The 222,500-nt window shown below is 39.8% G+C and overlaps 9 protein-coding genes and 7 non-coding genes across 23 annotated transcripts; 11 read left to right on the top strand and 5 right to left on the bottom strand.

The window, feature by feature from the left end:
• Positions 1 to 10,154: 10,154 nt before the first annotated feature.
• LOC143295856 (uncharacterized) lies at positions 10,155 to 22,746 on the bottom strand. 2 transcript variants are annotated; one of them, XM_076607510.1, is made up of 8 exons: positions 21,954 to 22,746; positions 20,826 to 21,123; positions 19,965 to 20,123; positions 17,597 to 17,767; positions 16,774 to 16,926; positions 13,661 to 13,766; positions 12,302 to 12,423; positions 10,155 to 11,077 (listed from the first exon to the last, which is right to left on the bottom strand). In XM_076607510.1, the coding sequence occupies exons 1-8, from the start codon at positions 22,595 to 22,597 to the stop codon at positions 10,763 to 10,765; spliced, it is 1,968 nt and encodes a 655-aa protein (XP_076463625.1). In that variant the 5' UTR covers positions 22,598 to 22,746; the 3' UTR covers positions 10,155 to 10,762. The 2 variants fall into 2 exon arrangements, with proteins under 2 accessions (XP_076463625.1, XP_076463623.1); XM_076607508.1 differs by having other exon boundaries at positions 10,157 to 11,077; positions 19,956 to 20,123.
• A 23-nt stretch (positions 22,747 to 22,769) lies between these two features.
• Positions 22,770 to 34,220, top strand: LOC143295858 (RNA-binding protein 34-like). 4 transcript variants are annotated; one of them, XM_076607514.1, is made up of 12 exons: positions 22,770 to 22,894; positions 24,859 to 25,011; positions 25,556 to 25,737; positions 26,802 to 26,982; positions 27,425 to 27,484; positions 28,124 to 28,167; positions 28,629 to 28,712; positions 29,920 to 29,980; positions 30,965 to 31,007; positions 31,463 to 31,581; positions 32,555 to 32,677; positions 33,554 to 34,220. In XM_076607514.1, the coding sequence occupies exons 2-12, from the start codon at positions 24,862 to 24,864 to the stop codon at positions 33,887 to 33,889; spliced, it is 1,383 nt and encodes a 460-aa protein (XP_076463629.1). In that variant the 5' UTR covers positions 22,770 to 22,894; positions 24,859 to 24,861; the 3' UTR covers positions 33,890 to 34,220. The 4 variants fall into 4 exon arrangements, with proteins under 4 accessions (XP_076463629.1, XP_076463627.1, XP_076463628.1 ...); XM_076607512.1 differs by having other exon boundaries at positions 22,821 to 23,037; XM_076607513.1 differs by lacking the exon at positions 22,770 to 22,894 and adding an exon at positions 23,122 to 23,697.
• A 4,565-nt stretch (positions 34,221 to 38,785) lies between these two features.
• On the top strand, positions 38,786 to 42,976 carry LOC143295917 (B9 domain-containing protein 2-like). Its single transcript, XM_076607602.1, has 4 exons — positions 38,786 to 38,929; positions 39,950 to 40,038; positions 40,793 to 40,918; positions 41,267 to 42,976. Exons 2-4 carry the CDS (start codon positions 39,951 to 39,953, stop codon positions 41,578 to 41,580), a joined length of 528 nt encoding a protein of 175 aa, XP_076463717.1. The 5' UTR covers positions 38,786 to 38,929; position 39,950; the 3' UTR covers positions 41,581 to 42,976.
• Positions 42,977 to 43,100: 124 nt separating this feature from the next.
• On the bottom strand, positions 43,101 to 50,445 carry LOC143296581 (protein arginine methyltransferase NDUFAF7, mitochondrial-like). The gene is made up of 10 exons (XM_076608605.1): positions 50,385 to 50,445; positions 49,556 to 49,716; positions 48,978 to 49,058; positions 48,577 to 48,687; positions 47,640 to 47,930; positions 46,891 to 47,010; positions 46,090 to 46,239; positions 45,577 to 45,679; positions 44,534 to 44,601; positions 43,101 to 43,579 (listed from the first exon to the last, which is right to left on the bottom strand). The coding sequence occupies exons 1-10, from the start codon at positions 50,443 to 50,445 to the stop codon at positions 43,400 to 43,402; spliced, it is 1,326 nt and encodes a 441-aa protein (XP_076464720.1). The 3' UTR covers positions 43,101 to 43,399.
• A 334-nt stretch (positions 50,446 to 50,779) lies between these two features.
• On the top strand, positions 50,780 to 92,736 carry LOC143295915 (ero1-like protein). The gene is made up of 15 exons (XM_076607601.1): positions 50,780 to 50,933; positions 54,817 to 54,936; positions 56,073 to 56,156; positions 60,687 to 60,740; positions 63,605 to 63,678; positions 66,988 to 67,061; positions 67,741 to 67,861; positions 75,494 to 75,540; positions 81,735 to 81,827; positions 82,588 to 82,757; positions 83,427 to 83,503; positions 87,185 to 87,254; positions 88,553 to 88,639; positions 90,314 to 90,453; positions 92,134 to 92,736. Exons 1-15 carry the CDS (start codon positions 50,835 to 50,837, stop codon positions 92,183 to 92,185), a joined length of 1,362 nt encoding a protein of 453 aa, XP_076463716.1. The 5' UTR covers positions 50,780 to 50,834; the 3' UTR covers positions 92,186 to 92,736.
• A 10,863-nt stretch (positions 92,737 to 103,599) lies between these two features.
• Positions 103,600 to 113,421, bottom strand: LOC143296701 (mediator of RNA polymerase II transcription subunit 29-like). Of its 2 annotated transcripts, XM_076608747.1 has the most exons (5): positions 113,280 to 113,421; positions 111,317 to 111,454; positions 106,236 to 106,294; positions 105,851 to 105,944; positions 103,600 to 104,535 (listed from the first exon to the last, which is right to left on the bottom strand). In XM_076608747.1, the coding sequence occupies exons 2-5, from the start codon at positions 111,452 to 111,454 to the stop codon at positions 104,230 to 104,232; spliced, it is 597 nt and encodes a 198-aa protein (XP_076464862.1). In that variant the 5' UTR covers positions 113,280 to 113,421; the 3' UTR covers positions 103,600 to 104,229. The 2 variants fall into 2 exon arrangements, with proteins under 2 accessions (XP_076464862.1, XP_076464861.1); XM_076608746.1 differs by lacking the exon at positions 113,280 to 113,421 and having other exon boundaries at positions 111,317 to 111,521.
• A 42-nt stretch (positions 113,422 to 113,463) lies between these two features.
• LOC143296698 (RNA polymerase II-associated factor 1 homolog) lies at positions 113,464 to 127,351 on the top strand. The gene is made up of 13 exons (XM_076608740.1): positions 113,464 to 113,649; positions 114,908 to 115,000; positions 115,777 to 115,898; positions 116,595 to 116,661; positions 117,964 to 118,065; positions 118,561 to 118,666; positions 119,070 to 119,138; positions 120,961 to 121,067; positions 121,564 to 121,680; positions 123,513 to 123,638; positions 123,904 to 124,006; positions 124,602 to 124,689; positions 125,218 to 127,351. The coding sequence occupies exons 1-13, from the start codon at positions 113,579 to 113,581 to the stop codon at positions 125,643 to 125,645; spliced, it is 1,599 nt and encodes a 532-aa protein (XP_076464855.1). The 5' UTR covers positions 113,464 to 113,578; the 3' UTR covers positions 125,646 to 127,351.
• A 1,571-nt stretch (positions 127,352 to 128,922) lies between these two features.
• Positions 128,923 to 152,017, bottom strand: LOC143296699 (transcription factor YY2-like). 3 transcript variants are annotated; one of them, XM_076608741.1, is made up of 9 exons: positions 151,538 to 152,017; positions 141,958 to 142,105; positions 140,927 to 140,993; positions 139,248 to 139,406; positions 137,840 to 138,009; positions 136,842 to 136,907; positions 135,577 to 135,606; positions 133,176 to 133,226; positions 128,923 to 130,935 (listed from the first exon to the last, which is right to left on the bottom strand). In XM_076608741.1, exons 1-9 carry the CDS (start codon positions 151,983 to 151,985, stop codon positions 130,890 to 130,892), a joined length of 1,185 nt encoding a protein of 394 aa, XP_076464856.1. In that variant the 5' UTR covers positions 151,986 to 152,017; the 3' UTR covers positions 128,923 to 130,889. The 3 variants fall into 3 exon arrangements, with proteins under 3 accessions (XP_076464856.1, XP_076464857.1, XP_076464858.1); XM_076608742.1 differs by having other exon boundaries at positions 140,927 to 140,984; positions 151,538 to 152,016; XM_076608743.1 differs by lacking the exon at positions 133,176 to 133,226 and having other exon boundaries at positions 151,538 to 152,016.
• A 74-nt stretch (positions 152,018 to 152,091) lies between these two features.
• LOC143296700 (sphingolipid delta(4)-desaturase DES1-like) lies at positions 152,092 to 162,821 on the top strand. The gene is made up of 3 exons (XM_076608745.1): positions 152,092 to 152,299; positions 154,923 to 155,665; positions 157,132 to 162,821. The coding sequence occupies exons 1-3, from the start codon at positions 152,218 to 152,220 to the stop codon at positions 157,294 to 157,296; spliced, it is 990 nt and encodes a 329-aa protein (XP_076464860.1). The 5' UTR covers positions 152,092 to 152,217; the 3' UTR covers positions 157,297 to 162,821.
• A 27,275-nt stretch (positions 162,822 to 190,096) lies between these two features.
• On the bottom strand, positions 190,097 to 190,169 carry Trnaa-agc (transfer RNA alanine (anticodon AGC)). The gene has a single exon. It is a non-coding gene; the product is annotated as a tRNA-Ala (tRNA).
• A 261-nt stretch (positions 190,170 to 190,430) lies between these two features.
• Positions 190,431 to 190,503, top strand: Trnaa-agc (transfer RNA alanine (anticodon AGC)). The gene has a single exon. It is a non-coding gene; the product is annotated as a tRNA-Ala (tRNA).
• A 611-nt stretch (positions 190,504 to 191,114) lies between these two features.
• On the top strand, positions 191,115 to 191,187 carry Trnaa-agc (transfer RNA alanine (anticodon AGC)). The gene has a single exon. It is a non-coding gene; the product is annotated as a tRNA-Ala (tRNA).
• A 553-nt stretch (positions 191,188 to 191,740) lies between these two features.
• Positions 191,741 to 191,813, top strand: Trnaa-agc (transfer RNA alanine (anticodon AGC)). The gene has a single exon. It is a non-coding gene; the product is annotated as a tRNA-Ala (tRNA).
• A 6,683-nt stretch (positions 191,814 to 198,496) lies between these two features.
• Trnaa-agc (transfer RNA alanine (anticodon AGC)) lies at positions 198,497 to 198,569 on the top strand. The gene has a single exon. It is a non-coding gene; the product is annotated as a tRNA-Ala (tRNA).
• Positions 198,570 to 200,550: 1,981 nt separating this feature from the next.
• Positions 200,551 to 200,623, top strand: Trnaa-agc (transfer RNA alanine (anticodon AGC)). The gene has a single exon. It is a non-coding gene; the product is annotated as a tRNA-Ala (tRNA).
• A 636-nt stretch (positions 200,624 to 201,259) lies between these two features.
• Positions 201,260 to 201,332, top strand: Trnaa-agc (transfer RNA alanine (anticodon AGC)). The gene has a single exon. It is a non-coding gene; the product is annotated as a tRNA-Ala (tRNA).
• Positions 201,333 to 222,500: the final 21,168 nt, after the last annotated feature.

The following is a 222,500-nucleotide window of genomic DNA, read 5'->3' on the forward strand; positions in this document are numbered from 1 at the left end:
ATTCGCTACATCACATCTGCTAGGCAGATGTATGACAGCAGCATTACCCTACGCGCTTAGTCAAGCCTTGAGTGCATGCATATATAATTGTGCACCTATCAGAGTGGATTTCTTTTTACATCATTTTGCCAGAGGACAACACTTCTGTTGCCTTGGGTTCTTTTTGAGTGCGCTAAGTGCATGCTGCACACGGGACCTCGGTTTTTCGTCTCATCCGAATGACTAAACGCTGAGTTTGATTCCCATTCAAACTTGGTAGAAAGGGCGAGAGCGGGGGATTCTTCTTCTTCTTCTGCGTTCGATGTTTTGGCTGCGTCAGACGGTCACCCCTGTCGCCACGATGTAACCCACGGTCTTCTCCAGGTCGTGGCGGTCTCCCCAAAGCTGCGCCTGTAGCTCTGTGCCCCCTGGCCAGGTTTGACGCCGTAGAGCTTCATGGGTTGGGCAGTGTTGGAGGATGTGTTCAGGGGTCTGGGGTCCAGTTACCACATGGACACTCATCAGTGTGGGCGATCTTCATACGGTGAAGGTGACTCAGTAGTCGGCAGTGGCCAGTTCTCAGTCTGAAGAGGACTGTCTGCTGGTGTCTCTGGAGCTGGTGGATTGGATCGACACCACTGTTTGCACCCAGCCTTCTCTTCCACTGGTTCTGGTATCGGTTGTGGATGATGGTCCTGGCCTCTCTGTAGCGGGGGATTCGAACCCGCAGACCTTGGTGGACACTGAATCGGCAGATAAGCGTCGTAACCATTCAGCCACCTTGCTGCGGTTCAGTTAACAGAGGAGGTAGAGTGGCAGACGGTGACTGACAGAATGATGAAGGTGGTGAGTTCCAGGTTTGTAGACAGCTGCCGAGGAAGTGAAAGCTCTCTCTCTGTTGCTGTGCTGATTTCTTCAGTCTGCCCTGGGACACGGAATGTTTTTGTCATCACGCAGAAGGTTCGTTTGTAGATTTGTTGTAACAGAGGACAAGAGTGACGGACAGTGACTGATAGAAAGATATAGCGAGTTTCCTGTTTGTACAGTGACTGATAGAAAGATATAGCGAGTTTCCTGTTTGTACAGTGACTGATAGAAAGATGTAGCGAGTTTCCTGTTTGTACAGTGACTGATAGAAAGATGTAGCGAGTTTCCTGTTTGTACAGCGACTGATAGAAAGATATAGCGAGTTCTGTTTGTACAGTGACTGATAGAAAGATGTAGCGAGTTTCATGTTTGTACAGTGACTGATAGAAAGATATAGCGAGTTTCCTGTTTGTACAGCGACTGATAGAAAGATATAGCGAGTTTCCTGTTTGTACAGCGACTGATAGAAAGATATAGCGAGTTTCCTGTTTGTACAGTGACTGATAGAAAGACATAGCGAGTTTCATGTTCGTACAGTGACTGATAGGAAGATATAGCGAGTTTCATGTTGTACAGTGACTGATAGAAAGATGTAGCGAGTTTCATGTTTGTACAGTGACTGATAGAAAGATATAGCGAGTTTCATGTTTGTACAGTGACTGATAGAAAGATGTAGCGAGTTTCATGTTTGTACAGTGACTGATAGAAAGATGTAGCGAGTTTCATGTTTGTACAGTGACTGACAGAAAAATATAGCGAGTTTCATGTTTGTACAGTGACTGACAGAAAAATATAGCGAGTTTCATGTTTGTACAGTGACTGACATGAAAAATGTTGTGTGAATTTCATGTTTATAGTGACTCAGTAACAAAAAACAACAACTGTGTTTCATGTTTGTACAATGACTGACAGAAAAACATAGTGAGCTGCATGTTTGTACGGTCACTGACAGAATGGTGTTGTGAGTTTCATGTTAATGTAGTGACCAACAGAAAAAAAGGTAGTGAGTTCTATGTCTGTGCATATCGACAGCAAAAAGGTTGTGAGCTTCATGTTTGTACAGTGACTAACCGAAAAAAAAAGGTACTAGTGGTAGTGGCGGTGGTAGTGTTACAGTCATCTTTTCAGAAACAAAATTGGAATAATAAACAGGTTACAGTTGTTCATGTAAACACTGTTTCTCTCTCCCTCCCTCCATCCTCCCTCTCTCTCTCTCTCTCTCTCTCTCTCTCTCTCTCCCTCCCATTCTGTCTCCCTGCAGTTGATTTATTTCCGAGTCACTGCGTTTGTTTCACTCATCAGAGTGAAGTGTCTGGTCAAATTCTCGGATCTGTTACGTCTTATTTAAACAGCCACTATCTCTCCCGCTGGTACAAACAGGAAATAGAAAAGGCGCAAAAGAGAATCCCTGTCTGATTCCTATGTCCGTGACACGTCACTTTCCTGTCACAAGTTGCTGCCACGTGGTTATCTTCCAGGTAATTATAAAATTTCTTTTAATCGTTTCGATTCTTTATTATACATGTATGCAGCGCATGCACACTCCAACTTTCAAAACTGGTCGCAGGGGTGTGTTCGGTATTGTGAATTTTCACAAACCCGAGGCCAGTTTCGAATCAAGTGAGTCATAAGCTTACAGCAGCGTTCATAGCTTGACTATTGAATACCGAAGATCCACCAAAGAGCCGATGACTTTGAACACCACTCCCGTCTTCTGCACTGCGGTTTTAAAAGTAGTTTTTTTTGTTTGTTTTTGTGTGTTCACACAGCAAGGCCTGTTGTGATTCACCCACAGTTTAGTCATGGGTTTCTCTTCCCTCCGGTCTCTGGTCTCCGGTGGTGAAGGGATCCTTGTCTTGGAGGGACACACACGCAGCCCTGAACATGACTCCCTCCAAGAGCAGTTTGTCCATACTTTCTTGGTTTCGTGGATAAACCCGCACCAGCCCACGGGTGCAGCGTGCACCACAGATTGTTCCCCGTAAACACACAGCCTTCTTCCTGACTTTCTGCCCATTGCACACTCTGGCATGAAAGGCAGCAACGAACAACCGCTACTCTTGTCTGCTTTGGACCAGTCTTCGAATGGTACCTCTGGTGTAGTTTCAGGGTCTTGCGTTCTCCTTCGACTGTTCTAGGCCAGGTGGTCTTTGGCTTTCCTCTCCTGCGTCTACCTTCTGATGTCCAGTGAAGGGCTGCCCGCATGATGGTACCTAGCTGTCTTGATTGGAGATGGTACAGGGCCAGAAGATTCGCATGATTACCCGGGAGGTTTTTCGTGTGGAAGGTTGACACCTTCGTTAGATCACTCACTCCCAGTCATCATCAGTCTGAGCCATAGAGCGGTGTCCACAGCCTCCATCGCAACACAGTTATGGTACACAGTAAGCAGGGGCTCATAGGGCGTATGAGGTGGGGTGGCAGGTGATGCCTGTGCAAAATCCTGAAATGTTACTCACACGCCACCCTTATGGTACCTGACATAAACTAATGCTATCATCGTATCACAAACACAAACGTTTTGCAAATTAGGATGACGGTTATCTCTGTCATGTCAATATCAGGGACCGAACTGAAAGTCCAATAAATCCTCATTCTCCTCTTCCTTCTTCTTGCACAGATGAGAATGATGATTATGACATGTATATATATATATATGTGTGTGTGTGTGTGTGTGAGGAATATATATATATATATAGAGAGAGTAAAGTCACAACCCATTATTTATCTGTTCTCATGCACACGTATAGATCGCCCAGTGGAGAAACTATAGGAATAGTTGGCATGCGTTGAGAAGCAGGCAGAAATCCATAAACTGTGTAGGAAAAAAACAAACCCCTATAGAACAACTCTGTGGTCGTGCGTGCTTGTGTGTGTTTGGATTTCCAAACGTTTGGATAGACGTGGGGGTTGGGGGGGGGGGGGGTGCAGTAAACGAAGCCACTTACCATCCTTCAACAACAACAACAACAAAATATATATATGACAGAGAATTTTTAGAAAGTAAGGAAAACAAACATACAAAGGACTGAACGTTTTCAAGTGTCACCATATTTTCAACACAAACCATGAGGCAGAAAATAACAATTTATCATCTTTCAGCAACACCAGCTACAAAATATGAGGGAAATTTTCTTTTTTTAGGAAGAATGGGAAAGAATAATACAAAGCAGTGAACGTTTTCAAATGTCAAACGTCTTTTCAACGACACAACCCGTGTGGCAGAACATTACATCAATGTTATTATGATCAAAAGTTCATTGCCTGGCTTTGCGAGCGAAGATTTAGGAAAAAAGACCAGCACTGCGTGCGTTCTGGAAGGAAGAGACAGTGTGGTGAATGGTGTGTCCTCGGGCCTTGCTATCGGGATACAGTGCAGACCACTGGTGACAGTCAATGTGACAGGCACCACAGGGTTTCTTCATGGAGTTCTTGTACCTCTTCTGTGCTGTCTGTCACAATGTCCAGTGGAAATTTCGCCATAACCTTTAGAAATGCATTCATTCGACAAAGACTTGATATTAACGAATAAAGATTTTATTCAGCTGATAAATAATACACCTTTGAACCGAAACATGCATGAAAAGGAACTGCGTTCCCTCCTTGAATGCCCTGTGCTCCGACCTCGGGCACACGTATGTAAGTGCAGTTCTAAAACAACAACAATGTGAATACTTTGTACAGAGTGGTACACAACACCACTCGTCTTAGAGTCCAGGAAACTTGTTCAGTTCCAGTTTCAGTTTCAAGGGGGGCGTCAAATCATGAGGACTGATCTATATGCGGTGCACTATTTCTCCTTGAAACAGGGTGGAAGGGAGCACTTGCCTGATCCACGCATAAACCCTACGCGCTGACCAGGCCCGGAAAGCCTACCAAATGCTGATAAACATGAAACTATAACGGAATCTGTAGTGAAATGAATAATCCAAATAAGCACATCAGTACATCGATTAAAACAGATTTAAAGTGCAAGTTACACATAAAGCAAATAATGCCCCCCCCCTCCCGCTCCCCCCCCCCCCCAAAAAAAAAAAAAAATCAACGTTCAACGAACTTGTAAACACGTACACATACGCGACGCGCGCACTTACACACACACACACACACACACACACACACACACACACACACCAGTTACCAGGGCATATTGCCACAAAGTAAACGGACAGGTAATCACAGATATAATGCTTGATCTAAATTATTGAACAACAAACTCCCTGCTTGTCTGAGTGTTGTTGAGCTGGTCGAAGGCTGTAAAGATTTTGGTTATTCCACAGTTCATCTCATTGTCCACATCACACCAACAGAAAATGGAAAAAAAAAACCCACAAAATAATGATGAACCTTTATATTATTTATTACGTAAACAAGTAAATAAGAGCTACTTGACTGATCACAAAAAATGGTTTGGTTGTGGAACACTTATATTTACTGGTCCCGAAATCTGGTTTAATTAATCATGGGGTCGCTGCTCTAATGAACACATCGCCAACATTCCCCATTTGTGGCATTCGTGGATAAGAACCTGTGTTTCGGCATAGCTCCTCGCTGTCGGCTCAGTGTTGTCTGCCCACTTCTGTAGCTGTCTGCCTCGTTTCCTTTTCCCCTGCACTGTTCCCTTCAGTTCCCTTAACCATGGTCTTGAAGAGCCCGCCAAATCTTTCACATGGCTATCCCATCACAGTTTCCTTTTCTTCACTGTGTTCAGTAGGTCTTCATTCCGACCAACGATGTATTATTCAGTATTTTTTTTCTGGTTATAACGTTTTTCTTGGTTGACATCTCATTTTCTGTAATGTTTGGTTGTTGTTGTTTTTCTAGGTGTAGCGTTCGACCGAACAACGCCCAGAACGTTGCTCTATACCTGGACCCCATGATGTAATATAGAAAGATGTTGAAGGTAGCGTTTGTGAAAAACAATATATCCATGATCCACAAAGTGGTCAGATACAGCTTTTGGTGACGCCTGCCAAAGTTCATTTCAGATAGGAAGAGCCAGGTGACGCGATTTACGGCGTCAGGAAACACACAGATGATGAAGAAGATGGAGTTAGCCACGAGCATCTTTGTCAAGGCCACTTCCGGGGGTGAGAGCGATGAGCTGGCTTCAGTTCGCCATGTCACAATCTGGCGCAGTTTCACAATTGTTATCGTTGTCGTCATCACAACTATTATTACCGCCCCAAGCAAGCCGGTACTGAGCACAAAACCGTCCAGAATGTTGATTAACTCTTTGTGAGCTCGGTAGAACTCACCTTCAATGACCATCATTTCAGTTACATCAGACACTGGATCGTAAACACAACCAATGCGGTACCGGAACAGAACGATAAAATACAGACTGAATACCAAGACATGCACAACAGCGATAACAGCTGCTGTTGTTCTTGTGCGTAGCAGACTTTGAAATTTGATTGGACTGAGAACACAGAGGCATCTCTCCGTAGCGATTAATGCAGACAGGATAGGAGAGACATAAGAAAATCCAAAAAATACCAATAAATTGTTATTGGTAAGAAAGGTTAGGATCGTACCAAAACTTTCTTTTCTGGTGAGCTGTATGTGAAGCTGCTCGCCATAACTGAACATTGCCGATATCAAAAACATTTCATCAGCGAAAGACAACGCAAAGAGACACAGGTTGACCCGATCTTGTAGACCCTGTTTGTAAAACACTACCATGTTGACAACGTTGGCTGGTCCGCCGATCAGAAACAGCAACACCAACATGTTATTTTTGATTCGACGAGCAATAGTTTCCACTTCTGCACTGGCAATGTTATCGGAATTGTCCAAAGGCAAGTAGCCTGTTTCACTGAAAACGACTGTGATGCAATCATTTGGTGATGAAGCGTTTTGTACTGCAGTCTGTGAATGTTCAGACAAGTTGCTGTGGATGGTCACATTGTCATTCACACCCACAGAGTGAAGCACACCGTTTGGCGGAGTACTGTCAAAGTTCGCCGTCATTTTGTTGTGGGCTGGTAATATGCGATGACCCAGCTTATTTGAGAAAAAGTAGAATTCTCCTCGTTTTTTGTCTCCTTGCAATATCACTTTAACGAAATTAATCAACGTTTGCTTGTTTATCACTTACATAAGCATGTCACAATACAAGTTTAACGTGAGTCTTCTTCTTGTGACTGTTTTATAAGGTGCCGAAAATTTCTTCTTTAACCGATCCCTTCTAATCTAAGAGGATATGTCACAATGAGAGCAACACAAAAGTTCACAATGTTTGGAGCACTTTTTTTTTCTTTTCTTTCTTTTTCAATATCTCGCGATGGATTTTGATGCGAATGACGATGATGCTGCGATGCTCATTAAGGGTTGGAACCATATGACAAGGCTATACTCCCTTCCATATGATTATCCCATCGTCAGCCTGACTTGAGAGATACAGTTACTTGCAATGTTAGCAGGAAAATTTGAGCAGCTCCCAAAGATGCATTTATGAAGTGCATGACCCTCGACTGTGTGGTCCCTGTGTTCCCATTTGATCTTACAGCGCATTCAACTCTGGGTATGAATCGGCCAGTGGCCGGAAAAAACCCTACTTCTGATGAGCCTGTCCTCGTAGTCGGCAGTCTTTCCCACAACTTCCCCGCCGTGGTTAATACACATGTAAGGTTAACGTCAGAGACGTTGTGTAACGTCAGAGACGTTGTGTGACTGTTCCATGTAGTGCCCAGAATTTCTTGTTTTTAGCAGATCACTTTTAAAGCTTGGGGTGCTTGCCCATTTCACCAATGACTGTTATGAAACAAATGGTGATAAAAAAAAAAGTATAAGTACCTTACCCAAAGACAGTTCTGCAAAACTCTCAGAGTAAACATGACTGTGTGGTGCCTTCTTGAGATTCCAGCAATTGAAGGACTGATAGGATCTGAACACAGGATGGAACCGACATCTGAGTGGTCAGAGTGTCAGTCTTTCAATCGTGGGGTTCCTTGCTTTGCGTTCCGGAAACAACACCTGGGGAGATATGATGGACATTTTTTTTTCCGAACCCACATGTCAGTATACATGTAGACCTGGTGGTACCTTAATCCCCTTGTGTGTATGCTTTAACCCCCTACGTGTGTATTTTGCGCATTACCGGTAATGCACAACAGTTTTTACCCATTACCGATAATCCCAGTTCAGCATTTGGCACGTATGACCCGTCACCACGAAAAAGAACAGAAAAGAAGCATTTGTTTGAAGAAGTATAAAAATGAGAATGACTGTGATATCCCACTCATTTCGGGGTGCGTCACAAATCTCTTTGAACACGAAATCAGCTGATAAGACTTTCATTTGCAGTAACCAAAGAGAAGTTTAAAAGACACTATAGCCTAACAATTTAATAACGGTTATCACCGGCTTTGGTTTATGAAAGAGAAGCTACGGGCGTTAATAAACTAAGTGAAAATTTCAAAAGAGAAGACCTGGGAAGTCTTGGCCAAAGAAGGAGAAAGAAAGACGAAAGAAAAGTACGAAACAAGAACAACAACAACAAATAAGAAAAAGAACAAAGATTTACAATAATAACAATGATAATAATGATAACAATAATGATAATAATGGTAATACTACTACTACTAATAATAATAATAAAAAGAAGAAAGGAAGAAAAAGAATGTTCTTGAACCCTGTTTCCAGTCCATGTCACGAAAGGAAAGGCCGTGGCAGATGACTTATTTACTTCAACAAATGTTTATAACAATTTTCTTACGAATATATTTGCCAAGCGAGTTCAAATACTGATTCTGACTTCACCATGCGACTAGTGTTTAGATGGATGTGTTGTTGTTTTTTTCTATATTATTTTGCTTGGTTTCATTTCATTTCATTTTGTTTTGTCTTCTTTCATCTTATTTCAATTTGTCTGTTATCTCTTCATTTCACTGCATAAAATCCCATGTCGTCGGACGATGTCAGCACCTCACTACCAGTTCAACAGTGACGGAGGAAATATAAAGGAAGGCGTAGTAAAACAAGTCATCCGTCAGTCTGAGAAAGAAACAATTTTCCAAAAATACAGACCACAGAAAACATGTATTTCCATGGTGTCGCTTGGAATGCTACGATTACTGCCCCCCCCCCCCACCCCCCCCCCCCCCACACACACACACACACAGAGAACCACACATCCACACATAGATAAATAAAATAAAACGACACAACAACAATAACACTACTGCTGCTATCAATGATGATGAAAAAATGATGTTAAGAAGAAGAAGAAATAATCACGCTTCGAGGAAATGTTGTCATGCCCAAACATAACTTAAATGTTAAGTGAAGGATCTCGCCACTCGAGCATTAAGTTTGCTTTCGGCTTCTTTCAAGATGCCAAGTACAGTGGCTACCTTACTGGTTCAGTCTTAGTGTAGTCCTCGATGTCTGCCTTTGTCGAGTGACATGCTGATTGTGACTGCAGTGAGAGCAGCGGAAATCCTTTTGTTTGTTTCTCATTAGTAACGTCGCTGCTGCCACATGTGCGCAAAAAGATGAAGAATGCATGGATCCAGATCGTTAAGTTGTGTGTATGTGTCTGGTTGTTGTTCATCGATTTTACGTCGTTCCATCACGAGTGTTAGTAGACAACAACAACAAGAACAACGAAAAAGTGGGGGTGAAGATGTGGAGGTGAACTGGGATAGTTGGAAGTTGGAAGGGTGGTGGTATAATGAAGTGGATATTGGAAAAGTGGTCTGAATGAATATGCTGTGTATTTTCGAGTCGGTGTAAGTGTTAGTGTGTGTATGTGTGTGCGTTTGTGCGTGCGTGTGTGTGGGTATATACGCGCGCGCGCGTGTGTGTGTGTGTGAGGGGAGGCGGATGGAAAGGGGAAGGTGAAGAGGGGAAGGTGAGCTTGTATCTGATCTGCTTCCAGTCCACTAGCCCTGCTTTAATTAGGGCTGGGTTGTTGTGTACGTGTGATTTTTTTATATTTATTTTTATTATCTTTTTTTTTTTTAATCTATCCATCGTCAAGTTAATCAGAAGCTGTTTTTGTTTTCCCGTTTGTTTTTTTATGTTCATATATACGACTGATTTAATACAAACACACACACAGCCACACAGATAAACACACACACATACGGGCGCACACACACCATACAAACGCACGCACTCATGCACTCACTCATACACGCACGTTCGCGCGTAAACACACACACGCGCACGCGCATGCGCGTTCTCATCCCATTAAACAAATTTCACCATGTTAATTTGCATTTCTTTACTTTATCAAGCAGAGAGTGTGTGCGTGCGTGCGTGCGTGTGTGTGTGTGTGTGCGTGCGTGCGTGCGTGTGTGTGTGTGTGTGCGTGTGTGTGTGTGTGTGTGTGTTTAAAACCGGGTGAAAGAAAGAGACTGAAACGACCGACATACAGAAAGTCTTGATGGCAAAAAATGAATCTAAATGATTCCAAAACAACTTGTCTCCAAAAGACACACACACACACACACACACACACACACACGTGTATTCATGAATATGTCTCCATGCGTTCATTCATTGACACTCCATAGGAATTATATACGAATAAGATGTATAAAATCATCAGGTCACTCCCGAAGCCACAGACAGGAAAAGACGACTACCGCAAAATATCCAGAGAGCAGAAAGTGATGCTCTCTGACTGTCACACTCTGAACGGATTTCTGGGCATGGCAACATGACTGCACATCGGTATACTGACCAGATCTTTATGAAAATGAGCACAATAATAACCGAGTCAAAAACCTCATAAAATGGGTCACAATATTCTCTGATGTCGCTTCAACTATGAAGGAAAGTTGCCGTTAAAATATATCCTAAGGTTACATAATGGCACTAAAACAGCAAGTTATCCGGATCAGATCGTATCATCCCATTCTCGTACCCTGCACACCCACCCACCCCACCCAACCCCACCCTGACCTTATCCCGACGCTCGGGTCAAACCCCCAGTGACAATGTTATCGAAACGAGACAGAGCCAACATGGCCGTGGCGTGCGTGTAGGCAGAAGAGGTCCAAAAGGGGAAGTAATTCCCGGGCTGGTTGAAGGAGGTGAAATGGGTCGGGGTGCTTTCGCCGAAGTGCTTCTGGCGGACGAGGTCCAGGTACTGAGGCTCTGGAAGGACTCCCTGCATCCCGAGAAGGAAGGGGCCGCCCTGGGGGAAGTGCTGGTGGTCGTGGATGGCTGTCCCGTTGAGGTATTCCAGGCGGTTGGTCGGGTAGCTGAACGGCGACGTCTGTAGGAAACGTGTGAACCGATGATGGTGTCAGGTCGGCAGTTGTTGTTGTTGCTGTTGCTGTTTGTGTCGATGTTGCTGTTGATGTTTCTGCTGTTGTTGTTGCTGATGTCGTTGTTTTTGGTTTGTTTTTGTTGTTGTTGTTATTGGCTGTGGTGTTGATCATGTTGTTGGTGTTCTTCCTATTGTTGTTTTTGATATTGTTGTTGTAATGTTGATGTTGTTCAGATTGTTGATGGCGGTGCTGCTGTTGTTGTTATTGATGCTGTTGTTGTTTTTGTTGTTCATGTTGTTGTTTTTTGTTGTTGATACTGTTGTTGAAGTGTTTTGTTGGACAGTATTGTATTCTTAAACATATCACAACTCATCTATAGACATGACAACAAGAAAGTATTGTGGAGGGGGTGTTTGTGTTGGGGGACTAAAGGTGAAGGTGATTGTGCGGGGGACGGGAGGGGGAGTAAGGGAATGATTGTGTGTGTGTGTGTGTGTGTGTGTGTGTGTGTGTGTGTGACTGTGTCTTGTGTGCAGGGACTAGGGGTGACTGTGTGTGTCTGTGTATATTGGTGTTTGCTGGGAGGGTGGTGGGTTCAGAGTAGCTGAAGAGCTTTTTTTCACTTAAATTTTTTTTTTTTTTTTTTACTTTACTTTCTTCTGCTTTGTTTCGTCCTTTTCTCTGTTTTAGCTCTTGTTTCTTTTAATTTCTTGTTTTGACAGAGTGTGTGGACAGACAGAGACGTAGGAAGCTAACGGATCCTCCTTTCTTTGTTTTAACAGGGGAGTTGAGGGGGTAATAGGGAAGGTATGGTAATTCTGTTTTCCATTTAACCCCACAACGGGTACTGGAAAGATATATTCGCACTTTCAAAACACTTTAATACCGCAAATTATGCACACACACACACACACACACACACACACACACACACACGGGCACAGGCAGACACACACACACACACACACACACACACACACACACACAGAATACTTTATTATCTCAACAAGAGAAATTCACGCGTCGTGCACGCTATACAAACAATGCACGGTATGAACACACACACACACACACACACACACACACACACACACACACACACACACACACACACACACACAACACAACACCACACAACACAACACCACACAACACAACACCACACAACACAACACAACACCACACAACACAAGAAGAAGCAGAAACAGTGGAAGTGGTAACAGACTCACCGAGGAGCCCTTCATGGACCCGGAGAAGAAAACGTTCCAGGGCCTGTACGTGTCCTTCAGGATGTACGTGTCCAGGAACCTCACCGACTGCTCCACAGTGGTGAGCACCTCCGCGGGCGTGTCTGCAAGTCAGTAAGGGGAGACCATCATAACGATTCAGAGCCTGGCCCCAAAACAGATCAGAGTGGCGGTTCTTCGTTACTGCCCTACATGCCAGAGAGCGTAATGGCAGTTAGTGAGGAAGTAATCACAATGATTGATTAGAAACAACATATAAAAACACGTTCTTAACAGTGTGAGGTACTAAGGTTTTATAGTCTAAATCTTGAGACTCTTAGAAGTTTTGTGTGTAATATAGGTACGAATTTGAACAGACTCAAAACTATTACATATTAAAATTCTTTATTGTCCATAGTACAGAAATTCAGTATTCGACTTGAGCAAAGATAAATTACATCTAGAACAGAGTAAGAAATGAAATTATGCAAATATGGTTAATTGATACTGTTTGGAGTGGAATGGGTATTTTCTTTTATATTTGATGACTTACTCAAATGATTTATTCATTTATTCTCAGTAGTTTTTCGTAGAATGTATATTTTTTGTCAGTGCGCATTTCTCATTTTCTAGTTTGTTTATGTCTCATCTATTTTGTCCGTTTTCCTTTCGCGTGCAAACGGTCTATGTGTTGTCAAAAATGGAAAATGAAAAAATAGTCAGTCCATCACAATGTATACCGAGGAAACCTAGCCTTGAAACACTGTGTTGCAAGAACGATCGTACCAGCGCTGAGTTTGTTTAGCGTAAAACATTTTCCTCAGTCTATGGAAGCTATGGAAAAGTCTTAATGCAAAGCAAATCGTGGATTAAAAAAAACAACAAAACAAAGTCTGAACATTAGTAAAAGCAAACTCAGCGCCACAAAGATCTGTTACATGCAACTGAGCCTTATCAAGAAAATCTCTTTGCATGCATTTCGCCATTTGTTCTTCATTAAGTTTAGTATCTTCCAAAGAATCCTATGTTCCTCCACTTCCAAAGTTAGTTTACTCCTTTAAAGACAATCATTACTGACTCATTTATTTATTCATCTATCTATTTAGTTAGGTATTACCACTTTGTTTTCACAAACAGGAAGAAAACTAAAAGTCGAATATAGATAACTACAAAAAATCTGAAGCCAAATTTTCCAAAAATGATTTTGTACATTATCTGAAAATGAATATGTATTAATTAATGTGGTACAAAATCGGTAAAGTGATGATTTCTGATGATACTATAACAAAAATTGCAACGAAGAGATGGAAGTAAAAAAAAATTTAAAACACACACAAAAGAAAGATAAAAAGGAAGGCTCACTGTCTTTCCAGCGGAGGGTGTGACTGACGTCATCAAACAAGGTCCATGTTGACAGTAGAGCGTTGACTGCCATGGATGTTGTGAAGAGGCGGTCCTCTCCACGAATCTGTGTAGAACAAACTTCAGCGTGTGCAAGAACGTTACACACACACACACACACACACACACACACACACACAATGTGTGTGTGTGTGTGTGTGTGTGTGTGTGTGTGTGTGTGTGTGTGTGTGTGTGTGTGTGTGTGTGTGTGAACATTTGATAGAAGCAGTTCTGAACATTTCACAGCTGAGGTGTATTGAAAGGAATTTCAAATGTGTATTTTAGCGTGTATGACCATCTTAACCTGACATCAGGACCGTCTTTGCCCATCGCACCAGCACTCTTGCTAAAGAAGAAGCAAGTAATGAGTTCAGGGGCGAGACATCAACTTGGTGGTGAAGTAATTCAATGTGTGTTTACTCAGGGCTGCCGTGAAACCAAGAGGTGTCAGGAGGAACTTTAAATCCTACTGGAGTGACGAGCTACACGAACTGCAAGTTGCCATGTCAGAAGCTATGAGGAGGCTGAAGTCAATCCGTCACAGCTAAACAACATCAATTCCCGGCAAGCCAAAGCTGTATTTCTCAAATCGAAGCTACCGGCAAGCAGAAAAAGCTGAAGAGAGAAAACGGCTTCACTAAGTTTGAGAAGGATGTCAGAAAGCTCTGGAAACTAACCAAACAACTCAGTGATAAAGACAGCTCCAGACTTAAAGTCACCCTGGACGAAAATAGATTCGCACTGACTGGAAAAAAGGCGGCGGACAAGTTTGGAGATAGCTATGCAAAAGTGAGCGCCATACCAGTCAGCCCACCGCAACAACGTGAAGCAACCAGAGAGCGAAGAGAGAGGGGTACATCAGCAGAACAAACGTGGAACCCATAAAGCTAGCAGAGCTCCACTCTACACTCAAGAAACTGAGGCCTAGGAGGTAGCCTGGACCAGACGGTACCCGCAGTGAGATGCTGACTCACCTCGGCAGTGCAGCCATTGATATCCTCCCGGAAATCTTCAACTTCACCTGGATAGACGGAAGACTACCACAGATCTGGCGAGAGGCCACCACAACTCCTTCCTTCAAGAAGGGGAAAGACCCAAAGAAGGCCTCCACCTACCGCCTGATCAGTCTGACCAGCTGTGTGGTGAAGACTATGGAAAAAAATATTAATGAGCGCCTCCAATGGTACACGGAATCTGCAGACTTCCTCGCCTCAGAACAAGCTGGTTTCCGACAGTTCCGCAGCACCGAAGACCAAGTCACCAACCTGTCCCAAGAAACTGAGGATGCTTTCCAGGAGCAGAAGCTGGTCTTCATTGCCTGAATCGATCTTCAGAAGGCTTTTGATAAATTCTGGATCGAGGAGCTGCTTGTCAAACCGCTGGGAATGGAGTTTCCATTAGCATATTCCAGTGGATCAAAGCTTATCTCTATAACCGCAGGGCGAGAGTCTCTTTCGATAGAGTCAACAGTTGAAAGTTCCTGCTGCAACATGGTGCTCCGCAAGACGGAGTTCTCTCACCGACACCGGCTATTCCTGCTTTTCATCAAACTCTGAACCAGCGGAGAGAAGCCAAATTCATGGTACAGGCGGACAAATACAGGTCTTTGCCAGACCACCCCATGAAACAGAAACTGAATGGCCTCACCATGGACAGACTGAAAAGGAGCAGCTTTGTCAATGAAAGCAAACGCTGTCCCAACAATACCAGGAACAGCTGCCACAGGACATACTCTTCATGCACCCATCAGAAGTGCCAGTACCTTGGACGGCCAAACAGACTGACATCCGGATCTTCACCACGGTTTCCTACCTCACCTCAGGTGACACACAGAGCGACTCAGCGAAGCAGTCCCTGACGCTGGCCATGACTGCTGAGAAGTTCCCTCAGGAAGCATGGATCCATGCACATACTAAGGGATCAACAACTAACGCTGAGGCCAATGGGAGCGCAAACATGGTAAGCTTCTCAGAATGAGAGACAGCTGTTGTCAGTGTTGCCACTGGCAAACACTGCACCAACTATCGTGCAGAGACTAAAGCATTCATGCAGGTTGCCTCCATGATTCAGGACTCGGAAAATGATTACAGCCGAGTTGTCTTCCTGATAGACGCTCTGTCACTGCTGCAAGCCCTTCTGAACAACAAGCTCCCACTCTTGACAGCCGCTACAGAAAGTGGCAAGAAGCAGATGGGTGGTCCTCTGGTAGATTCCGGTCCGTGCAGAGTCCCTGGGAATGAGCAATCTGATGGCTGGCTAAGAAGGGCGCCTTAGGGGAGCAACCCAACAACAGCCTCGGCTTCAGTAATATGAAGTCCCTCATCAGAGCACTCACGGCGCCTACAACAACCAGGGACGACCGCCAGTCGTCACCCAGAGATCAGCAACGTGTCCTGGTGAGACTTCGCACTGGTCACAACAGACTGAACAACCATATGTACCAAAAACTGAAGCTGGTGTCATCTCCCACCTGTCCCTGTGGACAGGAAGCGGAGCACATTCTCCGAAACTGCACCCTGCTCAAACAAGCAAGACAAGAAATGTGACCTGTCGACATTCCACTCATTATCAAACTAAATGACAGCCACGAAAACCTGGAGAAAACGACGTCATCCATCGCCAGAGCTGGACAAATGGTGTAGCTGTGAACGCAAAGAAGAAGAGGAAGAACACTCGCTCGCTCTTTCTCACTTTCTCACTCCCCCGTCATCTCTCATCTGTCTCAATCTTAATATCATGTTGAGAGATTTTTTGCACAAGAATCAATTTCATCAAACGGATGAGGACGCCAGAATCCACAATGACGTAGAGGACGAAGAAAGTAGTAGTAGTAGTAATAGCAACAGAAACAGAAACAATAGTAGTACTGAATAGTAGTAGCGGTTTCAGAAGCAGCAACAGCAGCATAAGCAGTAGCAGCAGTGGTAGTAGTAATAATAGAAACAGCAGCAGCGGCAGCGGCAGCAGCCATAGTAGTGGTAGTAGTAGCAGCTCCTGCAGTAGCAATCAGACTGAAGCTAACCTGTTGTCTTTTCACAAGCAAGCAACAGACAGAGAGACAAACTGCTGCACACCACTGTTTTGTTGTGACGATCAACATCCCCGTCTCCCAGGAAGTCATCGAAGTACAGCATGTCCTGCGACAAACGTCGTGCCTTCCTCACCACGTCAGTGCTCATGCTGCTCTCCAGCGCTGGTTTAAGCAACTGGTACACCTCCTGCATGGCCTGCGCACGTTACAGATACCACATACAGGTAAGAGACAAGTTCGACGTTCGTGCGCGTAAAAAAAATGTATCGTCAAAGTCTGTTGGCTATGTAAACATATGGCTAACGTAACATATACGAAAAGTATTACTTTAATTAATGCACATACATGCTGCTGACTGGATTTTGTCTTCATCAGGACGTGTGACAAAACTGAGCACATGCATGCACCACACACACATAAACCTACGCACGCGTACTCTCTCTCTCTCTCACACACACACACACACAATCTTTCTCTTCTTCTCTCTCTCTTTCTTTCGGAAACACAAACATACGTACACCAACACCAATCAAAATAAGAGAACTTTATGAATGTAAAGGAAAAAAAGAATCTAAGGTAGAAAGTAACTAAATGTTACAAAAGGGGTCTGAGGGCGGGTGGCAGGGTGTAACTCTTCTTAAAAGTGTGTGTGTGGCGGGGGTGGGGGTGTGCGTGCGTGCGTGCGTGTGTGTGTGTGTGCATGTGTGTGTGTGTGTGTGTGCGTGTGTATGTGTGTGTGTGTGTATGTGTGCGGGACATGCGCTCGCATAATTTCGAAATTACCATCAGCTGTGTAATTCCTTATGTCACCGATGGAATGGCATCAATCATTTTTGGGGGGAGAGAGAGGAGGTGGTGTAACTAACCGGAGGGAGAGGGGCCATCAGAGCGGCAGACTCCATGCGGAAGAGGGTCCTGGCCACGAACCAGTAGAACTCCATCACAGAGGGGTAGTAGGTCAGCTCGATGTCCGGCCGCTCGTACAGCCCGTGGTTGATCTGAGAGGCCACCATGGCCGACGTGTTCACGTACACTTGCTGCATGCCCCAGAAAATGTGTGTATATATATATATGTGTGTGTGTGTGTGTGTGTGTGTGTGTGTGTGTGTGTGTATAGCATTCCATATAATATTACGTCATATCATATAGAAATTTGTATCATAGGCTTGTTCAGGTTCTAGTATGTTCTGTGTGTGTGTGTGTGTGTGTGTGTGTGTGTGTGTGTGTGTGTGTGTACGTGCGTGTGTGTGTACGTGCGTGCAAGTGTGTGTGTGTACGTGCGTGTGTGTGTGAGTGTCTGTGTGTCTGTGTGTGTGTGTCTGTATCTGTGTCTGTGTGTGCTGGTTCGTTGGTCATTAATCTAACGTCTGTTCACTATAGTGATTTTAGTCGGAAGAAAATGTGTGTGTGCGTGCGCGCGCGCGCGCGCGCGCGTGTGTGTACGTATGTGTGTGTGTGCAGTGCATGTGTGTATGCGTGTGTGAATTTTCTCGATTTGTAAACAATTACAAATGTGACAACAAAAAATAGAAATTTAGAATGGACAAGGAAATTGGAGGGGGCGGGGTTGTTCAGAAACAAAATAAGGAATCGAATGAATCAAAATAATGAAATCTACTGACCAATAAAACCGACAAGAGTCAAATGCCAAAATATTTACAGGTAATTAGCCATTGAACACTCGGAGAAACTAACCAAAAACTCGTAACTTAAAGATGAAGTTAAATAATTTTGTAGCTGAGTAACTAGTTAGAAAGTATAGGAATGAACGTGTGTGTGTGTGTGTGTGTGTGTTTGTGTGTGTGTGTGCGTGCGTGCGTGCGTGCGTGCGTGCGCGCGCGCGTGTGTGTGTGTGGAAAGTGTGAAATATTCTGCTCTGTGTGTGTGTGTGTGTGTGTGTGAGTGTGTGTGTGTGCGTGCATGTGCCGTAAGTGGTGTATGTGTGTGCTGTCACGAAGCTCATACCACTGATGACAGAAACATGTAGCGCTGTGTCTAACCTGTTGATATGTTGCCCACAATGATAACAAACTACATCCTGTCTATACCCAACTGAAGCGGAAAAAAACAACAAAACAAACAACGATGAGAAGGATTTAATAAAAAAAAATAATAATAAATGATACACTATTGCTGACATGTTTGATGGAAAAGGGAGCAGACAGAAGATGAACGTAACAAAGACGTAGAATACAGTCTTGTCACGCAGTCCCAAACCAAAATGGACCTCCATAGCAACATCGTCATCGTCCTCCTCCTCCATCACCATCAATACACACACACACACACACACACACACACACACACACACACACACACACACAAAGAGTTCCCGCGCCCCTTGCTTTTCTTTGTCTTTCTTTCTATCTTTTATATCTGTCTGTGATTCTCTCTCTCTCTCTCTCTCTCACTTAGAGGACAGAAGAGGCCAGAAGTAAACACAGACAAAGACACAGACACCGAGAGAGAAATGATAATCCCACCAAGACCTCCATAGTGACCAAACCCCGCCACCCCACCTCGAAAGAGAGGCACAGACACGGACACATAAAGAAAGGAAGAAAATCTAGTTTTCCACCCCACCACCACCTAAAAAATGATAATTAAAAACAAAGACCTTTACTAAACACCTATATACTAAACACACACACACACACACACACACGCACGCACACAGAGCACACACACTCACACTCCACAACACACACATTCTATCTCTCTCACAGCCGGTTTGCAACAGAGTAAAGCCAGAGACCTTTGTTAAGCACCATACACTAACTGAACCCAAAGACCTTTGTAAAGCGGTGTCATACAGTATACACACGCACACACATATATACACATACACACAATCTCTCTCTCTCTCACACACACATAATCTCTCTCTCTCTCTCCACTCAAACCCTTTGATAAGCACTGTAATAGAGTAACTAAACCCAAATGCCTTTATTAAGCACTGTACACTAACTAAACCCAAAGACCTTTGTTAAGCGGTGTAATACAGTGACTAAAACGAAAGACCTTTGTTAAGCACTGTACACTAACTAAACCCAGAGACCTTTGTTAAGCGGTGTAATACAGTAACTAAAACGAAAAGATCTTTGTTAAGCACTGTACACTAACTAAACCCAGAGACCTTTGTTAAGCGGTGTAATACAGTAACTAAAACGAAAGACCTTTGTTAAGCACTGTACACTAACTAAACCCAAAGCCCCTCCGCTAAACCTTGATGACCGGGTCGGTGAGCACTGAGGAGGGGAGGGTACCACTGAGCACAGAGGCCGTCAGACCGTAGATGGCGTTGGCAGACACTGTGACGTCCACGTTGTTCATCTGGAAAGGCATGGCCACGCCCCGATAGTAGTTTCTCCGTACTTCGTCCAGATTCTGAACCTGGTGGGATGCGAGGAAAGAATGAAGGAATCAATGTATGAATCAATTAATCAATCAATCGATCAACCCATCACTTTTGTTCAATGAAGGTAGCGGAGTAAGCATACAATTTTGTTTTGTGTTGTTTTTGTTATTTGCTAGTTGTTGCGTTGTGGTTTTTTGCGTGTGTGTGTGTGTGTGTGTGTGTGTGTGTGTGTGTGTGTGTGTGTGTGTGTGTGTGTGTGTGTGTGTGTGTGTGTGTTTTATCAAGCCCTCGAAAGATTAGATTAAGTTTTAAAACACACACATAAAAAAACCGAACAAGAACAAGAAATAAAAATCATTGTATCAAGGCGGCATAAATTTTGATACACGAATAAACGTTTACTGCAGGTAAAGTGAATGAGAGACAGAGGGACACACAAACAAACGGAGGGACGGGGGGGTGGGGTGGGTGGCGTGTCTGGAGAAGGAGGAATCAGTGGTGGGTATGGGAGTGGAGAGGCAGGAAAGCTCTCTCTCTCTCTCTCTCTCTCTCTCTCTCAAACACACACACACACACACATAAACAAACACGCATGCACGCACGCACACACACACACACACACACACACCACTCACACACACACATCCACAAACGCACAGACGACAAAACAACAGTCTCTGGCAAATATCTCTACCACCAAAGCCTAGCAATAGAGACCAACATCAAGATCCCCTTACCCACGTGGGCACCAAGGCAATGTCCTCGTTCCGTGCCTGGGCCTCCTCCAGGAAGTGACGGATGTAGTAGTATGTCCTGGTGTCGATGGTGTTGACGTTCTGGTCCTGTGAGAACGGCCTGTACGCGTAGCGCTTGAGGGCGTCAAGGGCCGAGGTGAGGTTGGAGTTCTGGGAGGTCCACAGGTCCAGAGCTTCGGGGAATTCCTGGTCAAGGTCCTTCAGCAGAGCGCCCAGTCCCAGGTTGACGAACGTGTCGTCAAAGTCTGGCGGGATGTGAAAGGCTCGTTCGAAGATGGATCTGTAGACGTAAAAAGATGGGGGTGGGGGGATAATTTATCTCCACCGTTTAATTGATTTTTTTTTTTTTTTCATTTTTGATATGGATACTTATTTTGCGCCTGTCCTCGGTCGGAGACCAAGCTCTCGGCACTTAACAAGTTCGGGGTCATTTGCACAACAGGCTGCCTACCAAGGTAGAGCCGACTGACGGCTGCCATTGAGCGCTCATCATTCGTTTCCTGCGTCATTCAATCAGATTTCAGGCACGCACACATACACACTCAGACATGCAACATTTACCTGTATGACCGTTTTTGTTTGCTTATCCCGCCATGTGTGTGTATGGAGTGATAAACGTATTTTTGGTATCATAAGGTGGGGGTACTTAAGCTGCTTATCCATTTCTTTTGTCTGCAATCATTAGTATGTGTGACATGACATTAACCAAAATTCCTCCTCCATTTCTTCATAGTGGTGATGTTTGTATGTGAAGATCTGTGTGCGTATGTGTGTGTTTATTTTGTTTTGTTGTTGTTTTGGTGTGTGTGTGTGTGTGTGTGTGTGTGTGTGTGTGTGTGTGTGTGTGTGTGTGTGTGTGTGTGCGTGCGCGCGCGCGCGCGCGCGTGTGTCTGTCCTATATCTGTGAACTTGCGCATACAAGAAAAAAAAAACCCATTATATTCAATGAATATAGGCCTCCAACAGTTTCTGAACAGTGTGAATGATAAATCTTATTTACATGTAAAAAGTAAACGACTGAACAAATAACAAAATAAGTAAATGAAGTAGAAACGAACCATTCCCAAGAAATGCCCGTGACAAACAGGCCTACATACAAGTGTTAGTTACCTCATGGAGAGAACGGACTCCAAGAAATGTTCCAGGTCGCCCATTCCCAGCACTTTGAGGACCTCCTCCAGGACCCTGACGGGCACAACGTCAAAGACGTGAAACGCCTTCAGCAGGTTGGTGGGTGTGCTCTCCCACATCCCCGTGGTCTGGTTGTACACCTGTGGCCAGAAGTTCATGATGGAGTTGTTGTAGCCCAGGTTCTTGTCGTGGTACTGCCCCACAGCCTCCAGAGCCATTGTCAGCTGGGAGTCCGAGGGCCTGGGGCCTCTGCCGTACAAGTGTGTCTCCAGCAGGCAGATGGTAATCCAGGTGGTGGCGAACATGTTGTTGTCGAAAACAGACATGTAGTCTCTGACCAAGGCCAGTTGGGGTTCCCCAGCCAGGTTCAGCTTGACGTCACTGGGATACACGCCTTTGTCCTGCTGCCACGTCATTGGGAACCTGTAAGGTCTGTCCGTCTGGACCTGAGACTCCTGGATCCGTTTTGACAGTTCCTTGACTACGTCTTCTCTGGAGAGGGGCGTTACACGAAAGTTGTGCCGAGATGTCTCCATCTTCGGTTGCTGAATAGAGAACATTTCTGAACCTGAGATCATGAGGAACAGTATCAGTAACACGAAACTAAAACTCCGCAGTATCATTTTTGGAATTTTTACAGCAATGGGTGCGAGATCCTTTCTCCACTTTGTTCAGACCAGCAACAGTGTTGACACAGTTTTCCTGTCCTGTCGTGTCGGCTGCTACTTTTATAGTCACTGCAACCGGATGTGTGTCAAAGCGAAATGGATCACGTCTCCAGCCTAAAAAAAAAAAAAAAAAAAAAAAAAAAACTAACTTTCCTTCTGCACCTGCATACAAAGGCCAAGCTCAGCGCGAGCACGTTCGACCTTTGAAACGAACGGTCATGTGTCAATATAATTATCTCCAGCAGAGAGCAGGTAAACAGTATACTACGACTGACGAATGATTGTATGGTCGGATTGTCCAGAGTCCAAGGACTTGTAAACAAAATTATTTCAGTGAAAGTATGTGTCCCCAGTCACGCAACGGTTTATCCGTCTGCACCACACCACTGAACTGGGTACGTGTACACTTTACCATGGCCTGGAACCCGTCTCTGGGTTGACCATCAAAATCACGTGAACTCTTCGTAGGGCGCACAAGTTGAAGGCACATAACTTCATAGTGTAGTTTGATTCAGGTCATTTGCATTCAGTAACTGCACCACTGGAAAAAAAAGGGGGGGGGGGAATAGATTAAACTGACTTGAATAACAAATGACAAATAACCAGCCTGACTATAACTGACGTCAGTCCGCGGCCGCTCATTCTTGGCCATTCAGTCCCGGCATCGAACATGTGTGTGTGTGTGTGTGCCGTATTGTGTGTGTGTGTGTGTGTCAGTGCGCGCGCGCCCGTCTGGCGAGTCTCAGTGTGCCGCGCGCGCACGTGTAGTCACATTTTGATTGTGTATCCGTGCCTGTGTATGTGATCGAGGACCACGCTTATTACGCAGTGGCACAGACCCATCTGAAATACTGCTGCACTGTTTGGATGGAATAGCAATACTGAAGACCAAATGCAGCTTTCCCTGAAGACCTGATCAAGTCCGAAAGTCAACGCAGAATAGACCGGAACCAGCCAGAACCTACTGTCTCATGGCTGGAAGGAATTACCGCAGCATTTAAGACAGCCAGCAAAAGTTCCCTGCCACTGCTGTTTTCCATTACAAACAGTTACAGGTTGCTGTTTTTTGTTTTTGTTTTTACGGCAAGCGCACTTTCAGGTTCTTTGCGATGAAGGCCAGATTGGCCCTGAGTAGTTTCCCTTGCAGAGTAAGCTTCCGGTCCATGTGGGAACACAAGCAACAGAGTGGTCGCACGATTTTAGTAAGAACTTAGAATATAAGACTATTTTGGGGTTTCTGTTCACCTGCTTTCTTTTTCATGTTTTATTGTTTCTATTTCTATGTAAGTGTTTCACTTCACCTTACTGTGTTTCACAACTGGGAGCGGTTCGAGTAGGCATTGTGACACGTGCTAACGATAAAATCTCTTTCCCCCCCACTCTCTCTCTGTTCGTCCTTTCTCTTGTCTTCCCCCACTAATGAGTGTTTTGAGCCGTAAAACTTACAGTTATATTGAATGATGACAACAGGTATGCTCAATGATTCAGTTACTCAAAAACTGAAAAGGGATTCACCTGTGAGCAAATGTGTCATTTGTGGTAATTTGTGTGTGTGTGTGTGTGCATATAAGTTATAACTTCGTTTTATCGATTAGTCATCTCATTATGTAATATGTCCAGTTATTCTTATCCACGAGTCAGAGGTTGCAAAAGTAAAAATGAAATTGCCTCCCCATCCCAACCAGCCACATAGCAATTAGCAGCCTCACTTTCTCAGTTAGGCCCTCTGTTTAAGTGTTTCTCTTTCAAGTTTGAAAGTATAAGTCTTTTGTTGTTGTTTTTGCTTGTAGGTTATGATTTTACGCAAGCACACTGTTTACTTCTTTGGTTCTATACAAATGGTAGTTGATCTCTCTCTCTCTCTCTCTCTCTCTCTCTCTCTCGTCTCTCTCGTCTCTCTCGTCTCTCTCGTCTCTCTCTCTCTCTGTCTCTCTGTTGTATTACTGCCATATAGTATTTGAAGCATAATTATAATCTATTTTGTTCTCTGGTAGTTAAGAACACTTACTTTAAAATTCAGAACATTCTTGAAATTTGTTACATGCTTCTGCATATACTGTTTTGTTTTGTTTTTAATGAGTGTGACTGTTTTAACTTGTTTTGCACTAAATTATGATAGTTTACACCAAAATCTTTGCTATTACTTTAGACATGGTTGACAATAACAATAATTGATTTGATGTGATCCATTGTTGAAATGTTCTCCATCAACCCAGGCCATGGGGGAGGCGTACACACAAGGCATGGTGTCCCAGCTCCTTGGAGGGGGACAGGAACCCTCTGCAGGAAAACTGGCTTCATTCTTTGCTGTTCCTGCACATGCTCAAGTCACAGAGCCTAAGAAAAAGACTAAGCCTAAGAAGGAGAAGGTACAGTTTGTACGCATGCACACTGACATGCACTCACACACATATGCAATGATAGTTGATAGACATGCACACACATTGTTACACACACAGGGATCATATGTGTACATGCACATGTATACACTTCCACACACATGTTCACTCTCCTTCTCTCGTATTCTGTCTGTCTGTCTCTTTCTCTCCCTCTCTCTCTTGCACTCACATGCACATGCATACACACACTCTCTCTCTTTCTCTCTCTCTCTCTCTCTCTCACACACAAACACAAACACACACACATATACATTCAGACAATCCTGACATAAAATTCTAAAGACTGGATTAATATATATGATGTCGATTTATGTCATCTTGGATGTGTTTGTGTGTGCATGACATCAAGAGAGTCTTAGATCTATATTAAAAAAAATAATGATAATATTTTTTTTTAAGTTCAAACAAAAGAAAACAATTAACTTAAAAGACATGGAAACAGTTAATAACTTGCCACTTCATTTAATAATGTTATTCCCATTCATTTTGTATTAATCCCGTCTGTTGGCTGCAGGCTGCAGCACCACCAGCGAAGAAAGCTGGGAGTTCACCAGCCAAGAAGAAAGTCAGAGTTAAGGCCCATGAGAAAAATCAGTCAGGACAGACAGGATTCTGTGCACAACCTGCAGCATCAAGTGAAGGCTTCAACCCCCCACCTGGTGTTGTGCATGTCGCACTGACCGAACCCAGTGAAAAGTAAGAGTGAAATTCATCATCATCACGTACCTTTGGTTTAGAATTCTGTTGTTAATTCAGTCATGTACTGCTAGTGTGCAGTCTTAACCCCTTTACTGCTGAACAATGGTGAAATGAAATCAGTGACACTGACAGGGTTTGGCATGTATTTAAGTGCAAGAATTACTTTAATTATTTTTTGTGGTGTGGTTAATTGTACTGAACGATAGTAGTGCAGTCCCAAAAGGAAGGAGTACAAATAAAGAAGGGTGACTGACACTCTGAATCTGACCACTAACCTCAATTTTATCACAATTAGACAACAGCCCTTCACTGACAAGCATACACACCAGCAACATTGAAGGGGTTTATTGAGTTTTTGTTTTTTAATCTCCTCATCACTGCACAGTTATTGATGAGTGAGTTAAACCCTAGGCCCTCTCTCCACTCTGTGTGGGGATGCAGGGAGGGTGGGGTGACATGGGGGTAGGGCTCTCAGTATAAATAGTATCCCCACCTGGAAATTCTGTGCTATAAATTTTCTCTTTTCTGTAGCTCTCTTTGTTTTTAGCTTTTTCCTTTTCCGTCTGCCCTCTTTTCCTTTCTTATCCTCTGACTTCTGCCTTGCTGGTCCATTCACCCATAGATATTTTTTCAAGAGATTCTTCAGTATTTTTGTCTATTTTTTTTTTAGGTTCCATCTGTGTATATATCAATATTTATAGCGTTTTCAGCCTGATATTCATTTGGCCCTTTGTGGTCGGCTGTGCTATAAGTAACAACAATGGTAAATAAACAGTGAGTTGCAAAAAAAGTTACAAGTGATGCAGACACACACTCCATACACACAACCGACAAAGCCACATTAGCTGAAGAATAAATCTTACAGGAAGCTGTTGTTTAGGTTGAGAGCACACAGACATTTGTCATTGATATTTCAAAACCCTATAAAACAATTTAACAGGATCATGAGTACATTTGGAATGAAGTATGAATGAAGGATAATTCATGAAGATGATTTAAGTGTGACTGGAATGAATAAAGGTGATTAACATATTTCTCTTATGTTTCTATTAACTGAACAGAGCAGGAAGAAAGAGAAAAAAATCTGAAATAGATGATGAGGATGGAGAAGATGGTGATGATGACAGTCAAAACAAAAAGGGGATAAAAGAGGACAAACGGCCAAGGCGTGACCGACTGAAGAAAGCCAGTGAAAAACGTACCATCTTCATTGGAAATGTACCTCTGAGGACAAACAAGAAGGTATAATGAAAACATGTTCTTGCCTTATCTTTGACTTTTTCTTTTTCATTATCTCTTTATCAAAGTTTAAATGTGACAAACACTAAAGCAGGAAGCGACATTGATGTTGATCTGGTAGTTTACAAGAGTTGAATAAATCACAGTCCATATGGCCCAGTGGTTTGGTGTTTTTCTAATGTCTGTTAGTGATCATTAGACAGAAGAAACCTGTCTTATGCAGTGTGTAGGTGGAGTAAATATTTGAGTCTACAAAGTACAAGTCGGGTTCTAAGTTTCAAGCATTTATTATAGCTGTTGACAGAATTGATAAGATAAATTTCTTTTGGAGAACCTGAAGCCATCACTTATTCCCTAACTAATGCATGCTGATGTGTTTTAACCAGGTCTGTAAAGTGTATGATTGGTTTGGTTATTCTTTGATTGTGCTGGTATCATGTTTCAGAAGTTGACAAGGCTCTTCAAGCAGTTTGGAGAGATTGAGAGTGTGCGATTTCGTTGTGCGGTAAGGACATTTATGTTTGGTGTGGTTTATTTTTTTTCTTTTCTGTTCGTTTTATTTAGCATCTTTTTAGAATCTAATATGGAGCGAGTGTGTGTGCTTGTATATGTGCACATGTGTGTGTTTACTTGCCCTCTTAAATTTCTAATTGCCATCCCTTAGTAAAGAGATGGTTAGTCATCTTTGAATTTTGTTGAAGTTCCCCGGAATGATAAGATAATTTGCATGAGAATAGAATGTATTCAAATTTTCTGCCTTTCTGTCTGCCTTCCTCTTCTCCACCCCCACCCCCCCTCACCCCCTCCCTCTCTCTCTCTCTCAACACTTTTTTGTCACAAACAAGGGCAGTTTGGGGTTTGGATGAAAACTTATATATTCAAATGTTTACTGTCTCATTCCAGTTTGTCAGTTTTTCCCTCTTGTTTCTTAGAAGTTAACCTCCCCCCCGCCTTTGTTTCCTCTTCTAACTCATACTCGTGTCTGTGGTAGAGTGATGTGAGGAAACTGTGAAGATCATCATCACAGCACAGTGCTTGTTTTATATTTGTGTGTTACTTCAAATCTCAGTTCTTATTTTCATTTTCACAGTGTGAGGATTCATTGAAATATGTAAATTGTTTATATTTTCTGATGATTTTTCAGCCTGTTGGGGACCCAACAATGAAGAAAAGAGTTGCTGTGATCACGTAAGTTTTCACTGTCACAGGTGACAGGTTTACAATAATAATGATGATAGTAATAGATGTATCTACTATGGCCCTTCAATAAGTCTTGCATTACAGCAATTCTAGGAAAGTTACAAATCTTCTGCTTGCTCCACTTTTTCGAAGAACTCTCGTTCAGCTTGTATGCACTTCATTATCCTTTGAATTCAAACCAAGTTGTCATGACACCAGCTCACATGACCTTGGGTATGTCCATAATGAGACCCTCAAAGACGGCTCGAGCATCTTCTGCACACTTAAATTTTTTCCCTTTCAATTGCTGCTTCATCTCAGGGGAACAAAAACCAATCACAATATGTTATGGCTGTGGCTTGTGAACATGATTAGAAAAAAAAAAGTAAATGCAATTGATATTTGTTGTAATTGTTGCTATAGCATTATAATTTATGACATGCATACTATTCTTTTTTTTTTTTTTTCAGAAAAGAGTTCCATGAAAAGCGGCACAACATCTCTGCATACATCTGTTTCAAGGAAGAAGAAGCAGCAAAAGAGGCTGTCACCCTGTAAGTTTTATTCTCATGCATTTTCTTCTGATTGTGGTTATGTTTCATAGTGGTTATGTTTCAGACTTTAGTTCACATACAACAAGTTCAGAACATTTGTTTTCACAGTGAACAGAACGTATAGAAAGTGAAGTATGAAGTTGTTAAACAGTCTGGGTTGCCTTATCCTCTTTTCAATAAAAGTGCATTGGGAAATAGCATCTTAAGTTGACAGGTTAGTGATTTGAAAGGATACAAACATCCCCCTGCATTTCACATTGCGTCTGTGTACTTGTGCTGCTGCTGACAGTAAAGATATTGATGTATACTGTTTCTGCTGACCTAAAAGCACTGAAACTCTTTTTTTTTTAAAAGACTTTTGCGTGTCCACCCATCCCATTTCCATCCTGTCACACAGCACACACTCTTAACGTGCATGCAGGCATAGACGCACACACGCATGCCAACGTACATACACCAGTCATGACCAGAGATTTTCCCATTGCAGTGCAGTTAGTTGTTGCAGCATGACAGAAAGATCTGTATTTAGATCGTAAAATTTTCAGCACCTCATCAAGAAACTAGAAAGGATTTTGATCAGGGATGAGTATTATCAAACTTGAGATTCAAATGTTTATTCTAAAAAAAAAAAAAAAAAAAAAAAAAGGGGGGGGGGGGGGCAGCATGACAGACAGATGGAAGTTCACTGCACAAGAGAATAAGGACAGAAACCAGGATGTGAAGTCCAGAAGTGGTGTGTTCTCACCTGACTTGGGGACTTTAGAAGTGAAGTGAGCAGCACAATTTGGCAAATAAAATTAATTGTCCACTCAAGAAAGAACTGGAGATGCCATTAGAGTTCTTGGAAGATCTGATGAAAGTAAAACGTCTGCTGAAGTGAATCCCTCTGATTTCAAAGTAGCCTGGCTTATTTTGCTGACTTGGTTAGTTACTGAAAGTTTCATCAAATACATGACAGATTTATGATTGACTGAAAAAAATAGGTGTTTGTTGTTTGTTTGTTTACTTGTTTGTTTGAAATGTTTCAGAATATCACTTCAGTATGTCTTGTTTTATCTTCATGTGTCAGAATATATTGTTTTATCTTCACGAAGTTGAAGTTTATGCGTTGGCCGGAGTTTGTCCTCTTCCAAACAGTTTGGATTTTCTGTAACATAGTCCAATGTTACAATGTTACACATGCTTTTTGTTTCTTTTTACTCAACAGAAATGGACATTTGATAGATGACTTTCATCTTCGAGTTGATTTGGCTAAACCTGAGTTGAAGGTATGCATCTTAACACTCTGTAGAAAAGTTTTTTGTGTATTGTTTTTTATTTGTTTAATTTGCTTAGTATTTTTTTATGTTTTGAAAAGAAAATAAGGCTGTTGCTATCAGGTTTGGGCATAAAATTATATCAGCACTGATTGATTTTTTTTCTTTTCTTTTACTCCTTCTTTCAAGATTTTTGTGAACGTAATTAAACAAATATGTAAGTTTATACACATATATTACGTAGACGCTGACTGATACACACTCATTATTTATCACTCGTCTGCTTTTTTCTTCTTCTTTTTTTTCTTCTTTTTTACTTTCCCAACCTTTTGTTTCATTGTGCCAGTACAGTGGAAGTACTTAACTGATAGAAATCTCAGTTGTGACTGGTACATTAAGGGTGTAGATTTTTTCTGATCTCCCAGGTCAACAGATGTGCAGCCCTGCTGGTGCCTAAATCTTGTTGCATGTGTGTGTGGTTCGTCCGTCGGGATCGACGAGGACCATCTAGTCATCCTGGGGGTGGGTGGGTTGGGCTCTGTGGGTGCGCAGATGACTGGTCAGGCCAATCCGTGCCCGGAAGGTTCTGACACAGTGTGGACAGGGGATGGTGGCAGCTGTCAGGGACTTGCTGGCACTGCTTTTCCAGGCCTGTCTGTGTTGACCAGCTGGTGCCTAAATCTTGTTTCATGTGTAATACATACATGGAACTTCAAAAACCCATATTAACGATTGTGTAATCGATGTCAGTGTTCAATGTATTATTGAAACACAAACAAACACGGCATGCACACATCCATAAATCGATCACAGTTGCCTGTTTGATGTAGAAATGAACATACATTGAAAAGCCCACTTGTGTATGTGAGTGACCCATGAATGTAAAAAAACAACTAACGATGGTAATAGAACAGGCATCAAAACAAAAATAGCTACTGTTATCTGACAATGATTTTAGTGATAAACTGTACACATGTGCGTTTGTGTGGTTTGCAGAATCTCAATAAAAGATCAGTTTTTGTTGGAAATCTACCTTTTGGTGAGTACCTGTGTTCCTTAAGTATACTGATGTGTTTTGTTTGTGGCTTTGTACATTCAGGCTGGTGGTGGTTTTTTGATTGTTTGGGTAGGTGTTTTGTTGTTTTATTTTTTGTGTCTTCTGTGGCTGTGTATCTGTTTAGCTGGTGTTTTGTTGTTTTATTTTTGTATGTTTTCAGTGGCCTCGTACATTAAAAGTTATTCATTTCTTGATCTGTTTTGCTGGCGTTTTGTTGTTTGGTTGACTTTTTGGTATGTCATATGTGACTTTGTACATTGAAAGTTATTTGATTTTGATCAGTTTTGTTGGTGTTTTTGATTTGTTTTTTTAAATTTGAATTTTTTTTTTCTGTTTCAAAAATACAGGATTAAAAAAAAGATTTATTGTTTTATGTGAATGGTAGAATGGTATCTGATATAAGTTCTAACAGCAGTTTTTTTTCTTTTTGTCTCCAGCCATAGAAGAAGAAAGCATACGGGAACACTTTCAAGACTGCGGTGAAATTGAAAATGTGCGTGTGGTGCGTGACCGCAAAACAAACCTGGGAAAAGGATTTTGCTACATCTTGTTCAAGGTGAGTGCATAAAATTAAAAACAGAAAGTAATTTCCTTCTTTACTTGCGCATACAACACTGTAGTATTATGGGTGATCTGTAGATAAACAACATCCAGTCCTTGTAATGTCCTTTCGTTGTTTACTTCAAAGGATGAAGGACGAATCCTGAATATCATCCATAACCTGACAATTTTATGAGATAAAAGTGGACACAATGTATGGCCTGAACAGAAAGCTACAAAAGGCAAGGGATTTTTTTTTTTTTTTTTTTCTAGTTTTACTGGCAGAAACCTTAACCACCCCACCGGGAGTGTCTAACATGGTAGATAATCTCTACAGAAAAAATGTGGTTTAGTGGGGATTTACTGAATAGAAAGTCTGTATAATTTCTCCACTTGATCTCTCAATCGGTTGTCTGCTGAACTTATCTTTTCCTAACTTAGTTTGATTTATGTAACTATTTATTTTCCTTGTATATTTGTTTTGATTTTCATTCTGAAAAAGAAAGGTAAAAGTGTGCTTTCAATGTGATCTTTACTGTGCCGTTTTGGCAGCTGAATGCTGTTTTTGGGCGTGTGCATGCTGAGAATGTTTATGCTTCAATATATTTGTTTTTATTCTGAAAAAGAAAGGAAGAAGTTTCCGTTCAATATGATAACTAAATGTCAGCAACATACATGATCATTGTGAGTAAAATAACATTTTGATGAGAATAATTATACATTTATTTAGTGTTTTCAAAACTATCAGAGTGCTGTACAATAACATGTCAGTCAGACAAAATGCACATGCACACATACACACACACACGCATGCACGCACGCACGCACGCACGCACACGCACACACACGCATGCACGCATGCAAAACATGCATGGAAGAAACATGTGGATCCATAATATACAGATACAGAATGGAGTGCCTATAGAGACTACTTGAAAGGGAAGATCCATTTTACAAGCATGTAGACTTTTTTTCCTGTGATGTGTCAGTCGGCGGACAGTGTGTCACTGGCTCTACAACTGAAGAACTCTGAGCTGCAGAAGAGACAGCTGAGGGTGCAGCGCTGTGTGGACCCAGCACAGAAAGACGCCCAAGGGAAAAAGATGAAGAAAATATCCTTGACTGTCATAGTGGGGGTGCTTGCTTGAATGTGTTTATGTGTGTGTGTGTGTGTGTGTGAGTGAGAGAGAGAGAGAGAAGGAGGAAGTGTGTGTATGAGAGTGTGTGTATGTGACAGTCTGGAGGTACAGAGGGGGTTGAGGGTGTTTGTGAGAATGGGTGCACGCATGTGAGTGTGTATAAGCATGTATGGACACTTTTTTGTGTGTGTGAATTTGTATGTGTCGACGTGAGTTTGTATATGTGTTTGAGGGAGAGGTATGTGTGAGAAAGTGTGCAAATGTGAGACTGTATGTCAGCCAGTGTATACACATGCATGGATACATGTTTATTTGGGGGGAATTTTTTTTTTTTTTTTCTCTGTGTTTCTCGGTCTCTTTTTATTATTTGTTGTCTTTTTACTTTTTTTTAAAAACACTGATATCATTTGTTTGTTCAATGAATCATGCTTGTGTTGATGCATGTACTTAATTTTACACATTCACACACATACACAGATGAAAATGTCCAAAGCATAGGCATGCACTCCTCTTGTCTTTGATTCTTTTTTGCTGCTGTCATCATCATCATCATCATCATCATGACATCTGTGATGGTAGTTATAATGATTAGTAAAATGACAATGTCTGCAGCAGTTGTGAGCAGTTGTAATAAATGGAGGGGAAAAAAAAGATAATTGACCATAGACATAATTGACAATCAAAAACAAACATCAGACACAAAATCATAGATCACACTTGGGTGGCAGTGGCACATTAAGCAATGATGATGATGATAATGAAAATATTTTTTAAATCTCAATAATGATGTTGTTGACAATGATAATGTACAATGTCCCATTTTATCATAGCATTCCTTGACTCTTGAACGCGGCCGACAGGAAACAAACGAACACAGACCAGAAAGCGAAGACCAGACAGACCAACAAGGACCAGAAGATAAAGCGGAAGAAGAAGACAATGTGGCAGCCCACTAACGCCTCAGCCACACAGGTCTACCAGTCCCACAAGACGGCCCTGAAGAAGAAACAACGCAAAGTGGAGAAGAAGAAAAAGAAGAAGAGCAAGGCAGATGAAGTCAGTCGTGTTCTCGGACCGTTGCAGCAGCCTCCGGAAAACTTTGTCAGATCCAGAGGCGCTGGAAAACCTAAGCCGAAGAGGAAAGACTTGAAAGGCGGAAAGAAGGGAAAAAGGGGCGGGAGATGATTCATTGCTTTGGTGTAATGTGGTAAACTGTTTGTCAGCCAGAAGTAAGAGGATGATGAATAGAAAGTTTTGGTGTGCATGAACTGTTTCAATATTGCACTGAAAAGGATAAAGGATGGCTTGGCAGTATTTGGATGTTTCAAAGTGTGTGTGTGTATATGTGTGTGTTTGGTTGGAATGTTGTGAGTGAATTGAAAGGTTTGATAGTGTATTTGTGTGTACATTGTTGTGTGCGTGAAAACTGAATTGTGTATGTTTGAGACTGATATAGTCAAAAACAAACATGTGCAATATCAGAATGCTGGTGGTGTTGTTATTAAAATTTCAATAAACTGTTTGTTTGTGTTGTGTATTTTGAATGCTTGGTTCTGAATATGTGTTAAGACATGAATTTTGAACCTTGAGCATATAACCAACAAAAACAAAAGAACAACAGCATTTTCGGATTCATGTTTATTGATATAAAAAAAAACAATATTACAGAACAAAAATTGGAGAAAGAAAGTTGGGCACAAAAACAGCACATTGTCCACATTTATCTCCGGATCTGGAATTTTTTGTTCCCCCAAGACTAAACAGGAATGCAAATCTAAAAAATAAAATACACTTTAACATGTGGAGTGATGGCCTTGATGTAACGCGTCTGCCTAGGAAACGAGAGAATCTGAGCGCACTGGTTCAAATCATGGCTCAGCCGCCGATATTTTCCCTCTCTCCACTAGACCTTGAGTGGTGGCATGGATGCTAGTCATTCGGATGAGATGATAAACTGAGGTCCCATGTGTAGCATGCACTTAGCACACATAAAAGAACCCACGGCAACAAAAGGGTTGTTCCTGGCAAAATTCTGTTGCAAAATCCACTTTGATTGGAAAAACTAATTTTAAAAAAAACTGCCTGCAGGAAAAAATATTTTTAAAATGGGTGGTGCTGTAGTAAAGGGATGTTCCTGGCAAAGTTCTGTAGAAAAATCCACTTTAATAGGAAAAACTAATAAAATAAAAAAAAAATTAAAAAAACTGCATGCAGGAAAAAATATTTTTAAAATGGGTGGCGCTGTAGTATAGCGACGCGCTCTCCCTGGGGAGAGCAGCCTGAATTTCACACAGAGAAATCTGTTGTGAAAAAAAGAAATATAAAGACATACTGCACACATACATTTGTACAGTCATATGCACACACATTCTTTTCTGTTATTTTCCCCTGTATGAAATCTGTGTGTTTCTCATGACTAACTTCACTAAGTCATAAAGGTCAACAGTTATTAAAAAAATAACCTGAACTGTATTATTCTACATGAATACAGACAACATGAAGTCACTATATTTCAATCTATGATCACCAGCCGCTGTAGTCTTGGACTGTTGAGCCAGTTGCATTCTCATCATTGAGACCACAGACCATGTCATGTTTGGACTGATTGACTGCCAAGAAAAGATAACTTAGCTGAGCTCCAAAAACCATATAATTTTCAAGATTCAAAGACACAATTCAAATAATATTACTGCCAGAGCTGGGAAAGTCTCTGGGTTTTTTTTCTCTGTACACCTTGTTTATCTGTATACCAGTTGACAGGTAGTTGAAGCAGCGTTTGTTTGATTTATGTGCCTTTGTCTTAATTAAGTGACTGGTTGTTGTTGTTTTTTAATATGTAATTTCTGTCTTCCCTTTGCCTCACTCATTTTCCATATAATTCATTAAGTCTAGATACGCCATCTTCGTAGTAATTCACTGCTCATCTTGGTCCCACATTTGACATTCTATATGAAACTGTCAAGGATACTGTGCACCACGTGCCTGTTCTGATTTCAGTACAATTGTTGGATTTCTACAGTTAACATCAAAATAACACTCATCTTCACCCATCCATCTTCCTCGCCTTCTTCAAATTTTGCATCTCCGAACCTAAACGGCCCACCTCTCCCTCTGTGTATGGGTACGCTTCCAATGCTTGTCGCTTGAGGGCAGTATGTCTTCAAATCATGTATATTTCAGTTGTTTCCCTTTGACCATTCGCCTTCTCGTGCACGGTGATGATCCCTTTTGTGTTTGGTCTTCATTTATTGCTCACAAAGGCACAGCACTCAGAAGCTGCCAGAACTGTAATGTGAACCGTAGTGTGAAAACCTAAAGTGGAAAATATCTATAACCATATCATCAGTCTTCATTGTGTGTGCGTGTGTGAATAGAATAGAATAGATTTTATTGTCATGAAACCGTAAGGTTTATAAGACACAAGTGCAATGGTAAATGAATGAACGAATGAAAAACACACAATTAATCAATCAGTTAATGCAGTAAATTGCAGCAGCATTCATAAACAAATTTTCCCAATCTTGTTTGTATATATTCATCATCTGTTAGCATCACCTGACTGGGAATATGTCCTGTGTTAGTCGATTTTTGAATATCCTTTAAAAATTGTTGCCTTAAGGCTTTATATTTAATACAATGATCAAGAAGATGGATTTCGTCTTCCAGGATGTTACACTTGTTGCACAATCTGCCTTCTTGCGGAATATTTAAATATCTACCTTTCTCAATCTTTAGGTCATGCGCGCTTATTCTGAGTTTCGTTAAAGCTTGTTTGTGTTTTGTATCTGATATATTTAAAAGATAGGTTTCAGTTTTGTACTCTGCTACAAACGTATTGTAAAATTTTAGCTTTAATGTTTTTTCTCTTTTATCTTTCCAGTATTTGATATATTCATTTTCTAATTTTTTATATACTATGTATTTCAGTCTATGTACGCTGAATGTGAATTGGTTTTTCCAAATGTGATCAAGGCCTATAATTTCGAGTATCTTTTTAACAAATATCAACCATGGGGAAGTTGTATTTTCTTGTTGGTACATGGACTTATATATTTTGTTGATGAGGGAAGTTTCTGGTAATTGAATAATGTGAATCCAATAATTTGGCACATTATCTTTAAACTTATTGGGAATCTGCCCAGTTAACCTAACACAGGAAGCATCATAGCTTTTTGTGTACTTCAAGTATTTTCTTACAGAATTTAATGTGTAATTTTTCATGTAGAAACTTATTCGATAAGCAGTCGTCAAAAAGATGTGCTAAATCGAAAGAATCATCCGGTTTGACTTGGTAAGGTAACCATACCTCCGCCCCATAAATCGATATTGGCGTTATCAAAGTATCATATAGCTTAGATATGGTACCTGGATTGATGTTGATATTTTTTAATGTTCTTCGTAAAGTATGCAATGCTTTGTTTGCTTGTTTAGTTAGGTGTTCCTGTGCTCTTATCAGACTTCCACTTTTGTGGAATATAACTCCTAAATGTTTATATTCTTCTGCTGTTTGTATTATATCTTCCCCACAGTAGAAATATATTGGTACTTTTGGGTCAGATCTTGTAAAGATTACCACTTTCGTTTTTTCTCTATTAATTTTTAATCCTCAACTATGGCAATATGTGTTCAAATTATGTAATTTTTGTTGCAATCCTTTTCTTGTTAAAGACAGAATAACCAGATCATCAGCATAAAGTAAACATGGTACATTGCTGGGTGAAACAGCATTGAATTTTGGAGAATCGTTACTTTCCATAGATTTTACAATATCATCTATGAAAATATTAAATTAAGTTGGGCTTAGTGTATTGCCCTGTTGTACACCCTTCTGTACAGTTATTTCTGTGCTGAGACCTTCGTGTGAATTTATTTGAATTTTGGAATTATACATGTCTTTAATTATATCAAAGCATTTTCCAGTTATGCCCATTCTTTTCAACTTTAGGAACAGGGCATCGTGCCAAACATTATCAAAGGCTTTTTCAAAATCTACAAAACAACCGTATAATCTACATTTTTTAAAAACTTTTATTACTTCATTAATGATCGTTTTTAGATTGAAGATTTGATCAGTTGTTCTGTAGTGTTTCCGAAATCCAATGTGTTCCTTTGTTAGGCGTTCACCTTGTTCTAGGTACTCAGTTATTCGATTATTTAATATTGTGCAGAATACTTTTCCCAAGGTATTTGTTAAGGTTATTCCCCTATAATTATTTGGATCTCCCGGGTTCCCATTTTTATACAATGGAATGTTTAAACCATTTTTCCAACATTCTGGATATATACCTTGAGTGAAAATAATGTTAAACATTTTTTGAATGATATTGATAGTTATTGGAAGACTTGTTTTGACCATTTCGTTTGTAATGCCGTCCAATCGTGGTGATTTATTTTTTTTTTTATGCTTGCACGCTTTCTTGATTTCTTTGTTTGATATTGTTAAGTTGATATTTGAAAGCAGACTCTCATCTGTTTGACTCTTTTTACTGAGTTCGTTTCTGATTTTTTTGCCTTTGTTTTTTCTTCTGTATTCACCTCTTTGCCAATGAGCTTTTCCAGATGTGAAATCCATATGGATGTATTTAACTGATATTTGCGTGTGGCATTCTCGCCTGCAGTTTGTAAACTTTTTAATGTTTTCTAGGCGGTATTCGGATCTTTATAAAGGACGTCGCTGATTTTATTCGCAAGATCATTTGTGTACATTCTTTTCTTTCGTCTTAACAGTCTATTATAGATTTTACGTTTGGAAAAATATTTTTTGCATAGGGATTTATTATATGGATGCCTATTTATGGCATTCAATGTTAGAAAACAAGGCAGTTGAATTGAAAACAACAGAGACGTTTTCTCTAAAAGAGTTGAATTTGTTGAAACTTCACTCGTGAAAGGTAAAAAGCATTCATATTTATAAGTGTTTTGCCGTCAGTTACTTTACAAAAGCGAAAATGTATGTGCATCCTTGAAAATGTGTTTCAACTTGTTTATAAACATTGTGTGTGTGTGTGTGTGTGTGTGTGTATGCTATTTTTAACCTCGATTGGTTTGCATCCTCAAAAGGCAAATCTTGAAACGGCATTGGTTGACTTCGATGGCGAACCGTATTTCCCGGCGGTCAGCGTTCTTGGCAACTCCATTTCATGCCTGCCGTCGACAGTTGAATTGAAAACAACAGAGACGTTTTCTCTAAAAGAGTTGAATTTGTTGAAACTTCACTCGTGAAAGGTAAAAAGCATTCATATTTATGAGTGTTTTGCCGTCAGTTACTTTACAAAAGCGAAAATGTATGTGCATCCTTGAGAATGTGTTTCAACTTGTTTATAAACATTGTTCGTGGCACGAGCAGTAGTCTAATTAATAGCACCTCGGAACCTGTTTTTCTCTCCTGCGACCATTTTCCACACTGTGGTAATTTCAAGTTCCTTAAAAGATTTTTTAAAAGATATCCTTGGTATCCACAGTGATTTGAATCTGAAAATGCCTCAGTGTAGATTCATTTTGCATGAATCGTCTTCACTGTAAATTATATGTCGATTGATTATCAATTTGAGCAGTTGTGTATGGGAAAGAACGAAAAAACACCATGTGAAGTGAAATATTTACATGTATACTCGTAAGGTGACTTGAAAGAACTGAGAACCCACCAATCAGCCCTTCTGATAAAAGTTCCCCACTGTTGCTGGTTTGGATGTGTATTCATCGATTTGTATACATCTTCAGTTTTACATATTTTGCTACAAGTGATATGTTGTACGAGAAGGGGGGAAAGTGGAATATCAAGCTCATAGTTGTATATGTGCATGCTTTGGGTAGAACGGAACGTCTGTTTGAAATAACTATGGTGAACAGACATTAAATTACATACCCACACACACACACACACAAACACAGAATAATGAATCAATTTCTTCAGCTGTTGTTTTGACTTGAAACACACTCACCAATGTTTTCTCACCCTCCACTAGACCTTGTGTGGTGATCTGAATGCTAATCATTCAGATGAGACAATAAACCGAGATGCCATGTGTAGCATGCATTTAACACACATAAAAGAAAACAAGGCAAAATTAGGTAGAAAAATCTACTTTCCCAAGAAAATGCACTTGCAAGCAGTTAAAAAAAATGGTGGTGTCACTGGCCTGTAGTGATGTGCCCTCCTCTGGGAGAGGAGCCCGAATTTCAGACAGATAAATATGTTGTGAAAAAGAATAATACAATACAACAGTTGTGAATTCTTCCCCACAGAATGGCAGAAGTCCATGTGATTGGTCAGATAGTTGGTGCCTCTGGGTTCCCTGACCACAGTCTCTTCTGCAAATGGGGCATCAATACCGGTAAGGCCTCTCTCACTCCCACAGAATAATTTAGCTTTCACTTTTATTTTTATCTTTTTTTTTATCAGCTGTATTTCTTTTGTTTGCTCAGAGGATTGGGTGAAAGAAAACAACTATGTATTGTGCTAGTTCTGTGTGTGTGTGTGTGTGTGTGTGTGTGTGTAATATTTGTGTTTGTGTCTTAGTTATGGATAAGTCAGATGACTGATTGATAGGCAGACTGATCAGTGATATGATCATTCTTATTGTGCATTACAAGAATTAGGTTTGTAAAATATGTTAGAAAAAGTTGACTACAACAAAGAGACCAGCAGGAATTCCGTTCTTAAAAAAAGAAAAGAAAAAAAAAGTGATTGATAGTTTATTCAAATATGTAATGTCAAGAATTGAAAAAAAAAAAAGGGGGGGGGGTGGGGGAAGCGTTTATGTGGATTTTTAACACTTCTGTTGACCTTCAAATAAGTAAACATAATGTAAGCCATGCCCATGACAGTTTTCAGTTTCTACTCCGCAGAGCAGACAGTTCAGTCTGATACTTCATCATTCAGTTTATGTATAATTATAATGACTTAAGTCACATCCTGATCTGTTGATTTTCCGTAATCCCATATATAACACCGTTTACTCTCTCTTTCTTACGTTGGGTGCATGTGTTAGTGTATGATAATGTACAGTGCTTTGTGTTTGTGCATGCATTTCAAACCTGCTTGTTTGTCAACACATATTTCAAGGACATAACTGTACATGTATTCAGGTGGAGCCTGGAAGATTCTGGCCGGTCTGAGGGAAGGACAGACACAGGTAGACAATCCACAGAACCATGAAGCTGCTTTCTTCGGCCATCCCATCGACATTCACTTTGCCACCAAAGGAATTCAAGGTATGAGATAAGAGAGAAGACACGCAGAGACTGAGGGAGATTTGTTTTATTTTTTGTTGTTGCTTTCTTGTGTGTGTGGTCATCCCCCAGGTCCAAAACTCTTTCTTTACATCAAAATAAGTTGTCCATTTTGTACTTCATGAAGTGCTGTCTGTCTCTTTCTTTTTTTTAATATTAGATTCGTTGCTTTATTGGGCTCTTCAGAAGAAAAAATCAGTTGACATATAGTATCAACAGCATCAACAACAACAGCAAGTCAACTTCCATGCAAATGTGATACCGATTGCAGCATAACTTTACTAGAAAAGAGCATGAGTCAGAACACCACAATGTATCTGTTCTCTTCAGGATGGCCAAGAATCCACTTCCAAGTTTGGCACCAAGACCAGTTTGGACGCAACGAGCTGTACGGTTACGGTTTCTGCCACATCCCAACCTCCCCCGGCACGCATGAAATAGACTGTCCGACCTGGAGACCCACAGGATCCTTCATGGAAACAGTCTCTCAGCATTTCCTGGGAGGGGCAGCTCAGCTGAAGAACCCTGACCTGATTTACAGTGGGGCTGACCGGTACCGCCTCCACACTATCGCCATGGGCAAAGTGCACTTACGTCTGGGCGTCATCTTGAGAAACTTTGACAAGTTTGGCATTGAATGCTGATAGGAGGAGTGTCTGACCCCCCCCCCCCCCCTTTTTTTTTTTTTATTATCTTCTTCTTCTTTAGGTACAGAATATGTGATCTGTGATAAAAAAAAACAAAAAACATCATGTGTATGAACTATCAAAACATTTGAGAGAAATCACTGCCTAAATAGCTGGACAACCACAGTAATTTTATAGAACACTTAGAAGAAGGTTGGGAATTTGTGGATGGGAGAGGAAAAGAGAAACAGCTTACCAACAGCTCTCTGAAAATGAACAAGTTGGGTCACGGTTAAGTATGTGTAATTAAACAGAGATTTGTTATCCTCTGCAAGAGTAAGGGAACTGGAGGAAATGATGGTGATTTCATTGAAGTTGTCAGAGCTGTCAAGTTCTTATTCAGCATTCTAGGGCTGCAACTTCCCATTTCACCTGCTTCTGCAAGTGGCCTTTTATGTGCATGACTGTTTTTGTTTTTCCCTGCTGTACAGTCAGCAACACTTTGTTTTCAGGGACTGAACTGTTTTTAGTGATGAAGTAGCAGTCATCATGCTGCTAGCATGAACAGATAGGAAACTTGTTTGTTTAAGATAGTAGATTGGTCATGTGAAACCAAAATTACTCAACTATTAATCAGCGTGTCAGAGCAAAATCATCAGGAGCTGACTGATTTGGAGATCTGCAGTCTGAGAAAAGCCTTGTAAATAACACATTTTTGTACAGTGCATTTTGTGGCGACAAGACAAGTTCTGTTGTTACTCTGATGACTTCATCACTCAGTCAAGAAAACTGATGTAACAAAGTTTAGTTTTGTTCTCAGTAAATTAAGTATTTTTCTTATTTCTGTCTGATCAACATTTCAGACTGATTTTTGTTTCAGTCCGTAATTGCTCAGGTTCTGTTAAGTAATTACTTCAGGATTTTAGAGATCAGATTTGTGTTTTCCACTCTGTTTGTATTGGTATCAATGGTTAAAAAAACATTTATAGGCTTTTTAAAGATGTAAAAACATGATGGAATGTTAGAGTGTCATAATTTCAGCATATCCTTTAATTTAATATAGGTTGATGATCTATGTATTATATGCACAGTTTATGGATGCCATTTTAATGTTTCATATAAACCTAAAAGTATGTGGAAATTATGAAATTTCTTAACTTCAGCAATAGCTGAATTAACATAATTATGTGAATCTGATGATTGATATTCAATGTTCAGTATGTAAATGTGAGTGGTTCATGTGAGCATGTGTGCTGGATGTATCAAGATCGCTTTCAACCATGTGTAGACAACTATTGCAAAAATGGAATATTCATCATTGTTGTTATGACTATGATAAGTTATATCATTGTGGTGTATGTTGAATATATGATCTGATTTTGTATTTAAAACATAAACTTAGTAACAAAATAGATTTCCTTGCTTTGTCTGTTTATGTAGATGTTGTTTTTTTGTGTGTTTTGTTTCCTCTTTTTAGTTACAATTGAAAATTTCTAGTTTCATCTCTTTATGTCAATGCAGCTGGGTTTTTTTGTTTGTTTCTTTTAGTGTGTTCCCTTTCTCTCTCTCTCTTTCTCATTCTCTCATACACACTCATGCATGCGCAAGCGCACCCATACACTCATGCATGCACAAGTGCACATGCACACACACACACACACACACACAAATATCACTTGGAGTGGAAAGATATAGACTTGAATACTACTAATACTACAAACACGTGCAAGCATGAATACCAAAACCTTGGCACAAAATATCTGATATCAGCACAATTCTTGTCACACCATCTTAACACACAGCACTCACACCACAGCTGCTACAAAACTCTAGCACTTCAGAACTGAGTGTTCAAAAAGTCAGGTCTGTGAAAACCAGCTGGTACATAGTCCCGGGATGGAGGGGTCAGTAGGGCCATGAACTTGAATCGTTCTCCCATTTTGTTGGGGTTGGTCAGCATGTCGTACCCTGTCAGCAGACTTTTCCACTGTTCCTGCTTGGCTTTCTGCAGCAGCATCTGTACGCACACAAACAACATGTCTCCCACTGTAGGCAGATTTTGTAATCTCCAAACTACAACACTTTCTGCTACTAGGACTGGACAATGAAGCAGAAACAGTATGTTCTGTTCCTGTACTGCGGTATGATTCACCCCCCCTCCCCGTTTGATCTCCATTGCAGCTGGTGGGTTAAGGGTGAAGATTTTTCTGATCTCCCAGGTCAACATATGTGCAGACAACTAGAGCCTGTACCCCCTTTGTGTGTATATGCACACAGAAGATCAAATACACACGTTACAGATCCTGTAATATCAGCATTCGGTGAGTTATGGAAACAAGAACACACCCAGCATGCACACCCCCAAAAACGGAGTATGGCTGCCTGCATGGCAGGGTAAATAAACAAAAACGGTCATACGCATAAAATCCTACATGTCTGTGTGACACTGTGTGTGTGCCTGTCCGAAACCTGACTGAATGACACAGGAAATGAATGATGAGCGCCCAAAATGCGGATTGCTGGTCACCTCAACCCACGTAGGCAGCCTGTTGTGCAAATGACTCCATGTTTGTAAAGCACTTTGAGCTTGGTCTCTGACCGAGGATAGGCGCTATATAAGCATTGATATCCGTATCATATCTCCTACCTGTCCTCATCTCTCTCAAGTTAACATCGTTGTTGCGAAATAGCTGTTCATGTACTTGTCAGTGGTGAATGGTTTTTTGTTGTTGTTTTTTTTAAAGCCTTGATGATTTGACCTTAAACAGTATCTGACCCCAACAAAGATATGAGTACAATAGTTTTTGTACCAAATCAGACAAGATTTCCTCCACCAGACAACAAATACAATTACATTACAGCTGTTTGGCTGATTGTTTTTTGTTTTTAGCTTTGTGTTGCAAAACACATCTGGTATCCAAGTCAAATAAATAAACTGCAAAACAAACAAATTACAGCAAAATAAACTTGCCTGCAGTCGAACTCCAATACCCATGTTGACCAGAAAATCTTGCTGAGTGACTGGGCCAAATGTTGATACTGAAAGAAAAAAGTACTTGCTGAGTGATTGCGTCAAATGTTGATATTGAAAGAAAAAGTACTTGCTGAGTGATTGCGTCAAATGTTGATATTGAGAGAAAAAGTACTTGCTGAGTGATTGCGTCAAATGTTGATATTGAAAGAAAAAGTACTTGCTGAGTGATTGTGTCAAATGTTGATATTGAAAAAAAAAAAAAGTACTTGCTGAGTGATTGCATCAAATGTTGATATTGAAAGAAAAAGTACTTGCTGAGTGGTTGGGCCAAATGTTGATATTGAGAGAAAAAGTACTTGCTGAGTGACTGCACCAAATTTGACACTGAAAGAAAATGTATTATTGTTCTAGGCCTTTTCATAACTGTAATATTTCATGAAACGAGAGAAAGAGTGTGCCAGAGAGTAAAAGCACTTGCATACATACTCATGTATACTGTTGTCAAATTCATACTAATGTTGACTGAAATTATATTGTTTTCGTTATTTTCTATAATAATTTCTTGCCCCAGCAAGGATCACAGGTGCATCAATTTTTGTTTTTTTTGTAAGTGCATATCAGTGTGTGAATGTATACAGACATGCATATTTGTGTAGTGTTGCTACTGTGTTGTGTATGACAGTTAATTAATGTTAATAATAATGAATAATTGTTTACCACAATCCTTGAAAACCACTCAGTATGCTACACCCCTTCACCCTATCCCCCACCCCATGCCACACGCATTGTCATTTAGAAGTTGTACATTTTTCTTATTGTCTGAACTTAAGATTCCAGTATTTTTGTGTATATTGTCTGCAGCTCTATAACAGTTTGTGTGAATTATTGTGATAGCTGAATTTGCTATTTTGAACGGTTAACATTCTGGGGGATCAAAGTGGTACCTTAAGAAGGTTCTTCCATCAATTACAAAATGAGGGATTGCGTTAATTAATAGCCAGATGTTTTCATATGATGACAAGAATGATGTGAATGTTTACCTCCTTGAATATAGCGTTGGAGATAAGCAAAGTCCACATCAGCCGTCAAATCTGCAGACCCTGGTTCCACCAGAGGATCATGAAGCTCATGTTGTTTGAAGGCCTGTAATCAGTCGCATGCCTCAAAGTTAGTCTCTTGCCTAAAGGAACAACAAAAGGATGACTTGCTCATCAGAATAGTTAATAATCTTACCGAGTTGTTGGTTAAACATGTGTGAGAAAATTCAGCATACTTCTTGACACGTTTCTGAAGACTATGAATCAACTAACAATCAACATAGCAACCAGCTGTGGCAATATTAACTTCCATAAATAAGGTGAGTTCAAATCAAAGTCTTCTCTGTGTTGGCAGATAATGAGAATAATGTCTGGAGGGATGTGATTGCTCGGTGAGAAAGTATTTACCATTGGATTAGCAGGTGGAATCCTTCATGTGTCTTAAATTAGAACAAGCACCACTGAACACTACCACAGTATTCCAAAAGCACAGCTTTTCTTAAAACATACACCCACCCTGAACGTGTCTCCTTTCTCCCCGGAATGGCCATAGTCCACAAACAGACCAAAACCACCGTGCTGTCGGATCCGTTGTGCCACCTCCTGCACTGTCTGGCCTGCCACAGGGCACACCTCTATGTGATCCCGTCTCTCACCTTCTGCTACCTGTCAAATGGCAGGGAAAAAACTTAGCTGCTTGGTGCACAGGCTGCAGGAATGGAAGAAGACTGCCAGAAAAGAGGACGCTGCATTTATAAACAGTAGGAGGGTATGCTACTAGCCGCATTTACTTTCAATTTCTCCACTTGTGTGGAGTAGTAATTTGCACAGGATAGGAATTAGACCCCTGCCCAAGTCCGCACCAGTGGATCACAGCGTACTATGTGTAATTAAAAAAAAAAAAACAACTTGTCATCTTGTACAACACAAAGCGCAGTGCTGGATACACTGCTTTATAATCATGATGTCTTCTGATCTCAACTGTCACTCTCTGCTACCTTTTCAACAACCTAATATGTCATATAATCAATTGTAAAACACAAAAAGTTGAATGAGACAACACACCTTTGATATTCATTATTTTCAGTGTACAATACATTCTGCATAACTAAAAGGTCAGAGCAAGACATGAGATCTGTAGTTTTTTATCCTTCTTTGGAAATATCGCATGAGGTTACTATAGAATCAGATCTACAAAAATGCTTAGGATAATCAGTGTCGCCTCACTCTTTCTAGTTCAAGCCCATAAAACATAAGGTTTTATTCACTTCTTGGTGGACGCTGATATCTGACAGCATACATCTGACTTATACAAACCCGCAGAAAGGAAGAAGCAGCTGTCTTTCCAGGGGAGAGTACAAAATGAAAAGGGCTGTTCTCACTGCTTGCATCCTTGTTCAGATCAATCAGCACCTCACACCACCCTTTTTCTGTTTTCTGAAAAGTAAACAACAGTGCTGTGTGGTTTGCAATGTATGTATTTATTCACAGAAAATGAGATATACATACTCACATGAACACTCGCTCACTGTGTGAACACAAACGCTCACACATAAAAACATGCATGCACACATACACATGCTCACTCAAACGCATACAGGCAAGTAGTTGCGAAGTCTATTCTTGAAATCCAATGGTGTAGAATGATCAAATGAACCAACAGAATATCCAAATGAAGGATATCAAGCCATGCATAAACACATTTATACACAAACACACACACACACGCAGGCAAAACAAATTTTGTCTTTGGCAAAAAAGTGTATGCTAAAGCTCTTAAGCTCATTGAATACTAATTCTTATAGAAGTAAGTTCATGCTTAGAATAACACATGATTTATTTTTTTAAATTTAAACACAGATAAACAAAAATCCAAGATTACACAGTTTGTTCACAGAAATAAACACACGGCATAAGCAAGTCTAATTTCCCAAGATAAAGAGTTAAAGTTTCAAGGAAGTATCAAAGCATATGGACTGATAACATGTATGCTATGTCATACCTGTTTTTTTTTTTTTTTATGTGCCCTTTCTTTTTTATGTGAAGCAAAATCACAAAATGCTTGCCTGAAATTTATGAATCGGCAGTGCATCCAGAAACTCGTGAGCCAGAAAAACTGACAGTCCTTTGGGAACGTCCTCCAAGGCTCGGTACCATGACACCTCCACTCCAAACTTGCTCTTTTCTTGTCGATAGGGGCCTAGCCCTTCCCCTTCCTTCCCATCACTAAGGTCACTGAGGTTGGAGGGCGCCGTGCTGCCAGACAGACGCTGAGCTTGCATCTGGCTGAGTGCTGGGCTGACCTCCACCAGGTGCAGGCTGATCTTGTCCTTCATGTCTGGAAACTGGGAGAACACCTGTGGAACAGGTCACCGATGGTATAAATATAATTATCATCCAGAAAACAGTGGTGAGAATTCTCCCCTGCTGAACTTGTCTGCAAATTCAGAATCAACCCAGTCGTGTCTTCATTGAGACCAAGGGACAACCATTATAATTTTTTTTATTATCATTTTTTTCTTGACAGCAGATTTTCTTTATTCTTATGTGCCATTCCAGAATCATTCGTCCAGCCGCTTACCTGCACACATGGTATCACAGAATGCCATTCCTCTGAATGATGCAGGCATGTAGTCCTATCTTAATGCAAAAATTTCCAGCTGCAAATCAGGAATAAAAACCATACTGCTCATTTTAACACACAGATCATTCTAATCACTCCAATCACTGAAGTGCTCAATTAATTGCAATTTGTTTACTTATTCCCAAATTGATATTGATAAACTGTTTGTTGCACTAGTTCACCATTTAGATAACTTTTTGTTTGAAGACCCTCTTTTTTGCTAAATGTATGAGACCTGTAAACTTCTGCACTTCATGGTTAAATCATATTTTGATCTCACAGTTTTTCTCTGAACAAAGGGCAGGACACGACTAGCAATGTGCAGCCAGTTTCAACAAGTCATTACCCACAACCTATTTACAATGCCCTGCACCACTCACCCGTAACAAGTCCTCAGCGAGAGTTCCTCTGCCAGGTCCTAACTCCACCAGCTGTACAGGCTGGCCGGCACACAGGTTGTTCCATTCATTCACACACCACACTCCCAGCATCTGAAAACATTTGTTTTATGTCTGTTTGAAAACCTGATACTCTGAAGAAGTTAAAGAAAACAAAAAAAGAAATGGAATAATGTTGAGATCCATTTAGCTTAAAAGCAAAATATATCAAAAGCCTGATCAAGAGAAACATGCATAATTACTAACATATGTATACATTGTGAGAAATAGTGCATATAAACACACACACACACACACACACACACACACATGCACACACATGCACACACACACACACATACAGAAGTAGAGAAAAAAGGTAAGACTTGTAAGCACTGTACTACCTCTCCAAACATCTGACTGATTTCTGGTGATGTGATGAAGTCTCCTTTGCTTCCAAACACATCTTTGTGCATATAGTAACCCTGTCAACAAAGAATGAAAACATAATTCTCATCAAGAGAAATAACCACCACTGTTATTTCATGCACAGTTACAGTTCAGTTTCAGTTTTTGCACACACAAAAAGCAAGTGAAATGGTAAGTTTGAAACAGTCCTCTCAGTTACATCCATGTGTGTTCGTATGTTGTGTGTGTGTGTGTGTGTGTGTGTGTGTATGTGCATGTGTGTGAGTGTATGTCTGTCTGTCACATGCACAAAAGTGTTTGTGTGTGTGTGTGTGTGTATGTGTGTGTGTGTGTGTGTGTGTGTACATGCGTGTGTGCATGCATGTCCACATACATTTGAATACTTCATATATTTTTTTTACATGTGAGTCTGAGCAAACTGAATCCCAGTCATACTCTGTTCTTTTAGCGTTACCCCCCAAAAGTCTTAACAGTTGTATAAACTCTGTGTGCTGTGGCATGGGGGCAGGGGGTCACATTCTTCAGTTTGTCTTTTCACTGGAAAAGCACCTACAGACTCAGCGCTGGTCAAAACAGTTTTCATGTACTCTGCCACAGTGATGGGTCCACCAGCTTTGATGCGAGCCTTCAGGTACTGCAGGACCTTGCTGTTGCTGGTGGTGGCTGAACTGAATGGCTGGGCATGCCGGCAGCATAATGAAGCAAACTGCAATCCTGACACATACAAAAAATGCATTATTCTTATGTTACTTAGCTGATAAAAACATAAACGACATAAGCTGGCAAAATAACATGTTAATATTACGACACACTATCATACTGTGCTATCTATGCATGCATATACACCAATACAAATGTCAGTTTGTGCTCACATTACTTGCACACCTCTAAGTATGGATGTGCATTTGTACATGTGTATACATGTACTTGTTTGTGGATATTTGAATGCATGTATAATTATCCATATGTGTGTATCATTTGCATTTGGATATGTATGCACGTGACATTAATACATGTGTGTGTGTGTGTGTGTGCTTGAGAGAAGAGTGGCGGATGGGGGTGAGGGGGGGTACAGATAATGTGTGCACTTTTTTTGTTCGTGCATGTCCCTTTTTGAGTTAGTTCGTGCATGTCAGCTAGTCTTCGCATGCATCACCAAGACTACTGGCGAAAGTGCACGTGTTATAAGTCGCATGCATTGCATCGACCTTGCAGGCAAGGGCGTGTCTCTCTACAAATAAATCTATTCATCGTCTATCAATGTCAAGCGAACGTGCAAGCGGGCACGTCTGCGGTCCCGAAGGACACGTCCCTCAGTTCCTGGTAACGAGTCATTGAAATGATTGTTCAGTTGTTCATATAAAATAAATTGTTATAATTACGTTTGAGTCTTCTGGTACACAACAACGGCAAAATACTCTGACTTCTTTGCAAACAGGTCATTTTTCGTGCGACAACGTAAACCGGAAGGGCAACCCCCATCTGCCGGGAATCCCCAGTCTCGTTTCCCGACAGGAGACACGTCAGCCGTAGTTTGCTTGAAAAAATTATTCCGCATTTATACGTCGTAAAACATCTAGTTGATTATTTTCAATATGACTGAATACGATTTGAAATATAATCTTAATGTTTTGACTAGATAAGAAGCATAGATTTACAAAGCATGTGTGTTTTGATGGCATTATATGTGGAATTATATTTTGGGGTTAACAAATTTTCCGTTCCATTTTAAGTAAGTTATGCGGCTCAGTAAACATCCGTTAGCATGATACAACTCTGAAACCACACCGGCTGCGAAGTATAGTGTGGATGTTGCCTTTGAGTCTGAAACAATGCTTACCTTACAATCATTCGTTCTTCTTCTACTATTTTGTTGTTACGTCAGTCCAACTGATTGGAGTGAAAATGTTTCTGATGGATGTTTTTGTAAGGTGAGGAGAAAAAAAGAGGGTTGAACTGTTAATATAGTGTTTAGTGAATGTGTGTGTGTGTGAAACACTGAACTTGCAATTTGTTTACGTCCGCATGACTGCCGGGTTTTTACCTTGCCACTAGAGGGGTGGGGTTTTGGTTTGCATTTGTCACTTGAGGATATTTCTTTTTATATGATGCAGTTAACAGGGTGTTACATAATGATCAAACAAAAACTTGTGGAAGTCATACATTGTATGTGAACTCTCCCGCCCCCCGACCCCCCCTCTCTCTCTCTCTCTCTCTCTCTCTCGCTAACACACTGTAGCCTTTGCCAGGGGCGTGACTGGAATGGGTGGGTCACTTGGTGGGTGATTGTCTCACGATAACTGTTTCACTACACCTTATCTACCCCCATCTTCCTTCTGCAGCAGAGTTTCCCAGTGAATAACCTTACACTTACAGTATTATATGTTTGCATATGATACACAGTTGCATCAGTCTGCTTCCACTTCCCAATTGCTACAGCTTCCTTTCACAAGTTTCAGCTTGATTTTGCTTCAATGTATTGTTTGTAGGAATGTACTTACTTATGACATTATGCCTTTCTTTTGTTTATAATGGTATATTCAAACTATTATATATATATGTGTGTGTGTGTGTGTGTATTTCAAAAAAAAAAAAAAAAAATTATAGTGTTCCCTCATTAAGTGTGAAGTAATCTTTATCAAGATAAACATAGTGTTCACCTGACGGAAGAAGGAGAAAATATTTGTTTTCCTTCTCATGTTTGACCATTTAAAACATGCTGCTGCAAACGTTTTCCATTCAGGCCTCAAAGCACACTTTCTGTGTTAGTCGACTATAGTATATGACTGAAATAGAAATCTTGAACCTGAAGATCAAGTCTTGTGTTTTGATTACATATATGTATACATATATGTAACTTTTTCATTTTGTGTGCGGTTAGACCTTTTGCATACATACACACACACACACGTGTGTGTGTGTGTGTGTGTGTGTTCTAGAATTAGAGTTTAATGAAGCACTCTTGTGTTTGTGTTACTCTATTGTGTTAAAGTGAACTTGTGTGAATTCACATGCATGCAAAACTCTAAAACTGAAGAAATTGAAGACAAGGGAGAGGCAGAGGAGGGAGGCTATCTTGTGAAGAGGTGGGTTTTAAGGCCAGACTTGAAAGAGCTGAGTGCAGAGACCTGACAAAGCGAAAGAGGAAGTTCATTCCAAATGCAAGGTCCAGAGACAGAGAAAGAACGGTATCCAACAGTGGAGTGTTTGAATCTGGGTATGCTTAAACAGAGTGGACCCGAAGCCAATTGTAGAGAGCGAGATGGAGTGTAGAGGTGAAGGCAGCCACAAAGATAGGAAGGGACAGATTTGTGAATACTTTTATAACATAGAGTGCTGATCTTATACTTTATCCTGTGTGAGACAAGGAACCAGTGGAGATGTTGCAAAATAGGAGTGATGTGCTCAGATCTTTTCTTTCTGAGGACGAGGCGGGCAGCAGAGTTTTGTATGCGCTGAAGGGACTGAATGGATGAAACAGGCAAACCAGACAATAGTGAGTTACAGTAGTCAAGGCGAGAGAGAATGAGAGAAACGACTAGTCTAAACACAAGTCATACACAAGCACCAATTGCTGTAAGAGAATAGGTATAACATATCAAACTTAATATTTAAACATAGGCAAAGACAAAGACAGGTTGTTAAACACTGATGTTTGTCTTCTGCTTAAGAAAGTATGAAGTGCATTTCGCACACAAATAAACATAAAGGAAGGACTCAAAGCTTTGACAAACCTGCAGTTAATAACACACACACACGTGCGTGGGCACACGCGCGCGCGCGCACACACACACACACACACACACACACACACACACACACACACCAACTTCCTCTGTTTATATTTACAAGAATGTTATACACTTGTTAACAAATTTGCATGGGATGTATTCAAATATTACTTGAAATTTTTTTTAAATTATCACTCAAAGTTTGACATTAACACAGTAAGCATTCAGTTCATCGTCAGAAAGGAAATGCAGACTCTTAATGTCTTATACATATGTATGAATGGAAAATTGATGCTATCAAAACAAAATATACCAGGAGTATTGTATGCCTGCGTGGACAGAAAATAACAAATTTGCATATTTTTTCTTGGATTAGATTTAAAATATGAATTGATTCCTATATTTTCCAATAACTCAGTTACAAAAACATTGAACTCTTCATCGTTAACTTCCAAATTTGTTGTTAGTTTATCTGAATGTGTAATAGCTAATTATCTTAAGTATTTTGCCATTTGACTCTTATCTATGTATATTACAATATTAGTCACTTGATTTTATGGTTAATTAATTTAATTCCTTTCTTTCCATTCGCCAGATTTTCTTGTCTGTTCTCAGTTTGTTTCTCAACACATTTATAATTCATTATTAATTTTATGCAGTTCCAGTGAATTCTCATGAACATGCATACACACACTGCACATAATTTTTTCCCTATAATTTTTTCCCCAATCTGAAATCACTTTAGTGAACAGACATTGATTAATGACCAACCAACCAACCAACCAACACAGACACACACACACACACACACACACACACACACACATATGCACATATACATGCACACATATGCACATTAACACATAGTATGCATGCAAGCTCACAGACACAAGCCCATAGATCTATATATGCATGTTTGCGCATATGCACTCATGCATGCACACACATACGCACACACGTGCATGCACACACACACATACACACACATCGTTTAAAAAAGATAAAAGCCTATTCAAAATCCTTACCTAACAATAGCTTTAAAGAACAACCCTTGCCCATGTCCAAAGTTACTATTCAAACTCTTAAAAAATACATGTGCCAAGAAAATTTAACAGTTCTGATAAACAGAACTAATTTTCTTTTTTTTTACATGGAAATAATTATTTGACCTAAACTGGGTGATACTTTTCTTTTCATGGAGAGAGAGGGGTAGGACTGTGTCTATACTGGAAGCTGTAGTACACATCATGAACATCAATGGTATTGTCACACTTTAACCAGTCTTTGAAAGTAGAAAATTGGGGGGCAGCTAATTAGATTTGCTTGCTACCACTGCTTTAAATTACTGAATTAGCTGCCTTTATTCAGAGTTCACTGTTTCGACTGAAAGAAACTGCTTTTTCTGTGGTGGTACTTGTTGGGATAGTGCAGAATTGAAATAATGGATTTACTCTGTGTGTGTGTGTGTGTGTGTGTGTGTGTTTGTGTGACAACTCAGTACTGTGTGTGTGTATATGTGTGCGTGTGTGTGTGTATGTGTGTGTGTATGTGTGTGTGTGACTTTGAGCTTGTGTGTGTATACATGTGTAACTTGAGCTTGCACAAACATGAGTGTGTGTTTTGTGTGTGTGTGTGTGTGTGTGTGTGTGTGTGCATGAATGCCCTCCATGTATGTGTGTGTGTGTGTGTAATTGGCAGTCATTTTGCTTGATTGTTTTGGCATTAATCGTGTTATTAGCGAATGTTGATGGTGGTTCATAGAAAAGTACTCAGAATCCTAATTAATGCAGGTGATGATTGATAGTTGACCTTTCCTCTCATATCCACATCTCCAGATAGATTCCAGTCTCGGGTCTTTTCATACTCTCACTCTTCTTATTCCCCTTCTTCACTAATGCAGTAATGGACATGGGTTACAACACAAAATGAGATGAAGAAGTACATTTGGACTTTACTGTCTTCCACAAGCAAAACAAAACATACAATGAAGAGACTGAAACACTAAGTTGCACGTGTTGAATAGCATCAGGAATGTCCTATCAGAAGTGCATTAAATATTTGGATGTCTTATGATATGTTACAGCTGAAAGGGGAAGTAGATGACTGCTCCTGCAAGGTTGAAAGTCTGGATTCCTTGAACAATGACCAGATTTATCCCAGGCTGAGGAGTCTGATGACCAAAAACTATTTCAGATACTTCAAGGTGAGATAAACTAAGATCTTTCATTTTCTCTGTTCCCTCTATGTTCAAATTTTCTTCATTTTTGGGAATTTACGCAATAAAAGTTTACACGAAATTTGTGTATGTTAAGTTTGAATGCAGTATGTGATGATGAGTGCATGTCTATAGATACGTACATGTGCATCTTTGTCACTTTTACTAGTTTTACTTTTAGTGTGTATGTCACTGTGTGTGTGTCTTCATGTGTGCTTGTGTGAACACGCAAGTGTTTGTGCGCATGTGTCAGTGCGTATGTGCATGTGCACATGCATACCTATAGATTTTATGTGTATTTCACACAGTTTGTGTGTCAGATGAGTGTGGGGGTGATCTACAGATCAGAACAACTCAACAAGTACCTTCCACCTAAATAAAGTTGGTCATTCTTACTACTTCTCAGTGTGCATACATTAGTGGGTGGGTGTTTTGACATGTGTGCCTGCATGTGCATGGGTACAATGTGCGCCACTGTATTTGCTGGTGGAACTGTTTACCTCTAAACCAGTCTAGACAAAATTAAGATAAATATTATTAAAAAAAAGAAAAAAGAAGAAAAAAAAGAAGAAGCTTAACTGCATCTTTGATCTCTTTACCATGTTCAGATTAGATATATTTTAATACTTCATACTTCATTCTTGCTATTTGTCTTGGTATGCAGTTGCTATGGATTTTAAAAAAAAAAAGAAAAAAAAAGGTTTGGTCAGGATTGATGAAAAAAAAAAAGTTAGACACCAGGAAATCAAAGTTATTGTACAAAGTAAGATTCATTGATAAAATAATACATGTTTAGCCACATGTACACACACACACACACACACACACACACACACACACACACCAGCAAAACGACCAGAGATGTATGAAAATACATGCACTTTTCCTCTTTCCTCGTATGGTATCACTTTCATTGAAAAGACACAATGAAGAAACACACACACGTACACACACACACACACACACACACACACACTCACACACACACACACACACACACACACACACACACACACACCATATGTAACCAAGACATGTCCAGACTGCAATTTTGTATTATTGCACTGTGATGCAGTGTCAGTGACACAGAGTCCGTGCTCAAGACTGTGTGTGCTGTTACACAGGTCAACCTCCAAAAGCAGTGTCCTTTCTGGTCAGACGACAGTCGCTGTGCCTTGAAAGACTGCCATGTCAACGTCTGTGAGCAGGTCAGCTGTTCTCCCCCTCTCTCCCATTCTGTTTCTCTCTCCCACCCTCCTTCACTCCCCTCTCTTTTGGAGTTTTTTTGTGTTTTTTTCTTTTCTTTTCTTTTCTTTCATTTCCCCCCTTCTTTCGAGGGCTGTATGAAAAGTGTACATTACCTTCAATGAATAAAATTTATTCTCTCTCTCTCTCTCTCTCTCTCTCTGGTGTGTGTGAATGAAAACAAGCAAGTATTTCTGAATATTTTTAATTCGCCTTCTTTTCGAATCGAAATGTCTCCTGTTGTCTCCATGTGCGTGAGAGAATGAAAGAGAGAGAGAGAGAGAGAGGGGGGGGGGGGGGTTACTTCTGTTTTTCTTTCTATTTCAATGACTTCTTCCTTCACAGTTAGTGTCCTGAGAACCCCCCTCCCCCTAGGCCAACACCCCCACCCTCCTGCGCCTTGCTCACTCCGTCTTTCTCTTTCTTGCTTTCTCTTTTTATTCATGGACACACATATTCACATATATACGAATACACATACCCACCATAAGCAGGATCTTCCAGTTGAATATCAAAGCTGGTCAATAACGTACTGATAATACCTTAACTTGTGTATAGATATGTGTGTATTCCATCAATCATTTAAAAAAAGAGATTATGAATGATAAGCTAATATAGAATAAATAGACACATCATGATCATATTTGTCTTGCCTATTTTATTTTCATTCTATACCCTTACAAACACAAAATATGAAAATGAATAATGAATGAAAGATGAAATAAATGAGCACTCATAATTATTCCTGCCCATCTTATTTCATTCTTTGGCCTTACATATGCAAACTGTGATAATGAATAATGAATTAAAGGTAAGATATATAAACACTCATTATTGTCCATCTTTTTTTCCTTCTTCCCCCTTATATACACAAACTTTGATAATGACTAATTGATTAAAAAATAAATTGGTAGACATGATTATTCTCCCTTTCTGTCCTGCTGTTGCAAACTAATGTTTGTATTCATGTGCATTGCATACTTCTGATTTGAAAGGCCTGGTTGTAACTTGTATCATTTATGAGCAGATCTGCTAAATTTCAAGGTTAAAATAAACTACAGATTTTGTTCTTTTGAGAGTGGTTCAAGCATGAAATAGAATAGACTAGCAAATGTCTTTATTAACAAGTGTACCAGGGTCACAAGGAATATTAAGTAATGTCCACAGTACATATATGTGTTAGGAACACAGTTTGGAAAGAGACAGTCCCACTTGAAGATATTAATGGCGATGAAGATGGTGATATGCTGGTTTAATGGTTGTTTGTTAATGGAAAATTAATCTCAACAAAACTTTCTGTTACCCTCAGAATGACAGGTTTTAGACATGTGAAAACCAAAAAAGATAACAGATCTCTTAGTCTTTGCCTGTCTTTTCTGTATTATACTTTTCTTGCTCTGCATCTTTTACTCCATACTTCTTGCTCTGTGCCATTTTCACTGTCCCCTTCCAATGCACTCACTCACTCTCTCAGGACTGTCTTTTCTCTTTTCTCTTCCACATGCTTCTAACTGGCCGTTGACACTGACAGTTATTGTTTATTGACTCGCATCCTATTGAGCGTACTTATCCCCACAGCGTCTGTTCCTTTCCCACCCATCTAAACTGTTTGCCACAGGCTGGATTTAATTGATATTTTTGCTTAAGGATACATTTTTATGGACCTGAAATGCTGTGCAGCTGGTACACACACACACACACACACACACACACACACACACACACACACACACACATTATCATTATGTGTATGTATTCACCCATAGACTAGGAAGTTATTTTGCTGTCATTATATGATTTATTGTCAGTGTTCTTGGGAAAGTGTCAGGTTTGTATCTGTGTAGAAGAAGAGGTGTGCATGTGGGTGTGTTGTGTTTGTGTGTGGGCGTGTGGCTGTGTGTGTGTGTGTGTGCGCATGCATGTGCATCTTAGCATTTCAATAGATTCCTAAAAGCAGAGCAGACTAATAATACTAGTATTTGCACTAGTAACAATAAAACTGTTTTACCAACTAAAATATTTGGTTTATGTTTCTGTTGACACTTATTGCAACAAGCCACATCCAAAATATGAATATATTAGTTCTTCTGCCAAGCTGTATTTATGATAACAATAATAACTTACAGCTGTGCATTTTGAAGCGCTACCCCCTTAGGCTTCATGTGGATGACATGATTTAAAGACAAAGTAGAATGGGCATTGAAATAAAATGAATGAAGCAACACACACACGCGCGCGCACGCAAGCACGCACACAAGCACGCACGCGCACACACACACACGCACGCGCATGCACACACACACACACACACACACACACACACACACACACACACACACACACACACACACACACACACACACACACACACCCTCCCTGACCTCCCTCTCTCTATTTCTCACCCTCTCCTGTATCCTTCTCTTTCTTTTTTCATGTCACACCCTCCCTCTCCCTATGATGTCAGTCAACAGTGAAGTTATCACAGCATTCAATAGGATGAAATGGGTTTTCATTGAATAATCAATCAAGTCTTTTCAGCTTAGCATTTGGCTACATTCCAGATGTTGCCATGTCAATGAACAGTTTGTGAACTTATTAAAATGTAACATTTCAGTACAAGGATCTGTATATTGATTTTTTTTTAAAATCATGAACATTTTAAAATAAGCAGTGATAGGGAAATAGTCATCTAAATGGGCGAAGCCGTTCTCTTTGTAGAAGGATATGATTTCTTTTTTAAATGCAGAATAATGATTTTTCTTAATTGAATTAAAAGATATTTCTTCGTGTCCTTTTTGACTAATGTTTAAAAACACAGTGGGTTTGTGTAATATTTAGTGCTGATTCAGGTGTCCGTCTGCATTCCTTTGTGTGTACTGTGCATCTGTAGGAAACATTGTCATTCTCTCATTGGCTTCAGACAGTTATTTGAAGTTTAACTGGTAAGTTTTGAATTGCCAATTTTTTTTTTTTTTTTTTTTAAAGAAGTTTTTCTGTAAGTATAACATTAAGTGCTCTGAAACATTTAAAATATTGTGTTATGGCCTGTGGATAACATGGTATCAGGTGACACAGTGCTGTTAATTTTTTAGAAATTTGACATGTACTGCAGTTTCAGATCCAGTTTTGTTTGTCACATGTCATCTGCGTACCAAAGTTATTTCAAGGATCAATGGAACTTAGCCCCAAGCCCCTAGGCTTGCCCATTTTTAATTGCTTTCTGTTTCTGATGTTATCTACGGATATCTCTTGCTTGTAATGATCTATACACCATGCAAAATGTGGGACATCACAAAAGGGGGTTGTGTGTGTGTGTTTGTGTGTGTCTGTGTGTGTGTGTGTGTGTGTGTGTGTGAGAGAGAGAGAGAGAGAGAGAGGGAGAGGGAGCATATGTTTTATTCATCAAGCTTACCTACATGCATGCCTCAAAGGTATCATATGACATTGTCCCAAAGCTACACTTACGTGGCCTGCTATTGCATATATAATAATATATTATGCAGATGATACTGCTTTCTCCCAATGGTCTTGAAAGAACCAGCAACAGGATTGGGGGTAATCCTGTATTGAAAAACATGCATGTATATTCAGTAACTCACCATGGTGTTTGAAATGCTCAAATTCTGATCCTGTTTCTCTGAGGAAAAACAAAAAAAGCTCATGGCTGAGGATATAATACACACACACACACACACACACACACACACACACACACACACACACACACACACACACACACATACATACATACATCACATGTATGACTAAGAAACATATAAATATGGGGGTTCATTTAATCAGAAATATTGGAGTTCTCTCTCTCTCTCTCTCTCTCTCTCCCTCTCCATCTCTTCTTAACACAGTTCTGTCTTTCCTCTCAAGAAAAAAGAAAGTTAAGAGAAATGGAAACATTGCTCATGCGTCTGTGTCACACTGTGATTGTGTGTTTGTGTATATGAGTGTGCATGTGACACAGTCACTGTGTATTTACTGTGAGGATGTGTGTGTGTGTGTGTGTGTGTGCGCGTGCGGGCGTGTGTGTATGTGTGCATGCGCGCCACACAGCCTCTTTGTCTGCTTTCTGTATGTGGGTGTGTATGTGTGTCTATATATATGTGTGAGAACTTAGGAAACCGAGTATTTTCAGATAGTTATCAATGTGTACATGGCAATACTGCATGTGTGATTGTGTGCACACGTGTTTATATGTTTTGCTTATTTTATAGATATATAAGTTATAACATACACAGGTTTGGTTGCATGTGTGCTTAGGCATATACAGTCTCTCTGTGAAGATAAAAAAAAAATAACCAGACATTGACAAATGACTAGATAAGGTGAACTAAAAGAAAAGAAAAGAAAAAAGAAAACCAAAGTATTATTGATTTCAGCCACAATTCAACTTTCAGTGCTAGACTGAGGTGCTTGATCAGGTTTCTGCAAGGCAAATGATGTGAAATGCTGACTGATACTGTTGTGTGGATTCCTTTCAGAGCACTGTGCCTATTGTTGATGATAAACTGAACAAGCAGCATGCAGAAAATAAGGTAAGAGCCAGCCACTGGGTATTTCAGGGTAAATAATTATTATACTGGGATTTCTCTCTGTCTCTCTCTCTCTCTCTCTCTCTCTCTCTCTGTCTCTCTCTCTTTCCAATCAGCATTGTTGCAGATTGTGAACATTCACTACCTTTGTGTGTGCATTTGTGTATTATTTATACATGTTTGAGTGTAGTATTATGATTTGATTTCATTTATGTGTTCATTTGTTGTTTCTGATTTATGGCCTCTGAACCATTTGATTTATGATACTGATATGCTTCAATGCCATCAGACAGCCACATCCGGACTTCTTCCCTCACTGTCCACGCTAGACATCATACAGAACTCTTTCCTCCGCATCAGCTTGGTTAATAAAGGTTTCATTCTTTTCAGTTATCTATTTATTATTTTCATAGTACAATAGTGGTGTTTGGGGTCGTTGTTGGTTTTTTCAAACCAGTTTAGTGCCTGTAAAACATCAGCTGATGTCCTACAAAAAGTGTTGCCATAGCATAATACTTCATAGTGCCTATAAGATGTCCATTGATATCCAGCATATGTTCCGATTTTTCCTTCATTGGAGTTTGGTTCAGTGCACACAAACAGACTCTGAACGGTTAGTTTGATGTGTCTAAATTATAAAAATATTATTTAAATGAGCGTACATCAGGCAGAAGACCCTTTCTACTTTCTACTCGATAATGATTTACTTACTGGACCATGTGGAACACACGTGGAAAGGGGGTTGCATCATATCCAAATAAAGGCATTGGAAACTTTGTCCAGTAAAGTAATAGGTCCCAGTCAGCAAGCAGATTTACACACTTTTGAAAGCTGTGCTTATGATTATGGACAGCTATAGCGATTGGAAGGATCTCTCTTGTCTGATGATTGGTTTTAACACAAAGGTGATTGACAACGACAGTGCTGAAACTGACAGCCCATTTGATGGTAATTCAGTCTGTCCATCCAGTCACACAGCATTTTTGAGCAAGTGGCTATGACTGACAGAATAGGCGCAGCGAGCGTTGGAAGAGGGGGAGGATAGGAAGAGGAGTGATGTAAGACGATAGGTCTAATGCCAGCCATGGGGTATGAAGTGGGCGTGGCAGTTGGACGCCAGTGTACTCACATTTCAATGCATACTGCAGGAAGTAGACAACCGCCAATGCTCCATGATTTTCACAAAACTCAGGGTTGATTGTGTACTGGATGTGAAACATGTACTTTTTGTTTTTAACGCTTTTTGTCACTGAATCGAATGGTACTTGTTTGAAGAGGAGGCAAGGCGGATCCACAGCAGACACTTTTATCGGCCCACATGCAACTCGGAGGGAGTGAATGGCATAAAAGAACTTCACCCTCTAACTGGGGAAAGCTCATAGCTGTCAAAAAGCTTTTCTGCTCAGTTTCTAAAAACGTAATTGACTTTTTATGTTGGCTGTACACACGTTGGTCATTGTTGGGACAGTGATTCACTTGCATGTCGACACGAGGTGTGATTTTTTTTTTATAAACTTGTAGCTAGTTTTATTTTCTTCTACAGTTCTAATCTGACAATATATATGCTATTTTGTTTGTTTACTTTATGGATGCCATTCTGTGGAGGTGAAAATAGATTTTTTTTGCTAAAAAATTGTTACCTTCATTTTGAATGCCTGAATTATTATCTACAATCAAACTGATTGTGAAAAACAGCCCAGAATCAGACTCTACATTTGTTTTCCTTCACAAAAACCTTTACATTCTTTCTGCATCTCCCATAGTTTATGTATTAAATTTCTATTAACACCCGAATCCTCAAAATTCCCTGGGAAGGGGAGAGCACGTTTTTACAAAATTATCTGGCACTCAGCTGGTTAATAACAGGTGTATTATTGTATTTTTATGGTTTTTGGTGGAAGATAATTTTCATTTTAGATAGCTTTTCTGCAGAGTATTTATTTTTTCACTGGTATGCACTTGTACAGATGCACATGCACAGACAAACACAAAAAGTTCATGTGGTGAGGGAGAGAAGAGAGGGAGGATAGTATGTGGTATTTTATATATATACATGTTCATCCCAATTTTGGACTTAATCAAATGGTTGGTCTTGGCTACTGTTGTTCACATCTGGTTTCACACTGAATAGGTTTAACTTTCATGATTCTTAATTAAGACCATTTTAACGTGAAGATCACAGCTGCCAAGCAAAAAATTATCTGATAAGCAACTATATCACAAGAGTAATGATGGACGATATTGTTCTTTATAGCCCAGGTTAAAACCAGAAAATATAGACATTATAGAACATTTTTAATAATTGTTTGAGTGGAAGAGCAGATGTTAACCAAATGTTGATGAGTTATTTGGCCAAACAAAGGCATTCAATATTTTATTCATTTATTTAGAGAGAAAACTGGTGTAAAACATCCATATAGTCATTTAGATGAGATGATAAACTGAGGTCCTGTGTGCAGCATGCAATGTGCGCACATAAAAGAAGTCATGGCAACAAGAGAGTTGTCCCTGGCAAATTTCTTAAGTAACTTCACTCCACTGTGTGTGTGTGTGTGTATGTGTGTGTGTGTGTGTGTGTGTGTGTGTGTGCATGACTGAAGCCTGACTGATACAGAAAATGAATGATGAGAACCTAAACCTTAGGCTAAAAGCATCTGTCAGTCGGCCTACCCAGGTGGACAGTCTTCTTGTAAAGAGCTTTTAAAGCTTGGTCTCTGATCAAAGTTAGGTACAGTTTGAGTATCAGTGATAAGAAACAAAAATCACTAATCTGAATGATTTGAATGTTTGGAAACAGGGAATATGCTCACTGGTTTGAGTAACTGCGAAATCTTATTACATGTATTGCGTGTGAATGTGTTGAACAGTATTCCAAAAACGCGCAGGAAGACCACAGCTGTGAAGAGGAGAGACAGCTCAGTGCCTTGGATACCTCACTCAGGTCTGGTCCCTTTCTCTTTCCTAAGATAGACAATACATTGACGTCTTAATCCCTTTGACTGGTTTGAGCTTCAGGGCATTTACTCTCCATGATTTCTGTTTTCAATAGATATGGTTGTTTTGGCTGCATATGGCAAGGCAGTGAAAGAAAGAGAGAGGGGGTGTGTGTGTGTGTGCGTGTGTGTGTGTGTGTTTTATGTTTGATTCCCAAATCATAAAAGTTTACATGAGTAAACCAATTCATTGCTTTTTTTTTAATCTGCCAAAAGTCAGTCGGCATATACCAGCAAATAGAAAATAGCAGCAGTGATAATGATGTTTTGACAAAGTTAATAATGATGAAAATGGTGATAGCTATAATTATTATTCTTATTATTGATATTATTACTATAATGGTGCTGAGGTTACTCAGCGGATTACTCCTACACATGTACACTCTTTGATATGTGAGGGCACATGCAGACATTTTAACAGTTTGATACAAGAATATTCACAACAGGGTTCATCTCTCTTCATGTATTAGAAAAAATCATTTTAAATAGATTGCAACACTACTGTGAAAAATATGAAATCATACCAATAAACCAAGCAGGATTTAGAAGAAGATCTGTGTTTGAGCATTTGATTAAATTATCTATTCAAGTGAAACAACAATTTGCTCGTAGAAAAAGTGTTCTTGCAACATTCTTTGATGTTAAAAATGCATATGACTAAGTATGGCATAAACAGTTATTGTTAAGGCTGACTGTAGGCCTAAGTGGAAATCTGTACAATTATGTTAAGTGCTGTTTATCAAATAGAACTATGCAAGCTAGAATAGGAACAACATACTCGACGCCTAGAACTCGAGACACAGGAATTCCACAAAGATCAGTCATAGCACCCACCCTTTTTGATATCCTTATACAGGATCTTCCTAAAGCAATGGCAAAAAATGTTACCTTGGTTCAATATGCTGATGATATCTGCATGTGAATGAATGTCACCTTAAAGAAGTCAACGCCACAAAGAACACAGGATTACATTAGGAGATTATATCAGATGGATCTTAGCAGCCTAGGCCGATACATGTTTGTAAATGGATTTTCATTGACCACTGATAAAACCAGTATGATGTTATTTAATCCCGGAAGCAGCCCAGCTAAGTTACCAAGTTTCAAACTGCTTGGAAAACCTTTAGAATACAAGCAGTGTGTCAAATTTTTGGGAGTTTTCCTTACAACAAAACTGACATGGAATGTTAATTTTGACTGTATATTAACAAAAGTAAGAAAATGTTTAAATCTTTTAAAAATCATTAGTAAACAGCTTTGGGGGATGGATATATAAACTTTAATTTACCTGTCTACAGCACTCAACAGAAAACTTACATAAGGTCTGGTCAGGAAGTGTACTTTAGTGCCCCGAAATATTTACTTAAAAAAAGTTACAAAGTTTAGATTGTAAAGCATATAAACTTGCACTGGGTGTCCCTAGTCACGCATCAAATTTGGAAACATACAGAGAAGCAGGAATTCTACCACTTGACGAATATCGAGAACTTATAACATCAAAGTTTGTAATAAGAGCTGGTGCAGTGATAACTACATTGGAGAGAAGTTGAAAAATAGATCAGATACAGACTTTCCGAAAAGAGCCAACCCTATATCATCTCAAATGACAATAGAAACCTACACTTCTGACTTAATCGAAAGTTCCGGAATAGATATAAAAAATGTGGCAGCCGCACATACTTCCACACCCATACCATTATGGGAGACAAAGAGACTAGCGTTTGATATAAACTATTGTGATCAGAAAAAGGATGAAAATATCAACATTATGAAAGTGAATGCGAACATTCATCTACATGAAAAGTTTCAAAACCATCTCCAGATGTTTACAGATGGTTCAGTACTTGAAAATAAAAACATGGGTGCAGCTTTTATAATTCCTGCACTTAAAATTGAAAGGTCATTTTACCTTGGAAGTAAGCTGTCTGTATTCACAGCAGAACTAGTGGCTATAATGTCGGCGTTGGAATATCTGATAAATCTCCCAGTAACTATATTCAGGGTTGTTTTATTGGTTGACTGTCTATCAGATATATCTATCTGACCTGACCTGGTTGACCTGACCTGCATTAGAATGGTTTGATATAGAAACTCGACCAGATCTTATTTTTGAAATATACTATTTATTGCACATTCTATCAGCCAAAGGCACAACTACTGAATTTTGCTGGGTACCCTCTCATATTGGAATAAAAGGAAATGAAATGACCAACAGAGCGGTAAAAAAAGGGTGCTCAAAGAATAGAGAATACTTTTGAAATAGTTATCAAACAGTTTCAGAATGTTGCAAACTTCTCGAATCTTCCATTTGGAGCAGATGTGAAGCTAGTGTTGATGACAGGATTTCGTACCCAAAGGAAAAGGGGTTTATAACTGAAATTACTTGATGCAAATTGATAGATTTCCCATCATTCTGTCATAGACTGGTAACCTCTCTGATGTCTCAAGTAAGACTAGACACTTTCAAGATAAAGTTTAGCAAAAACATTTATTGTGTTTGTGGTAAACAGATCACATGAAATCATATTTTGTTTCAGTGTCAAAAGATTGTCAGGTTACTTCCAAAGTCTTGTAAAATTAGAACAGTTTCAGAACAAAACATTAAAAAAAATAATGTGCAACCAATTACTGTTTACTGAAATTGCTGAATCCCTGTTACATAGTCCAATAGGAGTGTTTCTATGATGCAATCTTCCGATATTGTGTGATGCGATCTTCATATATTGAACTTCACTAAATTTTTCTTTATTGGTGTTTATGTTGTTAATTGCTGTTACGCAGATATTTAAGAATTGTTGATTCCATTGTTCTTGTTTATCCCTCCTTTTTTTTCTGTATATCCCCCTTTAATCACCATCTCCAACCCCAAATCACACACACACACACACACACACACACACACACACACACACACACACACACACACACATACATACATACATCACATGTATGACTAAGAAACATATAAATATGGGGGTTTATTTAATCAGAAATATTGGACACGTCTAATATCACTCAAAGTGAAAAGACATTAAATTAAAGAAAGAATACACATGCGTGCACGCACGCACACGCACACTCACACACACACACGCGCCTGTACACACACACGTGTCGAAGATGGGAGAAAGCATCTTGGTTATTGAGAGCTTTTTATCATTTCTTTTACATTTGTCCCAATTATGTTACGTGGAGGTGGAACTATCCTAATCTGCCCATCTCACCACATTTCCTTCCTCTTCTGCCCATGATTACAGTGATGAGAACAAGCAGGCATTTCAGACCTGGAAAGATTATGACGACTCTTTGGACATGTTCTGTGAGATCGATGGTGAGTGTCACCTTAGTAAATGTGTGTGCAGTGTGTGTGTGTGTGTGTGCATGCGTGTGTGCCTACATGGATGAGTACATGCGCGCGTGTGTGTGTGTCTATGTGTGTGTATGTGAATGTACACATGCTGGTAAACACAGAGCTAACGATTTGAATAATGCCTATTTTTTTTAATAATGGATAGATTTTGTGTAGTTATTTTAATCAGTGGACATTGTACCATTCTTTTTCTGTCAACCTGACACAATCATGAAAACTCAGTTAGACCGTGGTGGAATTACTTTTTACAATATATATGATGTTGAAATTTCATAACAGATTTGATGATGATCAGCCATCTTTTGACAAAGTTTTGGTCAGATTTTGTACTTGAGTATGTACCACCTAGTTGTCTTTGACATGGTTCCGACAGTTATTGTGTTAAAATATTTGACTGTGACAAATAATTTTGCCTTTCATAAGAAAACCTTTTCAGTTAAAGACATACCATTAGAATGAAAGCTTGTATAAGATGATCGTGGCTATAATTCATTTGCTTGTAATTCTAGTAAATACTGTTGTTTGTTTCAGTTGTCATGTTGATTAAAGAAATTGATACAATATTTGGCTTTATTGCATGTTTTGACACCACCCAAATTTTTCTTATTTGATGGAACAATTTCATTAATTTTCTTCACAGATGAGCATTCAGGTGAGCTGCAGTACGTTGACCTGTTGAAGAACCCTGAACGATACACTGGGTACAAAGGGGCTTCCCCTCATCGTATCTGGCGATCCGTGTATGAAGAAAACTGCTTCAAGTAAGTCTACATAGTAACACTAACAGTGTCTGTTTGTGCATGCCGAAAGGAATTTACAATTTAAAGAAACATTATTTTGGGTCTTTTAAGGATTGTAGATTTGATCCAGTTATCATTCTTTTGTTTTCTTTTTTCTTAATCAGGAATGGGTTGCATAAGCAATCTCAGCTATGCTAAGTTTGCTTTGATTTAGGGATTTTCCTAAGTCTGCAGAACTAGAGTAGACTTAGGAATTTCTTATTACTTTACACATTCAGTGCTGCTAAGATCGTTTGAGTAACCCAGCCCTGGTGATTGATGTGTGAAAAACCCTTCAGGTTTTTTTTCCTGTGCCTGTTAAGCTTTTTGCATTTAACTTGCAATCGTTGAATGTATTGTTAACTCTTCTGAACTTCTGGGATAATGATAAGTGAATTTATTGCTAACTCTTTCATACTTCTGGAATAAAGTTATGTATATCTGTAAGCCCGTAGAAATTTACCCTTTTTTCTGTAGCTTAAATTTAAGCTCCTCGTTTGTTTGTATGTATGACTTGTATGTTAGCTATGGAGCTGTTCTTACAAGTCGTTCTCCAGTATCGCTGAGTCAAGGGGTGTTCACTATCTTCATGATTTATCCTTGTGAGTTTTTATTGGTGTTAGAAACTTGTGAAAGGTTCTGTAGAATTTATTGGGTTTGATATGTTTCTGGTATAATAGCTTTTGCAAAAGATAAAGAGCGAAAAGAAATGTATCATAACTGTCAGACTTAGGAACCTCTGTATAGCAGCAGCATGTTTTTGAGATGTTCCCACCTTTTTTTTTTTCCATCATTGATCTTCCATATCAGTAATATCCTCATGCTGTCACTGATCACATACATATGAACTGATGATAATATCACAGTCAATATTTAACTGATCTAAAAGAACATCTGATCTGAAGATAATGTCACGGTCAATATTTAACTGGAGATAATGTCACAGTCAATATTTCACTGAACTAGAAGAACATCTGATCTGGAGATAATGTCACAGTCAGTGCTTCACTGATCTAAAAGAACATCTGATGTGAAGATCATGCCATCGTCAACATTTCACTGATCTGTCTTCTGGCAGCATCTCTCTCCCTTGTTTGTTCAGTAAATCAGTGACAGCAGAAATGAAACACCTGTTTCTGCTCTTCCCCCCCACCCATAGGGACCTTTCATGTGAGATACATATTGATGCTATCACAGAGGGTATAAAAGAGATTTCATGAAACATTAATTAACATTTGATTTGGAGATGCAAGTCAGTATCTCAGAAATCACCCATCCATCTCTGTACACAGTATTAGGCCTGCAGATTATATAGCATTTCATATATTCTTCCACTCCCACTCTCCCCCCTGCACCTGTTTATAAAAGTATGTAACCCACAGTAAATAAAATCCAGAAACGTTTAACTTGCTCTTCATTTAACAATGTTCGCTCCATAGCAGCTGGAAATGCAACAACTATACAAGTGATGCTTTTCCTGTTGAATTTGATTTCCACATATCTGATGTCCTTTAAACCACACATCTTTGTGCCCTTTTACAGAAGGTGGGTATGACAAGAGGGTACTCCGAAAATGTTGGTGCTTTTACATTTGCACTATTTACTTTTTTTTATGTTTTAACTTCTATTGCTTTAAACACACTCAGATCAGTTGGATTTTAAGTAAGGCTCTGACTGATGTAGTTTTGAAACTTTATTTTATTTTATTGTGTTCTTTTACCCAACCACTTTTACCAGATCTTTTTATTTGAGGGCACTTTGAAATTGAAACATCTATGGTTGCACGGTTGGTTAAACAGTCGTCTGTGTTCTGGTCGGAGGCATGTACCAGGATAAGAGCAGATATATGCACTTTCTTGAGTTTACTTCCACTCCCAAGAACACATCCAAAATAGCCCCACTCACATCCTCTGTCTTTCATTCTCTCTCAGTCTAATGTACACACATTCGTGTGCACACACACACACACACACACACACACACACACAACCACATGAGCATGTGCACACATGCACAAGCATATGCACAAGTACAAGCATACACACATAATGATACACACACGCATGTGTACTTTTATACAAGTCCTGCAGTCCTGCAGATTTTTTATATCCACAATTCAAATTTAGAAGCAGCAAAATAAACACATGCACGCATATATTCATACATACATGCGCGCACGCGCGAAAAAAACAAAACAAAACAACACAACACAACACAGCCCACACAAGCTAAAAATAACTATTGAACAGACTTTAAATTAATGACCAATCAACACACACACACACACACACACACACACCATGCATGCATGTGCATACATATTTAAAAATCACTGTTTCCATGTTCATTCAGAAATCCTTGCATGCCAGTTATGAATGAATGTTACACATAGTTTGAAAAATTAAAGTTGATATGTTCATATGAAAAATGTGTTAGTGTGGCATGTTGTCATTAATGCTCATCTGCTGTTGAATTCTGTCAACCATTATTTTACAAAACAACAATTTTTCTTTTCCTAGGCATCCCACCTGGAACTCTCATTGTTTATTCTTTGTCACATCACAACCATTCGTTCCATTCCATCATTCCATTCCATGTCACCGTCATCCATGCACATTTGAGGTAGATGTTCTTATTAAAGACTGTGTCAACGTCTGTACCGGTGTCTGTATGAATTGTTAATCCCTCCCGCCGTCATATACAAAAAGCTGCAGTGATAGCTGTTCATGTCATACCCTTTCCATTATTCATGCTTGCTGGTTGTTTTTTTGTCTTTTTTTTTTGTTTTGTTTTTGTTTTTTGATTGTCTGTTTGATTCTTTTCTTCATATATTTGCACACTGTTTTTCATTTTTGTTTTCAATTGATTCATCAATGCATATAATATGAATCTGTGTAATCACCCTGTCTTTGTTGTCTGTGTGGTCCATCTCTGTGTTTCAATAATAAACTTGTTACATATAAAACAGTGGGCCCATCTATTACATCCATTTTGTTTTTATATTATGTTTTGCCATAATCTTATGGGAATACTTGACAAATGATTTCAAAGAAAACATTACAATACAGACTTTAATACTGAATAGAATTCACAGTACTGTGCTTTCAGTTTTTCCAGTATATGATTTTTGCCAGAACAATGTTGCTCCCCCCAAAAAAAGTCTGTAGGTGTCATTATCTGCAAGCATGGAGGCTTGTGTTTCTTGTCAATGCCAGCTAAGAACTTTTAATTAAAACAAAACAGTATACTTTACCAAAGAATTTGCCTTTTCCTCATTAAAACTACATATTAAAGTTTGTTGGGGAGGTCGTTAATGATAATATTGTGCTGAGATGATTTGCTGTTTTCTTTTGTCTCAACACTGTTTTTTCGTCTGAATAGATAAGCAAGAGAAGAGGAAAAAGGGGGTATTGTGCGGGGGGAGGGGAAGAAAGAGGTGTGTCAGTGTATCGTCATGATCAAACTCGGGATTCACGACTGTTGCTGTTTCACTACATGCCAAAACAAAAACCAACTTTCAACCTTCATTATTTGAATCTTCACTTTATCTTTCAAAAGTTCCAGGAGAAATACTCAAAAAGTAGCAATGGGGAGACTGGTTGGAGGGATGTGTGGGCGAGGCAGAAGGTGGGGTAAGAGGGTTGAGGGGAACACTGGGGTGGAGAGGGAGGAAATTAGTGCATTCACCTCACCTTCCTGGATTCACAACTGCTGATTTGCATGTCATTCTCAAACAACATTATTGGGAAAATGTTCATATGTTGTGATGTTTCTTTTTCGTTTTTGTTTGTGCTTTTTGTTTTTATTCTCAAAATGAATTTATCTTGGTATTTTCGTTGTGGCACATTGCTGGTGGTGGGCTCATGCTGAAAGTTTATTCTCATCCACTTTGCGGATGGAGGGGAAGAGATGGGATTGGGTTTGTGTTACCAGGGACTGAACACCTGTGCTGGCAACAGTAGTTAGATAAAAGCTCTCCACAAAGTCACCCTGATATTGGAAACAAGGAGGTGTTCATGATAATGCTGAGACATAATGGTGAAGGGTCTGTAACATTTCAGCTTCAGTACATTTCATTCATCTGAGCATTTTCAGAAATTCTTTTTCATTTCCTTTTTTTTTCAATCATCTTAAAGAGAGCAAAACTGTTACATTTGCCACCTATCTGTCTCTCAAGTGTCATTTATCATTTGTCTGTGAGTGTCCACCATCCTCTTAGACATGACTTTACATAACAAAATAGGTTGGAATTCTGTGTTGTAATTTTGCAGGGCAGAGTCCAAACATTTGGTCAAAGGAAGTAAAGTTTGTGATTGTGGGCTTTGAGAGGTTTTGATGATGTCATGTGCTGAAGGAATTCTGAAAGTTTCAAATCCAGAAATTGGCATGGTCTTAAATTGATGGCCGATAACATTTTTTTTTTCTGCTTTTGAAATTGTTTTTCATGATCTGTTGACATAACATCAGTTTTTGTTTTTTTTCAAAAGAGTGAGCATAAACAATACAGCTTCATTTATCTAACTTGCTCATACATTTTCTGATTTGTATTTTTTAGGCCTATCATTCTGTGGGTGTAGTGAATATGTATGTTTGTTGTGGGTGAGGGTGTGAATGTATGTTTGTGTGTGTGTGTGTGTGTGTGTGTGTGTGTGGTTTCAGTAATTTATAAATTTCTTGTTTGTTTTTTCTTGATGCTCTCTTCATTGAACTTTAGATGAAATAAAAGAAAAAATGACATTTTTTTTATTTCTTCTTTTTTCCAAATTGATGAAATATCCTGATGGGGTCAGTGGTGTTCACTGTCCACAGGGATTCCTGAGGTTTGTTTAATGTGACTGTTCGAATTGGCATGTTGAAGATTTTGAAAAAAATCAGTCATTGGGATGCCTTTTTCTATTTGCAGTTTGTGTTGTTGTTGTTTTTTATTTGTGTATGATGTGTTACCTTGTTTTATGAACTGAAATTGGTTCTCATGCCACATTTTCATGAAATTTAATGATGATTTGTACACAGGAGTTGTTTACATTACCACATGTTCATGTAAGTTAATGATCATTTGTACTCATGAGTTGTCTTCATGACCAAATTTTCATGTAGGTTAATGATCGTTTGTTCTCATGAGTTGCCTGTGACCACATTTTCATGAAAGCTAATGCTCATTTGTTCCCCTGAGTTGTCTGCATGACCACATTTTCTTGTAAGTTAATGATCATTTGTACTCATGAGTTGTCTACATTACCACATTTTCATGAAAGTTAATGATCATTTGCTCTCGTGAGTTGTCTGCATTACCACATTTTCATGTAGTTTAATGATCATTTGTTCTCATAAATTGTCTACATGACCACATTTTCATGTAGGTTAATGATCATTTGTTCTCATGAGTTGTCTACGTGACCACATTTTCATGTAAGTTATTGATGATTTGTTCTGAGTTGTCTATGTTACCACATTTTCATGTAAGTTAATGATCATTTGTTCTGAGTTGTCTTCATGACCACATTTTCATGTAAGTTGATTGTTCATTTATAATCACAAATTGTCTACATTACCACATTTTCTTGCAAGTTAATAATCATTTGTACTCATGAATTGTCTACATGAGATTTCCTATAGATCCTTTGTATATCTTCTGCCTTTCTCTGCTTCTGTAAGTCCTTTTAACTAGAAAAAAAGTAAAATTGAGAGTGAGGTTGCAATGTTTTGTCAGACTATTTATGTGTGTGTGGGGGGGGTGTCTTTTTTTTTTTTTTTTTTTATTATGATAATCTCTCACATGCTTCTGTTTCAGCTTGAACAAAACAAAAGAATTATACCAATAATGCTGGAGCTTATATTACCAGTATATTTGCACGTCAGAGTGCTTCAAGTTTGCAATGTATAAAAGAGGGGTGGTGAGAGGGATGGGGTCATTTGCGTAAAAAAACCACCACCACCACCCATTTCATTGGATTTTCGTAACATTTAGCATACAGTAAAGATGTCGGGTTTTAATCAGATGAACCTGAGTTGATCTCGAGATCAGTGGAGTACATCTGTCTGTCTGTTTTTTTCTCCAGAGATTGAGTAACAGATGGAGCTTGGCTCAGATCACAGACAACGATAGGCTCTATACATGCCAGTCTTGCTTCTTTTTTCATTTTTCTGCCCCAATCTTGTGTGCATATCAGTGGCATTACCCACACACCATTTACCCATCATCCCTACCACACTGCCACACCCACCTTTGTCTGTCCTAGTCCCATTGCCAGCAGTCCATAGCTGTGATAGACTTTCGTGACACTGCTCAAGTTTATTCTGATTGTCCCAGTGAATTGTTTTCAGTTGTCATTCTCTCCTTCACTTTCTAACACTAATCAGATGCAATGCTCTATTGATTTTTTTTTTTAAAAACAGAAAGAAAAGAAAGAAAAAACCACCAAGATCTCTGTCTTTCAGGTTTATTGAAGGATTTCTTTTCTGTGCCTCGACTGTATTTGTGCAGAAAACAATTGTGCATAGATGTACATACACGTTTGTCAGTCTGTTTTTTTTTGTGTGTGTGTGTGGTGTATGTGTGTGTTGGGAGGCCAGGGGATGTTGGTGTGTGTGGAATAATAGGAGTTCTTTGTGTAGGAGGGGGGTAGGGAATAGAAGGGAGGAGAGAGAGACAGGATGCACATATTACACAAACTTCTTTGTCGTTGTACATGTATGTTTAGCATGAGATGTTCAGTTTGAGTACATGTAAATAATTCAGGCACTGGTGGGTTTTTGTCCTCAATTTCTGTGTTGATTAAAACTGATGTTATGAAAAATGAGCCATCAGTACACAGCTTGTCATGGCATAGCTGGTGAACAGAAATCAAGTTTTTTTGTCCTCAGTTTCTGTGTTGATTATAACTGATATTGTGAAAAATGAACCATCAGTGCACAGCTTGTTATGACATAGCTGGTTAACAGAAATTGAGCTTAATGCAATTGGAATGGTTTCTTCCTTCGACAGACATTACTCATGAAACCACCTGTATGACTGAATGTTAAAAACAATTTAAAAGAAAGAAAAGGAAAAAAAGTATGTATGCTCAAACCATGTAAGATAATAGCCCAATAATTCATTTGTTCTCTTATATTGTGTATGTATTTTTAAATGTATGTAAGTGTATACCCTGATAATAGCCCATTAATTCATTTGTTCTCTTATGTTGTGTATGTATTTTTAAATGTATGTAAGTGTATACCCTGATAATAGCCCATTAATTCATTTGTTCTCTTATGTTGTGTATGTATTTTTAAATGTATGTAAGTGTGTACCCCTTTATTCTCCTGACTGCCTCTTTCCCACACCCACAGCTCGAGATATTGTCCCCTCCTCTATGCCCAAGAGTTCAACCTGGAAAAACAAAGCATGATTGACATATAGATATGTATCTATACATATTTGTGCACATGCTCAAGAACTTATTTTGATAATGTATATCTGTTCTTTTCAGCTTTGGACGACATTTATCACTGTCATTCAATAGATTTTTTTTTTTTTATGTTTTGGTCAATTCTTTTGTTCACACCACAGTTACAGGGTTCATTTGTTGTGTTATCATTTATTTAATATCTGCAATTTGCTTGTTTGCACAGGCCTACTGAACGAATTTCTTATGGTCCAAAAGATGAAAATTTGTCGGGTAAGTGTAACACATTGTGTTGTTTGTGTGGGTTTTTTTATTTGTTTTTTTTTTTTTTTTTTTAAACTGTAGAGTCCTACTGTATTTTGTTTTGTGGTCGGTTTTTTTGTTTGGGTTTTTTTTTGTTTTTTTTTTTTTTACCTTTGTTGAGTGGGACACAACAAGTAGACAGTCTCGTGTGTAGTTCAGTAACTTAGTTTGTTCAAACAATAATATTGTCTGATGGCACTTGATGACGTACATGAGTGCTTCCCCCTCAACCCCCCCCCCCCATCTCTGCCGTCTCTTCTTTGAGATTTTATAGGTTGTGTTTTACTGTTGCAGTCCCAACACCACACACTTATTGTGGTGAAAAAAGTTAACCTCTTGATGGCTGTTGTTGTAGTGATGCACTGTTCCAACAATGATAGCATTAAAAGTAGCTGTAGTGATGATCAACACAGAGAGAATGCTGCATGGAGTAAGCATTTAACCCATAAAGTCAGTAGTAGTTTAACCCCTTGACTGCTGAATCTTTATGAAATGAGATCAGCGTGTTCTGAATTTGAAGTACATGGACAAGCTTACTCAGCAGTAGTCAAGGGGTTAATGTTTGTGATTTACCCATTTCATTGGTGGTGGTAATGAAAGTAATTGGTAATAGTAATTGCACCAGCAGTAATAATATTGATTGATAATTTATTTCCCCCAAAGATATTTACAGCTGTTAAAACTTTTTTGCAATTTCAAAACCAAGAATGGTCACACAGGATCACCAACATTAAGATATGAACACACAAAATATGCCCCAGAGATAACAAGACCTCATTTGTACAAGCACACACACACACACACACACACACACACACACACACACACACACACACACACACACACACACACACACTCACTCGCTTACTCACTCACTCAAAGACATGAGTGGGGTGGGGGTGAAGAGTAAAGTTAGTTTTTTGAATGGTTACTAACCACAGTTTGTGTTTAACTATTGCATTTTTCTTGATGTCCAACTTTAGTCAGAAAAGATGATTGGAAATAAATCTAAGCATCAATTATTCATAAGAAGTAAAGTAAAAGAGACTGATTAAAATCGTTTGCTGTTTGGTTTTGCTTTGGGATGAGCATGCTTGTACTATGGAGTAAGTGTGAATGTGTGTGTGTGTGCACACCAGTAAAACAACTGTGTACATGATGTATATGTATATACTAGTGTATATTTGTGTGTTTGCATGCATGCATTATCTATTCATGTATGATAAACACACAATGTTGTGATCGCTCCATCACAGTGTGAGTCTGTGAGTGTCATATAAAAGAGCTGTGGTTTTAAGATATGAGCAAGCTTGACTCGTGTGTGTGTGTGTGTGTGTGTGTGTGTGTGTGTGTGTGTGTGTGTGTGTGTGCACATTTGCATACTACTTGATGTCTCCCTTTCTCTCTGTCCCTTCCTGTTTGTCTCTTGGGCGCATGTTTGTGTGGTATGATGTGTGTGTGAGAGAGAAAATGTTGGCATGAGCACAAGCATGTTGTTTGCATGTATTATACAAGGGGTGCTCTATAAGTATCAGAATGCAGCTATGTGGGCATATTTACACATAAAAAGACTATTCCAGCTTATTGATATACCCTCCCTCAGCTTTCATGCATTTTCCCATTCTTTTAAATCATGTGTCCGTGGCACTTAACCATGCTGAATAGATATACCCAAAATAACACTCTTGAAAAAAGCTTGAACATTTTCAGCTCACTGGAACTCCCTTCCTCTTAGCTGTCACTTGGCCAAAGGGAACAGGAACCAATAACAAGGGGACAAATGGAGAGAATATGGGGAATGTGACCGGCTGTGCACTATATTTCACAGTTGCTGCTGCAGTGCGTGCACTGGCGTTGTCTTTATGCAGCAGGAGATAACTGGGTTCCAGTGAGGGGACACCGTCTGCACCATGTCTCAAATTACATTATGTGGACAGTGGTTGGCATTCTAGTCTGAGGTCATTGTCTTTACGTACTGAAGTGGTATGGTAACTGTATGGCCTTATTTTGAGGATTAATACACCACCATGTGTTTGCTTTCACTTCTGGAACTTAATTTTTTACAGGTGGATTCTCACCTGGGAAGACCCAGATTGTTGACTGTTGCTTTGTTTTAGGATTACACTGAAATACCACCATCTCTTCTCTTATTTCAATGTCCCAAACATGATTTGATCTTTTTCCAATAATGTTTTGGAGCAAATGTGTACTCCAAGAAACCCTACCTTCTTTTGTTCATATTATAAGTTATGAGGGCCCCAACAGCACAACAGTTCCCTACACCATTGTGATCATGGAAAATGACATTTATACTTCTTGATGAAATGTTCAGTGTATTTTCTGTTTCATTTTAGCCAACTATTGGATTCTCCTCAATCACTGACCTTACCTGGGTCACCATTTCTGGAGTAGCAAAGGTTTCTGGATGACCACAGCAGTCATCTTCAAGCGTTGATCTCCCAAACTGTTGTTCTGCACAGTGCTTGCTGGAGAAAGCAATTCGACAAACTCAAAACTCTTTCTGGCAGAAGTCGTAATGGATAACAGCACAAAAAGCATGCTGTGAAAGGACCATGTTTCCTGCAGGAGGGCCATTACCCTTTACCCACAATTTTCCTTCCTGAGCAAACAGCTTTTTGGGAATGGAATGGTATTTGACATTATAGCTTGGATATCAGTGCTCTGTTGCATGATGTTAATTGTGATTCTGTTGTTCCTTTAGGTTTTCTCTGTTCAGATACACAAAGAGCACCCCTTGTATAAATTGTTGGGAGGTATTTGATTACACACATTTTGTTGTCTTTGTAATCAGAATAGTGCTTTGTTAATATTTTGTAAAATACAGTGAAACATTTAAGAATAAAAACTAAAGCAATCTGATTTGTTAAAAAAAAAAAAACAACATCAAAGGTACAGAACAACTTTTGCAAGGTACTGTACCATGCATACGTTTTTTTGTGTTGTGGTTTATTTTTTCTCTTTTTTTTCTCTTTGTGCCTGTTACCCATTCGCTTTTACACTGTCTTTACATTTGAAATTATATCATGAAAGATTGTTGGTTTTCCTATGGAAGAGGCCATATAATATATTGCTCCACAGCAGACATAAATGCTGTATCCTTGTCCACCTGAAACTTCTTATGAAATTCTTGAAATGGGAAGGGACTTAAGCTTGCTTTTGTTATTGAAGGACTGTATTTTCAGGTTACAGGTTTCGCTAAAACAAGATTTGCATTCATTGTCTCTTCTTGTTGGCAATGTTGTATTTTGATTGATCTGTTGTGTATATACCAGTGGTGTTGTGCATGCATTCTTTTGATTTTCTATGTGTGTGTTGTTGTTTTTTTGTTTGTTTGTTTGTTTTATCTTGTGCCTTCAAACTTGCATCCGGTTTCCTTGAACTTGTCATACACTTGTATTTTGGGTCTAAGCATTTAATCTACTAACTTCATTAGTTGACATCCATGAGAGGTGATTGAATTTTGGAGGGTGTTTTACCAGAACTTTCTGAAGGGTATGTTGGTGTTTTTCTCTTCCCTCTGTTCTCCATTGTTGTTTTTATCTTTGTCTTCTTCCTTATTAATTATGTCCTTGGAGACTTGGAAAAAAAAGAAGATAATCATGTTACATTTCATTCTCATATTCTGTCTCTCTCTGTCTTCCTGTGAGTGTGATGCTGTGTGTGTGTGTGTGTGTGTGTGTATGAGCACAGGTGTGTATAAGGGAGAGAGAAAGTGTCTCTTTCGGGTTTAGTCTGCTTATTGTTTTGTCAAAAGAGCACTTCATCTTTGCAGTGTGGTTTTCTTGTCGATCTGCACGCATGTTAACTCTTTCTTCTGTGTCTTTGGCTGAATGGGTCACCATTGATAAATGAAACCAAACCAGAGAACCAGTTTGATCACTGATAGTTTGGTTTTTAATTCCTGAACATGATAGTTTGGTTTTTAGCTCCTTAACATTATCGGAATATGTATTGGTGTAAGTATTAGTGATATGATTTTTTTAAGAATAAAAGTTTGAGAAATAATGATGAGAGTTATAAGCCATTTATATTGCACAATAAAATCTTAAAATAAAGCTCTGTTTTCTTTACAAAAAGTTGCACAAAAAAGTGCATGTACTAGGAAGGAAGAAATAAGAAATACTTCCACAGCTACAAGAACAATACAGTTGAAATTCAAAATTAAATTCAGGTCAGTTCAAAAGACTTTCTTACTGTCTGCCTCAAACAATTAAATCATAAACCTTTAAAAGAGATACATATATATAGGACAATGCAGGCAATATAAATCGTTTCAAATGTATGTACAGTGTCACTGGAACTGTATCATGCTTTAATACCAATGCACATACACCCATTGACATTTCCATCCTTCTTGCGGTCCTCTAGTGTCCACCTTTTGTAGCATGACTTTTGATGATAATCGTAGGAAAATCATGAAAACATTGAAAAGTGGATAAAAAGGTGGAACTGTTTAAGTAAGCAAACATTTTATTCCATACTATATACACACGCACATGTACCCCCACACACATATGCATGCAAAACCTTGCACAAGAATGACAGTCTACTGATACTTGTTGAAAAGACGGGTTTTAAAAGGATTCTGTAAACAACTTCTCTGTGATTTTCTTTGTTTGCTGACTTGCCAGCCTGTTTGTCTTCTTGTCTGTGTTTAATTGTTTTGAATAAGTTGAGTATTATGAAAGTTTTTTTTGTTTGATGTTTAAAAAAACCAAACAAACAGAAAATGTATTACTATATGCTAATTTTGAAACCTTTATTCAGCAAGATATAGCTAGTGTAATCCTACTAAACGGGAATAAAGAGCAATGTCTTGTTTGGTCTAAAATATCTGTGTAGTGGTCTAGGGTTATCTTTGTTACAAAATAAAATTACAAAACAAAATTACAAGTTCCTCTGTGTGCGCATGTGTGTGTGTGTGTGTGTGTGTGTGTGTGTGTGTGTGTGTGTGTGCATGCGCTCTGCACATGTCTGCATGTGGAGAAAGGGGGGCGGTTAATATTGGTGATGGAGCAAAAATTTAAATGGGTATTAAGTGAGTTCTAATACTTTTCCACTGTTAAAAAAAAACAGGTATCCACAATAGCAATGGTATATCATCTGCCCATCCTAAGTACAAATGGCTTATTGTGGTTACATTTTAAGTATCAGCTGAATTGGGCAGAGGTCCACTAGGAAAGAACTGGAAAAAAAAATTTCTTTACATTTTGTTGAGCATAATATGTTGGATCTGACAAAAGATTTTATATGCGCTGGTTTACAAGAACAACAAAATATCTTAACAATATCTTTACAAACCATGAGAAAATGTTTTGACTGATGTTTAAACATGAATGTTGAAATCAGATACAGTTTAACATATATCATTATATGTCCATAATTTCGTGTTATAAGACAGGTTTCATGTTGGGATTTTAGTTAGCCTGTGTTAAATTTCACAAACTTTTTTTTTAAAGTTGACATATGTTGAATTTTAAAAACCTTTATTTTACTGTGTTTGTTTGCCAGTGTATTTCAGATACAAAACTTTTAACAGTATGTAATCTAAGCATTAAACGTAATAGAATTGTAATCATTAGCTAGAGCTGATAAAATAAGATGATAGATATTTCATCTGCCTTTTTAATATGACAGGTACTCTGAACTCTTTTCCCCACCCCAACCTTCTTTTGCTCCATCTCCTGTTTTGAAATGTTTACACAGACATACTTACTACAGGCATCTGTTACAATAAAAACAGATGGGGAGGGGATAATTTTTCTTTAGTTTTGTTCCCATGATCTCAATGGAAAACAGATGGGTTTTTTTTTTTTATATATATATATATATATATTGTGTGCGTTCTTAAGAAGCAAGCTTGTTTTCATATTGACTTGACCTTCAGCTGATTTATTAAGTTACTTCAGTAAGGGAATGAAATAATTCTTTTAACACCCCCCCCCCCCCCCCCCTTGTTTTTTTCTTTTTTTCTTTTTCTAGATGCTAACCAGTATATTTAGAGAAAATGTATTATCAGTTTTTCCTGTCTTGTTTATTTACTGTGTGTCATTTTTTTTCACAGTGTGTGTTTGGAGAAAAAGAAAATAATCATTTCCCCCCTTGCTTTGTTACTGAGTGACTGTGTCTAAATGCTTGGCCAGGAATGTGTTTGGAGAAACGAGCATTCTACCGCATGATCTCTGGCCTCCACACCAGTATCAACATCCACCTCTGTGATCAGTACCTGCAGCCAGGTAAATGTAACATAGCTCAGGAGCTTTGGCTGACATTCTCAACATTCATATTTGGTTGGGGTATAAAAAAAAAAGGGTTTGACTGCCTGGGTTCTTTCAAAACCGGATTAAAAAAACCAGAGGAAAAAATTATGAACCCACTTGGGAGAGGAGCACATGTGACTGCTGCTATCTTCAGTTGCTTTGAAGACTCTACGAGTCGAAGTACTCAACTTCTCCTCTCCCAAGTGGGTTCATAATTTTTTCCTCTTGTTTTTTGTATCATGTTTGGTTGGTTTGGAGTTTGATGAACTGATTCAGTGTGTGTGTGTGTGTGTGTGTGTGTGAAGGTTATTGTTGCTAGCATTTATGGGTCCATGTTGTAACAGAAAAGGGGTTAAAAGTGGGAATGCAAAGTACTGTAAAGTATTCTTCACTTGTTGTGTTTCTTTTATAGATGAAATTATTGATTTTGCTGGAATGCATTTTTGGAGATGGGAGTGGGGGTACTATTTTTTTATAATAGATCTTTCATTCTTACATTATTATCTTTTATGTTTTTTACAGTCGCAGAGAAAATGCATTTGCACACACGCACACGCACACACACACACACACACACACACACAAGAAACATCTCAAGCTTTCAGTGTGTGAGAGCAGAAGAAGCGAAATAGATATGTTTTAAAACTGATCATCTTGGCAATAGAGAAACTGCTTCCCGGCTGAAGAGCTGCATGATCATGGTCACAGACTTGCATTGCTTCACATCGCATTGCAGCACCCACTGCCTTTGCCAATCCGGAGTGGGGTCCTAACGTCAAGGAGTTCAAGAAGAGGTTTGACCCTGAGACCTCGGATGGACAGGGACCACAGAGGCTGAAGAATTTATACTTCACCTACCTGGTGGAGCTTCGGGCCCTGGCTAAGGCTGCCCCTTACCTGCTGCAGGTGTGTGTGTGTGTGTGTGTGTGTGTGCTGTATTCCTTCTCAAGTAGTTTGTGTTGTGTGTGTGTGTGTACATCCATGGCAAACTTCAGCATTGACATTTTCTCAGCTATTGCAAGTGGTGTAGCTATCAAACTTGGTATGAGTGAGACTTTCCTGGTTTTCTCCTTTGTGATGGCATGGTATACCAATGTTTACGATTACTTCAGGTAAATTCTATTTTGAATTTGTTGTTTTATTTTTGTTATTTATTTTATGTAGATTAATACATGGCTAATGAGAGTGCCCTCGCACATGTGTGTGTTTGTGTGTGTGTGTGTGTGTGTGTTTGATTGAATGCATGTGCTCATGTATGTATTTTGTGCTGAGTTTCTGTTTTTTCAGTGGTTTTGTTTCAGAAACATTTTAAGTTCAGGATGGTCTATGTATCTAGGTTGTGGACTACATTGCCAACTGATGACAAAATCATAACAGTTGTTTTCTGAAAAAGAGAGGGAATATTGATAAAACACAAATCAACAGAAAAACAGTCTGAACATTTTTTCAAGGGGGGTGAATAGAAAAATAAAACAAAAATGAAAAAAAAAAAAATTATTGAAAAAAAAAAAGGTTTTGTTACTTGACCATCAGTAATACTTCTCCCTGATCATTGGTGTCTGTCTGGTTGTGCAGGAAGAGTTTTACACTGGCAACGTGGAAGAGGATGAAGAAGTGCGTTCAGCTGTCAAAGATTTCATGAGAGTGGTCAGGTAGAGTGCTGAAGTTTGTTCACCATGAACATTTTACTTGACTCAGCCATTGACTTTGTTTTTTGTTGTAATTGTTTTGGAGAAATATCCAGTTAGCCAGCATCTGCACATAGGTCACATATACATGTGTGCATATATGCATGCATGCGCGCACACACACACACACACACATACACACACGCACGCACGCATGCACGCACGCACGCACGCTCAAAACTTCAGACTCAAGGTATGCTTATACACACGTGTGCAGGTATACACACACACAACACAACACACACACACACACACACACACACACACACATTTTTATATATACATGCACACATACACACTGATGAAACACACACTCATGCACACACAAGTGGAAAAGAGAGAGATTTATTTTATTTCTTTTTTATTGCTTTCATTTGTATCTGGCTCTGTTTAGATTGTTTTTGAGAAAGGTGTGTGCCCTCAGGTCCTGTAGATTGTGTTTGAGATAGTGTGTGTGTGTGTGTTGGTTTTGTAGATTTTGTGCTAGATTAGACTGTGTTCTGTCATGTTTCTAACACCTGTGTATCCACATGTGAATTGCTAAAGAGGATTCTAGTTGTTTTTATTGTCACTTGTATCTGTAGGAAGCTTCTGCGATTGATAATCATAGCTGATGAACTTAAAACGTGTGTGAATGCATGGAGACTATTCTTGCCATCAAAACAGACCATTAGAACTTTGTCTGCAGATTCACTTCAGTACCTTGAAGCTTGATAAGTTCAGTTCAGTGCTTGATCAAACATCAAGAAAACAGATAATTTTGTGTATTCATAAACATTCCCCTCCCTTTTCCAAAATGAAATAAAGCTGTCTTAATGGCGTGGTTAAAGAAAATGGTCATACACATAAAAACTGGTACATTTAAGTGAATGTGGAAGTTAAAACCAGCAAACATAGAAAGGACAAGAAAAAAAAAATTCAACATTTCCCCACCCAGTTTTATGGTGGAGTTTGCAGACATTTGGTGACTCTTGTGCTCCTGTTTGAAATAGTTTCCAGCAATAATTTGCATACATGTCAGGCGGTAATTTGAAATGAAAGTGTTGAAAACATTGTGAAAATACTGTACCTTGAATGCCATGCCTCCATGATGATCACAAGGACTGCTGTTGTGAAGGGTTGTTGCTTTGTTTTTGTTTGTTAATGATTTCCAACACCAGGAAAAATGGATTTCCCACACAAACCAAAATCTTTATAGGTTTACCTTTCAGATATTTGCTGCATTCTATTTGTTATTGCAGACAGCCTTTCTTCTGATGTAAGATTGTGTTTGTATCAGTATGTGTGAGTGGATGCATATAAGTGTGTGTGTGTGTGTGTGTGTGTTTCTGTGCACATGTACGAGGGAGAGAAGCAGGGAGGAAAACGGATTTGGTCTGTGATATTATTGTTATCTTACTGTTCTAACCACTGAAACAAAGAATTTTCCTTCCCGTTATATTGGTTGGTTGGTTTTGTTTTTTTTGTTTGGTTGGTTTTTAAAAAAAATATAATTTATTGATTAATCTGTTTACTGCCAAGGAAACATAACTTCTGTTATAGGATAGGATCTATGTACTTTAGCTACCCCCACCCTCCACCCCACCCGGTGGAAAATCAAACTGAGTGTCTAGTCATTCGGATGAGGCAATAAGCCAAGGTCCCGTTGTAGCACACACTTTGCGCACTGAAAAAGAACCCAAGGCTGCGAGAATGTTGCCCTCTGGCCAAATTCTGTCGCAGAAATCCACTCTGAGTGACAGGTACACAAATATATATATATATATATATATATGCATGCCCTCAAGATCTGACTAAGCTGGTTAGGCATCTACCTAATAGATGTGGTGTTGCGTATATTGATTTGTCCAAATGCGGTGATGCTTCCTTGTGAAACTGAAATGAAACTAAACCCCTCCCTTTTTTTTTTTCTTTTTTTTTTACTTCCTTTTATCTGTCTGTTCCCTCATCTCCTACCCCCTACCCCAACCCCCCCCACCCTTTCTCTCTTTCTCTTTAGTTGCCAATGGTAAGAAAAACTGGGTTTCAAACATGCACCTTTGTTTGTGCAAAAATGGATTTGAGCATGTTAAAATCAGGGTGTCAGTTGCTTTAAAGGTTTCATATACACTTTTCATCAGTGCTTGATTTATTGTGGGTGGCAAACTTGGTATTTACATACTAATACAAGTGAAAGATTTCATCTGTATATTTATTGTAATCATGATTTTAAACCATACTTGTTGTTGAATATTGATAGGCATCAAATGTATGACAAGAAGATTTTTAACTCTGTGCAACTGCTCTGGCTGTTCACTGTATAAGGAATGTAATATTACATAAGGAATCTGATATGTTATGTCCATTATGCATGAAATAAAAAGAAGATGAAGTACAATTTATTCTTTGTTGTGAAGCACTGAGTAATGTTGGAGAGGGACTTATACAGCATAAATGCTATGAACAGCCTGTTTTGTTTAGTTGAGTTTGTTGTCAAGCACTGACATAACCATTCTAGATATTTTATATCTGTATTTGCACAAGGCCTTTAAAGTTAGAGAAATAGCCATTTCTTAATTGTTTTGTTTCTTTCAATCCAGATTTATCAATCGTCTTTCTTTCAATCATTTAATGTTTTTCACTTTTCATGTAGCTTCTTATAATAATAATAATGAACCGTTCACACGCCTCTTCATTAGATGCCAAGGCCTGTAATGAATGGATTATTTGTACTCGTATCTCTCTCTCTCTCTCTCTCCTCTGATGAAATTCTGTATCCATAATATTGGTACATTCCCCCCTTTATTTACGACATTTTGTGTTTAAGATGTATATATGTACTTCTTTTGCAAACAGACCAGTGGCCTTGTTGTAAAAGTATTTCTAAGTTCTGAGTTCTCTCTTTCTCTCTCCCCTACCTTCATTCTCCCCACTGCCTCTGAGCAGAAGCTTAGAAGTGTCATGCTGTGTGCAGTCGTACACAACTTGGCTGTGTGAATATGTGTTGCACAGTATTTTTGGACTTGTTTATTGATCAGCTTCTTGTATGATTTGGTGGATAACCAGAGATGTGTGGGATGGAACATCTGTTGTTTCACAACAGCTGGAAAAGAGAAATCACCACCACAATGTGAAGGGAAGGGGGTGGCAGGGAAGGGTGGTGGGGGTTATTGACAGATGGTATATCTTGTCTGTTATCTGCATGACCTAATTCAGCTACAATTTAAAAGGGGGGGGGGGGAGATAATTCTGTGCTTTTTCACTGTCAGCTGTTTGTAGTTCTTTTTCTTTCTTTCTTTTTTTTTTTTCACAATTAATTGAATGCATGCAAAGAAGGTATTGGAGTGGAAAAAAATTACAATAGAGAAAGAGAAAAGAAGAAAAAAATGTATGGAAAAAGTGTACTTAAAAGCATTTAATGGAGAGTTGTCTAGAATATAAAAATCAGTGTGTACATGAGCTTGATAAAGTAACTATGTTGGATATTCACTCATTAAAAATAAAAAGTTATGATTCAGAACAGACAAGTTATGATCTGGAATAATATGATATACATATTCCCACAACTGGAGATATTAGAGAACATGTTTTACTTATTTTGATGTTGGTATTGTGTTTGGTGTTTTTGATGTCAGTAAATGCAGTGAATTTTGGTGTTGTTTTCAGGGATTTTCCTGATCATTTTGATGAGGGGAAACTGTTTCAAGACAATTCTGAGGAAACGAAAAAATTAAAGGTAAGATGGAGTTTGATAGTGCCCCTGCTTGGTTCGTATGCTTTTGTGTGTGTGTGTGTGTGTGTAGTGAACAATGTAGAAACTGTCTGATGTTTGAAGTAAATTATCTGGCTTATGCCAGATTGTGGCTGATGCCAGATTATGATCCATTTTGCAAAATAGGTTTTTAATGTCATGATTGCGCTTTTGAATGTATGTGAATTTGTGGGTGTATGTTTGCATGTACAATCATCACTCTTTTGAATTAATACACTTGTAATGTTGTTGTTTTTTTAAAGCATGATTGGTAATATGAGTAACATGAAGAGACGTTAAGTATTCACCAAGGTACTACTACTCTTTATAAGACAAAGGCATGTATTGCAAACCATTGTTACTTGCATTATCTGTCAGCTGGCGTACAGGTGAATAAAAGTACAGAGATATAAACTCACAGACTTCCCAAACAGTAAGCTGTTTATAAAATGAGGAATAGGAATAAGTATCGTTAGTCTATATCAGACAGAGGCACATAATTTTAATCATTGCTGCTAGCTGATGGGTTGTGCAAGCAACCATACTGCAATTAGCAGAGGAATATTTCACTAAATCTATAGCACTCTGAAATCACTAGAAAGCAAAAAATGGTGGGTGGTGGGCGAGGGGAGCCATTTCACAAAATGTACAGTGTACAGTGTTAAGAAAAATCTGCTGTGTTTTGTGAAGGTTCAGAAATCGTAATAGAAACCCAAACGTTATAGAATTTAGGGGAAACCATTCTATGGTCAGGGTGTCGCCTGAGAACAAACACTTGCTTGCTTTGTTGTCTGTCCATGTCTTATCTCTCTTATGGAGGACTTGGAATGATGGAGAGCATTTGTTGAGGTCTTTGTGTTCTCTGACTTTCTGGTTTCAACTGTTTGAATGTGCAAATTGTATCTTTTATTTTTTGTTACATGAAAAGAAAAACCATGTTCTGTTCCTTAGATGTTTGTTCTAGGTTTCCTTTTTTTCTTCATTTAAGGGCTGCAGTTTGAAAAAGTTATTCTGCAGTGGGTTTTGGTGACAAGAAGACACTTCAGGAGTCATCAAAACATATTGGTTGTTCATTTCATACCATTGCACCCAATTTCAAACCATAGACCATGCCCCCCTTGTGGTGTTCACACAGTGCCTAATTTATAGGGTTTTTGTGCATTCATGCAAATTTAGGATACTTGGTTTCATATATAGGCAATTTGATTATGATCTGATGCTGATTACCAGTTGATATGTTGGTACTACGCAAACTAACAGTATTGTTCATTATTAAATTGCAGAGGGAATTCCGAGACCACTTCTGGAACATCTCCAGAATAATGGACTGTGTGGGATGTGACAAATGCAAACTGTGGGGAAAGTTGCAGGTGGGTTTAGCTTTCACCGTTAAGTATAAGCTTCCTATTTATGCAGTTTCCTGTTATCTGTTATTTATTTTAAATGAACAAATTACTCAGATGATCAGATGTGTTTGTGCAAAGTTCATTTCTTAGTACTTGTCCAGCACACCATTTGACCTGTACGCTCCAGTCATAACTGAAAGATTGAAATGGTTACAAGTAAAGTAAGCTCAGCAAGATCCTGCACTGATTGTTTCTTTATTTGTTTTTTTGTTTTTTTCTTTTTCTTTGTGCCTGTCTTTACTGCTTGTTTACTATTCAGTCAACTGGCCTAGATAATGCAAAGGGGTTTTCAGATATTACTTGAGGAGCTTCTTTTCGATGAGTTGTTTTTTGGCTTGTAAGTAATGTTGACTGGTGATGTTCTGTATGTGCGCTAACATATGTATATCTTTTACTGTAAACAACATGAGCTCCCAGTCTGGGATATGAGAGCTTCAGTCTGCATTATTATCATCATTATGTTTTATGCAAGTTCTTCAAGTACTTGTTTTGCATTTATTGTGCCTGTTGTGAATTGTTAGGTGGTAACTATTTTACAGTAAGCCTTTCACTTTTCAAATGCGGATATACCCACGCTTTTGGGATGACTGCATTATCAACAGTCCAGCCAGTCAATTGACCATGCTTACTTCCTTGTAAAGGGCGACTGTCTTGGTGCATGTTAGAAGCATTATCTGAGCGAGTTTCAGCTTGATTTTGATGAGGGTTTTTTTTGTGTGTCTGTTTTTATAAAGTGAAATGTCATTGAGCTTGTCAGCATGGCTGCCAGGAAGTAGGGTACAGTTAGGAGAGGTGGCTAGAATTTTGTTTGATTTTCCACACAACATCAACAATAGTAGCTATGAAAACATGGTAGAAAAGGAAAGTAATCTTGTTGATCAACTACAGTGATTCTGGTTATCCTTATTATGATCACATGCTGCAAAGTACATTAACAGAAAGGGGGTGGGGTCGTGTCAGAAGTGTGTATAGAAAAAAAAAAGACAATATTTTTGCTTGAAAACTTCATTTTGGGGTTTTCATTTTCTGTGAATCCTCCAGGTGAAATCTTCAAGCCTAGATACTGTTTAGAGTGAGCTTTTGTGTTGTGATATTGTGTGATAGTGTTTGTGGGTGTTTGGTGGTAGGGTGTGGGTGTGTGTTTATGTATAGTGTGTATATTAAAAACAACATGATAGTGGAAGAAAACTTGATGGTGGAGGAAAACAACATAATTGCACTTGATTGTTGTGTCTAATACATTTGCAAGTATTTTAGCACCATTTCCACCCATAAGATAAACAAACTGAATTTTCTTCTTCTTTTTTTCAAAATATTTCATTCCCCGAATCTGAGTTATCTTGTCCTGATTGGGAGTTATCTCATCCTGTCAGTGTTGAACATTTGTAGAAGTTGTATGAGTTCAATTCTGCATTCGTTTTACATACTTTGGGGCATTATTTTGATTTTTGTTAGTTGTTGTTTTTGTTGGGGGTTGTGTGTGTGTGTGTGTGTTTTTGTTTGTATGTTTGTTTTTTGTTTTTGTTTTACTTTTTAGAGATTGTTATTATTTGCCAAAATTTACAAATCATTGTGGAAGTCAAAGGGTTAAAGTGTATAAGCACAGAACAAGGTGACAAAGTGTGTCTGTTTGTTCAGGTGCTGGGAATGGGCACAGCGCTGAAGATCCTGTTTTCAGGCAGTTCAATGGGACCAGAGTCGACGGTCAGTGCGGACTTCAAGGCTGACTTCCAGCTGACCAGAACGGAGATCGTGGCTTTGTTCAACGCCTTCACCAGGTGACTGTGTGCATGCTGTGCACATGCATTGTGTGGAAACATTTCTCAGACAGTATTTGGGACATTTGTTTGTGATTTCTGCCTCTCTTGTTAAAGTTCCTTGTCCTTTAACAAAAATCATATAGTTAATGTATGCGAGTGCAATTTCAAATAGTTGATGTATGCGAGTGCATTATCAAATAATTAATGTATGCGAGTGCATTTTCAAATAGTTAATGTGTGAATGGATTATCAAATAGTTAATGTGTGCGAGTGCATTTTCAAATAGTTAATGTATGTGAGTGCATTATCAAATAGTTAATGTGTGTGAGTGCATTTTCAAATAGTTAATGAATTTGTATGTGTGCATTTGCTCAATCATTAAGGGATGTTGTCTTTATGGTGTGTATGTGGTTGTCATGCAACATTGTTGATGTTCTTGTGTGTAGAATGATGCATGTGTGGATTCTTTTCACACTTTACTGGTGACAGTTTATGATGATTACTGTGCATACATTGATTCTGGAAGAATCCCTTGTATCATAAAAGGATTAAAAAGGAAGTGGGTTACCAACTCACACGTATCTTAAACAAATAGTTCATATGAACTGTCAAAAATTCCTCTCTCAGGAAACAGTACACTGATACCAATAAAGGCATGTGCATGAACACACACACACACACATGCACACATGTTCACACACACAATTACAAACACACATACGCAGTCACACACACATAAATGCACACAAAGGACCAAGTCTTACACACCTATGAAGGATAACACACAGGAGGTGTTGTGACAGACTCAGTTATGTGTCAGGCTTCTGATCCAGTGTCCATCAGTGATCAGAGTACAAGGCCCTGTTTCAGCCAGATGTTGTGTCCTTGGGAAAGGCTCTTTTCTCAGATTTTTCTCACTCCACCTATGTGTGAATGGGTACCTGACTTCTGTTGGGGAAAGTTACAAGGACGGGCGGAGAAGATAGGACTTCCCCTGCCGAGCTGTAGACGCAGTGGATATGAATTCACTGCCCTGATGACCATGAAAGGCTATGGGACCTTTAAACTTTTTAACCATCAAAGATGATTTTGACTCCCCTTCCCCCTTTCCATGATACACATGCATGTATAATTTTTGTACACACACACACACACACACACACACACAACACACACACACACACACACACACACACACACACACACAACACACACACACACACACACACACACACACACACAACACACACACACACACACACACACACACACACACTCACAACACACACACATACACACACACACACACACACACACACACACACACACACACACACACACACACACACACACACACACACACACACACACACACACACACACACACACACACACACACACACACACACACACACACACACACACACAAACACACACACACACACACACACACACACAACACACACACACACACACACACACACACACACACTCACAACACACACACACACACACACACAACACACACACACACACACACACACACACACACACACATAGACACACACACCTCAGCACAACACAGTGCAGTGCAACACAATGAAACATCACACCCACAATGCATGACAGCTTTGCAGAATGCAGAGGGACACACACACACGCATTTCAACTGACTATCATCTTGTCTTGTCTTTACAGGTTATCCAGCAGCATCCAAGCAGTAGAAAATTTCCGTGCCATGCTGAGATGATGAGCTGAGCAGTGTGGGCACGGTGATGTGCTGACAACACTGTCCCTGGCCATGTCTTCTGACCAAGACCATGGGCTGATGCACACTTTTTGTCTGTCTTGGGAGTTTTCTTTTGGTTGCCTTTTTTTTTCTTTTTCTTTTTTTTTTTTGGTCATGCTGTTACCTTGAGCAGTGCAATGTGGAACAAGCCATATTACTTCACCTTTAAAACCAGGTCCACATGTGGTTACATATTGTTCTGCTGTTCCCAAATTGGTCTTTGGTTCAGGACCAGTTAGTTTACAGAATCAGAATGAAATGATAAAAACCTTTGGAGGATGCAGTTGAAAAGATCATTTTGCTTGACTGAAATTCAACACTGTTACATGTATGCAACTGCAAGCCACTGACACAGCATGCTTCTGTTTTTTCTTTTTCTTTTATTTTTTCTCTACTCATTCATTATGTAGTCTTTTGTTTCTATGGTTTAATACTATCTGTTGTTTTTCAGTAGTTGTTATCTGCTGATCTTCAGAATCTGTCTGTTCTTCAAGTTTTCTATGGGGTTTAGTCTGTATTTTAGTCTCTTTTTTTAGTGGGGGGGGGGGGGGGATGGGGACGAGGGGGTATTTATTTGATTGTTTTGTTTGTTTGTTTTTATTTTTAGTTTGGTTATTTAGGGATGTAGAGTGGGAGGGGTGTGTTGTTTTTGTTTTCTTTGTTGAAGATGAAGCACTTTTTCTGTTGGGTGGAAGGCTTTGTTGTGGCTTTTCTTTTTTTTTCTTTTTTGCTGACTCATGAGTCATCAGCACTGTTTCAGTGGGATTACCCACATCCCTCTCTTTGGCATCTCCCATGGCCTACACACATCCACACGCGCACTTTTCTGCCACAGTCTCAGAGCTGGCAGTCCACTGTGTGCTGTCTGTGTCAGGTCTCCATGATGCCATGAGCCAGAGACTGCTGCTGAGTCACTTTGGTAGTGTTGTTGTTAAGTGATGCTTGCTCTGTGAATTATGGAAGGCTTTGCCACTCTTGTTTCATGTTAGCATCTTGAATTACCTCAGACCACTTTGCAATGGACTGCTTTCATCCGTGTTAGGGAATCTGATGGTAACAAACAGTGGTGAACACTACCGCGGACAAAACTGGAATCTGTCTCAGCTTCGTTTTTCATTCAAAGGACTCGTTTCATTACCTGTAGAAAAGAAGGGAGAAGGATCCGGTGCTTTTCAAGGTAACTGATGTTTTATATGTAGATTTCTGTTGTTCAAGGGACAGTGTGTGCTTTGTGCTTATTTGCTTTTTTCTCAGAATGTGTTATGTGATTTTTCTAGCTGACCCAGCATGGGGTGGTGGGGGGGGGGGGGAGGAAATATGTCAGCTGGCTGGCTGTTTGACTGCCTGATACTCTGAAATGTCTTGCATACTGAAAACAGCATCACACTGTGTAGAGTAAAACGTATATTGTTGAGTGAACTTTAGTCCCGTTTGTTTGGTCTTGTCAATGTTTCAGCTGTGATATTTGTTGACTGGTTCATTCTTTAAAAAGAAATGTCTGTGAAAAGGTGTACTGTGAACATGTACTTTTTGCTGAAGAGCACTTGAGTCATTGTTAACACAAACTTCAACTTTTCCATGCTGTCTACTTACAAGTTCTCTGTGTTTATATCATAGTAAAACAACATTCATATTTTTATTTAGACTGTGGGCAAGTTTCCACTCTTGAGATAAATGAATCTCTATGTTTATTCCAACTGAGATGCAGTTTGCTTTTAAACATTATGTGTGAATGAACTGTGACAAAGTTGGACCTTGTCAACAAATCATCTCTGATTTGTAGTTCATTGAAATATTGCACAGAGGCCAGTTTCAAAAGGTACTATCCAAATCAGTCTGTAATCATTGGTACTGTCTTAACAGACTGTGGTATCCTTACAAAATGTGTCCTTAGAGTAACAAACTAATGGGTTATGGTTTGGTAAACTCGCTTTATCTTTTTACAAATTAATGAGAATATACACGATCTTGAGAGATTATGTGTTACAAAAGATAATTTTTAGCTTGCCTTTCAGATAATGAACTAACTTCCAGAACGCCAGACAAACAGATTTTCATGAATGGTTGTTTTTCTTTTTTTTTGTTTAATTTTTAATCAGCCCTGGGATCTTTTCACATCTTTTATGAAAATGTCAGTTTTCACACACTCTCCATTGTCATTATCATTTTTGGTCTTCAATGGCTTTAAGTTTAACTATAAGTATTACTTTGGACACTTTAAATTTGTGTTTTCTGATATGTGATATGAAAATGTCACCAAAAGAAAAGAAAAAGAAAAGCTAATAAACATCAAGATGACATCCATAACGTGTGTTATGTTTCAGTTGAGGTATATCAAAAATAATATGGTGTCATTGTGAATGATGGTGTATGTGTGTATTTGAATTAATTTTGTCAGTATTTTATAAAGTGGAAGTTCAAAGAATAACCATTTTCATGTGCATACATCATACTGTTTAGTTAACTTTTCTTTCATATTAACCATAAAATCATTCTGTTAGCAAATATTTTTCATATATATCCAAAACCATACTGTTTAGCAAACTTTTTCTTTTTTTTCGCATGAAGTCCTGCTGTTGTGAATATTTGTACTGCTTTGTCAACCTGTTGTATTTCCATGATCAAGTAGTATTTTAGCTCAGTTTTTTCAGTGTTCAAGTTGATGAAATATTTCACCTTGATAAGAGAAAAACAAAAAAAAGATACTGTTTATTGGACCATCAAGTATCTTGAAACACATAAGGCTGCTGTTACTGGCTGCTATAGACATTTGATCTTTACATGAAGTTTTGCATGACTGGATCGGCATTCAGTTGTTGCTGTTACCATTTATTGAACTTTCATTGCTAAGATAATCCTGCACCAAAACAACAGGTTAGTGTATTTGAATTTGGGCACTCTTGTGTGTTTAACAAGTTTTGGAAGTTCCATGTATTCAGATGGGTCTGCTGAATTCATGTTGCTGAATATACAAAACACAGCTTAGACAACAGGCCTGAAAGGGTTAACAGGGTAATCTGCTGACAAAGCAGTTTGTACAAAGTGGTTGGAAGCAATGTGTTGGGTGGTACTTTTATGTTATGGCCAAGGATTGAGCAAGAGGCCTCAGATGTGCCTTGCAGATGGCCACACATCAGTCTATTCTCAGAACAAGTTTTGGCCAATTCCTGACATTTTGCTCTCCTCCAATGTACTGTAAGAAAAATTAGGGCACTGCAGGCATTCCCTTAGATATAATGGTGAAAAAACAAAACTGCCCATCAGTTTGAATATCCATTGTGTCATTAAAAGCAAGAGTGAAATAGAATCACCTCCAACTATTATTTAAGGGAAAAACTCTCATCTTGTAAGACAAGTGATCTGGTCTGCTTCAACATCGTGTGCTACATGTTTGTTTGATTCCCCCTTCTCCTCTGTGGAGTTCTCTTGCAACTGGAATGTTTGCTGTTTGTTTTTTTAATCTGACATTTTTTGTACAGTATGCTGCCATTTTTCATTTTTAAATTTGTAATGTAAGATTTTACAAGAATATGCATGTAATTTAAAAGATGGTTGTGGTATTACTTGTTATGTCCGTAAGTTGATTTCTTTTATTTCATCGTCAAAGCGTATTGGTATAAGAAGTGCAATCTCTGGTCATGTAAAATTTGAACATTTGTTATAACTCTATGGCAAGAGTGGGTTTCGCAATGGTGGATTCTGTAATGGTTTTTGGTGAAGAAGTTGTAAACTTATTTCATCTGTTAGTGTTTTAGGGGCAGGTTAATAATTACTGCATCTGTTGTATTTATACCTCCTGAGACCCAGTATAATAACCCTGTCCAGTCAAAGGGATGGGGGAACAAAAGGGACTCTGACACACCTCAGAGTTCAGATCAAAGGTCACAAGAGTCTGTAAACCCAGATAAGTAATCATGAAATGACACATTACTTTCAGATATAGGGTGAAGATGTCTGTATTTGAAAAAAATGTTAGGAAAACAAAAAATAAGTATTGAATTGAAATAAAGAAAGCTTTAACGGTAGGGTTTCTTTTGTCTCCAACGTCCATCCTGATCGTTGTGGTGATCTCATGAATCATGCTGGGGTTAGTTGTCCCATAGTTGTGGACTGTCAAGTGATAGTTTTAGTCACAGTCAATGGCCACAGAAAACAAGTACTTTCTGACTGTTCTGTGTGTTAGTAACAAGTATGTGCAGATGGAAGTACACATGCACATTCCATTTGTAGTTGTACACATTCTTGTGCATTCCATTTTGATTGTAATGCATGTTACCCTGTTTGTTGTTATTGGTTGTTGTTTTTCTTTACTTAAAAAAGTATGTATGTTATGAAGTGTACAAAACATTTTCTTAGTTTTAATGAATGTTTTTGACATGGAGTGTTAACATCGAGGGGGGTCACTGATCATGTGGCATACCATGTTCATGATTGCAGTGATTGAACAGTGCTAGGGTCAGAGTATATGTTGTATTATACTGAGCCTCCCTTCGTGTTGGCAGCCAGAGGAATGGCACCAACATTATATATCATGTATGTCTCTTTACTGTATGTACTTGACTGATTATGTGGGACAAGTGGTCTTGTCTGTGACTGATAAACTTATTTTTCTTCATAGAGTGCTACTGTGGACTTGAAAGATGCCCTTCTTCTCAATAATGCTTTTATACTATTTCTTTGTACCTCTATTCTGATTGCTGTGCATGTTGTAGGCATGTGCATATGTCCACCTTTCCGTCTTTTGAGTTTCTGTGTGTGTGTGTGTGTGTGTGTGTGTGTGTGTGTGTGTGTGTGTTCTTTGCCTTTTGACACATGTTTTGTTCTGTTTGAGTATTTGTCTGTTTGCCCACTTGTTTCATTTGATCACTGAGAATAAAATAGGAAAAACACTTGATCACTGAGAATAAAATAAGGTAAACATTTAAGGAGTTGTAGTATGTTAAACCTTCGGCAACTTGGTTTACTGCATATGAAGAAAACAACTTAGCACAATGTGTGATGTGACCTTGACTGCAATTCCAGTTTCATAATCATTACTTATGAATACTCACACAATTTAAAGCAAGAGCAACCCATGTTGCATGCAACAGTGATTACAAATCTGAAATCCCAACATGGCTTTATATCAGAGTGTTAGTACCTTTTTGCTGTGTACATATTTTTTTTCAGCTTTTTTTTTTCAGCATAAATAGAATGGGTACGCTGAGTTCTGTTGATAAGATTCATCATTTCTGGCTTTACATTAATGACAGTTTTATTTACCAAAGATTGTTTGTGCACAAGCCTGACAAAGTATGGCAATGTTGGTATAAATAAGTCTGTCTTCTTGGTCACAGCTATTCTGAAAGGTTGAATGGTGGTGTAAGAGGAAGATACAAGCAAGCATCACTTTGAATTCTTTATTTTGTTTTCTTATGTTGTGTGGGTATCTGTACAGTATTGTATGGTTGAAAGATAAAAGTTCTGTTAACTTGTTAACCATGCGACATAAGAATCAGAGGGTTGATTGTGGTCGCTTAATGGAAGAAGATGCCTGTCACAGGCAAGGAGGGACAGAAAGAGTAACTAATTCACCAGTTTCTGTGTTTGACTCTTTTGAAAAGTGAAAGAAGTCACAATCATTAGGCAAGGTGAAGGGGCAAAAAGGGTATCTTTTTCTCTGCCATATGTTTTTGTTGTTTTTTATTTTTATTTTTATCTCTTTTTTTTCTTCTTAAAGCCAGACATAGTGATGATTTTAAAAGAATGATGTTATGTGGTGATGGTTGAAAAAAAAGAGTCTATTTTAGATAATAAAATTGTGTTATAAATTTTGAAATATACCTTCTCTTATTCTTGATTATTCTTTATTCACAGGTTAATGTGTGCTTCTCTTTCTCTCTCCCTTTCTCTCTCTCTCTCTCTCTCTCTCCATCTTTTTAGGGAGAGCAGTAGATTAATATGTGGCACACAGAATGTATATTTGTTATTACGTCAGTAAGGATTTGGTCATAGATTTGCTCAAAGAAATCTGAGATTACAGATTGGCTAATTTTAAAGCTTGAACACTTGCTCATTTTAAAGATGCATTGTACATTTAACACACTTCTGGATCCAAATCCCACAATGCAGTTGATGTCTCTGGCCTCAGCTGGACAATATTCCTCAGTGTTGACTAAGATTTAGCATTTTCTGCATCTGTAAACATCCATTCTGCAGTATCTGGATACTTGTATGTGCACGTTTTGTTTCAAGATTTGGGCTGTTTCGGTTGAAAACAAAGTATGAAACTACTTGGCTGTGTTGATAAGTGCATTCTCCACTGGTTTTCATGAGAAAAATCAAATGTTCAATTGTTCATGACTTTTTTAATGTCTTGGTTTAAATAGAAACAGCCAGTTTAAGAACCAGCATATCTTTTTTGTTTTGATTATGGTTTATTATAAAATGAATTGCAAGAAAATAAAATTTCAGCTGAATTCCTTACTTCCTGGAATTATTTTTTATGGTACATGTAGCAACTGATTGGGTTTTTCAGTATCTGTTAGATAATATTTCCTGGCAAGAGTTAGTTTGTATATTGCCTTCCATCTGTCAGTTCATACAAATAATTTTTGATTTACTATTTAATTCTATCTTTATTTTTCACTGACAGAACATAGTCATGTATAATCCAGCGCTACTACTTGAATGTTCAGCACTTTGTTGTTCAGAATGATAAGAGTATGAACTGATTGTATGCTTTTCAATAATAACAATAATTTCAACAAAAATCAGTATCAGCACACAGTGTTAGAGCACCTTGCATCAGAGAAAAGAAAAAACAACATATGGGGTTCATTTGTATAGTTACTTGGAATTCTTTCAAATGCAGGACATATGACCTCTGGAAAAAATTTGTGCCTTATGACTTTTAAAATCTGGAAACTGAGGATACTAATGAAAGGGAAGGAGACCGTGTGTGTGTGTGTATGTGAGTGTGTGTGTGTGTGCATATCCTTTTCTTTTTCTGTATATATGTGTTTCTCTCTGTTTTTTGAAAAACGGTATTGAAATATCACCTGTTATAAGTCTTTATTCATTTTAATAACATTTCAGTTTTATGGTCATCAGTGGTTATTGTTACTTGAACATTTTATTATAGCATTCAGCTTTTACAGTAAAAATATTCTGTGCTGTTGTTTCCTAATGTGTGACAATCTTTAAAATGCTACATTAGTAGTTTGAAATCGATATGCGGTAACATGAGCCTATCTGATTTGCTGTTATTCTAACCCTTGCTTAACTTTGTTGTGATTGGTTGTTTTTGTTCATCCAACTTGATTGTGTCAGGGCATAGTTTGGATTTTGGGGGGGTTCGGACCATTTAAGTAAGTTCCAAAAATTGGTGTCTTTTTTCCTGCATGAAGGGAGTATTGTGATGTAGAGACACAGAAAAGATTAGGGTTGTTTGTCTTGGTAATATGGTAGTTTTTAAAACAGGTATATAGACACAAATAAAAAAAAAAATTAAAGTAAAGCATACAAAAAACCTATAATGGCAATAACTATTTATTTTTAACAGATTTTTTTTTTTAAACTACATAAATGTTGTTCCTGTTCCTCTCTCTCTTTGGACTTATATTACTTCTTCTCTCCACCAGAAAGCAGAATGATTTAGTGCCTGTTGCACAGCCTGTGTTGTCTTTATGGGTGGTGCTGACTGTTTCTTGCAATTGAATATGACCATCTAAGAATGGTCTGTTTTTTGCAGCTTGAAATTTTTGTTTTGGGCGGTTTAGAAATGCTTTTGTTGGGTTAGAAATGCTTTCCACCCTCATTTGGCCTTCACAGTCATCTGGGGTATATATTTCATGAAGCTGAATGTGAAACGTGCATTGATACAAACAGCATGGGTTCATGACTCCTTATGTACAGGGGCGAAGGTGGGAATCATCTGATAAATCTCTGTGGTGTCTGTTTCTTATTATCAGTAAACACACATTTACCCCATTGTATGTGATGGCAACAATCTGAAGAATCTAGTTCATTTTTCAGTAAGTAGGAGGCTGAAGTACTGCCATGCCATGCCCATTGTGATTCCTGCAAGAAGTTCGCTTGTGTGTCAACATGTTGTTTAGGAGGGCGGGGGGAGGCTTGGAAACTTTTGTTTGTTTGTTTTGTTTTTTGTAATGTGGCTCATTTCATATACTGGATTTTTTCCCCTCCAAGTAACACTTTTTTTTTTGCTGTGTGAGGTTTTCTATTTCTTCTCTGTACATTAATTAGCTAATAATCTGTGTACAGTTTGCTATAGCTAGTACTCTCTTGTGTATTTAATTTTTATTTTACTTTGAGCTCCTTAAAACTTGTCAGTATTTCTTCCAATATTGTGGATGGAGGAAGAGAGATAATGTCATTAAAAAAAAATGTACGAAACAAAAATATGAATAGTAAGGTTTCAAAACAGCCCCAAAAAATGACAGTACTATTTGTATGGAACCCTTCGGTTTCCTATTTGTGTGCATACGTGTGTGACAATGTGTATACAAGTGTTTTAAATCTGTGAGTAGTGCATATTCTGTTTTAACAATCAGTACTGAATAGGATTGAATAGAGAATGCTCTCCAATTTCATTGTGAAAGTGGAAAAGCGTGCTCTGTAACCTCCCTGCAAAGGCATCAGCCACATTACTGATTACAGCTGACAGGAAGCAAGGGTTTGCCTGTCCATATCATTCACAGTAACCACTCTGTGTATTATGCTTAAGATTATTGTAGTGAGGAAACGGTGGACGGCAGTGCAGCATAAAGTTTGTTTCCCGTCATCAGTGTTTGGATTTTTTTTTTTTCAGCATTGTTTGGGTTTTCTCATTCATTAAATTATGTGTGTGCAATGTTTGGAAATATGCAACTTTTTGGCTTTCTTTTGTAACGTGTGTGTGTGTGTGTGTGTATTTTCTTCTTTTCCTTTTATTTATTTTTGTTAATATATGTACTGAGCTTCAAGAGCGCGATGTCTGCTGTACTCTCTTTTAAGCAGTCTCTCATGTTTCTTTTTTCTCTTTTAGCCTTCTTTATTTTTGCATTTTGTGTTTTATTCTTTCATTTTTCACATCCTGGGAATAACCAGTTCTTTCAGTCCATTTCCATCTTTGTCCTTGTGAAAAATGTTTTTCAGTGCTTCCACTTTTTCATGTGCATGTGTGTGATTTTCAGTAATTCTGTTCTTCCGTGTGCATACCGGTATGTGTTTTTTAATACTTCTTTTTTGTGTGTGTTCTTGAGTGTTTTCCAAAATTTCTGCTTCTTGTTTGTCATCTTCCACTGATACCATACCAGGTGCGCACAATATACGATTCATTTGTAAACAGGCTGTATTATTGCCTAATGGCAGCCACAGATCCTTCTTCAGATTTTTAATTGTCTGTGTTGTTTCAAGCCTGCATTTTTATCTTTCCTTGCAGTGCAGTAAAGATAGTGAAGTGGGAAGGAGATGTAACGGAGACATAAAAAGTTGAGTTGCTGCATAGAAATTAACTGCATGACAAAGCTAGTTTCTTTCTCTTTTTTCACAATGAAACAAAATGACAAAGAGTTGACCAGTAATTTATTCCCTAATATTTTGGTAAGAATACCTCCAAACAGAGAAGAAACAGTCTCTTCTTTAAGAAATTATTTTTTCACAGTAGACACGTTTCAGTTTGGCTTTAGGTAATACTTTGAACCATAGTTCAATGACTAGGCTAGCGTATACTGCTCTACAGTTACACATTCTAGAAATATCCTTTATATTATATGAGAGATAGAGATTTTGCAGTTTTACTTTGAAGGTATGAATTGGCAGAAAAGTCCCAATGGAGCTTAGTAATTTTCATTGTCAGTTTATAATGTGGAGTATTCTGTACATGTGTTTATTTCTTTGGAGTAGTGCAGTGATATTTTAAAATAGCGTTTCTTGGTAGAAATTTTGAAAATTAGTGGACAACAAATCCTCTGAATCTCTGACAAGTTTGTAAAATAAATATAGAAACTTCTTAATCAGGAGTGAGAACTAACTCTTACTTAAAAATGTAAGTCATTGTAAATGTATGATGATTCAAAGTTTTAATTCAGCTTTCAGAAGAGTTCACACTTAAAAAAAAAAAAAAAAAAAATGCTGTTCCACATTGATGTTGTACAAGACAGCCTCATTTCTGATTCCAAGAATATTTCTTTTATTTTTTACAACTGCTTTATTTCATCTTTCTGCTTTGTGGTCCTATGTTTTCCATCAAATACTTAATTTCCTTTTAATGTGTTTGAACTATACTTTGACCTTTTTCTTTATTTTACTGGGGGGTTTTTTTGTTTTGTTTTTTTCCATTTCTGTGATAATCATATCGCTGAACTTGATGACGCTAAGTGCTTTGATTACTTCTACTTTTTTTGACACTTGAAAGATTATTTACTTCATATTATTTGACCCTTTTAAGTAGGAATGAAAGTGATTCTTGCTTTCTGTACTTTGATACATCGTGGCACAATATGTTTTTTGTTAAATACATTTTGGTGGAAAATTGTCTGGAAAGGCAGTACTGTCAACATCATGTGAGCTTATGTGTTCAAGTAGAGTATCACTTAACTAAATTCAGTTTTGTTTGTTGTTTCCTTGTCATTGTGGAGATTTTGGGAGTTAATATTTTTTCTGTCTTGTTTTGATACTTCTGACATGACCAGTATGGTTGACTAGGCCTGCAGTAACTTAAAGAAATAAAAAATACATTTCTTGATACTACCCAAAAAATAAGTGTTGTGTTGTTATAACTGACTGGGTTTTGAAATTTCTTCATTGACAATCTGTAATAATGGGATGAAAACCACCTGAAGAATATCATTGACAAGTTTCATTTTCAAATGGACAGTTCAATACTCTAAGCACCTAATCTAAATCTGGTCTTGCATTATACTTTAATATCTTAATCAGTTTTCGTATCATAATTAACAGTTTATAATGGAACAGTAAACAGAATTGATTTAATATATTTGTATTAAAAATTAATCTTTTAACAGGGAATGCACTTACATATGCATATATGTATATACACTTCCAATTTCATCAAGGGTGCATCATTGTTCACAGTAATTTTTAACATCCATGCTTGAACAGGGTTGGCTCGTATGGTGCCACAGCAATGGGCTAGGGTACAATTTAACACATATTCTGTTGATTGATCACCAGTTATGGGTTAAATATAAGATAAAACTAGTATAATCTGACATAAACTCTGTCCCGACAACAGCTCTTTGTGGTCTCTCGCAAAATTGCAGTGCACCGTTCTCTTATGATGAATACCTGTTACAGTTCAGCAGCAGAGTTAATTAAACAACAACCACAACAACAAATGCCAATGTGTCACAAAAAAACAAACACTGGTATTGTTTTTCACATTGAAATATTTATTACAGCAAAATACACATGCATGCCATGAGACCATTCTCAAGTGGAACGTCTCAAGTACTGTTTTTGAAATTAACAATCAGACCTGAAAGTAATACACTGACAAACACATCTCCTTTAAACAGATGCATGCTACATTGATCACACAACACTGTTAGCATTACTTATATACCACATAATGACACAACACACACATCCTTACATAGACACATTTTACTGGACATGCACACACTTTCCTTACACAGACACAAGCATTACTTGTGCAAAACTTTTAGTACTCACACAAATGGTGACCTCACACACACTCAACATACACACTTTCTTCCCTATTACTCGCATACAACATGGTGACCAATCACACAAACAACACATTCACATGCACACACACATACATACTTGTCTCCCTTACACAGACACATACACTGACTGCACAAAACTATTAGTACTTGTGTACCAAATGACAATCTCTTACACACTCAACATACACACTTACCTCCCAATTACAAGCATATGACATGCTGACCACACACACACACACACACACAAACTCACATGCACACTTACATACACTCTTCCCTCACCCCATCCCCCCCCCCCCCCCCCATCATTCAGTCTTGCTGCTGCTGCTGCTGCTGAGGTGGTGGCTGTTGCTGTGGTGGTGGTGGTGGAGGTTGGGGTAAGGACTGGGGAGTGGAGGGGGCCAGGGACTTTTCCAGCAGTTTCTCAGCCACGTCGTTCAACAGGTCGTGCACCTCCTTGGCGTAACTGATCTGCATGCGCATGGTGGTGAGGTACTGGGCGTAGGACTGCCCCTCCTGCTGGGAGGCGGAGGGCTCTGGCTTGGAAATCATCACTGACTGTGGTGTGTTCTTCATGCTGTCCAGGGCCTGGTGGTGGAGCTCCAGTGCCAAACGCTGTCATTGGGTCAACAAATCACAGAGGTTATTTGGGGGGAATGTGAGAAAGAAACTGAAGGAAAGTGTAAGGACCCTTAATGAATAGTAATTATATAAACATATAATCAGAATATCGAAACAAAAAAAGCAAACAAATCTAAATTGCATGCAGAATACAAATGAAGAGACAAGTTGGAAAAATATCAAATAAGAATTATAATTTCTCAGAAGAATATCAAAAAGAGTCTTAAAAACCTTTGGACTGCAATAGACAAGCCTGGGTGTGGCTGTGAATGAGTGATATGGGACATGATTGTAATGTCACGAAACAATTTTTTGTTCTTCTGGCAAATAAACATAATAAAAATACTAACTTACACAGTTTGTCAACATCTTTGAGCACTTTGATCAGTTATACACGAAAAAGAACAATTGAGAAATTTGATGCGGAGTGACCCTACACACAGAAATAGAACTGGATAACAACCCCCCCCCCCCCCCCCAAAAAAAAGTTCATCCAAACTATGTAATGCAAAAACAAATGGCTAATACACAGAGGAATGGGAAGGGGAATAACACTAAAACATGACTGTCATTTTTTTTTTCTTTCTATCTCTTTTTTTTCTGGTTTTTTTTTGTTGTTGTTGTTGTTGTCTACTTTAAACTCATTTCAATTTAAAAAATGTATCAACAAATTACATTCATTCCAGTATTTAGTTTCATCACCTGTCACACTACAGGAGCCACAGAAGCATAACACAAACTGCAAACATGTATAATAAAGAGAGGCAAGGTCTTCCAGATGCACACGAGACACCCATTTCAATTTTCATCCAACATGGGAACTGCAGAAATTACAACCAAACAATTTTCAGTTTGGTTTAAAGAAATTTTAAGATTAAAAAAAAAAACAACTATAAACAACCCAAGCTCTATCATACTTCTATAGTTTTAATCACACACTGTTGAAGAGAATGAATCAGGAAGTGCAACAGAAGAAATGACAGAAAAGGATGGAAATAATACAGAAAACAAGAACAACAGAAAAGGTGATTTTTTTTTTTTTTTTTTTTTTTTTTTTTTTGTCAAATGCAGTATTTCCAGAACACATAAAGAATACTATAATTTACAAGTGAAAGGCACGTCGGCATTCCACAGAGGTGGGTTGTTTTTTTTCCAGTGACCTGTATTATGCAATTTTTCACTGGTGCCAGACTATGCCATAATGAGACAATGCATACATTTTCAATAACATGATGAAAAAGATAATAAATTCACACTGGATCAAAGAGAGCTACAATGCAAAATTGCTAAAGCACAAAACTCAACTTACCAGACTAATCTCCATCTGATCACAAATGGCGAAGAAATCTTCAAGACGTTTTTCAAACTTGTCAATACGTTCTCGCTGCTGGATATCTGGGTGGCTGAAGAATCAGACATCACATAATCTTTTTTAAGACAACAGTTCAAAACATGACTGTTAACTGATATGATCATGATAACATTTATCAAGCTGGGAATAAGAAAACATGTGACTTGATAATAATAATGCCTGAAACTGAACATTCTTATAAGCTAGCTTAGTCTGCTAAAGAAAGCATTTGTGAAAGGAGTCATAATGGTGGGGATATGAAATATAAAAAAAAATCATTCATGCACTTAAAAAAATACATACTGAATTCATATCACAATTGGTAGTAGTCTGTTGAGTTTACCTGCCACTGTCATGAGACGCATTGTGTCGGACCATCTGTGCACAATCTTTGAAGAGGTTCTGTAAACAGATTTTTTTTTTTTTAAATGAGAATTAACCTTACAAAATTTATACAAACATAGATATGCATGCAAGCACACACACACTCATATTAATATATACTACACACATGCATTTACACCCTGAAATACACTCATTTTGATATAATCAGGTGTACAAGACCTGCAGAAATAGCTCAGATCATACTATGTGTCATGGACTTTCATCTTCATTGTTCTAGTAATGAATGCAAGTATTGCAGAGTTCATTTTGGGCCATACCACACACATAGTGCAATGTCCTAGAAAATAACCTATAAAATGCCTGCAAAAATGGGGTCGCCAGGAGCATCGGTGTTTGATTGTTTGTTTTTTCTGGTGTGAACAATTAATCTGCTTATGTTTTGCATATTTCAAAGTGTGTCAAAGAGGAGTGACTTTCGCAACACTAATAATAGTGAATCCCACTACAATCTGATTAGTCAAATGTTACACTGTTATTGTTATTTCAGCCAATATTCAACATCTCCCTCCTCCCCTTATAACTAAAGAAGTTAATCGGTGATGGCGATCAACAAAACTGAAAGTCCACAATCAAATCTTCCAAAAACAAATAAATAAAGTCAAACATATAATCTCATCAGCGAAGACAAACATCTTTTCTTCTCAAGTTCTTGATGCCACATCCATCAGATCTCTTTATCATGTCAAATCTTCTCGGTACTGCAAAAAAGACTCCTCTTCCTTCTGCCTACACTTTGTCTGAAATCCCCAATGTCTTCTCTTTCTTTTTCGACAAAGTCCAAAATATTCGTACCATCTTAGACCAAATGCCTTTCCAACCTGCTCATCCTGATCCTCAATTCAATCCTCTCCATTCCTTTAATCTATTAACTGAAACAGAAGTCCATGAAATCCTGAAAGAAATGGCAATAAAATCCTGTGAGCTCGATCCTATACCAGCCTCTGTCTTTTTCCAGTGTGTCTCACAGCTTCTCCCCACAATCACCAATATTGTCAACTCATTCCTTCTCACTGGAACGTTTCGATCCACTTTCAAAACTGCAATTGTCCGGCCACTTCTGAAGAAATCCAACCTTGACGCAAACATTTTGAAAAACTATCGACCAGTTTCTAATTTTCCATTCCTGTCCAAACTCCTTGAAAAAGCTGTCCTGAAGCAGCTCAACAGTCACCTTTGTTTCAACAATCTCATCCACCCATTTCAGTCTGCCTATCGTGCTGATCAAAGCACTGAAACAACTCTCCTCCACATCCTGAATAACCTACTGCTAGCATCCAACTCAGGACATATCTCCCTTCTCACTCTTCTCAATTTGTCAGCCACCTTTGACATGATAGACCATTCAATCCTTCTTTCCCGTCTTCATTTTACATTTGGTATCAATGGCACTGTTCTAAACTGGTTCAAATCTTATCTCCCTGACCGATTCCAGTCTGTCACTGTTGACAATTTGCAGTCTGAACCCATTAAAATTGAACATGGAGTCCCACAGGGATCTGTTTTAGGCCCAGTGCTCTTCACACTGTACACTGCTCCTCTCGCTGAAATTATCAACCGCCATAATGTCAGTCATCATTCTTATGCTGATGACGCTCAACTCCAGAAGAGAGACACCCCCGAAAAACTGTTGTTGCTCTTGCAAGAAACATCCAACTGCTTCCTGGACATTCAAAATTGGATGACTCTAAATAAGTTACAATTGAACGCGGACAAAACTGAAGCCATGATGATAGGAACTAAACAAAAACTCTCTTCCATCACAACTGACACAATCAAACTTGGCAGTACATCCATCCCTCTTTCCAGTTCAGTCAGGAACCTCAGCATTGTCCTTGACAACACACTGTCCATGCAAAACTTTATCAGTCAGACATGTCAATCCTGATACTGTCAATTGCGGCGCATCAGTTCCATCTGGAAATATCTGTCCATTGACGCAACATTTAGACTTGTCGTTTCTCTCATTCTCTCTCGCTTTGACTACTGTAACTCTCTACTGTCTGGTTTGCCTGCTTCATCCATTCAGTCCCTTCAGTGCATATAAAACTCTACTGCGCGACTCGTCCTCAGAAATAAAAGATCTCAGCACATCACTCCTCTTTTGTAACATCTCCACTGGCTCCCTGTCATACACAGAATAAAGTACAAGATCAGCACTCTATGTTATAAATGTATTCAAAAATCAGCCCATTCCTATCTCTGTGGCTGCCTTCACCTCTACAGTCCATCTCGCTCACTACGATCAGCTTTGGATCCACTCTGTTTACGCATACCCAGATTCAAGCTCTCGACTGTTGGCCACCGTTCTTTCTGTCTCTGGACCTTGCAACTGGAATGAACTTCCTCTTTCGCTTCGTCAAGTCTCCACACTCAACTCTTTCAAGTCTGGCCTAAAAACCCACCTCTTCCCAAAATAGCCTCCCTTCCCTGCCTCTTCCTTGTCTTCAGTTTTAGAGTTATGCATGCGTGTGAATGACTGGTGCAAAAGCACTTTGATTTGTCTCTGCACAAGATTCAGCGCTATATAAATACCATTATTACTATTATTATCTATTGAATCAAACACTTCAGACATACCTTCAGAACTCTGTTGGTCCACGTGGAGTTTGCTTTTCATAATTAACTTTTTAATCTAAAAAATTAAAAAAATTCTAAAAAATGAAAAAGAAAAGAAAAACAGAGCTTGCTAACAAAAGTGGAGTGCAAGAAGCGAAAGAATTTAAGCCCACTGGTTCGAATCCCACAGTCGCCAGTATTTTCTCCCCTTCCAAGAGACCATCAGTGGTGGTCTGGATGCTAGTTATTCAGATGAGATGATGAACCAAGGTACTGTGTGCAGCATGCACTTGGCGCTCATAAAGAACACACAGCAACAAAAGGGTTATCTCTGGCAAAATTCTGTAGAAAATACACTCTGACAGGAAAACAAATGAAATTGCTGGCATAAAAAATACATAAATGTGGGTAGTGCTCTCAGTGTAGCAACGTGCTTTCCCTGGGACCCCAGCCCAAATTTCACACAGAGAAATCTATTGTGACAAAAAAAGAGTAATACAATACGATACGATACGATACAATACAATACAAGCTGGAACTGATTTTTGGGTGGTCACTGCTCACAGCCACTGCCATAAAATGATACTTGTTGCAACATTCCATAGCTGTCTTCATAGTTTATAATAATGAAACTGATTGATTCACTGCATGAAATCAATTATACCCTTTCAATTAGGTTTCTCAACTAGCCAAGCCAAAAAAAAAAAAAAACCGCATTCCTACACAAAACGTATTCGGTTTCGGACGAAGGAATGGAATAGCATTCTCCGAAAGTAAAATTCCATCATGCGCTGTACACGTGATTTTGTGATTAGCCAAGCAGAGTGCGCTATTCTGGGTCACTCCACAATCGAATGGTATGATTGGTCAGCCTGGGATGTGTGGCCCGTCTCGCACACACGCTGACAAAGTCACTGACCGGTCGTCTGCTCGCGTGCCAGCCTGTTAGCAAAGCGGGCTCTTCTCAGAATGTTGTGAAGCGAACAAGGCAGTGACGGCAAGGTTTTAGGGTTGCCGAAGTACTTGAAATGCTACAAACTGAAGGGTCGGACACTGAAGAGGTGGATGATGATGAAGAAGAAAGCGAATTTAATGCAGAAAGCAAGCATGGGTATGGTGATTCGGGGTGAAAAATTGGCAGTATTTTCTACATATAGCAAAACTGTAAAAATAAGATGAGAAATTTGATTTTTTTTTATATGTAATAGCTCAACACGTAATAAACCAGTTCTGAAAGTTTCATTTTCTTACACAGTATTTTGTATTTTTTGTAATTTTTTTTCCAAACCCTTACAAATGGGCCGTCTGTGGGGAAAAGCAAGGGAGAAAACTTGTCGTCCCGAGTGAGTTAAACTACTGATATAATGAAAGTAAAAATCTATAATATTAACAAATACTCATTCACTTCAGTCTGGCTGCTTCTGCAAGCTGAGTAGCCACATGCACAATGCAGATGTGTGTGTGTGTGTGTGTGTGTGTGTGTGTGTGTGTGTGTGTGTGTGTGCATTCTCAATTGGCTACTATTATTACAAGTGCTAGCTGGGGTTTATTATTCAATTGGTGGTATCTTCTGTATTCTGACTCAGAACAGGCAACACTGAATAACACAGCACTTACTCACTCATTCAGCAGTAGTGATTGTGTATGTGTGATGTAATAGTTGTTGCATTTAGGCTATATTACTATATACCAGTCGGTCTTGTCAACTGTGCAGTTACTGAATCTATTAATGGATGGGTTTTTTTGGGGTTTTTTTTAATTTATTTTTATTTTTATTTTTTGTTGTTGTTTTTTTTTTTTGTGGGGGGGTTCTGTATTAATTTTATTGCATTCTGTTTACTCAGTTATTTGAAGTATCGTGTCGTGAAGCACTTAGAGCTTGCTTCTGCTTGTATTACAGTGCTATTTAAGAATAAATTATTATTTCATTCATAATCATAAATTAACAAATCAAAAGTTTCCTAAGATGTAACATCATCAGGATAATGACAACATAAAACTGCTAATAATATTGTATCACTAATATTATTTAGGACAGCTCTGCAGTGTGTGTGTGTGTGTGTGTGTGTGTGTGTGTGTGTGTGCTGTAACACTTGTATGGGTGATTCAGGATGGTCTTCATGAGCTGATGACGGCAACCCCACTAAGATGATGTGACAGGAAAGAAATCTACTATTTTATGACATCTTCTGCACACAAATTATACAGGTGTCAGGAAAAATAAACTGTGATGTCATTATCATCATGTCATGGCAACACTAACAGAACACAGATGATTGATAGGTCTGTTACTAAATACGTAACAAAACTGTTTAGTTGTGCATTCAATATTATCTGCGTGTTTTATTTCATTTCTTTCAGGTCTTTCCGTCACTTATAGACAGAATCATAGACAAATGACGGTATTTTGAATGAACAGATGAGATGACTGACTATAGTCGAGTTGCAGTCGAATCTACTCACAGCCAAGGATTCCCTCAAGCGCGGTAGAAGTGACTTGAATCTGGATATTGGGTCTGGATCGCCTTGTTGCTGTTGAGGCTGCGCTTGCTGTTGTCCTGGTGGAACTTGCTGTTGTGGCATCGGGACTTGGGGAGGCATCTGAGCAGCCATGATTTAAATCTTAGTCAAACCTTTGTTGTGGGTATTCGCACGATTGGTGCTTACCGGAAGTTATGAAGCGAAACTGTCAACCCAATCACACCCAATTAACACAAACGCATACAAAAACCGTTCTTCCCATGAACCTAAAAAAGATTATTGAAAGTGAAATGGGAAGCCCAGAGTGACATGAGCATAGCATAGCATAGCATAACATAGCATAACATAACCTTTTTCTAGAAAGGGTACTAAGAAGAGCGACTAAGTTATTAAAAGAATGCAAATCTATGAGCTATGAACAGACTTACATACTTAAAATCTGCATTCATTAAATGGTAGAAGGCTAAGAGAAGATTTAATAGAAGCTTACAAAATGTTAAATTGCTATAATTAAGTCAATGTGAATAATATTTTTAGATTGTAAGATTATGAGAGTACCAGAAGTACAATGATGAAAATTTGTAAAGAGCACTGTGATATATACTAACAGCTAATAGAATTGCATAAATATGGAATGCACTACCTATTGAAACCGAACTTGCACAAAAGACTAATGTGTTAAAAAAAAAATCTCCTTGACATGAACATCAATTTAAAAGGAAAATTTATTGACTTTGACGAATGAATTACAGTGAATGAAAACATATGTGTATCCCACTTATGAAAGGAGACAGATATTGAAGGGAACATAAAAAAAAGAAAAAAGGGCCGTGGGGCCTAGGCAGTCAAATGCCAGTCCTTACACTGCTAGTAGTAGCAGTAGCAGTAGTAGTACTAGTACTAGTACTAGTACTACATAAGTAGTATAGCATAGCAATGCGTTGCATTGCATTGCGTTGCATTGTATTGTATTGTATTTTGCATCCATATATCTATATATCTGTCTATCTATATCTATGTATATTGAATTGTATTGTCAAAACAAATGTCTCTCTATGGCGCCACCCAGTTGTCTTTCCTTTCAAGTCCCTGTCTGTAGTATACATGTTTAACTGTTTCCCGCTAATGAAGTAGTATTTTCATCCGAATCATTTGCGAAAGACAACTCTCTTTGTCATTTTTCGTCTTTTACCTGTTCTGGTTAAGCATATAGATTTCACACAGGACCTTAGTTTATCATCCATCTGATCTGAAAGACTCAGTACATCCGGAACACCCTACTATTTGTGTATACAATAATGAATAATAATAATGGATACTTATATAGCACACTATCCAGAAATCTGCTCAAGGTGATTTACAAAAACACTTTTGATAACATAACACATCAAGTTACATCAATGTTACATACCAAAATGTGACTAAACAAACCACACACACACATTATGCATACATACATTTTAACAATACATATGTACCTAACAGCTACTCTCAACACATACGCACACATAGGTACGCACAAACATACAAAAACACATGTGTGTGTGTGTGTGTGTGTGCGCGCACACACACACACACACATATATCATCATCATCTTCAACTGATGTATGCATTTATGACTGATGGCTTTCTGACAAGTTGCATGAAACCGCTTTCCATAGGTGTATGCATATTTTGGTTTTGTGAAAAAGATTGAATAGCTATGGTGATGCCAGAATGATCAACGTCTCAAGTTAATTGATGCGGTAGGCCATTTAAATTAGAAAGAAAAGAGCTGCAGTTTTGGTGGCTTTCCAGCGTTCAGTGCAAAGATTCCTCCCGGATTTATCGTATATCAAGTACATAATTATAAGCTTTGCTTGCATCAGCCTTTGACAGATCACAACATCATGTGCGTGACGAGTCTAAATGAAATATGAAAGTCAATCAAATAATGGTACTCACCTGTGGAAGTTCAAGTTATTTCACGAGGATATATTGAGAGACATAACTTATACCAGCACAATAGTGGGGTAGAAAGGTGTGAAAAAACCAAACAACCGCAGTAAGAACAAAATGTGTGCTGTTTAACAACAAAATGGACTGTCGTAAACCTCGCCGTTCACACAGATAGTGAAATTACGCAGCTGCGTTACCTCTATACACTAATCTGTAAGCAAACTCGATTTCCGGGAAAGAGCATCAGTGAACAACTTTTTCCAATGTGTGCTGTGTAATCGTGTTCCTGATTTTGTTGTTTAAGAATGCCACCAACGATTCAGTCAGGTCGTCGGCCAGATGACCGAGATAAAAGGCAACGACCAGGAGACAAAAGGTAGATATGTCAAAATGAAATTATAAATTGAAATTTTAATTTCCTTTGCAAAATCAGTAGGCCTCTGTATCTGGGTACAGATTACGATTCGTTGATGTGGACATTAATTCAATTGACTTTCATTGGGACAGGTGGTAGGAAGAAAAGAATTTAGACACAAAATGGTAACAGTAATCTTTAAATCTGGACTGGCGCAACATGTTGAGAGCGTTAGACTTTTTCTTGGAAGGATATGTGTGTGTGTGTGGTGAAGACTGGAGGCCAGTGAAGGCATCAGTTCCAACATTGCACATCCCAGTAAAACGAAAGCATAAGAATTCACACACACATAAAGGTATTATACTGTCTTAGATCTGACATACCAGTTTGCAAGTATGTTGACCTGGGAGAGAGAGATAAGAAAGATGCCAGAAACATATCCCATCTTCTGCCAAGGTTTGAACCATGGTCATTTGGCCACAGGCCAGGATGACAGAGTTTTGATTCAGTAACCACTTAACAGTTGCACCCACCACTATCAACATTAGCCGTACATGGCTGCATTGTTTCCAGTGCTATGTTTTATGTTTTAATTTGATAATAGTATGCCTTTAGAGGAGAATTGTACAAGTGTCCCTGTTAGTTGCAGTTCATTTGGTTCCCCTTTTCTGTTGTAGACATGTACGTATGTTCATGCAATATATGTGGATCATCACTGGATTCACATTTTCCATCTTTGAATGTCAGGAGCACTCTTGTCTTCTCTGTATCATCCCACATTGCTTTTTTTCTGCAGCTGCCATCTTCACTGGTTAAACCATAATTTTTTAAAGTTTCATTTTAATCAGTTCATAGCCCCCAGATGACAGGAAAAGCTGGAGCTTATGGAAAGTAGAGCAGTTATCGTGAGTTTTAGATAGATTAAAATAACAACTGTTTCATTGTGTTTGGATGGTTTACACCAGGGTTACTCTTACTATTCTCCATTACTATAATAGTTTTGATACATTTCAAAATCTGTTTTTTTTTCCATAGTTACTTTCATTTTCTCTGCATAGGCAGATAGTAGTATTGCACAGGACAGGAATGTCAGACCCCTGCCGGAGTCTGCACTAGTTGGGTCACGGTAAGTATGTTATTTAAATGTAATTTTAGATAGAAAATTTCCTATTATTAATTTAATATGGCTCTTTGGTAATAAAACAAAGGTTGGATGTGGAAACTTGGGGGATGTATGATGGCTGCTTGATGAATTTTACCTCTCAAATTTGTCTTACAGATCAGACCTTGTTTGTCGAGTGAAGTACAATAACAGTCTGCCAGACATCCCATTTGATCCAAAGTTCATCACCTATCCATTTGAATCAAACAGGTTTGCAATGGTTCTTGTTGATCACTTGATGTTAATCATTTATTGAGGTCTGCTTCATCATATTGCCCTTTTGAATTTATTAGGCATGATAGTACATATTTCAGTTTAGGTTCTGGTACTTATTTCTTCATCTTGTAACCATAGGTGTTAGGTGTAAACTATAATGTGTTTTATGTGTTTGAACTTTGATTTTTTGTTTGCGCTGAGGCAGTATCAAATAACTTAATAAGTGTACTTAAAATTTTATGAGCAAATGATTTACCTGTAATTTCTGAACCACATAGTTCAGCCATAATTCAATGTGTGGAATGTGTTTTAAATCAGAGAATGAGCCAGTTGTGTTCAAAGCTGTTTGCGGCTATTACTTTTCAAATACAGGATCCTCACTTGTTATTGTTATTCAGACCATCTTGCTTCAACTCGTCCAAGTGGCTTCAACTCGTCCAAGCAGACATCTGACCACTACTGCATACATGTGTGATGTGACTGGTGTGATATTTTTGCACAGTTGTTTCTCGTCTAGTGTATACTTTTATTAAAGCAAGTGTAGTGCCAGGTAGATAATCAGAGTGAGGGAGTGTTTGTTCAGGAGGTTGGGGTGGGGTTGGAAACAGACCCAGATGAAAATGTAAGAAGTATGAAAGGGGAATGTATTGATGGAGGAAGAGAGCGGATTTAGATAAATAGACATATGAATAAAGATGTATTGCTGTGTTATAACTTATTTCTTCCATCTCCAGTTTTCATCATTGATTGCAGAGTCTTGTCTATTGCAGATTTTACCAGTATAAGCCAACATCTTTGGAACGGGCATTCAAATATGACCTCCTGTCAGAACATGACCTTGATGTGACAATTGATCTCATCAACCCAGACACATATAAAATTGACCCCAATGGTAAGGCCAGCAGAGTGTGTTTGTTCCCTTGATTTTATTTCCAGTCCTGAAGAATGGAGGGTAGTGTGGTAATTGTGTAGCTATCATCGATTGATGATTCAGGAACAGTATGAAGATTCCTGAATGGAGGAGTGCAAGACACAGGGCAGATGACACAGGAGCTAGAAACCAATGGACAGACTGTTTGGCAGTGACATTAATTTTCAAACCTTCTTTAATTCAGTGTGCCAAACTGTAAGCTTGCAAGTCAGCTGCACTCTCGGCTGCAGCATTGCTGGTGAAAAGTCAAATGTTTTTTTGAAATAGCAAGTCTTTCTCCGATAATAATCTTCTTTGAATGCGATATTATTGATTCCATAAACTAATCTGTCCCTGATCATTTCTTGTAGACTTTGACCAAACCAACACATTTGTGCTGTTGTGCAACAAATGCAGATATTGACTGTCCTTGTTGCTGAATACTAGTGTGAATCTTATAACTTTGAACAATATGCAATGGAGGAGGTTGTAAGTGACTTTAGCGCTAAATGCAGAAGCCTTCATGATTAGTTGAAAGAAAATAAGTCACAGTGTTGAAAGTATTCATACCTTTTATGTTGTGTTGGGGTTTTTTTGCCTGTAGCTTTTTGTATATAATGATCATTTTTTTTACCTGCCATTTTGTGATATGATCGTTTTGTTCCGTATGTTTTCCAGCCTATCCTGACCCAGAAGATGAAAAATTACTGGAAGAGGAGCTGAACACTCCAGCTGATTCCAAGAGGTACATAGTTGTCTTGGTCAGCAGAAGGAACTCACCACTGTGTGTGTTCTTTGTCTGTATCAGTGTGTTTGTCCTTCGGACATTTCTCAGTTTTGATTTCATTGATCATTTATTTGTGCAGTGTTTGATTGTATGTTACATGGTTGTTACAGGTATGTAGTCTGCATCTAAAATGGAGCTGTTTATGAACCAGTTGTTATTTGTATTGATTACATTTTATATCTCTTACCAAATGAAACACAGTGAAAAAAGACTAGAAGAAAATTACAAAAAAGTAATTTTCAAATATACACAAAATATATTGCAAAAAAAAAAAAATTGATACAAACATATATTTGGGAACTACATGCATACATGTATCTGTGTTTGTTAAGCACTCCTTTTATCTGTTGTTGTCTTCTTATTGATAGAACACCTTTGCTGTACAACTTTTATTTTAATTTTTCAACATTTTAGACTTATTTGGTAACCACTACCAGGTATAATTCCGAATTTAATCAGTGCACATATAATTGGGACAGTAGTTGCCTCCTCTGCTATTCTGATGGTCATTGGCAGACATGACTACCATATATACATATACTGGGTGCATATCCATGAGGAAGACTGTAAAATCAATGTAGATATCGATCTCATTCATCCTTACACACTCTCATGCCAACTCTGCTCTTCTTCTGACTTTTGTCTGCTTAGGGGATCCCCCCTGTTCGAACCAAAATGTATGGCCAATGCAGTTTTTCATACCAAGCCCTCACTCTTTGGAATCTACTTCCTCAGCCTATCCATCACTCATTTTCACTGCAGTCTTTTAAATCCAGTCTGAAGACCCACCTTTTCCTCTCCTGAATAATTCTCAACAGATTATCCTTTTCCAGCATGAACTAAAATGACTGTCAGTGAATGAGGGGGTTTGAGAGTTTCAGAATTTGTAGGTTGTATTTTTGATTGTGTACTATTTATGAATATATACTGTGACTTGGGTGAGTGCATGCATAGTTGTGTGTGTTGTGTGTGTGTGTGTGGTGGGGGGTGGGGTTAATGATTTGATAATCTTTTCTATCTTGTGTTCAGTTTTTCCTTTTTTTTTTCTATTTGTAAATGCATAATGCTTACTTTACGATTAGGTGTAAAGAAAGCTCATAATAATAATAATAATAATAATAATATCACATGACAATATTCCTGTTGTGTGGGTAGCACTGCCAGAATCATTGTGGTATGTATCACCTGTATGGGCATTGCCTGTATGTAGACTCTTGTCCAGGGCCATGCAGTAACTGTAACTCAGTGTTCCTGTTGCAGGTCACGGCATCACAACACCAATGTGTCTTGGCTCCGGAAGACAGAGTACATCTCCACAGAGTACAACCGATTTGTGCAGAAGTCTGACAAGAGTGAGAGCAAGTAAGTGACAGCAGGCTTGTGGTTTGACTGTCAGGCTTCTGGGGATATTTTCTTTGAGCTTTTTGATATATGTGTGTGTGTGAGAGAGAGAAAGGGAGAATGTGTGTGTATGTGGACATGTGTGTGTTTGCATGTGCATGGACATGTTAGAGTGCAGATAGATTATGTATATGCAATGAAGAAGATGCTTTTTTTTTTGTTTTTGCAAAGCTTTGTCTTCAGAATAGAACACATCCACATGCTTTGACTGTTTATAGTCAACATTGTTGAGGCCAACCACTGAACCAGTACCCAAGATTCTGCAGTCATTGAAGTCAGACTGAAACTGAAGTTGAAACTGAGAAATATAAGGATTGTGGAAAAACTGCTAACATTGATACATTCTTTATTTGTATTCTTATTTATCATTCTGAATATTGTGACAACAAAGGATCATAATGTTGATGATGATAACTTTTCATATATTATTATCATCATTGCTGTTGTGTAATGCAGGGTGGGGTTCAAGATTAAGCAACAGATGCGAGAGGAGGACCTGTACAAAGATCGGGAAAGTCAGATCGCAGCCATACAGTCCACCTTTGATCGGGCCAAGGAGCGGGTCAGTTCCCCTTGCCTCTGTCTGTGGGACAACTCGTTCATCAGTAAATCATTTATTGAGTTTTACAGTTTTGTGATTAGTTACTGTTCATTTTTTGACTGTTAGGTAATCTTTGTTTGTCTTTGAAATGGTCTTATTAAATGTTATTTCCTGGTTACTAGATTAATTGATTAATTTATTTACATTTATAACTAGGAAAGCTAGAACATTTTTTCCTGCTTGAGAGAAAGAGTTGGAGAAAATGTGTTAGGCAGATTTATACATCCATTTCATTTGCAATCATTGGAATGAGTGTTATGCAGCATATGCTTTTAGAAATTTGCATTATTTATATACTGAAAAAAACAACAGTATTTGTTGAATTGTGAACAAACTGTGAATGTCAGCATTCTGTGTTGTTCAGATAACCAAACACTACAGCAAACCTGGAGTCACCCCTGTGGAGGTGTTGCCAGTCTACCCAGACTTCAAGGTATGGGTGTTCTTCTCCTGTGGTCAATATGATTGACTTGTCATATTTGGAAGGGCAGTTACAAGGAAAGGAAATGTGTGAATGATGATTTTGGTACCTGTGATTCAGAATCCTTCACACCTACATGCCCCCCACCCCCAGCCCCCTTTCATTCCATTACCATCAACGTTCTGCCTGTCAACGAAGAAGAAGAATGACAGCAATGAATTTTATCTTTAATGCCTTTTAATCTTTTTTGTTTGTTTGTTTGTTTTTATTTGAAGATTACTCCACAGGCCCTATCATTTCACCTGCAGATTTATCGTTCAACAAACACAATGTCTTTGTAATGCTAACAGCTGCAAGGAGACAAGGTAAAGTAAGAGATGGTTTATAGGGTATTTTAATTTTATTCTTAATGAAGTGTTTGATCAAAAGGATGCTTACACTTTTTTAACCTTATACTGTATTGATCAAAAGGATATATATATATGCATACAGCTATGTGTAGGCAGAGTGGAAGTACTGGACATGACTGGCTGCAAGTTGTGTGCCCTTACTCTGGTCAGAGCACAATCGCTTCACTTGTTTACATGTTTTGCACTAACCTTTTCGCTGCCAGGGAAATAAGATTTAAGTGAAATCTGTTTGCCAGGTTTTTTAAAAAAAAAAACAAAAACGGGTAGATATTTTTAAAAAATTCTGTGGGGTGTGTTATCGGCAAGAGACCCATAAAAGTACATATTTTCTGAAAGATAAATGAATCAAGAATACACAACACATGATGTTTTCCAATTTTGTACATTTTCAATGACATGCAGTTGTTTTGAAATCAGTGTTTTATTTTTTTGTCACATTTTAAACTTGTTCTTTGCAAACATTAGTCAGTTAATTTGCACAGTAATATATTTTCTGGACAAAAGGATACCTGTACGTACAAATTATTCTAGAACAAACAACAATAAAAAGAAAAGAGACAAATGATATATTGTGACTACTCTAAGTGATAACATACATGTGAGGCAACGCCCCCTTGGCCTCCACCTCCTTCCTTTTCCATGCATGTAACCTGACACTTTACCAGTTCTGTTTAGACCCCTTTGCCCAGTGCCAAGAATGTCGCTCACAGTGTGAGCTGCAAATAATTCGGTCAAGTTTCTGTCGTAGGCTCTCTGTACAGCCTGCGTCATTCACTGTTTGTTGTATCTTGGCCAGTATCTTTATTGCTCCCTTTATTTTCTATCGAATCATCCGACAAAAGTTCATTACTGTCTTCTTCTTCAAGTTGATGCTTCAAATCTTTCTGAGCATCAGTTAAAGAAAGCAATTTTGGTTGTTTTAGTGCACCATGATCACATAACTTGACCACGGTATCTGACATTTTGCTGAGCGAGTGGGCGACCAGGCAAAATATACTGTGGCAGTAACCCAATGAAATCGTTCAAATAAAGGACTGCCTCATGAGGTATATCGGATTTCTAGTTATCAATAGAATCTAAAAAAATTTCCAAAGTTAAAGTTACCAGTAGTTTTGTCTACGAACTCAGTATGAACCAGGGAAAAGTTAGAATATTTTGCTGACGAGTTATCTCTTCATTGTGGCAGCAGAGCATACACTGTTGTGCTGAAGAGTTATCTCATCATACAGGCAGCCTTTGGGTTAAACAAAAGAGAAGCACAGTAACTGTTCCTCATTTCAGTATGACAAAAGGCACACAACTTCAAGGCATTGCTGTTCAAGCGCTTTCCATTAAATGCATGCAGGGAAGTGAGAGGCAAAGAGAAACAAACCCAAAACTTGCCCATGACTTAAATGTATGTCTTGTGTGGGTGGTGTCAACAGTTGTGGAAGCTGCCCTTTGCCCAAGTGTTGTTCGACTCAGACCCAGCTGACAAGCAGAACCAGGAGAGTCACATTCAGGCTGAAGAGATGTCCCAGGCAATGATCAGGTCAGACATTTAGGAGGATGGAGAAAGGGAGAGGGAGGGTAATATTGGGGGAAAGGTTGGAAATGGAGAGAGAGGAATCTGGAGAAGTGAGAGAGCAAGCGAGAGGTAGAGGGGAAAGAGGGAGGGCAGAGGAAGAGGGGAGGTGGGAGTGAGGGGAAAGTGAGAGAAAGATTCAGTGTGTGACAGAGCCTGTTGTGTGGACGTTAATCTGAGTGAGATCAGGTTTAGTTCATGGAGTTTACAGACCTAAGAGTTTGCAACAGTCTTCTTGTGTTGGACAAGTTAAGCTGAAACAGATCAGGCCTAGTTGCAGAGTTTGTTGACTCCTAAGTTTGTGACAATGTGTGTAGTGCAGATAAAATAAGTCTAGTTAAATTATCTGGCTCTGAGTTTCTGATATTTTTCTGTTACGCAAGATAATCCAAATGAATCATGTGTAAGTACAGAGTTATTTCCCTGAGACTGAGGGCATGGTGGCTGTGGTGGTGTGTTGCAGAGGTGCAGTGGACGAGAGTGGGGAGCAGTTTGTGGCCTACTTCCTGCCCACGCCCGAGACCATGCGCAAACGCAAGGCTGACTTTGAAGAGTGTGTGGAGTACACACCTGAGCAGGAGTAAGTAGCTTATCTGTAGAAATATATGTCGATTTTTTGTTTTTCCCATTTAAAAAGGTTTAAAAACAAAAAAAATCTAGTTTCGAGATGGAGTGCTAATGTGGACAGTGAAATTTTTGTTCTTCATCCAGTAAACTTGGTTATACTGGTAGCGACAGTTGTTTTTGTGTTTCGAGTTGATATACAAAGAGACAGGCGCAATAGCCGAGTGGTTAAAGCGTTGGACTGTCAATCTGAGGGTCCCGGGTTCGAATCACGGTGACGGCGCCTGGTGGGTAAAGGGTGGAGATTTTTACGATCTCCCAGGTCAACATATGTGCAGACCTGCTAGTGCCTGAACCCCCTTCGTGTGTATATGCAAGCATAAGATCAAATACGCACGTTAAAGATCCTGTAATCCATGTCAGCGTTCGGTGGGTTATGGAAACAAGAACATACCCAGCATGCACACCCCCGAAAACGGAGTATGGCTGCCTACATGGCGGGGTAAAAACGGTCATACACGTAAAAGCCCACTCGTGTGCATTCGAGTGAACGCAGAAGAAGAAGATATACAAAGCACCAGTCTGCAGCATGCAGTGAAGTGAAAGGTCCTGTTGCCTTTCATGGCTGTCGGGGCAGCGAATTCATGTCTACTGTGTCTGGGGCTCACCATTGGAAGGTTGGGCCCAATCCTCTCCTTCCATTGTTTTAACTTCCCCATGATGGGTGCAATAGCCAAGTGGTTATAGCGACTGCTGCGTTGGACTTTCAAGTTCAAATCTTGGGAACAGCGCCTGGTGGGTAAAGGGTGGAGATTTTTCTGATATCCCAGGTCAACATATATGCAGACCTGCTTGTGCCTGAACCCCCTTTATGTGTATACGCAGGCAGAAGATCAAATATGCACGTTAAAGATCCTGTAATCCATGTCAGCATTTGGTGTGTTATGGAAACAGGAACATACCCAGTATGGACACCCCCAAGTATGGCTGCTTACATGGGGTAATAATGGTCATACACATAAAAGCCCACCCATGTACATACGAGTGAACATAGGAGTTGCAGCCTGCGAATGAAAAAAAACTTCTCCATCTGGTTAGGTACCCATTCATACCTGGGTGGAGTTAGGAACGTTGGAGGAAAGTATCTTTCCCAAGCACAAGACCATGCTGAAACAGGAACTCAAACCCTGATTACTGTGAGTTCTGGACCAAGTCCAACAGCTAACTGATTCTGCCACGGCACCTTATAGAATGCGGTTAGTTCAATAATAAATGCACTTACTTTAATTACATTACAAACACGAAAAATAAAATCACCGGATGTTAAGGAAAACAAAACATTGTTCAAAACTAACACTGATTACAGAGGAATTTGTCACTCCAGTATGGTTTGAAAGAACTAGAAACTATTGAGGGGGAGAGAGAGAGAGAGAGAGAGAGGAAAAAAGCGACTAGTGGAGTCCAAATCAGGACTGCAAAGTGGCATTGGATTGGATGCTCCTTGCAGAGCATCAGATATCAGCACTGAACAATAGAAAATGACACTGGGTTGGATGCAACTTGCAAAAGCATACAGGTAGATCACAGAACAGCCTGTGGACTTGAAGCTCCTTGGGAAGAAGGGAGGCCAGAAGCACGCCTGGCAGTGCAGGCTGGTGGAAGTTGATGGGAGTCTGCAGAGACAACCTACAGACTGGCAGAAACAGTGGTACCAACTGTCCCTGATTACATCATATTTTGTTATGTCTGGTTACAGTTTGTACCAGTGTCAAGTTGTGTGTGTGTGGTTTAATGACAGATTTGCTCAACAGAGCCTTTTTAATCCCTTTATTTTATCATTGTTTTCAGGTATGAATACTTGCTGGCTCGAGAATACAACTGGAATGTGAAGAACAAGTTGTCGAAAGGCTATGAGGAAACCTACTTCTTTGTCTTCCGTGAAGATGGTGTGTTTTACAATGAATTAGAAACAAGGTGAGTCAATCTTTCGTACTTTAGTCCACCTGTGGTATGTCTATTTTGACTGTGTAGAAGTGGAGTGTTTCTCCTGTTGGAAGTCACAGATTTTCTGATGGACCTTGTGATCACCTGATTCCATGTTAACTGGCAAATATAGATTGTCTGTATTTGTGGCATTGTATTCATTTTCATAATTTATGTTTGCTTACTTGTGTGTAATCTCAGCAGGATCATGATGTAGTTTTCATTATTTATTGAAATGGCACATTCTTTTTTTCAGAGTGCGTCTCAGCAAGCGTCGCAAGCTGGGTTCTCAGCGTATGCCTAAGTCTTGGTTGGAGGTCAAGCACCGTGAACTGAATGAAAAAGAGTTGCAGGCACAGGTACTGCTGAGATTTTCTGTTTGTTTGAATTTTCAGCTCAAGAATATGGTTTGGAAGAAATCCTTTGAAGAAGTTAAATCCTGAAATCTTCAAACCAAATCCTGAAACGCTTGCTCACTTTCTAATGTCTCATAATGGTTATCTGTAGCAGGCATGCTTATGGACAGCAAAAACTGATTTTATTATCTTTTTGAAGATAGTTATTTTTAAAGATTTTGGTTTCAAATTTTTATTATAATTCTTATTGTAAAGTCTGTCATCTTTGGTACTATAGTAAATTTCATAGACAATGAAAGCAAGATGTGAGTTATTCATCGATTTGCTACCAACTCTTATACTCCTCTCCCTGCTACAGCTGTTCTTTCCTGACATTTTTCTTCTTTTTCCAAGTGTTTGAAGTCATCTTAGCACAAGTTGTATGTTATTTTATTGAAATCAGATGTTCTTTTTATCCCCATAATTAGTGTGTGTGTGAGATAGAGACTTTATCACCGCTGGCATTGTTGTTCAAGTTTTCAAGCACTGCTGGCATTAGTTAGACACATCAATAGATAGCCACGAGTCTTTTCCAACAAGCCCTTGACATGTTTGTTAGGAGGTGCGCATGACCATGCTGGAGCCACCCCAAGAGGAGGAGGAAGAGGAGGAGGAGATGCAGGTGGAGGAACAGGACAGGCAATCAGGTGAGGATAAAGGAGAGGTGAATTTTAGAGTTCTGTTTTGTTTTAGGCCTTTCATCCCTCCTGGGGTGCCGGCTGTCGACAAGAGACCTCCATTGTCCTCTATCTTGTGTTCATGTGTTGCACAGTGTTCAAAGCCCAGCATCTTTGAACTGTTTGTAGCCAAGTAGTTTCACTGGAAAATGCTGTCAACGTTAATTTTCAGTACAAGTTAATTTTCAGTACATTACTAGTTGTAAATTTTGAATTAGTTCACCGCCTTTGAGGAGCACCCATTGTTTCTATGACCTGTTTATATATATATTTTTTTAACATATGTTTGTATGCAAAATTGCGATCATATGCTAGTCAGTATATTTGTGGGCAAGCATGTCAATTTACAGATATATATATATATATATATGTGTGTGTGTGTGTGTGTGTGTGTATTTGCTAAAATTAGGAATGTGCGTGTATGCAATAAACAGCAAAAAAACTTCAACATGAATCTTTCCATTTCACCAACAGTTGCTTGCCCACGTTTCATTGCAGATGATGAGAACAAGAGCGGCAGTGAGAAAGGCAGTGATGTGGAAGACAACAAAAGTGATGCCGGCAGCGTCAAGTCTGGGGGCAGCGTCCGTAGTCGCAGTGCCAGCCGCTCACGGAGCCGCAGCAGAAGTGTCTCTCGCAGCAGGAGTCGGTCCCGCAGCAAAAGTGGAAGCCGGTCTCGCTCCCGATCTCGCAGTGGCAGCAGAAGTCCCTCCCGTTCCCGTTCCAGGTCTCGCAGCAAGAGCCGCTCTCCAAGCCGCAGCCGTTCTCGCAGTCGCAGCAGAAGCCACAGTCCCAGTGGCAGCAGTGGAAGTGAGAAGGGAAGCGAGAAGGGAAGCGACAGTGAGAGTGAGGCAGAGAAGGAAAAAGAGAAGGAAGAGGAGCGAGCCATTTTTGGTCCTGATTCCAGCAGTTCAGACAGTGAATAAACTGAGAGTTGTCATGGACATTTCTTCATTTATTTCCCTTCAGAGCATTACAGGGATAGGGAGATTTACTGACTGAACATGTATAATAAACATCCAGGCAGCATGAAAGTAAGTTGTCTAATAGGTAAAAAATGAAAGGGTGGGTGGCAAATTTGTATTCATGTATGAATACACATGCTGCATCAGTACAGATGTGGTTTTTGGTGAACATCTTACTGTACACACCTTTGTATTAAAGATAGAAGTGGGAAACATTTAGTCTTGTAATAAGTTGGGCCAGCATTTCAGATTAAAACCTTCCCCAGTGTTTTATTTAGTTCAACATTTAATAGATGAGAGACAAACATGGCTACTATTCTGAGATGGTGTGACATTTGTAAGTATTTTTTTTATTTTGGGTGTTTTTTGTTTGTTTTTTTAAATAGGTGATTTAACTCTTGAAATGACAGATTAAACCACTGATTTTGTTATCAGTATTTTTTGGTTTTTATTATTGCATGAATGAACACACCATATGATACGGTAGTTGGGAAGAGTAGATAATAATAGTTTTCATGACAATTTCAGGTTAATAATAATAATGATAAAACCTGAAAAATTGCAAAGAAAGTATGTCTTGTACTCTCAGTATCTGTTTTGAGATACATGAAAAACTGAGACTAACTGTACACATTTCTTTACATTTTATTGTTTGAAAATGACTGATTTTCTAAATTAACAGACAAGGGTCTCACTTGATTCACGTTGTATGTCTGGGATTGGTCTGTGTACTTGGGGCCTGCAGTTAAGTTATGGAGGGTTTTTTTTTTTTTGTTGTTGTTGTTAGTTCCCTTACAAAGTCTGTGGTTAGCTTAGTTGTTAACGAATTGCAAATAAAAGTACCCACATTCTTCTTTTTCTATACGGGTGGTCAGAGGAGGACTGGGTGGTTAGAGGAGGACTTACTCTGTCAACTTATATGCACAGAGGTTCCTTTCACTTATTGGACTATTTCAGGTGTTAATTTGAGATGCACAAACTGTTAACCTATCTGGAATGTGTCTTTGTTGTTGTTGTTTTTTTTATCCAAGTGGCATGAGGTGAAACATTTGTGTGGCTGGTCATCTCTTTATTTGCAAGGGAGGGGGAAGATACAGATCACTTTACATAGTTTGAAAACAGTGGCGTCTGCTGATAGGAATAATAAAGATTTGCCTTTTGCTCAGTATTTCCCATTAGTTTTTACCTCAGAATGTTAAATGTAAAGATACATAATAAACACACACAAGTGCATACACACAAATGTGTGATAATTCATAAACATGCTCTTATTCACTAAACCACCACCACAAAACCAAATCTGAACATGATTTTCATGTTTCACAACTTGTTTTTATTTTAGTTGGCTGTAAATCAACATTAACATACAGATTTATATGCAGATTTAGGAGTCAAATTCATATTTCATTGTAATAAATATAAGCTGTGACGGCTTTTGGAGGATGGATAAACCACAAATAAAACAAAACACAATGCAATATGGAAGTCAAAGCTTTAAAAAAAAAAAAAAAAAAAAAAAAAAAAGACATGTTCAATACTGAAGCTCACCAATGAACTCAGGCATCCTATTTACAACTATTTACAAAGTTAACATGAAAAGGCTAGAATGGAAGAAATATGCATTAGATATAATGCACTTTCATCAAATAAAGACAAAAGATGAAACAGCAACAGGACTCGACTTATGAATCATTTGTTTCCCAATAATTCTAGTTCAGTGAATGATCATAAGTTGCGGCATCAGGAAGAGGATTTATGAATACCTTACATTTTCATATCTTTTCTTTTACAAATAATGGAAAAACCTTTTTTTTTTTTTTAAAGGTCTAGAAGGTCCTATACAGTATAGTATACTTCATACTATAAACAGGAATGACAAGGCCTTCAAAACTTGCAGGTAATGGTAATTTCATTCATCAAAACTGAACTGGGTTTACATACCCCTCTCCCCAGCCTAGATGTGTCCTTCACTTTTTTCAGGGGTGTGGGGAATGGTGTTGACAGAAATAAAACCAAATGCAACAAGCATTCAGTTTTTAAAATAAAATTTAGAAATAAAAGCAAAAAAGAAATAATCTAGGACAATTTTTAACACATGTTCGCAGTGAACCCTTTGTGTAGACTGCCCTCTCCCACATGTTACCTAATAAAGCAGGCCAAAGTCTTTTAAGCATGGAATTAATCTGTTGCATTACATGATCTTTAAAATGGACAATGACCATCAAAGTACAGTTCTAAGAATGACTCATACATTGGAAGGAATATGTTTTATTTGTAAATGGATTCCTTCTTGTCCTGCCTGCTGTGCACCCATTTTCTTAAAATGATCAATCACATGATATGAGCAGGGGAAGGTGGAGGATGGGGGTAAGACCACAGAGCCTTGTTGCGGAGCAGATGGAGTCCTGTTATTTGAGAGTTGAAATCTGGAAGATGACAAAAGGGCAGAAGGTATGGGAGAGGTTAGGGCACAACATGCAGATGGATGTTCCCCTAGGTTTTATTGCACACACATTAAAATGAACTGGTAGCTTCAAAGAGAATGCATGACCAACCACACATTCACTCCCTCTGTGGGTCAAAATACAGTACAAGTTGTCTGTTGCTGTTTTCACAGAGATTTAGGATGAGGTTGCCTTCATTAGTAACCTCACTGTTCAATATCCAAGAAGCACATCAAAGTTTCAATCCATTCCCATCTATATCATAACTTTCAAGTTGCATCTTTTAACAAAAAGTGAATTCTTCACATGGAAACCAACATGTAGACAAGATGGCGAAGAGATACAGGTCATTTAACTTCAAAATTTATTCTTGGTCACTGAGCCCCCTTGATTTGAATGCTCTTGTGCAATGAATATTTACTGATAGTGTATACAGTTACTCCATTTTGATAGCCAAAAATAGTTTCCCCTCAAAAGCGTCCAACTAAAGTGCATCATTCGACCTGAAAAACCCGTCAGTATAAAACAATCTGCAAACATGTATCATGCCAGTTTAAAATTGCTTTCTTATTGAAACAATCTGCAAGCAAAAGCAAAATAACAAACAAAATACACATTCAAACAAATTAGAGCAACTCTGTTACAGGTTTTGGAAAACCAGGTTTTCAAATTATCTGGACAAAGTTGTTCTCTAGTATAGAAAAAAACATCAAAATAAAAGACAATTTCAATCAAAATTTTATCCACATGCTGCTACTGGCGTAGACAAGTGAAAAACATAGCCAAGGGCTGTGCTTATGGAGAGGAACACTGCCAAGATCTATACTTGCTGAAAGGCTCACTGCTGAGAATCATAATTACTGGAGACAGACTGAAAGTGAGCAAAGGAGAAGTGGACCACATAGCTTGTCAAGCAAAGGAAGCAATGTAGGAAGAGAAGGCTGTCTTCTGCTGATCCAGTTCCATCAACTTTCTGATGCCAGGTCTGCTTCAGGACTGGACCTTCCAGTCAACACTAACAGACACTATTCAAGCTTCATGTGTCAACACCATTAGGTGGAAGCCACGACTGTAAGGATGTTACGGGAATAAAGACAAAACAATCCAAAGGATCTGAAAAGAGCAATGCACTCCCTGTTTACCCATGTTCCAGCAACAGCTTGCACCAATTTGACATATGACTCTAAAAGCTGACCAACTTTGGAGCACTTAAATCATCTTTGGTCAGTACAAGATTCCACAGAACCCTGCACAAGTCTTGCTGTTGTAACTGGCATGTAGACCACAAGCTGTAAAACAAACCCAGAACCACCAACAATCCTTCCTATATTCTCAAAGCCCACTGCTCTGCAGGTATGGGACTAAGATCTTGTCCCTAACCCCCACAGGTGTCAGTGAACAACTACTCAAGCAAATGAAAGAGATTCAGTTAAAAATATACTCCCTCTGTGCACCCCAAATGTTTAGTTTTCAGAAGACGCCTTTGTCTTTCAGTGACATGCCATGTGTGCCTCACACATGCCTGGAATAAAATGAAAGGTTAGACCACAAATGACTTCACATCCTCCAGCCAAAACCATGTCTTGAGAGAAGAGAGAAGCACAAAAATTATCTGGGTTCTTGAACAGATAGTTATTTGTTTTCAGTTGTCAATGAACACAAACATAACAAAGAACAACAAGAATACCAACAGATAATAAGCAATATAAAGTCAGTGAGTGCATAGATGCATAATATACATAAATAAATCATTCACTGTAAACCACCCCCTACCCCAAAACATTCACTTGCTTGCTACACATACTTCTACTTCTGTATACAATGATGGGTGGAGGACCTACTTATGACTTGATCAATCATCATTACCTGAGCAGAGATGCTGTACTCGAATTTTGTCCAGACCTGATTTATTACCTTAATCTTACATGTCAGGTTGCCACTAGGGCTTCCCTTCACTTAGCCATGAGATATCTTTAAATGCTAGAATATCTAAAATACTCTTCACAAGAAATGATGCAATACACAACACAGGAACGAAAGTTTCTTTTTTTTAGTCCCTTGGGTTGGGAGCTAGAGCTGAAAGCAACCTCCACACAGACCTGCCCACATGTTGCTGAACTCCTCTAAAATGGGGCTGTATTCTTTCATCCCCTCCTATGACCTGAGCTATGGAAAGCTATCACTTCAACTGCAGTGCAAACCCCTCCACACACAGATTACACACCATGCTGACACTTTCCCCATCAGTACATTCACACCCAATCAGGACAGAACTAAGTAGCACTGTCAACAGCACATGCATACACTAAAACTGCAGGACGAAACAAAACAAACAGGTGAACCGATTTTCTCAATGTCAACACAAACCAAATGCAGGACACTGGACACCAGTCAATCAACTACACCCCCTCTACCCTCAGGACAAAATAAACCAGTGTATCATTGTTTTCCTTCTACCACTCCATCCCTGTCCTTTTTGCCTCACCAACACTGACAGGAACTATGTAACATCACATGAAGTCTGTTCCACCCCAAATCCACACACTTTCAGCCCTGACACGGCTCATTCCCTATTCAGCGTGATGAGCACTGAAGAGAACATGATGATGAGGGAGCACGACCAAAAGCGGAGGACGCCGAGGATTCTTCTCTGCTCCCTGCAGGAAAAGGGAGAAGCAGCTATGGCGCTGTACCACCCCCTGAAGGACAGCAGGGGTGCATGTAGACTGTGCCATTCCTGGCCACACAGTCAGGCACTTTATCACATGGTCACCTCTCCGTCCCAGGTCAAGTGCTCCACCTGACCGCTGCACACAGTCACCACACACACCTCAATATTTCCCCTGCTGTTTGTCCAACACAGGATTGTACAGTGTTCCTGCATACTGTGTGTGGACACACTATTTTTTTACATTCATTGTGACATGGAATATTTGATAAGAAACCCTGCCCTAAACACATCTTATGTATTCTCACAATCATTGTCTTTCTGTTTACTTCTCCGTTCCACATTTAAAAGGAGTAATACATGTACTAACCAGTGTGTATGTCACTGCTCACACCACATTCCAGGTGCTCTCATCTTGCCAGGGAATTCTGAGGATTCAGGGATTTTTTTTTTTTTTTTTAAATCTAGTGCAAAAACTATAAAAGATACAGAATGAAAGTAAACCTTTTGTGAAGAAAAATAAATGTGGATTCTAAATCCAGGCTTTTAACCCCCATTATTTTGACTGCAGATAACTAGTCAGGCATTTCAAAAGTGAAGATAATTTTTATGCATTGAAAAAGGATATTTCCACCTCCACAGAATTACACCCTAAATAAAAACAAACAAAATGCTGCCAGATATAGCATGCTTATTGTCTGATTATCTTGTGGAAGAAAATAAAACTTTTAAGTTTATGAAAACAATCACAACTCTTGTACATACGACAAACGTGGGTTCAGTTAAGATAAAAAGTCAATCACGTTTTCAGAAAGTGAGTTGTTAGGCTTTTCTTACAACTGAGAGAGTTCCCCTTTAGAGGAGAAAGCCCTTTGATGATGTTCCCTTCCTCCTGGTTGTAACTGATCTGATAATTATTTGCTGTGCATCTGGTGTGCCTGCTCTACAAAGAAGTCGGTCAACTGATCAGTGACAAAAATAAAAGAACACGTGATTCTCGATTATCGTCTGTCAACCCTGGGTTTCACAAAAATCGTCTTCATTAGCATTCACTTTCCATTTCCATGAACAATGTTTCTTCTGCTTTGTGTTTTTAGTTTGTACAAGAATTTGCAAAGGTTCACAGTACTCACAGAGCCTTCTATGCCTTTATGAGGATGTGATGATTATATTTTCAAGACAGCAATATTCAAAGCAGTGACATCGAAAGCCAACCAAATTACTGCAAACTTCATGTGCACAAAAGGACCAAAGCAAGGATTAGACAGACATTTTAAACAGCATATGAAGGTAGGTAGGAAAGTAAGAAAGGAGAGTGCAGAGGAAACCGTGAAATCCCATGGAAACAAATTTTGTGCAGTGGGGTGATCTTGTCTTCTTCAACTGTCACCATTATGCATTTCTTAAGATTATACCAATGCCTGTGTATATGTGCGTTTGTTTTCAATGGGGGAAAAAATTACAATGTAACTTTTAACCAGAATGAATGAAAGCTTGTGGTTTGCACAAGTAGCAGAGCTGTATTGTTTATATGTGTGAAACCTTAATGTTTTTCTCTTAAAACCTGATGCATGTACTTTCATTTTCTTTCAGCCTTTTCTTACTTCAATTACCAATTTACACCAATCCAATTACTATCGCCATCTCATTTGAATGATATGTGCTGAGTGATGTTAAATAATTCTAATCAAGTGATACTATCACAGAATGGAGAGTGGATACATTGGGCATAGAGATGGAAGAAACCATGGTAGAACGGGTCTTTCAAATGCCAAACAATTTTTGTTCTCATTCTCTGAAAGTCAAGACATATCAGTTGCACACCATACTTCACAAATTGTTCTCTATAGCTACACAGTCCTTGTGCACTCCCATGCACGCTGAGTTTTAATAAGAGCACATACACATGCTTTAAATGGGAATTTCAAAAGAGACATGATATATGTATTGCGAACAAGGCCTTTAACATTGGTGAATAATATTACCAGTAACTTAACAAAAACGACAATTACTTATGTTTTTAGTTCAGAATGAAATGTAATGGGTCTCTTCTCAAATGTATGATAACAAACATTAAGATCATGCAGTGCTTTACAAACATATTCCTCTTCAAACCTACTTTTTAAAAATATCTGTTTTGGAACAAAACATACCCCACACATCAGGGCAGTTTAAGGTTCAGAAATGAAGGTGAATGAAAAAGTATGACCAAGACTTTCCAAGTTGCAGGCAACCACAAATTCCCTAGCTCAAACAGTAAGGAATAATCAACGCAGTTTGGAGCACAGGCGCAAAGCATCACGATTGTTCCTATACACAGATTGCTGTCATGAATGCATATGAACAAGATGACTGCTGCGCCTGTGGTGGACTTCTCACCCCCAGCTCGGTGATTCTGGAGGCACTGTCACATAGGTCAGACCCTGCGTTCTGGAAATACAAATGATCACCCCACTGTCAGTCTGCCCTTCACCAAGCATCTCTCATCACATCACATGGGGCAACACACAGCAAACCATCTGCATTAACTCTGCCTTCTGTTTACACCCCAAATATTCAGGATCTCAGAACAGCATTTTCCCCCAATGACTACAAAACATTTATAAATGTGGACAATCAATGATTCACAAACCCAGTTTACACCAGAAAATTAAAAAAGAAACTGAAGAAAAAAGCTCACACTTGATTACACAAAGTCAAATTTGATTGTCAGTCTGCTACAGTGCTAGCACTGAAAACTGCCATTACTATCAAAAATAAAACCTGCCTATTTTCAATATTCTTAAAACATTATCATCATTGCAATATTTTTAAAACATTAACCATAAAAAGACCTAACACCATCCAACTGCACACTAAACAACTACCAAAAAAAAAAAAAGCCTTGTAACGAAGGAAATAAAAACTTTTTTTTATATATAAAACTGGAGTGTTGCCCAATAAAGACTGAATCACAATGCACTAAATTCAAGCCGAGTGCTCAAAAATGCAATGACTGGTCAGTAGAAACCAGAAAACAGGTAGAAGGATCATGCCACACATTTAGTGACAGACATGGGTTCTTTCCCTTTATGAAATGACTGGATGGATCATGTCAGAAACGCACAACTGTAACAGTCAGTGGGTTCAACAGCATATTCATAAATTCACACTATAATCACAGGGAGCTAAATGGCTCAAGCCATGGCTGTGGGATAAGCTGCTAGTTCTGGTCAACTGAAACCAAAGATCAACAATATTTGACATTGTCTTCCCCATATTGTTGCCTCAATTGCACACATTTCAAGTATGTAGAAAAGCAGAACAAAATACACAAGCATGGGGTTTTCCTCCCAAACTGACAACTAAATGATAAAAAAAACCACCAGTTAATACTTCTATAAAAGCAAATGCCATGTGTATGAAATGTAACATGGGGTGAAAGAGAGAGGGAGGGCAGGTGTGGGAGGGAGGGTTAAAATCAGCAATGCTTGGAAAGGGGTTTAAATATCTGACCACCAACCTTTGTGAAAACAAAACCTTACTACTTCATCAAAGATATGATTATTGTGCTAGGTATATGCAAGGGACTGACAAACACAAACACACACAAAAAAAGACCAATACATTAAGTCAACCACAGAAAGATTGGCACAATGCACACAGTATGCTGCACACCATACAGGATGTTTTAGCATCAGAAATAAGAAATCAAGAACTTGCATAAATACATGGAAAATAACTGCATTTTGCCACGAGCGAGTGTGAACTGCCTCTGCTTAGATATTTCTGTAGAAATGTAAAATTCAATTGTGTACACAATATGATAACTCTGTGTGTGTGTGTGTGTGTGTGAGAAAGCAAGTTCAGTTAGTCACTTGGTGGTTTAATGTTTCATCATTAGTTTAGTGTCTGAGTGTGCGTGTGCATATAGGCAGGCAGGCAGTATGTGTGTGTGGCAGAGTTGGTTGGCAAGCAGGCTACATGTGCATGGTTGGAGAGGTAGGGGTGTGCATGGTTGGTCGACTGGTTGGTAGGCAGGCAGAAAGAGAGAGAGAGATAGAATGTGCATGTATGTCCACATGGGTATTTCAATCTCAACTTTTTGGTCAGTTTATTATCTTTCAGATTACAGATATGATCCATGTGAAATTCAACACTCTTGTGAAAGTGTGGAAATTAGTCAAATAAGAAATGTGCCATTTCTAAAATGCAGTCTGGACTGGATTCTGACTTCAAACATTTAAGCTGTTAAAACAAATCAAGACTTCACCTGTATATTTACACTGTGTGTCAATGACCATTCTCTTTCCTAAGTACATCTACAATGCTGATGTATGTATTCTAAACTAGATGGTTGCACTTTTCAGTTCTGCATCACGATGCAGGACACAAGAGAAAAAAAAAAAGTGTTTGACTACCCTGTATTAAAATATGGGGCATCCACCACCAACCTAGAAAAGCTTATGATCCATTCAGGAATATACCAAACAGCAACAGTTTAAACATGGGTGCCAAAGTTACAGTAACAATCCTTTCTTCAACTTAAATTTTTCCTTAGAGTTTCTGACAAACTGCTCAACCCCAATACTCGATATTTTTTTTACCAGTGTCACTGCAACGAAACACATTTTATCATTTGTGTTCTTAGGAATTACAAAAAATAAAATCTGTAGCAGTAACTTAGGGTGATTTACAGATCATTGAAACATACAGAACATCACACAATTGAAAACCAGCTCCCAAAGAAAGAACAACAATAGAGAGAAAGCGGAAAGACACTACAATGATATTCACTTACGGTGTGCCAATGGTGTAGGCAGCCTGACCCCTGAAAACCAAAGAAAACATTTTGTAACCATAATGAGGGGGAAGAGAAAGAGAAAATGAACAAACAACCTGTATTCATATATTCATAACTTTTGGGGGGCACTGGATTAGATGAAAAATCATCCATATACAATATATACGACTGCTATTGTCTGCCATCATCTCTCAATATTTACCAATTATTCTGCTAAGATTCTATTGAAATAAATGAATAAACTGATGAATGAATGTATGCATGCACGGATATGTATGCAAAAACAAGCATTTCTTTTTATAATTCACAACAACAGCAAGAAATGGCCTGTTCAAACTGAAATTATATCTTTTAAAAAGTAACTGTCCTCAAAGGAAAGACAAAATTCAGCCCTGTGAATTTCAGAATAAAAAGGGCAAATCAGTTCAAATTACTTCTACTCTACATCTGCAGCCAGTTTACTAATCCCTCTGTTGACAGGCAGCCATGATCTTTCCTTCAGGCTGGAGAAATGCTGGGTATTTTTTACATAATGCACTCAATGTTGACATGCATTAAAAAAAATAAAAAAAAAAAAAAATAAAAAATAAAGAAAACTAAAATGTGTAGTTTGATTTTCTATTTGTGTACACAAAGGAAGGAGGAGGTATCAGCACAAGCAATTTTACACTCTTGTTGACCTTGCAGACAGGAACTATCCCCATCTCCCAACCACCCAGCAGGGTGGGGATATGAACCTCAGAGTTCTTATGTGGATGTCGAAAGCACTAAGCACTTGGCTACCATTCCATCGTATATGATACAAAACACACAGGTGATACAATAATAATACAAACTAAATGTGAACAGAAGCAAACTTATCATGTGTTAAAAAAAAACCCAAAAAAACCCCCACCAACAACAAAAACACAAGCTTCATAGTATAAATCTCATCATAAAATAAACATCTTGTTTATATAGGGCTCAAGCCCTAACATGCAGCCCCATCATATGAAGGGATGGTTAGTTTCATGATATACTTGTCACAGCCATAATAAGCACATATACTGCATGATCAACCCCCACAACCTCCATCCCTTGAAACTGCAAACAGAAACAGCACAAATACACATCTTGTGTGAACCATAATCTAACACCAACTCCTTCGCTTGTAATGGTATCACCTCTCTCTTGATTCCAATGTTGCTTGGTGTTCAAGGTGTTACATTCACTAAATATTCATGGACACATTCTGTTACATGGAAAACCAGGGAAACACCTACCACTGATCTCCATCATTCGATCCTTGGTCAGAAAACACCAGCATTGTTTTTGAGGCTCGATCAACCCTGAAAAGGAAAGAAAATCATATGCATGACAAACACTGAGCAACACAGAGCACATGTGCGACAGACAGACAGAGACAGAGACTAGGATTCAGAGTGGGAAGTATCTTTTTTCTGAATCAGCTGAAGTGTGTTTCATATTACGTGAGGGAAAGACATCCTCAATACCATGCCCATGCTTAACCTTTTATTTCCTCTTTCAAGATCTACTTTTTTCACATATGTTTAACCATAAGCAAACCATATAATTTTGGTGAATAATGTTTTGTTTCCTTTCAGCCTGGTTTGGAGTGAGGAGAGTAATACAATTAACAACTAGTGACTATCAGGAATTAATGTCAACTTGTGAAACAAAGAACCAACTCACAACAGAAAACCATTCCAACAACCCTGTCTGTGCTTTCCTAATACTGAACAAAAAATATATTTTAATGTCACACTCGTCTTGTCAATAACTTAGCCTAGATCTAGTTGTAACATGCATGTAAATAACTAACTTTGCTTGAGTTTAGTTACTTTTTAGCAGATATTTTAAACCAAAGTTAGCAGTCTTGTTGTTGAAAAACTGCTTATCAACTGCAAAGCCTTAACGACGAACATGCTTTAAGATATCATTTGGAATAAACTGGTTATGCAAAATTTTGTTCTGGAACAAGCTATGAGTGTTTTGGATAATCAACAGATAGTGGAACTGGTCACCAACTTCACATCTATTGCAACTTCTAAATACTCTCTCTCACTGAGCATTATCAATGTGCTTTATATAATTACATCTAATGACATGCACAACTGCCCGTTGTTCCATATTATGTTGCTACCATGGCAAAATGTAAAATAAGACTATGAAGAAGATCTGAAAAACAAATGGACAGGGACAGAGAAACACACTGCACTCAAGCTAAACAAAGACCAGCAAGCATATGGTATACACTGACTTGGCCTTGGCATGGGTGAGGATGTGTGACTTGAGGTTGGTGGACTGGGCAAACTTCTTGTTGCAGCCATCGAAAGGACACACATAGGGCCGGTCTCCTGTGTGGATCCTCACATGTGTTCTCAGGTTGAAGTCCAGGGAGAAGCGTTTTCCACAACCCTCAAATGTACACTGACAAAGTAGAACACAACAGATGAAATGGGGGAAGAAAAAACAATACGTATAATATTAATGTGTAATCAAAGACAGAAACTGAATTATTCGTGATGATCTCCTTATTTTGTGAATGATTAATGTGCACTGCCTTTGAACTGTTTATGTAACAAGATCAAGATTACATAAATTTCATTAATACTATCACTGAATTATTCTAATAATAATACAGAAAAGAACTTTGTAGAAAAAAAGGGCAAAAACTTGTGATTTACAGATCCTGAGTTTGTACTCTTAAACCAATCATGTTCTCCAAGCTTACAAAGACATTTCATTAATGATTACATGACAAGAAAGAAGCAATATCAATCACTCTCCAAAATACAATAATTTTTGTTTTACCCTTAAACCTTCACCCACATCTGCCTTTTCCAGCCAAACTAAATTCAGCTTACTTTAACAAAACCCTTTTGTCATATTTGAAGTATGTTTTATTTGCTTGTCAACATGCTGTGCGGTACATAGTTGGGTTGTTTTTGTTTTTTTATGCACTTCCTGTGCATGTCCACTTACACCTGCATAGTTTTCTGAGATGAAGTGTTATTCTGTGTGTGTACATGTGTGTGTGTGTGTGTGTGTGTGTGTGTGTGTGTGATGCAGTGTGCAGCGGTATGATGGGATGTGGCTTAGTATGGCGTGGTGGAATGTGGCCTAATATGGTGTGGTGTGTGTGTATCTGTGTGTGTGTGTCAGAGGGGTGAGGCTGTTATCAGGAGTTCGGAATGAGAGAATGCAATCAAGATCTACATGCTGATAAGATGCATAAAAATAAAAACATGCAACAGTAATGATGGCTAAAACAAGAAAAATGACTGTGCAACCCCCTGCTAACAATCCCACAAGGAGACACTGACTGAAATATACACTACAGTACAAGCCAATTCAGACTGTGTATCCTTACACAAACACATAAAGAGACTCATTGTGTCACACAGACCGCACATGTTTAACGTTATATACATATCAATTAAATACATCCCACAAGGAGACACTGACTGAAATATACACTGCAGTACAAGCCAATTCAGACAGTGTATCCTTACATAAACACATAAAGAGACTCACTGTGTCACACAGACGGCACATGTATAACGTTATATATACATTAATTAAATACACAAGCAAGCTTGCTTGTTTATTGATTATACCCCAAACTAGTATTAATCATGACAGACTTTGAAGGAAGGTGAACCTACCTGAAAAGGTTTTTCCCCGGTGTGGACCAGCTGGTGCCTCTTCAGTTTGGAGCTCTCCACAAAGGCTTTCCCACACTCCGCACACACATGGACACGGGGCCCATGAGTGTGCAGATGTTTCCTCATGGCTGAGTTGTCACGGAACATCTTGTTGCAACCCTGCCCACACACACACTCTCTCTCTCACTTAGACTGCTGCTAATGGAAAATCAAATGATCTATGAATCTTCTCAAATTATTAACATTTATTTCTAGTGGATACTGAATGACAAAAACAATACAAGCTATCTGTGCATAACACTGCTGTCCTTTAAATTTTGATACAAATGAATACCACCTCTGGTATGTATCTTAAAAAAAAAAAGAAAAAAAAAAGAAAAAAAAAGGAAAAAGCAAAAAAAAAAAAAAAAAAAAAAAGCAAAAGTATCATCAACGATGAATCAGATATCTTCTCGTCTGACGGATCACTTCCTGCAACTCCTGACTACCGTCTTAAATCTTTGAAAAAATGTCTTCAGCCTGTGTGAGCGCAGCTTGTGGTGGGTGTGGGGGCAGCCTGCCCACAGGAATAGGAAATGATGGGGATAAGAAAAAAGTCCCCAATGACATCCCCGACAACACCGCCGCCAACAGAAAACCCTGCAGGCCAGAGGAACTAGCTACACGCAGACGCATTCTGCAAGTGAGGCACCGAGGGCAGGCTGGATGCGAGGCGTCACACAGGAACCTGCTCACCGCTTTCAATCTGGTGGCAGCGAAGGACAGACTGCCAAGGATGCCGGGGAGAAGCCTTGCAAATCAGTTTGATGCATTGCTGAGCACGAAAGCCGATTGAAAAGGAAGAGTGAGGAGCGAGGTAAGGGACTGCAATAAATAGTGTGGTGTGCTCCTGTTATCTAATATTAGTATGCGATGGTCACGAGCAGGATCTCAGGTTGTTGTTTTTTTTGTTTTTTTCTGGATACCTATCCAGAAGGATGATGATGATGATGCATTTTTGTGGGGTTTTTTCCTCTCTGTCTCCCAAATTCAGAGTTAAAAGTTGGAACTTACAATGTAGTTTGTCTTACAATGTAGTTTGTCTTGTTTCTCTCTCTCTCTCTCCCCCCTTCTGTCTGTCTTTGTCACGGTGTCTCTCTCTGTCTTTTCATCTCTCTTCTCCCCAGTTTTCTTTGTTGAGAAGAAAATACACCTAATTCTGTTATTATAGAGTATGAAACACTTTTAAAAAATCCATCAAATATCGAAATAATTCAGTGTTATTCCTTCACAACTTTGTTTGATGTTTACCTTTTTTTAATTTTTTTATTTTTATTACTTGATTATGTGAGGCTTCCCTTGATAAACGAAGAGCATATGAACATGTGCAATAATTACAAATTTTCAAAAGAGACAGACAATTTATTATATTTGGATGAGACAGACAATTTATTATATTTGGATCCATTCGAAGTTTTAAACTGAATAAAATCTGGGAAATGAAGAAAATCTGGCAGTTATGAAGCATGCCATCACCTTTGTCCCAAGCATGCCAGACATCTCCAGAAGTTGAAAAGAACTTGAGAAAAACTTGGTCTCAATCTACATTTAAAAAAAACAAAACAAAAAAAAAAACAACAAAAAAACCCCAACTTTTTTCAATACTGTGCATATGTGAGAGAAGAAGAGCCAGAGCTTACCTTGTGTGGACAGGGCACCGTTCTGGGCACATCATCTGCAGGCTTACGAGGCTTTATCCTAGGGCCACAAAAAACGCAAAACACATTGTTCCCAAATCAATATCATTGTTCTGTAAAAACAATGAATGGGGAACTTCAATTCTGTAAACCTGAGCAAATCAGAGACGCCAACAGGCTTTAGTTTATGTGTGAAAAAAAACCCTCATCATTCCAGATAGACTGAAATGAATTATTGTTCTTCCCCCTTCAGAAAAGCACCCCTATTTCCATGCGTAGATCTATACCTTTCTCATTTTCTGCCAATATGCTAGTTCACCAATCCAGAATTATTAAGTTTTTATTACATTTAAAAAATTAATAAAACAGCCTGACTACCAATGGCAGAGTATTCTTTTGTAATGAAAACAAACCCAACAACACACACAGACCATGTACTCAAAACTCTATCAAAATTAAACAAAACTATGAAAGCATGAAAGGAAAACAAGATATGAAATCCTCACATTAGCCTAAGAGTACACCTACACAGACACTGATCATGAAGCAGGAAAATACTAGGCTGACGAGACTGGATCCCTCTTGCTTCACTGAATGCTACTCATAATAAGTGATTCAAGTAATGAAGTGCTGCAACAGCATGGAACTAGGGATGACTGCATAAAATAAGTAGATTTAATACAAAATTGTAAAACTTTAAAAATAATTTTAAAACAAACAAATAACACACAGAAACAAAAAGTTCTGACACTATATGTGACAAAATTACAAAAAAATAATGCATTACAAAAGTTGGGAAATGAAAATCACCACCACCATCATGTGTGAAAACTTGGAACAGAGCATCTGTTCAGACTATACCAATGGGATCTCAGAAATGTATCATGCATTCAACCTAAAACAGAGCACCTATTCTGGTTACACCAAACAGCATCTGTCCTAACTATACTAAACAGTAGCTCAGAAATGAAATGTTTTCACAGCTTCAAGTCAGCTTTGTGATGGATGAGATTTAAAAGTAGAACGCCACCTACCTGGCAAACTCTGCCAACTGCTTAGGGTCGCTGAGGTCAAGGCCAGGGATGCCTCCAGGGGGCAATTTTTTCCCTGTCATGTACTCTGTGAAGTCTGCATCAGAGTCACCCGCCACCGAGTCATCGTCCAGTTTGTTGTCATCTGTACCTGGTATGACGTACTGACATTTGTTAGAAAAGAATCAAGGCCCAGAAGTTAAACACTAACATATACCCTCATAAGTTAATCAGTAACACTTAAAAGGAATGACAGACTTTAGAAATAAGACAGAAAGGGTTGGGTGGGGTGGGGTTTTGTTTGAGGGGAAAGCCTATTGCAACAGGCAATTTCTAATGACTTCTGATCACACCGACCTTGAATTTCAAAAGGGTTTACAATTTCTGGAAATCACCATTCACTGTATAATGAAAATTGGATTCAAAAGACCAAAGCTGCTCAAATATACTTCAACTTCTTCACCCCCCTCCCCCATCCTACCCATGCCTCATGCCACAGGCTAACAAATACCCATGCCTCATGCCACAGGCTAACAAACTTCAAATTCAAACCTGACCAGAACTGTCAATATGGCTTCTGTTCTTAATATACCCAAACATGGCAACAATGTCGAAAAAGATGAAGACCTTCTATCTCTTATAAAGACCTTCAAGCTTTTACAAACAATGTTCTGACATTTTCCTTCATTTTTGACAGAAACCATACTAAGTTTGACACAGGCTAGTCATTACACCATTCAGAAATCTGATAAAATTTGGATGCATAATTTGATAAGCTGCATGAAACCTTTTCTAAATTGCCAAGTTTCAACCTTGCTCTTTCACCTCTCACCCTGTTTAACATATCGTCAAACTAGGGATGAGATATATCATCAAATAAGGGATAAGTAAAATTATCTTTTCCATGAATATGTTGTGATAACTTCCATTCTCCCAACTTTGTTACATCACTTGGGTTCTAGCTGAGAAAATGCCAATGTTTAAGTTTAAAACTCGCACTACCATACACACATGACTGAAGCAGGGTGATCACATGAACTCACTTTGTTCATACATGTATGTTGACACAAAAACAACAAAAGTACAGTTGTATCCTTCAATCTCAAATTATGCATGTGATGGTACTGCCAGACACTTTCTATCCAACACATGGACACAAATGACAAAATGAAACCTGTCTGGCAGGAATTGATCAGCAGGTATATAATCATTTGGTGATAGCATTTATTTACTGAAGCAGTTTTTAGGAATAATATTCACAGAGAGTTTGGAATTGTAATGGAGTTGTGAGCAGTGACAAGAGAACTTTGCCTGTGCTTTGACAGCGGATAATGTAAGCTTTACTCCAACTTGAGTAAAGCTGTGAACCCAGTGCATTTGCAGGTTTGTGTACCTGTGGGGCGAGAAGACTAGTGTAAGTAAACTGTGTGTTCAGTGTTCAAAGTCAACATCGTTTTGGGGCAAAGGATTTAACTGATTAGGTGAAGAAGGTGCTTTGCTTTTGAAAGTGATGCAAGCTTTTGAAACACAACTTACAATTCCACAATAGTCTTTACATGGATACTTAAGAGAAGGTAAACAAAGATAGTTCCCTCTGAAACAAAATTAAACCTAAACTAATCTACAATTCTCTTGACTTGGGTACTGACTCAAAAACCATGAATCTCCATAACAGATTCAACACAGTTACACCACTTGTCACAAGACTGCTATTCAGTGTGTTGGTCAAGGAACTACAAGTACAAGGTGAAAAGTGTCAGGAATAATTATGTATGAAAAGAAAACTATAAAGACAAAGTCAACATAAAAATTAAAAATCTTTATTATAATAATACTAATAGTCACTGAGAGAGAGAGAGAGAGAGAGAGAGAGAGAGAGAGAGAGAGAGAGAGAGCAAGCACAACAGTAGAACACACAACAAAGTCAAATCAACTTTTGTGTGGAAACATCCATTTTCAGTTTCACAGCAAAATTTACATCTTCACTGTTCACACCAACATTATTTCAACTTAATCAGCATTCTACCTTGCCCCTTGACTTAAACTTTTTCTCCTTTCACCTCTTTCTCACACAGTCCATACATACACAAGAGCTCCCTTTCAGACATGCACTAAACTGGATGCACCATGCTCAGCATATTCAGTTTCCATGTTTTAAACAAGTGACTGTTTTTGTTTTTTGTCTTTTAAATTTTTTTAGAGGCAAGGCCTTCAAGACTTCCTTGTGATATATATATATGCACTTTACCCAGTAAAGGAATCATGAGGGGGAAGAAAGATATTATAAAATCTTTAAAATTGTGTTCTGTATAAAATATTAATAAACTTGGGAGAGAAAAAAGAAAAGGAAAAAAGAAGAAAAAAAAAAAGAAAAGAAAAAAAAAGAAGGCATTCTAGTGGGATCAAACCATGCATGTTCAGTTCAGAAGCAAGTAGACTTACAGTGCTACAACACATCTGAGGTCATTCGACCAAAATAAATATCTAATCTTATGTTTTTTTTGGTTTGTTTCTTTGGGTTTTTTTTTTAGTGTGATAAAATCTCATCATAAAGCAATTACTGTACGAGGGTAATAACACTGTTTAAGTCATTTTTAAAATATTGTTCATATATCTTGATTATTCAAGAAATCATTCTTATAGGTAGGCAGTAATGGAAACATTCCCATTGCCTCATAGAAACTGAAACTGTCGATTCAATTTTTCTTTTATGTTCATTCTAGTTAATTCAGTATCCACTTTAGAATATTCATATACAGCAAACATGTTGATGGTGTTGTCAGTGTCACGGCATGTTTTCTGTCCAGAATTTGTATTTCTTTTCTTTTAACAGTGAACAAGAAAAACTATGTCATGCCGTCTTCAAACCAAACATACGTTCCAGTAACTGGGAACAGCCGGATTTGATTTTTGGATCTGGAGCCTCAACGAAATAAATTGTAGAAAGATCCAGAAATATGGCTTAATCTGGAAGACTTAAACCTATTATTGGTATGATTGTGAAGATTTTTTTTTCAACCATGTTTAATCCAAATTTAGTACTGGCAGACAAAGTATTTCCTGAGAAAATGAATTTGTTAAAGTTTGCAACAGACATGCACACACACATACACACAGACAACCGAACATGGGGTTTAACACTGACTCACTTTGTTTACACACGCAAGTCAAAAACTGGGTAACCGTAAAATCCTTTAATCAACAGTTAGACTGACAGCAAACACAAGAATAAACCTATTTATAGCCCTTAAATATATCCGGGACATATATCATCTTCCTTGAAGGCGAAACTGATACTGGCAGAATCCATTTCTACTGTTACTTGCTATCACATTTGCTTTCAAAAAACTCCTTTTCATAGTCTGATATAGCACAGACTATCCCCTCTCACTTAATTTTGCTATCATTTTGCTGCAAACATTCACTGTCTTGTTCAGTACATTTTAACATTTCACATTTAACCTTCCATACCAGCATATCTAATGTTAAATACGGATTCAATAAAACACCTGTGGCTGTAGAAGCTTTTAATTTTAGTGCTATTTCGTCATTGACACAGATGCTGGTCTGACAGTGAGTGTTAGCAGCAAACTGTAGAGTGTAATTCATCATTATCTGTTTCTGTTCTTTCACTCACTCAACTTTTACACAATCAACCACTGAAATTTGAATGTGAAGTGGATGACAGTTTGATTGTAAGGTCCCAGTCTACCAATCTGACACCATGTCCAGATGGGTGTGGTGGCCATATCAGAGTGCTGGATTCTCACTGGAGTTTCTGGGGTTTGATTGCCAGTTTAAGTGCATATGATTGGTTAGCGGGTAAAGATTTTTCTTATTTTCCAGGCCCAAACCAGCTTAGTGTATTCTAATTTCTTGTAACAGAAACAAGAACCCAGCATGCACACCCATGAAAATTAAGTATGGTTGCTTCAGCCAATATGGCAGGGTAGCCAAAAACACACATATATATATAAAATCCCTCAATATCATGCCTCAGAAAGGTTCTGAACCAACTTTCTCTAGTTCTCAGTCCAGGGGGAAAGTCTTAATTGACAAAACTGTACAAAACATTGGTGGCTTAGTTTTAGCAAGCACAAACACTGGTGCTAATGTATGCAAAAGCTCCTGAATCTGTGTTTTCATATGTTTGGGTTTAATTCTTCTTCCACCAAATGTCCAACGTGATTCTGCTGATAATTATGACATACTGAAGGAAAGTTCCAGTGAAAAAACAGTTGTGGGGAATCTTTTGTTCCTTGTGGTCTCCAGAGTAGTGGGCATGACAATGGAGTTCATAAGTGATTTCATCAACAGGGATGATGCCGATGGGAAAGTTTGGAAAAGAATAACAGTATTTTTCTGGATGCAAGAACTGAGGGACAGTGAAAGAGGTGGGGGGTTGGCTGGTGATGATACTAAAGAACTGATGGCAACCTGGACTAAGCAGCAGTCCAAGGACTTGGCAATCATGACCTCCTGTTCCATTCTGGGATGGTTCCTGGAAAGAAGGGCACTTGTCTGTATAGTTTTTGTTTGTCATACTCACAGCTGTAGTGTAATGATTGTTGTTACTGTTCTGCAGTTCAGTCTGCTAAGTGATGGCCTTAGGAGGTAAGTGAGTTTATATAACAGAATTTATTGAACAGAAAAGAGATACTGGCTGAACATACACGACTTCTCTGGCATTGGTACCTGGCTTTCGTGGGGCACATTTGTGGAACAAACATTAACTAGGCAGAGTGGAGAAAGTAGCTGCAGATTTGACTCGTAAGACTGATTCAGAGCAAATGAGGCCGTGATGTTCAAGAAAGACTTATAAAAGAGCATGTGCGATGTTGTCTTAATGCATGTGATGACTGGCCAATGATATTCTTTGAATCAAATAAATGTATTTTTTTCCCAACTGACTGATCTAGTATCAGCCTCAACCCTCAGTGCATGAGACATTTATGTCAGAATGCAGACCTCCATGTAAATTTAATCATATCAATCCAGAGGCACAGTGGGTCATTGGCAGAACAGGTAATTTCAAGAATCTTCATGCCTTGAAGCTTAAAAGGAGGCTGATCTGTGAGGTTCTTCTGATGGAGTAAGCTAACAAAAGTAGCCCTCTGTGGACATCACTTTGACTATTTGCATAACTCCCCCCACCCACCCCAGTAAAATGTTAAAGTTTTTTTAAAATTTTTTTTAATGTATTCAAAAGCCTAAGTAAAGACAAAATCTGGGAGTCTGATTTGATTTCTAAAATAAAGGTTGTTCTTGTGTGTTAGGAGTTTGCATTGTAAGTACTCCCTGATTGGTTGAATATATATACTTACCCCATTAAACTAGTACAACTAAGTCTACTAATAGGCCTGTATTGCATCAGTTAGACATGAACATGGTATGACACTGAACAGTGTTGCAAGGACCATGAATGACTCAATGAGTCATAGACTAGTGGTACCTGCTGCACAGGGACTATCTGAAGTCAAAGTAATTACCCAAGTCAAAGTAATTACCCATTCAACCCTGGGGAGTTTACAGCCACTGCAGGCTTTCATGCCACATTCATGATAATGACACACATGAAACACATAATTCCGCCCCCCCCCCACCCCCGGTCTAAATTATGTGTAGACACATCCCAAAATACTGCAGAAGATAGTTCTTTTTCCAAGCATTTTATGCATATGCTCCTAGGAACGTAAAAACATTTTTAATGAGACACATTTTGACGCCAGAGCAACGCTTGTGACGCAGTGCTTAATGAGTTAAAGTGCTACGCCTAACTGTGTATCATACTGACAATACATTCCATCTTAGTTTCTTACTCATAGATGTCTATCTGGTAGGGTAAATTCAAGTTAATATCTTCTTCTTTTTTTTTTTTTTTAGCCTTTCACTCCCGACTGCGGACACAGTTTAGGGGTAACTGCATTATCAACAGTCCAGCCATTCATTTGCTTACACAAGTTTACTTAATTGCAAATGGTGACTGCCTTGATGCATGTTCAAAGTATTCTCAGCAATTTTTGGCTTGATTCAGATGCATTTTTATGTGTTTTATAAAGCAAAATATTGTTAAGCATTTCAACATGGCTGCCATGATGTACAGCACTGAGGTGGCGGCTAGGAAAACATGATAGAAAACAATGCTGTTGTTGATCAACTAAAGTGATAATGGTTATCCTGATGATGATTACATGCTACAATGCATATAAACAGGAAGGGGGTGGTGTTGTGTTAGAAGTGAGCATAGTAAAAACCTTCATTTTGGGGTTTTCACTTCAAGATAAAAGCTTCAATCCGGCATATTGTTTACAGTGAACTTTTGTGTTGTAATATTGTATGATAGTGTTTGTTGGTGTTTGGGTGGGAAGATGTGTGTATGGGTCACGGGCGTATGTGACGTATAAATTTAAGTATATTGTGTATACATAATACAATATATAATACATGATAGTGGATGAAAACAACTGCACTTGGTTGTTGAGTCCAATACATTTGCTGTATTTTAGCACCATTTCAACCATAAAATAAACAGACTTGGATTTTCTTCTTCTTTTTTTTTCAAAATATTTTGTGTGTTTATTTCCCCCCCAAATCTGAGTTATCTTTCCCTGACTGGGATTTATCTCATCCTGTCAACACTGAACTTAAGATACTTATATTTTCCATTCATTTTCCTTTAAAAAAAAACACACCATACACTTTACAATTCACATACATTTGAGCATTACGTTAAATTTTATAATTTTTGGGGGTGTTTTATTGTTATTGTTTTGTTTTTTGTAGAGGAAGGTGATTAACCTGCAAAATCACAAATAGCTTTGGAGGTCAGAGGGTTAATCATCAAAGAAAGAAAAATAGGTTATAGCTTTTGTTCATTTTAAACAGTTTTTTTCATTCATGTCCAGATTTGAAATGCCAGATGTTGCAATACTAAAATCTCATCACTCATGGCAGTGAGTTCCGTATGTTGGCAACTCTGTAGCTAAGAGAATGTTCAAACTTCAATTAAACTGAAAATTATTATTTGACAATCCTAAAACACTGAATACTGAATGCTAGTAATAATAATAATAATAATGGATACTTATATAGCACACTATCCAGAAATTTGCTCTAGGTGCTTTACAAAAACGTTAACAGTGAAGAATACTTAATTTATCATTACTCGTTTCCTATTTGTTTTTCAAATCCAGCTCTTAGAGAAAATAACCTCTACTACTCCTCAGACTTTCGAGCACATTTTGTCGTCTGACTGTGGCCAATCTTTTGGATTATGGTGGATGATTGTGTGGACTGTGAAAAGGGAACAAGCGATGACGTCATGAAACTAGAACTGTCAGAGTTATTTCCCTTCGTTCGGGTCAGCTTCAACAGCACTTTTGTTGGTTCGACGATCCGACTTGCTCGAACATCTCCTGCTCTTGATCAATTAACAAGTGTAAAATAGAAAAGCAAAGGGCAGTAGGAAGAACATAGACAAGCTTGATCTTGAGGCAAGATGTCCATACATCAATTAACCTAGCTTTGTGAATGGCTTCAACCAGTACGATTCACGGTTGAGAGTGACTGTGTGTGTGTGTGTCACTTTCACTACGTGTGTGTGTTTCTTCTTCGATTTCACGCCTGTTCACTAAGACAGAAAAAAGTATGCGCGCACACATGTTCTGTTAGTGTGCTGTCAGTGTGTGTGCTAGTATGCATTGATCTGAACAAAATTTAGATCAGTGGTGTGTGAGCGTGTTTGTTTCTGAGTGGTGTGTCAATGAGTCTAGTGTGTTTGTGTGTGTGAATGATTCACTGTGTGCTTTGTGTGTGTGCTGTGTCATTGTGTGTGTGTGTGTGTGTGTGTGTGTGTGTGTGTGTGTGTGTTGTGTTGGAAGGGGGGAGAGAGAGAGAGAGAGAGAGGGGTGTGTGTGTGTGTGTGTGTGTGTGTGTGCGTGTGTGCATGTTTGTGTGACTAATGAACGAGTTGGGTGGGGAGGTTGGTTTCAAGCTGTGTGAGTCAACAGCTCAAGCACACATATACACACCCACACTATCACAGCACAAAACACACACACTGACACTGCACACACACATATATACATACACACACTGAAAGAACAGGGATAAGATGCTATCCCCCCCCCCCCCCCCCCCCCCCCCCCCAAATTTCAAAGCAATCAATCATTACTGCTACTTTTTACCCAAAGGATTCCACAAATTGATGCCACATACATGATTGTAGAAACAATCTCATTCAAGTTGTGATCAGCATCTGGTGACAAGAGGCGCCTCTTCCCTTGTGACAGAGAAGGCAGTAAAAACTGTAATACTATCAGGAAAATCACAAAACTGGGATATCGTGAGTAAAATTTCAACTTTTCAATAATTCCTCTCTATTCTTCACTCTTTTGTTTCTGGTGTTTTCTGTTATTTTCACTCTGCTGTGCCCAAGCTGAAGAGATGGAGCCCAGAAGGGTGATACTTCAACATATCACAGGCAGGCTTACTTGAAAACAAACCGTTTATGTTGACCTTTGCAGTTAATCTCTCTCTCTCACATCAACACGTGCATACACAAACTCAATCACACACACACACACACTGACCCACGTTCTTTCTCTCTCACTCTTTCTTCTTTCTCTCTCACTCCTCTTTCATGGACATTAAAAGTGCATCAGTCACACAGAGGCCTGAAGGGGTAGAAATGTGGGTATTGCCCATGAGGATCAAGTATTCATCCCTGCATTAAGTGATTAACTCTAGTGAATAATAAGAATTTTACAGTAATGACAGCAACAGAGTAAATAAATATATATCCATATTATTAAAATATGAACTGTTAATACACAACATGAAACACAGATCCCAACACAATCAATAAAGTATGTTTCGGTGTGCGTCGTTTGAACCGAAACCGAAACTCTGAAGGCCACTTTGTCACAAGCTATGAATCGACTATCTGCCACGCGATTGGTTAGGCCTGCATACTGATCATGGCTGCCAAGCTGGGTGCACAATGCTCAAGGTTGATCGCAAGGTCAACAGCAGGAAAAAGTATTTCCATTTAATCAACACAAACTCTGATTAAATGAACATTTCTGCACAGTTACTTTGAAACAAATCAGCACAAGTTTAATAAAAATCACTTTTAGAACAATACAATTTATATGGGAGGGCAGAAATCTGCAAATGAAGCAGCCAACAGTTGCTCTGCTGTGTACAAAAATGGCGGACAGTCGCCATTGCTCTCTCCGCCATCATTGTTGTCTCCGCCATGTTCTGATATGGCGGCCCCCATGGAACTCGTGATGGCTGACAGCATTTCAAAACAAACTTCAAAACATGCCAAAAGTACCAGTAAACAGAAACAAACACAAGAACAAACGGTAAGCCACAGTTTATTATGCATGCGTGATCTCCTTGTTCGTTGTCTGACGTCATGAAAGGCTGTGACCTTTTTTTAAATAGTACTTCACTGCGATTCATGCTTAGCAACAAACCATCACACAACAGTTAGGATGTAAACTGCAAATAATATTTGTGGTAATCTAGGTCTACAACACACCAGTCTCAGCACAATAAAAGCTGAAATACCCACCTGATGCCCACATCGTAACAGAAAATTCGCCTTCCAAAGTTTTTATCTGGACCTGCTTCTGCTCCCATTTCTTCGAAGATGTTGGATCCAATCCCAAGTCACCAATTCCCGATATACTTGCTGCACTCACCAGATTTCTCGATTTTCCACCTTTTCTTCTTCCTCCTTTACCCTTTCTTGTTGGAACAGTCTCTTCTGTGGAAATTTCGATTTCTGGAGCAGGCACTGGAATGCTGTCCGCATACACTAGATTGGGATCACCAACAACTTCTTCACGGGTTTGCAATACTATTTCCTCCACAGCAGGTTCAGGAAGAGGTTGGAGCGCTATCATGGGTTGCACAGAAACTTCATCTGTCTCAACAACAGTCTCAATGGGCATTTCAACAGGAATTGCTTCCACTTCCACTTCAGCAATTTCCACTTCGGAGCCTATCACCGACGCCATTTTGCCTGTCTCCACTTGCAAACAAGGCACGGCGAGCTTGCGCACAAGTTGCAGACAGTGTGCTTATGAATATTCATATAAGTTCTGAGGCGATGTGACGACACACAACAGACGACGAACGCGCGAGGCCAACGAGCTCACAATTCGACACACTTTTCACGAAGTGGGTGCAGCCCGGCGAGTAGTGTATGAGCGCATCTTTGTCCAAGGTGTATCGACGACCTCAACGATCATGGGAGCTCATGTGTCTCGAACGGATTTTGAATGGGTTTACACACAAGAACCTCATGCATCAAGAAGAAAAGAGATTCTTGGTAAGACTCGCATAGTATATGTAACCGTATGATGATGTCCGTATAGATTTGCGAATGTTCCTTTTGTCAAATTTTGCGCTTTTCTTTAATAGTCACACTGAAAATAAATATACATGGTATAATCGCACTTTACAACCTGCCAGGAGCTGAGAGCAACACTGACAGGCAGTGTGGATTATTTTATCCTTGGTCTATTAACCTTGTTTAACAGATAGACCAGCAGGATTGGTTGGGCTGTGTGACGACTCGCGAGTATCTAGATGGATGACTGGACTGACATGTTTCTCATCAGTTTATGACGTACTTGAAAGAACATGAATACAACTCAAAAGTTGGTCCAAAGTTTAAATACAGTGTGTATGCTATAATTTTGAGAGAGAGAAAGAAAACGAAACAGGAAGCGAATATATGAAGCAGCAGTCATCTGCCTTTCGTTTTCAGCAGTTTCAGCTTAGGACAGGAAACGGCATGCGGACTGGTCCCATAGATATAATGCTACCCCACATCTGATGAAAACAGAACGCTTGTGTTTATGTTGTCTAACTTATCAGCAAAAAGAATTTGCAGCAAAACATGACAATGGCGTGACCATAGGCATTATAGTTGTAGCTCTTAACAGTTAACTTCCCTTGAAAGTCAAGGGTCTTTCTGCCCGCACAAGAACATTTTTTAGACACACAGAAGCGGGTTTGCCATATCCTTCATACCTATGAAGTAAAAATTTAATGGTCTTTTTTATCGGGCCTGTGACTGTGCCAGTGCACATCAATGTATATGTATGTGCGCACACACAAACACACACACACACACTAAAAAAAAAAAGATATTTTGAGAGAGAGAGAGAGATGAAGATTGCATGGAAAAGGCTGCCTGTTAGGGTAGAAGCAGTCATACGCATAAGTAAAAATTAAAAACCCACTTGTAGATGCAGGTGAAAGTTGAGCAGTTAACCATCAACATAATTCTCAAGAAAGGAAGTGAGAGAAATTGAAACAAAAAAATGCTGAGGTCTTTGGAAGGAAGTAATAAATGGGGGAAAAAATCCTCAATTTTACAGGCCTCTATATATACTAGGGGTTAGGAGAAGGTTGGAGTAGGGATAGGTAGGGTAGGTAAAAGGGTGCAGCAATGGAGGAAGGGATTAAAAAGGCAGTAGGATAGTGGATTCCCTTGCACTTGTTGCAGACATAGACATTTGTACAAAACTATTGAAAGCAATGAGCTCTTTCAGTGGTTGATTACCAGAGCAGTGTAGCGCCATGTAGAAAGAAACTGGCCATTGAGAGATACACATGGGATGGTTGGAGAGAGCTTTAACAGTAGGCATGTGAATTATCTCTGTCATCTGTGGTATATCTCCCCACTGTATATGCTAATTACACTAAACCACAAAGACAATACAGAAATTTTCTCAATCAAGCCATAGGTGAAAAACTGAACAATTTGTGTTTGTTGGTGCCTGTTAAGGGACCAATTTCTAAGCAATATCTGAACCAGTTTAGGTCGAATTGGTCACAGAAAAGAGCTCAACAGAATCTTTCTGATTAATATAAAATGGAATGTTGATTCTGAAAGATGAATGTGTAAACTTAATTTGAGCTACCTGAAATTGAGCCCTTGAGCTCAAGGCTGAAAATTGTTAATTATTTTGAATCAGTTTAAGGTAGGCAGTCAGTACTAATATTGATTTAAAGAAGGAATTAGGACAATTATAGCGATTGGTATATAATATTCAAAGCTTTCTAACCCAATCAAAAAGATTATTATACTAAATTGACTAATAGTGGGTGTAACAAAAACAGATCAGAAACTGGCCAAGAAAACTGGGAGATGTGATGTGACATTGCCCTGAGTCAACAATAACAACATGCTTGATATCGCTTTTTTTTTCTTCTTTTGTTTTTTAACAAAACAAAAAACTTATCTATCGCAGTCTGAACCTCATAATAGTAGGGTTTTGAGTCAATCAACAAGCACAGACATATGAACAAAAAGGAATTAAAGAATATGTGATAAAAAAGAGAAATTGCATAATCTCTATATCACAACATTTAGCCTACGAAAGGATTAAATTAAAACCTGATAAGATTATGAATTATCTAAGTTACATAGGCACAATATGCATGGTCTGGCAGTGAATGATACAAAGGTATGGGTTTATAAATGTTTGGAGCATTTATTTAGAATGAGCTTCAATTCAAATTTTGAATGGTGTATCAATTCTATGCAAATTACATGAGTAGGTTACTTGCTGAATGCTGCCAGTGTGAAATTTTCTTCTGCTACAGTTACTGTGTAGGCTGTGGAGTTCATATATGGGAGCCAAGGTGCACTTGGCTACATATATTCCATAATAATAGTTGAGACAGAACAACTCACATATATATGTATGTATATTCACTCAGCCACATATATTCACCCAGGTTCCCTACCTACCCACCTACCCACCCACCCACCCACTTTTGTGTCATATCACCACAGGAGGAACTTACATTAACTAAAAGATTCAGTGAAAGGAGCATTTTGCAAAAAAATATATAACTGATAATTGAAATTTTGCTGCAAATAAAACAGAAAAGCTGACAGTGAAAGAGAAACTGGAGTTGGTTTTGTTTGTGTGCAGAAAAGTATCCTGAGGTGAAGAAACTGATGGGGCCAGACTCACGCCTGAAATACATTGTGACTGTCATGGTGCTGGTTCAGTTTGTATCTGCCTTCCTTGTTAAGGATGCCACATGGTTCACCGTCATTCTGCTGGCCTACTGCTTTGGGGGAACCATCAACCATTCCTTATCCCTTGCCATTCATGAAATCGCTCACAACCTGGCTTTTGGTCACTCTTTGCCTTTGGCCAACAGAGTCTTTGGGTTCTTTGCTAATCTACCCTTGGGGCTGCCCATGTCTGTTTCCTTCAAGAAGTACCATTTGGAACATCATCGCTACCAAGGGGATGCAGAGAAAGATGTGGACATTCCATCCAGCTTTGAGTGCAAGTTCTTTCAGCACACTTTCACCAAACTGATCTGGTTGTTCCTCCAGCCATACTTTTACGCCTTCAGGCCTCTGTTTGTACGGCCCAAACCACTGACGGTCCTCGAGATCATCAATATCATCATCCAGTTCTCCTTCAACTATGCTGTCTGGTATTTCTGGGGTACAAAGTCACTTATCTACTTAGTGGGGGGCACTTTCCTGGCTATGGGGATTCATCCCATGGCTGGCCATTTCATCTCGGAGCACTACATGTTTATCAAGGGGTACGAGACGTATTCCTATTATGGGCCACTGAACATCTTGGCCTGGAATGTTGGATATCACAATGAGCACCATGACTTCCCATATGTTGCTGGGAGGAGACTGCCTGAGGTAAGACTGTTATCAGTGTCCATGTTAGATATGAGGTGTGTCCACAGGTATAGCCTGTTATCACTGTTACTGATTTAACAGCAATGCTCATAAAATGTTTATTGCATTACATTGTGTTATTTTGTATGTTAATACCTCAGACTATCAAATTTTTAATTGAAATAACTGATTGTCACACAAACTCAGAAAGCATTATTTTCACTCTCAGCCCATTAACTACACAATTGTTTCTTTCTAGTACAGGTAAACAAAAACATTTCATTTTGTGTGTGTGTGTGTGATACTTACTCTGTAGTCATAATGGCCAGTCTTTCTGTATGTGTTCACTTTAAAATGGACACACACACACACAGAGTACACACAGTCACACACACACACACACACTTGCATGCACACACTTGCATGCACACACACACACACTCACATGTGGACGCTGTCTCATTTGTTCATCTCTCTGCCTATAATTCTCTTTCACTCTTTGTCTTTTTTACAATCCTGCATACCTGTTCAAGATATTGCAGTGAGTGGTGGTCTAGTGGTATTGTGCCTGACTAAGAAGAGATTGTCCACAGGTTTGAGTCCTTTTAGTTTTATTATGCAGACTGATTTTCACTTCCTCCCTCTTCTACTAGATCTTGAGTAGTGGTCCAAGTGCTAGACAGTAAATATTCTGTCTCTCTAGAGGTCTCTGTCTTTATGTCTGTTTGTCTATCTCAGTGTCGGTCTCTGTCTTTCTCATGTATATTAGATGTGAAGAAAAAATCAAACAATTTATATCCCTGCTCCCCACTGACCCCACCTCAAGAAACTAATAAATGTTATGAATTCAGTTTGAAATGAATACTTTGTCTTTATGTTGACAGAGTATTTCTGTATTGATACATATGTAGCCCTGTACAACTGGCTTTGTAACATTTCTCTGGCTGATGACTAAGATTTTTTTTTTTCCATAATAAATTTAATGGTGCATGAGGGAGTTTTTTTTGTGCTCCAGAAGACTTATGCCACTAACTGAAAGGAGTAGGGGGTGAAGGAAGGAGGGGGGTACTTTCTAGATTAAACTATATATATATATATATATATATATATGAGAAGACAATATTCTGGTTCCTTTCATAAGAACAGAATGGTGCTATTGAATGGGGAGAAGAAGGAGGAGGGTGGGGGGACTTTCCATGTGCAACTAGAAAAAATAAATCAGCCTTACCTGAGAATATAATATTCTGATTTTCTTTTGTGAGAACAAACTGGTGCCATTGAATGGGAAGATGATATGTCTCAGTTGGATGGGAACGTAATCTGCACTCAGTGTTTGTACATTTTAAGCTTCTCAGTCAGCCTACTGGCCTAACAAGGAACTGATTTCAACAACGTGGCAAGTTTAATACCAGTTGTTGAAACACTCTTGGTGTTCAGTATTTAAGCGCTGTTAGTTTTAAGGTCCATTTTAAATCTGTGTGTTGCAGCTTCGCAAGATTGCCCCAGAGTACTATGACAATCTTCCTTGTCACACGTCATGGGTGAAGGTCCTGTGGGATTTCGTCCTTGACCCAGAGATTGGCCTGTACTCCCGTGTGCGTCGTCCTACAGCACAGACCGACTCCAGCGCTCCAGCTGCAGAGAATCAATGAGCTTGGACTTAGTCACTTTTGACTCAGAATCAGTGAGCTTGAACTTTAGTCACTTTTGACTCAGAATCAGTCAGCTTGGACTTCAGTCAATTTGACTCAGTACTGCCCGCAATGGGTGGGTTTAAAATCATTTACTTTTACATTATAATTTATATACATGTATATATTAAAAAATATATATGTATAAAAAAGTGAAATTAAAAAATAAAGAGGTAAGTTTGGATAAAAAAAATCTTTTAAAAGTTTTTGACTTTTTGTTGTTGATTCATTTGTTTTGAGCCATTGCCAAGTGATATAGCAGCTGATTTGAACTGAAGTCTTCACTACAGTATTCTCTGTCTTCCCTTCTCTCTCTCTCTGTCTCTCTCTCTGTGCCTTTGTCTCTGTCATATTCCGTGTGTCATCTGCCCTCTGTCCTTTTTTTTGTCCCCCACACCCCCAATAGATTCATCAACTGGCATATGAATTTTTACAATATGTACAGTGTTTCTGTTCACTTTCTCAGAATCCGGAAAACTAGTTTTGTGCTGTGTTTGCATAATCAGTAATTGTGTTTGTGTTCAATTATTTATTTATTGAAGTCCCTGATATTGTGTTTGTGGGTTAAGTAATTGTGTGATTGCTCATTTATTTATGTATTTATTGAATAATCTTTTTTCTTTTCTTTTTTTTTTCTGTTTTTTTTACTGTCTCAGAGTTCCTCGTTATACAGATGGAACTGCCTGAAAATTTTCGTGGTTGTTAAAATTGAAGCAGAAAACAAAGATTTATTTGTGTCTTTTGTTGTTGTTTGTTTGGATAGCCCTTTCTTATTCGTTATTCTATGCGCTAATTGTATATCTCTTCTTTTTTTCCATTTGTCCCAATTAATTTTTCCCTGAATGGGAAAAAACAAAAATTACCCCCCCCCCCGCCCCTACACACACACACACACACATACACACATTATCTGTTTATGGATCATATTCTTGTACACAAGGTGCTTTGAAAAATGATTTAATTCAACAGAAGTATGGCAAAAACTGTTGGGAGGTAGATCCACCAAGGAAGTTGACAAAATCCACGTCCATGCAAGTGCAGATGTACTGAAGACTTTGTTGGTGAAAAAAAAAAAAAAAAAAGATATCGCAACCATTTAATTCTTTGAATTTGGAAACTAATTGTGGTGTGTGTGTGTGTGTGTGTGACAAAGATAAATGTGTAAATTCTGAACTTTGAAACAGTGGAATGTTGTGTGAAAGTTGAATGAGCTTTTAGTCCTGCTTTTGTAAAGTACTGCGATTCAGAAAGCACAGTGATGCTGCACAGTGAGTAAAAACCTATTGCCTACTTCATTCTTCTGTTTTTTTATGTTTTGGTGAACTTGCATTACTCATTTCGATTATAAGGTATATTTTTTAGAAAAAAAAACCTGGGGTTTTCCAGTTTAAGATATACAGACTGGGACATTTAATTCATTTGTAAAATTTTGATGAACTGGCTTTATAAACCTTTGTTTAAAAAAAAAAGAGAAAAGATCGAGTTATTTTTATGTGTACATCACATCTGTATACTATATCATTGTGTGCGTGTGTTTGTATTCTTAATTATAGTGTTTGCAATTTGTGAATTACTTAACTAAATGTTTTGTAAGAAAAAAAAAAATCAGCACTGTCTGTTTTGAAATATCATAAAGAGACATTATACTTCAACTTATAACTTGTCATTATGCACTGGTGTTGATAGTTGATCATTCCAAATCAGCCTGATGTAAATTTGTAAGTTGAAACAGGCACACACACACACTAGTCTTGTAGAAAAGGAATTTTATCATTTTTATTTCAAATAGGTCTATTGTCTTTTTGTTGTTAGTTGAATTTTTCCAACGTAAAATTTATAGATTTTCCTTATATTACTGACTCTTTTCTTGATGGAATCTCAGGCACTTTTGAGTTATCTGTCTGCACTCATACTGTCAGAATCAGTTGATGTTATTAAATCAACACTTAAAAAGATTCCTACTGGAATTCTTGTGTGACCCAATTCACTTTGAAAAATGAATAGCTTTCTTGTGTCACTCAGCTTCTGTTTTGTCTCTTGAGGTCCATTTCCTGATGTTTCTCTGTCCTATGACTTTTGCCCCTCAGACAAAGGTAGCTCCCACCAGTCAGATGATCTAGACCTGCATTTCAGACATCATGACCCAGTGGATACTAATAGGTGTTAAAACACACACACGCACACACACACACACACACACACACACACACACAAACGGATGAGAAAACAAAACCCTTGGATCAGTTAGATGTCAGATTCAATGGAACAACTTTAGTCAGTTTAGACATTTCCAGGTTTAATACTCTTGGGTACTTCTGTAACTTTTTCTTCTTCAAATAAACTTTTCCGCTTGTCCTCAAAAGTTACTCACATTTATCTTATCAGCCTTTTTTCCCCCTTATGATGCAAGTAATTTCTTGCTGTATATTTTATATAATTTCTAGCTTCATGTCAAATGATGGGTATTTTCTTTGTTATTTTCTTTTATAGAATGTTGCGTCTAACTTATCTAAGCTTACTTTTTTGTTGTTGTCCCATGTCTTGTCTTCATAAAAGTGAAGTCCTGGTTTCCCATTCTTGTTTTCTGCTATTATTTAGTTGTTAGAGTATCGGTCATAACGGTTCTTTGACACATTGTTAGATAATAAATCTTTTTCCACTGCTTTCCCACCACTCCCCCCCAACAAAAAGTATGTAAAGCTGAGGACTAACTAGTGCATGCATGTCTCACCCTACTAGTTAAGAATTTCTTAAGTCCACCTTTATATTGATCATTGTGTTCTGTTCCATGGCATGCTGTGTAGAGCTCCGTAAATGAAGGTATACCATTGCCGCACTCTTGCCAATGTGTAACCATGAGAAGTGAACAAATGTATTATACTGTGCTAAACAAAAAAATTGGCGATTGGAATGATGCACGCATTTTATATATATCAAGCTGAATATTTCTCAAGCTTTAATGTTGTTTTAAAATGATGACTCATTTGACTTGTTAATTTTTTCAGGGTAATTTGTTTATTTTTGTTATTGGTGTTGTTTTCGTTTTGGGTGCTCATAGAAACCCTTGCTTGGTTTTGATGTCTGGTTCTGTTTTGTAGTAATAATGTGTGCAGTGATTTTGTTCATACTATAGAGCAACAAAAAGTCTGGTGTTGGCAGTGAAACAACACTTTTTCCTTTTCTTTTTGTTTTGTAATATAATGGAGTTATTGTTCCCCTGAGTATAATTCAGGTGGTTGTTTTTTTGGGGGGTGCGGGGGGTTGTTGTTGTTGTTTTGTTGTTTTTTTGTTATTGTTTTTGTGTTTTTTAGTAGACATTAATACCACAGATTATGAATATGATGAGACTATTAGCAAAATTGATTATTGAGTACAATGTTGATGTTCTGTTTGAGGGGGCATTAATACCCCAGATTATGAATATAATGGAGACTATTATCAAAATTCATTATTGAGTACAATACTTTGTTTTGAGTGAATATTCATTGCTCAGTGTCACCTGTGCCCATGACCCTGCATTTGGCCTTTTAAAAAATGGAAAGGAAGAAAGAATGTAAAACTCTACAACAGAAGGAATGGGAATGGAAAAAGCAAACCCAGTGGAAAACATTTTGGAGTAAGTTGTTGATTGCGCTGACTGTGCTTTAAGTATACCTGGTGTTTGATACACACATATTGAATTATCTGCATAAACCACACTTGGTTTGATCATTTGTGATGCTATTTACATCATCTTTTGGAGGATGGGAGGGGTTGGAGTGAAGCATACTCAGATTTGAAGAAAGTGTGTCAGTGGTGCACCACAGGTGAGATATGAAGAGGACGTGGTCAGGAAGTGTTCAGATTTTTCTGGGGACCACATTTTTTTTTTTTTTAACCCTTTCTTTTGTGGCCTTGTTCAAGATTGTTGTCACACTGCTCATCTCCATTTCCCTATGCCAAGCATGATCCTTTGCAGTCCCAGTTCACTGAAGCTTGGTGAAAACTGTCAGTATCAGATTGATCCCTGTGTGGCCTCTCACCAGAGGAATCCCTGCACTACTGTTGAGTCACTTTGGTGGAGCTCAAGATACCACTTTCTAATGCCTCAACTGATGACAACTCATTACTGCATTGTGATGGAGCTGGACTAACAAGAGTCTGGAAAGGAGAGGAGACCATGTCATCTTGCTTCCAGAGACAGTTCCTGTGGATCTGCCAGTTTCAGAACTTTGTCATGAACACATCTCAGGCCTGAAACTGAGTTAAGAAATCCAAACTGAAGTCACCATGACTGCAGGGGGTGAAGGGACACACACCTCCAGACACTTTTCATTTCATAATGACTGTGAAGATTATGATGATACTGATGATGCTATGGAGATCCATTTACATTTAAGATATATGACATGGTTGTACTTGATACCTTATTCTGCTTTTCTGGAATCAATCACGTCTGAAGGACACACAAAAATGGAGAAACTCGCCAAAGACATGGCCTTTTATACAGTAAGTAACACTTCTAAAGTCAGCTTTATGGTCATGGCACATTCAGCTCTTGGTAAAATCTTAGAAGTTCAGCTGAACCTACAGATCTTGTAAAGATTTTATGCCTGTGATAGCGTTTGAACCCACCACTTTCCAATCAGTCTGTGATGTTAACCACCATGTTAATGAAAATTTTTAACTTCAAAAAAAAAAGAAAGAATGATGCTGTGGATTCTTTGTCTTTGCCAGAATGTGGCAAATTCAATCAGGACAACGACAATTATTTGTTTGTTTGTTGTTTTGAAAGTCAGCATTCATATTGCTTGTGTATTTTGAAAGATGTTCAGTGCTTCTGTACTTATGTACTTTTTTCAGTTGTTCAGTTCAGCTGAGCATATTCATTTGTTTTTTCAGGTTTCTCCTTATCAGCTAAGTTGTATTCCCTTGCAATTTTTCCTGCCAGAAATCGAAATGGCATGGGGCAGTTTAGAAATTTATTTGGCACAAATATTGCATACTGCATGGACAAGTTAGGACTGAGTTGCAAGCTAAAATGTTTTTGTGCTAGAAATGCATGCACCAATACGACATGAAAACTTTCAGGATTATGACTGAGTTCTGTCGTATTACCATTTAAAAATGTGAACTTCTGGAAGATTTTTTCCATGAATTTTAATGAAACTTTGTTTAATGCAGTTGGGCAGCATTTGCATGAATGTATATGCCTATTGCAGAAAATGGTCACCAAGGATTGTCTGGTAGCGAAGATAAAGGGAGTAGAAGCTGCAAAGTGGTAAGCAGGAGCTGCAAAAAGGAATCATTGATATTTTCACAGACAAAATTTTTTTTGTTGGTCAGTTTCCATGTATTCTTCATCAACAAATGCCTGGCTCAAATTTTGCCTTTTCAGAAAAAAAAAAAAAAAAAATTTTTTTTACATTCCTGGCTTTGCTGTTGTGTTACCAATGTAACTATTTGAATTTTGCTTGACTTGAAAAATAAATAAATTGGAGTTTATAGCTGTTGACTGACAGTGTTGTTAAATGAATGCTTTCATTTCCAAAAGATCACTGTCTCATATTCTGTTTGTTTGTTTTGTCTTGCTGTCTCTGTTACTGTTTCTCTTGCAATATATTGAACCACTTTTGCACTATGAAACTCCTAAAGAGAGAGGGAGAAAGAAGTAAACCTTGGAGCAGAGATGTCAAAATAACTGCTGGAAAACATATGATGATGAGACACTGAATATTATCTGTGGATTGAGGAAATGTGATACCAATATAGAGAACCTGTAACAGATGTTGGCAGCAACATTACAGCTTTCTCTATGTATGTCAATGTATGGGGCCTGAAATGAATCATTGTCAAGGCACTGCACAAGTGTTATTTGTGCACACCAGCAATAACTACTTCGGATATTGTGCCTACAATGTTGCATTCTGTCTGTGATATTTGCTTTGTAATGCAGGACATTTGTCTGCAGCTTTAGTTTGATAGAAAATATCACAGAAACATTCATATGTAATTCTGCAAGGTTAAAGATCTTACAGGCCTTTGTGGCCGTTAGGGCAGTGAATTCATATCCACTGTGTCTAGGGCTCAACATGGGCAGGTGAAGCCCAATCCTCTCCTCCTTTTGTTTTAACCTTCCCAATCAAAGTCAGGCACTCATTTACACCTGGCTGGAGTGAGGCAAATCAGACCAAGATGCATTTCCCAAGGACACAACACCATGCCGAAACAGGGCCTCAAACCCAAATCACTGGTGAACACTGTTCACCAGATCAGAGGTCCCATACCTAACAGATTCTGCCACAGGGCCTCCCCTATGTATGGATCAGTTTAACCCTTTCACTGCCAAACTCGCATTTATGCATAAGCCAAGAAGAGGACCCATGTCACTGAACGGTGACCAGATCATGGGTCTGTTGTTCATGAACCTACTGCTCTTGATGTTCCCTGGTAGGACAGGCCATATTTTCTACACATCACAGGGGGAATCCCCAGCTATTCTTAGACACCATCTTTTCTGTGTTTATAGCACAAGGGAATTTTCACTCTAAGTTGACTGGCGGTGAGTTTCAGTTTCAGTTTCAATAACTCAAGGAGGCGTCACTGCGTTCGGACAAATCCATATACGCTACACCACATCTGCCAAGCAGATGCCTGACCAGCAGCGTAACCCAACGCGCTTAGTCAGGCCTTGAGAAAAAAAAAAGAAGGGTAAACAACCAGAACAGTGAAAGGGTAAACAACCAGAACAGTGCACTTGGGTGTGGTGGATCAACTGCAACGTTATGTAATACTGAAATGGGCTATTTCCATGTGTTGCTGTTCCTGTTTGCAATACCAGTTTTCAGTCTTGCTCAATTTGTGCATGCCCAAGCTAAGGGTCGAAGTGACAACACCTTGTGCAGTGATCTGGAAGCTAGTTTTTAGAATGAGCAAATATATGATGGACTTTGTTTCAGTTTTTCAAGGTGTCATCGCATTCAGACAAATCTATAAATATGTAACACCAAATCTATTGGGCAAATGCCAAAAAAATATGCTAGTCAGGCCTTGAATCTCTATCTATATATATATATATGCACATACAAATATATATGTGTGTGCGTGTGTGTACTTATCAGAGTGGATTTCTTCAACATAATTCTGCCAGAGGACAACTTTTATGTTGCCATGGGTTCTTCTTAAGTGTGCCAATTGAGTGCTGTACACGGGACCTCAGGCTATCATCTCATCTGAATGACTAGCTGCTCAGTTTGATTTTCCTGTGAAACGTGGGAGACAGGGCAATACCAGGACTTCAACTCAGATCCTCATTGACACTTTCTTGGCAGATAAGTGTCTTAACCATTCTGCCACCTTCCTCCTCGACTTAATGCATGTAAAAGAGCCTACGGTAATGAGAGATTTGCGGGAATTTCCGCACTGACAAGTTAACAAATATGCACACGTTTTTGTAAAACCCCAAAGAGAAAAAAATCAGTAGCAATAAGCTGTGTTTGTTTTTTTCAAGAAGATTAAGTTCATTCATGCAGGCATGGTGTTCTTTTTGTGCTTGTTTTGAAGGTGTTCTTTTTGCTAGTGTCAAATTTATGAGTTCCTGTTTCCTGGAAAGTTTTTTTCATAATATATATTGATTCCCTTGGTTTTGTAGTGTGTATGTGTTTGAACAATATTCATTACACATTCTATTTTTGTTCCTTCATGATGAGGACCAGTTCATATGTGTTCACTGTTGTCCTATCTTTTCTCCAGAAAAGAAACTCAGAAATTTGAGAACAGTTGTGCTTTGCAAACTTAAAAACAACAATTAAAAACAACAATTTAAAAAATAAAAAGATCAGGAGAGGAGTGAAGGAAAGTGTGCTTGTATGAAAAGAAAAATATAAGATATGATAAGAATAACTTTATTATATCCAACTGGAGAAATTTGGTCAGGTGCATTATCACAACATAGACAAGTAAACAACATGGGGACCATAACTGTAAAAGTCAGCAACAGCTTTTACGAATATTACGAAGATACAAATGTAAAAAATATCACACATACCGTTTCATACATGGTTTCAACAGAATGGACAGGGTTTCTGTAACCCCCCCCTCCCCCACTTAAAATGTCATTATGATTCACAACTGCACCTGTGCACGACGGCAGGCTGTGGTTTTCACTGCTCACGAAAGGCACACTACAAGCGAGCCGGCTGAAACACCATTGCCAGTGCACTTAAGGTTACTTCAGTTTCCCACGATTCGCCCTTATTTAGTTTGTGTCTTGCTGGAACATGTCTGGCGCTGTTGTGAAATTGCTTGACGTTTGTTTAGAGAGCGTGTGTGTGAGTGTGTGTGTGTTTGAGTTGAATTACTGTTGAACTTAGGTTACCGAAAAAAAAGCCCAGGTATTTGTTTTCCCTCCAGAAGTGGTCGTAATATCATGTACTGAATTTGTTTCCCTTACCGGGTTATTCACACTATACCGTTTTTTAGAGTACATTTTTCAGTATTGGCGCATAGGCTGCTACTACGCGCGCACTGGGCGGAGTTAATGCGACTGTGTCCATTATAAACAAATTCACATCTTTTGCATATTTGTTCATCTTCCCCGGGGTTTCTAGTTTGCCAGTTATATTTATGTGCACTTGCGATATCCATAATGTTTCTTTGATAAAATCCACAGGACATCTGCGCACCATCCCCAAACCCGACATTTCCCCTTTCCCCCCTTGCCCCATTCTCATCACATCACCGCTAACATACACATCGATCTCAACTACCTTTGCATCAATCGGTCTCGCACTACATCCACTCACACGTCACTTGATGTCTATGGATCACTGACAAACACACACACACGCGCGCGCGACTTGACTGGAATGAACTTGTAATCGTTTGCGCGTCATGTCTGTGTGTGTGTGTGTGTGTGTGCGTGCGAGCTTGCGCGCGCGTAGGGAAGGGAAACCTGTATTTAACTGGGGAAAAAAACCCACCCTTTTCCCCCATCAGAAACCGTTTTGCCAGTCTTCCCCTCTCCCCCCCCCCCCCCCCCCCCCCCTCCATGGTGTGTTCGCGTCTACTCAAACCTTAGTTATTTACTGAACGCATTGCATTGCACCCACTACGTAGCGTTGGATTCCTTCATGGTATTATGCATATATAAAGGACCGATTGATGCCTGCGGTTTGCCGTGGGTTTCTTAACACAGAACCCCGGCCTGCGCTGCATGTTTGGTTTCACGTGAAGGCCAACTAACCAGTTTAAAGAAAAGGAGAAATTCATACAGTACTATTTGGGCGGTGAACAGAGAACACCGCCGTTTGACTGGCTGTCACAAAGCCCGTAGGTCATCGGAGTGAAAAGAGCAAATCGTGATGGGTGAGGTCAAACACAAGTTCCCAGCCGTTCTGTGCCCCACTTCCTCACTTCTCTCTCCACCCCTTTTTTCGTTTTTGTAAAGAACTCATCGAAACATAATACGTCGTGCCAGCACATCCTGATAGGCCACCTTTATACTGGCAAGTTCAATGTTACAACAACAACGCCCAACACGTCCACAGAAATTACTGACCCGGATATATAAGTTTTCATTATGCCAGTTTCCACGCAACAAAAACATAAATCTCCAGGCTTTACCAACGCGTTTGAAACAATCGTACAGAACTTGAAATTGGTGGACCCGGTTTCCCCTCACCCCCACCCTACCCCCCTGATGATTAAAAGCATGTGCCTTTATTTCACCCATTTGTGTACAAACCTAACACGCATCCCTCTATGGTTTTGCATGCGTGACAGCGCTGTAATGCGCTGTGACACCTTCTTGCGGACACTTCCCATGCAAAGAGGATCTTGTGCCTTTCTATTACTGGGGGCTGAAGGGGGTGGGACAGGAAGAATTGGTCCCCACCCCCTTTTTTTCTCATCAGGAGAACTAGGGTTACGCATTATGTTGACCCCAAGGTCCTTGCTTCACTGAAGTCGAAATTTTATGCTTTGAGGCCACTCGATACACACACTGGGTTTTTAGAGGGCTTTCAGAAATCCAGACGATGAGGCCTCGATCGAGGACAATGTTGGCAGTCACTTGAACGAAAGAAAAAAAATCAATGGTAAAGGTGGTGGTGGCAAAGATTTCCATTAGAAGGATTAAAAAAAAAAAAAAGAAGACTAAGAGAACGAAAGAAAACAACAAAGAAAGCAACAAAAGGTAGAAAAGAAAACTGAAAGAAAAGGCGAAGGTTTCAAAAGAAGATATATCTTTTGAACTGCTTGTGTGCACAGACGCACATTACCTCCACGCTGGGGGAAGGGGAGCAGAGTTTACAAGTCTTTTCCTTAGATTGGTTTTGCACGTGTTTGTACACAATGACATGCAGATACTCGATTACACACATGCTCGTGGCACGTTTCTGACATGGCCATTTTTATGATTCACCTCACGTTTCCACCCTCTCCAGCACCCAATAGCCCCCCCCCCCCCCCCTACTTCCTCCAACCACCCACCACCGCCCATATCCTCACCCCACTCTCTCCTCTCTTCCCCATTTTGGCAGGCTTCATTTGGGCGTGTGATCTGGTATCCCCTGGCAACCAAAGCTGGCTTTTTCTCGGCACTGGCCCTGGTAGACTGACGTTACCTCCTATGACAGTTGACGATGTTCCATTGTGGGAACACCGTACATTCTGTGTACTGTGTTGGACAGAACCATACAAAGTAAATTGACTTTCCGTTTCTAAGAAGAAAAAAATAATGCAATGTTCTTGTGGCCGGGGTTTCTGGTTTTGTTTAAGGTGACGACAACATCAATGACGATGATGACCAGACAGACACACACTAAGGATCTGGAGAAAAAAAAAAAAGAAGAATGAAAGAAATGAAGGAAGACTGCAATAAAAGACAGAAAAGAAAACAGAAAGAAAAAGGCAGAGGTTTATTAAAGACTTATCCACTGAACTGGCTGCTTACATTGTTCTATATTATCTGCACGCTGGGAGGTCGGGGGTGTGACGGGGAGGGTGGGGGGATAGTGTTTACTTAAGTCTTTTACTTATTAAACTGGTTTTGCATTCGTGTGTATGTATACAGTGACGTGCACACACTCATGCGCACGCTCGTCTTTCACGCCACCTTCGGACATGGATATTTTCACACCCCACCCCCCTTTCCCCAATCCACCCTTTCCAGCACCCAACAGTCCCCACCCCCAACCCCCATCACACTTGCACTTCCTCAATCCTCCCTCTGTATCCACACTCTTCCTTCTCTCTGCCCCGTGTGGCAAGGTTCTGGGTGTGTGATCTGGTATCCCCTGGCGACAAAGGTGGCCCTGGAAGACTTATGTTACCTCCCATGACAGCTGCTGTGCTCCATTGTGGGAACAATTGACATTCTGTGAACAGGGTAGGACAATCGATGGAAACCCATACAAAGTAAACTGACCTGTTTCCAAGAAGAAGAAGAAAAAAAAAAAAAGGGGGGGGGGGGGGGCGCTGTGTCGGGGTTTTGGTGTTGGTTAAGGTGACGACAACACTGCCGCCAACGACCACACACACACACACACACACAAGAAAGATCATGGGGAGCTTCGTCTGGGGGTCTGATCTGGTATCCGTTGGCAACCAATGGTGGCTTTTACTTAGCACTGGCCCTTTAAGACTTACTCACCTCCCATGACAACTGCACCGTTCCACATACTGACATTCTGGGAACAATGTAGCCTGCAGTGTGTGTACAGTGTAGGACAATCGTTGGAACCATACAAAAGCAAATTGACCTTCCCTTTCTTTGAAGTAAAAAAAAATGATGCACTGTTATTGTGGGCGGGGTTTGGGTTATGGTAAAGGTGACGACAACACCGCCGACGACGAACACACACACACACACACACACATGTACGTCTTAATTCTTTCTGTGTGTGTGTGTGTGTGTGTGTGTGTGTGTGTGTGTGTGTGTGTGTGCTTTCGCAATGTATGTACGTTTAACAGCATTTAATGGAACCATAACCATATTGTAATCAGAATCACGACTTCTTTTGTGTCATGCCTTCGTGAAACCTTCAGTTGCTAGACGGCGGAAAAAAAAGAAACGAGGGACGCCACCTGCCCTGCAGGTTTCCTGCACAGTGCTCAGTCGTCTGTCACAGTCCCAAATGAGCGTTGTCCTCAACGCGATGACTGTAACGTACATTCATCTGTTGTGTTTTGTTAAGACTTCGTTTCCAAGCGCGGCGATTTGTATTGGCAACAGCGATCAGTGTCGTCACAGAGACCCCGGCAAAATGTGGCAGAAGATTCAACATTATATATCGCGTAGTACCGGGGAAAGAAGAAGAAATAGATGATGAACAAGAACAATACCGTGAAGAAACAGATGAAGGGGGGGAAAGGAGAATTACGAGGCGCGCGCGCAGACACACACACACGCACACACACACACACACACACACACACACACACACCACCACCACCACCACCACACCACACATCATACCACACAACACCGCTCACAGCGACATTTACCACTCTACTCAATCGACAAACTCGAATTGGATAGTTTCTTTCAGCGCTATCCTTCCAACGGTTGAAGTATCCGTTTTAATACACACACACACACACACACACACACACACACACACACACACACACACACACACACACACTCGCGCGCGCGCCTACGGACACACGAATGCAACTTTCGATGAGTCCATTCACATAAGTTTCCAACAATTTCCAGCCAGGTCATATCATGAAATCGATTCGATAATTCAGCCTGCTTGAAGCATATCAGTGCAATACGTACGAGCAAAGTAAGGCATAACCACGGACAAACAAACAACAGAGAAACTCGATCTTCAATTCAGAAAGTTATACTGATAGGTTTTAAACGGAGCGGGACCGATTCACCCATTCCCTCCTTGTCATGTATCGCCCACCCACCGTTCCCGTTTTGCCTATTTAGCTTCACTCTCTTATCCTCTCTCAAACACACACACACACACGCGCGCGCGCGCACACACACACACACACATACAGAGTACAACAATAAGCGAACTGGGAATTGGTAAATCGGGATAACTAATCTAGAGAGAGGCGAATCGGGAAAAGGCGATTGTGGCTGACATTCGAGACCAACTGTCCGTTTGGCGGCACGGTGTGTATCAGCTCTGCCAGACTAAGTAACGCAAGGGATCGATTCATCATTCGATCTGTCTCTTTTCTCCGCACCGACGTTTTATAGACTGACACGCATCAGTTCTCAAGAGCTAAAGCCACGCCGTGGACACACAGTGCGATTGTTCCCTATCGACTTCACCTGGACTGACTGGTTCAGCTGCTTGAGCTAAAGCCATGCACACAAAGTTTATTTCTGGTTGACTGTTTGTTGACCTACTGATTCAGTTACCAGAGCTAAAGCCATGCATTTTATGTTAAACTACTGATCTTCCGATCGTCTTATTCATAGACTGTATATCGACTGTTCTAACAGCTAAAGCTATGCTCACAATGTTATATTTCCAGTCGACAAGTCAAAGATTGACTGTGTCAGTGATCAGAATTAAAGTCACGCACACATTGTTATATTTCCGACCGACCATACCCAGACTGACTCAGGTCAGCCGGTTTTCAGAGCTTAAGTCACGCACAAAATGTTGCATTTCCGGTCGACTGTTCACAGTCTGACTGGGGTCAGTTTTCAGAGCTAAGACCATAACACACAAGGTTGCACCTCCCTTCGACTATTCAAAGACTGGCACCATTTCTAAGAGCTACACACATACATAGTACAACATTTCTGATCGAGTCATTGACAGGTTCCATTCCCAGTGCAAATCAACGACATGGGCATGATTGTTGTTCTCGTTAGCTTTTTTTCTTCTCTCTTTTAAACCACATCTTCGTTGTGTTGTGAGCCTGTTATTTGCTTGGTTTGATTGTCTACCTTATTATCCACATAGGCTGAAACGATCACCCTGGAAACAAACCGTTTGACAAGAAAATATATCGGAAATATAATAACAAACCAACGAACGAACCACCTTTACTATGATATATAGGTTATACTTCACAGTGATATATATAGGCTATTGTTTGAGAAAAAAAAAGAAAGAAGTAAACTATAGTTCTTGTCTGACGGAATGATTGATTTGAAGTGTGCATGGCAAAAGGAGGCAATGGAATCAGTGAGTCTTGGGCAGCGAAAAGGTAATATTGCGTAACCTACCTGTTCCTTTCTTTTCAAAGGCCCACAATGTGAAGCAAGTTCTGTTCATAGCGCTTCTGAATTAAATTATTTCATGTGACTTTCAGCCCAGCCGGCTGCAAAGGGCCATTCTCACCACCTCTCACACACGGGTATCCTGTAAAGAAGAGGGAGGGTGTGTGTGTGGGGGGGAGGGGGGGGAGGACACAACGTGAATGTGTGAATTTATGTTCAGTTCCAGTGATAGATCTATAAGTGAAACTTTTTCAGCGCTTTGTCAGACCCCCTCCCCCACCCACCCACCCACACGCATGTGGCCTACACACGGGCGAGCGCGCGCACACATATACACACACTACCAACCTTTAGCGCGCACGTTCAAGTATAACAACACTGACGTACTGAATGACAATGAATACAATACACTCACGCACGTAAACCCACACACGTACCCACACACGTACACACATTGTGGCAGACACAACACACACGCACACACACCGTGGCAGACACAACACACACACATGCACACACTTGAAGACACATACAGCTGGAGGATCCCCCAACCCTACCTCCACCCTCACCCCCTCCCACCTCCCCCCCACCATCACCACCACCACACACACACACACAAAACAAAAGAAAAAACAAACAAACAAACAAACGCACAGACATGTTAGTCACGAAACGAAATCCACCGTACACCTGCAGTCAAGACAGCGGCATTGTCAATGGAACAACCACTGACGTCAAAAACCAGGTTCTTTTGATTAACGTCACCACACACTCACTGCTGTGTGCAGGAAACGCGAGACAGACTGGCAAGTTTGAGGTTGTTTGTTCGTTCGGCCGGTGACTTAAATGAGGCACCTAACCCCTTCCTCTTCCCCCCCCCCCTCAAATGAATGCCGCAGTGTTTGTCATTGATTTATTTGGAGTATAAGCTCTTGGTTATTTTCAGAAATACAATCGGCCCAAAGTACTACACTACAGTACAATCCACTCCACTTCATATTGCACTAAAGACGCTCCACTGCACTATGATAAATCAAGCACTGCAGTGTAGTACAGTATATCACGTACGGCACTGCATTGCGCTACAGTACGCACTGCACTGCACTATAGTGCACTGATTACGCACTTCACTGCGATACAATACTTTACGTAGGCTACTACTGATACTGCACTGCAGTACCTTATACACAACACTACACTATATTCATTTCGCACTACTGATCTGCACTACAGTACATTACGTACTACACTGCAGTAAAGTACATTACGTATTACACCGCACTACAGTACATTACACACACTACACGTACTGCTTTACAGTATTCTACTTTCATTGAAATACACGATACTACACTACACTACGCTACACTACAATACAGTGTAAAAATACATGGTAGTGCTATGCAATCGAATGCAGAAAAATATTTCAGATATGCCTAATTTTGAGTTGACGAATCGGACAGGGAAACTGGAAAACTGGGTCATATTCACATTCTTAAACACCCCGGTCATATACAATTGTCGAAACGATCATCTATTACAGAATAACTATCCCCGACCCTACACGTAAACAATCACTCAAACAATCCCCGAGTACAGAACATTGAATACACCGACCCCAACCCTACAAGTTAACAACCAAACCGACGCTATACGGAACAAAACAACCCGACCGTACACGTGAACAACTACCCAACTGACCCTCAAGTACAGAACTACACACCGGACCCCACACGTGAACACCTGAACTACCCAAAACGACCCTGAAAAGAACAACTCATCCTGACCCTACACGAGAACAACTACCAAACCATCCCTATACGGAGCAATACACCCCACATCAACACTTGAATTACCCAAACGACACGATATAGAACCAGACATCCCGATCTTCTGCATGAAGAACTACCTAAATGACCCTGCGTAGAACAACACATCCCGACCCTACTCGTGAACAACTACAAAAACTCCCTATATAGAACACAGAACACACTCCGACCCTACACGTGAACAACTATCCAAACAACCCTATATAGAACACAGAACAAATCCCGACCCTACACGTGAACAACTACACAAACAACCCTATATAGAACACAGAACACCCGCCGACCCTACACGCGAACTATCCAAACAACCCTATATAGAACACAGAACAAATCCCGACCCTACACGTGAACAACTACACAAACAACCCTATATAGAACACAGAACACACCCCGACCCTACACTTGAACAACTACGCAAACAACCCTATATAGAACACAGAACACATCCCGACCCTACACGTGAACAACTACGCAGACAACCCTATATAGAACACAGAACACACGCCGACCCTACACGCGAACAACTACCCAATCAACCCTATATAGAACACAGAACACATCCCGACCCTACACGTGAACAACTACCCAAACAACCCTATATAGAACACAGAACACATCCCGACCCTACACGTGAACAACTACACAAACAACCCTATATAGAACACAGAACACACCCCGACCCTACACTTGAACAACTACCCAAACAACCCTATATAGAACACAGAACACACCCCGACCCTACACTTGAACAACTACCCAAACAACCCTATATAGAACACAGAACACACCCCGACCCTACACGTGAACAACTACCCAAACAACCCTATATAGAACACAGAACACACGCCGACCCTACACGTGAACAACTACCCAAACAACCCTATATAGAACACAGAACACACGCCAGCCCTACACGTGAACAACTACCCAAACAACCCTATATAGAACACAGAACACACCCCGACCCTACACTTTAACAACTATCCAAACAACCCTATATAGAACACAGAACACACCCCGACCCTACACGTGAACAACTACCCAAACAACCCTATATAGAACACAGAACACACGCCGACCCTACACGTGAACAACTATCCAAACAACCCTATATAGAACACAGAACACATCCCGACCCTACACTTTAACAACTACCCAAACAACCCTATATAGAACACAGACCACACGCCGACCCTACACGTGAACAACTACCCAGACAACCCTATATAGAAGACAGAACACACGCCGACCCTACACGCGAACAACTACCCAAACAACCCTATATAGAACACAGAACACACGCCGACCCTACACGTGAACAACTACCCAAACAACCCTATATAGAACACAGAACACATCCCGACCCTACACTTGAACAACTACCCAAACAACCCTATATAGAACACAGAACACACGCCGACCCTACACGCGAACAACTACCCAATCAACCCTATATAGAACACAGAACACATCCCGACCCTACACGTGAACAACTACCCAAACAACCCTATACAGAACACAGAACACATCCCGACCCTACACGTGAACAACTACCCAAACAACCCTATATAGAACACAGAACACACCCCGACCCTACACGTGAACAACTACCCAAACAACCCTATATAGAACACAGAACACACCCCGACCCTGCACATGAACAACTACCCAAACAACCTTATATAGAACACAGAACACACCCCGACCCTACACGTGAACAACTATCCAAACAACCCTATATAGAACACAGACCACACGCCGACCCTACACGTGAACAACTACCCAGACAACCCTATATAGAACACAGAACACACGCCGACCCTACACGCGAACAACTACCCAGACAACCCTATATAGAACACAGACCACACGCCGACCCTACACGCGAACTATCCAAACAACCCTATATAGAACACGGCAGAACACACGCCGACCCTACACGTGAACAACTACCCAAACAACCCTATATAGAACACAGAACACACCCCGACCCTACACTTTAACAACTACCCAAACAACCCTATATAGAACACAGAACACATCCCGACCCTACACTTTAACAACTACCCAAACAACCCTATATAGAACACAGAACACACCCCGACCCTACACGTGAACAACTACCCAAACAACCCTATATAGAACACAGAACACACGCCAGCCCTACACGTGAACAACTACCCAAACAACCCTATATAGAACACAGAACACACGCCGACCCTACACGTGAACAACTACCCAAACAACCCTATATCGAACACAGAACACACTCCGACCCTACACGTGAACAACTACCCAAACAACCCTATATAGAACACAGAACACACTCCGACCCTACACGTGAACAACTATCCAAACAACCCTGTATAGAACACAGAACACATCCCGACCCTACACGTGAACAACTACCCAAACAACCCTATATAGAACACAGAACACACCCCGACCCTACACGTGAACAACTACCCAAACAACCCTATATCGAACATAGAACACACTCCGACACTACACGCGAACAACTACCCAAACAACCCTATATAGAACACAGAACACACCCCGACCCTACACGTGAACAACTACCCAAACAACCCTATATAGAACACACAACACACCCCGACCCTACACGTGCACTACTACACAAATGACCCTCAAGTATAGAACAACACACCCCGACCTACACGTGGACCAAATGATTTCAGAACAGCACATCTCAGTCCTACATGCCCAAACGATCTGAACACCTAGATCTGAAGACCATTCAAGACCAGATCTTAAAACCACCCCCCGCACCCACAGAAAGAGACAGTCAACAAAAATACATTATCAATAAGATTACCCGCAGGGGCATGCTTACACACCCACTCCAGTGCGCGCGTTCGTACGCACACTATGCAAGCCCACTAAATACTCCAAGACAGATGATAATGTTTTATGATCTTCGGTTCGATACTGTTTTATTTTTCTTTCGAGTTTTCCAGTCTCGTTGCAGTACAGAAACAGATAATTTCTGCACGCATACACGCACGCGATTGAAACATGTCATGTCGTGTAATCTCATGTCATTCAATGTCATGGCATGTTATAGATAGATAGATAGATAGACACAGATAGATAGATTCATACATACATACATACAGACAGACAGACAATCTGACTGACTGGCTGACAGATATACAGGATGAGTGGCAACACACTGACTGACGAAAAGAATGGAACGCATAAATCGTATAATACAGAACATGGTCTGACATTTATGAAGTCCCACTTCCCCCTTCCTGCACTATATACCCCTTTCCCACCTCAACCAAGAAGACCCTATTGATTCCACAAGACGAGCTGAAATCCCTGATCTCCCAGTCCCAATGTCACCCATTTTGCGGCACGGTAACAATGCAGTCTGTATACTTTGAATATGTATTGTGTGGATCGTTGACTCTCTCTCTCTGTGTGTGTGTGTGTGTGTGCTCATTCTTTCAATCTATAAGTGACTTTAGATGAACGGTGGACGAGTAATCATGACAAAAGAAAGAAAGGATGAATGATAAATAGGAGAAAAGACCTAAAAAGGGGGTCACACGTGTGTGCCCAGTCTGTGTGTGTCCGTCTCTGTGCCTCTGCGTGTGCGTGCGTGCGTGCGTGTGTGTGTGTGTGTGTGTGCAGTCTGTCTGCGTGTCAGTCTGTGTGTCTTTGTAGGCTTATGCATGTTTTTGTATGGGCGTGCGTGTATGTAATTCCCGGCTCCACAGTTGGCTCTCACACTGACTCTGAATCGAATTTCTTTTCTTACCACCCGCACAGTGCAAAGAGCGAGCTGCCGGCACAGTCACGCTGTAGTCACCACGCTGGCCCTGTCTTCCATCACAGACAGCAAGAAGAAGAAGACGTCGCGCATGTTCGACGTACATATCGACAATGAGATCGAATCTATCTAGTTTTTTTTTCTGTCTGCATGCCAACATGCCTCTCTATGTAGACTCTGTCTGTCTGTCTGCCTCCCTACCAGAGAGCAAAGGGCAGTGTTGTTGTTTCTAACGACATAACAACAACTTTGATAATTATAGCAAACTGATTTATACAAGAACACTATATTAAATGAATTTAGGGGCTATGAAGTGATGATAGATCAGCAATGGTTGGGATATTGAAAAAAAAAAGAAGAAAAAAAAAAGTTTGGTTGGGTAGCATTGCAGTGGGAAATAAAGTTGTCAAATTTAGCTGTAGTTTGGATAGGATGGGTGGGGAAGCAGGAGGGGGGGTGGGGGGGGGGGATAAGATGAGGGCTGGTGTTTAGTCTGCACGGTTATCATCTGCATACCTATAAACTAAAAATAAAAAAGGAGTGGGGGGGAGGATATGGCTGATGTTTAATCTGCACGGTTTTATAATCATCCGTACACCTATAAACTAACAAAACTTGCCAATATATTGCACAAATGCAACACAACAACTCATACCTACACAAATATATATATGCAGCAACTCAAAGCCTTCAAAGCCACCTTACGTTTCAACCACGCTGCCCATCAACTACATGTGCTCTGGGCCACAGCCGTAGTTCAGTCACGCCTCCGTCACAACATTAAACTCAATCTATTACCAACGACTTGTAGTGGTCAGTAATCGTCAACGGTAGTTACCAATGCTCACCAAATAGTCCGGGGACGTTGCACGGGCATTGTAGGACACTCAGTCCCCAACCCATCCCTCTCTCTGTCTTTCTCACACGTCACTAAAACATCATGTCACCTACACCTACACTCCCGGCTCAGACGACTGTAACCCATCAACACAACTTGGGCAACAAGTGTGTGTGTGTGTGTGTGTGTGTGTGTGTGTGTGTGTGTGTTCCTTCATGGCGTTCAAGTGCGTCAGTCATAATCCTCTCCAGGAAGATGTCGAAGAGAGTGGCAGATAGAAAACAGCCTTGTCTCTAACTCCAACAGTTATTCTAAACCAGTCTCCTGTGCTGCTACTGAAGTACACTGCACTGCTGGCTTTCCATACAGACGCTGTATCACCTTGATCAGGCTGGCGTTGACGTTGTACAGCTTCATAGCTGCCTACAAGGCTTCGTGCCATGCCCTGTCAAATGCCTTCTTAAAATCCACGATGATGTGACAGAGGTCTTGCTGGTGTTATAGGTACCTCTCACACAGTATCACAAGGTTGAAGAATTGTTCTGTTGCGATGCGCCCTGGTCTGAATCCCGCCTGTTCTTCTGCGGTATCTTCTCTGCTTGTGGCAGCCATTCACGAGGTAAGACACGCAGGCCATCGACGCCGACGAGGAAAACATTCGGCACGGCTCCAGACCATCAATTCGACCGATTTCAAACATCCCGTGGAGAGCTGACGGCAACGTTGGGCCATCCCATCCACTGGCTGCCCATATCAGCTTAGCAGGATGTCATCACGGACTCAGTATAAACAGGACCTTGAGTGTTCAGCTTAACGACCTACTGGCATTATGCCCTTAAGGTCGTGTTTTGAGGTTGTTTTTTTTCGGACGGGGTCCGATCGTTGCCCTTTTCTCTGCTATCAGGACGGTGGTCGGGTTTATAAATAAAATCCATTCTATTTATAAAGTCTGTGGGTATCCTGAGGAGCAATCGCTCCCCGAGATGTCTCTCGCCTCACCATTCTACCCTGTGAGAAATCGCCACCACATAATCATGGTATGAGTGTGCTCGTCAGCTCTCATACGTGGCTAACCTGCCCGTTGACAAGTCACTTCCTTCACAGATCGCGTCATTCTGTGGATGCTGCCGTTTCTTGGCTCTTCAGTTCTTGCTTGTTAGGGTTAATACTCTTACGCACGCGCGCGCTCGCGTACATGCACGCACACAAACACACATGCGCACGCGCGTACGCACACAGACACACGCTCGAATGTGCTAGCGTGCACGCGCGCATACACACACACATTTATCTCTATGTATCTACGTATCTATGTATCTGTCTGTCTGTATATATATATATATATATATATATATATATATATATATATATATATATATATCGCTGTATACACTGCAGATCTGAATGTAGCCAAACGCGGGGCTTACAGGACACAAAACAATCGATTTACACCATCAGTCATTTATTTGCCGCACATACATGGTTTTTTTTTTCTTCTTTCTCTCTCTCTCTCTCTGTGTCTCTCTCACTCTCTCTCTGTGACACGGTGAATTATGCATGTCCCCGCCGTAATACCGATTGTTTCACACAATGCATGATCGTTCTAAAGAAACTCACTGAGGCGGTTTAGAAAGCCATCAAGCCCATCAGGAGGGCACACACACACACACACACACACACCGTGATACACTGTTCATTTACAACACACACACACATACCCGACACACACACACACACACTTACACGCACACACAGGCAAACACACAATACACACATGCATGCGTATAAACACACGTATATACACATACACACAATAGAAACATGTACACACTCACTTACACATATTGAAAGACACAGACAGATAGTCAGACGGACACACACACACACACACACACAACAACAACAACAAAATCCTAATTACACAAAAAGGGAAATGCTGTTTATTGATGACCCAGGAAGCTCCCCCACACCCCCACCCTCCACCCTTAGACCTCCACCCACCATCCTCCGTCAGCTTTCCAACTCCTCATTCCTCCATTAACCCCATCAATTATTCAACCAGTTTATGACGGTCTGCACGTGCAGAGTGCATGCATGCATGCGTGCGTGCGTGCACGCGTTCGTGCCCGAGAGAGTACAGATGCACATGATATATTCAAGACAGTCATCAGCTCGTAAGAAAAACCATCAACATTAATTTTCACAAAGGTTTTGTCATCAGCGGTCATGACTATTCATGCGATAAACATCAACCTTAGTACAGTTCGCATTCACTAATGACACTCGTTCATCTTATCAGCGCTCTGTGATGATTAGTCTCATTGAAAAAAAAAAAAAAAAAAAAAATCATCGTGACAGAGAGAGAGCGAGAGAGAGGAGGGGAGGGGAGGGGGGCGGGGGGAGGTGGGCGCACAAACTAGTTTTCTAGATTATAAGAAAATGAACAGGAACAAATGTTAATTCATGAATCTAGCGGGGAGCGAAGGGGGGGGGGGGAGAGAAAACAGTGATAACCAACTTGTCTCCAATTTGAATTTAAAAGTGTTTCAGCGATTTAAAAAAAAAAAAAAAAAAAAAAAAAAAAAAAAAGGGGGGGGGGGGGGGGGGGGGGGGGGGGAGGAGAAAAAAAAAAGGATTAGAATAGAATTAAATAAAATCAAGTCAGAGAATGAAAATAAAAATAAAATCTGCATTTTTCTCGATGTTCATTGCCCAGCTTTTGAGTGGTGCAACACTTTATGACAAGGGCCACCTCTGCAACCTTGCGCATCACACACACACACACACACGTGTGTGTATATATACATATGTGTGTGTGTGTGCGAGTGTGTGTGTGTGCGTATGTGTGTGTGTGTACATATAATAAATATAACACCGATTTTCGCTATTTTTATGCCTGTTTGGTTAACGTTATATATATCTGTAATGTGCTCATATTCTCTCTGTCTCTCTCTGTGTATGTATGTATACATGTGTGTGTGTGTATGTGTGTGTGTGTGTTATTTAATTACTTAATCGCATTAAACAGTTCATCCACAAACTTTCAGTAAAAACTGCAGAGATTATTTTGGGGGGGGAAGGGAGGGTGGGTGGTGTGGCAGTTGGCAGCTAGCCAAAAATTGATGTATTGTGTTTTCAGTGAGTGGGAACAGCAAGACCATTCAGCAGCAGTTTGATTATTTCAATGATTAATTGATCTTTTTTTAAAGAAAAGAAAAAAAAAGATTGTTTGTTGAGCTTTCTGTGAGAACGGGATTATTTTCATTTATTACCAAAGAAACCACTTTTTGATCTGCAGGCTGAACGTATCTGCAGGCTCTGCTGGTTCTCTGTCATTATCTCTTTGACCGGCTGTCTTTGCGTTCGTCCATCCATCGACTCATCTGTCTGTATGTCTGTCTGTACGTGCGTATGTCTGTATGTATGTATGAAATGTAAGTGTGTACATATGAACGTGTGTGTGTGTGTGTGTGTGTGTGTGTGTGTGTGTGTGTGTGTGTGTGTGTGTGTGCGCGCCTGCCTACCTGCCTGTCTGCCGGTCTCATTGCGTATATATGAACGCACCTTCCACTTCCAAGTGACTTGTAAACAACTCCAACCGAACAAACTTGACCTTAAGGGTGTGGGCGCCAATAGGTCGTTAAACTCCAATACAACTGCTAGTGACAGTGGACTGGTTTGAGACTTCTTCAGTTACGACGTATTTCAGTATCTCCGTCTGCAATCATCGGTGAGACGCCTAATCACCCGGCTGACACTGGTGACACAGTTACCTGACTCACCCAGTCAGTGACCTCACTAGTGATGACTGGAGGTTAACGACCTAGTACTTTATGGGTCAGTGTGTTGTTATACAACCTGGTTTTGTCATGAATTGACTGAGATAATATACTATCACCACCTCCACCTCACATCAACCAGTCGATCTCTCCCCCTTCCCCCACACCTGTTGAAAAAAGGCCAGTGTAACTAGACAGCGCTGTGACGTCATTGCCAAAGCTTTAATACTCCGAAGGTTGTGGCTCTGACGATCGCCGTGTTAACTCTGTTTAAGCCATTATTGTCGTTAGTAGGGGGGTTAGTAGGTGGTGTCCTAAGTACGTTAAAACAGAACAGGCACCACTGAACACCACCGAAGTGACTCAGCAGCAGTGCAGGGTCTCCACTGGTGTGTGGCCTCCTGGCGACCTAACATCGATGGTTCCCTGTGGACTGCCGACGCTGGAACTACGACGGACAAACCCGGGTGTGGCCGTGTATGGGGGAATATAAATAAGCGGCGTGGGAGTAATGCCAGTGAAACGGTGCAGATGACGGGGCAGAAAAAAAACAACAAACAAACAAAAAACCCCCTCTGTTTCGCTGGGTTGGGCGATGACGCATCCTTCAACTGATAAAACGAAACTGGAGACTATGTGTTGGTTGGCGCTTATTAGAGGTCTACCTCATGAGAAGATGCGTGCGAAGAATTGCATTTGGAGTGTCTCATGCAAGCGCGTCGTACTGTTTTCACACGGTGTCGTTTTCATATCGTGCAGAGTGACAGCATATTGGCCTGTATTCTTCTGCTTTCATGGGCCGCAAAACACTCTTGCTCTTGTGCATACTCTTATGTCTACTATGTGTATGTCTACTTTATGTGTGTAGCAGGTTTCGAACTGTTTTGTTTGTTTAATGTTGTGTTTTAGCAGACATACTTCGGAATCTCTATGATACTTTTTTAAAATTATTATTATTTCATAACCCATTGCACTGACATGCTTTACAGGATATTCTAACGGGAAAATCTCCACCCTGAATCAAAAATACAGGCTTTGCTGCCAGGATTCAAACCCGCCCGCATTCACCCCTTTCTGATTAGAATTTCGTCCCGCTAATCACTCGGTTGTTAAACAGTCGGGAATATGATTCAACAGATGCACCCTCTCAGTGTATAAGACTCGTTATATCAAATATTTCGATGCGTAAAAAAACAACAACAAACAAACAAATTACTGCATTCAATAAAATAGGCCTACAATATGCCTCGGCGAAATGTGCATATTCAACCTATTCTCTGTAGGCTACTATTAACTTTTTTTCCCCCACGCTGCAGTGAGTACCTGACGAACATTTATGCCTATTTTCCGATGTTGACATCCATACACATGACATTTTGACAGAAAATGACCCTTTCACGAAACGGGATGAGAAACAGTCTAGAATTCTAGACTCCTATACGACAAGGTGCCGTGTTCAGTCTGTGACTGCGTGAACAGCGGCTTGTCCAACACGTCAAGGTTGAACTGACAACAAGGTTGTGGTGACCATTCCCTGTACATCCCTGTAGTGACAAATGAGGACGACAGACCTGAGCGTCAAGGTACCAGAAACGGGGAAGCGCTTTTACTTACAAATAACTCAAACATCTGCTGTTTGTATCACAAGCTGTCTTTGCGTTTATAATTCAAATGTTCTCAGTTGCAGGTCAATAGTGTTAGAATAACGAAAACTGAAATCTACAGAGTTCGTATCAGCTCACAACATTAAGCTCGTTCTTTTATATTAAGAAAGCTCTTTTTCATCAGCAACTTATGTTTCAAATTTTTTAACCCCCCTCCCCCCTCCTCTGCTCCCATATCCCACTCCTCACCGCAGAGGTGAATAGCATCTGGCCTGTCTGCAACCCCCCCCCCCCCCCCCCCCAGGCTGTTCTGACACGATTTTGCAAACGGCAGCCCCACAAGAATGCTGAGCAAAGAAAGAAAATTCCGTGACAGAAGTAAACACACTCAGACAACAACAACAGCTCTATACTGGAATACTGGAATAAAAATGGAGGAGTCATTAAAAATAGTCCAATATGTGTCAGTCAGACGCCTTTGTGTACAGACCACAACTTAAGAAAAGTGTTGAACAAAACAACAGATAGCTGAGCCTTTGGCCTCGCCTGCAGTCAGTTCATAAAGTCATCCAGTGATCACGTAAAGCACAGTAGGCTGGGTGTCGCGACACGGACAGGAATACAATTGATTTCCACCGAACAACCGTAACCAAAACAGACAGAAGGAATTAGCGCGGGCTGATGACACTCCGGTTTGTGTGTGTGTGTGTGTGTGTGTGTGTGTGTGTGTGTGAGAGAGAGAGAGAGAGTGCATGTGGATATTATGGAAAAAAATCAATCTGCCGGTACCACAAAACCCTGGTGGTATTAACAAGAAAGAAAAGAAACATGACCAGAAAGTTGATCATAGCACTTTGACTGAAACTGCTCCACCCCAAACTTTAATAAATATTATTATCTGTACCTGGTCTTTTAAACCATGCAGCAGGGGGTACCGAAGGGTTCGTCAAGCGCAAGTTACAGACCCAGAGCTGATACGAGTACTACCGAACAGCGGACATCCCTGGAAACAGAAGTATTTAACGAGTCACTAGTGTCAAAGCCCACGTTCCGTGCTCGTTTTGACTAACCTCTCCGCCCTCACTTCAAGGTCATTCCCCAGTTGGTACATATGTTTGCTGATAAGTTTATGATATTGAAACACGTTGGCACACAACCATCATGAGTAGATTCATACCGAACATGCTTCAAGGCTTGAGTCTATGGGCTGAGAAGGAAGTTTGCGACAACTGTTTTGCAGCGACACGTATGGGATCATCAATCAGTCAGTCTGTGTTGGCCTTTTGGGTTTAACTGGGTGATCTGCTATCTATGACTTTCGAGTACGGTTTACCTATCAATGCACAGTGAGGGGCTCTCCACCGTCAGGTTCGCGCCAGGCCAGATGTTTTCGCGCATGTAATGCCGGCGTCCACCAGAAATACACAGTGCAGAAATGTTCACATTAAATTTCATCTTCCGTGCCCTTCATTTTGCTTTCTATGTGTGAATGCTCTATTGTTGTTTCTTTTGTTTGGGTTTTTTGTGTGTGTGCACAACTGTTGACAGTGCTCCTGGGCTTTAAACGTAACAGAATCATTTCTTATTGATACTGATTAAATGCCATTTCAGAACGACATTTCCCACTCTCGCCTGTATTTTCTCCCCTTCCACTAGATCATGGTGGTCTGGACACTAGCCTGAGTCATTCGGATGAGACAATAAACCGAGGTCCCATGTCCAGCATGCACTTAGCGCACGTAAAAGTACCCATGGCAACGAAACGGTTGTCCCTTGCAAATTCTTTAGAATAGTCAAAACAAATACACTTGCAGGCCGAAAAAAAAGAGAAAAAAAGGGGGCGGGGGGAGGGGGGGGGGGAGGGGGGGGGGGGGGGGGGTCGGGGGAGCCTCCTACTGTAGCGACGCGCTCTCCCTGGGAAAAGCAGCCCTAATTTCTCACAGAGGAATCTGGGGTGATAAAAGAGCAGTCGAATGTAATAGAAATCGATACAATGCAATGCAATACAATATGCATAACTGACGAGTTTGACATAGTCCACATATACACACGACACAGCAATGATTTATTTTGCGCATATTCTAAATCATAATGAACCAACATCCGAGTCATCGCACAGCCTGGACTATTCAGCCAGGACAGCTTTATGCCCTTGAAAAAAAAAAAGTGGAAACAACTAGCGCTCTCTTCCAACAAATCACAATAAAGTATTTATAAAATGAAAAGGTCTGAAAATGTCTTCAAAAGTCCGTCAAAATACGCATATTCTCTCTGTCAAACGTTGAAGGCTTACTCGTATCTTGAAAACTTCTTAAACAGCCCATTAAAATGCGCGCATTCTCTCCGTCAAACGCTTAAGATTTTGAAAAATTGTGTTCACTGAAGACAGACTTCCTGGGGGAAAAAAAAACAACAACCTTAAACCATCGGTCTGAGTGAAAATCGTATGTATAGTAGCCTATTGCCTGTTTAAAACTTCGATATATAACCAGGACAATTCACACAATCAGACAATGTTGTGAATTAACTAATGGAATAGTTATGAACCTGCGTGCATTAGCGAGGACAATATTTCTGTGCAGCATACAAGTAATTATGCTGGATTATCCAACATTGACAATGCGGTGTACGGGGAAAGTGAAGTGGTGTGAAGATTGACGCATCCCCAAACATTCATCATGTTTTACATGATCCATGCATCATAATATCGCAGCTGTTGCTACTTGATCAGAAGTAGCAGATGTTGTTCTGAGTGTGTATGTATGAGTGTGTGTGTGTGAGTGAGTGAGTGTGTGAGTGATATAGTGTGTGTGCGTGCGTGCGTGCGTCACAGTGTGTGTGTGTGTGTGTGTGTGTGTGTGTGTGTGTGTGTGTAAAATGCGTGTGGGTGAAAGATAGATACACACACTGACAGATTGATAAGACATATAGAGCAAGAGAGAGTGACACTGAGAGAGAGACAGAGACAGAGACAGAGAAGAGAACGCGTGCGTGTGCGTGTGTTGAATGGTTTATCTTCCGTCCAATATCATCAGTGACGAAAACAGGTGTGTGAGACATTCAACTGATAGTGGGTCTGGTTTTGTTCAGTACTGAAGTAATCAGTGAAGTAAAGTATACTGGCGAATCACAGCGACTGAAGAATTCTATATTTTACTTCACAAGGAAAATATCTTTGACGCGGAAGCGAGGGTTTAATAAGCATTGTGTCCTGCTTGGCTGTGTAAGGTCTTGTAATGAGGCCACAGACGACGTGTCGACACAAGGGACAATAATTCACATAATTAAAACAATCATTTTCTACCCAAGGGCATATTTCTTTACTCATACATGATGAACGCTTCAAAGATAAGCACATCGTTTGTGAAAGATATTTTGCTGTGTTGGCGGATTAACAACTTGGTCAGTCCATAAGCACGTCAGAAACGTACGTGCGGCAATATGATTGTTCGTGAAAAGTACCATTTCAGGTTATCTTTATAGGTATCATTTGTCAAGTTGATATCCCTCGTCAGTCAAAATCTGTCAGAATTAGGTATACTCTCAGTTAAATGGCCAGTCAGTGCAGGTTTGTATAAGTGCATACCGTTTTTAATCTGCCGTTCGTTTGAGACATGGGCAGATTTCAGCATTTACAAACTAACGATAACATTGAACTTCAAACTACACACGTCAACGCTTCCCCTCAGTGTCGTCACGTGGTCACAGCGGGAGTTAACGACCTTATTAAGTTAACCGCCACCTTTACATAAACGTGGGTACTGTGTGACACGGACACGACCTTGCCTTGGTCAGCTCGGCTTTTCAAGATACGGTGAATGATTCGGATCAATCCGCGGAATCCTTTTCTCTGCTAAACTACCAATCCGGCCTGTGTTGTGAATACAGACCTGGGCAAGATAACACTGAGAATCAATAGTATATAGTAATAAATCAAACTCTGGACATTGAGACAGTTTTAAAAAGATTCTTTAATTGCGGCGCTCCGCGCTTTTATAACGAAACTCAAGTGACCTCACAAGGGAGACAAAAAGATGCGAGGGGTTGGGGTTCGGGGGTTGGAAGAAGATGAAACGCACAGACAGGTCACTCACATGTGAATCCATTGTTTTCTCGGCACTGGCTGGCAGTCGAGTAGAACTTTAGACGGCTAGGTCTACATCATTTGAAAAAAAAAAGCAAAAAAGCAGATACATTGAATCTTATGATAGAGGACAGTGGTTGGAATAAATCAGTGGTTGGCTGGGTGCAGTTCATCAATCAAGATCGATCTTGCACTAAGTTTGCGATGCATTCGCAGGTTGAAGGTATGACCAAGAGATGTGAGCTCACAGCTTGATTTTAAGAGGTGGTCTGCATCACTCTGTCACCCAAAATTGCTTGTTCTTTTCGCTGACAACCGAAGCATAAGAAAGGGGATGTCAGTGTAGCCTACAGTACATACTTAAGTTCGTGCTGAGTGAATCGGGACTATGTTGAGAGTGGACGGCAGCTGAACACGGAAAGTTTCTACTTCAAGATAGTGGGGACAGACGCACATTACTTTAGTCATGGTGAGAGCAGAAGGTGATGATTAATCAATGCCTTTGCTGACGGGTCGTCGTTTGTTATTTCCAGGTGGAGGTTAAAAAAAAATGATACCCCCCCACCCCCGCCCCATCCCTCTTTAAAAAAAACAACAACAAAAAAACCCCAACACCAAACAAACAAAAAAGCCCAACAAAAAAAGCCCCAGAAGGTATATAAATCGGCGTAACCCATAAACAGGCACACACATTAATTTTATCTCTTACACACAAACACACACACACTACACACACACTTGACCAAGTGAACCAAGGGGCTTAATAGGAAGTCAATCTGATCTGGCAAATCGTATAAATTGCTTCCCTTGATTCAGTGAGTGAGAGAGAGAGAGAGTGTGTGTGTGTGTGTGTGTGTGTGTGTGTGTGCGCGCGCGCGCGCGCGCGCGTTTTTTTTTTTTTTTTTACGTTTAGAAAATGTCAGCCAGTGTCACTGTCAGCCAGTATCAGTAACATTGTCAAAAGTTTTTTGTTGTTGTTGTTTTCAGTTTGCCTACACACAATGAATTCTTGGTGGTCGCGCAACGGACAAAATAACAGTAATGTTTCCGAACAGCCTCGTATTTTGACCGAGATGGAAGCCCCACCCTTCCCCCACCCTCTAAAAAACAACCCATACGATCATTTGCTGCTTTTAAATAAATCATTTTTTTGCTGCTTTAAAAAAAAAAAAAAAAAATTTCGGTCCGTGGCCGGCTCCTACCCAGAGTTGAGTGTGCTCAGGTGGGCTTAAATGGGGAGACTGGGACCACACAGTCGAGTGTTGCTCTAATTACCTGACCAACACGCAAGTGTCTGTATCTCTCGGGCCTGGTTAACGTCGGGAGATCATTATGGCAGGAAGCTTTGAGTACAGACTTGTCACGCAGTCCCAAACCAAAATGGACCTCCACAGCAACATCATCCTCCTCCTCCTTCATCATCATCAATATAAACAAAACAGTCTCAAAGTCTCGGTGGCCTTTCATGCCCTGTTCTCATGGTGACCTCAGTTTCGATGCCCCTCAAATTCCCGGTGCTTGGGGTGAGTCCTGTCAATGTCTTCAGTGTCGGCAGATTCATGGGGGGCTGTTGTTTGAGGGACCGACGTGGTGGCGGTCTCCACTCTGGGAGGGGCGCTCACTCAGTCTGGCTCCGCGGCTAAGCCAGTTATTGTCTTTAGTAGGGGGGCTTAGTAGGTGGTGTCCTAAGTACGTTAAATCAGAACAGGTACCACTGAACACCACTGACCGAACAGTGACTCAGCAGCAGTGCAGGGTCTCCTCTGGTGTGTGGCCTCCCGGCGACCTAACATCGCGGATGGTTCCATGCGGACTGCCGACTGACGCTGGAAGTTCCAGCAGGCTGTGACGGACGAACCCGGGTGTGGCCGCCGTGTATGGAGGAATCAGTCGTGGGCGGCATGGGAGTAACGTACGCGGCCACTGAAACAGTGCAGATGATGGGGCAGAAAAAGACAGAAAAAAACAAACAAAAAACAAAAAAAAAATTTTTTTCAGAAGATGAATTCAGATGAACCGTTTCAACAAGACGAAAGCAATGATATTAACATCGTGTTGCTACACTGACTCGGCGGAGACCTGTCTAAAATGTATTTGCTAATCAACTTGATTATCTTACTTTATTTGCATTGTAATAACTTGATGAATAATACGTTTTCTTTTTCAGTCACAAATGCATCACTTCAATTTAAAATAGTAACCACAAGCAAACAGTTCGTCGTAAATATCACATGATTTTGACAGTCACACACAGACACACTCTGACATAGAGGAAGTGCCGGCCACTGAGTGTGTGTGTGTGTCAGTGTGTGTGTGTGTGTGCGTGTTGTGTGTGTGAGCGTGTGTGTGTGAGTGCAGACGGTGTGTGTGTGTGTACTGTGTGTGTGTGTGTGTGTGTGCGCGCGGTTTATTTTGCGTAAACCGTTCAAGTAACGAAATCAGGGAAACACCAAAGGTCGATAGCTATCAAGTTGAACATGTAAGTGTTCCCGTCCTGCTACGGCTATTAAATACACATAAATCAATACATTTTGATACAAATTGTGGTATCGAGTCAAAAAAAAAAAAAAGAAAAAAAAAAGCACCGACTCAAGTGGTGTAAAAGATCGTGTATCTATTGAAAAAAAAAAAAAAAAAAAAAAAAAATGGAGATGCGGGGTATCGATCCCCGTACCTCTCACATGCTAAGCGAGCGCTCTACCACTTGAGCTACATCCCCTTCCGTTATTCCGGTGAAAAATAATCGCTGTAGCGCTAGCGTTTGCGTTGAACTTCACGATTTTGCGAAACTCTTCGCCTCTACAGAAATCTGAATATTCTTCATCAATACAAAAATCTGACATTCAAGAGACTGACGGACGTCCTACAGGAGAGGATTTAAACAGCAAAGGCCTGTAAATGGCCAAACGATCGTGCCACGTTGACAAGGTGAAGGTTGTAGTCACCGAAGTGTGTGCTCAGTTCGAGTTGATATCACGGTGGGGATGTAGCTCAAGTGGTAGAGCGCTCGCTTAGCATGTGAGAGGTACGGGGATCGATACCCCGCATCTCCAGAATTTTTTTTTTTTGTATGCGCGCGCGCGCGCTTGTGTGTGTGTGTGGGTTGGGGGCTGTGTTGCAGGCGAACGGTATAACCAAACGATATTGGAAAAACAGGTAGATAAAACTCCTAGGCTCACTGAGTCCCGCTGAGAAGAGTACATCAACTGAAACAAAAACGAAAAAAGAATTTATGTATTAGAAAAGGAAGAAAAATAAAATAAAATAAAGAAATGGAAAAAAAAAAAGAAATGAAAAAAAAAAAAAAAAAAAAAAAAAGAAAGAAAAAGAGAGGGGAGAAGTGGTTCTGGAAATGCATCAGTTTTGCACATTCAAAATACATATATTAACCGAATTGAGAACGATATCACAAAATAACAAAAACAAAACAAAAAACAACAACCCCCGCCCCAAAAACAAAAAACAAAACCCAAAATGAAAACGACCCAACAACAACAAATTCTGTGGAGTTCGAAATCTGCTGGCACCACGAAACATTTATCGAAACAAAAGAAAACGCAAACAGCCGTCAAATGTCTGCAGTCTTCTCTGGTCATTGAAGATGACTGACGATTGTCGGCAACAGTCACCGACGTCTTCACAAACAACGCCTACACAGTCATGAGGGGATGTAGCTCAAGTGGTAGAGCGCTCGCTTAGCATGTGAGAGGTACGGGGATCGATACCCCGCATCTCCATTTTTTTTTTTTTTTTTTTTTTTTTTGCTGTCATGTCACAGTAACAGAATAATATAGGAAATTGTTTTGGAATTGAACTCCCCTGTCTTTAAAAAGAAAATACAAAGACTCTGAAAGTTATATTCCTAAATAAATATAAAAAGCAGTGAATTAAAGGATAAATTGGATCTGAACAATCTGTGTGTCACAGTGTGTGTGTGTGTGTGTGTGTGTGTGTGAGTGTGTACGATTTTATAACTATTTCACAAATGTTAAAATGAATGCAGAAATGCCGAATATTTTAATTCTAAAAATATTTGAAAGAACGATATCACAAAAAGAAAACAAAACATAACATAGAAACAATTTGTTTTTTAAAACAATGAAATTTTTATAAACTTAACTTCAGTCAAACTCGTTTTCTACTTGCATTACTGTAGTAAAGCATCTATCTATATCGATGTAAGAATGCTAAAACGCAAACCGGACAGACGGTGAACAAGTCTTCTCTGGTCAAGGTGAAGGTTGTAGATAGTCACCGACGTCTTTGCACACAACGCCTACACAGCAAGTAGGGGATGTAGCTCAAGTGGTAGAGCGCTCGCTTAGCATGTGAGAGGTACGGGGATCGATACCCCGCATCTCCAGTTTTTTGTGTGGGTTTAAGTGGGTTTTTTTTCAATGCTGTGTTGTCGAGCGGTAACCGAACATGACACAGAATAAAACAAGGGGTGGTAAACGTTTGCCAGTGTCCTGAAAAAACACTGAACAACAAAACAAACAAACTGAGCAAATAAACGAATGTAGGCCTACATAATACAAATACGCTATAATTCAAAATAGCATAGAAAGAGGGAGGGAGTTGGGAAATATGGGGTATCTGAAAAGTCGAAGGGTTTATTCCGTTTACAGGCGTATGTATGTAAGGAGAATGTCCGAGTTATCTCAGTGTTTGACGGGCTGAAGACGACTCAGTGTAGCTTGCTCCAATCATAACTTAGAAAAATATTGTTACCAGATCAAACAATAATTCTAAAAATGTTAAAGTGAATGTAGAAATTCTTCTTCTTTTTTTTTATTTTTTTTTTTTTACTTTCAAATCACTCGGATGTCATAAAGAACGATGTCAGAAAGAAAAATAAGATTTGCACAAAACTCACTGAGATTCCATTTCCGCTGGCATTACTATGAAAGAGACAACACAAACAGTTTCAGTTTCAGTAGCTCAAGGAGGCGTCACTGCGTTCGGACAAATCCATATACGCTACACCACATCTGCCAAGCAGATGCCTGACCAACAGCGTAACCCAACGCGCTTAGTCAGGCCTTGGGGGAAAAAAAAGGTGAATAAATGATAGATAAGCTTACACAAATAAATAAATAAATAATAACTATAATGTAAAAAAAAGAAAAAAAAAAGAAAAGAAAAAAAAAAGAAGATAAATAAGCAAATAGATGTAAAACATGAAGACACACATTCACATATACACCCACACATGCATAACAGATATGCACCGAACATGCAGTTTCACAGATATGAAAGCACAGTCAAATACATATAAACGTACATGAGCTCCAACACACACACACACACACCACACACATTACCCTGCACCTCCTCTACCCCCCTCCTCCACACGCTCATTTCTAGTCTACGTATCACAGCTTCCACGGCACACACACACACAGATGAACACTTACTTGTACGAGCGCACACACATGTGCCCATATCTCCACACACATATGTACAAAGATATATATATATCTATATATATATATATACGTTCCAATATCCTGTTGCTCCCACAGTGTAGGCATGCATACACTCACATACCTCATCCTCTACCCCACCTCCCCCCGCACTCCCACCTCCCCCACACAAACAGCCAAACGGTAACTGTATGATATTGGAAGAAATTAAATGGGGATAAACCGGCTTCACGCGTGAAATTTAAAAAGAAAAAAAAAGAAAAAAAAAAGGTGGGAAGGGAATGGGGATCTGTGTCTAAATGTATATGAGACAGTGATCTGAATGGTAACACTTGCAAAGTTTAGCCTCTATTCGCTGTTTTGTTGCCAGTTTTATGACATGATATAAAAATTTATGTAGAAATAACTCAGTTTTACAGAACTCGTTCGCTAGAAAAAAAACTGGAGTAATTTGCCCATGATAAAACGAACTTGATTAGAATCCGTGGGACGTTCCGGTTCTCTAAAAGTGAAAGTTGTGAGTTCGTCGATTGCACTTATGTTCATGCTTCACAGTGGGTCTGGGGAAAATGGCAGGAAAAAAAGTAATGTGTGTGCTGTTCGAAATTCAAAGGCAAAAAGGTGACATAGAAATGAATACCAGCCACAAACTGATTGCAAAGTGCTTGGTGAGCTCAGAATTACTTCGTGACCAGAAAAGGACCACAGCTCTTAACCACCATGCATGACCTCTTCTCTTCTTTCGACAAGGGCGCTCAAACAGACCTGGCTATACTGGATTTCAGCAAGGCCTTTGACACCGTGCCACACAAGAAACTGCTCCGTAAGCAGTGTGCCACTATGGTGTCAGAGGCCCTATACATCGCTGGATCCAGAATTTCCTTACAAATCGCATCATGAAGGTTGTCTTGGATGGTGAGGAATCACGAGAAGTTGCAGTTGACATTGGCGTCCCGCAATGCACAGTGCTCGGCCCACTGCTGTTCTTAATTCACATAAACGACCTGCCAGTAGCAATTCAATCCCAACTGCGCCTTTTCGCATATGACTGCTGACTGTGCCGCCAGATATGGACCTTCACTGATCATCTTGCTCTCCAGGAAGGCCTGAAACAACTTGAAAAGTGGGCAAAAGACTGGGGCATGCGGTTTAATGCAAAGAAGTGTTATATCATCACGATCAAGAAGAAGACTGACTCTTTCTATAATCTCTGTGGAGAAATACTACAGCAAGTCAGTACAAACCCCCATCTTGGAGTGATTATATTGGACGACCTACAGTGACACTCTAACGTTGCTAGGACCACCAAAAAAGCTAATTCCACCCTCGGCATTTTGCGACAAAACTTGTGAGACTGCCCTCAAGCCTGTAGTAAGACCACATATACAGCACTCTTACGATCCATCCTCGAGTATGCGGCAATAGTATGGGACCCCTTCCACCAAGGCGGTGTAGACAAGATTAAACGAATACAACACCGATCAGCCTGTTTCATCAAAGTAGACTACAAAAGTAAAGAACCTGGCTGTGTCTCAACTACGCTGAAGGATCTACAACTTCCTAGCCTGCAAGAGAGATGACAAGACCTCTGTCTCTCTTTCCTAAAATGGGTGGTTGAGGGGTTGGTGCCGGCTATATCATCTGACAAGTTCATCAAAGAACAATAAAGAAACAGACATCACATCCAGCGTAGACGCTTTGCTGACTTTGTCTCTAGCAATATTGTGGAGAAGTCAGTCAAAAAGAACAACAGAACACTACAAGTTCCACAAACAAGAACAGAACAATCTAAGAACTCGTTCTTTATTAGAACAGCTGTAGACTGGTACAATCTGAATGACAATCGTAGCAGCAGCATGCGCACTGTTTAGAAGCTATACAGCCAACCCCCCCCCCCCCCTCTCCCCCCCCATCAAAGTCAAAAGTCAACCAGGCGATGATATTCCTTCAATTTTTATGACCAAGGTCTTCAAAACAATCATGGTATGTGACATTTTGAATCATGTATCTATTTTTTTATGTTTAAAAAAATTACCTGTTTCAGTTCAACAACCAAGTCTAAGAATGTTTTGGGACGAATGTTGTTTTAAAGGAAATGGGAGTTGTAAACAGTACTGATTGTGATTTTTGTTTTGAAGTTAAAGACAGTGTTGAACATATATTCTGGCGATGCCATTACGTGAAACGCCTTTGCATAGGTCTAGAAGAACTATTAAAAATAAACTGTACAGTGTGTGAGAATTTGAAATTCAATGAATGTATAATACTGTTTGGTTTCCATGCTGATATGATGACAGACTCAGCGCTTGATTTATTAATACTCCTGGTGAAGATATATATATATATATATATATATATATATATATATATATAAATGTAAGTTAGATAAATGCCTTCGAAATATTCACGCTTTTGAACATTACATTGTTTCAAGACACAAAATTGAAGAATATAACGCTAAGATCGCATGTGAAACACACAGCTTCAAAATAAAATGGTTGCCATACTTACCTTTAATTAGAAACAGCATATAAAAACAATATTTCAAACCATGTATGGAAATAAAATACAACTAAGTTAGATGTTGAAAAAAGGGTGCAAGCTGATATGTAGGGATATGGATATCTATTACTATATTTGAAGACTTATTAAAATGACTTATTCAACCATTCTCAGTTGTTTTGCTTAGAATGTTATATATGTATGTCACTTATGTGTTTTTTGTGTGTGTGTTTTTTTCAATGTTGTTGTGCGTTTTTTTTCCTACTGGTACCATGTTTTTGTCAAATTTGTCTTTTCTCTTTTCCCAAAATATGTATTTATTCATTTATGTAATCGTGTCAATTGTCCATGTGTTATAAAAATGGGAAAAAAGGTGTCGACAAATTGTGTAACACGGTCATATTATCATCTGTGTATGATGATTTTTTAAAAGCTTTCTTCATGGGAATTTTTTTCCCCCTTACAGATGTGACCAAATATTGCAACTGTTTATGAACATATTCTGTCCACAGTTTGTTGTCGTTGTTGATCAAATAATGAAATATATAACTGCTACAGTAATAATGAGTGATTGTGACTGTTAGTGTTAGTGCTCATTGTTGATGAAGTCAACTTTCAATTAAGGTCAAGGCTGTGTATCATTTCATGGTCAAGGTTTTAAAATCATTTTATCACACCTTTGTGAGTTTGTCTGCAAACTGTTCATCAACATTTTTTTTTCTGTTCACAACTAATTTGGTCAGTTTTGTATCCCTCTTTCACCTTAAAACAACAACAACAACAAAACAAACAAAAAACCCACCAGATCTTGGAAATCTAGGCCATATCCTCAGAAAAACAAAGTATTGACTTTATCATGTTTCATTTTGTTCACAATAGTTTTGATATAGAATAAAAAGAACATAGTCAGTACTTTAAAATTGGGTGTCACTAAGTGGAGATTGTAAGTATGGAATTTTTTTAAGCAATTAAAACCAATAGCTTTAAATATCAGGTTAGTCTTTTCAGTGTTGGTAAATATATCAATGTATGGGCAAATTTACTGTACATTATAAGATATTTCTAAACAAAGGATGGATATATGCACTGGTGCCAGCATCTGTTGTGATTAATTTTGAGGAAATCCCTCATCACCTGACAGATGTGGTGTTGTACTTATGGGTAACATCATATCATCATATCGACTAAATTCTCTGTGAACATAATAGGAACAAAGACATGCTGAGTGCAACAATCATCATGTCACTTTCATGAAAATGCCTCATAGTACACTCTTCCATATGCTATGAGCGTGACAGCATGATAAAATTGAAAATGGTTTTGATGTTGCTCATGGAGAAAATAGTTCCTCTGATATAATGTTGATTTACTTGCAATATATACATCACATGTATACAAGAGATAATTTGATTTCAATGGCCAAAGCTTATACCCACTGTTTGTTCATGATACATGTACTGATCATTTTTAATGGTGCATTCAAATGAGAAGACTCAAGAAACTGTAGTGATTTCTCTCTCTCTCTCTTTCTCTATGAGGGAGAAAGGTGGGGGGAGGTGCAGTGTGGTTCAAACCAGTTAAATTCACTGCAGGTAAGTTTTGATTTTTCTTTCTGACCTTGGAAAGCAGATATATATCACACACACACACACACACACACACACACACACACACACACACACACATGCACAACATCCAAAACTAAATGGATCTCACATCATAAATAACTCAAATTATTTAGACAATTGTTTATTCTTTAGCATTTAGGCTTGAATGAATGGGGAAAAAAAAATCTTATCAAAGTGATTTTCTTCATGTCTGTGTTTCTGACTCAGACTTGTCTACCCTGCAATTTTTAACAGTCCAAATTTGATTGCACAGATCTGACAAGCAATAAACAAAACACACACACACACACACATATATATATATATATATATATACAGGTGGGGGAAGAAAAAAAAAGGGAGGTGGGGCATACAATTAAATGTAAATAAAGCAAATATTGACACAATGAATTTACAGCACTACCATGCAGTTTCTAAAAACATGGCATCAAAGAGAAGGTATGTGTGTGTCAATCCTTTGGCCAGTTGTAAAATATAAGGAACTTACAGGTTTCCATAAAAGAAATACAGATTTTAAGCTGGTGAAAGTACAGACAAATGCATTTTGGACACAAGTCAGCTGATTGTGTGTACCAGACTGGCGTGTCTGATTGTATGGGAATCAAGAGAAGACTTATCAATGCATGTTACTTGTAATAATGTATGAGTGAGTACTGTATGCACACATGCATGGTGTGCTACACAATATGAAATCAGTCTTTACTTGCAGTTAATCATCAATGCAACTGTGATGAAACACACTTGAATCAGCCTTGATTATTGTGCTTTTTAATCAAATTCCATGCACAACTCCACCACTCTTCTCCCTATGAATTTGTATGCTAAACTTCACCATGCTCCTCCCTACAGATTTCCATGCTCAACTACACCACTTTCATCCCCACAATAAATATTGTTGAAATGTGCGGGTGGTTGATGTCGCTGTGACAGCTGAAATGTCACTGTGTCAGCAGAAACTGACTTGACTTCGCCTTCTTGTTTTTGGCTCCGGAACAATTGAACATTTTTGCACAACGAACAATTTCAGCTTTCGTGCCACTTATCAGCTGTCCGTTCTTATTTCATTTTATTTTTTAAAAATAATACTCTTTCAGTTCTTTAACTTTAATGGAAACAAACCCACTTTCAGTTTCAGCGAACGGAGTTGCCATGTTGCCTTTTCTGAAACGTCCCAGAAGTGAAGGGGCTGAACTCTTCACTGACTACCGGTTTCCTGACAAACAAGGCCCCATCATATTTTCTGATTTTGTTGTTTTAAGTAGAAATACCTTAGTTTTATACGCAGAACGATTTCACACTTTAAAAAACTGCATAATGTTAAACTTAATTCAGTCTAGTTCCATTTCTGCTAATATTTTTTTGTGAAAAATAAAAGTGATCGAAACAAGAGAAAGTACAGATGACGAATGTGCGCAGTCTTCTCTAGTCAAGGTGAAGGCTGTCAGCAACAGACACCGACCTCTTTACAAACTACGCCTCAACAGTAACAAGGGGATGTAGCTCAAGTGGTAGAGCGCTCGCTTAGCATGTGAGAGGTACGGGGATCGATACCCCGCATCTCCAGTTGTTTTTTCTTCTTCTTCTTTATTTTTTTATTTTATTTTATTTATTTATTTTTAAAGCTCTGCTGTCGAACGGTAACTGAACGATTCTGTTTAACAGAATTGGAGGCAAATTCCTCCGTCCTGAAAAATAATTATACAGAAGACGTTGTAAATCATACTTATATAAGAAAAAAAAAGAAAAAAAAAGAAGGGGTGGGTGGGGTTTATCTGTACTTATGTATTATACATATGTACCGAGGATAAAGTGGTCTGTTTTGTAACACTGGCAAAGATAAGCGTATTTCTATTCCTATCGGGACTTTAAAAAAAAAAAAAATTCAAGGCGAAATTATGGTTTTACAAAAGAAGAAGAAGAAACAAGAAAAAAAAAAAAAAAAAAAAAGGAGAGAAAAATTGAATGCAGAAATATCTCACTTTTATTCGCTCAAAACGTATTTAAAATAACGAGAAAAACAACAAACATAGCGTTTAAAAATCAATTTCAATCCATTTCCTCTTCTACTGCCATTGCTACAAAACGTTCAGCAAAAAAGGAAAAAACACAAACAGCCGATGAATGTTCACAGTCTTTCTCCGTGCACCAGGAGCCTACGGCCAAACATTCCCTTTACCGTAACTGAAAAGCTCAAGAAGCAGAGCAAAACGTTATTTCAAAAGAGTATTGCCCTGTTACCAAAGGCCTGTATTGTTTGGGGAAAAAACAACAACAACAAAAACCAAACAAACAAGAAAACCTACATCGACATTGTCCGAATTGGTACTGGTACACATCAATACTTCGTGAAGAATTATAGTAAGGGAGACTAGTTCGTAAGCATTTTTGGACAAATGAGTATATCATGAATTGTCTCCCATTAATCAATTCAGGTGGTTCGTTGCGTCGATGCGAAAGACCGAGTTTCTCTTTTCATTGCCAAAATAAAGAAATGAACACCGTAGCTCCACATCTCAGCATTTATAGTCCATGTGATTTGATTCGCAGCTCCAGCATTATCCACGTGAATGCCGTGGCAGGAAACCAAACGACCGATCCAGGAGGGTTTGACTCACACTCACACTGTGTGTGTGTGTGTGTGTGTGTGTGTGTGTGTGTGTGTGTGTGTGCGCGCGCGCGCGGAAGATGAGGTTCGAGAAAGTTACTCTGTGTGTGTGTGTGTGTGTGTGTGTGTGTGTGTGTGTGTGTGTGTGTGTGTGTGTGTGTGTGTCAGTGCGCGCGCTTGCGTGCGTTGTTTTGGAGTTATTACAGTTGTGGAAATAACATTGCAAAAACAAAAATAGTTCTTGGGGAGGTCACAGTGGAACGCAGGGGTAGGGTTGGTGTGGGATGGCTTACTTTGGAGATCACTACTGTTAATAGAAAGGGGAAAAAAAGACACCCCCCTCCACCCCCCCAAAAACCCCCCCCCCAAAAAAACAAACAAACCACACAACAAAAAAACAACAACAAAAACAACAAACAAAAACAAAAAAAGAAAAGAAAGCAAAACTATAACACTAAACGAAAAAGATAGAAACAAAACCGCGCTCACACTATATATGTTTGACATTAAAAAAAAGTGTTTCCTTTCCATTTTCTAATATTTTCTTCTTTTTGTTCCACACGTTTCCCCCTTTTTACTCACTCTACTGTCTTTCTTTACGATCCTTCAGTTACTCCTTTTTTAACTCAAAGGGTACTGTATGCATGTAAGGAAAAAGTCATCTGTTTGAAGACAATTAAGGATAACTGAAGACTACTCCTGTAATAACTTAAAAAATTTAAAAAAAAAAAAACTTTCCACAGATACAGTTATGATTCTAAAAATGTGAAAATGAATGTAGAAATTTCTGAAATCAATTCCCGCTGGCATAGCTGTAAAACTTTTTTCGAGACAAGAGGATACACTGACAAACAGCCGACGTATGTTCACTGTCTTCTCTGGTTGAGGTGAAGGTTATAGTCACCGACTTCTTTGCAAACTACGCCTCCATAGCAAGGAGGGGATGTAGCTCAAGTGGTAGAGCGCTCGCTTAGCATGTGAGAGGTACGGGGATCGATACCCCGCATCTCCAGGTTCTTTTTTTTTCCCTTTTCTTTTTATTTGAAAATATTTCTTTCTGTTTTTCTGGTGTTCTGTTGTCGAACGGTAACCAAACGAAACTGTTAAAAAAAAAAAGAAAAAAAGTAGAAGTAAAGGTGTTAAAACTAAAAAAGACTTAACGCAATACACAGAAGACGTTGTAAATCATACTTACATATATATATATGTGTGTGTGTTAAAAAAGACAGAAAAAAGAGAGGCCAGGGGGGAGGGGGAGGTGGGGTGGGGGGTGGGGGACGGGAGGAGTTGGGGGGTGGGGGGGGGGGAGAGAAGGAGGTTAGGGGAACGAAAGGGGATCCGTGGAAACTCAAAGGGTATGAATGAAAGGAGAAAGTCATCTGCTTGAAGACAAGGATAAAGCCTGCTCCTAACATAACTTTAAAAAAAAAAGGGGGAGCTTTTTCCACAGATACAATAAATTTCTAAAAATTTGAAAATAAATGTAGAAATTCCTCAAAATAATTCCCGCTGGCATAGCTGTAAAACATTTTTCGAGACAAGAAGAAACGCAAACAGGCGACGAATGTCCGCAGTCTTCTCTGGTCAGGGTGAAGGCTGTCGGCAACAGACACCGACCTCTTTGCAAACAACGCCTCCACAGTAAGCAGGGGATGTAGCTCAAGTGGTAGAGCGCTCGCTTAGCATGTGAGAGGTACGGGGATCGATACCCCGCATCTCCAGTTTTTTTCTTCCATTTTTTTTTCTTCTGGTGCTCTGTTGTCGAACGGTAACCGAACGATACTGTTAAAAAAAAAAAAAAAAAAAAAAAAAAAAAAAAAAAAAAAGAAAGAAAGAAAGAAAAGAAGTGGAGGCTAACTCCTCCGTCCTGAAAAATAAAACTGAAAGACTTTACGCAATACTCAGAAGACGTGGTAAATTACACTTACGTTAAAAAAAAAAAAAAGGACTGAAAGAAAGGGTATTTTGGCACGGGTGGGGTGGACTGATGGGGGGGGGGGGGGGGGGGCTGGAGGGGGGATAGGGTCACTTCAAAGCGTTTATCAGTGCTTATGTATATATGTAAGGAGAAAATGATCTGTTTGATCGCACTGGCAAAGATGAGCCAACTTCTATTTCTGTCAAGACTTGAAAATAGAAATAAATGTTTCAAGATGACATCATGATTTTTACAACATTTAAAATGTGAAAATGAATGCGGAAATGCCTCACTTTTATTCATTTAAAATACATTTGACAGAACGATGTATCAACGAGAAAAACAATGACAAACACTGCGTTTATAAAATCACTTTCAATCCAATTTTTTTTCCGCTGGCATTTTTATAAAACGTTCATCGAAAAAGGAGATACCACAAACAGCCGATTAATGTTCGCAGTCTTTCTGCGTGCATCAGAAGCCTACTAAACATTCCAGTGACCTTCACTAAAAGCTCAAGAAGCAGAACAAAATGTGATTTCAAAAGAGTTTCGTACTGTTACCGAAGACCTCTACTGGTGGAGAAAAAAAAAAAAAAAAAAAAAAAGTGAAGAATTATACCAAGGGAGACTAGTCCGTAAGCATTTCTGTCCAAATGAGTGCATATTGAATTGCCTCCCATGGGTCAATTTAGTTGGTTCGTGACTTTCGATGCGAAAGACCCGAGTTCATCTATTATTTGCGCGTATTATCATATTGCAAAAATAAAGAAGAAAAAAATAGAAAAGAATAAAAGTCTTAAACTAAACTAGATTAACAATGATAAAAAAATCAAATAAAATAAGACAGTAAGTTTCACATCTCATCAGTAATAGTCCAGGTGATTTGAATCGCATCGTTAACTCTCTCCATACGAACGGCGAAAGAGACGACGTTAACAGCGTTTCATCCCAATTACCATCATCAAAATATTGCAAGCAGAAGGCTCTTATACTGAAGAGGTGAATGTTGACAAAGAATACCACAGCTCTGACGACGGAAGCTAAAGGTTGGGTTATTCAGACACCCACTGGACATCCGAGGGGTCTGTGTAGAGGAGAAGAGAGGACTGGCCATACTGAGTGAGTTAAAGCTCCAGCATTATCCACCATGAATGGAAGGAAACAAAACGACCGATCCTGGAGGGTCTGACTCAATGACTGACTTGTGTGTGTGCGGAGGGTACGGATGAGGTTCAATAACGTTACTGGATGGATGAATGAACGAAAGAGTGTGTTCTCTTCAGTTTACCATCTATCACTATTATGTGATTTTTGACAAATGAATGATTTTTTTAAAATTGTTTTTTGGTGTGTGTGTGTGTGTGTGTGTGTGTGTGTGTGTGTGTGTGTGTATTTTGGAGTTACTATGGCTGTGGAAATAACTCTGGAAAAACTAAACAGTTCTTGAGGAGGTGGTACTGAGGCGTGGGGCTGGTGTGACGTGGCTAACTTTGGAGACCAAGAACACAGACAGACAGACAGACAGACAGACAGACAGACACACACACACACACAGAGCAAATCAAAGAAACAAACAACCGAAAAACAAAGAAACAAAACCTCGCTCACATTATGCATGACTAAAAAAAGGTGGTTTACTCAGTTGGTTCGTTTACTTTCCTTTCAGTGCTTGAAGTTCAACACATTTCCCTCCTTTTTTTTCTTTCACTCTCCCGTCTTTCTTTACGATCCTTCAGTTACTACTGATTTATTCATCCCCCACCCTTTTTCCTGTTTTGTTTGTTTGTTTGCTTGCATTCTTACCCTTAAAGACCTTTAGTTTCCCAAACAATTCTAACACTGTTTTCTGTTCTTTGCTGATGTTGTTGCCAATACAAAGCACCTCCTGCCCTCGTTAGGGCTGGGGAAAAGCCTCTCGGCTCTTTGGGTTCTATTGATGGACGACTGCTGCCAGGGGGTGGGTTGAGGGGGAGGTGGTGGTGAAGGAAGTGGTGATGGCGTAGGAGATTGAAGAGGGAAGGGGGAAGGGTGTACAGGACTCCGGGATTGGCGACCGTTGTGGGGTTCACCGCATCGCTCAGCCGTGACGACATGAAGTCAGCACTCCATGGAGAATGAGCACGGGGTGAGGAGGTGGGGGTGGGTGTGTGGAGGAGGTTGGGGTGGGTGCGTGGGGGTCTGACTTGTCCGCGGGGAATGTCTTCGGCACGCATCGTTAAGTCCGCACGTGCGATGCATGCGCGCACTCCGACCGAGGACACACTTCGTTGCCTGTCTGTTCCGATCTGATCAACACGTCCTTTGGGAGAGAGGGAAGCTTTGTTTCTGTCAAGGAACAATCATCTCTTTTAGAAAAAAAAATTGATTATTTTATTTTATTATTATCATTATTGTTGTTATGATTATGCAGCTTTCTTTCTGCCAAGGAACAATAATCTTTTTCAGAAACAAAAACTGATCTTTTTATTATTATTATTGCTGTTATCGTTACAAGCAGTGATCTGTTATGAAACAATGATTGATCTTTATGGAAACAGAGACCGCTTTGAAACATTCACTGATTTTATTCAGAAACGACGAACGTTTGTCTCTCCGGCTTCCAGCGGCAGGTGATCGAGTGGGAGTTTGAGGCTGGCTTAACGTCGGCAACTGTGTGTGTGTGTGTGTGTGTGTGTGTGTGTGTGTGAACGCAAGCGGGAGAGCGAGAAACAGTTTATTCGGATATTCATTTATAAAACGCTTGTATATGATCTGGTACCTCAACGAAAGTGAAATGCATGAACACAATGTAGGACGGCCTCCTGATGCGTGACAAACTGACCGCACTGTTGTGAGAAGCTGACACCCATTCCGCCATACAGTGTCCGAGGCCACATTCGTTCTGCCTCAGTAAATGTCGAGGGCACACTGTTCCAAAGCCTGATAGATCTAGAGTCTAATACATCCATTATGTTGGACATATTATACATGCTGCATCCAAATTCTGAAATGTGTACCTTTCTGGTCCCAAACCTACTGTGTCCAAAGCCAGACATATTCATTATCAACCTGCTGGTCAAAATTGTGCCCTGTGTCCTTCAATACGTATATATATATATATTCTCCTGGTCCAGCGTTCAAGGCTCAAGGGGATCGAGGGATGTGGTGTCCAGGCAATCTGTATTTGTACGCAAAGCCTTCTGTGCCTTTCACCGTGTCTGATACCCGATCTGTCTAAGGTTTGCCATGTCAATGGGTCACTGTATACTGGCTAAGGTCTGTTGTGTTCAAGGGCCTGTTGTGTCAAAGGTTCGCTGTTTTCCATGCCTCTTATTCTTACTTATTTTGCAGCTTCCTTCATCGATAACATACACAATCAGTGTTCATGTCTCCAAGATAACATATATATTTTGTTAGTCTTTCCTTCATAAATGATGCTGCCAATATATATTTCGACGTTTGGCTAATTGGGACGTTTACTAATCGGGACTGAACACCTTTGTGCAGAATCGACTGAAAAGAACCCCAGCAGGATTCTAATTCTTCCTTTCTCCTCATCCTTCCCAAACCCTATCTGAACCAGAACTACTGTTATTAGATGTTGGCATCTTCAATCGTGCATGTTTTGTCATCTCCATGACGGTCATCACTTTTCAAATGTAACCTGTGTCAGGCCAGGAAGCAGAGAGGCTATTACACTCTGCGTATTAGATTCTTGGCTTGATATGTGTAAATGACAAGAGGGGGGAAAGCGATCCTTACAGGACCCCCCCCTCCCCCCGCCCCCTTTCTCCTTCTCCAGCCCCCTCACATCACCATTGTGGTAACTCACAGGGGAGGTAGCTCTAACCAGACCTTCGTTCGACGGCTATTCGCAGGGGGAGACGATTCAACGAGACGGCTGCACACGAAGATCTGGGAGATTGGGAGGGTATTCATACAAGGAGGTATCAGCTTTTCGTTTCCGTGTGAGTTGTTCCTTTGGGGGTTGCTAATGACGGGGCTGAATGTCAAAGGCGTTAGCACACCACCTTGTAGGGCACCGCAGAGTGTAATTTAGAAGGTACTTTTGCGACAGGTGGTGGGAGAGTTACGTTTGTTGGAAGATAGCTTTTACCGCCAACAACAGACGTCAGCGGTGAATATCCGCACTGGAAAAACAAATGGACACGTTGAGTTTACGGGTAGATGGAAACGTCCAAAGATTTTAGAGGAAACAAGAATAACTTAGAAAAAAACAACTACTTAACATGGAATCAACATGTGAACAATTACTAGAAATTCTGCCATTGTTGTAATTATTTTGGTGTAAACTGGGCACTATAATATCACATAGATCAATGTTTGATTTAATATTTACTGTTCTACCTGTAACTGTGTCACTCTCAGTGTGGACTGATTGAAACAAAAAGCAATATATTGTTGTAACTTCCCTGTGTTCAAAATTATACTTTCGTCTGTAAACTTTTGTCTGAATTAAAAATCTTGAAGAAAAAATCAGACATATCCAGTAAACAAAATGATTTTTAAGACAATTTTTGGTTTCTGTCATTATTTTGGTAGACACACTTAACTTTTCAAAGGCCTAAGGTAAGAGTAAAGTACAGGAACAATCTTTATTTGAAAAAAAATAACCTGGTATGTCTTGGTGATGAATATTTCTTAACGGCAGGTAATAATCAAGTGAAGTTTTTTTTGTTTTGTTTTTGTTTTTTTGTTTTTAATGAATCAAATGAAATTTTGATAAATCGAACCATAAGCTTTCTGGAAATTTGGAAATAATCAACGAATTTCGTAATGTCAAAGGAAAATATACAAAACTGTCATATGTAGCCTCAGTTCTATTTAATAAACAAAACGTTTTTACGATGAAATTCATTTCGGGAACAACGCCACTTTCACAGAAAACAAAATCTAAAACTTTGTCGCTATTATTCTCAGTGAATTTTGTGCAGATTAAACGAAACTTTCGTGTTTTTTGGGAACGGGTTGTATGGTTTCGATACGAGTTTTTGTCACCGTGGCTGGACCGAACCGGGTAATTTTGATGTAACCAATGCAAAATTTGTTTCCGTCACGTTTTGATTCTTTAAATTTTTTAAAATTTTTTACCTGTAAGCTATACTGTATATTGCTGAAGGGAATTTTCATGTGTGTGTGTGTGTGTGTGTGTGTGTGTGTGTGTGTGTGTGTGACTTGGACTCTAATAATGTTGAAAAAAAGGTTCAAGCGCCTTTTTTATTTATTTATTATTATTATTTTTAACTGACTGTGTATGTTTTCGCGCAAATTATATATCAGAAAAGAAGCTTTTGTTGGTGTTCAGTCTGAATGGTTTGTACTCTTTTTGACGCTCACACTGTGCCATACTTTCAAAGCTGACGAGAGAGTGAGAGTGGAAATTCTGACATGTCACCAGGGGGGGAAGCTGCACGTATTGTGACATCGTGGCAGCAGATGGTGAGATTATCGTGTCATGTGTGGGGTTGAGGACTGGGACCCAGTCTGCGACCGGAGTCTCACAGCTGGATGTTTCTGACTGTCGATGTGTTGAACGTTCTTCACTGCCCACCATATTTCTACAATAGCTGCTGCAACAAACAACGCCGACACGGCTACAGCTGATAGCAACGACAGAGCAACAGTATCAGTGGGAAACAGAAAGAAAGAAACATTTTGTTGTTGTTTTTGTTTTGAAGAAAGGAGACGGATGAGGAAGGAGGAAGAAGAAGAAGAAGAAAAGGAGAAAGAGGAGGAGAAGGAAGAAGAAGAAAAGAAGAAAGAGGAGGAGAAGGAAGAAGAAGAAAAGGAAAAGAAGATGATGATGACATGATGTAGTAGTAGAAGAAGAAGAAATGGGGGGTGGGGGGGGGGGATAGATAGATAGAGAGAGAGACAGACAGACAGACAGACAAAGAGAGAGGATCTATACACGCCAGCAGCCCATTACTAAAAGAGACACCACTGTTTACAAAAACCCAGAACAAATAAACATGGCCGCTGGAAACCATATAATCACAGACAAAAGTGAACTACTTACTGGACAGATAGATAGACTGACTGACTGATAGATGGATAGACCAACAGATAGAGACAGAGATACAGAAACAGAGTGAGAAAACGACCACGAATAATTCATTCAGCAAAAGGCCTTTGCCTCTTGTGTATTGATGTGTACAAACACCTTCATCATAAAGTTTTCAGAAACAAATCTCATGTCAGGTCGATTTCTCGTATCTTTAATACTTTACACAGATAAAAACATGAGTTTCTGACAGTATTCACATTAATTTGGGCTTCAAGTAAACTTCGGGGCAATATATGTATCTCTAGTAGATTCTTGAAATTGACAACAATATTTTGTGGACGAATATGTCACAATCCGTATAGCAATTATACTAATAAGCGTGAACACTTTTTACAGATAGTCCAAGCGAAATCTTACCGCTATGGATACGCGTGGGCGCGCGCGCGCTCACACACACACACGCACAAACACACACACACACTTGTATGCACTCGTACACAGCTCTCCTGACATCCCACCTCCCCCCCCCCCACACACACACACAACACACACTACCCCCGATTTGCCGCAAGAGGAGTGGGAAAAAATTCTCTGATGCCTTGAACGTGGCGTCTAGCGTGTTGCTCAGTCTGATGTATTTGGGTATTCTCAAACCCCAGAGCTTAAAATGTGAGTGACCTATACATGCGACAAAAGGATTCTTAAAACTCTGAGATTCGTAAGCGATCTTGACCCAAGGTAAATGTTAACGAAAAGTCTTTTCTTTGTCTGTTTTCACAGTCACGGCTACCTCACACGTTGTGGACACTGGTCTGAGCAACCAAATAAAGACGGACACCACCGGCACCAGTTGCGAATCATACAGCATTGATAACAGAGTTATCTGTACAAGATACATGTAATTATTCCCTTTTGTTGCTGTCGGTGATGCCTTTTACGTTGCCTTATGAGGGGATAAAAGGGAGAAGAAAATGTGGTGGCAGAGGAGAGCGGGGAAGGGAAGTGTCTTTTGATATAATGAACAGACTTAACACACACACCGATGATTATCCTGTTGATATCGATGTCATTCAGTGGTGACTGGTCTGCAGACGGCCTGAAAGGAACGAAGAACCGGTAAGAAAAAAAGGGTCTCACTCGGCCTCACCCTGCATCCTATTTTGTTCTGTTCAGAAAAGACACATGTAACTTCTGCAAAACATCCGTTCCACTCCACTCCCATTGTACACCTCGGGGTCCGGATGCAGCCAGCATCACTCGCCACTCTAACCAGTTTTCTGTTTTGCTTGCTGCTGTTCCATTTGTTCTGGCTCCGGGAGATCAAGGATGGGAGGTGGGGTGATGGGGTTTTGCGAACAGGTTTTGGTTTTGTTTTGTTTTGCCAACAATATTGTTTGAACGGTCCCAACCGACAGGGTTTATCAGCGGAATCAAAGAAGGCGGGGACGGGACGAAGGATAGGGTTGCATACGACCCTGTCTGACAGCCTGATAATGCGCCACGCATGTCGCCCCTTCTCCAGTATAATCACATTTCTCTTGCAGTTTCAATCAGCCCATCAGCCACCCAGCGCTATTATTTCAGCGATCAATGCAGGAATTTGGGGATCACGTTCGCTTTGATAGCGCGCAGCTGTCGAAATATGATATAAAACGTGGTAAAGATTTGACGAAAATTTGCGTTTGAAGTTGAGCACGTCTTTGTGGTTTTGAACCCCCTTGTCCTGGGCAGGACGGTAGAGGAAGCGAAGGCTGCTGTCTGTGCGCTGACTGGGCCACCCTGTCGACACATTAGAATGAATCGTATTCACCATGACTGACTTGGAAAGTCTTATCTTGATATCCTGTGGGATTTGGTACCCAGAGGGATTCTGACTTTCTAATGGGATCGTTTTACCGACAGTCGCTGTCAAATCCTGTACTTTTTCTGTTCTTTTCCCTCACCCCAACCCCTTCTCTCTTCGTCTTCAGTCTGTCTGCGTTATTTGATTTCACGTCTCTTCACTGTAAGGGGTTCTAGAAGTGGGGACGGGAAAAGGAACCAGGAGATGAACTGTTTTAAATTTGAAGAGAGAGACAGAGACAGAGACAGACACACACATATATATATATATATATATATATATATATATAGAGAGAGAGAGAGAGAGAGAGAGAGAGAGAGAGAGAGTGAGACAGAAACACACACGAAGAGAATCAGAGAGAGCCAATTTCAGTTTAGATACAGCTGCAATGTCTAACATTAGACAATAAAAACAATTATAGAAAAATTGGGCGAAGTTCTGTTAAAAAAAGTGGAAGGTTAATTTAAGTAAGGTAAAAATGAGGCATCACTGGAGTAAATAAGAGATAAGCCGAAAACAACAAACCGACTAGACTAGAACAAATATTTGAAAAAAAAAGAAGCATAAAATAGCAATCCACTGCTGACCACTGTCGATACTGGAGATAACTACAGGTCAGGTGTGAGGTCTTCTTCTTCTTCTGCGTTCACTCGTATGCACACGAGTGGGCTTTTACGTGTATGACCGTTTTTACCCCGCCATGTAGGCAGCCATACTCCGTTTTCGGGGGTGTGCATGCTGGGTATGTTCTTGTTTCCATAACCCACCGAACGCTGACATGGATTACAGGATCTTTAACGTGCGTATTTGATCTTCTGCTTGCATATACACACGAAGGGGGTTCAGGCACTAAGCAGGTCTGCACATATGTTGACCTGGGAGATCGTAAAAATCTCCACCCTTTACCCACCAGGCGCCGTCACCGTGATTCGAACCCGGGACCCTCAGATTGACAGTCCAACGCTTTAACCACTCGGCTATTGCGCCCGTCAGGTGTGAGGTAATTTAACATATCTCAAGTAAGCGTGTGATCAGCTGTTTTGTGAGCGCTACACATGGAACAACCATTCCTGGCATTTTCAATCTCAAAACAGTCCATTGTCCATCTGCAGATCAAAGAAATTATTTGCCGAGAAAAAACAACAAACAAACAAAAAATAAACCCACCTTTCCCCGCACATGCTCTACTAAATCTTAAGTTGTGGTCTTGGTACCAGCCTCTCTGATTGAATAGTAAAGCGAGGTACTGTGTACATCATGCACGTCGAACATGTAAAAGAGCCCGCGACAAAGGGAGAGTTTTCCTGGACAAATTTACACATGAAATTAATCAGGATAAGGGCATCCATGCAGATGGGGAAAACAACAACAACAAAAAACAAACAAATAAAAAACCCACAAAAAACCCGAAAGTGGAGGGTTGTGGGGTTGGAGGTGGTGCAACATTTGGCAGCGCTCTGTCCCCTGGGACAACAGCGTGCATTTTACAATTAATGAAATATGACAGAAATATATCATATACAACACAATACGCTACGATACCATACCTAGGTGGTGCAAGCCGAGTATTTCTTGCTTCCATAACCCACCAAACGCTGACATGGATTACGAGATATTTAATGTGCGTATTTGATCTTCTGTGTGCATATACACACAAAGGGGGACCAGGCACTAGCAGGTCTGCACATCTGTTGACCTGGGCGGTCGGAAAAAAATCAACCCTTTACCCACCAAGCGTCGTGACCGGGATTCGAACCCGGAATCCTCTGATTGTTAGTCCAACATTCTGACCACTCGGCTGTTGCACCAGTCGTCGTGATTCTTAAACCGCGCTGTTCCAAAATCGACGGTATAACTTTAATCAATATTTTTAAGAGAAAAAAGATATGCCACAGAACATAAACTGACTGTTCAATATTTCTATCTGTATCGATCTTCTTTCGGTGAGCGGAACTGGCTGAATGAAGTCACGGAATCATAATTTCAATATTTTAAGATTTCGAGGGCAGCACCCCCAAAAACGGAGTATGGCTGCCTACCTGGCGGGGTAAAAACGGTCATACACGTAAAAGCCCACTCGTGTACATACGAGTGAACGTGGGAGTTGCAGCCCACGAACGAAGGAGAGGGCAGTAATGAGTATACATAATTTTTGCATACATTTTCTGCTGTTTCTAGGGTTGAACCTTTGGCAATGTTCTTATAGTTTAGTGAAAATCAACATGTCTGTACCTTGTGAATGGGGAGAGTTACCACTTTTTACTATTAGTGAAAATCAATGTAATAATGAATCAAATACATTTGGTATTTGCAAACAACCGATAGAATTTTACAATCCGAAACTGCAAAACTGTATGTGTGATAACATCATAAAAATAGTTGCAAAAATCTTGAAATTCACCATGGTAGTCTCAGAATGGTGCTTCTTTTATTCACCTGAAAATAGTTCAAACTTAATTAGATTGGACAGCATTCTATCAAAGTTTTGCACTCTCAGCTGATAAAACTGGGGGAACTGTGGGTCCAATGTTTTATGTACATATCTATCTTAACTATCAAATGTAAAAATAAAATGTGCGAGAAAATTCAAACAAAATTTGTTGTTGTTGACTAACAGCTAGTATGCATACCGTAATCGATTGATGGCGTCATATTTCTCTGTCTGTCTCCGCAAATGAGGTGCAAACACTGCCATTAGCCACCCTACATAAACATTCAATAAAAAGCAAGCAATAGCATCCCGCGCGATCAAGATAAAACATGCATGAGAGACTGTCAACAATCAATGCTCTTTGCTGGATCAGGAGGAAATTAATGTTTCTGTTTCGCCCCAGTGTTAGTCTAAGAAACAGAAACAAAAAACGCAGGGTAGTACCTACATCCATCTAGCTATCATTTCCTGCAAGTACATTTGTCTTACCCTGTAAATCTATCTAATTGTCCTATCTTGTAAATCTGTCTCACTGCCATATCATATGGATAAAATGCAATGTCCTATCAAGCGCTTCCGGATGATTTTGAACAGTAACCTCGGTAACAACCAACCAAAAGACCCCTCACCCAGTCCCCGAACAAGAACGACAACAAGAAAACAACAACCGAAAATTGCATTGCTGGGACGCAGAAAAACCAACAACAACGAAACAAACACACAACAGCCCCCCCCCCCCCCCCCAAAAAAAAAGCGTTCAAACGAAACCAAACAAACACAAAACAGCAGCAACAACACAAGACAAGCGCATCAGTTCAGGTTCCTTCTTGCCATTTTCATGACGCCAGCTTCCCGTGAACCAATCAGGAATCACACAGGATATCAGTTTCCCTGCGAGCCGGCCAGTCAACATCCGGGCTCTGGACGGACGCACGAGCGGTCAAAGGCACGAGACTTGGCCATTCACCACGGCCAGCGTGCCTTTTTTTTGTTCTTGACCACCGTGCTGTGACTGACCGAAAAGAACCGAAGCACTGGCTGTCAATGGGTGGATGGAGAGAGGGTGGGAAGGTGCTCGGGGGAAGGGGTGGGGGTGGGGGGCTGCGTGAAAGGGATCGCATCGATCAGAAGGTTGAGTTTCTCGTTTCAGTTTTCCGAGCGCCCGCTACTTAAGTCAATGAAGGAGACAAAGCCCATGGGAACAACCTACAACCCAACGCATGTAAAATGTGCGTGCATGTGTGTGTGTGTGTGTGTGTGTGTGTGTGTGTGTGTGTGAGGGGGGGGGGGGGGGGGTGGTGAAAGAGAGAGACAGACAGACAGACGCAGACAGAGACAGAGAGACAGAGACCAGAGAGAGAGAGAGAGACAGGAGCAACAACGACACTGAACAACAGACAACATTTTTTTTTCTAGAATCAAACACTACAAATGTGTCTACACGAAAAAACAACAACAAAAAAACAAAAAAAAAAACAAAAAAAAAAACCGACCCCACCAGCATTCTAAGAACCGACAAAGCACACGAAAGCATTCACCCGTTCGACAGATTAACAAAATATTCAAGTTGCAAATTTTCGTGGAACTCAAGTCATTGTCGAACTGTTTAAATGCGAAAAGTGTCGTTCTTTTATTTTGAACATTATTTACTATAATATACCCAGTGAATGCACCTGCCTAGGGAGCAAGGAACAAAGGGAGTTTTCCACGCAAATTCATCTCATTCGCAGAAACAAATACGCACGGCTGTCGCAGCTCACGACCTCGGAAGGATATCCAAACTGTCTGCGAGTATTAAGTTGTCATTTTAGGAAGTGTGTGTTCGTGGGCGTTAATGGCTTTGTGCTGTTTGCTCTAATCCTCTTGAGCATTTGTGCCGGCCTATAGTATTACCGCTGCTATATTGATCTCCTGTGTCCGTGGGCTGTAAGCAAACAAACAAAGAAACAACAACACTACCTCCCACGTTCACTATTTTCTGTGAATGGGATTTTACGTTTATGGAGGTTTTTCCCTCTGACTACTTAGGCAGCCATCCTCCCTTATCGGGGGGTGTATGCATGTTTGATGTGTTGGTGTTGCCATAAACCACCGAAAGCGGACATGGAATACAGGATCTTTTACATGTATATCCGATTTTCTACGCGCGCGCACATAAACACTGAAGGGGTGGCATTAAAGCAAAAAAGCAGGTCTGCATGTTTTCTGTTTTAGATGTATTCAAAAGGAATGTGTTTAGATCGGGATGGATTGATATCCCACATGTTTAAGATTTGAATGTGTCTGGGTATAATAGACGACTTTAAACAAGGATTATCTATTTTGAAACGATACGTATGTTCTTAAAAGACTTTTTTTTTCGAAACGCATGAGTGAATATTTAACAACAAAACAACGAACGCGTGTTCATTTTAAAAGAATTTTAAGGGGGAGAAATATATATCTCAGCTGCTATACATGAATTTCGTTTCATTAATTAGATGCTGGTGTAATAATCATAATGCACCAGTTGAAATTGTTGGAGTTATATATATTGATATGATACAGAGGGTCGACATTTCTTTTTGTTTCGTCCAAAACAAAACCTCCACATGAGCCCATATGATTTCAGTTTACAGATACATTCCACCCTTCCCCCTCCTTTTCTTTCTCTCTCTTTTTACACTTTTATTTGTGAGCAGTCACTGACACTGGAACGTTGCGGATATGGCCAATATCGGGGTATATCGGGGTATACGGGTATTTCCCTCCTGCCTGGTGGTTTCAGGCGATCGCGCAGCTGCTGTGACCAGGAGCACAGTAATGCACTCAAAGTATCGAGTTCCAACCTTGGCTGCCGTCAGTCCAGCATGAATAACCCGCTTCCTCCAAACCATTCTCCATCTGTGTGTGTGTGTGTGTGTGTGTGTGTGTGTGTGTGTGTGTTTGTGTGCAGGCGTGCGTATGCTTACTTGTCTGTTTCTATTTGTGTGGGCATGTTTGCGCGAGTACTCGAGAGATGGGCCAGTGGGGGTGCATACAATAAACAAAAACACACAAAACAAAGACACGCAACCAATGAAGAAAGCAGAAGTAAAATTTACAAAGACACACGGACACAGCCACATATTTTGCACGAGGTGTGGCTGTCTGTCACTAATAAAAAATAAAATCACATCTTTATTTTGATGGCTATCATGATTCATTAATAGTGTTATTAACATTACTTATTTTAGCCGAAACATGTTTTATTGGTAACAATCATAATCAATATAATTTACACGTGATCTGATGACTATTTCATGTGTGCTAATTAAAAATAATAATCGTCAGTATATTCGAATTTTAATTTCCAAACGATGGTATTTTCACTTTAACAGTGTGTGTGTGTGTGTGTGTGTGTGTGTGTGTGTGTGTGTGTGTGTGTGTGTGTGTGTGTGTGTAACTCCCCAAACAAATTTAATCTTGAGCAAATGGTGATAAATATTTCTTGCTTTGTCTGTCGGTGGCTAACTCAATACTGACCCCTCACTGCAGAACAGACAAATGCACACACATCCTTGCAGTACGTGCTATTTCAAAATCCTGGTTCCCCTGTACAGTCACCATTTATGAATAGCAGTGACGCTTCGGTTGTGGCTGCCACCGAACACCAGGACAGTGGCGTTTACGATTTCATCAACCCTTCTCCGCCAGGGCCGCTACGGTTGATCGGCTCGTGAAACTTGCATGGGCGGTTTATCGATAAGCAATTAGTTCGCACACGGTCTTTTGTCTGTCCAAAGACTGGCACTGAAAGAGACTCGCTCCGCTTTCGTGTCAGCCCATCTTCCCTTACCGTCACTTATTGTTCCACAAGGTTTCCATCAAGGTCTCCAAAACAAGTCTCTCTGGCTGGGCCGAAAGGTAGTTCTCCACTGCGAGTTGCGGCATGGAGGGCTGCCAATGGAGGTGATAAAATCTCTCGCGCTGAAAATTTATGAGCAGTTTCATTGTAAATCGGGTTGGGTGTCGTTTCGTTCAGGTTCTGTTCTTGATTTATCCCGACTCCCCATGAAACCTCGTGTTCAGTCCTTTGTATGCGTGAAAAGGGGGCAGGAACACCTGATGGCGGAGTGGATCCCAGGAAAGGAACCCACAGTGATGTTAATATTCGTGCGGAGTCTCCGTTTTGAAGAGCCTCGCAGCGAAACAAACATATTTTCTCAAGCCTGCAAATAAAGGATACGTTTTCATAACTGCAAACTCGAAAACACGCCGACATGGAAAGTAAAAGTGGCTATTAACATTACTACATGTTAGACACACGTTTCTGTTACGATTCTTTATTTACTAGACGCGAGTTTTGCCTCATTTTAAAAATCATTTTTCTGATGTGATTAACTGCGTTCCTGAAACAGATCTACAATGGACCGAGTTTAAAAAAAAAAAATTAATCAATGGTGCCTTCAGCCCGATGAATAAAAGATGTGTTTTTATGTCCAACTGTACAGTGTGAAATAAGTTGTCGTGCTATTTGTTAGATATAGTTGATAAAGTAATAAGTGCACAAATCAACAAAAATCACCCCCAAAGAGGATTCGGAGAAAATACTGCTGTCGCTTCTCCGTATTTTCACACACAATCTAGTCATTCTTTACAACACACAGCCAGGTTGTTTTCTTTTTTTTTCTTTTTCTTTTTTTTATTTTTTTTTTACATGTGGTTTAAAAAGGAAGAAGAAGAAAAAGAAGAAAACGCCAATAATTTTGCAGGTATCTTGTTGCAGTAATATCCAGGACCATAATGATCGTGCCAAGGGAAAAGAAAGGAGTCCTATATATAACCATTATGCCCACCTTGTGTTGTTTGAAAACACACCTCGGACCAGCCACCACTCCCACCCTCACCCCACAGAACATCTATCATCCTTTCTCACCCCCATCCATTTTCTTTCCTTGACGGGGTAAAAAGAGGGCGGTAACTACGGTAACAATGCTCACACAATCATGTCCCGGCAGCACTCCTGCTGACAAGGCGCGTGTCCCAATAGCGCTCTCTACCACCCGATACGCCTACCACTCGATTATTCCTCCTCTCACCCCTCATCCCATCCCCCAGATCTTTACCAAGACCGACAAGACGGTGGGGAGTGGTGAGGGTGATTCCTGGTGCGTTTGCTGATATTTTTGTCAAAGTTTACATTCAAAAAGAGCTATATCCGTTTAACATTCTGCAAAAAAACAACCCTGTCATTTTAATTTCCAATACAATACTGTCTTCTCCTGCTGTGAAACAGGTTGATGGATGAGTGGATGAACGGTCTGAAACAGATTTTACTCAGATATTTTTTCCCCTTTTTAACATGTCTGTCCCGGCGTCACCAGATCGAATATTTGAAAGGATATAACGTTTTCCTTAGATCAAGTAAGATATTTGGGGGGAGAGGGGAGTGTATTCACTTTCAATGATAACGTTAAGGACATGTGTAAATGTATATCTACAGTTCCTGGCATACATCCATTGTCTTTCATGCACCGATATTCTACCCCGCTCCACCGGCCTCCCGTCCCTTCCCAATCTCCTTTCCTCTGGGGAACAACAACAAAGAAAACACAAATCCACCTTTTCAAGCCACCAGTTTTACCTTTAGGCCCCCACCCCCTCTTTCTCCCTGACCTCAACTTTTCCCCCTTCAACTTCAACCAACCGCAACACACCACGCGAAGCACCACGCGGACCCATCGGTTCATGAATGTAGTCGCGTGACTGGGGAGGAAAAAGTCATGTGACAGGAAGCCAGATGTGTCGGCACGTGGCTCGAAACGTCACGCGCCACGACTTCCTTCGTTTTGCACACGTCGCTGTCGGCGTCGTGTTCGGTGAGACGGAGAGCGCCGCCGACCCGGAGTCGTCGGGAGTGACTAACACACAATACTGCCATGGAAAAGATAAAGCTTCAGGCCTCTTTTGTCCACGCACTAATGGTATAATTTTGAACTCCACACTGCAACAACGCACCGTCGTGGGCTCTTTATTCTGTCAACACCGGGACCGGGGAAATGGAGAAGATATATATATATAGAAAAAAGGACTGCAAACAAAAGGCTACAGTTGCAGACAACAAAACTGCTTTCGTGTCAAGAGCCTTTGGCACTTTCGTGTTCACCCAATTACGCCCTTGTCTAGTATGCTATTCGCCGAACTGATCGCCTGCGTGGTCCCGACCTGGCGCCAGTGGCTGGCTGATCCATAAAAAGATGCGGCTCGTGAGTTGAAAAGTATATTGTGCTTCAAAGTTTGAACTCCTTTTGACATGGGAATGAAAAACAAAGTAAATGTCAGCGCCGACAGAAAGGGAAGAGTTACTTGATCAGCGTTGTTGTTCACTGTCGAGACGGAATAAATACACACACTCACATGTACGCACGCGCGCGCACACACGCCCCGCACGCGTTTCCGCACATTAACTCGAAAGCTTATATTATATGTACATGTGTATATAGCGTCTTTGATACAATCCCAAATAGTCCAGGCCACTGCGCACAAGATAAGAAACCACCCTCCACCTGCTATGTGTGTGTCATATTGTTTTTTAAGTCCCTGTAGGTCACACACAAGACGAACGCTGATACACAATCGCGCTTCTTACACACGGCAGAATTTTAGATGTAAGATGAGATAATGTGTGGAAAGTATCTCTCTCTCTCTCTCTCTCTCTCTCTCTCTCTCTCTCACACACACACACACACACACACACACCAGGTATGTACCCCCAGACCTGCCCAGTCGATTTCCTCCTCTTCCAGGTGACTGGATGCTGGATGGGGGCTGATGGTGAAGGGAAGGTGCGGTCCCCAGAAGATGGAATTATATGAAGGGGGTTAGTTCTTTCCTTCGGTTGTTTCCACTTCGATGAAAGTTCCTGGGGTGCGGGTGGTGGTGGTGGTGGTGGTATTGTGAGACCAGCAAGCAGAAATAATGACTGGGTAACAAAGACCAGGCAGACAGTGGCGGCAGGAGCAGGAGACTGAGGAAACACGAGCCGTCATCTTGATAGACGGCGCGAGCTCCCCGGTTATGACATCACGCAGCACGTGCGTTCATTACGGCGTCGTACAGCTGGTCCGACATGGCAGGGCAGCTAAATGTCTAAACCATGTTAACATCTTTTCTTATGTCGTTTGGCTTCTTTCATCTCTGGCATTTTATGAACGCTTTGTTTAAAAAAACAACAAAAAACAAACAAACACAAAAAATATGTTCAGCACAACATCCATATTTTGCTCAATCTTTTTTTGTGTGTGTCCTACTTCCGGACTCTTGACTGTCCATACATACATGTACCAATGTGAAACCACAAATGCTGTTAAAACAGGCTCAGAATCTTTACTAAATGGTTAATCGTCACCCGAGGATACAGGCGTAAAAAATATTTCAGGCTATACAGACGTATGTGATTCTGGATACACTGCTAAGATATGGTAAAATACTGTCCCCAATATTTGGATAATTCTTTGTTGGTAGCATACCTTTCTCTCACTCCCATACACTTGAACTGGTAGATAAGCCCACTCTCATGATCGTGCGCACTCTCTCTCTCTCTCTCTCTCTCTCACACACACACACACACATACACACAGAGAGAAGAAACTGTATCCGTTGTGCGGGTAACGCCGACAAGAGGGTTGGCGTCAAGCGGGTGGGCAAACCGTCTTTCCGTTTGTCTTTTCCAGCTATCACCCAGATCTCTTTCCGACGCCGACATGTGTCAGAAAGCTGCAGACCACGTGCGATCAATGATGCAAGTCTCGCCCACTGTCGGCTAATCAACGTTCGGCACGTGCACCCGATCCTGTAACGACTTCATCGCCGTCAGTTGTAGCAGGCCAGACAGGGCAGCTCGATGGTCTGTGATCAAACAATTACTTGATGACCCAGAAACCCAGCTGTATATTACTCCGAGAAATTATCAGCAAACTCAGAGAAATGAGGCCAGTTGTACCAAACGGACCAGCTGTCTAATGTCTTTCTGGGCTGTAAATCCGACGTTCACTCGTTTGTAAGAGTTCAACCACAAGACTGACAAGACTGTTTTGTCTTCGTAGGCGGCACCTCTCTTGTTCACTCGTGTCAGTGAATGGTCTTTTACGTGCAAGATTGCTTTATCTCGTCATTTGGGTCACCATGTTCCCTTTTCGGTGAGTGCATGACGAGTACATTCATTTTCCATAACCAGCTCACATGAATCTTAGGAACATATATGTGCACATTTGAACATTGACCTGTTCCCGCCCTGTCAGCAGGTCTGTCCTTTTGTGGCGTGGATACTGTTGTATCCACTTCTTCTGCTGTTTGGCCTCGATGATGGTCCAGTGGGGAAAAACGGATACAGTGAAAGTCTCATTTAGGCTTGCCCAAAGTTACCCGCCCATCCCGTTCACTTGCTAGTCGGTGCGTGAGTATCGGGGTGGGAGGAGGTGGTGGAACGGTGGCGGTTGGGGAGGGAAAGGGAGGGTGGCATGTCAAGCTTTCCTCTAGGGTAGTTCTGAGGTTCGTCCAAAAATAACCTTTTCCACTGGAGGCTGAACCTGAACTAAGGGAGGTGATGTCAAGTCTGACTAGGCCAGATTCACCCAGTGGGTCATTCCAGCAAAAAACATATTACTAAGATCTCGAGATTGATCTATCTGGCCGTGGTCGAGGACAGGACTGTGGAAGAAAACGTAGAATGGGGGTCAATTTTTACAGGGCTAAATTTACCCCCCGGCGTCATTTCCAGCCAGCTCAGAATGACACCGCCTCCTAACAACACACAGTGGGTTAAGAAACCACGATCTCTGCACGTGTATCGATCTGGCAAACCAGAAAAAATGGAAACACTCACCCATCTATGACGGGAGTCAGACTGGGTTCAATAAAATGGTTCGTTCTGAATTCGATTTTTATTTTGCAGTGGTCAAGATATAGATCTATAGAGAACAAAATTCCTTCTGATAATGTCGGAACTATGACATATCATCGTACAAGGTTTCGTGAAAATACATCATTGTTTTCTCTAGATATCCCCAAAGTGTTACTTTTCACTCTGTCTCCCAATTCTTTCAACGTTCCCTGCATCCGATTTAGCAGGCCAGAACAAGCCTTGTACATGATATAAAATGGCCTAGGCCGCTTTAAACACATGGGTATTTTGGTCTTGGCCATGTTATACCCGATATATTCTGAATTCTGGACAGGACCAGGGGTATATTGCGGCCTATTACACTGGACCACCACCAAAAACGCAATCGATTGTCCTGGGCCATGTCCGGCACTTTCACAAAGCCCATCCACAACTTTTTGCTCTGTCCACTTGACGAACAGACGGTCAAACCATCCGGAGAAAAAACACAGCCACCATGGCGGAGGTTAAAAAAAAAAAAAAGATAGAAAAAAGATATAAGAAATGTTGACGTTGATATTGATTCGACCTTGACCTGGAACAAATTCAATACATTTGGAAATGATGCATCCGTTGAGCACGCCGTAATGTAATTTGTTCCAGGATTTATGTGAAATCAATGTTCGTACATGAATACACCCGTCCTCCTCCCTTCGTTCTCTTACGTGTTCTCGCAGGCGCTCTCTCTCCTCCACCCAATTTTTATCCCTCCATCCCCCACCCCACTCCCTCCGCCCCCATCCCTACCTCCCAACTTCCTCCCTCCCTTCCCCACCACAAGCACACACACACTCGCGCCACACAGTTAGAATTCTGTTTGTTCCAGTGAAAAAGACCGGGATGAACAACAATAATAACTGCACAGCAAAACGTTCGGAGACAACAACAACATTAAAAATAATATCGATAGTTAATCGAACATACGCTCCGACGGGCAGCCACGCTTTGTACCCGAAGCATTCAGCCCTGTGCTCGTCGATCTTGTCCGACCGTTCGTTAATAACGGTCCCACGCCTGTTTGATCGGCCGGGAGAAACAAGAAAACGCCATCTGCAAGACAAGGAGCTCCTGCCCCTCGGCGGAGAAGTTCGCCAGGAAAGAGAATCAACCTTTTCAACAGCTCTTCGCTTGGACTGCTTTCTCTCATGCGCTGCCCCTCTGTCTCTCTCTCCCACCTGCAAGCCTGCCTCTCTCTCTCCCTCTCTCTCTCTCGGTAATGGGAAATCTTTGTATAGGCGCACCGATGATTCCATCAACTTTGCCCAAGGGAGCAAAGTCAATAGAAATCGTTTATGAGCGAGGAGGTGATCATACACGGCGTTCTTTGGACAAATACAACGAACAAGGTAACGAGGGAGGGCTGTGTGCGTGTGCGGGTGGTGGGAGCGGAGGATCAAAGTGTTAATCAATCGCGTGATGATCCACTGGCGAGTGTGAAAGTGATTCACGTCGGCGTGTGAGATTTGCTGATAGATCAATAACTTGTGCAGAAGGGAACAGAGAATTTAAAAAAAAAAAAAAAAAAAAAAAAAAAAAATCAAACACGTTTTATTTCTTACATTCAAATGTTAGTTTCTCAAGGAGGGAGGTGGCAGAATGGTTAAGATGCTCATCTGCCAATACAAAGTCCGCGAGGGTCTGGGTTCGAATCCCGCTTTCACCCGGTCTACCGTAGTGGACTGGAAAATCAAACTGAGCGTCTAGTCATTTGTATGAGACGATAAATCGAAGTCCCGAGTGTAGCACGCACTTGGCGCACTGAGAAAGAACCCATGGCAACAAAAAG

The sequence above is a fragment of the Babylonia areolata genome, chromosome 21 (assembly GCF_041734735.1).
Source record: "Babylonia areolata isolate BAREFJ2019XMU chromosome 21, ASM4173473v1, whole genome shotgun sequence".
Lineage (NCBI taxonomy): Eukaryota > Metazoa > Mollusca > Gastropoda > Neogastropoda > Buccinidae > Babylonia > Babylonia areolata.

Coding starts and splice junctions, on each gene's coding strand:
- LOC143295856 (XM_076607508.1), bottom strand. CDS start 22,597: ATGATACTGCGGAGTTTTAGTTTCGTGTTACTGATACTGTTCCTCATG. Junction 17,768..19,955: donor TCACCGACCCGGTCATCAAG/GTTTAGCGGAGG, acceptor TGGGGCATGCAG/CAAGTGTACGTGAACACGTC. Junction 16,927..17,596: donor TGATGGCCCCTCTCCCTCCG/GTTAGTTACACC, acceptor TAACGTGCGCAG/GCCATGCAGGAGGTGTACCA.
- LOC143295858 (XM_076607511.1), top strand. CDS start 23,752: ATGAAGGCCAGATTGGCCCTGAGTAGTTTCCCTTGCAGAGTAAGCTTC. Junction 26,983..27,424: donor CTCTGAGGACAAACAAGAAG/GTATAATGAAAA, acceptor ATCATGTTTCAG/AAGTTGACAAGGCTCTTCAA. Junction 32,678..33,553: donor AAGGGAAAAAGATGAAGAAA/ATATCCTTGACT, acceptor TGACTCTTGAAC/GCGGCCGACAGGAAACAAAC.
- LOC143295917 (XM_076607602.1), top strand. CDS start 39,951: ATGGCAGAAGTCCATGTGATTGGTCAGATAGTTGGTGCCTCTGGGTTC. Junction 40,039..40,792: donor CAAATGGGGCATCAATACCG/GTAAGGCCTCTC, acceptor ACATGTATTCAG/GTGGAGCCTGGAAGATTCTG. Junction 40,919..41,266: donor TGCCACCAAAGGAATTCAAG/GTATGAGATAAG, acceptor TGTTCTCTTCAG/GATGGCCAAGAATCCACTTC.
- LOC143296581 (XM_076608605.1), bottom strand. CDS start 50,445: ATGACCTGTTTGCAAAGAAGTCAGAGTATTTTGCCGTTGTTGTGTACC. Junction 49,717..50,384: donor GTGTACCAGAAGACTCAAAC/GTAATTATAACA, acceptor TGTATGTGTCAG/GATTGCAGTTTGCTTCATTA. Junction 49,059..49,555: donor TTTTGACCAGCGCTGAGTCT/GTAGGTGCTTTT, acceptor CTTTGTTGACAG/GGTTACTATATGCACAAAGA.
- LOC143295915 (XM_076607601.1), top strand. CDS start 50,835: ATGCTTACCTTACAATCATTCGTTCTTCTTCTACTATTTTGTTGTTAC. Junction 50,934..54,816: donor CTGATGGATGTTTTTGTAAG/GTGAGGAGAAAA, acceptor GATATGTTACAG/CTGAAAGGGGAAGTAGATGA. Junction 56,157..60,686: donor ATGTCAACGTCTGTGAGCAG/GTCAGCTGTTCT, acceptor GATTCCTTTCAG/AGCACTGTGCCTATTGTTGA.
- LOC143296701 (XM_076608746.1), bottom strand. CDS start 111,466: ATGGCTGCTCAGATGCCTCCCCAAGTCCCGATGCCACAACAGCAAGTT. Junction 106,295..111,316: donor GCTTGAGGGAATCCTTGGCT/GTGAGTAGATTC, acceptor ATCTGTTTACAG/AACCTCTTCAAAGATTGTGC. Junction 104,536..105,850: donor ATCAGATGGAGATTAGTCTG/GTAAGTTGAGTT, acceptor ACCCAATGACAG/CGTTTGGCACTGGAGCTCCA.
- LOC143296698 (XM_076608740.1), top strand. CDS start 113,579: ATGCCACCAACGATTCAGTCAGGTCGTCGGCCAGATGACCGAGATAAA. Junction 113,650..114,907: donor CAACGACCAGGAGACAAAAG/GTAGATATGTCA, acceptor TTTGTCTTACAG/ATCAGACCTTGTTTGTCGAG. Junction 123,639..123,903: donor TACAATGAATTAGAAACAAG/GTGAGTCAATCT, acceptor TCTTTTTTTCAG/AGTGCGTCTCAGCAAGCGTC.
- LOC143296699 (XM_076608741.1), bottom strand. CDS start 151,985: ATGGCGTCGGTGATAGGCTCCGAAGTGGAAATTGCTGAAGTGGAAGTG. Junction 138,010..139,247: donor CCGGGGAAAAACCTTTTCAG/GTAGGTTCACCT, acceptor CTACTTTGTCAG/TGTACATTTGAGGGTTGTGG. Junction 133,227..135,576: donor GCCTACACCATTGGCACACC/GTAAGTGAATAT, acceptor TTGTATTTCCAG/AACGCAGGGTCTGACCTATG.
- LOC143296700 (XM_076608745.1), top strand. CDS start 152,218: ATGGGAGCTCATGTGTCTCGAACGGATTTTGAATGGGTTTACACACAA. Junction 152,300..154,922: donor AAGAAGAAAAGAGATTCTTG/GTAAGACTCGCA, acceptor GTTTGTGTGCAG/AAAAGTATCCTGAGGTGAAG. Junction 155,666..157,131: donor CTGGGAGGAGACTGCCTGAG/GTAAGACTGTTA, acceptor TGTGTGTTGCAG/CTTCGCAAGATTGCCCCAGA.